At 44.1% G+C, this 263572-nt stretch overlaps 3 protein-coding genes across 12 annotated transcripts; 2 read left to right on the top strand and 1 right to left on the bottom strand.

The window, feature by feature from the left end:
• Positions 1 to 32192: 32192 nt before the first annotated feature.
• echdc3 (enoyl CoA hydratase domain containing 3) lies at positions 32193 to 40522 on the bottom strand. 3 transcript variants are annotated; one of them, XM_063072751.1, is made up of 5 exons: positions 39756 to 39954; positions 39119 to 39240; positions 38236 to 38333; positions 35754 to 35954; positions 32193 to 34648 (listed from the first exon to the last, which is right to left on the bottom strand). In XM_063072751.1, exons 1-5 carry the CDS (start codon positions 39917 to 39919, stop codon positions 34316 to 34318), a joined length of 918 nt encoding a protein of 305 aa, XP_062928821.1. In that variant the 5' UTR covers positions 39920 to 39954; the 3' UTR covers positions 32193 to 34315. The 3 variants fall into 3 exon arrangements, with proteins under 3 accessions (XP_062928821.1, XP_062928823.1, XP_062928822.1); XM_063072753.1 differs by lacking the exon at positions 39756 to 39954 and adding an exon at positions 40330 to 40522 and having other exon boundaries at positions 32288 to 34648; positions 39119 to 39236; XM_063072752.1 differs by lacking the exon at positions 39756 to 39954 and adding an exon at positions 39990 to 40196 and having other exon boundaries at positions 32299 to 34648.
• Positions 40480 to 107312, top strand: rbm17 (RNA binding motif protein 17). Of its 2 annotated transcripts, XM_063072748.1 has the most exons (13): positions 40480 to 40609; positions 41914 to 42025; positions 57178 to 57318; positions 58996 to 59112; positions 63906 to 64072; positions 66248 to 66351; positions 67268 to 67324; positions 73881 to 74022; positions 86557 to 86708; positions 87906 to 87991; positions 90911 to 91009; positions 105160 to 105232; positions 106123 to 107312. In XM_063072748.1, the coding sequence occupies exons 3-13, from the start codon at positions 57196 to 57198 to the stop codon at positions 106224 to 106226; spliced, it is 1224 nt and encodes a 407-aa protein (XP_062928818.1). In that variant the 5' UTR covers positions 40480 to 40609; positions 41914 to 42025; positions 57178 to 57195; the 3' UTR covers positions 106227 to 107312. The 2 variants fall into 2 exon arrangements, with proteins under 2 accessions (XP_062928818.1, XP_062928819.1); XM_063072749.1 differs by lacking the exons at positions 40480 to 40609; positions 41914 to 42025 and adding an exon at positions 42269 to 42405.
• Positions 107313 to 113313: 6001 nt separating this feature from the next.
• On the top strand, positions 113314 to 217198 carry pfkfb3 (6-phosphofructo-2-kinase/fructose-2,6-biphosphatase 3). 7 transcript variants are annotated; one of them, XM_063072744.1, is made up of 16 exons: positions 165709 to 166018; positions 184306 to 184431; positions 185875 to 185971; positions 188787 to 188853; positions 191156 to 191230; positions 192847 to 192903; positions 193019 to 193143; positions 194639 to 194846; positions 196127 to 196273; positions 197359 to 197463; positions 198723 to 198852; positions 201055 to 201117; positions 201249 to 201313; positions 206390 to 206566; positions 208685 to 208707; positions 215254 to 217197. In XM_063072744.1, the coding sequence occupies exons 1-16, from the start codon at positions 165937 to 165939 to the stop codon at positions 215258 to 215260; spliced, it is 1554 nt and encodes a 517-aa protein (XP_062928814.1). In that variant the 5' UTR covers positions 165709 to 165936; the 3' UTR covers positions 215261 to 217197. The 7 variants fall into 7 exon arrangements, with proteins under 7 accessions (XP_062928816.1, XP_062928815.1, XP_062928814.1 ...); XM_063072742.1 differs by lacking the exon at positions 215254 to 217197 and adding an exon at positions 210736 to 210790; XM_063072746.1 differs by lacking the exons at positions 165709 to 166018; positions 208685 to 208707 and adding an exon at positions 113314 to 113439 and having other exon boundaries at positions 215254 to 217195.
• Positions 217199 to 263572: the final 46374 nt, after the last annotated feature.

The following is a 263572-nucleotide window of genomic DNA, read 5'->3' as shown; positions in this document are numbered from 1 at the left end:
ACTCAGCAGAAGATACAAAAACCTGAAAAGGTGTAAAGCCAGGCTCAAGGACAGCTTCTATCCCACTGTTATAAGGTTCTTCAATGGGCGTTTTGTACAATAAGATGTGCTCTTGGCCTTGGAATCTTCCCTGTTATGATTTGCACTTTATCGTTTACCTGCACTGTACTTCTTAGGTAGCTTTTACACTTTATTCCGCATTGTTATTCTTTTCCCTTATTCTATCTAAATGCACTGTGAGATGATCTGATCTGTATGGAAAGTACGCAAGGCAAGCTTTTCGCTGTATCTCAGTAAAGGTGGCAACAATAAACTAGTATCAATATTTTGCAATGGACTTTGCCTTGTTTTGGTTTTAATTTTGTTCTTGCTTGTATAATTGCGTTTAATTTATGTTTTCTTGTGAATGACGTGCCTCTGGTGCTCTGTGTGCCTGTGATGCAGCTGTAAGTTAAGTTTTTCATTGCACCTTTTAGATTATGAAGACACGCAGTCCTCTTTTATTGTCATTTGGTAACGCATGCATTAAGAAATGATACAATATTTCCTCCGGTGTGATATCACAAAACACAGGACAGACCAAGACTGAAAAAACTACCAAAACCACATAATTATAACGTATAGTTACAACAGTGCAACAATACCATAACTTGATGAAGAAGTCCATGAGCACAGTAAAAGTTCAAAGTCTCTCAAATCTTCCACATCTCACGCAGACGGGAGAAGGAAGAAACACTCTCCCTGCCATGCTGACCACAGTCCGACTCTGAGTCATCCAAAAACTTTGAGCTCTGATCAGCTCTCCGACACTGAGTACTGAGCACCATCTCTGTCCGAACGATTCGACCTCAACCTCGGTCGCCAACAGCAGGCAAAGCCGGGGATTTTGAGGCCTTCCCTCTGAAAGATTCCCAATCAGGCAGTAACGACAGCAGTGAACGAGCATTTCAGAAATTTCTCCAGATGTTCCTCTGTGCTTTCACGTCCATTCTCCATCAAATCAGAATTGTCCACGGCCCCTATTTAACAGATACGATATCATTTTTCACCGGAGGGCTGCGCACACGCAGGCGCAGGCGCGCTGCTCTCTCTCCTCCCGCCTATACAACGCACTTGCACAGATGGCAATAAGCTCAACCTGAGAATAGCTTCCATAAATAGAATCGTAGAGCACCACAGCACAGATCAGTCCATTGGGCCCATCTAGTGCTGAACTGTGATTCTGCCTAGTTCCTAGCACCTGGATCACAACCCCCTCGCATCCATGTACTTATGCAAACTTCTCTTAACTGTTGCAACCAAACCCACATCCACCACTTCCACTGGCAGCTAATTTCACACTTCCACCCACCCCTGCGTGAAGAAGATCCCCCCAAGTTCTCCTGGTATATTTCAACTATCACCCTTAACCTATGACCTCTGGTTCGAGTCTCACCCAACCTCGCTTGAAAAGGCCTGCTTGTATTTACTCTCTAATACATACCCTTTCATAGTCTTATATACCTCTATCAAATCCCCTCTCATTCTCCTATACTCCAGGAAATAAAGCCCAGATCTATTCAACCTTCCTCTATAACTCAGATCCTCAAGTCCCAACAACATCCTTATAAATTTTCTCTGCACTCTTTTAATCCTATGGATGTCTTTCCAGTAGGTAGGTGGCCAAAACTGTATATTAAACATAAAGGGTAATATAATGACTGTTACTTTCAGCATGATTGCCATGGGTATTTTTGTTTTCATGCACTTCCCTGCCCTCAGGTTGGGTGAGAGAAAAAGTTGTTTAATTAGAGTATAAACTTGTTACTATTCTTATAGTTTAACTTTCCTATCCTGATTATACTGTATGTCTGTAACTTTCATATAATCACCTGTACATGTATAATTGTTCACCAAGTTTTCAGTAACTGGATGTCATAAGTTAAAGGTGGAAGGTGAAATACTTAAGGGAAGTCTAAGGGGGAACTTCTTCGCTTAGAGGGTGATGTGAGTGTGGAATGAACTGCCAGTGGAAGTGGAAGATACAGGTTCAGTTGTAACATTTCCGTGAAGTTTGCATGGGAGGGGTATGATCCAGGTGCAGGTAGATGGGACTAGGACAAAAGTCAGGTCAGCATAGACTAGATGGGTTGAAGAGCCTGTTTCTGTGTTGTAGTGCTCTATGGCTCTTTTTCAGAACTACCCGAGAAGGCATTTGGGAATGAGTTAGATTGATCTTAGTGTAGGTTAAAGCAGACACCCCACCCTGCAAAAACTCATTTCAGGGAGGTAGCACCATCAATTTGCGGGAGACTTCCGGGAGAGGTGGGATGTCTGCAATAGAGTAGCTCCTTAGCAGCTGGCCAGCTAGTTTAAATAACGTTAGCTATGCTAATGAATGAATGACACCTGTTAAACTCACCTCAACATGTCTTTTACAGTCTTAACCCACCATGGGCAATAGAAAAGTCACTGTTGCAAACAGTGCAGCGAGCAACACTGTCATTATTTTGACCCCTATTAGGCAGGGTACACTTTAGTGTAGTCTGGGGTGATGTATGTTTTATATTTTCTTTGGAACACTCTGCAATGGCGCACTCTCACTTGCTCTCTCTCTCGTGGTCACTCGCGCGCTCTCAAGGGCTCTCTCTTGCTTTCTGTCTCGCTCACTCTCTCTCCCTCTCTCACTCGCTCGCTCTCTCTCCCTCTCTCACTCGCTCGCTCTCTCTCCCTCCCTCTCTCACTCACTTGCACGCTCTATCTTGCCTTCGCTCTCGCTCTCTCTCTTGCTTTTCTCTCGCTCACTCTCAAAAAATTGATTTCCGTGATATTGTATATAATTTGCGGGCATCAGGGAGCCACTATCAATATGCGGGAGACTCCCGGAACTTCTAGGAGAGGTGAGATGTCTGCTAAAGGATCGTCATGGGCTGAAGGGCCCGTACTGTGTTGTAGTGTTCTGTGTTCTATGTAATTTGGTAGTGCAGTCTCCCCTCAGTACCATGCTGCTGAGGTCACTGGAGAGCCTGAACCATTGACTGATAACCATTATTATCATACCCACCCTCCAGTGGCATTTTCTGAATCAGCCTCACTCACACTTCCAATCACCCACAGCTGAGCAGATAAGATCAAGGTACTCTGACGCAACAAAGGCAGCCAGTCTTGACTTTTGGACAGGTGCCCTGAAACAAACAAACCAGTTTAATCCTGTTGTCAGCTGGAAGGACTTGTGTTCCTGCTGGTATCTGAACATAAAACAATGCTGTAAGAGTGTTGTAGTCCATCTCAGAAATGGAACTGATTTTGGATTCATTGATCTGGAAGATGGAGACAATTGTTTTTGTGTGTGTATTCACCAACAAGAGAAAATCTGAAGGTGCTGGAAATCCGAGCAACACACACAAACTGCTGGAGGAACTCAGCAGGCCAGGCAGCATCTAGGAAAAGAGTACAATCGAGGTTTTGCGCTGAAGCATTGACTGTACTCTTTTCCATAGATGCTGCCTGGTCTGCTAAGTTCCTCCAGCATTTTGTGTGTTGCTTTTTTTTTGTATTTGCACAGTTTGCGATCTTTTGCACATTGTCTGTTTGTCAGTCTTTGTTTGTGTGTAGTTTTTCATTAATTCCATTGTATTTCTTTGTTCTACAATGAATGTCTGCAAGAAAATAATCCTCAGGGTATTGCAGTGAATTCTAGTTAATTGGGACACTTCAGGACAAGTACATTTTGGCTCAATCAAGCAGCTGCCCCTTTTAGCCGAAGTTTCGTGGAAATAGTTAAAACATATAAAACATATAAACTACTGTTTAACTGAGTAACTAATTATGTATATAAATGAAATACAGCGTGAATTAGAACACCACCAAAACTACAGCACTATAAAACTATGTATTAGTTCCTAATACACTGGTTATCGAGGGAGGAATTCATCCGGCGTACACTGCTGTGTTCTGTTGATTGACTGTAAGTTAATAAATTCAGCACAGGTACCTAGTGCAGATAATGGACTGCCTTCAAACAATGCTTTCAGCAATTGCATCTTCCAAATCATCACTTTGTTTGCAACATTCGAGATGATTATTGATATCTTCAAATTCTTCATAGTTTTTAACTTGTTGAAGTAGTGAAATAGTTTCATTTTCAGTCCCAACCATTTCTGGCAACTCCAAGCCTGAATGATTAAAACCACAGTGAGTAAAACAGTTTTGAATTGTCTTACTGTTCTTACTCGCCAACTATCAGTCACAAAAATCATTGTTTTTTGAACACCAACAAGCAAGTGATGCTATTTAAAAACTGTTCACTCTAAGCACGATGAAGTATCTAATGGCCACGCGACACACGCTCACCAGACACTAGTTAGAAAATGTTCGGTAACAGTCTCCTCCCCCAATAAAGCGGCACGGTGTCCCAAATAAACGAAAGGAATCCAGGGTATTTTCTTGATTTGTTCTTGTTCTTCAAGAATTGTCCCAAATAAGTGGCTGCCCGGGTTAACCAATGGTCAAATTAACTGGAATCCTCTGTATATGGTAACATATACATACTTCGAGAATAAATTTACTTTGAAGTTGTTAGCCTGAGGTCAAAAGAAAAAATCGTTAGACGCAGCCTGACAATTTTAACATGTCAGCTTGTCCAGTGGGTGAAATGTAGCCCCTCTTTGTCCATCCCTGGGTGTACCTGGAGAGGGAACACGCAGCATCCATGGGTAAAACGACAGATTTCCAGAATCGGTGGGCCCCTCAGGGGCTTAAGTGTGTTTCAGACAGTGATTTGAAATTACTAATAGTATATTTTATAAGGTCCTGTATATTGTATAAGAGTATTGTTGGATCCTGGCCAGGCAACATCTGTGGAGGGGAGTAAACAGTCAACGTCCTGGGCCAAAACCTACCAAAGGGTTTCAGCCCAAATCATCGACTCTACTCTTTTCCATAGGTGCTGCCTGGCCTGCTGGGTTTCCTCCATCGTTTTGTGTGTGTTGCTTGGATTTCCAGCATCTGCAGATTTTCTCTTGTTTCTTATTGAGTACAGGAGATGGGATGTTATGTTGAAGTTGTATAAGACATTAGTGAAGCTATATTTGGAGTATTGTGTGCAGTTTTGGTCCCCTACATACAGGAAAGATGTAAATAAGGTTGAAAGAGTACAGAGAAATTTTACAAGGATGTTGCTGGGACTGGAGGGCCCGAGTTATAAGAAAAGATTGAATATGTTAGAACTTTATTCCCATGGTCCTCACCTACCACCCCACCAGCCTCCGGGTCCAACATATTATTCTCCGTAACTTCCGCCACCTCCAACGGGATCCCACCACTAAGCACATCTTTCCCTCCCCCTGTCTCTCTGCTTTCCGCAGGGATTGCTCCCTACGCGACTCCCTTGTCCATTCGTCCCCCCAATCCCTCCCCACTGATCTCCCTCCTGGCACTAATCCTTGTAAGCGGAACAAGTGCTACACATGCCCTTACACTTCCTCCCTTACCACCATTCAGCACCCCAGACAGTCCTTCCAGGTGAGGCGACACTTCACCTGTGAGTCGGCTGGGGTGATATACTGCGTCCGGTGCTCCCGATGTGGCCTTCTATACATTGGCGAGACCCGACGCAGACTGGGAGACCGCTTTGCTGAACATCTACGCTCTGTCCGCTAGAGAAAGCAGGATCTCCCAGTGGCCACACATTTTAATTCCACATCCCATTCCTATTCTGATATGTCTATCCACGGCCTCCTCTACTGTAAAGATGAAGCCACACTCAGGTTGGAGGAACAACACCTTATATTCCATCTGGGTAGCACCCAACCTGATGGCATGAACATTGACTTCTCTAACTTCTGTTAATGCCCCACCTCCCCCTCGTACCCCATCCGTTATTTATTTATATACACAAATTCTTTCTCTCTCTCTCCTTTTTCTCTCTCTGTCCCTCTGACTATACCCCTTGCCCATCCTCTGGGTTTTCCCCCCCTCCCCCTTTTCTTTCTCCCTGGGCCTCCTGTCCCATGATCCTCTCATATCCCCTTTGCCAATCACCTGTCCAGCTCTTGGCTCCATCCCTCCCCCTCCTGTCTTCTCCTATCATTTTGGATCTCCCCCTCCCCCTCCAACTTTCAAATCTCTTACTAACTCTTCCTTCAGTTAGTCCTGACGAAGGGTCTCAGCCCGAAACGTTGACTGTACCTCTTCCTAGAGATGCTGCCTGGCCTGCTGCGTTCACCAGCAACTTTGATGTGTGTTGCTTGAATTTCCAGCATCTGCAGAATTCCTCGTGTTTGCTGTATATGTTTGTATTTTTTTTATCAACAATTTTCACCATATGACGTTAATGTGGAAGAGTGCACAGTAAATGATTAACCTTACTACGACTCTGTCTTCATTGGCTCCAGTTTAACTTGGTGTTTAGTCAGAGTTTCAACACACTGCACGAGAACACTACTCCCTCTATAGATTCTGCCTGACCTCCTGAGCTCCTCCCGAATTTTGTGTGTGGTGCTCAATGTTACGCTTTGTAACTCCAAAACGTAAAACCTAATTGAAAGGAACTCAGCAGGCTGAGCAGCATCTGTGGGAGCAAAGGAAAGAGTCCGAATGCAGGCTTTCAACCTGAAATGTCGACAGTTCTCTTCCCTCCACAGATGCTGCTGAGCCTTTGAGTTCCTCCAGCTGAATGTCTGTTGCTTCAGATACCAGCCTCTGCAGTTTCTTGTGCTCCTTAGTAAATATGTAACTACCCTTAGATTTAATGTGCAATTATCTACCTGTTTGCAGCCTTAATATTCTTTTGATGAAAAAAATATTAAGCATCTTATTTTAATTATCATATTTCGGGTGATGTTGCTGGAAAGACTGATGATCATTACTGATGAGGAGATGTTGCCTTCCTGAATAGTGTTGTCTGTGTAATGATGGTGCTTCCACAGTCTAGTTAGTGTTTTGATTCTGTGACATCATATTTATTCTGAATTGCTGTTATGAATAAATCCCTCTGTGTCCTCAGTGGTGGAATTCTGGCCAACCACTACAGGAAGGGTGGGGAAGCTTTGGAAGGGGTACAGAAGAGGTTTGCCAGGATGCTTCATGGATTAGTGGGTTTGAGTTATAAGGAGAGGTTGGACAAATTTGGCTTGTTTCCCAAGAGTGTTGGAAGACTCAGGGAAACGTGATAGAAGTTTATAAAATCATGACAGGCTTAGATAAGGCAGACGGAACCTACCTGGGATCAAAATGTCGAATATTAGAGGACATGCATTTAAGATGAGAAAGGAAAAGTTTAAAGGAGACATTGAGGGCAAGTTATTTTTTACACTTGCAGTGTTGGATGCCTGGAATGGCTGCCAGGGGTAATAGTGGATGCAGATATGACCGTGATGTTTAAGAGGCTTTCAGAGAGGCACATCGATATGGAGGGGTATAGGAAATTAAGGAGGTTCAGCTCGTCAGCGAACACTCTTCTGCAGATGTACTGGACTGGTCTGATACAGCAATTCAAGTGTGCAGGATTGTCAGAAGCTGCAGAGAGTAAAGAATTCTGCCTTATATTTCACCATCAGTAGGATCGAGAGGAGGTGCTGGCTCAAAGAGGCAACATCCATCATCAAAGATCTCCACCATCTGGACCATACCTTGCAGGTCCTATCGGGTAAGAGGTCAGAACCTTGAGGTCCCACACCAGCAACTTCCCTTCAACCTTTCAGTTCTTGAACCAACCGGCACAACCCTAATCACTACATTAGATTAGATTAGATTATGAGGACACTCAGTCCTCGTTTATTGTCATTTAGAAATGCACGTATTAAAAAATGATACAATATTCCTCCAGTATGATATCACAGAAACACAAGACAGACCAAGATTAAAACTGACAAAAACCACTTAATTATAACATATAGTTACAACAGTGCAAAGCAATACCGTAATTTGATGACAGCAGACCATGGGCACGGTAAAAAAAAGTCTTAAAGTCCCGATAGCCCCAACATCTCACGCAGACAGTAGAAGGGAGAAACTCTCCCTGCCATGAACTTCCAGTGCCGCAAACTTGCTGATGCAGCATACTGGAAGCACCTGACCACAGTCTGACTCTGAGTCCATCCGAAAACTTTGAGCCTCCGACCAGCCCTCTGACACCAAGCACCGAGCACCAGCTCTGCTGAGCGCTTTGACCCCGGCCCCGGCTGCCGAGCAACAGGCAAAGCTGAGGACTCGGGGCCTTCCCCCCCGGAGATTTTGGATTACACAGTAGCGGCGGCAGCGAAACAGGCATTCCAGAAGTTTCACCAGATGTTCCTCCGTGCTGTCACGTCTGCCTCCACCAAATCAGAATTGTGCACGGCCTCCTACTTAACAGATTACAGATATTCATCACCGGAGAGACCACGCGCACTGCATCATAGTGTTACATTTTAGCAAAACTATCTCCACTTAGATTGCTTACCCCTACAATGGACTTTCCTTGTACAAATTGTATTCTTTCTTGTAAAAATGGTGCATAATTTATGTTTAATACGTATTTATCTTGTGAATATTTATCTGATGCCACGTGCCCGTGGTGCTGCTGTAAGTAAGATTTTCATTGCACCTTAAAGATAAAGATTTGCCTCATGTCCATTGAAACGCACAGTGTTGATTGTGTCAAATCGAATCAGGGAGGATTGTGCTGGGCAGCCCACAAGTATCGCCACGTATCCAGCCCCAACTTACTAACCCTAACCCGTATGGTAGTCTTTGGAATGTGGGAGGAAACCGGAGTACTCAGAGGAAACCGATGCCATCACAGGGAGAATGTACGAACTCTTTACAGGCAGAGGTGGGAATTGAACCGCATCTTCCAGCTGCTGGTGCAGTAGCTTTACCACGGTGCCCTTGCATACATGAATTTGTACATTTGACAATATGCTTGGAGTATCGGGAGACGAAGGGGAAGGAGACCTGATGGAAGTGAGCAAAACTATGAGAGGCACCGATAGGGTAGCCGGCCTAGAAATATCAAATACTAGTGGTCAGGCATTTAAGTTGATGGGGGAAAGTTTAAAGGAGCTGTGTGGGGCAGGTTTGTTTTTATAGAGCTAGTCATGGGTGCCTGGCACAGGCTGGTGGTGGTGGAAGCAAATACATTAGTGATGTTTAAGAGGCTGTTAGATAACGGCACAAATATGCAGGGAATGGAGTTGTATGGTTTGTGTGCAAAGAAGAAAGTTTGATTTGTCATCATGATCAGTGCAGATTTCATAGGCCAAAGGCCTTGTGCCTGTGCTGTGCTGCCTGATGCTGTATGTAATGGCATACATGATTGTAGCTGCTAATCAGTGGCTATTCTGGTCCTTCAGTCTCTACAGAGAACTCAGAAAGGTGACTTGTTTTGAGGTTGGTCCAATGTCAGGGCGCAGGCAATAAAACCTGATCAAATAGCAGCCAACCAGTTCAGAAACCCTGTTGTGTGAGATCCTGCACACAAAGGACTTGAAACAACTGGTATTTCCCAGTTAGGCAAAGGAACCACTTCAAAGATAACATCAAAATCAGCCTGAAGAAATTCAACATTACATCTACAAACTAAGACAACATTACGCTCAATAGATATCGCCTGCTGGGATGTTATGTTCAAGTTGTATATGACATTTGGAATATTGTGTGCAGTTTTGGTCACCTATTCCTGCAGAAAAGATGTAAATAAGATTGAAGGGGTACAGAGAAATTTTACAAGGAGGTTGCCGGGACTGGAGGGCCTGAGTTATAAGAAAAGATTGAATAGGTTAGAACTTTATTCCCATGGTAGCATAGCAGTTAGCAAGGATGTTTTACAGTACCGGCCACCCAGATTCAATTCCTGCCGCTACCCATAAGGAGTCTGTGTGTTCTCCCTGTGACCATGTGGGTTTCCTCCAGGTGCTCTGAGTTCCTCCCTCATTCCAAAGTTGGTCAGTTAATTGGTCATTGTAAATTGTCCCGTGATTAGGCTAGGATTAAAATCGGGGGATTGCTGAATGTAGGGGTATGGACAGGGCAAATGCAAGCAGGCTTTTTCCACTGAGGTTGGGTGAGAGGTGAGAGGTCATAGGTCAAGAGTGAAAGGTGAAATGTTTAAGGGGAATATGAAGGGAAACTTCTTCACTCCGAGAGTGGTGGGAGTGTGAAACGAGCTGCCAGCACAAGTGGTGGATGCGATATCAATTTCAACATTCAAGGGAAGTTTGGATAAGTACATGGATGGGAGGGGTATGGAAGGCTATGGTCCGGGTGCAGATTGACGGGACCAGGCAGTTTATAATGGGTCAGCATGGACTGGGTGGGCTGAAGGGCCTGTTTCTGTGCTGTGCTTTTCTATGACTCTATACACCTGGAGGAAATCTGCACAACAGAGTGCTGCATTACCTGAGAACGATCTCTGCTGTGTAGCTGTGAAAGGAGAGGTGAACAACCAAAAGACCCAACCACTAACCACATCCACCACTTACTTTTGCCCACACTGCACCAGAATGCCTGGATCCCAGATTGGCCTCCACAGCCACCGAAGAATGACCAATAGACAACCCCTGAGGAGAACATTATGCTGAACTTGAGGGAACACTGTCTATTTCCCAGTGCAACAAAAATATTGTAAATTCAGGGCTTTAATAGTACCCGATGAGCAGGCTTTCCAGACTATCTGATTTTATCCGATTTATACTGCAACACGCATTCAAAGTTTAAAGTAAATTTTATTATCAAAGTACGTACGTGTCACCTCGTACAACCCTGAGATTCATTTTCTTGCAGGCATACTCAGAAATCCAGACAACAGTAACTGTAAAAGGATCAATGAAAGATCAAGCAGAGTGCAGAAGAAACAAACTATGCAAATGCAAATGTAAATAAATAACGAGAACATGAGATAATGAGGTAAAGAGTCCTTAAAGTGAGATCATTGATGTAGGGACAATTCAATGATGGGGAAAGTGAGTGTGTTATCCCCTTTAATTCAATAGCCTGATGGTTGAGGGGTAGAAACTGTTCTTGAACCTGGTCCTGAGACTCTTGCACCTTCTACCTGTTGGCACCTGATCCAATTCACTATTAATATTTTTTGATTTCACACAGTCAAATAACATTTTCCAGTCATCCAGGCAAGGTTAAAGTGTTGTGGGAAATGAAAACAGATCAGATCAGTTTATTGTCATGTACACCAGGGAGCAATAAAATCCATCGCTTATGTGCAGCTCGCAGAGTAAACTGTATAAATGGTAATGCTAAATCCAGGTGTGGATGCAGTGCTGAGAAGATTGTGGTATGATTGACACCTTTACGAGAATGAAGAGTATACTGACCAATACTAAACTAGGCATGACAACCCGCCTCAGAGCACTGAAATGTTACGTTTATCCAGTTATGTTATATGGCTCAGAAAGTTGGACAATATCTTGTAACATGAGGAAATGAATTGAAGCAGCAGAGATGTGGTTTTTGAGGAGCATGCAAAGAATATCATGGACAAAATGAATAACTAATGAGGATGTCATGATCAGAGCAAGCACAAAAAGAGAAATAATGTATGAGATCATGAAAAGGCAATGTGACTTCATTGGACATGTGATTAGGAAAGAGGAGTTAGAATGCACGGTAATTATGGGAAAGATTGAAGGGAAGAAAGCAAGAGGAAGACAAAGACAAATGATGATGGAGACAGCAGCCAGAGAACTGGAAATGAATACCAATGAATTGATCCACTTGACCCGAAACAGGAGTGTGTGGGCCATGGCAGTCAAAGCTCAAACTGGGCACGGCACCTGATGATGATGATGATCTGAAATTGTGCAAAGAGAAATGTTAAACTGACAATAGCAGAAAGAATAGAATAAGGGTTGGAGAATGTGGAGGCACCACTGGCATGGGGATGTGAGAGAGGTGATTGGTTCAGGAGTCTGATTTAGCAGAGGGGAAGAAGCTGTTCTTGAGTATGGTTATTCAGATTTTCATGCTCCTTTGTCTTCTAAAAGGCAGAAGACAGTAAAGGAGATGGCCAGGGTGACAGCTATCCCTGAAAGTACTGCCAGCCCTCCAGACTCAATGCACCAGGAAGATGTACTGGATGGAAGGAAGCGACGAGTCTGTGATGGACTGAGTGCTGTTTACCACTCTCTATAGGTTTTGTATTAGAAAAGTCTACAAGAAGTGGTGGGCACGAGGAAATCTGCAGATGCTGGAAATTCAAGCAACACACATAAAAGTTGCCGGTGAACGCAGCAGGCCAGGCAGCATCTATTGGAAGAGGTACAGTCGACGTTTCAGGCCGAGACCCTTCGTCAGGACTAACTGAAAGAAGAGATAGTAAGAGATTTGAAAGTGGGAGGGGGAGGGGGAGATCCGAAATGATAGGAGAAGACAGCAGGGCGAGGGATGGAGCCAAGAGCTGGACAGGTGATAGGCAAAGGGATAGGAGAGGATCATGGGACAGGAGGCCCAGGGAGAAAGAAAAAGGGGAGGGGGAAAACACCCAGAGGATGGGCAAGGGGTATAGTCAGAGGGACAGAGGGAGAAAAAGGAGAGAGAGAAAAAGAATGTGTGTATATAAATAAGTAACAGATGGGTTACAAGGGGGAGGTGGGGCATTAGCGGAAGTTTGAGAAGTCAAGTGGTGGTTGCAGCCCAGTCCTTCACGGACAAAGCTCTCCTCACCCTTAAGCACATTTACAAGGAGCGCTGTCACAAGAAAGCAGCATCCATCATCGAAGACCCCCACCCTCTAGGCCATGCTCTCTTCTTGCTGTTGCGATCAGGAAAGAAGCACAGGAGCCTCAGATCCCACACTACCAGTTGAGGAACGGTTATTACCCTACAACCATCAGGTTCCTGAACCGGAGTGGATAACCTCACTCTCGTCAACGTAGAACTGACTCTACAACCTATAACTCACTTTCAAGGACTTTACATTACAAGCTTTCAATATTATTTATTTCCTTTTTAAATTATTTGCATAATTTGCCTACCTTTGCATATTTGTTGTTTATCAGTCTTTATTTTATTTTACTTAGAGGTACAGTGCAGAACAGGTTATTCCAGCTGAACAAACTGCATCACCCAGCAAAACGCCTATTTGACACTTGCCTAATCACAGGACAATTTACAGTGACCAACGACTAACCAGTACATTTACATAGAAACATAGAAACATAGAAAATAGGTGCAGGAGTAGGCCATTCGGCCCTTCGAGCCTGCACCGCTATTTATTATGATCATGGCTGATCATCCAACTCAGAACCCCGCCCCAGCCTTCCCTCCATACCCCCTGACCCCTGTAGCCACAAGGGCCATATCTAACTCCCTCTTAAACATAGCCAATGAACTGGCCTCAACAGTTTGCTGTGGCAGAGAATTCCACAGATTCACCACTCTCTGTGTGAAGAAGTTTTTCCTAATCTCGGTCCTAAAAGGCTTCCCCTCTATCCTCAAACTGTGACCCCTCGTTCTGGACTTCCCCAACATCGGGAACAATCTTCCTGCATCTAGCCTGTCCAATCCCTTTAGGATCTTATACGTTTCAATCAGATCCCCCCTCAATCTTCTAAATTCCAACGTGTACAAGCCCAGTTCATCCAGTCTTTCTTCATATGAAAGTCCTGCCATCCCAGGAATCAATCTGGTGAACCTTCTTTGTACTCCCTCTATGGCAAAGATGTCTTTCCTCAGATTAGGGGACCAAAACTGCACACAATACTCCAGGTGTGGTCTCACCAAGGCCTTGTACAACTGCAGTAGTACCTCCCTGCTCCTGTACTCGAATCCTCTCGCTATAAATGCCAGCATACCATTCGCCTTTTTCACCGCCTGCTGTACCTACATGCCCACTTTCAATGACTGGTGTATAATGACACCCAGGTCTCGTTGCACCTCCCCTTTTCCTAATCGGCCACCATTCAGATAATAATCTGTTTTCCTATTTTTGCCACCAAAGTGGATAACTTCACATTTATCCACATTAAATTGCATCTGCCATGAGTTTGCCCACTCACCCAACCTATCCAAGTCACCCTGCATCCTCTTAGCATCCTCCTCACTGCTAACACTGCCACCCAGCTTCGTGTCATCCGCAAACTTGGAGATGCTGCATTTAATTCCCTCATCCAAGTCATTAATATATATTGTAAACAACTGGGGTCCCAGCACTGAGCCTTGCGGTACCCCACTAGTCACCGCCTGCCATTCTGAAAAGGTCCCGTTTATTCCCACTCTTTGCTTCCTGTCTGCTAACCAATTCCCCACCCACACCAATACCTTACCCCCAATACCGTGTGCTTTAAGTTTGCACACTAATCTCCTGTGTGGGACCTTGTCAAAAGCCTTTTGAAAATCCAAATATACCACATCCACTGGTTCTCCCCTATCCACTCTACTAGTTACATCCTCAAAAAATTCTATGAGATTCGTCAGACATGATTTTCCTTTCACAAATCCATGCTGACTTTGTCCGATCATTTCACCGCTTTCCAAATGTGCTGTTATCACATCCTTGATAACTGACTCCAGCAGTTTCCCCACCACCGACGTTAGGCTAACCGGTCTATAATTCCCCAGTTTCTCTCTCCCTCCTTTTTTAAAAAGTGGGGTTACATTAGCCACCCTCCAATCCTCAGGAACTAGTCCAGAATCTAACGAGTTTTGAAAAATTATCACTAATGCATCCACTATTTCTTGGGCTACTTCCTTAAGCACTCTAGGATGCAGACCATCTGGCCCTGGGGATTTATCTGCCTTCAATCCCTTCAATTTAGGCAGCCGAGAAATTCCAAGATTTTCTCTTGGTTTTATTTCACTGAAAGTGCAGTACTCTTTCGTGGAGCGACATACACAACATGCTGGAGGAACTCAACAAGTCAGGAAGCACCTGTGGAGGGGAATGAAGAGTTGATGCTTCGGGCCGAGACCCTTCGTCAGTGCAGCAGTTGGTTAAGTGAAGGTACAGAACTACGGAACACATCCCCTGGGGGTGATGCAGAGGGACTGGTGGGTGGGAGATGCAGACAAGTGGGTGACTGTGCAGTGATGAATGGGGAAGGAGGGCATAAATGAAGAGAGTGCCAACAGAAGAAACTCCAACTGAAAGGTAGGGTAAGAAGGAATTAGAATCGGGTTTATTACCACTGTCCCTGATGACGTGAAATTTATTGTTTCGCGGTAGCAGTACAGTGTAAAGGTAAACCCATAAAATTACTATAAATTACAAAATAAATAAATAGTGCAAAAAGAGGGCAAAACAGCAAGGTGGTTCAAAGTTCAAAGTAAATTTATTATCCAAGTACATTTATTCCATCACATACAATCCTGAGATCCATAAGCTTGCAGGCATTCAGAGCTGATCCAAAGAAACACCATAAAATGAGTTTAAAAATCTATACACAACAAGAGGGATAAAAAAAAATGTGCAAAAGACAAGTGTGCAAATACAAATAAAAAAGGTAGGAAATGAATAACTAATAAATACCAATAACATGAGATGAGGAGTCCTTGAAAGTGACTCCATAGGTTGGGGGAACAGATCAGTGTTGGGGTGAGTGAAGTTATCTACTCTGCTTCAAGACCTTAAGGTGGAAAGGGAATGTTTGTTCCTGAACCTGGTGGTGTGCTACCTCCTTCCTGATGGCGGCAGCGACAAGAGAGCTTGTCCTGGATGGTGGACACTGCTTTCCTGTGACAGCGCTCCTTGTAGATGTGCTCAGTGGTGCGTAAGGCTTTATCCAGAATGGACTGGGATGTATCAACTACTTTTTATAGGTTTTTCCGATCAAAGGCATTAGTGTTTCCATACCAGGCCATGATGCATCCAGTCAGTATACTCTCCACCATGTACCTATAGAAATTTGTCAGAGTTTCAGATGACATGTAAAACTTTCGCGAACTTCTACGCAAGTGGAGACATTGCCGTGATTTCTTTGTGATGGCACTTACACACTGGACCCAGGAGAGATCCTTTGAAATGATAACATTGAGGAATTTAAAGTACTCATGGTTTATGAAATGTTCAGAAATCTGAGGGGAAGAGGCAGTTGCTGCATTACTGAGTGTGGGTCTTCAGGCTCCTTTACCTCCTTCCTGATGGTAGTAACGAACAGAGGGCAGGTCCCAGGTGGTCAGGGTCATTAACAACAGAGGGCACGTCCCAGGTGGTCAGGGTCATTAACAACAGAGGGCATGTCCCAGGTGGTCAGGGTCATTAACAACAGAGGGCATGTCCCAGGTGGTCAGGATGATTAACAACAGAGGGGATGTCCCAGGTGGTCGGGGTCATTAACAACAGAGGGCATGTCCCAGGTGGTCGGGGTCATTAAAAATTAACAACAGAGGGCATGTCCCAGGTGGTTGGGGTCATTAACAACAGAGGGCATGTCCCAGGTGGTCAGGATGATTAACAACAGAGGGCATGTCCCAGGTGGTTGGGGTCATTAACAACAGAGAGCATGTCCCAGGTGGTCGGGGTCATTAACAATTAACAACAGAGGGCATGTCCCAGGTGGTTGGGGTCATTAACAACAGAGGGCATGTCCCAGGTGGTCGTGGTCATTAACAATTAACAACAGAGGGCATGTCCCAGGTGGTTGGGGTCATTAACAACAGAGGGCATGTCCCAGGTGGTCGGGGTCATTAACAACAGAGGGCATGTCCCAGGTGGTCAGGATGATTAACAACAGAGGGCATGTCCCAGGTGGTCGGGGTCATTAACAATTAACAACAGAGGGCATGTCCCAGGTGGTCGGGGTCATTAACAACAGAGGGCATGTCCCAGGTGGTCGGGGTCATTAACAACAGAGGGCATGTCCCAGGTGGTCGGGGTCATTAACAATTAACAACAGAGGGCATGTCCCAGGTGGTCGGGGTCATTAACAACAGAGGGCATGTCCCAGGTGGTCGGGGTCATTAACAATTAACAACAGAGGGCATGTCCCAGGTGGTCGGGGTCATTAACAACAGAGGGCATGTCCCAGGTGGTCGGGGTCATTAACAATTAACAACAGAGGGCATGTCCCAGGTGGTCAGGGTCATTAACAACAGAGGGCATGTCCCAGGTGGTCGGGGTCATTAACAATTAACAACAGAGGGCATGTCCCAGGTGGTCAGGGTCATTAACAACAGAGGGCATGTCCCAGGTGGTCGGGGTCATTAACAACAGAGGGCATGTCCCAGGTGGTCGGGGTCATTAACAATTAACAACAGAGGGCATGTCCCAGGTGGTCAGGGTCATTAACAACAGAGGGCATGTCCCAGGTGGTCAGGGCCGTTAACAACAGAGGGCATGTCCCAGGTGGTCGGGGTCGTTAACGACAGAGGGCACGTCCCAGGTGGTCAGGGTCATTAACAACAGAGGGCATGTCTCAGGTGGTCGGGGGCATTAAAAATAGATGCTGTTTTCTTGAGACATCCATCTTAGAAGTGGTGTGCCTATGGTGGAGCTGGCTGAGGATACAACCTACTGCAGCCTCTTGCGATCCTGTGCATTGGGCAGAAAGTTAGTCTGGGTGGTAACTTTAACTCAAAGTTAAAAGCAAATTTAATATCAAAGTTCATTTATGCCATCATATGTAACCATGGTTTTCAGTCGGGCGCCGGACGCTCGGAGAGATTCGGCCGGTGGTGGGCGCCCGGTTCTCGGCCGGGGGCCATGGTCGAGTGGTCGGCGACTTGGCCGGCACCCCCACCGGACTTAGTCTGGTGAGGAGGGTGTGAGGACACCCAGCAGGACTAAAAGAAAACAAGACCTGACAAAAGGTGGATGAGCTCCTTGTGAGCCAACGGCCATCTTCCGTGGAAGAAATTAAAGCCTCACCACGTATCTACGAATTGTATGCTATGCACCTAGTTAGAAGAGACATGATGAACTTGGGTGCCGTACCGTGTGCCTGGACCTGCCCAAGGCCTCCACCTAAGGAAGGGCCGAGCTCGAAGAAGCAGCTGCGAATGGAGGCCGACATGGCCTCGGGCTCGAGTTCGGCCGGGGCGGCGGCGGGCGGAGCCAAGGCAGCCAGCGAGAACAAATTGGAGGAGAGGCTGTCGCAAGATCAAAGAAGATGGAGGTGCATAGCCGCCAACCCCAGATTCAGGACGGCACCCACTGACCGACTGACTGATGTAACCTTAAAATTCATTTTTTGCATCATGCGCAGTACCTCCAAGAAACACAATCAGATCAATGAAAGACTGCACCCAACAGGATGGACAAACAACCAATGTGCAAGAGACAACAAACTGTGCAAATACAAAAGAAGAAGAAAAATAAACAAAGATTCAAGATTCAAAGATTCAAAAAACTTTATTGTCATTCCAACCGTACATCAGCTCTGCAGGGCAGAATGAGACAGCATTTCCCAGGAGCAGTGCAATCACAACATAACAAACACAACACTAAATAATAAACATAACAATAAATAGTAAAACACAACAGCCACATGTCAGTTAAAATCAGTTATAAGTGTCCAGTGCAAGTTAAAAGTGTCCAAAGCAGAGTCAGGTGGAGCAGCTATTTAGCAGTCTGACTGCCTGTGGGAGGAAGCTGTTTAGTAGCCTTGTGGTTTTAGTTTTGATGCTCCTGTAACGTTTACCTGATGGCAGAAGAACAAGCAGTTCATGGAGAGGGTGTGAGTGGTCTTTAATGATGTACCGTGTCTTCTGGAGGTATCGACTCTGAAAGAGGTCTTGGACAGAAGGTAGGGAGACCCCAATAACCTTCTCTGCTCCCCTAACCACCCTCTGCAGGCTTTTTTGTCGCAATAAATATCAAGAACATGAGAAGAAGAGTCCTTGAAAGTGAGTCCTTAGTTTGTGTGAACAGTTCAATGAAGGAGTGAGTAAAGTTGAGTGAAGTTATCCCCTCTGGTTCAAGAGCCTTGTGGTCGAGGGGTAATAACTGTTCCTGAACGTGGTGTTGTGAGAACTGAGGTTTCTGCAGCTTCTTCCTGATGGAAGCAGTGAGAAGGGAGCACGGCTTGGTTGGTGGGGCTCTTGATGACGTATGGTCTTTTCCTGCGACAGCTCTCCGTCAGATGTGCTCAGTCGAGGGGAGGGCTTTACACATGATGGACTGGGCCATATCCACTACTTTTGGCAGGATTTTCCATTTCAGGGCATTGGTGTTTCCACACCAGGCTGTGATGCAAATAGTCAATATACTCTCCACCACCACACAGCTATAGACGTTTGTCAACTGTTTGCAGGCCATTACTTCCAACTAAGCAAAACCTAACATCATGAATGACAGTGATGCTTCACTCCAAGATGAACTCAACACCTTTTGTTCATGCCCTGAAAGGGAGAATAAAACTACAGCTATGAGGATCCCTGGAGCACCTGGGGACCCTGTGATCCCTGTCTCGGAGGCCAACATTAGATCATCTTTCAAGAGGTTGCACACTCACAAGGCGGCAAGCCCCATTGGGGTACCTGGTAAGGCTCTGAAAGCCCGTGCAAACCAACTGACGGGTGTATTCAAGGACATTTTCAATCTCTCATTGCTTCTGTCAGAAGTTCCCACCTGCCTCAAAAGGGCAACAATCATACCAACGCCCAAGAAGAACAGGGTGAGCTGCCTTAACGACTGTCGTGCAGTAGCACTTAAGTCTACGGTGATGAAGTGCTTTAAGAGATTGGTTTTGGCCTCAGCAAGGACCTGGACCCACTGCAATCTGCCTATCGCCACCATAGGTCTACAGCGAATGCAATTTCATTGGCTCTTCATGCGGCCGTGGATCACTGGGACAGTAATAGTACTTATGTCAGGCAGCTGTTTATTAACTACAGTTCAGTGTTTATTGCTACAGTTCGGTTCAAAAAGCTCTGAAACCTGGGCCCCTGTACCCCCTCTCAGCAACTGGGTCCACGACTTCCTCAATGGAAAACCACAGTCTGTGTGGATCAGAACTAATATTTCCACCTTGCTGATAATCACCACTGGCACACCTCAAGGACGTGTGCTTAGCCCTCCGTTCTACTCTCTCTACGCCCATAACTGTATGGCTAGGCACAGCTCAAATGCCTTCTATAAATTTGCTGAAGACACAACTACTGTTGGCAGAACTTCAGATGGTGACTTGAAGGAGATTTGGTAAGTCACCAAAGACACTCGCATTCTAACTGACTGCATCACCATCTGATATGGTGGGGGAGGGGGGCATTGCACAGGATCAAAGTAAACTGCAGAAGGTTGTAAACACAATCAGCTCCATCATGGGCACTAACCTCCCCAGCATCCAGGACATCTTTAAGGGGCAATGCCTCAAAAAGACAGCATCCTTCGTTAAGGACCCCCATCACCCAGGACATGCCCTCTTCTCATTGCTATCATTAAGAAGGAGGTACAGAAGCCAGAAGGCACACACTCAATGATTCAGGAACAGCCTCCTCCCCTCTGCCATCAGATTTCTGAATGGACATTGAACCCACGAACACTACCTCACTACTTTTTTTTTGCACGACTTATTTAATTTAACTTTTTAACATATACACTCCTTACTGTAATTCACAGTTTGTATTATTATGTTTTAGAATGTACTGCTGCCACATAACAACAAATTTCACGACATTAGCCAGTGATATCAAAACCTGCTTCTGATTCTGTTTTAGATGTCACGACGAATCTTCGCAAACTTCTAAGGAGTTGAGGGACTACCGTGCTTTCTTCATATTGGCATTTGCGTGTTGGGCCCAAGACAGGTTCTCTGAAATGATAACACTGAGAAATTTAAAGTTGCTGACCCTCTCCGTCTCTGATTCTCTGGTTTCCTCCTCCTGAAGCCAATAATCAGCTCCTTGGTCCTGCTGACACTGAGTGAGACATTGTTGTTGTAACACCTCTCAGCCAGATTTTCAATCTCCCTTCCACATGCTGATTCGTTACCACCCTTGATTCATCTGACAGTAGCGGTGTGACCAGACTTAAATATAGCACTGGGGCTGTGCTCAGCCACACCGTCATAAATATACACGCAAATAGAGCTGGGGCTCTATTCTTCAACTAAATTGCAAAATTGAGCGCCATAAATCAATGGAATTACAATGTTACCATAATGGTCTCAATCCAGGCTCCTGAATACTTGTTTATTTCTGTGGCCGTGATTGGTTGACAAGTGCATGCTTGGCATTGTTCCTTGCAGTGTGAGATGATTGGTGTCACCAAATCACGTGATTCCCATAAACCTAGTCAGCAATGAGAGAGCAGAAACCCTACTGCTCTTGGCTGTTGTACTAAATGAGGTGTTTATCACTTTGAGGTATTGTTTTATCAGATTGGCGTAGTTCCAAGATATATTTGCATTTTGTTGGTGTTACTATGGATACACGGAGTTCTACAAAATCATCAGGCCGATAATATGTTTACCAATGTCTCCTCAGGCTTGGACCAAACATGGATACATGGAACGTGAACAGTACAGACTGAACCCAGGCCCTTCAGCGCGCGATATCAGTGCCAAACACGATGCCAAATTTTCTTTTTATTTCAAAATATACTTTATTCAAAAATAAATATATACAATAAACCATTCAATAAGTTTCCATCCTTTACATAGGTTTCCATTAAAGTCAGTACATATCCATATTTATGGCCACCCACGTGGCACTCCAGTTGTTCACCTTACCACATCATTGTTGAGGGGTATACTCCCCGCCCCCAACCCCTCCCACTCCCACGGGTGGAGAAACCTATACTGTGGTCCTTCCCCACCAGGCCCTTGCGGTGGCTGCACGGAGTTTCAGTGCGTCCCTCAGCACGTACTCCTGCAGCCGAGAATGTGCCAGTCGGCAGCATTCTCCCACGGACATCTCCATGTTCTGGTAGATCATCAAGTTTCGGGCCGACCAAAGAGCGTCTTTCACCGAGTTGATGATCTGCCAGCAGCACCGGATGTTGGTCTCCGTGTGCGTCCCCGGGAACAGCCCGTAGATCAGAGAGTCCTCTGTTACGCAGCTGCTGGGGATAAACCGTGACACTAGCCCGTCCATCCTCCTCCACATCCTCTCTGCGAACTGATAGTGTGCGAAGAGGTGGGTCACAGACTCCTCCTCACTGCAGTCCTCCCATGGGCAGTGGGGTGCGGAGATGACATTCCGGGCGTACAGGAGGGCTCTGACTGAGAGGGTCCCTCTCACCGCCAGCCAGGCGAGGTCTTGGTACCTGTTGGTGAGGTCTGGCGATGAGGCATTTTGCCAGATAAACTGGACGGTCTGCTCAGGGAACCACCCCACTGTGTCCATCACGTCCTTCTCCTGCAGTGCCTGCAGGACATTACGTGCTGACCACAGTCTGATGGCCCTGTGGTCAAAGGCGTTCTCCTGGAAGAACTTTGCTACGTAGGACAGGTATGGTGGCAACGACCAGCTGACTGGGGTGTCGTGCGGGAGTGGGGCCAGACCCATCCTTCATAGCCAGGGTGACAGGTAGAACCTGGGCACATGGTGGTACTTGGTGCCCACATACCTGGGTTCTACACACAACCTGATGCAGCCACATACGAAGCTGGCCATCAGGGTGAGGGTGACATTGGGTATGTTCTTGCCCCCGTTGTCCAGGGACTTGTGCATGACGGTCCATCTCACCCGCTCCATCTTGGATCCCCAGACGAATCTGAAGGCAGCTCGGGTGATTTCCGAGCTGTAGGTGTGGGGGACGGGCCACACCTGCATCAAGTACAGCAGCCCTGAGAGCACCTCACACCTGATGACCAGGTTCTTGCCCATTATTGACAGGGAGCGCCCTCCCCACAGTCCCAGTTTCTGTTTCACCTTGGCAGTCCGCTCCTGCCAGTTCTTGTTGCACGCCTCAGCCCCTCCGATGCTAAATTAAACTAAGCCCCTTCTGCCTGCACGTGGCCCATATCCATCTACTCCCTGCCCATTCATGTGCTCATCTAACAGCCCCACTTGTTAGGTCCTTGTAACTCCAAACCATAACACTAATCGAAAGCAAAAACACGGAGCCGGGAATGCATGCCTTAGTCTTGTTTTTACTTTAGCGAGGTGCGCACATGTGACGTAGTGTCGTGATGACGTGTACCATTCACGAATATTTACATATAACCCGTAATTAATTAGTTCAACAAACAAGGATGCCTAATCATACAATATATTTACAATCATAAACGCGAGAAAATTTGTAGATGCTGGGAATCTGAGCAACACACACAAAATGCTGGATTAACTCAGCAGGCCAGGCAGCATCAATGGAAAAGAGTAAACAGTTGGCGTTTCAGGCCAAGACCCTTCACCAGGATATATTTACAATACTACTCAAATATTGAATGGTGGTCATCTATCATGTCTGATGATGACAGGAAACCTGTGCGGGAGAGTTTCTAAAGTGGAAAAGCCGTTGTACTGCGGCAGTTCCACTCTCCTGACTTCAGAAGTCCAGGACCAGTGGTGCGAACAAGCATCACCAACTGGGGTCTTTCTTAATTGTGGTGCATGACCATGACGTCCTCTGTGCCTAATCTTGTCCTTCACTCTCCATGGAGTGTAGCAGTGCCACCTTCCTAGTTACTGGATCTCGCTGTAGGCTTCATCTGCCCAGTCCACTGGAACTAATTGCACGTGCTAGGACAGAGATTCCCCTGCCTCACCGGGGGTATGAGGCAGCCAGCTGCCCTCGCCTGGTTTAGCCTGCCTGTCGGAGTTGTCGCAAACAGCTACTTGGAGCCAAAGGAGAGAGCTGAGTGTCCTGTGGGGACCAAAGGTGAGTGAGCTGTCCCACAATGGACACGACAAGCCCCTTCACCAGAGGTACTACCCCTCCCTGGTCACCCCATACACCCCACTCAAATATTACTAAAATATTAAATACACAACACCTGCTGCCAACCTTCCCCTCCCTCAGCTGAAGTGACTTCTCCTCCACAGTTTTAAAGGGACATTGAAGGTAGAATGGTACAGCACAGGACAGGCCATTTGGCCCACAATATTATGCTGAACCAAAGTAAATACAAAACCCCAAACTAATCCTTCCTACCTTCACAATGTCCATCTCCTTCCTTCTTCCTCATATTTATATGCCTATCCAAACGTCACTTAAAAGCCTTTAATGAATTTGCCCCTACCACCAACCCAGAAAGTGCCCCTTTATTCTGAGGTGGTGCCTTTGGATCCTGGGCTCTCCTACTGGTAGGAATATTCTCCCCACATTCACACATCCCGTCTTCATTCCTTCGTCAGTACAGTCTCCTCACCCTACAGCACCGTGGGGTACAGTTAACGCACGCATTGCGGTGGATCAGAAGCGTGGCTCTACACCACAAGAACAACTAGAGAGCTGAAGCAACTACATCAGAAATGCACACCAAGTGCTGGAGGAACTCAGCAAGTCGGGCAGCATCTATGGAGGGAAGTGAAGTCTTTTCGAGTCCTGATGAAGGGTCTTGGCCCTAAAGGTTGACTGTTTGTTCCCGTTCAAAGATGCTGTCTGGCCTGCTGAGTTTGTCCAGTACTTCTATGTCTTATTTAGAGATGCAGTATGGTAACAGTGCTCTTCTACCACAATACCATCCTGCACTGCCCAATTACACCAATGTGGCCAATCAACCTCCTGACCCACAATCTTTGGAATGTGGGAGGGACCTGGAGTACCTGAAGGAAACCCATGTGGTCATGGGGAGAATTCCTCATACAAACAGCAGGAGGAACTAAACCTGAGCTAACTGCTACTCTATACGCCACCAATTTAAAGACGTTAAAGATTAGCTTTATTTGTCACATAAACATTGAAACATACAGTGCAATGCACCTTTTGCGTCAGGTCAAATCAGTGGGGATCGCACTGGGCAGCCTGCAAGTGTCGCCACGTTTCTGACGCCAGCGGGCGCCACAGTAGCGTAGCAGTTCGCGTGATGCTCTTGCAGCTCGGGAAGTTCTGAGTTCAGAGTTCAATTCTGGTGCTATTCTGTAAGAAGTCCCTGTACGTCGCCCCCTTGGAACGCGTGGGTTTCCTCTGGGTGCTCCGGTTTCCTCCCACAGTCCAAAGACGTACCGGGCAAGGAAATCAGTCATTGTAAATTGTCCTGTGATTAGGTTAAGGTTAATCGGGTTTGTCAGGGGTTGCTGGGACAACGTGTCTTGGAGGGCCAGAAGGGCTGTATTGCTAAATCAAGTATAAAATAGCATGCTCAAATTTTGTGTGTGTTGCTCAAGGTTTTCAGCATCTGCAGAACCTCTTGTGTTTATAACTACTTTTGAAAGTGGAAATGATAGGGGTTGATTGAAATTGCTAATAGCACCACACTCTAATATTTTATAATACGGATATTGTTTGTGGGCGTGACTATAGCATGAATTATGCACTGTTGGGACTGGTATGGATGCTGAAGTTAAGTTAACCAAATCCCAGCAGCTCTGCAGTAGAGATGGATAGGGATAACTGTGGGCATTAGTGAACTTGTGTAGAATATTGACCATAGAACAGTACAGCACAGTACAGGCCCTTCAGCCCGCAATGTTGTACCCTCCCTACACAAGATCAAACCACCCCTTCCCTTCCATAGCCCATCATTTTTCTATCATTCACGTGCCTAAGAGTTTCTTAAATGCCCCTAATATATCTGTCTTTGATATATTGGCAATTTGACTTAAAAGCAAAGTTAAAGTCGAGTTTATTGCCAAGTATATTTGTGCACAGGTGCAATGAAAGATGTGTTTGCAGCAACATCACAGGCACATAGCAACAAATAAGCAGCATTCACAAATAAAAATCATAAACATAAATTATACACCCAAGGGTTTCTGCAGATGCTGGAAATCCAGAGCAATGCAGACAACATGCTGGTGGGAACTCAACAGGTCAGGCAGCATCTATGGAGAGGAATAAAGAGTTGACATTTTGGGCTGATATCCTTCATCAGGATATAAATTCTACACATTTTTACAAGAAAAAATAATTAGAGCAAAAAAAAAGAGCCCTGCTCTCTCTACGACCAAGTTTTTGAGCTTGGTGTCAGGTTTTCTGTTGACATTGGTGCGGAGTGCTTGGGATGTTCTATTGCACCATAGGTTTGATTTGGATATCATCCAATCTGTGAAACAAGAGTAGGGTACTTGAACCTTATAGTCACGGCGGATCTGTAATCTAATTAATATCCATTTGCCTTGGTTCTGTAACCAAGACATAACCTTCGACTAACATTCATTATTGTTTAGAACTTATGAATCAACACCCCAACATAGAGATTAAGTGTCTGAACCTGCAGAGATATGGGTTTGAGTTTCACCAAGGTGGTTGAGGAATCTAAATCCCAATAATTAAACTGTTAATAACAGTATCAGTACAGAACGACAGCGTGACAGTTTTTCATTACCAGCAATCCGGATTCAATTCCAGTGCTGACTGTAAGGAGTTGTACATTCTCCCCGTGACCACGTGGGTTTCCTCCGGGTGCTCCGGTTTCCTCCCACATTCCAAAGACGTACAGGTTTGTAGGCTGAGCAGTATGGATGGCGTGGGTTCATCGGGCCGGAAGGACCTGTTACCATGCGTTTCTCTTAATAAATAAATCAAGCGAAGTTTTACTAGAGTGACATAGATAGCCATCTGATTCACTCATGTCCTGGAAAGAAGGAGATTTCTTATGCTTATCTGTTCTGGCCTATACGTGACTCCAGACTGTTGAGTCCTGATGAAGGGTCTTGGCCCAAAACATCCACTGTTTATTCTCCTCCATAGATGCTGCCCGACCTGCTGAGTTCCTCCAGAACTTTGTGTGTGTTGCTTTAGGTTTCCAGCATTTGCTGAATCTCTAGTGTTTATCAAGTTCAGGCCAGTTAGGAAGGTTTATTGAATGGTTTGGTTAATCTTCAAGGATGAGGCGGAAAAGCCTACAGGACATTCTGGGCTGAGCAGAAGCTTATAGAAACATCGAAAACCTACAACACAATACAGGCCCTTTGGCCCGCAAGGTTGTGCCAAGCATGTCCCTACCTTAGAAATTACTAGGCTTACCCATAGCTCTCTATTTTTCTAAGCTTCATGTACCTATCCAAAAGTCTCTTAAAAGACCCTATCGTATCCTCCTCCACCACCGTTGCCGGCAGCCCATTCCATGCACTCACCACTCTCTGCATAAAAAACTTACCCCTGACATCTCCTCTGTACCTACTCCCCAGCACCTTAAACCTGTGTTCTCTTGTGGCAACCATTTCAGCCCTGGGAAAAAGCCTCTGACTATCCACACGATCAATACCTCTCATCATCTTATATACCTCTGTCAGGTCACCTTTCATCCTCCGTCACTCCAAGGAGAAAAGGCCAAATTCACTCAACCTGTTTTCATAAGGCATGCTCCCCATTCCAGGCAACATCCTTGTAAACCTCCTCTGCACCCTTTCTATGGGTTCCACATCCTTCCTGTAGTGAGGCAACGAGAACTGAGTACAGTACTCCAAGTGGGGTCTGACCAGGGTCCTATATAGCTGCAACATTACCTCTCGGCTCCTAAATTCAATTCCATGATTAATGAACGCCAATACACCGTATGCCTACTTAACCACAGAGTCAATCTGCGCATCTGCTTTGAGCGTCCTATGGACTCGTACCCCAAGATCCCTCTGATCCTCCACTCTGCCAAGAGCCTTACCATTAATACTATATTCTGCCATCATATTTGACCTACCAAAATGAACCACCTCACACTTATCTGGGTTGAACTCCATCTGCCACTTCTCAGCCCAGTTTTGCATCCTATCAATGTCCTGCTGTAACCTCTGACAGCCCTCCACACTATCCACAACACCCCCAACTTATGTGTCATCAGCAAACTTACTAACCCATCCCTCCACTTCTTCATCCAGGTCATTTATAAAAATCACGAAGTGTAAGGGTCCCAGAACAGATCCCTGAGGCACACCACTGGTCACTGACCTCCATGCAGAATATGACCCATCTACAACCACTCTTTGCCTTCTGTGGGCAAGCCAGTTCTGGATCCACAAAGCAATGTCCCCTTGGATCCCATGCCTCCTTACTTTCTCAATAAGTCTTCGATGGGGTACCTTATCAAGTGCCTTGCTGAAATCCATATACACTACATCTACTGCTCTTCCTTCATCAATGTGTTTAGTCACATCCTCAAAAAATTCAATCAGGCTTGTAAGGCATGACCTGCCCTTGACAAAACAATGATGACTATTCTTAATCATATTATGCCTCTCCAAATGTTCATAAATCCTGCCTCTCAGGATCTTCCCCATCAACTTACCAACCACTGAAGTAAGACTCACTGGTCTATAATTTCCTGGGCTATCTCCACTCCTTTTCTTGAATAAGGGAACAACATCCGCAACCCTCCAATCCTCCGGAACCTCTCCCGTCCCCATTGATGATGCAAAGATCATCGCCAGAGGATCAGCAATCTCCTCTCTCACTTCCCACAGTAGCCTGGGGTGCATCTCATCCGGTCCCGGCAACTTACCCAACTTGATGCTTTTCAAAAGCTCCAGCACATCCTCTTTCTTAATATCTTATGTCGAATTGAGTTTCTTGCCATGTGCACAGGAACAGTGAAGTACAAGTGCAATGCAAAACTTGCTTGCAGCAAATCACAGGCAGGTAGGCTCAGACAACATACGGAATATAAATTGTACAAGACATTGGAGAAAAAAAAAATTTCAAAACAAGACATTAGCACATTAAGAAGACAATCAGAATTAACTCTGAGGAGGTAGGGGAGGTCCTAAATGAATACTTTGCTTCAATATTCACCAGGGAGAGAGACCTTGGCAGTTGTGAGGACATTGTAAAACAGGTTGGTAAGGTAAACACGTTGATGTTAAGAAAAAGGATGTGCCAGAACTTCAGAAAAACATTAGGACAGGAAGTCCCCAAGACCAGACAGGGTATTACTCTCTTATGTGCTTGCGGTGTTATTTAGTATAATACTGTGTAGGTATGGTTACCACATTGTGTTTTTTTGTGTACTGTATTTTCTGACTCACAGACAAAATAGACTTAAGAATGTCTGTAAGAATGGTTCCTATTCATTAGCTGGGCATGGCCAGGTTTGTAGAATCACAAAAGATCTGACTCAGTCTAACCTCAACATTGTTTGATCTTGTCATTCCCTATCTGAACCTGTTCTGCTCACAGAATGTAATGGAAACGTATTGTAGTCTCAAGTTTGTGTGCGTCACCTTGTCAGGACTGGAAAGGAAGCCTGTACTCCTTTGCCTCCTCCTTATTTTGGTTTTCTGCCTCGTTTCTTTCCAGTCCTGATGAAGGACCAATCACTGTTTATTCCCCTCTGTAGGTGCTGCCTGACTTGCTGAGTTCTTCCAGCATTTTAAGTTAGCTGCTATTTATTCCTCTCCGCAGATGCTGCCTGACCCGCTGAGTTCTTCCACCTCCTTTATATATTGCTCCATATTTCTGGGATTTGCAGTGTCTTGTGTCTTCATTTGATTTCTAAAGGCACTTGGAACAATATGCATTGAAGAGCATACCAAAGAGTAGGGAACACAAGTATAATCAGATCAATGTGTTTTGATCTTGTACTACTCTCTTGTTTCACAGCCCACTTTTCCATTCATTGTCTGCTATGATTTAGGTATAATTTATATTCTGTGTGTTGTCTGTACCTACATGCCTGTGATACTGCTGCAAACAAGTTCTCTATTGTCCCTGCACCTCAACATACTTGCACACATGACAGTAAAAGACTTTACTTGACAATGCTGCAATAGAAGGTTTATAATGTAGCTCAGGAGCATCCAAACCATTTGCAGTGCAAGCACTGGAACTCAAGCTGAGATCTTAGATAAAGGAAATATTTTTACGCCTAGTGCGCTGGAAAGTGCAGGAACCATTTACTAGAAAGGTTTCACAGATGAGAAGTTTCAACCCCAGAGATGGCTGGAGAAGTTGGGGTTGTTCTTCGAGCGAGGGAGGAAAGATAAAAGACAGGAGGTGCTCACATCTTTGGCAAGAAACAAACTGCTGGCACAGCTCAGTGGGTCAAGCTGCATCTGTGGGGGGATTAGTTAGTTTTTAGTTTTTTTAGATTTTGGGGACAAAGTATGTTAGGATTCAGATTAGGACTTGGCAATACTAGTGATGTGGAGGATTTGGATAACAGGCCAGAGTCTAGGCCTGTGTCTATACCTCCACTCTGCATTCAAAGAGCCTGACCAACACACTACAGCAAATTCCTAATACATCCTCATAGAGGGAACAGAAGTGGAGAGAGTGAGCAATTTCAAGTTCCTGGGTGTCAAGATCTCTGAGGATCTAATCTGGTCCCGACATTGATGGAGCTATATAGAAGACAGCGGCCGTATTTCATTAGGAGTTTGAAGAGATTTGGTTAGTCAACTAAAACACTCAAAAACTGCTATAGATGTACTGTGGAGAGCATTTTGATGGACTGCATCAATGTCTGGGGGGGCTACTGCATAGGTCTGAGAGAAGCTGCATAAAGTCATGAAATTAGTCAGCTCCATCGAAGGTACTAGCTTTCGTATTATCCAAGAATTCTTCAAGGAGCGGTGCCTCAGAAAGGCAGTATCCATTATTAAGGACCCCCATCACCCAGGACATGCCCCCTTCTCATTGTTACCATCAGGAAGGAGGGACAGAACCCTGAAGGCACACACTCAGTGATTCAGGAACAGCTTCTTCCCTTCTGCAATCCGATGGCTAAATGGACATTGAACCCATGAACACTACCTCACTTTTTGAAAAAAAAATTATTTCTATTTTTGCACTTTTTTAATCTATTTAATATACGTGTATATATATATATATACACACTTACCATAATTGATTGACTTATTTATTTTTTCTGTATTATCATATGTTGCATTGAACTGCTGCTGCTAAGTTAACATATTCCATGGCACATGCCGGTGATAACAAACCTGATTCTGATACACATAAATATATACTGTATGGCGAATAAAGTTGTTCCTTGAAAAAAGTGTAATCACACACATGAATATGCACACCTGCACACCGGCCTGGCCACGGCATACACAATTACACACGTGTACGTACACGTGTGCACCTGACAAGGCGAGCAACCACTGCCGGTGGGCCTAACTAGAATGGTTAATCAGTGACAGAGGGTGCAGAAGATGTTTACCAGCATGTTTCCTGGGTTAGAGGGCATATGCAGTAACAAGAGGTTGAACAAACACTTTGTTTTCTCTGGGGCTTTGGAGGCTAAGGGGAGATCTGATAGAGGTTTGTAAGGTTATGAGGCATAGATGGACAGTGTCTATATCCCAGGCTTGAAAGGTCTAATGCCAGAGGGCTTGCATTTAAGATGGTGGGGGGAGGGTGGTGTAAGTTCAAAGGACATGTGAAGGGCAAGTTTTTTTTTACACAGAGAGTGGTGCCGGGGTGGTGGGAGAAGCAGATACATTAGGGACTTCTAAGAAACATTCAGAAAGGCACATGAAAGTGAGGAAAATGGAAGGATATATACGTTGCCTAGGCAGAGGGGATTGGTTTAGTTTGCCATTTGATTACTAATTAGTCTACCACAACATTATGGGCCGAAGCGGCTGTTGCTGTGCTATACTGTTCCGTGTTCTACAACATTTACATGATTGCTGCCAGGACTTGAGTGTGGTTGAATAAGTTAGGACTTCATTCCCTGGAATGTAGGAGAATGAGTGGAGATTTGATAGAGGTATACACAGTTTTGAGGGGTATAGATGGGGTAAATGCAAGTAGGTTTTTTTTCCACTGAGGTAGAGTATGATTAGAACTGGAGGTCATAGGTTAGGGGTGAAAGGTGAAATCGTTAAGGGGGACCTGAGTGGAACTTCTTCACTCAGAGAGTGGTACAAGTGCAGAGCACGCTCAGATTTCTGCAGATTTACCGTGGAAAGCATTCTGAATGGTTGTATCAGTGTCCGGTATGGAGTCGTCATTGCACAAGATCAGAAAAAGCTGCAAAGGGGTTGTAGCCAGCTCCGTCACTGGCACCAGCCTCCCCACCACTGAGGCCATCTTCAAAAGGCAATGCCTCAAGAAGGTGGCATCCATCATCCAGCACCCTCACCATCCGGGACATGCCCTGATTGCTACCAGTGTGACTCTGCATTTAGGAATGGCTTCTTTCCCTTCCCCCATCAGACTTCCAAACATCCATGAACCCATGAGCACTATCTTGCTTTCTATTTGCATTATTTATTTGTTTATATATTCTTATTGAAATTTACAGCAAGTTTTGTGTATTGCACTGTATTGCAGCCACAAAACAACACATTTCACATATGTCAGTTGTAACAAACCTGATTCTGAAATCCCTACCAGGGGAAATCTCCCTCAGACATCTACCTTCCCAAGCCATCTTACAATGTTATGTGTTTCAAGACACTGATTGGTGACAGGAGGCAGAGATAATGGGAAGATGCTTTCCTGATTGGAAGTCTGTAGCCAATATATTGATGCCATCGTAAAGAAGGCACACCAGCAGCTCTACTTTGATAGGATTCTGAGGAGATCTGGCATATTACCAAAGATACCAGCAAACTTCTGCTAATGTATGGCAGAGAGCATTCTGACTGGTAGCATCTCCGTCTGGGATGGAGGCTCCAGTGCCCAGGTTGGCATGAGGGTTGTAGACTCAGCCAGCCCCATCACGGTAGCATAGCTCCACGGCGCCGGCAATTAGCGGCCTCAAGTCCCACCGAGCTCCGTAACAAGTTTGTGCGTTCGCCCCAGGCCAGATGGGTTTCCTCCAGGTGCTCTGGTTTCCTCCCACATTCCAAAGATGCACGCGGCTTGGTGCTGGAGCAGGGCAACAACTGCAGGCTACCCCCAACACATTGGTCACTGACAGAAACAACGCATTTCACTGTATGCTTCAAAGTACATGCGGTAAATAAAACTAACCTTTATTTTGTAACTTACATTCATTTTATGTCTTACACTGTACTGCTACTGCAAAACAAATTTCACATCATGTAATTCACTGATAATAAACCGATTGTGCTTTCTATATTTAGATTTCACGTCAGCTGTTTACAAAACCTGGAATATGAACCCATGAACACTATCTCATTTTGTACTACTTATTTATGTAGTTTATGTTTCTTACTAGACAACAGGGTGACCTGCTGGGGCACCCTTTGAGAGAAGGGTAGCGCAGCCTGATGTGACCAGAATGAACATTAAATTTTCCTGAATGCTATTGGTATCGCTTTGCTTTGGAAACTGAAGTAGAAAACCTCAGTTTATTAAAGAAGAACGATGCGTAGCAAAGCAAATATAGCTCCTCCTCATTTAACGAAGGACACTTTTGATGGCATCATTTCTGGTTTATCTGCCACCCTCGTGCCTCTTGTTGTCATTCTGGAGATGTGCAGTCCTTTCACCTGCTACCCAAATAGAGCTGCCCTGCCCTTTTGCTCCTGTAGGTGTCGCTGCTGAGGCTGGCCGTGTGCATGCCTCAGGCTGTCGCGTCCCGATTTCCATGATGGCTGATCGGGTTTCGGGTGAAAGCGAGCCTGTCGATTTTTGGCGAATGAGCAATTTTATAGGAATATATAACCCTGAACTTTGCCTGCATTCTGTAAGTTAGTGCATTTTAATTCAATTGAGCCAAGAAAAGTGCCGCTGTAATGCACTGTTTGCGCTAATTGGAGGTCACAAACAGACAGACAGGAGTATGAGAGTTTTAGTAGTAAAAAGATGGTTTTTTGATGTATTGAACTATACTGCTGCATAATGGTCAATAAACTACCTTATATAGTTCTAATAAATTATAATTATTATAATATTCACTGAGGACCATTTTATTAAGTACACCTGCTTGTTAATGAACATATCTAATCAGCCAATCAGGTGGCAGCAACTCAATGTATTAAAGCATGCAGACATGGTCAAGAGGTTCAGTTGTTATTCAGCCCAGACATCAGAAATGTGATCTGAGTGACTTTGACCGTGGATGATTGTTGGTGCCAGATGGGGTAGTCTGAGTATCTCAGAGATGCTAATCTCCTGGGATTTTCATGCACAGCGGTCTCTAGGGTTTGCAGAGAATGGCGCGAATAACAGAAACTGATCTGTGGGCAAAAGACAGATCAGAGGAGTATGTCCACACAGGTTCAAACTGACAGGAAGGCAACGGTAACTCGCTCAAATAACCACCCATTAGACCAGTGGTGTGGGCGGAAGAGCATCTCTGAATGGACATGTCGAACTTTGAAGTGGATGGGCTACAGCAGCAGAAGGCTACGAACATGCACTCAGTGGCCACTTCAGAAGGCCCAGGACAAAAAATAAAGCGGCCACTGGGTGTATGTCATTGATTATAAACCTGATTATGATTCTGAATCTTGGTGTTAAATAGTCAACAGATCACTGCATGTACTTAAATACCAAACAAGCTTATTCGTGCGCCCTTTCCGTAGAATGTGACCAGACAGGTTTCTTCTTCTGTAGGAAGGCTTCGATCCCTTCCTGCCCATCTTTCAGTGCTAAGTTCTGCACCATGATTTGTGAAGCAATCTGATACGCCTTGTTTCGATCCTGAGCCATTTGCTTGTAGAACGTAGCTTTCCCCAGTGCAACCACAGACCTGCTGGTTTCACAGATTCTGCGGGCAATCTTAATGGTCTCTTCGTCCAACTTGTCCTCGGGCACCACTCTGCTCACCAGACCGTGCTGCAGCGCCTCCTGGGCGGAAATGGGCTCTCCTGTAAACAGCATTTCTAAGGCAACCTATGTCAAAAAGCAGCAAATCAAAGCCTTATTTCCACAAAAGAAAGATAGTAAATTCTATAAAAGACTATTTTCATCTCTAGCGACACACACAACGGGGGGAACTCAGCAAGTCAGGCAACATCCATGAAGGGGAATAAATCGTTGATGTTTCAGGCGGAGACCTTTCATCAGGACTGGGGCAGAAGCCAGAATAAGAAGGTGGGAGGAAGGGAGGGTAAAAGGTGACAGGTGAGAGGTGAGGGGGAAGGTGGGTGGTTGGGGGAGGGGGACTTGAAGTAAGAAACGGGGAGGTGATAGGTGGAAAAGGTAAAGGGCAAAAGAAGGAATCTGATAGGAGAGGGCAGTGGACCGGGAAAGAGAGAGAAGGAGGTCCGTACCTATTAGAGCATGTCTTATGTGGATAGATTGAGCAAGTTTGGCCTTTTCTCTTTGGAGCAAAGGAATATGAAAGGTGACTTGATAGAGGTGTACAAGATGATAAGAAGCATACATAGAGTGGACAGACAGACCTATTCCCAGAGTTGAAACGGCTAATATGAGGGGGCATAATTTTAAGGTGATTGGAGGAAAGTATAGGGGAGATGTCAGAGGTAGTTTTGCTTAAAACACAGAGGTGGGTATTTGGAGCACACTGCCGGAGTGATGGTAGAGGCAGATACACTGGGGACATTTAAGAGTCTCTAAGATAGGCACATGAATGATAGAGAAATAGAGGACTATGTGGGAGGAAAGCATGAGAATGATCTTATAGTAGGGTAAAAGGTTGGTACATTGTGGGCTAAAGGGCCTGTACTGTACTAAAAAATAGTGTTCATGTTTAAAAAATATTTGGACAGGTATGTGGATGAAGACAGAGGAATATAGAGTAGGTACAGGAGAGGAACAAGCCCTCGGCCCACATTGAAAAGCTTTGGAGGGCTACGGATGAAATGCAGGCAAATGGGACCAACTCGGAAAAGTTTGTAGAGGGACTTTTTCCGTGGTTTGAAACTCTACAACTGTGGGGAACACAGAGCTGGCCTCATAAGCCTTCTGCAGTGCCAATCATTCCAGTTAACCGCTTACAGGAATGGCAACCAGCTGAAGCACAACAGCAACGCACCTTCCGAGGCACCGATCGCCCCACTGCCACGGCCGGGGTAGAGCAGAACAGCCCGACGTTGACTCCCGGCGTGGCAAACTTCGACCTGTCTGACACCACGGCAAGGTCGCAACTTGCCACGAGCTGGCAGCCAGCCGCTGTGGCCAGCCCGTTAACCTTAGCAATGACCGGCACCGGGATATCCTGAAGCAGGGTCATCACCTACGGTCAGAGAAAAGGTGGTCAGCATAGCTCTCTGCAGATTTAATTTAGGAACTTTCTTACCCTGAGATCCTTCCCAGAAACTTTCACCCTTCGCACATGCCCTGTTTCCTCAGGCTCAAAATTTAAAGTACATTTACTGTATTACAAAGTATTAGACCATAAGACATAGGAATAAAATTGGGCCATTTCCTCCATCATTCTGTCATGACTAATTTATTATTCCTCTCAACCCATTCTCCTGCCTTCTCCCTATAACCTTTGACTCACTAACTAATCAGGAACCTATGAACCTCCCTTTAAATAGACCCAATGACTCTACCTCCACAGCCATCTGCTGTGATAACTGTATACACGTTACATGGAATTGCCTGACTGTTTCACGGTTAGTGATTGCTCTTTGTCTCCTATCCCAAGCACTCAGTGAATCCCACCAGGCAATTGTGCAATAAGGACATCACAACCAAGTCCTGTCCTGCTTGCTGGGGTCTTACTGGTTTAGCTTCTGAATGCCCTGCTACCATTGGGCAGGAGTCCAACACAACTAAGTTCAGGGACAGGCATTCAGTCTTGAACCAACCAGTAGGACCCTAATCACTACAGTTTAGCAATACTATGAGCACTCTGATCACTTTGAACTAAAACTGGACTTTTATTAAAGTTGTGTATAACTTGTGTATAATTTGTATTTTCCTTGTGAATGTTGTTTATCTGATGCCATGTGCCTGTGATGTGCTGTGAGTTTTTCATTGCACATCTGCATACATGTAATTGTGCGAATGAAAATACACTCAACATTGATGTACCGGTTCAGGAGCCTGGTGGCCGTAGGGTAGTAACTGTTCCTGAACCGAGTGGTGTGGGACCCAAGGCTCCTGAATCTCCTTCCCGAAGGCAGTGGCGGGAAGAGAGCCAAGGGCCAATGAGTGTTCAAGCTCACTTGACATTGGAGAGAAATGAAAGAAAGGAACAGGATGCATTGTGAAGCTAACTCCATGATCAAACTTTTGCAATTGTCCCATCTTTTTTAGCCACCTGGAATCATTTGTTTGCGAATGCTCCTATAAAGTACCTAGAGGCATTTTCCTCTGTTGAAAACAAATACAAATTTTTGTTATTATACAATCTGGAAAACAGTTTGGAAATCCAGTCTTGTTTTTATTTCAAACTGGATTTTATTTCAGACTGAAATATGCTACTGAAGACTCTAGCAAATTTCTGCAGATGTACCAAGGAGAGTGTTCTGACTCCCCGTCTGACATGAGGGGATAACCGCACAGGATCAGAAAAAGCTGCAGAGGGCCATAAACTCAGCCAGATCCATCATGCGTAAAAGCCTCCCCAGCATCGAGGACATCTTCAAAGATGATGCCTCAAAAAGGCGGCTTCCATCATTAAGAAACCCCATCACCCACGAGATCCCTCTTCTCATTACTACCATCAGAGAGGGGTGGGACAGGAGCCTGAAGACACACACTCAATGTTTTAGGAACAGTTTCTTCCTCCACCATCAGATTTCTGAATAGTCAATGAACCCATAACCATTCCCTCACTATATTTGCAGTACTTATTTTTAAATATACAAATACACGGTATACAGTATTGTGCAGAAGTCATATATATATATATATATAAATAACACACACACACATACACATAGACAGAGAGAGAGCTAGGGTGCAGAGTACTGTAGTAATTTTATATATTGCACTGTAAATGCTGCCACAACAAAAAAAAACAAATTTCATGACATATGTGAGTGATGATAAACCTAATTCTGATATGAGTCTCTGTTGTGGACTGAGAGTGGGAAAGGGGAATTATGGTTGGGAAAAGGGAAAGGGAGAGGGGAGGGAGTGGGAAGCACCAGGGAGACATTCTGTAATGATCAGTGAATCAATTGTTTGAAATCAAATGCCCTTGCCTGCTGTTGCAGGGCTGGGTGTGTCTGCACCCACACCACCTCCTGCTCCAGCACTCCATCTGCCATCTGTCCCACAATGCTCCACCCTCGCCATTCCCAGCATCCTTTCCTCCCGCAGATTTACAAACTTGCCCTCCGCTCCACGTTGACAAACAGCCATATAGCTATATAGTGTATGTGCCTAAGACTTTTGTGCAGTACTGTATATATTTCTTATTGTAACTTGTAGTATATTTTCTGCCTTGCACTGTACTGCTGCCACAAAAACAGCAAGTTTCATGACATAAGTCAGTGATCAGAAACCTGATTCTGGTACTTCAGTTGTTACCCAGCCTGGATTTAAGTTGATGAGCTTACTTCACTGCAGAGTGTAAACACCCGGACATGATGATCCCCTCCTTGCGCTGAGGTCAGCTCCTTAAGATCGTGGCCAGATGAAAACACAGGTCCTTCAGCTGTGCACACATAAATCACAGTATCAGACTTGCTCACAATTACAATATCAACATTGCATTTACAGTAAACAGTAACAGATCTAAAAATAACCCAGGTTAAAAATTCTTTTACTGGGTGGGTATTTATTGCTTCTTTTCCTTCTGCAGTCTGTGATCTCCCACAGACCCTGAGAAGGTGTCACAGGTAAATAGTGTCATGAAACGAGCTTTCAGCACACTGGCCTTCATATTGAGTACAGGAGTTGGGATGCTATGTTGGAGATGTACAAGATGTTGGTGAGACCTAATTTGGAGTGTTGCGTGCGGTTCTGGTCACCTACCTACAGGAAGGATATCAATAAAATTGAAAAGGTACAGAGAAAAATTTCAAGGATGTTGGCGGGACTTGAGGATCTGACTCAAAGATGTGCCCACCTTCTTTTCTTTCCTGCCATCAGTGAGGAGTTACCAGGAGCCTGAAGATACATGCTCAATATTTTAGGAAGAACTTTTCCCCCTCTGCCATCAGATTTCTGAACAGTCTATGAACCCATGAGCACTACCTCACTATGTTGTTCCCTTTGTATTATTTTTAAAATATATTCTTATAGTAATGTTTTACACATTGCTCTGCTGCCACAAAGCACACATTTCACAGCATACATTAGTGATAATAAGCCTGATTCTGAAGACATTTTACTACACTTAAATGAGATTCTGGTGAAACCTTCATCTGGAACGTTGTGCACATGTTTATCTATACAAGGCAGTGAAATGCTTGGAGTGGAAGGAGTGCAATAAGTTACCTGAAATAACTATAACTCGGAGATCATTGCTTTCTACTTCGTGGAGGAGGTCTGTGTGCAGGGATTCCAGCATAGCCAACGAGAGGGCATTCCGTTTCTTTGGGTTATTCAGCACGATCTTCCTAAAAGGAAGCAATGGTTTTTAAACGGCACCGTTCATCTCTGTGCGACAGGAGAACACACATCATAGTACAATAGTCTTTGTTTTATTATTTCATAGTTATTGCACATTGGTAAATTGTGTACTTTATTACTCTGTACTTTACTATTAGTTAAACCTGCACACTGCCAAGTGTCTTTAAATGTTGCTCCTGTAACAAACGAATTTCCACTTGGGATCAATGAAGTACATATTATTAAAAATTCATAATATATGAGTGCATTGATGAAAAAGATTGTTCTTCTGACTGTTTCATCTTACTGAAAGAATTCTCCTCTTCCCTTTCCCACCCTGGCTCCCTTCTTAGCTCTTCTCCTCACCTCCCCCTGGTGCCCCTCCTCCCTCCCTTCCATCCTTCCAATGTCCCACTCTCTTCACCTATTAAGATTACTGTACGTCTTCTTCAGCCCTTTATCATTTCCATCGTCCACCTCCCAGCTTCTCACTTCATCACACCCCTCAGCCACCTGTCTTTACCTATCACCTCCCAGCTTGTATTCCTTCCCCCTCTCCTTCCCAGTGCTGAAGAATGGCCTCGGCATGAAACATCGACTCTTTAGTATCTCCCTCCACAGATGCTGCCCGAACCGTCTACTGTCCTCTTGCAGAGATGCTGCCGGCCTGCTGAGTTCCTCCAGCATTTTGCGCTCCTCACCGGGGCCGCCTTTCTCTCTCTCTCTCAGGGACCCGATTCTATTCTCTCTCCCTCACCTAATGCCATCCCGCTGGGTGCGGAGGGTCAGTGGTTCCTGGGCCGCTCCTCGGGCCAGACTAAGCCCCCGCCACAGCCCGGGCCGGGAACCGGCCGCTACCGCCGCCCTCCGCAGCCACCAGCCCATCGCCCGCACACTCTCCATGGCAGCGGCGGCGACTCCCCGCTCGCTGCCGCGGCCCCGGTCTCAGGCTCCTCCTCCTGCAGGGCCAGGCCAGGCCAGGCCGGGCCGTCCCGGGCAGATTGTACCCTTCACTCTCACCCTCCCCTCATTAATCCCACTAACGCGTTAAGTTTTGCAAACTCTGATGGCAATAGTATTTAAAAAAAAACAAATACCCCAATTAGCTTGACAGCAGGTTTACCACCTATTCGGTGCACTCTGAGGCTCAGTCGCTGCATTCTTGTTTGTAAAACAGAAGACAGAAATCAGTGTAAATCCCATCCCAAGTCGTACAATGCAGCACTGCAGGAGTACTGCTGTACCCAGACGATGAACCTGCTCCCTCAGTAAAGAAACTCACAGATCTGTTCAGAAGAAGAGGAAGGCAGATCATCAGTTATTAGAAACACAAAACCAGGCTTTCTCACCAATAGTTGTGCTGCAGATTGAGAAATGGTGAAAATCAGAATCGGATTTTATCAGAATTGATCAGGTTTATTGTCATTGACTTGTAAAATGTGAATTTTGACATTAGAATTATAAAATTACTATCAATTACAAAATGAGTAGAATAAAAGAAGGAATAATGAGATAGTGTTCATGAACCACTCAGAAATCTAATGGAGGAGGGGAAGACTTATCGAGCGTGGGTTTTTCCTAGGTGGCAGCAACGAGAAGAGGGCATGTCGCAGATGGTAAGGATATTTAATGATTGATGCCACCTTCTTGAGGCTTTGGCCCTTGAAGACGTCCTCGATGGTGTTGAGGGTTGTGCCTATAATGGAGCTGATTGGGTCTACAACCCTCTGCAGCCTCTTTTGATCCTGTACATTGGAGCCTCCATAGCAGGCCGTGATGTTACCAGTACGCATGCACTCAAAACGTTCTGGACTGTTGAAAGGAAGGTGTTGTTTTATTTCAACTTGTATTAGCTACCTTGCATCTGCAGCAGGTGTTAGAGTCATATAGCACAGAACAGAGCCCGTCAGCCCATCTGGTCTATGCCAACCAAGATACTCATCCAAACTAATCTCATTTGTCTGCATTGGGCCCATACACCTCTAAACTTTTCCTGTCCATATCTACCCGTCTATGCACTCTGTTGTTGCTTTTCAGTTGTACTATCTTAAAGTGCAAGTGAAGTACTTTGGAATCTCCAAAGACTCTGGCAAATTTCTACTGATGTACCATGGAGAGCGCTCTGACAGGATCGGGATAAGCAAGTTGCAACCTCAGTCAGCCCCATCTTGAGCACGAGACTCCCCAGTATCAAGCACATCTTCAAAAGAAGGTGGTATCCATCATAAAGATCCCCATCACCCAGGAAATGTCCTCTTCTTATCACTACCATCAGAGAGAATTGAATTGACTTTATTTCTTACATCCGTCACATACATGAGGAGTAAAAATCTTTACGTTACGTCTCCAACTAAATGAGCAATCACAGTAATTTATAATAATCTATAATAAATAGATAAAGGAGCTTGAATACACACACTCAACATTGTAGGAGCATCTTCCTCCCCTTCGTCATCAGATTTCTGAATGGGCAATGAACCCATGAACACCACCTTGCTACTTTTACTGTCTTTTTGATCTAGTTATTTATTTTTTTAATATTTCTTATTGTAATTTATAGTATTTGCTTATGTTTTGAACTGTACTGCTGCCACAAAGAATACGCAGTTTACAACACAAGTCGGCGATATTACTTTCTGACTCTAAATTACTTGTTTTGGAATGATCTGTATGGGCTGTAGATGGTTTCCAACAAAATGCAGATGCATGCAGGAAGAACAACTGGATTAAGTTGGATTCCCTCGGATTCAGAAAGGAAATAAGCTCTGCTGGTGACCTCAACTGGAACAGAAGGTAGGTGGACCAACTGGAACTGAAGGTAGGTGGACCTTGGATGGAGGCAGGTGATGTACCTGCCACTGTTAAATTACCAAAAACCATGCTGACTGGTAGGATATGGAAGTTACAGGTCGGAGAACAAATTTCAATGTGGGGGGGAGGAGCGTTAGAAATACTCAGTAGGTCTGATAACATCAAGAGAATGGGTGTGGGGGGGGGGCTTCTGGTCCCGGGGAAGATCTCTGGGCGTCTGAAAGGGGGGACTCGTTGTTTCTTCTGAAGTCAGGCGGTGCTGTGTGAGCGGATCCGCGAGCTGGCGCGCTGGTTTCCGGCCGGACTGTTGATGCGAAGGGACCCGAGGAGCCGGAAGCCGAGTGGCGGCTCGACAGGCGCGGGTGAGCGGAGCACGGGGCCCCGGGAGGAGGGGGGAACCGGGAACGCGGAGCGGGGTTGCTGTTTACTCCAAGTCCGGGCGGCGGGGTCTGTTAGGAAGGGAGGGAGGTTACGGGTTTTGTGGTGGGTAGCACCCCCCTCATCTCCTTCATCATCCACCTTAACCTTCCTCATTACCCCCCATCACACACCTACCTTCCATCAGCATCCCCTCATCACCCTAGCCCTACACTCCCTCACTACTCTTTTACCACCCAACCCACGCTTTTATCACTCACTCAGACTCTCTCCTCATCGCCTTGCCTCTCTCCTTAGCCATCCACCCTCCCTCATCACTCACTCTCACCCGTCCCCTTTAACCCCCCTTCACTCTACCTCCCCCATGCCAATTGCCTCTTTGCCCTGTCACCCTCTGTCATTGCCCCATCCCTCTCACCAACACCAACCCTCCTCCTTCCCCTCACCTCATTACCCCGCCTCCTCATGCCCCTCATCATTACCACCCACCCTCCTTGTCACCCCCCATTACCAATTCCTGTCACTCCTATTCACAATTACGATTTCCATCCACTCCAAACTGCAACCCCCGCCCCGCATTGAACTGCCCGTTCTGAGTTGTGAACGTTGCTGTTCTGAGCATTGACTTGTAGTTCTTCTTATGTGGTCTTGGAAGAGAGCAGAATACCTCTGAGGGAAACTGGGGTGGTGCAGTGAGTTATGTGTAAGCCGGTCCATTTGAAGTTCTTATGCCTTGGCTCGCAGCGAAATGTCCAGGCAGTCTGGAGAGTGGGCTCACTGTGAGTGGCCTGTTGTTGCAGCTGCATGTGTGCGGCTGGCCTGTTTGTGCAAACATTGAAAAGGAGGGTTGCCCTGTTGGAACACAAGTGCATCCACTTCAGCAGATTCCAGGAGCTGCACTTCCCTGCAGATTTAAAGATTAAAATCTTTAATCTTCAAATCTTCAAAGATTCACTTTATTTGTCCCATGTACATCAAGACATACAGAACTGTGTAAAAGACTTATATATATATATATATATATATATATATATATATATATATAGCTAGGTTGCCTAAGAATTTTGCACAATATTGTATTTGTTTATGTGAAGAAGAGAGTGATTTTGTAAATCTGGCAGGACCAAGGATGTTGGGAATGGTGAGGATGGAGGGGTGTGGGACAGGTGGCAGAGCAGAAGTGGGGGATGATGCGGGTGCACACGCACCCAGCCCTGAGACACCAGGTAAGGTCATTTGTTTCCAAACAAGTGGTTTATTGATCATTACAGAATGTCTCTCTGGTGCTCCCCTCTCCCTTTTTTACCAACCATGATTCCCCTCTCCTTGCCCTCTTCCTACTCAGGTTTATCATCACTCATGTATGTCATGAATTTTTTTTGTGTCAGCAGTGCAGCGCAATACATAAAATTACTACAGTACTGTGCAAAAGCTCCCTAGTGATATATATGTGCCTGCGATTTTTGCACAGTACTGTACAACACATGCTGAGACTCTGCTGGGGGCAGCCCACAAGTGTCACCATGCTTCCTGTACCAACATAGCATGCCCACAACTCATTAACCCTAGCTTGTACGTCTTTGGAATTTAAGAGAAAGCCACTGCAAAACCACATAGTCACAGAACATACAAACTCCTTACGGGCTGCGGTGGGAATTGAACCCTAATCATTGGAGCTGAAAAGTGTTGTGCTAACTGCTGGGTTACTCTGCCATTGAAGTATAAGATTATGCCACACACACGAAATGCTGGAGGCATTCAGCAGGCCAGGCAGCATTTATGGAAAAGAGTAAACAGTTGATATTTCGGGCTGAGGCCCTTCATCAGGAGTTCTTCCAGCATTTTGTTTGTGTGTTGCTTTGGATTTACAGCATCTGCAGATTTTCTTGTGTTTGTGAAGTATAAGATTATGTTTAATGTTTGCATTGTGTAGCCACACTGGGAGTCCCTTCAACTTGTCGTGGACTTTCTAAAGCAACATTAGATAACTGATGGTGATGCATTATCTGCTTAAGGAACTCAGTAGCTTGAGCAGCATCTGTGGGAGGAAAGGAATTGTCGATGTTTCAGGTCAAAGCCTGGCATTAGGACTGAGATTACACATTAAGACCATTGAATCAATGGAGATGCAGGGTCTGAACCCAAAATGTCGGCAGTTCCCCCACACAGATGCTGTTTTGTTGCTCTGGATTCCGGCATCTGCATTTTCTTATGACTCCATTGGATAATTGATAGTATTGTACATGGCTAGCAGATCAATGAAGGTGTGATCAAAGATTTTACATGTTGTCAAATAAGACCATGAGATATAAGAGCAGAATTAGGCCAGTTAGCTCATTGAGTCTGCTCTGCCATTTTTCTCCACCCATTCTTTTGCTGTCTCCCTGTAACGTTTGATGCCCTTACTAATCAAGAAACTATCAACGTCCATTTCGAATGTACTTAATGACATGGTCTCCACAGCCATTTGTGGCAATGAATTCCACAGATATACCCCTCTCTGGCTAAAGAAATTCCTCCTCACCTCTGTTCTAAAGGGACGTTCTTCTATTCTGAGACTCTGCCCTCTGGTTGTAGATTCCCCCACTATAGGAAATACCCAGTCCACGTCCACTGTGTTGGGGCCTTTCAATACTCAATCGATTTCACTGAGATCCCCCCTCCCCACAATGTTCTTTTAAACTCCAGTGAGTACAGGTGCAGAACCATCAAATGCTCTTTATACATTAACCCTTTCATTTGAGTTTATTTAAATCTAACTTCCATCCCGCAAGATGAGGAGTAAAAATTTTTGCATAATGACGCCATCGCAATATACAGACATGTGAATTTAAAAGTCTAATGGCTGGTAGAAAGAAGCTGTCCCGTAGCCTGTTGGTCCTGGCTTTAATGCTGTGGTACCGTTTGCCAGATGGAAGCAGCTGAAACAGTTTATGGTTGGCATGATTGGTGCCCCTGCTGATTTTACAGGCATTCTTTACACACCTGCTACTGTAAATGTCCGCAATGGAGGGAAGTTCACATCCACAGATGTGCTGGGCTGTCTGTACCACTCTCTGCAGTGACCAGCAATCAAGGTTGGTGCAGTTCCTGTACCAGGTGGTGAAACAGCCAGTCAGGATGCTGTCAATGGTGCCCCTGTAGAAGTCTTGAGGAATTGGGGGCTCATGCGGAACTTCTTCAGTTGCCTGAGGTAGAAGAGATGCTGTTGTGCTCTTTTTGCCACACAGCCAGTGTGTACAATCCAAGGGTATGTGTTCAGTGATGTGTATACTGAGGAACTTGAAACTAGTCACCCTCTCAACCGCAGTCCCATTGATGCTGACGGGGCAAGCCAGTCTCCATTCCTCCTGTAATACGTGATTAGCTCTTTTGTTTTTTGGACATTGAGGGAGATGTTGTTAACTTGGCAGCACTGTGTCAGCATGTCAACCTCTCCTCTGTAAACTGTCTTGTCACCGCTAGAAATAAGGCTGATCGTTGTCATGTCATCTGCAAATTTGATCAGCAGATTGGAGCTGTGTGTGGCAGCACAGTTGTGGGTATAAAGGGAGTAGAGGAGGGAACTCTGGGCATAACCCTGGGGGGCACCTATGTTGCATTCTCAGGATCATTCTTGTGAATCTCTTCTGGACCTTCTCCAGTGCCAGCACATCCTTTCTTAGATAAGGAGCCTAAAACCATTCAGAATACCCCAAGTGTGGTCTGACCAATGCTTCATGAAGCCTCAGCTTTACATTCTCGCTTTTAAATGCATCTGGTCAGTAAAATGCTCTGTTTTAGCCACAATCCGATTCAGGAGACACAGAGTCAAATTCTTTGGGCCTCATGGATTCTTACCCATCTTCAAAAGTGTGGTAGCAAAGACATGTCGCCAGAGCTTAAATAGTTACCATCGCAAAGGAGTTAAATGCACCTCAGGGCTGTGCGCTTAGCCCTCTGCTGTGCCTGCTTTACACCTGTGACTGAGTGGCTAAGCACAGCTCCAACGCCATATTCAAGTTTGTTGATGACACCAGTGTTGTGGGCTGTGTCAAAGATGGCGATGGATCAGCACACAGGAGCGAGACTGAAAATTTAGATGAGTGGTGTCATAACAGCAACCTGTCACTCAGTGTCACCAGGACCAAGGAGCTGGTTGTAGACTTCAGTGGAGGGAGACCAGAGGTCCACGAGCCAGTCCTCATCGGAGGATCAGAAGTGGAGAGGGTCAGCAACTTTAAATTCCTGGGTGTTACTATTTCAGAGAATCTGTTCTGGATCCAGCACATTTAATGCAATTACGAAGAGCGTGCGGCAGCAGCTCTACTTACGTAGAAGTTTGCGGAGAATCAGCATGACATCAAAAACTTTGACAGACTTCTATAGATATGTAGTGGAGAGTGTGTTGACTGGCTGCATCACAGCCTGGTATGCAAACACCAATGCCTTTTGAACAGAAAATCCTGCAAAAGGTAGTGGATTCAGCCTGGTACATCGCAGGTAAAGTCCTCGCAACCATTGAGCGATCTACATGAAACGCTGTCGTAGGAAAGCAACATCCATCATTGTAGAACCCTACCACCCAAGCCGTGCTCTTTTCTCTCTGCTGCCATCAGGTAGAAGGTACCTGATGACTCAGGACTCACACCAACAGGTTCAAGAACAGTTTCTACCCCTCAACCATCAGGTTCTTGAACCAAAGGGGATAACTACACTCACTTGCCCATCCATTGAGATGTTCTCACTACCAATAATCTCAATTTAAGGACTCTTTATCTCATGTTCTTGTTAGTAATTACTACTTATTTATATTTGCATTTGCATAGTTTGTTGTCTTCTGAACTCTGGTTGATCCTTCATTGATCCTGTTATAGTAATTATTCTATAGATTTGTTGAGTATGCCTGCAGGAAAATGAATCTCAGGGTTGTATATGGTGGTATATACAGTTGCAAGAAAAACTGAACCCTTGGCAATTACTTGGTTTTCTGCATTAATTACTCATAAAATGTGGTCTGATCTTCATCTAGGTCACAATAATAGACCAACACAATCTGCCTAAACTAATAATACACAAACAATTGTACTTCTCATGTCTTTATTGAACTCGTTTAATTATTCATAGCCCAGGCTGGAAAAAGTATGTGAACCCTTGTATTTAATAACTGGTAGAACTTCCTGTAGCAGTAATAACCTCCACCAAATATTTCCTGTAGCTGCTGCTCAGACTTGAGTAACGGCGAGGAGGAATTTTAGACCATTCCCCCATACAAAACTGTTTCAATTCGTCAATATTTCTGGGATATATTGCATGAACAGCCACAATATCTGAATTGGATTGATGTCTGGACTCGGACTTGGCCATTCCAAAACACAAATTTTCTTCTTTTTAAACCATTCTGTTGTTGATTTACTCTTGCTTTTCGGATCATTGTCTTATTGCATCATCCAACTTCGATTAAGCTTCAGGGACAGACCGCTACCCTGACATTCTCCTGTAAGATGTCTTGATACAAATTTGAATTCATTGTTTCCTCAAAGTTCACAAGTTGTCCAGGCCCTGAGGCAGCAAAGCAGCCCCAGACCATGATGCTCCTTCCACCATGCTTCACGGGATGAGGTTTTGGTGTTGGAATGCAGTCCCCTTTTTCCTCCAAACATAGCAGTGTGTGTTTCTGCCAAAAAGTTCAACTTTTGTCTCATCTGTCCACTGAGCATTGTCCCAGAAACATTGTGGTCTTCTGTAAACTTGAGACGTGCAGCAATGTTTTTTTTGGAGAGCAATTGTTTCCTCCGTGGTGTCCTTCCATTAACACCATTCTTGTTCAGTGCTTCTCTTATAGTGGACACATGAAAGAGACTTTAGCAAGTTCCAGACATTTCTGCAGGTCTTTTGCTGTTACCCTTGGGTTCTTTTTCATCTCTTTCAGCATTGTATGTTGTGCTGGTGGTGTGATCTTTGCAGGATGCCCACTCCTAGGGAGTGTAGCAACAGTACTGAATTTTCTCTATTTGCAGACAGTTTCTCTTGTTGTGGACTGATAAACACTCAGGTCTTTAGAAATGGTTTTGTAGCCTTTTCCAGCTTCATGCATCTCTACAATTATTCTAAGGACCTCTGAAAGTTGGTTTGATCAAGGCATGGTGTACATAAACCGATTTTTTTTTTGAGAAGAACAGGATCTGTCAGTAACCTGAGTTTGTGTGTTTTTTTTTATATAGGGCAGGGGCACCTCTACAACCCACACCTCCAATCTCATCTCATTGATTGGAACACCTGACTCCAAATAGCTTTTGTAGAGGACATTACCCCAGAGGTTCACATACTTTTTGAACATGGACTTTGTTCAAATGGTTTACTCAGTATTGACAAGAACAAGTAGAATTGTTTGTGTACTATTAGTTTAGGCAGATTGTGTTTGTCTATTATTGTAACCTAGATGAAGATCAGACCACAGTTTATGAATAATTAATGCAGAAAACCAGGTAATTGCAAAGGGTCACAAACTTTTTCTTGCATCTGTTTGTACTTTGATAATAACATTTACTTTGAACTTTGAACTGGTTTGACAAAACTAGATGCTGCTGTTGGTCCAGATTTCCTCATGCACTCAGTGCAGGTATTGTCAAAGCCAGTAGCCTTGCCAGTCTTCATGCTCTTGCTGGACTTTGTATGCATTTTGCTTGTTCTATCTCAATGTTCAGAGTTGCTGTCTTCAGGCTTTTGTTGTTCCAAGCTGATTTGCTGTTTTGATGCACTTGGTCTGGTGTTATGTTGTAGTGTTGCTCTGTTTTCTTTGAGTTTAAGCTCAGTTCCTTGATTTGTAGACTAAGTTAGTTTTGCTGCTTTGAGCAAATCATTAACCCAGCTGCATTCTTCCCCTAAGAGTAAATGTTTTTGATTTATAATCTTAAAATATATGACTAGATATAAGCAATGTTTAGTCCAGATGAAGGGTCTCTACCTGAAATGCTGACTGTCCATTTCTGTCCGGATTCTACCTGACCCTCTGAGTTCCTCAGGTGCTTTGGTATGATGTTCCAGGTTTCCAGCATTGGTAATCTCGTCACTTTCAGCACATTGTGTTTTGTTCCAGATTCCAGCATCTGCAATGCTGTTGTTTTATCAAACCATTCTTAAAATCAGAGCTACTTCATTTGTAATTAAGAGAGAAATCTGTTCTTATTTTCATTTAAAGCTTAGTGATAATTCTTGACCCGGATTAAGGGCTGTTATTTTTGACTGGGTCTTCAGCCCTCGGTATTTATTTTATTTTATTTTGAGATATAGCATGGTAATAGACTCTTGTGGCTCAACGAGCCAATATTAGGCTGCATTTTGGCGTAGACTGGATGGGCCAAAGGGCCTGTTTTTGTGCTGTAGTGCTCTCTGACTATGACTCTATAAGTCTGCACCACCATGTTGCATCCATAATACGTACTAACCCGTACATCTTTGGAACGTGGGAGGAAATGGGATCATTCAGAGGAAACCCATGGGGTTACAGGGAGAACATACAAATGACTTGCAGGCAGTGGAGAAATTGAAGCCTGACCTTCCACTGGCACTGTAATAGCATGAATGTGACCAATATTTCCTCAGGACGTAGAGAAAAGCCACTTAGGATATTGAGAGTATGCCAACTGTCTGAGCTAACCCTGACCTTCTATTGTTCTAGACCTGTTCTCTATCAATGCCCAATTAAGACCATAAGACATAGAAGCAGAATTAGGCCATTTGGCCCATTGAGTCTGCTCTGCCATTCAATCATGGCTGATCCTTTTCTTTTAATCCCCTCCTCAACCCCACTCTTTGACCTTCTTCCTGTAACCTTTGATACGGTGGCCAGTCAAGAACCAGTCAAGCTCTGCCTTAGATACACCCAATGACCTGGCCTCCACAGCTGCCTGTGGTAACAAATTCCACAAATTCACCACCCTTTGGCTGAAGAGATTTCTCTGCATCTCTGCTTTAAATGGATGCCCCTCTATCCTGAAGCTGTGCCCTCTTGTCCTAAACTCCCCCCACCATGAGAGACGTCCTTTCCACATCTACTCTGTCTAAGTCTTTCACCATTAGAAAGGTTGCAATGAGATCCCCCCCACCCATCCTTCTAAATTCCAGTGAATACAGACCAGAGCTATTAAATATTCCTCATATGATAACCCTTTCATTCCGGGAATCATCCTCGTGAACCTTCTCTAAGCTGTCTCCAATGGCAGCACATCTTTTCTTGGATGAGAAGCCCAGAACTCTTCACATTACTGAGGCCTCACCAATGCCTTATAAAGCCTCAGCATCACATCTTTGCTGTTGTATTCTAGACCTCTTGAAATGAATGCTGACATTGCATTTGCCTTCCTCACCTCCAACTACCTGCAAGTTAACCTGTAGGTTGTTCTGCACAAGGACTCCCAAGTCCATTTGCATCCCAGATTTTTGGATTTTCTCCCCATTTAGAAAATAGTCTGCTCATTTATTTGTTCTACCAAAGTGCATGACCATGGTATTTCATTTGCAACTTTCTTGTTCATTCTCCAAATCTAAGTCCTGTAGCCTACCTGTTTCCTCACCACTACCTGCCCCGCCACCAATCTTGTATCATCTGCAAACTTGGCAACAAAGCCATCTATTCCATCATCTAAATCATTTATATACAGCATAAAAAGAAGCAGTCCCAACACCGACTCCTGCAAAACACCACTAGTCACTGGCAGCTACCAGAAAAGGATCCTTTTATTCCCACTCGCTGCCTCCTACCAATTAGCCAATGCTCTGCTCTAACCATGCCAGTAACTTTCCTGTAATACCATGGACTCTTAATTTGGTAAGCAGCCTCATGTGTGGCACCTTGTCAAAGGCCTTCTGAAAGTCCAAATGTATAACATCCACTGCATCCCCTTTATCTATTCTATGTCACCCCACACCCATGCACACTATGTAAATTGCAGTTTCCAATTAACCTCTCAGCTAGCAGTTCTTTGATATTTGGGAGGGAAGCAACCATTTGGAGGAACTCATGTGGTCAGGGAATGTGCAGTCTGCACACAGACAGCTCTGGAGGTCGGGATTGAACCCAGGTCCCTGGCTGTCTACTGTGTTGTGCGAGAAGTTGTAGTCCCAATATTATGTAATTAAAAAAAAAGTCCTGTCACTCCCTATTCCATTTGTACCTTTCAGATCTTTGCGTGTTCTACTGCACTTCTCTATAACTTTCACCTTAATCCTACCAAAGGCATGTTTTAGTTTTATAGATATTGATAGAAACAACTCAGAAATGGGCTCTTCTGGCCTATTGAGCTCACACTGCTCAATTGTACCCATATGACCAATTAACCTAATAACTTGTACATCTTGGGAATGTGGAAGCAAACTGGAGCACCCAGAGGAAGCCCACGAGATTACAGACAGAACATACAAGCTCCTTACAGACAGCGGCGGAAGTGAACCCAGGTCACTGGCGCTGTAATAGGGTTATGCTTCCGTGTCGCCCCATCTTGTCATTGTCCTCATTCTCTGTACATCTCTCGCCGGTTCTGTTTCTTGAACACTTTTTACCTGGGACACCTAGAGAAGATTCCTACCAACCTGAATTTCTCTGTTTTCTTTTGGCCCTGTAACTTGTCTTTCTCCTTCACACCCATTAATTATCCGTTCGATATATATTTTTTTAGCCCCTATAGAGAATGGTTGGGCCAGCCAGTCATGGTGGTGGCTATCCCTCGAGGTCGAGGATGATGGTCTTCGTTCCGTTGATCTATTTATGGACTCTCAAGTGACTTATGAGTCCAATCTTGGCTTTGAAAGTTCTTCCGCATTCAGGACCGGTAGTTCCAGATGGCAGATCGGGCTTTGGTTGTTGCTGCCTCTCTTACCATTTTCTTCTCTTTTCTTCTAATTCTGCACATCTGTTGGCTTGGAAAGTTGCTGTTCCTTCTCGGATGATGGCTTGCCAGAGTTTCCTGTCCTTGGCATTGGTTTCCCAATTGTTGATGTCGATGTTACGTTTCTTCATGTTGGCTTTTAAGACGTCTTTAAATCTCTTCTGTTGTCCACCTCTTTTACGTTTGCCTTCTTTAAGCTGGGAGTAGAAGATTTGTTTCGGCAGACGTTTGTCTTTCATCTGAACAACATGACCGCTCCATCTTAGTTGGTTCTTGATGTAGGCTTCAGTGCTTGTTGTTTTTGCCTCATTTAGCACAATGACGTTGGTTCTTCTATCTTCCCAGCTGATATTTAAGATGTTTCGAAGACAGCATTGATGGAACTTTTCAAGTGCCTTCAGATGTCATCGGTATGTTGTCCAGGTTTCTGATGCATACTGGAGTATTGGGATCACCACTGCTTTGTACACTAACATTTTGGTGTCTGTTCGGATGTCACGATCATGAAAGACTCTTGTTCGGAGACGTCCAAAAGCTGTTCCAGCGCATTTAAGACGATATTGAATCTCATGTTAAGGTTGACATTGGAGGAGAGATGACTTCCAAGATATGGAAAGTGGTCCACGTTTTCCAGGGTTGTTTTGCCAAATTGAATTGATGGTTCTATCCAATTTGACTCAGTTTGTGACGGTTGGTAGATGATCTGAGTCTTCTTGGAATTGATGGGAAGTCCAAGTTTCGTGTATGCACAGCTGAAGGCAGTCAGAATCTGTTGTCGGTGGTTTTCTGAGCGAGCTGCAACACTGTTGTCATCTGCATATTGGAACTCGATGAGGGAACTAGTGGATGTCTTGTTTTTGGACGAGACGGGCAAGATTGAAAAGTCTGCCATCTGTTCTGTAGACAATTTTGATTTCTGGGGGTAGGTCGTCCTTGATAATGTGGATGATTGTCTCAATGAAGATGGTGAACAAAGTTGGGGCAATCATGCATCCCTGTTTTACCCCTGATCTAACTTGAAAAGGCTCACAGTAACTTGCTGACCATGACTGTGGCAAGCATGCCATCGTGGAGGAGTCTCAGGATTCGAATGTACTTTTCAGGGCATCCATAGGTGGATAGGACGTCCCATAGGAGTTCCCTTGATACCGAGTCAAAGGCTTTGGTGAGGTCGATGAATGCCATATACAAAGGTTGAAGTTGTTCATGAAATTTTTCTTGTAGTTGTCGCATTGTGAAGATCATGTCGATTGTTCCACGTGATGTTCTAAAACCGGCTTGTGTCTCCAGAAGGATCTTCTTGGCTAAAGGCTTGAGCTGGTTGTTCATGATGCGGGTGAGGATCTTTCCTGCTGTTGCTAACGGGGAAATTCCACGATAGTTTCTGCATTCAGATTGATTGTCTTTCCTTTTGTAGATGGTAACGATTGCTGAGTCTCTAAAATCTGCTGGTACGTCTTCATTTATCCAGATCTTGATGAGAAGTTGATGCAGTTGGGAATGAAGTGGGTTAACTCCAATTTTGTAGACCTTGGCTGGTATTCCATCGAGTCCAGCAGCCTTGTTTTTTTGCAAGGTTTTGATGGCTTCCTTGACTTCTTCAAGTGTTGGTATTTTGCTTAGGGAATCGTCAATGGGCTGTTTTGGAATGTTATTAATCACATTCCTGTCAAATGAGACAGTTTGATTTAGAAGATCTTCAAAGTGCTCCCTCCATCTAGAATTGATGTCAACATTGCTCTTCAGGATGGTTGAACCATCTTTGCTTTTGAGAGGGGCTTGACCGTGAGTGGATGGGCCATAAATAGCTTTAGTTGCATTGAAAAAGCCTCGAGTGTCATTGGCATCTGCTAGTTGTTGAATTTCCTGAGCTTTCTTCCTCCACCATTGGTTTTTCAAGTTTCGGGTGCTCCTCTGGACTGCAGCCTTGCATTCCTGATAGCAGTTCCTTTTGGTAGCCGACTGTTGGAAGGTGCTGAAAGCTTTTCTCTTTTCGTCGATGAGTTGTTGGAGTAGTTTGTTGTTATCATTGAACCAATCCTGACGTTTTTTTATCTTGAACCCGATTGTTTCTTTGCAGGAGGTGATGACAGCGTTCTTCAATTGATTCCAGTGTTCTTCTACAGATGGTGGGATTTGTTGAGGCAGTTGTTCTTGAAGATTTTGTTGGAACTTCTGTACATGGTTGATGTCTTGAAGGATGTCAATGTTGAACTTCTTAATAGTGTTCTGATTTTGGTGTTTCCTTTTGGGCCAAAACTTCATTCTCATGGTGGGCAAGATGAGTCGATGGTCTGTCCAGCACTCGTCAGCACCAGTAACAGCTCTTGTTATCAGTACATCTTGTTGGTCCTGAGATCGTACAATGATGTAGTCGATGAGGTGCCAGTGTTTGGAGCGTGGATGCTGCCAGGAGATTTTGTGCCTGTTTTTCTGGCGAAATAGGGTGTTTGTAATCACCAGGTTGCGTTCAGCACATCTGGTGAGGAGGAGTGTTCCATTAGCGTTGACCTTGCCAACTCCTTCCTTGCTTATTATTCCAGTTCAGAGCCTATGATCTTTCCCGACTCTGGCACTGAAGTCTCCCAAGAGAATGATGTTGTCGTTATGGGGAACAGAGGAAAGGACGTCGTCAAGTTGGGAGTAGAAGTTCATCTTTACTTCATCTTCTACGTCCAGACTAGGAGCATAGGCGCTGATGATGGTGGCATATTGGTTCTTGACAAGCTGGATTCACAGAGTTCATGAGACGTTCGTTGATTCCCAGTGGTTGCTCTGTCAGCTTCGGAAGTAGGCTGTTTCGGATGGCAAAACCTACTCCATGGATCCTCGGTTGTTCAGGATCAAGTCCTTTCCAGAAAAAGGTGTATTGACCTTGCTCTTCCTTTAGTTGCCCTTCTCCAGCGCTGCGGGTCTCACTCAGAGCAACAATGCCAAAGTTGAATTTTTGGAGTTCCCGGGCAACAAAGGCAGTTCTCCTCTCTGGTCGGTCTGAGTTTGGGTTATCCATCAGAGTTCATATATTCCAGGTTCCAAATTTCATAGTTTCACTTCTCAATGTTTTTGAACCGCATGATGGTGATCCCTCCGGACGTGGCTTTCCAGACAGGATGGGGTGAAGCAGACTACTTTTAGGGCACCTTTTCTAGCCCCTTCCCAGTTCAGGGTGAGCAGAGTGGATCCTAAATAGGGCTGCTCAGACGTGAATACTGCTACCGAACAACTTTCCTGCTTCTGTCCGAAAGTTGAGCGACTGAATGAACTATTCACTGCTTTCGTGCCAGTTCTTGACTAGGAGCTTCCAGCCATCACATTGCCTGCTCCCGTCGCCCTCCCCCGATCGCTGAAAGACTTGAAGAAGTGGCCCATAGAGCGAAGACACCTGTGCGTGTATTTGTTTAACGTGTACTTGATGTTGCACTCCAAGAAGCACACGATACTTCACAAATCAACCAACTGATTCCAATGGCACGGAAACCACGACGATTGGAGCTGATGGATTTGTTGCAGCCTTCATCTGCCTTCACAGCCGTTGAGTTCGAAGTAACTTCGTATGCCTGTTCCACTGTTGAGGTCTTGGTTGGGTTGTTCTTTGTCAGGGACCTCACCCTCGACCTTACCGCCATGGGTGACCCTACCAGGAGCACAGCTCCAGACGGCATCGCTCTTGGGATCTCAGGACCACACAAGCTTCTCTACTGCGACAAAGTGACAGTCCACAGTGGTGTAGTGTCATCAACACTGGACTTCAGGGCGATTGGTCCTGAGTTAGAATCCGGCTGCGTCCCAACCTGGACAACAGTGGTACCTGTGCAGAAGAAAGGCCTATCAATCTACTTCTGTATCTTGTGACAAAAACCCTATGGACAACTACGCTATCCACAGGGTCGCCATGAGTTGTGATGACTCAACAGCACTCAACGATAACAATAGAGAATGGTAGGGCTCTGGGGTTTGCAGTAGAACCAAAGGATTTGGGAATACAGATCACTAATTCCTTGAAAGTGGCATCACAGATAGACAGGGTTGTAAAGAGAGCTTTTCATACATTGGCCTTCATAAATCAGTGCGTTGAATACAGGAGTTGGGATGTTATGTTGAAGTTGTATTAGACATTAGTGAGGGTGAATTTGCATGTTCAGTTCTGGTCACCTATCCGCAGGAAAGATACCAATAAGCTTGAAAGAGTATGGGAAAATTTACAAGGATGTTGCCAGGACTTGAGGACCTGCATTATAGGGAGAGTTGAATAGGTTAGGACTTTACTCTCTAGAACGTAGGAGAATGAAGAGAGTTTTAATAGGGTGAGGAGGTGTTTTCCACTCAGTTTCCACTGAGTTTTAATTAATGATAGGTTAAGGGTGAAAGGTAAAATATTTAAGGGGAGTCTGAGGGTGAACAACTTCACTCAGAGGATGGTGCGAGTGGGGAAACGAGCTGCTGGTGGATGTGGTTGTGGGTTTGATTGCAGCATTTAAGAGAAGTTTGATAGATGTGTGGATGGGAGAGGTATGGAGGGATGTGGTCCAGGTACAAGTAGATGGGACTAGAAAGAAGATCAAGTCGGTGTGGACTCGATGAACCAAAGGATCTGTTTCTGTGCGGTGGTGCTGTATGATACTATAATTATTCTACCATCCATCACGTCTTTGGGGTGTGGGAGGAAACCAAAGCATTCAATGGAAATCTACCCGGGCCAGCTGCACACACCTGGGGTCATGATTGGTCTTGTGTCCTAGGAACTGTGAGTAGCAGCACCACCCCCCTGGACCACCAATTTCACCTCCAGCACGCTTGAGTCCACTGGGGAGCAAAGGAAAATTCTTGAAGCATCGGTGATTGTTTCCTTACGGATTAAATTAAGCTGATGTACCTTTTTGTCCATTTCAGCCCTGAGGAGAAAGCACAATGTCTCTCTATGATGACCTGGGTGTGGAAACCAGTGACTCCAAAACTGAAGGCTGGTCCAAAAACTTCAAACTTCTTCAATCTCAGCTTCAAGTGAAGAAAGCAACACTTACACAAGCAAAGGTAACACCTTTTTAATTCATCATTTTCTTTCAAATCAGTTTAGCCTACTATCAAAGTTCCAAATGACACTTTTTGTATTGATTGGCCTGCAGTTGAATAATACCCAGCGGTATTTCCTTAGGTTTCTGGTACTTTTGCCCACCTGAGTGAAGGACCATTTCCATCTTCATATTTGCTGTAACTTACAAAAACTCACCAATTTTTTATTCCCCAGCTAGCATTTGCATTATTTGGATAGAGTTGAGGTTGAGGATGTTGAGTGATAGGCCCATAAGCTTTGAATGGCCTGATGGCTCAATATCCTGGGTAAGATTGGGAAATGTTAAATGAACTGTTCTCATTTCCCAGCCAATTGCAGTTTCTGTTTCTTTGCAAAGCCTGTGCAGATAACTGTTACTTCTCTGCAGTCACAGTACATTCTCCAAGTTTGTCACAGATGGCTTTTCTCTGATGTTTTACCCACACTCAATGATTTAGAAACAGCTGATTTATATTTTATATAGAGATACAGCATGGTAACAGGCCCTTCTGACCTAATGAGCCGATGCCACCGAATTATACCGATGTGCCCAATTAACCTACAAGCACATGTGGTACGTCTTTGGCTTGTGGGTGGAAACTGGAACACCCAGTCAAAGGCAGAATGTACAACTCCTTACAGACAGTGGCACAATTGGTCCCAGGTCATTGGTGCTGTAGCTTCTTCCCCTCCGGCATCGGATTCTGAAATGTTCCATGAAACACTACTTCATTATTTCTTTCTTATTGCATTATTTATTTGTTTTTGTAACTTACAGAAATTTCATGTTTTTGCAGTGTACTACTGTTGCAAAACAGCAAAGTTATTATAGAAGTCAGTGTTGGAAACTAGTGTTTTTTTTAATACTACTTATAAGATTTGTTCTTTTTAATGGAACTTTGTGTATTTTTCACAGAATATGGTGGTTTGTCTCCACATACTGGTAGAAAGCAGTATATCAGTTAAACTAACACACATAAAAGCCCCTCCCACTTTCAAATCTCTTACTAGCTCTTCTTCCAGTTAGTCCTGATGAAGGGTCTCGGCCCGAAACGTCGACTGTACCTCTTCCTAGAGATGCTGCCTGGCCTGCTGCGTTCACCAGCAACCTTTATGTGTGTTGCTTGAAATTCCAGCATCTGCAGGTTTCCTCGTGTTAGCAGTTAAACTAACAGTTTATCACTTCTCTCATTTTTCATTGGCTAGGTATTAGTACATTTGCATGTGTTATTGTTTTAATTATGTATCCTGTTAACTAGTTTATTTATATCTAAGGAATTTTCCTTATCTATAAAAGTGGATTTTTCAGAGGCGTTATCTTTTTATCTTTGCATTATTTGCCATTCATTTACCTCTTACCATCCAGTTCTTTATTTAGTTTGCTTAGTATTATTATGTTTGTTTGTTCTCGGAAATGAATAATTGTTAGAATTAAGATTGCTCATTATTCATGACTCCTGGAAGAACCCTAAGGATCAGAAAATAAACAGAGAGCCAACATCAGTGATAATAAATCTGATTCTGCTAAATTTTTAATGTACAGTGTTGTGTGTTGTACAGTGTTATTTTAATCGCTTTGCATTGTGCTGTCTTTACAATGAGACAACTTCATATTGATACCACTCTGACTTGGAGACACCTTCGTTCTGTGTTTGTAGACACAACGCTCAAAGCAGAGTACAGTTTTAGCTCCTGTGATAGACCTAAAGCGAGGCACTGCTGGGGAAGACCGACAGATTGTTGATACACCACCTCATATAGCATCTGGTTTAAAGGTAAGAAATGATAAATTTTAATTATTTTGTAATATTTTTCTTTCAGCTGAGGCAGGGAGGGGGACTGGGGAGGGGATTCAGGAATGTGCTACAGCACTGTAGGTTTGAAGTCCTTGCACTATCAGCCCAGCAACCACCGTAACCAGTTGTGTTTTATTGTCATTGGTTGGTGAATACTGAATACTAGCTGTGTGATTGTTGGTTCCTTAACCCAGGAACCTTATATCTGCTCTGTAAACTTTGAACAAAACCCAACTCAGTTCATATTTAAGTGTTTAAATTTTGTTGGTGAAAATCAAAAAAGATGCAAATGCTGGAAATCTGAAAACAAAGAGAAAATCCTGGAAACACTCCACAGGTCAGGCCGCATCTGTTGAAAGAAAAGGTAAAAGTTTCAGTTCAAAATCCTTTGTCAAAATTTGTCTGTGAAGTAAGGTGGATTGCATCCAGGGTGCACAAGTAGATGTTATAAGATTGCGGGAATAATTGCTAGAGGTCACAGACACAACAGATTCTGTAGATGCTAAAAATCCAGAGCAATACATATACAAAATGATGGAGGAATTCAGCAGATCAGGCTGCCATAGAAAGGAATAAACAGTTGACATTTTGGGCCTGAAATGTTTATTCCCCTTCATAGATGCTGCCTCTCCTGCTGAGTTCCTTCAGGATTTTGTGTGTGTTGCTCTAGAAGAGACAGTGTTCTGGTGGTGTGTAGGTGGCCAGATAATGTTACTGTTGGTGTGATTCATTCTTGCCGGCAGAGTGATTACAAATGTGTTCTCAGTCTATAATGTATGGATGAGTGGACTGATGGAATATGCCCACAAATGTTAATGATGCAAATTTAAATGGCATTCAAGGGGACTTGCGAATTTACAAAGGCACAGCAGATAGATGTAATGTTGGAAAATGTGAGGTTGTATTGCCGGGTGTTCTGTGGCTCCTCATCCATCAACATCAGCAAGTTCTGGGTTGCTACTGAAGATCAAAGTCCAAATCTTGATCCGAAATACAGATCAAAGCCCAAAGGTCATTGGAATTCAAGATCAAAGCTGAAAGGTTGATTGGAAGTCCCAGGTCTGTGAATCCCTGTGAGTCCGCTGAGAAAGTCGAAGGTCCAATATATGAATCCACAAGGCTGAAGACTGCCTGCCCTGGGGTTAGAGGACTCTGTATACGTTTGGGTGGGATGAAACAGGGCTTCTTTTGCTGCTGTTGTTTTGACAGTGGTTATGTTCTGTGTTGTGCTGCTGAGCATTGTGCACTTTATACGCTGGCACCAGAATGTGTGGTGATACTTACAGTCCTCCCCCAGCTCATCTTACGGTGTATTTGTTGTTAATGCAAACAATGCATTTTACTGTATATTTCAATGTACGTTCAACTACATCTGAATCTGATTCATGGAGGAACCCAACTGGCTGTTTACACAAGTCACTGAAAATTGATGTGCTGATACAGTAAACAACTCAGCATCTCAGGTTGTTTTTTTTTGTTGCAGAAGGATCTGAGCACAACAGTAGATATGTCCCACTGGTATTACTTGTGTCCCTGTTTAGACTGTACTTGGAATATTGTGTAAAGTTCTCCGTATCCAAAGAAAGAGAAAGTGCCAGAAATGTCCACAGTGAAGGGATATGGACTACACAGGCTTTGCCGGTGTTTATTGTCCATCATTTATTGCTCTTGAGAAGGTATTGGTGAGCTACCTTCTGGAGCCACTGCAGTCCTTGAGATGTGGGTATCGACATTGCTGTTATAGAGGGAGTTCCAGGATTGGGGAAGGGACAGGAAGTTCCTGCTCTTGTTCCAGTTCATGGGCACAAGCCTTTCCAGCATCGAGGACATCTTTAAAATGCAATGCCTCAAAAAGGTATCCATCATTAAGTACCCTCATCCCTCAGGACATGCCCTCATCTCATTGCTACCATTAGAGAAGAGATACAGGAGCCTGAAGACACACACTCAACGCTTTAGGAACAGCTTTTCTTCCCCTTTGCCATCAGATTTCTGAATGGTAATGAGCCCATGTACACTACCTCACTTTTCTTTTTCTTTTTTTTGCTCTCTTTTTGCACTACCTATTTAATTATCTAAATCTTATAGTGATTTATAGTTTTTTTTTGTTATATATTGCAATGTACTGCTGACAAATTTCATAGCATTTGCCGGTGATATTAAATCTGATTCTGAGTTAGTCCTAACTCCTTTAAAGGTGTAAAGAATGATAGGTGGTCCCATTTAAAATGTACAGAATTCTCAGAGTTGGAAAGAGTAACTATAGGAATGCAGTTCTGGGCACCTCATTTTCGGAAGGATGTGGAAGTGTTACAGAGGGAACAGAGGAGACTTACCAGGTTGCTGCCTGGATTGGAGAGCATGTCTTATGAGGACGGGTTGAGTGAGCTTGAGCTTTTCTCTTTTGAGCAAAGGAGGATGAGAGGTGGCTTGATGGAGATGTGCAGGATGATACGAGACATTGATAACAGTGGATCGCCAGAGTCTTTTTTTGCAGAGTGGATGTGGCTAATATGAGGAGGCATAATTTTAAGGTGACTGTAGAAAAGTATGGAGGGGTTGTCAGAGGTAGGTTTTTTTTATACAAGAGAGTAGTGGGTGTGTGGAATGTGCTACCTGGTGGAAGCAGATACTTCAGGGGTACTTAAGAGATTCGTAGATAGGCACATGGCTAAGAGAATAAAATGGAAGGTTGCATGAGAAGGAAATGTGAGATTGATCTTAGAATAGGCTATAAGATGGACCGAAAGGCCTGTACGATACTGTAATGTTCTGTGTTTCTCTGGATGGAAGCTTGACATAAAACAAGGGTTGGCCAAATCAGGACGAAAGTCCTGATTTCTCCACATGGGATAGTGATCTTTGGAATTCTCTATCCAAGAGGCTGTGGTGGATCCGTCACTAAGTATGGTCAAGGCTGGAATCGATAGCTTTTTGGATCTTAAGGGAATCGGTGCGGGATAATGGTGATGAAGAAAAAGACCCAACATGATCTTTATGCTCTTAAATTGTGTTATAAATGATCAATTTTTTTTTACTGCTTAGTTCAGGGGTCCCCAACCTTTTTTGCATCGCGGACTGGTTTAATAGTGACAATATTCTTACGGGCCGGGGGGCGGGGAGGGACGCTTTACCCCAGGAAAGACTACCATGACCATGAAGCCTTGCGTGGGCACCTGTGAGCGCATGCGCGTATGTGCCGATTTTTTTTTTCCCCCACAAATCAGTTTTCCCTTTATCTTCATGACTATACTCTACATACATTATTTCTACTTTATATAGGCTTGTATTTATCATATCATTCCTGCTTTTACTATATGTTAGTGTTATTTATTTTCGGTTATATGTGTTATTTGGTATGATTTGTTAGGTTATTTTTTGGGTCTGGGAACGCTCAAAAATTTTTCCCATATGAATTAATGGTAATTGCTTCTTCGCTTCACGCCATTTTGGCATGAAAGGTTTCATAGGAACGCTCTACCTTAGCGGGGAAATTATGGGACAAACCAATTTAGCCCAGTATACGGGATGTCCCGGCAAATACAGGACAGTTGGCAACCCTATGTTCAAGTTCAACAGTGCGTGACAGGGAATAAGGAAAGGTGCAACTGACTCGTATCGTTTCCTTGAGGCCCGGTAGCGCATGCTCTGTGGCCCAGTGGCTGGAGACCGCTAGCTTAGTTTATGAAGGTAAAATATTGTATGTTGACAAAAAATTGAAATACATTGTGGCCATATTTTTTGAAATGAACAATGTTCCATGTGGGGTAATGTTCATGTGGTATGATTTCACTTTGATTCAAACAGATAAATTAAATACTCAGGTGTCATTTGAGTATTTTAATTCCTTCACTTGCGAGTCTGACATTCTGAGTCTGTTATTGTATTTGGTCGTCTCAGTGCAGCCTCTTCTACATCAGTGAAACACAACTCAGTTTGGTGGACTGCTTTGTCTGCCTTAAGAGTAGGATCTCCTGGTGGCTGCCTATTTCACTTCCACTTCCCCTTCCCACACTGATAAATTTTTCCATGGTCACCTTTGCTACCACATTGAGGCCAAACACATGTTGGGGGCACAACACCTCATATTCAATTTGGGAATTCTCCAACCTGATGGTATGAGCATCGATTTCTCTAACTTAACTCCCCTCTGTTTTCCACCACCCCATTTTGCTTTCCCTCACTCTGGTGGCCCGCTCACCCTTCTCTTTCCACATGACCTGCCCATCAGTTTCCTCTGATTCCCCCACCTCATTCCGAATTCTCCATGGTCCACTGTCCTTTCCTTTCAGATTCCTCCTCAGCCCATTACCTCACCTTTCACCCCCCCAGTTTCTCACATCATCACCCCTCTCCCACCCGCCTGCCTTCCCCCTCACCTGGCTTCACTCATACCTTCCATCTTGTACTCCACCCCTCCCCCACCTTTTTCTGGCTTCTGCCCCCTTCCTTTCCAGTCCTGATGAAGAGGCTTGGCCCGAAACGTCGAATGATTATTGTCCTCCATAGGTGCTGCCTGACTTGCTGAGTTCCTCCAGCATTTTGTGTACGTTGCTCAAATGCCAATTCATTTTTACCCAATTTTCCCTTCTCCGTTGTTAGAGCTTATGAAGACAGAGAATAAAGACATTTCTTCACGCAGGAACTGGTGACCAATAAAACAATATAACAGTTGTTTTATTCATTGAGAGCAGACACGCTATGAGGGCTTTTTTCAGGTCATGCAGGAGTTACATTTAATTAGAACCTCAAATTCTGTTACTCCTTCCAAGGACCCAGTACCGAGTGGATTCTCGACAGGAGAGGTACTGATTCCACTGGCTGACGAGTATGATCCCATGTACCCAAATGACTATGAGAAAGTTGTAAAGCGTCAGCGCGAAGACAGGCAGCGACAACGCGAGCTGGAACGACAGAAAGAAATTGAAGAAAGAGAGAAGTAAGTAATTTGAAAACCATTTCTCTTCCAAAACCCAACTGTGATGAGGCTCGCCAGCGGTGCATCCGTGGTTTTAGCTCCGCGATCATCAGGTATAGGTTTAGGATTGCCACAATATTTTGTTAATGAAAAAGGAAGTCTATTTCTATGTTGAAGAAACTTTTCTGATCCCAACAAAAAAATGTTCTTAATTCTCCTGTGGTCCCCTCTCAGAAGTTTAAATGCTGCTTGTACGTCTCACTTCATTAGCATGGCACTTGTTGTGTGTCGCTTCCTGTGGACAGCCCCAATAACAGTTCATAGAACATAGAACACTACAGGCCCTTCAGCCCAGAATACTGTGCCTGTCTGATAACTTATTCCAAGATCAATCTAAAATTCCCTTGTACATAGCTCTCCATTTTTCTTTCATTCTTAAGCCTATGTAAAAGTTCCTGAAATTTCCCAAATGTATCTGTCTCCACTACCACCCTTGGCACAGCATTCCACATTCCCAGCACTCTGTTTTAAAAAAAAAGCTATCGCTGACATTCCCTCCCACCCCCCCACACAATACTTTTCCCCCAGTCACCTTAATATTATGCTCTGTAATATTAATAATTTCTGCCCTGGGAAGAAGGCGCTGGCTGTCCACCCTATTCCTCTTATCATCTTGTACACTTCCATCAATTCACCTCATAATGTCCTTTGCTCCGAGCAGCAAAGCCCTAGTTCACTCAATCTCACCTCATGCGACTTGCTTTCTGTTTCATGCAGCACCCTGCTAAATCTCCTCTGCACTCTTATGAAGGCTTCCACATCTTTCCTGTTTCCTTCTGTTCAGTGACTAGAACTGAATACAATACTCCAATTGTAGTCTAACCAGAGTTTTGTAAAGCTACATCATTACCTTGTCGTGGCTCTTGAATTCAATCCCCCAATTTATGAAGGCCAACACTCCATTTAACCACCTTATCAATTGCAAGACAACTTTGAGGGATTTGGACCTCAAAACCCCTCAGTTCCTCCACGCTGCTAAGAATCCTGCCATTAACCCTGTGCTTTGCCTTCTAGTTCTACTTTCCTAAGTTTATCCCTTTGCATTCTTCTGGATGAACTCCATCAGCCACTTCTTAGACCAGCTCTGCATCCAGTCACTGTCCTGTTGTAACCTGCAACAACCTTCTACACTATGCATAACACTACCAACCTTCAAAGTTCAGTTTCGGAATTCTTTGGAAGGTGAGAGCGTTGATACAAGTTCCCTCAAGACGGCAGAGGAGTGGAAAAATACTTTACAGAGAAATAGATCTGAAATAATGCATGAGAGCAAAGTAGCAGCACATAATTTAAACTCTGGCGTTGGTATTAGGAACTAGAAGCAGTTCATAGTGTATGGAGCAGGTAGCAGGTATCTTTAGATAAGTCCATACCAATTTTATTTTCATGTTTGATTAGATCTAATGGTTACGTCGTACAGCTCCAATCAGTAGAAACAAAATGGATAGGGTGGGGAAGAAGACGTATGGCATGCTTGTCTTTAAAGCTCAAGGCACAGGATTTAAGAGTTGGGGTGTTTTCTGGCAACTTTACAAAACATTGGAGTATTGTGTTCTGCAGTTCTGGTTGCTACTCCCCCACTGCACATCCGCTGTTACTCCATCCTCCTGCTGCCGAACAGGGATAGGGTTCACCTTGTTCTTATATGCCACCCCACGAGCCACTGTATGCAGCATATCATTCACTGTAACTTCCGCCATCTTCAATGGGATCATACCACAGAGCACATCTCCTCCTTCCCTCCACTCTCCACTTTCTGCAGGGATTGCTGTTCGTGAGGAAGCCTGTGATTGCATTGGGGAGGGTGCAGAGGAGATTTGCTAGGATATTACCTAGATTGGAGGACTTCGATTATTGGGGAGTTTGGGCTCTCATCTGCAGAGGGAAATCTTCATCAGGACTCAACAGTCCTGATGAAAGGTCTGGCTAAAGCATCGACTGTTTATTCTTGTCCATAGATGCTGCCTGACTTGCTGAGTTCCTCCAGTATTTTGTGTGTGTTGCTTCAGATTTCCAGCTTCTGCAGAATTTCTTGTATCTGCCACTGATTGACAGTAATTTTACCAAGCTAGCAAAACAGTTTTGCTGTTTCAGAGAGAAATTCTCATTGTATGGGGCCTGTGTTGAAACTTGCAGGCGGAGGAAGGAACGCCATGAACAGCCTAGTGGCTTCGCTAGAAGACCAGACCCAGAATCGGATGAAGATGACGAAGAGAAGGAGAAGGAAAGGCGAAAAAGAAGTGGGTGCTTTCTGCCTTCACTTGCATCTCCTCCATTTCCCATACATCCGCTGTCACCGCATCCTTCCGCCATCATAATAGGATAGGGTCCTTACCTGTCACCCCACGAGCCTCCATATCCAGCACATCATCCTCTGTAACTTCCGCCATCTCCAATGAGATCCTGCCTCAAACCACTTTTTTCCTGCTCCCATTATCCGCTTTTTGTAGGGATTACTCTCTCTGTGACTCCCTTGTCCCCTAGTCCATCCCCATTGATCTCCCATCTGGCACCTATCCCTGCAATCAGTACAAGTGCTACATATACCCCCACACAACCACTTCCACCACAGTTCAGGGCCCCAAACAGTCCTTAAAGGTGAGGCGACACTCCACCTGTGAGTCTGTCAGGGTCACCTATTGTATTCGGTGCTCCGAGTGTGGCATCCCCTGCACCAGTGAGACCCGAGTCAGATTGGTTTGTTGAGCACCTTCGCTCTCTCTGCTGAAGAGGCAGGATCTCCTGGTAACTACCCATTTCAATTTGTCATCTTCCCATTCTGTCATGTCTCTCCATGGCCTCCTCTATTACCATGATGAGACCACTCCTCGGTTGGAGGAGCCATCAGGGCAGCCTCCAGACTAATGGCATGAACATCAATTTCTCTAACCTCTGCTCCCCGCAATCCAATTACACCTCCCCCCCCCCCACCTTCTTATCCTGACATCTGCCCACTTCCTTTCTGGTCCTGATGAAGGGTTGATCAGACACAATGACTGTTTCTTCTCTGTAGATGCTGCCTGACTGGGTATGTTTCTCCAGAATCTTGTTTGGGTGCTTGTTGTTGCGACTGCTGACTTTAACTTCTTTTCATTTTGTACTTGCCACGTTGTTGTTCAGGGAAAAGCTGTTGGATAACTTCATTTTGTATTTCAGCTATGGGAGGAGCGGCAATCGCCCCACCTTCATCGCTCGTTGAAAAGGATAAAGAGCGTAAGTATTGGTTTATTATTCTCAAACGTACTGCGATACCGAGGAAAGCTTTTGTCTGTGTGCCATGCAAACAGATCATTCCACACATCAGTACACTGAGCTTGTTAAAAGAAAAACAATGCAGGATATAGTGTTGCAGCTGCGGGTAATTAAAGTAGAATGAATAACAAAATGTGTTTTGGATAAAATATCTTTGACGTTAAACTTTTTGTAAAAATGTGGTCCTCAACAACCGGTTGCAAATTTATTGTTAACACTGTGCATCAAGGTCTGGGATAATTGTTGGAATTCCGGCCAGACCTCCTTACTTGTAAGGGGTAGTGAGCAACTTACGGGATGACAGTGTTCTCTTGCCGTCAATAAGTTACTACTGCTAGCTATAAACTGTAGGATTCAGAAACTTAGTGAGTTTTAAGCTTATTCCACATAAATAAAGTAAAAATTATTTATATGGATAAATAATAATAATTATCTTTTTGAGATGAAAGAACATTTCAACTCTGAAATTGATGGTCAGGACTGTTGTCTTTCGCCAGTTTTGTTTTAAATATATGGAGTAAATAGGCCAGGTTTCGTTGTCAGTGTAAAGGTGAGACTAGCGATGCTGTAATGTTTTGCACTGAGAGGGGTAATTATGTGTTTACATCTGAATGTGTATTATTTACTGTCTGCATTGTGCTGTTGGCTTTGTGGAAAATGTCTGTCTCATTGAAAAGGACCTATGTCATGAAATTGCTCCATTTATGGAATATATATTAACTAAATCCACTATTGTAATTTGTCCCATGATTAGGCTAAGGCTAAATAGGTGGTTGCTGGGTGGTGCAGCTAGGGTCAGAATGTCCTATTCTGTGCTGTATCTCTAAATAAATAAATACCTTTATAGTGAATTATTAATGAAAGCCAATTAATGTCTCTGTGAAAGTTAACCAAAGTGTGGAGTCTTTGTTACACCTCGTGCTTTAAAATGTTTTCATTTTTATTTTTTCTGCATGGTATTTCTTCCTTATTCGATTTCACTTTCCTGAAGTCAGTGTTGTTGTCATATGCACAAGTGCAGTGAAAAACCTGTAGCAGCATCACAGGCACACAGCACTGGTGCACAACATTCACAAGGAAAACAGGTATGAGTTATTGCAAGAAAGAACCCAAGTAGAACAAAAATGCACAAGTCCATTGTGGTACAAGGTAGTCATCGTGTTGCTGTACAAATTCATCTAATTTAAATCACTATTTTTCAATCCTACTGTTTATTTGCCAGCACTTTTGAATAGCTGGATACCTGATTCAAGCAGTTCACAGATTCTCTGTGTCCCTTGAGGTGGTGTTATCGGGACATGATTTCTGTAACTTAGTAGATAAGAGGTTTGCACGGAGGTTGCAGGGACACGATGTTTGATCCTTTACTTTCAGGTTACTGTCCGGATTAGAGATCTTGGCTTATGAGAGAAGATTGAGTGAGCTAGAGCTTTTATCTTTGGAGTGAAGGAGGATGGTGGTGATGATAGAGGTGTACAAGATGATAAGAGGCATAGATGGAGTTGACAGTCAGCACTATCCCCCACCCCCCCGGGAGGGGGTAGAGATGGCTGATACAAGAGGGCATAATTTTAAAGTGGGTGAAGGAAAGTATAGGGGGAATGTCGGAGGCAGTTTTTTTTACACAAAGTGGTGGGTGTGCAGAATGTTCTGCCAGGATGGTGGTAAAAAGCAGATACATTAAGAATATTTGAAAAAAACTCTTGTTAGGCACATGGATGAAAGAACAATGGAGGGCTGTGTGGGAGGGAAGGGTTTGGATTGAACTTGCAGTAGGTTAAATGGTCAGCACAACATCTTGGGCTGAAGGGCCTGTAATAAGTTATATTTTTCTATGTGTTCTAAAAGTTTGCTTGGTTAAGAGACAACTAATTGGTATTGGCTTATTATTGTCACCAAGATACAGTGAAAAGCTTGTCTTGCAAACTGTTCATACAGATCAAATCATTCATTACACAGTGCATTGAGCTAGAACAAGGTAAAGAGTTAAAAATACACGTGGACTAAGATGTTAACTGTCCTGTGCTATCATCGGTGGGATCATCAGTTGATCTGCCACCTGTCTTCAGGACTTTCGGCCCACTTATGATCAAGACTCCCTTGAGGTGGTGGGCCAGCAGTGCTAAAGCACCACCTCCCACTGGTAAGCTTAAAAACTTGGCATCTGCCTCTATCAGAGTTGTTGGTCACTTCCATCCAACAGATAGTCTGCTCTTCAGGTGTCTATGCAACTACCGAAGGGTTTGCAAGATATGTATACACTGTCTGACTATCTGCCCTCTGGACATACTTGGTCCACACCCATGCTGACCCTTTCTCTGCTGCCTCAGCTACAGTCCTGCTGGTTGACTTGATCTCTCTTCTAGTGAAGCCAAGGTCACGCAGCCACTTCTGGAGAGTGAACGCAATAAACCCACGGCAGCCTACATCGAATGGATAGCATGAGACCTTCCACCCTCTGTCTCTGCACTCTGATCTTAATTCTGCATACTTGGTTAACTTGCGCTCATGGGCTTCATTGATGTTGTCTTCCCAGGGGACTGTGAGTTCACCAATAACTGCTTCTCTACTGGTGTCAGACCATATGATTATATCTGGACGCAATGTGGTGAAAACTATTTGCTCCGGGAAACTGCCTTTCCTGTCCAGGTCGGCCTTGACACACCAATCATTGGCTGAAGAAAGTATGCTTGATCGTGAGCCTGCGCTGTACACCCTTGACTTGGAGCCTTCTTTCACAAATGATATGTGATGTTCTGTGCAGCATGGGGCATGAGATAAGTTGTGCTGCAGTACTCTCTGCTCAACTGCTTCTGTCACAACTTTGAGTACGTTGTTATGTCTCCAAGTGTACATGCCGCTGGAAAGATTGACTCTGCATGCACTCAAAATATGTTGAAGTGTTCCCTTCTTGCCACAAGCAGCACACCTGTCTGTCTTATCTTCATACCAGGTGCTGAGGTTGGCAGGTGTTGGGAGCAGATCGTACGCTGCTCTGCATAGAAAAGAAATGTGGAGCAGTTCCATCTGCCACAGAACATTCCAAGATAGGTGTCGTTGTTCAACACTTTCCCACCGGGTCCAAGCCCCTTGTTTGGCCAGGCCAGCTGTCTTAGCTAACCTCTTCTGCTCTTCTCCCTCTCGTACTTCTTGTGTTACAAGCTCACGGCTCTCCTTACTTGTAGAAGATGACCACCACTTGTGGGTTGTCCATCCAAGTCCCTGGCGGCCTAGCTGGATAGCCCCAACCGTCTCCTTGTGCTTCAATCTAGACTCTGCCTCATCAACTGCTACACGGGCTAACCACTTCCTGCCTGATCTCACATCCGGCTGAGTGTTCTTGATGACAGGGTCTTTTGAGTCTCGAAGCATCAAGAATGATCTTACCTTAGCTACCTTGACCTCTTCAACAAGGGATTGCACTGGGATGGTAAGCTTTGTCTGGCTACTGTGGATTGCAACATTGGTGAGGCTGCTCGGTACTCCAAGCCACTTCTTCACATACTTGTTGATCTTCCGTTCCATTGCCTCAACGTGGGACATTGCCACTTCATAGTTAGTGGCTACATTATCCGTGGCATCAGTCCGTACTGCAAGCGCCACAACTTCAACTTGCCAGGCAAGACACACTTGTCAACAGATATCAGACCTCTGCTGATCTGTTCTCCTGTCTCTTGAACCCTCTTGGTGTCTCTCAGCTCCTCTGTGTACCATCGCCCGAGGCTCTTAACTGGTTGGTCCAGAAATAGTCCTGAAAAAAGTGTAAAAGCTACTTAAAAAGCGCAGGCATCAATAAAAATTAGTAAGAATTGATGGGATATTATGAATCCTTTTATTTTTTTCTTGCATAAGGTGCTGACTTAGGTTTCACTCCACTGTTACAAGTTCTAGCAAATTTGGGTACCTCGGTGAAACATCATTACCGTGATGTAGATCATAACTGTGTTCTCATATCAGTAGGAGTACCACTAGATGGCAGTGAAAGGCTGAATTCTTAAAACTACTCAAGTTTATGCCATTATGCTGTGAATTTACGTAATTATGCCTAACATATTTTCCATGGCACATTAATTTCAAAGAATTAGAATGCCAGAGTAAATCAAACTGGGGTTATTATGATATTTGAGAATATATCTCAAACATTCACCAACTGATTACTGCATTGCCTAGTGTTGTGCTAAGTGGTGAAGAAGTTTTGTTTCAGGTAATTTTCACTTATGCAACATGCCCTGAACCCTGAGACAATGCCTCGCTAAAATCAGTTGTTAGTGAGTTTTCGTGGACCTTTTCCTTGTCGCTAAAGGGACAAATTATCTGATATTTTTGCCGCCGCTGCCTGTAAGAAGTGTGTACATTCTCCCTGTGACCACATGGGTTTCTTCAAGGTGCTCTGGTTTTGTGCCACAGTCCAAAGATGTACTGGTTGGGAGGTTAATTGGTCATTGTAAATCGTCCTGTGATCAGGCTGGGGTTAAATTGGGTGGGGGGAGGGTTGCAGGGTGGCACACGGCCAATTGAAGGGCCTATTCCACTCGGTATCTCTAAATAAGTAAATAAGCAAATAAAATTAAATGAATCTTAGGGTAGTATATGATGTTCCGTGTTGTATCTCAATAAATAATCCAGATTTAGATTTTTTTTTATTACCTGTACATCGAAACACAGAGTGAAAGGCGTTGCTTGTGTTAACAACCATCAAGTATCTCCATACACACTGGGGCCAACACAGCAAAGCAAGCCACTTTCCCACCCTCCCACCTGCTCACAAATACAGGCCTCCAATCCCAGGGCAGGCTGCCTCCAGGTCTCCAGTCCTTGGCCCCAGACTCTTTGACTTGCAGTCATTGGGCCTCTAACTTGGACTCGCCCTGTACCTCTGGATTTGCTGACATTTGGTGGTTTCCATTCGCACCATTTATGGTCATGTGCAGAATTACAGAACAGGTTCTTCCGACCCAGCAACCCCCTGGCCTAATCACAATTGGCAACGACCAATTAACCTACTAACTGCTACGTCTTTGGACTGTGAGAAGAAACCAGAGCACCCAAAGGAAACTCGTGCGCACATGCGAAGGATGTTCACTCCTTACAGACTGCGTTGGAATTGAATTCTGATGCCCCAAGCTGCAATAGCATCACGCTAACTGCTACGCTGTGACACTTATCAGTGTTCTCGTCTCTAGTATTGGTCTGAACTTCCAGAAATCAGCCTTGGGGTTCATGACATCCTTTAAAACGATTGTCTGTACTGTGACTGTGGCACTCATGGCTGCGCTGATGTGCATTGTGAACGTTGTTTCTGGGGCAGCTCCATTCATTGCAAAGACGTAATACTTAATATTTTCAGATTTAAACAAATTTTGCAGCAGTCCCTAGTTTAGCTCTTGAGGTGATAACATTCGGGGTTTTATGGTTGTAATGACAGTGATCGTCCCCACACGCAGCAAGCAGCAGCTTAGAGAACCTGCTCCCATGTGTAGTTCAGGAGGGAGGAAGTCTTCCTTCACACAATGCCGCAGTTTCTCCAACCCAGAGGACTAATATTGTATGGATCCTGATCATCTTGGAATAATAATTCCAAAATTCTGAGAATAATGTAGGTCTTGTTTATAATTTAAACCTTTAAATATGGTGGGGCAGCCATGGGCAGTTGTGTTCCTAAGAATTGTCAGAGAGTCATTAAGCACCTCAGCACAAAAGGAGGCCTTTAGGCCCAGTTAGTCCGTGCCACACTGTTATTCTGCCTAGTCTCATCGCCCCGAACCTGGGCCATAGCCCTCCATACCCCTCCCATCCATGTACTTATTCAAACTTCTCTTAAATGTTGAAATCAAACCCGCATGTTCCATTTCTACTGCAGCTCATTCCACACACTCACCACCCTCTGAGTGAAGTTCCTCTTCATGTTCCCTTTAAATATTTCACCTTTCACCCTTGGCATATGACATCTAGTTCTTGTCTCACCAAACCTCAGTGGAAAAAGCCTGCTTGCACTTACTTACCTGTACCCCACATAACTGAAAGCTTCAGTGTCAGCAGCACTGTCAGCTGAGATCATTGGTGAAGTAATTAATTACAGGTTAGATCAAATCTTAGTTCATGTTAGAGTTCGGTCAGATGTAGTTAATAATGGTGGTGTAGTAGTTAGCATCACAGCAGCGGCCCAAGTTCAATTCCACTGTTGTCTGTAAGGAGTATGTACATACTCCCAGTGAGCGTGTGGGTTTCCTGTTGCCTGTCATGTTTCTGTGGTGTACAGGTTAGTAGGTTAATTGGTCACATGGGTGTAATGGGTGGTGCAGAAGGGCCTGTTACCATGTTATGTCTCTAAGAAATAAGAAGCACACATCCGTCCTACAGAGTCAAAGCATGCCAGACTGCAGCAGTTGCCAGACCAACGAATGCTAGACCAGATGTTTCAAAGACAATATGCATTTTTTTTAAAGTTAACTCAGGAAAAGAACATGCTGATCGGTAATCTTTGATGCTAATTTACACTTTCTTTTCCTGTGCTTAGTCATTCCAACTTTCCAGTACGAGGAGGAATCCCGGTCTCGAAATACCCCTGCCAAAGCTGCCATTCCTCCACCAGTGTACGATGAACCAGACAGACCACGGTCCCCACCCGGTCCGACCAACTCCTTTATTGCAAACATGGGGTAGGTAAATAATTTCTTTATCAGAATGAAATGTACCTAGGATTTTCTTTTGTAGTGTTCATAGCAAATTTGTTTTTTGAAGAGGCTTGCTTCATTTTTTTTGGTCAGAGTTTGCTTATTCCTTGGTGGCAATGTGGTTAGAATATCACTTTACAGTGCCAGTGATGGATATTCAGTTCCCACCGCTGTCTGTAAGGAGTGTGTATGTCTCTTTGTGACTACATGGGTTTCCTCTACATTCCAAAGACATACAGGTTAGGGTTAGTAAGTTGTGGCCGGAACTGTGGTGACACATGTGGGCAGGCACCAGCACTTCCTTGTACTGTGTTGGTCATTGATGGAAATGACTCATTTCACTGCAGGTTTTGATGTCCTGGTGACAAATAAAACTAATTTTTAATCCCTTAGCACAATCTTGAAATGATAATACAGGTCACTGGAAATGGTCCATTCGAAAGCAACATACCTTTAAGTTCCTTTAAACTTACGAAATTTTTAAATATGGAATTAATTCTGATGTTTGCTTGTTTCACTGTTAACAATGAAGGTGACTAGGCATTTGCAAGCTTATTTTCAGAATCAACTTTATCAGTTATTACTTTTATTAATGACGTTGCAAAATTTGTTATGGCAGCAAAAAGCACAGACATAGTGGAAAAGAGGAATAGCAAGGTGGTGTTCATGTACAATTCAGACATCCTATGGCAAAGGGAAGGATGCTGTTCCTAAATTGTTGAGTATGGGTCTTGAGGCTTCAGAGCCTCCTCCCTGACATGTCCTGGATAGTGAGGGTCCTTAGTGATAGATGCTGCTTTCTTGAGGCACCCGCCCATTGAAGATGTCCTTGATGGTGGGGAGGGTTGTGCCTGTGATGGATCCGGCTGTGTCTACAACCTTCCAGAGCCTCTTTGATTCTGTTCGTTGGAGCCTATGGGGAAAACATTTTCTGAAGTTGCTCTTCTAATTAACAGCTTTATATCGAAGAAAGTTAGGAAGTTATGATGTGGTGTTGTGTATTAACGAAGTGGGAAGCTCCATTATTTTTGAGACACTTGAAGGAGGAGATGTTAGGTAAAGAAATCTTATGCCAGTGTCACCAGTCATCACTTCAAAGCCAGGTTTGGGTGGCTGGATACAGTGTAGAGAAGATCCAACAATTGTTTTGAAATTACAAGTTAAAAACAAAATCTAAGTGTTCTAAATCTAAATGGAACGGTTCTCATTTCACACATTATGGTGGTCTCTGGAACTACTACTTTGCCCAGGATTGAGGGCGATAGTTTAATGTTGGGTGCCCATGTTCCTTTAATATAGAAGACTAACATCCAGACAGAGGATGCTTTCATTCATTGGGGATAAGTAAATAGTCCAAAAACCAAAAGAGATTTCTTAATTTACACTGGCACATTACAACTGTTTAAACAGCTGGAAAGGAAAACATTAAAATCCGGCAATTGAGCAACATTTTACATATGTGTCACAGCATCATCTGAACACAATATTCCATCACACTCAGGAGATTGTGCTCAGTTCTGCTCACCTCATGGGCTTTAGAGAGGGTGCAGAGGAGATTTACAAGGATGCTTAGAGAGCATCTTATTAGAAAAGACTGAGTGAACTACTGCTTTTCTTTTTGGAGTGAAGGAGGATAAGAGGTGACTTGGAAAAGGTGTATAAAATGATGAGGCATAGATAGAGTGGATAATCAGCGACTTTTTCTCCAGGGCAGGAATGGCTAATATGAGGGGGCATATTTTTGAGGTGATTGGAGGAATGTATGGGGGTGGGAGGAATGTCAGAAGTAAGTGTTTTTTTTTTACAAATAGTGGTGAGTGCATGGGATGCCGTTGCCATGGATAGTGCTGGAGGCTATTAGGGACTTTGAAGAGACTCTTATTATAGGCACATGAATGATAGAAAATTGGAGGTTTGTGTAGGAGGGAAGAGTTAGATTGATCTTGGTGTAGGTTAAAAGGTCAGCACAACAACTTGGGCCGAAAGGCCTGTGCTGTGCTGTAATGTTCTATATTCTATCACTAAGCACATCGTAATAAGGCTTGTATTTCTACTGCACCTTTCCTGACTTCATGCCAAGTGCTTGTGTAACGTAGGCATCATTATCGTGTAGGAAGCACGACAGCCTGTTCTTCACAGCAAGTTCCCACACCAGCTGATCAGTGACTAAGCAATAGGACATTGGGTGTAACTGTGCTTTTGTTCTAGCTCAGACTCTGTGGGATCTTTTGAGGGCAGATAGGGCTTCTGTGTACCATCCTCATCCAAAGGACTCCTATTCCAGTGCTCACTCAGCATTGCACTAGGATTAGCCCAATTTTTGTGTCTGTACCTCAAGAGGGTTTTGAGCTAGAGTTTTCTCATTCAGATGTGACAGCTACCAACTGAGCTACTGCTGACCTTTCCAAACAAGTGTACTCACTCCAGCTTGACAAACAGTCCTTCCAGGTGAGGAGACACTTCTTCACCTGCCGTGGTCATCTACTGTATCGGGTGCTCCCTCTACGTCAGTGAGACCAACCATAGATGGAGGGACCACTTCATTGAGCACCTTCTCTCCATCCGCCACAAGCCACAAAAGGCAGGACCTCAGTTCGACTCCTCGTTCCCATTCTGATCTGTATGTCCATGACCTCGACTGCCACGATGAAACAGCACTCTGGCTGGAGGAGCACCACAGCATATTCCATCTGGGTAGCCTCCAGCCTGATGGCATGAACATCTGTTTCTCTAACTTCTGGTTATTTCTTCCCCTCCTCCTTTACTCTTTTTCCATTCCCCATTCTGGTTCCCTCTCACCCCTCTCTTCTTACCTGCCATCACCTCCCTCTAGTTCCCCTCCTTTTTCCCTTTCTCCCATGGTCCACTGTCCTCTCCTATCAGATTCCTTCTTCTACCCTTTACCGTTTCCACCTATCCCCTCCCAGCTTCTTACTTCATCTACCCTCCTCCACCTACCCACCTTCCCTCTCACCTGATCTCACCTATCACCTGCCAGTCAGGTCTTACATCGATTGTATTTTAGTTATTATTCTATTATGGTTTTATTAAGTATGCCTGCAAGAAAGTGAATATTGGGGTCTATCGGAGAATATCGGAACTGCTTTGGCCTATGGTCAGGCCACACTTAGATCCCCTCCAGTTCGCCTACCAGTCCCGACTAGGAGTTGAGGATGCCATTGTCTACCTGCTGAACCGTGTCTACGCCCACCTGGGGTGAGGGTCATGTTTTTTGACTTCTCCAATGCGTTCAACACCATCCGCCCTGCTCTGCTGTGGAAGAAGCTGACGGTGATGCAGGTAGATGCTTTCCTGGTGTCATGGATTCTTGATTACCTGACTGGCAGACCGCAGTACGTGTGCTTGCAACACAGTGTGTCCGACAGAGTGATCAGCAGCACTGGGGCTCCACAGGGGATTGTCTTGTCTCCTTTTCTCTTCACCATTTACACCTCTGACTTCAACTACTGCACAGAGTCTTATCATCTTCAGAAGTTTTCGGATGACTCTGCCATAGTTGGATGCATCAGCAAGGGAGATGAGGCTGAGTACAGGTCTACGGTAGGAAACTTTGTCACATGGTGTGAGCAGAATTATCTGCAGCTTAATGTGAAAAAGACTAAGGAGCTGGTGGTAGACCTGAGGAGAGCTAAGGTACCGGTGACCCCTGTTTCCATCCGGGGGGGGGGGGTCAGTGTGGACATGGTGGAGGATTACAAATATCTGGGGATACGAATTGACAATAAACTGGACTGATCAAAGAACACTGAGGCTGTCTACAAGAAGGGTCAGAGCCGTCTCTATTTCCTGAGGAGACTGAGGTCCTTTAACATCTGCTGGATGATGCTGAGGATGTTCTACGAGTCTGCGGTGGCCAGTACTATCATGTTTGCTGTTGTGTGCTGGGGCAGCAGGCTGAGGGTAGCAGACACCAACAGAATCAACAAACTCATTTGTAAGGCCAGTGACGTTGTAGGGATGGAATTGGACTCTCTGGTGGTGTCTGAAAAGAGGATGCTGTCTAAGTTGCATGCCATCTTGGTCAATGTCTCCCATCCACTACATAATGTACTGGCTGGGCACAGGAGTACATTCAGCCAGAGACTCATTCCTCTGAGATGCAGCACAGAGCGTCATAGGAAGTCATTCCTGCCTGTGGCTATCAAACTTTACAACTCCTCCCTTGGAGGGTCAGACACCCTGAGCCGATAGGCTGGTCCTGAACTTATTTCATAATTTACTGGCATAATTTACATATTACTATTTAACTATTTATGGTTCTGTTACTATATTATATATGGTGCAACTGTAACAAAAACCACTTTCCCCCGGGATCAATAAAGTATGACTATGACTGTATAGTGACATATATGTACTTTGATAATAAATTTACTTTGATGGAATTGATGGTTTTGGGGATTATACAAAGATGGGTGGAGGGCCAGGTAGTGTGGAGGAAAGAGAGAGCGTCTGCAGAGGGATTAGCAAAGAAGTGGCAAATGGAATATTGTGTAAGGAAGTGTATAGTATTCCACTTTGGCAAAAGGAATAACAGCATAGACTATTTTCTAAACTGCGAGAGAATTCTGAAATCAAAGGTCCAAAGGGTCCTGGGAGTCCTCATGCAGGAATTCCTAAAGGTTAACTTGCAGGTTGAGTTCGTGGTAAGGAAGGCAAATGCAACTTTAGCATTAATTTCGAGAGGACTAGAATATTAAAAATAAGGTTTAAATGTTGTTGCTTTATAAGACATTTGTCAGACTGCACTTGCAATATGATGAGCAGTTTTGGGCCCCTTATCAAAGAAAGAATGTGCTGGCATTGAAGTGGGTCCAGAGGAGATTTACGAGAATGATTCTGGGAATGAAAGGGTTAACATATATCGAATGTTTGACTCTGAGCCTCTACTCATAGGCCTTCCAAATATTGAAAGGCCAAAATAGAGTGGATGTGGAGAGAATGTTTCCAACAGTGGGAGAGTCAAGGACCAGAGGACACAGCCTCGCAATAGAACATCTCTTTGGAACAGGTGGGGAATTTCTTTAGCCAGAGGGTGGTGAATCTGCGGAATTCATTGCAACAGATGGGTGTGGAAGCCAAACCATTTAGTATATTTAAAGTGGAGTTTGATAGGTTTAACAGGTAAGGGGCGAAAGCAAAAAATGGGTTGCAAATGAAAATAAATCCACCATGATCGAATGGTAGAGCAGGTTTGATGGGCTGAATGGCCTAATTCTCCCCTATGTCATATAACTGCATATAAAGCTATTGCGTAGTTATAATTTCAAGAATTCTGTTTACATATCTGATTTGATATGACACCTCTAACCTACATTTACGATGATCTTCCTCCTTGGGATATAATTGCTCAAGTTAGTTCACCCATGGGGGCTGAGATTACGATGCGATTGGACATGAATAATTATGCAGAGTGTCCTGGCTTGCACAGACTCCACCTGTGTAGAACTGCTGCAAATCCTTGCCCTGTGATGCCATGTTGAAAACACAATCTCTTTACTCATCCACGGGCAGAACAGTATGTGCTGTACGTGGTGTATTTCAGTACTTGTCACACATTGGCTGTTGGATGGTGTTGGCACATTATAGATAAACTTGGTGCCTGCCATGCTAATTTAAGGCATACATTGTCACCTTGATTCAAAGCAAATTTATCTTTTAGTCTTCAATGTCACAGAGCACTGCAGCACAGAAACAGACGGTTCATCCTATCTGGTCCAGCTGAACTGTTATTCTGCTTCATCCCTCTGACCCACACCTGGACCATAGCCCTACATACCCCTCCCGTCATGTACAAATGTTTGTACTTATCCGAACCTCTCAAATGCTGTAATCAAATCTGCAACCACCACTTCTGCTAGCAGCTTGTTCCAACTTGCACCACCTTCTGAGCTGAGAAGCTCCTCCTTAAGTTCCCCTTACATATTTCACCTTAAACCATGGCCTTTAGTTCTAGTCTCAACTAACCTCAGTGGAGAAAGCCTGCTTGCGTTTAGCCTATCTATACCAGAACATGGAGAAACATTTCAGCTCCTGTCTGAGTGGTGACTCAGATCCACTGCATTCTGCCTACTGAAGCAACAGGTCCACAGCAGATGCCATCCCATTGGCTCTTCACTCAACCCTGGAACATCTGGACAACAAATTTTCATACATCAGGATGCTCTTTATTGATTACAACTCAGCATACAATACCATCATCCCCTCAAAGTTAATCAGTACACTCCAAGGCCTGGGCCTCAATACCCCCTTGTGCAATTGGATCCTGGATTTCCTCACTTGTAGACCCCAGTCAGTTTGGATTGGCAAAAACATTTCCACTATCTCCATCAGCACAGGTGCACCAAAGGACTGTATGCTTAGCCCCCCGCTCTACTCACTTTACACCTGTGACTGCGTGGCTAAGTACAGCTCCAACACCATATTCAAGCTTGCTGATGACACAACTGTTGTGGGCCGTGTCAAAGGAGGTGATGAATCAGCATACAGGAGGGAGGTTGAAAAATTGGCTGATTGGTGTAATAACAACAACCTCCCACTCAATTTCAGCAAGACCAAGAAACTGATTGTAGACTTCAGGAGAGGGAAACCAGAGGTCCATAAGCCAGTCCTCATTGGAGATCCAGAGGTGGAGAGGGTTGGCAACTTAAAGTTCTTGGCTGTCACCATCTCAGGGGACCAGTCCTGGCCCCATCATGTAAATGTAATTGCAAAGAAAACACAACAGCGTCTCTACTTTTTTTAGGAGTCTGTGGACATTCAGCATGTCATCAAAAACCTGGACAAACTTCTATAGATGTGCAGTGGAAAGTGTATTGACTGGCTGCGTTACGGCCTGGTATGGGAACATCAATGCCTTTAAGCAGAAAATCCCACAAAAGATCGTGGATTTGTGCCAGTGCATCATGCGTAAAAACCCTTCCAGCCATTAAGACCATCTACATGAAACTGTCGTAGAAAAGCAGCATCCATCATCAAAGATACTCATCACCCAGGCCATGCTCTTTTCTCGCTGCTGCTATCAGGTAGAAGTTAAAGGTGGCTGGGGACTCGCACCACCAGGGGCAAGAACAGTTACTACCCCTCAACCATCAGACTCTAGAACAAAAGAGGATAACTGCACTCATCTATTGAGATAATAAATTTTACTATGAACTTTGACTTTTATAATCCCTCTATCAAGTCTCCCCTTATTCCCATACGTGCCAGGGAATAAATTCTTAACCCAGGGTTCCCAACATTTTTTATGCTATAGATCCTTACCATTAACCAAGGGGGCCATGGAACCCCCTCTCTTTCCCCTATAACTCAAGTCCTTAAGTCCCAGCAATATTCTTGTAAATATTCACTGTATCCTTTCAATCTTATTCATACCTTTCATCTAGAAGATTGGAAAGGATGTAATTAATAATCCTTAAGTGAACCATAGAATTATACAGCACAGAAACAGGCCCTACAGCCCATTGTGTTCATACTGACTAATGTACTTCCCTAAACTAGTGTCATTTGGTGCTGTTGTCAGAATATTTCAAGAGATGATACAATGCTTGAAACGATTTGGTAAACAAGCTAAATGCTTGGAAATTGAATGCACTGATCCATCTGGGAATTTATGTTTGATTCCTCTCCTTGTGAGCACAAGGCTTTGGCAGTGGTGTTGGAACATTCTCATCTAGTTCCGATTGGCATCTGCCCACAAACTTGCATCGACAGTTATTTTTCAGAAATAAAACCCTCTCTGCAATGGATTCTCAGCAACTGTAAGGAATCTTCAGATGAAGGGATAGAAAACAAACCAATAAGCGTTACAGATGCATTTATAACCTCTCTCTTTCAGGCAAGGTTCCTAGCTGCTCTAAAAAGACTACTATTATCAAAGGAAAGTGCTTCAATGACTCCTGCCTTGTGGCTCTGATATTCACAACAGAGTCATAGAGCACTGCAAAACAGAGGCAGGTCCTTCTGACCCATTTAGTGCATGCTAAACTATTATTTTACCAAGTTCCATCGACCTGCACCTGGACCATAGCCCTCCATACCTCTCCCACCCAGGTCCCTATCTGAATTTCTTGTAAATGTTGAAGTTGCCCCTCAGGCCTTCCCATGAAGTATTTTGAGAGGCTGATCATGATTCACATTAACTCCAGCTCTCAGGCAACCTTGACTCACTGCAATTTGCGACAGCTGAAACATGTCTACAGCATACACCATCAGAATCAGGTTTAATATCGCTGACACATCATGAAACGTTTTGTTTTGTGGCAGCGGTACATTACAATATGTCATAAAAAAGATATAAATTACAGCAAGACATATATAGTACTGTGCAAAAGCCTTAGGCACATGTAAAACAAAATCTGTAGAGTGAAGATGCCTTCAAAAATAATTAAATGAAAAGTTTCTAAATCTACTGCAGGCTTTGGCTGTCTTGCTTTAGTCTCTCCAGCTAATCCCAGACAGCCTCGATGTTGAGAACTGGGTTCTGTGGAGGCCAGGCCATCTGAAACCATACAAAACAGGGGTTCCCAACCTTTTTGATGCTATAGACCATTACCATTAAGCAAGGGGCCCGTGGTTGGGATTTTTTAATATTTTAAAAAATCTAAAGTGCCTAATACTTTTGCACAACATTGTATATATAAATAAACAAGTTGTGTAAAAAGAGAGGAAAAAGAAAAGTGAGATTGTGTTCGTGATTCATTGTCTGTTCAGAAATCTGATGATGGACGGGAAGAAGCAGTTCCTGAAATGTTAAGTGTGTATGTTTTAGGCTCCTGTACCACCACTTTGGTGGTAGCAATTAGAAGAGGGCGTGTCCTGGGTGCTGGGCATCCTTAGTGATGGTGCTGCCTTTCTGAGCCATCGCCTTTTGAATGTGTCCTCGATGCTGGGAAGGCTAGTGCCCATAATTTAGCTGGCTGAATTTACAACTTCCTGCAGCTTTTTTCCATCCTGTGCGATGGCCCCTCCATGCCAGATGGTGATGCAACCAGTTAGAATGCTCTCCATGGTACTTTATGTAGTCCTGTGTAGGTCCGTAGTCTAGTGTAGTTTTGTGTTGTTCTATGTAGCACCATGGTCCTGGAGGAACATTGTTTTGTTTTTACTGTGTACTGTATCAGCAGTTTATGTTCGAAATTACAATAAAAAGCGACTTGACTTGATCTGTAGAAATTTGCGAGTATCTTTGGTGACATACCAAGTTTCCCTAAACTGTAATGAAATATAGTCACTGTCATATCTTTTTTGTAATTGCATTAATATGTTGGGTCCAGAATAGATCCTCAGAGACGTTGACACCTAGAAACTTGAAACTAATGAGGGAACACACACCTGTCCTCATAGATGGATCAGAAGTGGAAAGAGTGAGCAATTTCAAGTTCCTGGGTATCAATATCTCTGAGGACCTAAACTAGACCCGACGTATCAATGCATCTATAAAGAAGGCACGACAGCTGCTATGTTTCATTTGGAGTTTGAGGAGATTAGGTATGTTACAAAAAACACTCAAGTTTCTACAGATGTACCGTGGAGAGCATTCTTATTGACTGCATCACTGTCTGTTACGGGGTCAGGGGAGGGAGGCTACTGCACAGGATTGAAATAAGCTGCAGAGTTGTAAACTTAGTGAACTCCATCATGGGCATTAGCCTCTGTAGTATCCGGGATATCTTCAAGGAGTGATGCCTCAAAAAGCTGGCATCCATCATACAGGACCTTCATCACTCTTGACATGCCCTTTTCTCATTGCTACCATCAGGAAGGAGCCTGAAGGCATGCACTCAATGATTCAGGAATAGCTTCTTCCCCTCTGCCGTCTGATTTCTGAATGGACATTGAACCCATGAATACTAACTCGCCACTTTTTTTTTGCCCTGCTTATTTAATTATTTAATACAGTCTGGAGCTTAGAAAAATAGAGGGCTATGGGTAACCCTAGGTAATTTCTAAGGTAAGGACATGTTCGGCACAGCTTTGTGGGCCAAAGGACCTGTATTATGTTGTAGATTTTCTATGTTTCTATATATTCATACTGTAATTCAGTTTTTCTGTATTATAATGTATTACATTGTACCGCTGCCGCAAAGTTAACAAGTTCCATGACATGTGCCAGTGATATTGAACCTGATTATGATCCTTTGATGGGCACTGGTTCGTGTTCCCTCGACTTCTTCCTGAAGTCCACAATCAATTCCTTGGCATTACTGACGTTGAATGCAAGATTATTGTTGTGACACCACTCATCCAACTGAAATATCTCATTCCCGTACTGCTCCTTGTCACCATCTGAAATTCTGTCAACAATGGCTGTTAGTCGGCACATCTATAGATGGAGTTTGCACTGTGCCTAGCCACATACTTATGCGTGTAGAAGGATTAGAGCAGTGGGCCAATCACGCTTCCTTGAGGTGCGCCAGTGTTGATTGTCAGTGAGGAGGAGATGTTAGTTCTGATCAGCACAGACTCTGGTCTCCCGGTGAGGAAGTCAAGGATCCAGTTGCAGATGGAGGTACGGAGGCCCAGATTTTGAAGCTTGTTGATAAGAACTGAGGGTATGATTGTGTTGAACACAGTGATGTAATCAATAAACTGCAGCCTGATATAGGTACTACTATTGTCCAGGTTATCCAAGGCTGAGTGGAAAGCCAGTGAGATTGCATCCACTGTCAGCCCATTGTGGTGATAGGCAAATTACAGTGAGTCCAGGACTTGGCTTAGACAGGAGTTGATTCTAGCTATGACCAACCGCTCAAGCACTTCATCACAGTAGATGTGAGTACCACGGGGCAACAGTTGTTGAGGCAGCTCACCCTGCTCTTTTTCTGGGCACTGGTAAGATTGTCACCCTTTTGAAGCCGGTGGGAACTTCTGACTGCAGCAGTGAGAGATTGAAGATGTCCGCCAGTTGTTTGGCACAGGTTTTCAGACCCCTACCAGGTACACTATCAGGGCCTGACTCCTTGCAAGCGTACACCCTCTTGAAAGATGTTCTGATGGCCTCTGAGATAGAGATCTCAGGGTCACCAGATGCTGCAGAGATTCACACAATGTAGTTTTATTCTCCCTTTCAAAGCAGTCGTAAAAGGCTTTGAGCTTATCTGGGTGTGAAGCACCACAGCCATTCATGATGTTAGGTTTTACTTTGTAGGAAGTAATGACATGTAACCGATTCTGTCTCTAACCTCAATTAGAATAGTTTTTTCTACTCTTAAAGTAGCCTTCCATCAGTCATGGCTGGACTACTTGTATAGTTCTGAATCACTGGTCTTGAATGCTGTAGATCTAGCTCTCAGCAACTAGAAATCTCCTGGTGCCTCCATGACTTTTAGTTAGGTATTTCCTCGAAGGCACACAGGTCTTGATGAAGTAGGTGACAACTGTGACATATTCACTCACATTAAGATAAAGAAATGAATCCCTAAATATTGTCTCTGTAAAGACACATATGTTAGACTACTGCTTATTGACTTCAGCTCTGCCTTCAAATTCTACAATACCAAACAAACTTGTCTCCAACCTAGATCTGGGAGTCAACACCTGCAACTGGATCCTTGACTTCCTGACCAGCACACCGCAAGGATATGCAGCAACACCTCTGCCATGACTAATGGGCTCTTGACCTCAAAATCTACTTTGACATGGCCTTGCATGTTATTGTCCACACTGCACTTGGTCTGTAACTGCATTCTGTCATTGCTTTACTTTGTACTACCTCAGTGCGCTATTGTAATTGATTGATCTGTCGGAATAGTATGCCAGACAATTAGAGGGCAGCATGGTAGTGTAGCAGTTAGCTTAATGCTATTACAGCGCCAGGGACGAGGTTCAATTCAGCCACTGTAAGGAGGTTGTACGTTCTCTCCGTGACAGTGTGGGTTTCCTCCGGGTGCTCTTGTTTCCTCCCTTATTCAAAAGGTGTACAGGTTAGTAGGTTAATTGGTCACATCGGTGTAATTCAGTGATATGGGCTTGTTGGGCCAGAAGTGTATAGTTTCTAAGAAGTATAGATCTGTCCTACAGGTTCAAAACACGTCAGATTGTGGAGGTTGCCAGTATGCGGAGTGCTAGTCCAGCATTTCATAAACAAATTGCACCTTTTGTTTAAGCAAGCTTTCAGGAAACCTTTCAGGTAGCACGGGCTCGTTGGGCCGGGAGGGCCTGTTAACATGCTGTATCTGTAAATATAATTAAAATAATAATTAAGACGTTTTTCATTATATCTTGGTATGTGTAACAGTAATAAATCAATTTATATAGGCATCCCTTAGTCTCGTGAGACCATGGATCTGCGCCTTGGAAGGTGTCCAGGGCGCAGGCCTGGGCAAGGTTGTATGGAAGACCGGTAGTCGCCCATGCTGCAAGTCTTCCCTCTCCATGACACCGATATTGTCCAAGGGAAGGGCACTAGGGCCGATACAGCTTGGCACCGGTGCCATCGCAGAGCAAAAATCAATTGACCTATTTTTAATTGATATCCTTCTGTTTTCCTGTTTTTGACAGAGGTACAGTGGCACACAAGATTATGCAGAAGTATGGCTTCCGTGAAGGACAAGGCTTGGGGAAACATGAACAAGGGTTGAGTACGGCACTGTCAGTGGAGAAGACAAGCAAACGTGGAGGAAAGATCATTGTTGGTGACAGTGCAGAAAAAGGTACCCCCGCTCGAGAGGTTAAAATGCTGCATTTTGATCTCTGTTCTGCTCATTCTGATGTTGCCATGTTTGAAGTTTATAGCGTCATAGAGCAATACAGCACAGGTACAACCCTTTAGCCCAGCCAGTTCATGCCCATCAGAATGCCCACCCAGCTGGTTCCAACTTCATGCGTTTGGCCCATATCCCTCTCATCCCACCCCTCCATGTACCTATCCGAGTGCTTCTTGAATGGTACTGTACCTGCCTCAACCAATTCCTCTGGCAGCTGCACTTCTGCATGAAAAACTGAAAAATGAGTTGCATGCAGCTAGTTTTGTGATTTAATGTAGTTTATTCATTTAAAGCTACCTTCTGTTAAGAACATGACTACTTAAAGAGTGAGCAGTAGAGCACTGAAAGATGTGGGAATACAGATCCATAATTCCTTGAAAGTGGCATCATAGTGTTGAAAGAGAGCTTTTTGGCACATTGGTTTTCATAAATCAGAGCGTTGAGTACAGAAGTTGGGATGTTATGTTGAGGTTGTACAAGATGTTGATGAGGCCCAATTTGGAGTATTGTGTACAGTTCTGGTCACCTACCAACAGGATAGATATCAATAAAGAGTACGGAGAAAATTTACAAGGAATTTGCAAGCCAGGACTTGAGGATCTGAACTATAGGGAAAGGCTGAATAGGCTAGGACTTTATTCCCTGGAGCGCAGGAGAATGAAGGAAAATTTTAGAGGTATACAAAATTATGAGGGGTATAGATAGGGTAAATGCAAGCAGACTTTTTACCACTGAAGTTAGGTGAGATTAGAACTAGAACTCATAGAGTAAAATATTTAAGGGGAACTTCACTCATAGGGTGGTGAGAGTGTGGAATGAGCTGCCAGCGGAAGTGGCGGATGCAGGTTCATTTGCAACACTTAAGAGAAATCTGTATAAGTATTGGAAGCAATAGAGGGCAGGTTGATGGGACTAGGCAGAGTAACAGCTCGAAATGGACTGGATGGGCTATGACAGGAAACGTCGGAGGTCTCTGCTCTCCTTTCGATATCCAAATGAGTAAGTTCCACTGACATCCTCTAATATAAACTTCATAGGGGGTTAGAAGGGCTGCTCAGTGAGATTTAAAACTAGCAGCTGCACAACAGATACTGGAGAGTGAGGCTACATGATTAATTCTTAAATTTATGTTGTCTTTTACAGTAGAAATGCCTGCGACAGCTAAGAAATCTGAAGCAAACCCTCTGACAGAAATCCTGAAAAACCCTACAAAAGTGGTTCTACTGCGGGTGAGGAATCAAAACATTAACTTGTTTGTGTTTTTAAGTGAAATTTGAATTGGGAAAATGCCCATTACCACATTGTCAGGCACCCAGCTCCAGACATTTTGCTGCTTTCAATTAGTCATCTTATGCCTTATTCATATTAAAATCTGACTGGATTTTCAATGTGTGTAATTAAAAAAAAATTATTATACATGTTAAATTGCTGATGAAATCTACCACTACATCTCAAGCAATTGTACAGTGGATCCAGTTAATTGGAACACATCGGGGCCAGTACAATTTTGCCCAATTAAGCGGCTGCCCCAGTTAGCCAAAGTTTCATCGAAATAGTTTTTTTAAAAAGTCAAACTACTGTTTCAAATTATGTATTTAGATGAAATACAAAACAACTTAGAACTCTACCAATATTACTACAGTGCCATAAAACTGTATTAGTTCTTAATAGTTGTCAATGGAGGGATTCATCCAGTGTACGCTACCATGTTCTTTTGACTGTAAATGAGCAAAATCAGCACAGGTACCTAGTGCAGATAATGAACCGCCTTCCTTACCTTCCTGCACAAAGTAATGTTAAAAATCCCTGTTTATTAACTCTGTGTTGGGCGGCCCAAATGAATAACATAACACAATTAATGCTATTTAACAACTCTTCACTCTAAGCAGGGTATAGTGTCCAACAGCCACACTAGTGCATGTGACTGACCCTTGTTAGAAACTGTTGTATACCCCAAATCTTCTTTTTCATTGTAATATTCAAGATGATCAATGCCTTCTAGTTCTTACTTGCTGAAGTAGTGAAATTGTTTTATTTTTAACTCCCGGCCGTTTCTTGTATCTCCAAGTCTGAAACTGCTGTGAGCAAAATAGTTCTGAATAGTTTTACTGCTTATTTCTCGCCAACAATCAGTGACAAAAATCCAAACACGAGGAATTCTGCAGATGCTGGAAATTCAAGCAACACACTTTGATGTGTCAGTGACAAAAATCATTGCTTTTTGTAACCGATGCTATTTTAAAAACTATTCACTTTAAGCACGGTGCAGTAGCACAGTTCAGTGTCTAATGGCCACACAAGTGCACAACACTGACAGTAGTTAAAAACTGTTCGGCAACACTCTTCTGTCCCAATTAACCGTCATGGTATCACAAATAAACGAAGGGAATCCCAGCTATCTTCTTGATTAGGTTTTGCTTTTTAAGAGTTGTCCCAAAGAAGTGGCTGCACTAATTATGGGTTTTTAGCCCTTTGAGTTAATAATTCATTTGTGCATTGCAAGAGCATCTATATTTTTCTTGGTAGTACACTGGCTGGAGGCAATCTACAACTTAAACATGTTTGTTTTCTTGCTGTTTCATTTCTGATAGAACATAGAACATTACAACACCATACAGTCCCACGAGATTGTGCCAACCCTTTAAGCTACTCTAAGATCAATCTAACCTTTCCCTCCTATATATTATTCCTTTTAGCGCCTTGTGGCACATCAGGCGGCAACCTTGTCGTTCCTTTAGCATTTGTCTGTGTTTTTTTGAGGACAAGTTTCTAGCTAGACACTTAACCCAGCATGAATGGAAAGTGTTCAAGGAACAGGCCGAATTTGAACCCGGGACCAACTGCCTTAAAGTCTGGTGCGGATACCACTGCATCACTGGCCAGCTATTCCCTTCTACAAAGCCCTGCATTTTTCTATCATCCATGTGCCTATCTTAGACTTTCTTAAATGTATCTAATTCTACCACTACCCCTGGCCATCCATTCAATGCATCTACTACTCCCTCCAAACAAAACACTAGCTACCTCAGGCATACCCCTCTAGACATTTCTCCAATCACCTTTAAATTATGGACCCTGGCATTAGCCATTTCGATTTTGGGAATAAGTCTCAGCTGTTCATCGATCTATGCCTCTTACCTTGTATACCTCTATCAAGTAACCACGTAATATTGGTGAAAATCTGCAATTACATCTCAAGTAATTGTACTTAGCCCTTGGAAACACTAGTCAGTTCATTCATGCCTTGCAAAGCATGGCAGCATTTTTCTATTTAATCCATTGGGTGGAGGTAATCACAAAATCCACAAACAAATTACAGTGGAAAGATTTGTACTACTTATAATTGGAAATGTTTATCTTCAACTTGAGTTTATTCTGGAAGCACAAAAACTGCAGAGGCTGGAAAGCTGAAATAAAAACAAAATGCATTGGACTTCTACAGATTCAGCAGTATCTATGGAGGGGAATAAACCAGTGACCTTTCAGACCGAGACCCGTCATCAGGGCTGGAAAGGAAGGGGGCAAAAACCAGAATAAGAAGGTGGGGGGAAGGTGAATGAGTACAAGCTGGCAGGTGAAAGGTGAGACTAGGTGAGGGGGAAGGTAGCTGGGTGGGGAAGGGGGGGGAGAATAATATAAAAAACTTGGTGGTGATAGGTGGAAGAGGTAAAGGGCCGAAGAAGGAATCTAATAGGAGAGGACAGTGGACCATTAGAGATGGGAGAGGAGGAGGTGAATCTCGGGGAAGAGATGGGCAGATGAGAAGAGGTGTGACGGTAACCAGAATAGAAAAAGAGGATGAGGTTGGGGGAAGGGGGGGAATTTATCAGAAGTTAGAGATCAATATTCATTCCACCAGTCGGAGGCTACCCAGCTGTAATATAAGGTGTTACTCCTCCAGCCTGAGTGTGGCTTCATGGTAATAGAGGAAGCCATGGACCGACACGTCAGACTGGTAATGGAAAGTCCATTCAGATAAAAGGTGCATGTCACCTAGGATCCAATTTGTTGCCATATATTAAAGTTGAATTTAGAAATCACTCATGGTGAAATGAGTAATGTGGTATAACATTGACTTCCTCTGTTGGCATTGATGTGAAACCAGCTCTTTACATTGATTGGTCTGTATTTGGTTTTCCTGCTGTTAGAACATGGTGGGAGCTGGAGAAGTCGACGATGACCTGGAAGGTGAAACCAAGGAAGAATGTGAAAAATACGGCAAAGTGACCAAGTGTGTCATATTCGAGGTAGGAACGTTAGAGCTTCTTATCTTATCAAGATGTATTGTTCTCATCTGTGGTTCTCTATCTTCTCATCACGAGTGGGCTTGCCTCTGGCTCTAACACTTGTATATGATGGCACAAAAGTCAGAGGCCGTTGGGAAGTCAAACACTGACCTCTTAGCTCAGATGCTGGACTCTCCACTGAGCCTGAGATGGAGCACCAATGAACCAAGGTGTGGGACTGGGTGTGCTTCACATCTGACTCCAATGATGGTCAGAATAGGTGGTGTGGCCCCTTTCATTTGAACAGGATAATCGCTCTGACCAAAAGGAAGATGTAGGTGAATGGATTACAGGTGACCTCCAAATTTTTTTGGGGGGGAGGGGTTGGTGGTCTTCTCAAAAAAGTCAGTTTTGCAATTTCCTTAACTCAAAGCCACATTATCCCCAGTGACTTAAAAGGCAACCAGTAGGAGTGTTCCCTGTTTAGCTGAAAGGCATTTGGAGAGTTGGGGCCCTAACAAATTGAATGAAAGTGCTGGAATGGGAGCTTCAAGTATTATGCGACTGCATCAAACATTGGAGTCTTATAATTTATTTTTGTTAACTCGTACCATTTCTGCTAGAATTCCACAGTAATTTACCATAGTTTTAATGCTTGGGCACATGTCTGAATGCTGACAATGCTCCAAAGCTACCTGAAGTTCAGCAAGTAATTCTGCCGACACAAGAAACTACAGATGCTGTTATTGGGACCAAGAAACCAACTCTGGGAGGAAGCTGGCAGATCAGAACTGATGCAAGTCCTCAACACAAAACACAACCATCCATTGGCCTCCAAAGATGTTGCCTGACCTACTGAGTTCCTTCAGCAGTTTGTTGCATTTTTGCTAATAATTTTGCTGTTTATTCTTAACTCAAACACCATATCCAATCATATGTGCCTGAATTTGTTTTGAGGAAAAAATGGCTCAATATTTTCTTCGTATTTCTACTTTAAGTCAAACAAAATCCTGGTGGATCTTTGCTGTTTTGTTTATATTCTACCAGTAGTATGGAGTTCAAAATAGTAGAGTCCTACAGTTGTGGTTTTAAAGTAAGGGTTTATAAATGTTCAGCATTTTGTAATGTAGAATCTTTACTACCTGGAATTAAATACAGAATAACATTAGCACATTTTATGGCCTTTATTGAAAGAAGCCATTTGGTTCATTGACGAACAGGAGAAAATCTGCAGATGATGGAAATCCAAGCAATACACACAAAATGTTGGAAGAACTCAGCAGGCCAGGCAGTATCTATAGAAAAAAGTACAGTTGATGTTTCAGGCCTAGACTCTTCGGCAGGAGGGTCTCAGCCCGAAACGTCGACTGTACGTTTTTTCCATAGATGCTGCCTGGCCTGTTGAATTCTTCCAACATTTTGTGTGTGTGTTGTTTGGCTCATTGAGTTCCTTTTTGATATCCCCACAATATTGTTCTCTGTCAGGAATGTGCTCAATCTTAATTATACCCCATGACTTCCAGCACCCTATCAGGCAATCCTATTACTGCTGGAGGAATTAAAGATTATCAAAGACTTAGCTGTGCAGTGGAGAATATAGGAAAGCGTGTTACGAAGGGGTTACATTCTGAGAAAACCATTCCCACTGTGATTTTCTGTGATGTGAACCCTTGAGAAAAATTGACAAAACCTGTTGTTTCTTTCACATTTTGTGCTTTTTATTTTTTTTCTCACTTGTTCTATAAGAATGAAGTTTTATGCCATGTCTGTGTCTCAAATTATTGGTAGTTTTTAGTGCATTCCGTAAGGGTGAATTTCCATTACCTGAACTACTGTAATGTGGGAGTATACTGCTCTTAAAACAAAATTTACCCACTTGCTGAAATTTTGTTTTCTTGAAATCAAAGCACCAGCCAATGAAGAATGTTTGTGGTTAACCATTATCTATATTACATGCAAAGATGGGGAAGAAATACTAGAAAGACAGGAGCTGTTCCAAGTGTATAAATATAGCACTTGGGCATACTCATAATCACAAGCAATGGATGATATTGCCTGGTATGGAAACTGTACTTCCCTCAATCGTAGGACTCTGCAGAGAGTGGTGCAGACAGCCCAGCGCATCTGTGGATGTGAACTTCCCACTATTTAGGACACAGGTGAATTAAAAGGACCTGAAGGAGCATTCGGGACCCGAGTCACCCAACTGCAAACTGTTCCAGCTGCTACCCTCCGCGGTATGGTACTGCAGCATTAAAGACAGACCAACAGGCTCCGGGACAGCTTCTTCCACCAGGCCATCAGCCTGATTAATTCACGCTGACACAATTGTATTTCTAAACTATATTGACTGTTCTGTTGTATATCTTACTGTACATATTATTTATTACAAATTACTCAAATTTGCACATTCAGTCAGTTACTCCTCGTGTATGTGAAGGATGTAAGAAATAAGGTCAACTTAATATTATGTAATGAGTCTTCCCAGAGTTAGAGACTCCAGTTCAATCCTGAATTCTGGTGCTGTCTGTGCGGAGTTTGCATGTTCTTTCTTTGACTGTATGGCTTTCCTCCAGCTACATCAGTTTCATCCCGTGACTCAAAGACATGCTCGTGGGTTAATTAACTTGTGAGTTATGCTGTAATGTTCACCAATGGCAAAAAGTCAAAGTGAGCAAGTTTCTGGGCTGTAAGGGGGAGGGGAAGTGATGGTTGCACTCTGGGAGCTGGTGTGAACCTGTTCAGTGCGGTTGTTAGAATGACTCCATTGAATCTCAATTGCAATGACATTTTACGTCAGTAACACTTGAATTGGATAGAGTCGGCAGAACAATGATGTAGGGTATTTTAAACCTCGTGTATTGGTGCTGATGCAATCAGTGAAGTTACCCTACAAAGTTTCATCGGGTTTTTGAAGTATATTATGATTTCTGGTGTTTCCTCTGTGGTTAATTGGAATTGGTTTATTATTGTTGCATGTACCAAGATATAGTGAAAAGCTTGTCTTACATACTGTTCATACAGATCAGATGATTACACAGCGCACTGTGGTAGAAAAAGGTAAAACAATAACAATGCAGAATAAACTGTAAACGCTACTGAAAGTGTGCAGTGCAGGTAAATGATGAATTGCATGACCATAACGAGGAAGAACTAGAGACTGAGGGGCCATCTGATCATGCAACAAGTCCATTCAAGAGCCTGAAGTTATCCTTGTGCTTTTCTGTCTTTTTTCTTGATGGGAGAAGGGAGAAAAGAGAATCTCCGGTATTGTTGGGGTCCTTGATTATGCTGAACACTTTATTGAGGCAATAAGAAGTATAGACAGAGTCTGGTTCCTATGCTGTGCTGAGCTGTATCCACAATTCTCTGCAGTTTGTTGCAGTAACTTCTGTATCGTGGTGGGTAGCACTCTTGCCTAGGTGTACTGCTGTTCCTCAAGCTTACACTGGGCATATTTATAACAGTGCAGCAAACCACAGAGCAAGGAGTCAGGGCAAGCATTAGCTCATGGACTGAACACAGGTGCCCGCAAAGCAGTCCCCATTTGGTTTCACTAGTGCAGAGGAGATCACGTTGTGAATATTAGATGTTGTTCACTAGTTTAGAAGAAGTTTTAGTGCATAGGATGGATATGGCATCTCCATAAGACATAAGAGCAGAATTAGGCCATTTGGCTAATCACGTCTACTCCACTATTCGATCTTGGGTGATTTTTTTTTTTCCTCCCAACAACATTCTCCTGCCTTCTCCCATAAACTTTAGCGTCCTTACTAGTTATGAACCTCTCACCTTCCACTTTAAATATATCCAGTGACTTGGCCTGCACAGCCGTCAGTGGCAATGAAATCTACAGATTCACCATCCTCTAGCTAAAGAAATTCCTCCTCATCTCTGTTCTAAAGGGATGTCTTTGTGTTCTGGTCCTAAACACTCTCACTATTGGAAACATCCAATTAGGGTATCTCTCCTGTCCTATCTGACTCTCCTCCACCTTCTCTGCAACGCAACTTAGACTAACTTTCCCGGTTCTGAACAAGGGACTTGGACCTAAAACTCCATTTCTCTTTCAGCAGATTCTGCCCGACCTGCTGAATGTTTCCATCACCTTTTTTTGCTTTATTTCAGACTTCCAGCATCTATAATTTTTTTTGACTTTTTAATATTCTTGTGATACATTTTGTTTCAGTCAGAACATTTCTTTCTAAACCTCGGAGATGATGGGCTCATTCTATGCAAGCTGTCCTCATAGGAGAACCCTTCTTGTAGGAATCCTGTGAGTCATTGTTGCACATCCTCAAGTCATCCTCATGGTCGGGGGGAGGGGACACTGTAATGTAGAGGTTAGCTGATGCTATTATGCTTGAAGCATTTCAGATTTCGATTTTGGTGCCATCTGTAAGTGGTTTGCACATTCTCCCCATTACTGCGTGGGTTTCCTGCAGGTACTCCAATTTCCTCCCACGGTCCAAAGACGTGCTGGCTAGTAGGTTAATTGGTCATTGTAATTTGTCCTGTGATTAGGCTAGGGTTAAGTAGGTGGATTGCTGGGTGGTATGGCTTGTTCCGCGCCGCATTCCTAAAACAAAATTTTAAAAATGTACCCTTCCTTGGGCATGACCACTTAATATCACTCATTACCTCCAAGCCAAAATTTTTCATAGAGTCATAGTCACGAAGTCAGAGAGATACCAGTCTTTATTGAGGGCTCAGTGGTGGAAAGAGTGAGCAGCTTCAAATACTTGGTCATCAACATCTCAGAGGATCAAACACAATACAATCATGAAGAAGGCATGGCAGTGGCTCTAATTCCTTTGGAGTTTGAGGAAGTTTGTTATGTTACCAAACAGTCCTGCATGGGGAGATAGCACTACTCTCCCTCCGCAATGCTTACAAAGCGCTCCTCCGTCCGCCATTTGGGAAGTCAGATCACTCCTCCATCTTGCTTCTGTCGATGTACAGGCAGAAGCTGAAGCAAGAGGTGGCTGTAGTTAAAACCGTGCACTGTTGGTCCGACCAGTCGGTCTCCATGCTATAGGACTGCTTTGATGACATCAATTGGAATGTCTTTCATGATGAGGATGTCTCCAAGTCTATGGATGGGGTCATGAGCTTCATCCGGAAGTGCATCGAGGATGTAGTCCCCCAAAAATCGGTCAGGGTCTATCCAAACCAGAAACTTTGGATTAATAGTTCCGTGCAAGCTGCACTAACCATGCGAGACAGAGCTAATGTTGCCAATAACCAACAGAAACTCAAGAAATACAGCTACGATCTACACAAAACCATCAAGGCAGCAAAACGACAATACAGGGACAAGGTCCAGACTCAACTCTCCACCAAAAACACATGCAGCTTATGTCAAGTTCTGCACACCATCGCAGAATTCAAAGCTAAGCACGGTGGTGCTGCCAACATCGCTGCCTCTGTCCCAGATGAGCTAAATCTTTTTTACTTTCGGTTCACAGCTTTACACATTTGGAGAAGAAGAATGCTTATGTGAGAATGCTGTTCTTGGACTACAGTTCAGCATTCAACACCATAATTCCCTCCATGCTTGACAAGAAGCTCAGAGACCTTGGCCTTCACCCTGCCTTGTGCAGCTGGATCCTGGACTTCCTGTCAGATTGCCAGCAGGTGGTAAGAGTGGGCTCCCTCACCTCTGCCCCCTGACCCTCAACACAGGAGCCCCTCAGGGCTGTGTCTTAAGCCCCCTCCTTTACTCTCTGTATACCCATGATTGTGTCACCACAGTTCCAATCTGCTAATTAAATTTACTGATGATACTGCATTGATTGGCCTAATTTCAAATAATAACAAGGCAGCCTACAGAGAAGAAGTCATTATCCTGACACAGTGGTGTCAAGAAAACAACCTCTCCCTCAATGTCGCAAAAACAAAGGAGCTGGTTGTGGACTACAGGAGGAATGGAGACAGGCTAGCCCGTATTGACATCAATTGATCTGGGGTTGAGAGTGTGAACAGCTTTAAGTTCTGGTCTGAACATAACTGGCTGTGTGGTGAAAAAGCACAACAGTGCCTCTTTCACCTCAGACGCTGAAGAAGTTTGGCACGAGTCCCCAAATCCTAAGGATTTTCTACAGGGGCACAATTGAGAGCATTCCTGACTGGCTGCATCACTGCCTGGTATGGGAACTGTAATTCCCTCAATCGCAGGACTCTGCAGAGAGTGGTGCGGACAGCCTGGCGAATATGTGGATATGAACTTCCCACTATTCAGGATATTTTCAGAGACGAGTGTGTAAAAAGGGCCTGAAGGATCATTGGGGACCCGAGTTACCCAAACCACAAACTGTTCTGGCACTACCATCCAGGAAACGTTACCGCAGCATTAAAACCAGGACCAATGGGCTCTGGAACAGCTTCTTCCACCAGGCCATCAGACTGCTTAATTCACACTGATACAATTGTATTTCCATGCTGTATTGACTGGCCCGTTGTACATACTATTTATTACCAATTACCATAAATTGCACATTGCACATTTAGCCGGAGATGTAATGTAAAGATTTTTACTCACGTCTGTGAATGATGTAAGAAATAAAGTCAATTCAATTCAATTCAACTGAAATTTGTACTTATGTATGGTGGAGGGCATTCTAACTGGATCAGTGCTCCAGTGTATAGGATCGCTAGAGGCTGCAGAGAGTTGTAGATTCGACTACTGTACTTGCATCACAATCACAACCCTCCCCACCATTGAGAATATCTTCAAGCAATGGTGCCTCAAGAAAGTTGCATCAGTCATTAAAGACCCTCACCTTCTGAGACATGACTACTTTTTGCACTACTACCACCAGGAATGAGGTGAACAGCTCTTCCACTCCACCATTAGATTTATGAGCATTCCATGAATACTACGTCATTATTCATCTTTTGGACTATTCAGTAATTTATGTCCCTGAAAGTAATCTTGTACTGTACTGCTGCCACAAAACAACAAATTCCACATCATATGACAGTGATAATAAACCTGATTATGATTCTGATATGGCACAGGAGCTGGCTCTTTGCCCATTCCAAACACCCGTTTACAGTAACGGAACAATAATCCACTTTCAGTCTTACACATCCTCATCAATGCACGCCCATCTACCACTCGTGTATACAATAAAGGCAATTTACAGTGACCAATTAACCCACAAACAGCATGTCTTTGAGAAGTGGGAGGAAACCAAAGCACCTGGAAGAAAATCATGTAGTCAGAGGGAGAACATGCAAACTCTACACTGACAGCACCACAGATCGAGATTGAACCCAAGCATCCAGCACTGTGAAGCAGCCACTCTATTGCAGTGCCCCTGTGGACTGGGAGATGTACAGATTGTTGATTAGATGGAATTTATGACGGTATTGGTTACTGCTTTGTCTTTGGCCAAAGTGTTGGTGTTGCTGTGTCTTGAGAAATTAAACATATTCTGTCTATTATTGAATAGGCTGAACATTTTCTGATGCATATCTTTAATATGTCAAAAGGATAACAGATTTTGGTTTGAGGTTTTATGTGGGGAGGTCTAAATATTAGTGAGCTTTCACACTTGTTCATTTCTTCAACTCACATCCAGAGATAAACTTGTTGGTTCATTGCTGCTATTGAGGTATGATCATATGAAATGTCTGATGTGCTTTTTGATTAATGCATTCAGAAGACATTCTGAATTGGTGATTTGGGAGGGATAATATTTTTTTCCTTTTTACAGTACATAATGTAAGTTAGAGCATTACTTGCAAACAAAACATTTTATTCTATTAGGGAAATAGAGAAGCTCGAGACATTAGCGAAAAATTTCAAGGTTTAAATCTAGAACAGCAGTAATTTCAACATTTCCTTTTCAGTATAAAGCACTTAAAATAGACAGCACTGTTTAGTCATTTCCTGTTGCTGCTCTGATGAAGTATCCTGTCCCAGCATATCGGTGCCACAATCAGTTCAATTGAGAGAAAGCTGAATTTCCAGGAAGAGCCTGTGCTTACTGCTGTCAAGCTGCTGCTGGAGTAATCTGGCACAGCGACCACAAGTGTCTGCTGGTATTGGGACAGAGCCTCTCTTGCCGAACGCTAACTAAATTGCTTACACGTTCCCTTTAAGTTGTATAGACATCAGCTGCCTTTGTGGTAGTTCTGTAGTTTTAGCAGATCCAGGGCAGATTTTTTTTCTTTCTTCCTGGATTCTGGCTGACTTTTACTTTTTCAGATTGTCCCCGCAAGCTGAAATTAATCACTGACGCTGAAGTGTGATTTCACAGTTGTGAGTAACAATATTAGATGCCATGAAGCACAGTACAGGGACTTTGGACCACGAAGTTGTGTCGACCTTTTAACCTACTCCAAGATCAATCTAATCCTTCCTTCCCTCCATTTTTCTATCATCTATGTTCCTACTTAAAAGCCTCTTAAATATCCCTAAGATATCTGCCTCTGCCCTCACCCTGGCAGCGTGTTCCATGCACCCACCACCCTTTATGTAAAGAACTTGCCTCTGACATTCCCTCTATATTTTCCTTCAATCACAGTAAAATTATTCCCCCTCGTATTAGAAATTTCCACCCTGCAGAAAAAGGTGTTTGCTGTCCACTCTACCAATACCTCTTAGCATCTTACAAACCTCTATCATGTCACTTCTCATTCTCCTTCACTCCAAAGAGAAACGCCCTGGTTCACTCCGTCTGTCTTCATAAGATGTGCTCCCTAAACAAGGCAGCTTCTTGGTAAATCTCCTTTGCACCTCCTCTAAAGCTTCCACATCCTTCCTATAATGAGGCTACCAGAACTAAACACAATATTCAAAGTGTGGTGTAACCATCTATATACTACTAAAACTCTCATGCTGTCTGTTTGTGACCTCCAATTAGCGCAAACTGTGCATTACAGCGGCACTTTTTTTTTGGCTAAATCGAATTAAAATGCGCTAACTTACAGAATGCAGGCAAAGTTCAGGGTTATATATTTGTATAAAATTGCTCATTCACCAAAATAAACAGGCTCCCTTTTAACCCGAGACCCGATTGGCCATCATGGAAATCGGGACGCGACAGCCCGACACATGTGCACGGCCAGTCTCAGCAGCGACACCTACCGGAGCAAAAGGGCAGGGCAGCTCTATTTCATGGGGTCACATTCTGCTAATCAGCACCATCAGCATGTGCAGGATTGGGACAGATCTAACTGCCACCCATCAATAAGAGATAATTAAATCCTATTGTAATGACGTACTTCGAGACACCTATAAAACCCTTTGCTGCAGTCAAAAGACAGTGGTGACTATATCACGTCCATTTAGGAGAGTGCCAGTCACATCATCAAGAATAATCAGCATCCTTTGGTGTTACTGCTTCATTATCTTCTATCCAGCATTAGGGTTAAAAAAAAAATGGTCAGCCTAATTATGCCATGTGGAAAGAGAAGGGGGACATTATGGTCGTGAGATGACACCAAACGTCGTCGGGAAGCAGCAAGGAGAAGGAGAGAACAAGAATCAGATGAGGCCAGAGCCGCACGACTCCAGGATCAAAGAGTCAGGACAAAAAAAGATGAGAGAAGAAGAGACAGAGGAGGAGAGGCATGCACATCTCCAGGATCAGAGACAAACAACAAACAGCAGAAGAGATGAAGAGATGGGGGGTGAAAGGGCTGCATGTCTCCAGAAGGGTGGCAGATAAACCAGAAATAATGCCATCAAAAGTGTCCTTTGTTAAATGAGGAGCAGCTATATTTGCTTTGCTATGCGTCGTTCTTCTTTAATAAACTGAGGTTTTCTACTGCAGTTTCCAAAGCAAAGCGATACCAATAACATTCAGGAAAATGTAATGTTCATTCTGGTCACATCAGACTGCACTACCCTTCTCTCAAAGGGTGCCCCAACGGGTCACCCAGTTGTCTAATAGTTTTATAAAGCTGTAACATTACCTCGTGGCTCTTGAACTCAGTCCCCCGACTAATGAAGGCCAAAACATTATATGTCTTCTTAACCACCCTATCAATTTGCATGGCAACTTTGAGGAATCTATGGATGTAGACCCCAAAATCCTTCTGTTCCTCCATACTGCTAAGAACCCTGTCTTCCATCTTAAAGTTCACCCTTCCTGAGTGAATCACATTACACTTTACCACATTGAACTCCGTCTGCCACGTCTTAGCCCAGTTCTGCATCCAATCAATATCCTGTTGTAACCTATGACAATTTTCTACACTATCCACAACACCACCAGCCTTCATTTCATCTGCAAACTTACTAACCCACCCTTCCACTTCCTCATCCATTTATAAAAATCACAAAGAGCAGGGGTCTCCGAACAGACCCTTACAAAATACCTCTGGTCGCCAACCTCCAAGAAGAATACTCTCCATTGACGATCACCCTCTGCCTTATGTGGGCAAGCCAATTCTGAATCCACATAGCCGAGTTTCCCTGAATCCCATGCCTCCTGTCTTTCTTATTGAGCCTATTATCATGCAGAACCTTCTCAAGCACCTTACGAAGATCCATATGCACCACATCCACTGTTTGTTTTGTCACCTCAAAGAATTTAATTAGGCTCATTAGACACGACCTGCCCCTCACAAACAGAATCAGAATCAGGTTTATTATCACCAGCATGTGACATGAAATTTAGCAGCAGCAGTCAAATGCAATACATAATATAGAAGGGAAAAAATAAAATAATAAAAAAAGTCAATCAATTACAGTATACGTATATTGAAAAACAAATACTATATATTAAAAAGTGAGCTAATGTCCAAGGGTTCAATGTCCATTTAGGAATTGGATGGCAGAGGGAAAGAAGCTGTTCCTGAATTGTTGAGTGTGTGCCTTCAAGCTTCTATACCTCCTATCTGATGGCAATAACGAGAAAAGGGCATGCCCTGGGTGCTGGAGGTCCTTAATAATGGACACTGACTTTCTGGGACACCGCTCCTTGAAGATGTCCTGGGTACTTTGTAGGCTAGTGCCCAAGATGGAGCCATGCTGAATATCCCTAATCAGGCTATGCTTCTCAAAATGCTTATAAATCCTGTCTCTAAGAATCTTCTCCAGTAGTTTGCCCATGACGAATGCAAGATTTGCTGGTCTATCTCCCTATTACCTTTCTTGAACAAAGGAATAACTTTTGCTATCCTCCCATCTTCTGGCACTACTCCTTTGAGTACGTTGAGATCATCACCAAAGGTGCAGCAACCTACTCATTTTCTGTTGTAACCTGAGGTATATCCTGTTCAGTCCCAGAGACTTATTTATCTAATTTTTTTCAAAAGTTCCAGCACATCGTCTTGTTTTAGCATTGACATTTTCCGGCATATTATTCTGGTCCACACTACCTTCATAAATGGCATGTTCTCTCACTACTGAATACTGCAGCAAAGTATCATTAAGGACCTCACCTGCCTCCTCTGACTCCAGACGTATTAACTCTTTTATCTCTGATTGGTCCTACTCTCATTCGATTCATCCTCCTGTTCTTCATATATGTGTGGAATGCCTTGGGGTTATTCCTTAATTCTACTCAGCATGACCCCTTCTTGCTCTCCTAAGGCCCTTCTTAAGCTCCTTCCTGGCTACCCTCTAACTCTCTAGAGCCCTGTCTGATCCTTGCTTCTTAAATCATAAGTAGGCTTCTTTACTTCCTTTGTGGTTAGATGTTTCACTTCTCTTGTCATCCATGCTTCCTTCTCCCTACCTCCTTTTCCTGCCTCAATGGGATAAACCGATCCAGAACCCATGATCCATCCCTAATCAGCCTCCACATTTCTGTTGTGCATTTTCCAGATTGTACCTGTTCCCAATTTATGCTTTCAAGTTCCTGCCTAAAAGCTTCTTAATTAGATTAATTGGAAAGCTGTGATGACTAAAGTCATGGTTTTCCAACACAGTCACTGATCCATCAGTTTTGTGCTGCATGCCACATGCTGCCACATGTTCCATCTCTTGCACATGTCCTTTGTTTTCCCCACTAATTCCTTCCTACTCATTTACTCCAGGGGTAATTTCAGTAGCCCATTTTACAGAGCTACACCTCTCACTCAATGTCAGCAAGACCAAGGAGCTGATTACTGACTTGAGGAGGAGGAAACTGGAGGTCCAGGAGCCAGTCCTCATCCGGGGTTTAGAGGTGGAGAGAGTCAGCAACTTTAAATTCCTCTGTGTTATCATTTCAGAGGATCTGCTCTGGGTCCAGCACGCAAGTGCTATCACGAAGAAGGCATGACAGTGCCTGTACTTTCGTAAAGTTTGTGGCGATTTGGCATGTCACCTAAAGTTTTGACTAGCTCCAATAGGCGTGTAGTGGAGTGTATATTGTCGGGTTACATCACAGCCTAGTATGGAAACACCAATGCCCTTGAAGAAAAAGCCTATAAAAAGTAATGGATACAGCACAGCCTATCACAGGTAAAGTTTTCCCCACCATTGAGCGCCACTACATGGAACGCTGCCAGGCCATGCTCTTTTCCTGTTGCTGCCATCAGGAAGAAGGTACAAGACCCTCAGGACCCACATCACCAGGTTAAGGAACTATTATTACCCCTTAACCATCAACTCTTGAACTAGATAACTTCACTCAACTTTATTCACCCCATCACTGAACTGTTCCCACAACCTATGGATTCACTTTCAAGGACTCTTCATCTCGTGTTCTCAACTCAATATTTATTGCTTATTTATTATTATTATTTCTGTGTTTATTTTTCTTTTCTGTATTTGTAGTTTGTCTTTTGCACATTGGTTGTTTATCCATCCTGTTGGGTATGGTCTTTCATTGATTCTGTTGTTTTCTTCTATTTACTGTGAATGTCCACAAGAAAATGAATCTTAAGGTTATGGTGTCATATACCGTCTGCATTTTGATAATAAATTTACTTTGAACTTTGTATGCACAGGTACAATGAGAAACCATCACAAGTACATAGCAACATATAAACGACATTCACATGAAGAAAATAAATCAATCGTAAATTGTATATAATTTTGTCAAGAAAACAATTAGAACACAAAATTAAGTCCATTTTTAGTACAACGTGGTCGAAGTGTTGATAGTGTTGCTAAACTGTAGTGATAAATGTATTGCTGAGTGGTTCAAGAGCTGATGGTTGAAGGGAAGTAACTGTTCTTGAACCAGGTGGTGTGGGACTTCAGGCTTCTGTACCTCCTGTCGAATGGTAGCTGATGGCAGGGATCTTTGATGAAGGATGTATCAGACGTTTTTCTTCTTGAGTCAGCACCGATGTTGGGGAGGGTTGGGCTGAGTCCACAACTCTCTGCAGCTTCTTACTTTTCTATCCATTCGAATTGCCGTACCACACCATGATGTAACAAGTCAGGATACTTTCAGCAGCACATCCGAAAGAAGTTTGTCAGAGTATTTGATGACGTACTGAACCTCCTTAATGTTAATAGGTTTTTCAATATTATTGAGAGGGTGTGGGAAGATGGTGCTGAGTGGAAGAACAGCTAGGATCTTGATCAATGGAGGAGTTGGTTTGATGGGCCAGATAGTCCAAATCCTGGGTCTATATACGAGGGGTGATTGATAAGTTCGTGGCCTAAGGTAGAAGGAGTCAATCTTAGAAAACCTAGCACATTTATTTTTCAACATAGTCCCCTCCTACATGTACACACTTAGTCCAGCGGTTGTGGAGCATACGGATCTTGGACTTCCAGAGAGTGTCCACAGCAGGGGTGATTGATAAGTTCCTGGCCTAAAGTAGAAGGAGACGAGTTAATAACTTCAAACTTTCTGCATAATCACTCAAAGCATTGACCTGCATGTGCATGTAGCGAGAACTGTATAGCTCATCTCCTTCTACTTTAGGCCACAAACTTATCAATCACCCCTGCTGTGGACACTTTCTGGAGGTGTTTCATGGATTAAACTTAATGCCGTTTCACCAAAGTCCCAGGCACTCCCATGCTTTAACCTCAATGAAACAGCAATAGTGTGTTGGAGTATGGAGATGTCATCACTTTCCCTGTTGGGAATCGTTGGCTGTGGTTTGAAGGGCTGCCAGAAATGCGCGCCAGCTTTATTCTGTCCCAAGATTCAGAGCCTTTGATCTCTATCCAGCCTTTGTCACTGCTGAATGTGCGATGTTTTGCCCTTCCAAAGGCAATCAAAAGGCTCAGCATTTACTATGGTAATTTTGTGTACTCTTTACAGATTCCAGGAGCACCTGACGATGAGGCAGTCCGAATATTTGTGGAGTTCGAGCGGGTTGAGTCTGCAATCAAAGGTAACCACATTCTAAACGTTTTTAAATGAGAAGTGTAGTGTTTTTTACACAAAGTGGTGGGTGTGTGGAATGTGTTGCCAGGGATGGTGATACAGCAGATACATTAGGGCCATTTAGGAAAAGCACAGGATGAAAGAAAAATGGAGGCTTATGTGGGAGAGAAACATTTGATTGATCTTGGAGTAGGTTAAAAGGTGTCAACACAACATCATTGCTCGAAGCGGCTGTACTGCACTGTTCCATCAAACCATATCCACAGAGTTCAAATGAGTAGATGAGTCACATAGACCAAGAATGTCTTGGGTTATAGATCCTGATCTGTGGGAGGGAGGGTCTGGCCAGAGTGCAGCTAAGATATACAATGGATTACAGAAAAAAATATCTACTGGCCTCCCATTTTCTGCCCTTGATGAAAAGTAGAGTTGTAGGAACAACACAAAACCAGGAGTTTAAGTTCAATTACTGATTTACCAGAACTGCAGAGATCTCCATAACTCTCCCAATACCTCATCCAATTGATGACTGAATAGAACTGCAAGGCACAGAAACCACAATGCTGTGCTATTGTGAGACTGAAGATGGGAACTTGCCAAAAGACCCTTTGAGCCTATAGGAGACTTTGAAAACTACACTCAGTGGCCACTTTATTAGGTACAGCTACTCACTAATGCAAATTTCTGTTTAATGTTAAAGAAATGTTTCATTTAGCTGTATACATGAGTGTGGTTAAATGACAATAAACTTGACTTTGGAGATTACATCTACTCTGTGTGAGGCACTTTCTTCTATAGCTAATGGCTTAACTGTAAAACGGGTTACTGAATTCCTTTACAAAAATATCAGAAGGGTCCAGGCCCAGACATTAACAAATCTTGCTGCTCTTATTCCAGCTGTGGTTGATCTGAATACAAGATACTTTGGCGGCAGGGTGGTAAAGGCATGTTTCTACAACTTGGATAAATTTCGGCAGCTGGATCTTGGCGACCTCTTCTAAAGGCACAGTCGATTGCATCCATTGGCTCCCTGTGCCTGGTGTTAACCGTCCCGGAGGTGTAAAGGAGTGGAAGGAGAATTATTACTAATTCTAAAATGACAACTGCTATCCCTAGTTGTAGCCATTTGTTATACTTCTGCTTTCATCAGTTTTGCAACCTGAGATGCTGTTCCTTCTGGGGGGGGGGGGCCTCCTCTGTGATTTGTCTTACCCACAAATTGTACTCATTTAACGGTTTATGACAGCGTTCTGTTAAGTTTGTTCCTTTTTGTTGGGTAAACATTTACAACACCAGTGCTATTTTCCTTCATAATTTATTACGAGTAATAAATACCATGCTGGATTTCTCATAAAATTTACTGACTTGGGAGCTAATTGTTCAGGTGAGTTGCATTTAAGTGGCTTTCATTCCCCTATTAGGAGCCTCATCAACTGAAGGGGGCATCATTGGTATCCTTAATGTGATTTATTCAGTGTCCCTATGCATTGTTAACATCTGTGTCAGAACCAGTTTAAGTAAAAATTACATACCCAGTTTTTCAGTAAAATGATTTGGTTGTGAATTAAGAGTAACTATTATTTGAATACACTACCGTTTCTAATATATGAGCCCATCTGATTAAAGTAATTGGGAACTGGAGTTTTCTCATTTCCAACTCGCATGCCACTGTTCTGAATTTGGTTGTGTTTTCATCTTTTTTTAAAAAATAAGCTTAGTGGCAGAAAAATCTTAAATGACTGTAATAACTTTTGTAAATTAAGTTGTGTTTTAACTATCACTGGTTAGATTTTGGCAGCCTTAAACAGTAGTTATGACCAATTCTTTTATTGCATTGAATTGTTGTATTGCCTCAAAGCTGACGAACATTTTTTTTTACTGTGCATATGCTTTGTGACTTGCGATATCCAGGAAGAGATAATTTGTTTCGTATTGTATCAAAGTAGCAAACAACAAGGGCCATGCAGAATTGGTGTTTTTATGACAGTGATCTGGTCTATTTGAGTAATTGCTCATAAAGGACAATTTTATATCAGCTCATTGGAAAAAAATGAAGAACCTCTGAATAAAGAGAACATATTCTTTAACACTCTGCTGTCTATTTTTCTGTTGTCCCTTACTAAAGGCAGGCAGCTACTCAATGTGCTTGTGGTACTTGGGTAGCAATCCTGCAGTCTGAATCAGAATCAGGTTATAACAGACTTAAATGATGAGAAATGTGTTGTTTTTATGGCAGCAGTGCTGTGCAAAAACTTAAAAATAAATAGTGCAAAACAAAAATGAACTAGTTCATGGACCATTCAGGCAGCTGATAGCAGAGGGAAAGAAGGGCATGAACCCATCTGGAATGTCTTTATGTATCAACGTGGGATGAGATCTGGTCAGCAAGATTTACTGGACCTTGCGAAAATGCCTCTACTTTCTTGGAAGTTTGTGTAGATTAGGAGTGTCATCTGAAACTTGGTCAAACTTCTGCAGATGCACAGTGGAGAGTATACTGACAGGTTGCATCAAGGCCTGGTATGAAAACACTACTGCTCATGAATGGAAAAGCCGACAAAAAGTGGTGGATACAGCCCTCCCCACCATTGAGCACATCTACAAAGAACACTGCCATAAGAAAGCAGCATCCATCAACAGGGATCCTCACCATCCAGGCCATACTCTCTTCCCACTGCTCCCATTGGAAGGAAGCACAGGGGCCTTGGGTCCCACACCACCAGGTTCAGAAACAGTTATAACCCTCCAACCATCAGACTCCTGAACCAGTGTGGATAACTTCACTCACCTCAATGCTGAACTGATTCCACATCCTATGGACTCACTTTCAAGGATTTTACAACTCATATTCTCAGTATTATTTTTGTCTGCATTTGCATCACTTGTCTTCTTTTCCACATTGGTCGCTTCTCAGTCTGTGTGTGGTTTTCCAATGATTCTATTGTATTTCTTTGTTCTGCTACAAATGCCTACAAGAAAATGGGTGCCATGATTAGCTCACTGCTATTACAGCACTATTCCAGTGTTTAATCCCGGCACCATCTGTAAGGAGTTTGCATGTTCTTCCAGTGACCGCATGGGTTTTCTCCCACAGTCCCAAGACGTACTGGTTGCTAGGTTAGTTGGTCATTGTAAATTGTAAAGTGCTTGTTCTGAGATGTATCTCTAAATGAAATGAATCTCAAGTCAGTATATGGTAACATAGATGTACTTCGATAATAAATTTCCTTTGAACACAAGTCCTAGACGGTAGGGACTTACCAAGGGTTTGTCACACCAGTCTTGGACTTTGCCTTATCTTCGAATGTCAACATTTGTCATTTCTGTATCACATTTGAGATTAACAATACAGGTTTCAAAGTTTTGTTTCTTAAAAATATAGTACCACTCTTTGGGAAGGGTATGATTGGTTACCTGTCATATCCAACTATGGCAATTAGATTTATGCAGTTTTTCTATTATGCTTTAGATGATGTGAAATGCATGAGAGTTTTATAAAGTGGAGAAGCTGTTGCACTGGGCCAGATCCACTCTCTCAGCCTCGGAAGTTCAGTCCAATGTTTGAGTAGTTGCCATAATCCGGTGTTTGGTTGCAGTGGATGACCATGACTGTTTTTGTCTTGTCATGCCCTTCTCTCTCCATGAAGCTTCACAGAACCACCTCCCACTTGGGTTATTGGGTTATTCTGATTCTGTTGATCTGCCCAATCGCCGGAGCTGACTTCACATGCTCGGACAGGAATGTCCCTATCGCACTGAGATACGAGGCCTGCCTTTTGAAGCAGCATACCAGGGTGTGGCCGCTGTAGCATGTAAACAGCTGCTTGGAGCATTAGGTAAGAGCTGAGTGTCGAGTGAGGACTGAAGGTGAGCGAGCTGCCCTAGAATGAACGTGACAAGCCCCTTCATCAGAGGAACTACCTCACCATGGACACCCCATACACCCTGGGGGAGAGGAAGTGGAGCAGTTGTAGGAAAAGGGAGTGAAATCTATTGACATGTATGCCACCATTTATAGATTATCTGCAGCCAAAGAAAGTGGACATCAATGACAAGGAATGTGGTTAACAGGATAGGGAGGTTACTTATGCTAAAACATGTTAAGTGTTAAAGTAACAATACTCAAGAGACCCACTAATCTCATGGGAGGGATGGCATTTGTTGGGCTTGCCTACCAAATGATTCTTCAGAGTGGATAGGGGAGAACCAGTGGATGTGGTATATTTGGATTTTCAAAAGGCTTTTGACAAGGTCCCACACAGGAGATTAGTGTGCAAACTTAAAGCACACGGTATTGGGGGTAAGGTATTGGTGTGGGTGGAGAATTGGTTAGCAGACAGGAAGCAAAGAGTGGGAATAAACGGGACCTTTTCAGAATGGCAGGCGGTGACGAGTGGGGTACCGCAAGGCTCAGTGCTGGGACCCCAGTTGTTTACAATATATATTAATGACTTGGATGAGGGAATTAAATGCAGCATCTCCAAGTTTGCGGATGACACGAAGCTGGGTGGCAGTGTTAGCTGTGAGGAGGATGCAGGGTGACTTGGATAGGTTGGGTGAGTGGGCAAATTCATGGCAGATGCAATTTAATGTGGATAAATGTGAAGTTATCCACTTTGGTGGCAAAAACAGGAAAACAGATTATTATCTGAATGGTGGCCGATTAGGAAAAGGGGAGGTGCAACGAGACCTGGGTGTCATTATACACCAGTCATTGAAAGTGGGCATGCAGGTACAGCAGGCTATGAAAAAGGCGAATGGTATGCTGGCATTTATAGCGAGAGGATTCGAGTACAGGAGCAGGGAGGTACTACTGCAGTTGTACAAGGCCTTGGTGAGTCCACACCTGGAGTATTGTGTGCAGTTTTGGTCCCCTAATCTGAGGAAAGACATCCTTGCCATAGAGGGAGTACAAAGAAGGTTCACCAGATTGATTCCTGGGATGGCAGGACTTTCATATGAAGAAAGACTGGATGAACTGGGCTTGTACTCATTGGAATTTAGAAGATTGAGGGGGGATCTGATTGAAACGTATAAAATCCTAAAGGGATTGGACAGGCTAGATGCAGGAAGATTGTTCCCGATGTTGGGGAAGTCCAGAATGAGGGGCCACAGTTTGAGGATAGAGGGGAAGCCTTTTAGGACCGAGATTAGGAAAAACTTCTTCACACAGAGAGTGGTGAATCTGTGGAATTCTCTGCCACAGGAAACAGTTGAGGCCAGTTCATTGGCTATATTTAAGAGGGAGTTAGATATGGCCCTTGTGGCTATGGGGGTCAGGGAGTATGGAGGGAAGGCTGGGGCGGGGTTCTGAGTTGGATGATCAGCCATGATCATAATAAATGGCGGTGCAGGCTCAAAGGGCCGAATGGCCTACTCCTGCACCTATTTTCTATGTTTCTGTGTTTCTATGTTCCTGCTGAAAATATGCAATAATTCTGCTTCAGTAGATTCCAATCTAATTGCGACATCCTTGCTATTTATAAGTTTACATATTGTGCCCTGGATAGTCTCTTTAGTATAATGATGCCCTGGTGAAGTGTCTCAGCCTGAAACATTGTTTGTTTATTCCCCTCCATGCATGCTGCCTGATCTACTGAGTTCCTTCAACATTTTGTCTGGATTTCCGGCAGCTACAGAATCTCTTGTGTTTATGATCTTGATCTTGCCTGTATGTGATCCAAATATCTTCCAAACTGGTTGTAATGCTTAGGGTAGGGTGGTGAGTTGGTAGTAAGCTGAATATATGCCTTTCACATTTGTGTTATGTCACTTTTTATTGACAGAATGCGGAGGATAACTTGATGCAATTAGACTTATGAGTCATCTAGTTGATTTTTGCTTGATTTCTACTGAGTATTGCAATTCGATGTTGAAGCAAGATCTAGGGTTCAATTCCTGACACTGTAATGAGTTTGCACAATTCCCCCCACATCCCACGTGTAAGTTGTGGGCATGCTATGTTGGTGCTGTAAGCAGGGTGACAAATAAAGCTAATTTTTAAATCTTTACGAGAGGCATTGATTGAATAGAAAATCTTTTTCCCGTGGTAGGGGTATCAAAATAGGGCATAAATTTAAGATTAGATGGAAGACTCGCACATAATGTTACTTTGTTTTGTAAACCATGTAAAATGTTATTTAAATTATTGTTGTGTCTGTCTGGTTTGTAGTGTAAAGTGCTGCTGTTGCAAAAAGATTCAGATTTATTTATCGCATGTGCATCATAGCATACGGTGGAATGTTTCATGTGCATCAACAACCAACACACCCAAGGATGTACTGGAGGCAGTGAATATTCATGGAATGTATACCCTGGGTACATAATCCTGTGACAAACTTGAACTTGAGGAATTTGAAAGGGGATCACAGGCGTAAGTTTCTTTATGCAGAGAATGGTTAATATTTGGAACACGCTGCCAGATGAGGTGGTGATGGTGGAATAGGGTACAGGTACATTTATATAGACATTTAAACTGGCAAGGATTAGAATGATACCAAATGCAGGCCAAAGGGATCAGTGTAGATGGAGGAAAAAGAGGTTGGCATGGAAATACCACTCCATGGCCCCTTGACATGCTTATTCTTCTCCCTTTTGAGTGTTATAATCAAGCTTGCTTTCACTTCTACCCTGCCCATACATCTGGACCCAAACTCCACACTGAATAAAAAGAGACACCTTCCATACTCACTTCTGTTTTCTTCTGAGAATCGCCTTCAGTGGTGGTACTTCTGTATTGACCTCTTATAGACACATAGCAGATAGTATCCTAACTGGTTGGAGCACAGCCTGTTATAGAAACGCCAATTCCCAGGAACAGCAAAGACTGCAGAAAGTGGTGGTACAGCCCAGTCCAACACAGGCAAAGCCATAGAATGTATGACCATAACACAGAGGAGCAGGATTAGGCCATTCGGCCCGTCAGGGTTGCTCTACCATTCGATCATGGCTCTCAATCCCATTCATCTACCTTCTCCCTGTAACCTTTGCCATCCTTACTTATCAAGAACCTATTAAACTCTGCTTAAAATATATTCAATGTCTGTGGCAATGATTTCCACATATTCGCCACCCTCATATCTACAAGGGTCGCTGCCACGAGAAAGCAGCGTCTATCATCAAGGTCTCCCACTATCCAGGCTTTGCTCTCTTCTCGCTGCTGTCACCGTGCAGGAGGTACAGGAGTCTTAGATGCAACAGGACCAGGTTCGGGAACAGTTACCACACAGGATGGAAAGAAGCTACAGCAAGTTGTAAAATTAGCAAGCTCCATCATGGTACTGCCTCCGTAGTATCTCAGACATCTTCAAGGAGCGGTGCTTCAGAAAGGCGGTGTCCATTACTGTATTAAGGAGCCCCATCACCCAAGGCATGCCCTCTTCGCATTGTTCCGTCAGGAAGGAGGTACAGAAGCCTGAAGGCACACACTCAGCGATTCAGGAACAGCTTCTTCCCCTCTGCCATCCAATTCCAAATGGACATTGAACCCACGAACACGACCTCACTTTTTAAAATTATTTCTGTTCTTGCACTACTATTTTTAATTCATCTGTTTGATATACATATATACCCACCGTAATTCATTTATTTATATTTTCCATATAATCATGTATGGCATTGTGCTGCTGCCACTAAATTAACAATTTCACGACTTATGCTGGCGATATTAAACCCGATTCTGATTTTGCTTTCCAATCCTACAACCACCAGGCTCCTAAATCAGCGCTGAACGGATACTACAATCTATGGACCCTACAACTCTTGTTCTCACTATTATTTATTTATTTGTTTGTGTGTTTTTTTCCATTTGCACTTTTGTCTTTTTGCACCTTGGTTGACCATCTTCGTCGTGTTTCATTGATTCTACTGTGTTTCTTTGCGTCTACTGTGAATGCCCACAAGAAAATGACTATCAGGGTAGTGTAGGGTGAGATACGTTGTCGACACCGGTACTCTGAAACGCTCTCCTCCCCGTGTACCCGTTGAACAGTGACGGGAAGGTAAGGGTTAACGATTCTCAGGCACGCACTTCCGAGATTACCGAGCGGCTAATGTTTACACATGCATGAGATACGCAATAGAAATTCATCGAAGGTGCTGATCGTATCGACGAGCGCCGTTCCCACTCTGACCTGGAAGCGGGGCCACGGCTTGTAACGAGAAATCCTTCTGTTATTGGACTGAGAAACGGGATTACGATGCCGCTGGGAAACGGTAAGATTGTGAATGTTCGGGGCAACTTTGTTTTTTTTTCTCTCTCTCTGACTGGGCGAGGCTGGTGCCGGGGATATTTGTTCTGAAAGAAATGTTGGTAACACAGTGTGCGAGGACGGATTGCTCAACCTGTTAATTTAATTCGAGCACCAGAGAATCGGGAGACTCTGACCCAGATGGGAAACAATTGCATTTTAGGAGCGCCGGCGGATGGCAAGTGAGAAGTTGCGTGCCTGTGTGTGTGTGTGGTTGAGAAATGGAAAGAGAAGTTTAGAATGGAGTGTGGACCATTGGTTCATTAGAAGAGAACTGAACTTTTGAAATCCATTCTAAGCTTCTGTCTCCATTTCAGTCTGTCTCAGAATAAACTTGAATTGTCAGGGGAGACGGTGGAGAAAGCGACAGCGACAACGTTTAAGAGACATCTCGTCTGGTACTTGAATGAGCGGGGTACGGAGGGAGATAGAATTAATGCAGGCAAACGGGATTAGTGTAGGTAGGCGAAGGGGTCAGCAGAAACACGGTGGGCCGAAAGGCCTGTTTCCCTGTTGTAAAACTGCAGCTCTTAAAGTAGAAACTGGCAGTGTTGTGGAAGAGTGATACTGATTTTTTTTCCCCCGGAAAATAATAGCAATCTGCAACAGACAGTAGGCGTTTGAGAGGCAGGAAACGATATGAATTGGTTTATTATTGACGCATGTATCAAGATACAGTGAAAAGCTTGTCTTGCATGCTTATAGATTCGGCAGATGCTGGAAATCCAGAGTAATGGACGGAAAATGCTGGAGGAATTCAGCAGGTCAGGCAGCGTGGAGGAATAGGGTTCACCTTTCTGGCCCAGACTCTTCATCAGATACTGTTCATACAGATCAGATCTGTTACACAGTGCATTGAGGCAGAACAAGGTGAAACAATAACAGAATGCAGAATAAAGTGGAACAGCTGCAGTGTAGGCAGACAATGAGATGCAAGGTCATAATGAGGTAGATTGTGAGGTCAAGAGTTCAATTTATCATACATGAGATCCGTTCAAGCTCTGGGTGTCAGAGTTCAGAGTTCAATCCTGGCGTGCTCCGTAAGAGGTTTCTACCTTCTCCCCGTGGAATGTGTGGGTTTCCTCCCGGTGCCTTGGTTTCCTCCCACATACCAAAGACGGACCAGTTATTGTAAATTGTCCTGTGATTAGTCCAGGATTAAAGATGGCGCAGCTCAAAGGGGCCAGACGGGCCTAATCCATACTTAATCTCTAAATAAAAAATCTAGAACAAAAAATTCTGTTTTAGTGGAAAATCATCAAAGTGGTCATAGAACATTAAAGTACAGTACAGGCCCTTCAACCCACGATGTTGTGCCAACCTTTTAACTTTCTGTAAGATCAGTCTAACCATTTCCTCCCACGTAGCCTTCCATTTTTCTTTCATCCATGTGCCTATCTATGGGTTTCTTAAATGCTCTTAATAGTCTACCACCAACCCTTGGCAGGATGTTCCATGTACTTACCACACTCTGTGTAAAGAACTTGCCTCTGTCATTCTCCCCTCTCCCCCCCCCCACCGATACTAATTACCTTAAAATGATGCCCTCTTCTATTAGTCAGTTCCACCCTGGGAAAAGGTCTCTGGCTCCCTACTCTATCTGTGCCTCTTATATCATCTTGTACACCTCTGTCAAGTCACCTCTCATCCTCCTTCACTCCACTAAGTCATAGGAGTTGCTAAAATGTAGTGATTAGCATTTTGCTGGTTGATTTGAGAACTTCCTACAGTGCTTCCATTTTCTTTGGTGTGTTAGTGCAGAACCACTTTCCATAATCTTATTGATCATGAAGTGGTCTGACTATTTCCCCAAACCTTATGCAATCCAACAAATATTAAGGTCAAGGCGAGCACGGATCTCTGCGGCTGGTCCCTATGGAAGTCTCTGTGCAGGTTAACTTGAGGCCTTCCGCCCTGCACACACAATATGCTACACTCACTTTCTTAGTAACTCCTATACGTAATACAGTGGCCACTGAGCGTATTTCATGGTCTTCTGTTGCCCATCCATTCCAAGGTCCGATGTGCTGTGTGTTCAGAGATACCATTCCGCACATCATTGTTGTAGTGCTTGGTTATTTGAGTTTCTGTCACCTTCCTGCCAGCTTGGACCAGTCTGGCCATAGTCCTGTGCCCTCTCTCGTTAGCAAGGCGTTTTCACCCACAGAACTGCATCTCACTGGATGTCTTTTGTTTCTTGCACCATTCTCTGTAATACTCTAGCAACTGTTGTGCATGACATTCTCTCCCAGGCTAAGACCCTTCTTCAGGACAGGGAAAATGCCAGAATAAAAGTGGGGGGAGGGGAAGGAGGCTAGCTAGAAGGTGAGAGGTGAAGCCAGGTGAGTGGGAAAGGTAAAGGGCTGGAGATGAAGGAATCTGATAGGAGTGGAGAGTGGACCATGGGATAAAGGAAAGGAGGAGGGGACCCAGGGGAAAAGTGATGGACAGGAGAGAAGTGGTAAAAGGCCAGAGTGGGGAATGGAAGAAGAGGGGAGGGGGAGGGAATTTTTTTACTGGGAGGAGAAGTCAATATTCATGCAATCAGGTTGGAGACTACCCAGACAGGATATGAAGTGTTGCTCCTCCACCCTGAGTGTGGCCTCATTTTGGCACAAGAGGAGGCCATGGACTGCCGTATGGGAATGGAAATCGGAATTGAAATGTTTGGCCGCTGTGAAGTGGTGCAGTGGATGTGTTTGACGGAGTGGTCGCCCAGTTCATGACAGGTCTCACCATTGTAGAGGAGGACACATCCGGAGCACTGGACACAATAGGCAACCCCAACAGATTCACAGATGGAGGGTTGCCTCACCTCAGTGGAAGCGAGGGAGGAGGTGGATGGACAGGTGGAGCATTTGGGCCACTTGCAGGGTTAAGTGCTGGGAGAGAGGTTAGTGGGGAGGGACGAGTGGACATGGGAATCGCAGGGGGTGTGATCCTTGTGGAAAGCAGGGTGGGGGAGGGAGAGGTAAAGATATTTTTTTCAGCAGCATCCCTTTGGAGATGGCAGAAGTTGGGGAGATTGATGTGTTGAATGCAGAGGCTCTTGGGGTGGTGGGTAAGGACACGAGGAACTCTATCACTGTTAAGGTGGCGAGAAGATGGAGTGAGTGCAGATGTTCAGGAAATGGAAGAGGTGCAGGTGAGGGCAACACCAACAGTGGACGAAGGGAAATCCCGTTCTTTGAAGAAGGATTGATGTCCTGGGAAGGAAAGCCTCATTCTGGGAACAGATACGGCAGAGGTGAAATAACTGAGAACAGGGAATAGTATTTTTATAGGAGATAGGGTGGGAAGAGGTACAATCAGGATAACCATGGGACTCAGTAGGTTTATTAAATATGTCGGTTGACAGTTTGTCTTCCAGAGAGAGAGAGATTGAGAAAGAGGAGGCAGGGGTCAGAAGTGGACCGAGTGAACTTAAGGGCAGGGTGGAAGTTGGAAGCGAAGTTGATGAAATTGGCGAGCTCAGCACGGGTGCATGAAGCAGCACCAATGGAGTCACCAATTCAGCGGAGGAAGAGTTGGCAAGTATTACCGGATAGTAAGAAGATGGGGGGGGGGGTGGGGGAGGGGGAAGGAGTACAAACTAGAGGGTCATAGGTGAAGCCAGGTGGGTAGGTGTAAGAAGCTGGGAGGTGATACGTGATAAAGATAAAGGGCTGAAGAAGGAATTTGATAGAGGATAGTGGGGCATGCAAGAAGGGAAGGAGGAGGGGCGCCAGAGGGAGGTGATGAGCAGATGAGGAGAAGAGAAGGGGTAAGAGGGGAGCCGGAATGGGGAATTTAAAAAAGAGAGAAAGGAGGAGAGGGAAACATTACCAGAAGTTAGAGAAATCGATGTTCATGCCATCTTGTTGGAGGCCACCCTGACGGGATCTGAGTGTTTTTCCTCCAGCCTGAGAGTGGCTTCATCATGTCAGCATAGGAGGCCACGGCCGACATGTTGGGATGGGCGTGGGGAGTGGAGTTAGAATGGTTAAAATTGCCTCCTTTATCCCTCTGGCTCATGATTCACAGAGATCTACCTGCAGATCTACCTGCCACGGTGTTCACAAACTCCTGCTCTCTAGATCCACAAACCCCCTCCACTACAACTACTTTATTCTATCAAAAGAAGGCATAGTTTTGAAAATAAGCACACCAACCTGCACTAGGTGCAGAAACACGGAGCAATTTTAATACTGCTTTAAGTTTTCAGGAACAAGCAGCAAAGTATTTTGGGCAACTAGAAACTGCAGTTACCTTTCTGTGGTTCCTTGTGGTCCCAGGCAGAACAGTTGCTGTATCAATATAGTTGTGGAGGGGGTACCTAGCAAGCGTACTGCAAAGTCTCATAAGCAAAAGAGATGCTGGAATCCAGAGAAACATACACAAAATGCTGGAGCAACTCAGCAGGTCAGGCAGCATCAATGGAGGAGAATAAACTGTTGGCATTTCAGGCCCACGCCCTTCACCGGGACTCATTTGAGCTTCCTGTGACTCTGCTGCCCATCGGGGTCTGTTTGGGAATTTTACGATTTTCACCGCCACACGGTCACCGTGTTGTCTTGCCTGTTGGAATTAAGGTCCAGACTTAAATTTGGTTTGAGCTTGGAGATCCACATTGTTAGTCACACAGCACAGTTCCACAGTGACTGAACTGAAACTATATGCAGTGCTTGATTTAAAACCTCAAGTTCCTTGTGTGCAGGTGGGAGGCTGCGGAGCATTGCAGACACAGCCAGCTCCATGAACCCGGGAACACTTCCTTTATTTTATGCAGTATTTTTTTTTTCAGTTTATAATAATTTTAATGTCTTTGCACTGTACTGCTTCCACAAAACAGCAGATTTTACCACAGATGGCTGTGGAGGCCAAGTCAGTGGGTGTAGTTAAAGGTGATATTGCCAGACTCTTGATTGGTAGGGGGATTATGGGTTACGGGGAGATGGTGAGAGAATGGGACCATTGTTGAGTGGTGGAGCAGGCCCAGTGGGCTGAATGGCCTCGTTCTGCTCCTGTATCTTATAGTCTTGTGTGATAATAAACCAGTTCTGATACTAAATTATAAATTGCTGAGTTGGTTTAGTATCGCCACATGTACTGAGGTACCGTGATAAACTTTGTTTTGCACGCTATCATTTCATCACGTCAGTTCATTGAGGTGGTACTGAGGAAAGTTGATTGAGGTAGTTCTGAGAAAAGCAGTCAGAGTGCAGAATGAAGTGTTACAGTTGCAGAGAAAGTGCGGTGCAGGCAGACAGTAAGAGGGTAGATTGTGAGATCGGGTCCATCTCATTGAACAGAGGGATCATTCAATAATGTTATAACAGTTGAGATAAAAGCTATTTTTGAGCTAGTTTTGGTATGTGGTATCAGGCTGTTTCTGAGAGGATTTGCTGCCCATTATATCACTGGCGTTTTGAGCAGCAATAAAGATCCTCCATTTCTGTCTGTCCGTACTGTTGCACCCAGACATAGAAGGATTCTTCATTGCGGTTTCTGTAACAATTTTGTTTTAACAGTCAGGGTTGTTGGCCCTGAGCTGAACCCCCAAACCTAGAGGGCTGGTGGACCTCTCTGAGTCTGGCCTCTACCCTTTGATCTGTTTGGCGTGGGTGACCCAACCAAGAGCCAAAGCACAAGGCCCTGACTCCAGCCGGCAGAGCTCTCCGGGTCACTGAGGCACGCAAACCTCCAAACCACGACAAGGTTGTGGTCCTCTTGGAGGTTTCTGAGAGGAAGTTCCTATGACTCAGGCAATTTCTAATGAAGGGCTGATGATGATTAATCCACAGATATCTTAGCTTCAGTGTCATTGAGTTTCTTGGATTCCTAGAGTAACAGAGTGCTACAGCACGGGAACAGGCCCTTCAGCCCATCTTGTCTGTGCTGAACTATTATTCTGCCTAGTCCTACCGACATGCACCTGGACCATAGCCCTCGTCACTCCTCCTGCCCGTATACTTATCCAAACCTCTTTTTAAATGTTAAAGTCGAACCCTCATCCACCACTTCCGCTGGCACCTCATTCCACACTCTCACTATCCTCTGAGTGAAGGTTTCCTCTCAGTCTCACCTTTCACTCTTAACCTATGACCTCTACTTGTAGCCTCACCCATCCTCAGTGGAAAAGCCTGCTTGAGTTTACTTTATCTATTCCCCTCATAATTTTGTATACCTTTATCAGATCTCCTCTCGTTCTCCTGCGCTCCAGGGAATAAAGTCCGAACCTATTTAACTTAAAGTCCTAAGCTGCGTGTTGTGAAAGTTGTTGGGTGTTTGAAAATAATTGAGAACTGTGTGCAGTGAGAGGGTAGAGCATGACTTTAATGCAGTGATGTTACCCTGACGCACAAGTGATATTTATAAGTTACCTAAAGTTCAGATGTGATTTATGAGGTGATCTAAAATTATCATTTTGACAATTTCCGCCTTGCGACTGCTGTGTACTTGCTTGTTATCTGTATGAAATAGGACGAGGTCCATCGCTCTTTCACTGTGGTTGTAGAGAAATTAATAAAACTATCACAAGCAACACACACAAAATGCTGGAGGAACTCAGCGGGTCAGGTGGCATCCATGGAAATAGACAGTCGACGTTTCGGGCCAAGACCCTTCTTCAGGACTGGAAATGAAGAGGGAAGATGCCAGAATAAAAAAATTGTTGGGAGGGGAAGGAGGCCAGCTAGAAGGTGATAGGTGAAACCAGGTGGGGAGGAAAGATAAGGGCTGGAGAAGAAGGAATCTGATAGAGCAGAGTGGACCATAGGAGAAAGGGAAGGAAGAGGGGATCCAGGGGGAGGTGATAGGCAGGTGAGAAGAATTAAGAGGCGAGGGTGGGGAATAGAAGAAGGGAGGAGGAGGGAATTTTTTTTTACTGAAAGGAGAAATCGATACTCATACCATCAGATTGGAGGCTAATCAGATGGAATATGAGGTGTTGCTCCTCCACTCTGAGGGAGGCCTCATTTTTTGCGCAAGAGGAGGCCATAGGCCAACATGTCAGAACGGGAATGGGAAATAAAATGTCAGGCCACCGGGAAGTTCCACTTTTGGCAGATAGAGCGGAGGTGCTCAACGAAACGGCCCTCCACACAGACACAGTGGCTAACCCCAGCAGACTCGCAGGTGAAGTGTTGCCTCACCTGGAAGAATGATTTGGGGCTCTGAATGGAGGTGAATGGGTAGGGGTAGCATTTAGGCCGCTTGCAAGGATGTGCCAGGAGGGAGATTAGTGGGGAGGGATGAATGGACAAGGGAATCACAGAGGGAGTGATCCCTGTGGAAAGCAAAGTGGTGGGGGGGGGGAGGAGGTAAAGATATATTTGGTGGTAGGATCACAACTAACACTCCACGTCTGTGTTATAATATCAGTTATTCCAAATCAAAATGTAGCAGACGATGAAAACCTGAAATAAAAACAGGGAATATGATGGGAGGCTGTGTCAGTAGATGTTAGCGCGATGCTTTACTGTGCCAGGCTTCAATTCCCATCAGAGTCTGTGAGGAGTTTGTACATTCTCCCAGTGACCGAGTGGGTTTCCTCTGAGTACTGCAGTTTCCTCCCACATTCCAAAGGCGTTTGGGTTAGTGAGTTGTGGGCATGATGTCTTGGCGCTGGAAGTGGGGTGACACCAGCACATTTTTCAGATGTTGGTCATGGATACAAACGATGCATTTCATTCTACGTTTTGATGTACTGTACATGTAACAAATAAAGCCAGTCTTACCTTAGCGTCCCAGTCAATGACTGAAATGTAAACTCTACCTTTCTTTGGCTGGTTGGTTATATCCGGTAATTTTTGTGTTTGTTGTTATATTCACTTTGCAGGCTGGCCCCGGCTTTGGGCCCCTTGCCTAAGAAAGGATGTGCTGGCATTGGAGAGGGTCCAGATGAGGGTCATGAGAATGATCCTGGGAATGTAAGAGTTAACTTAGGATAGCTCTGGGCCTGTACTTGCTGGAGTTTAGGAGAATGGGGAGGGGGGGGGAATCTCTTTGAACCTTATCAGATATTGAAAGGCTTAGATAGAATGGATGTGGAGAAGATGTTTCCAATACTGGGAGAGTCTAAGACTAGAGGGCACAGTCTCAGAATACAAGGATGACCCCCTGGAACAGATACGAGAGGGAACTTCTTTAGTGAGAGGGTGGTGAATCGGTGGAATTCATTGCCACAGACGGGTCATTGGGTATGTTTAAGGCGGAGGTTGATAGGTTCTTGATGAATAAGGGCATGAAAGGTTACAGGGAGAAGGCTTCTTCCAGTAAGGTGGTGGCGTGCTCAGTCGCATCGGCCTCTCTGAGTCCAACCAAAGGTGCAATTGTTTGTCCTTTGCGTCTTTTTCACAATCACGAGGCACCGGTGGATATTAAGAAGAGCAAGTGCTGCAGGTCTATGCCGGTAGCGAGTTGCTGGATAGAAATGGAGCTGAACTTGTTGTGTACCATGTTGCAGCCCGGGGAAGAAGCTGTTGGAGTTGATGGATGATCCAACAGATGGTGCAGGTGATTTTCTTGGATGTTTTTGTTGTGATCGCAAGACCCTGTTGGACATGGCTAATATAGAATACTACTGTGAGCTTGATTCACTGGTTCATTGGTGAGACCGACTGTGGGGGAGCTGCTGGCCTTGGGTGTGGGACACAGCATCCCTCAATCAGGCCTCGGGGTCTCTTGTTGCGGCTGCTGGAGAAGGAGATGCTGGGGCTGGCTGTGTGCTGCTAGATTCTGCATTGGGTTAGAGGCTGGCTCCTCCCATCATTGCTGGTCTCCAGTGTTCGCTCGGTGGAAGACAAGCTGGATTGCGCTCATCTGGGGCTGCACTGAGTGATATAAGAAACTGCTGCGAGCTATTCTTGCAGAAACATGGCTCCAGGATAACATCTGTGCACATCAATCTACAGGGACTTGGGATATATTATTTTTAATTTTTATTGTAACTATGGTTTTCTGCTATCATAATTATATGTGCTTATGTGCTGTGTGTGACTTTTGGTCTATGTTTTGCACCTTGGCCTCAGAGGAACGCTGTTTAATTTGGTGGTATTCATGTGTGTGGTTGAATAACTTGAGCTTGAATGGTGTTGAAAGCCGTGATTGAATGGCAGAGCAGACCCAGTGGGCCAAGTGGTCTAATTATGCTCCTATGTCTTGTGGTCTTGTGGTTAATGCAGATTTATGAATGATCCATGAACCCATAAATATTACCTCGTTATTCCTTTATTTGCATTATTTATTTGATTTTATAATTTATGGTAATTTTTAAGTCTTGGCACTGTACTGCTGCCATAAAACAACAAACTTCACACCTTATGAATTGGTGATGCTAAATCTGATTCTGATTATGTTTCTGAGAACTGTTCGTAACCCCAGCTGTCTGTAAGTCAGGATTGAACAACCACGGTGTGTGGGAGACACAGAGACGGTGGTGATGGGGGAGGGAAGAGCGGCCACCAACCAGCTTCACAGACTCGACGAGTGAGTCTGTTCAGCATTCCCATGTCTGCTTGGCTGCACACAGCTCCACATTGGGGGAAACGTCTTGTCCCCAACCAGGCTGCAGCTTCCAGTAAATTCCATCCCACCCATCGCTCCGATCTCTCAAATGTATGGGAGGGGGTTCATAAATTGGGTCTGGTGATGAAGTTGTCCACAAGTTTCTTCAGAAGTCAAAAACGAAGAAGAAATCTTATGTTACAGCTGTTTTATTTGATGTTCATATCAAAGAAATAACAGTAATTACAGTTTTCTTCATAACAAAGAAATAAACTGCTTTCGAGAGGGTGCAGAGGAGATCTACCAGGTTGCTGCCTGGATTCAAGAGCATGTCTTATGAAGATAGGTTGAGAGAGGTGGGGCTTTTTGATTTGGAGTGAAAGAGGATGAGAGGTGACTTGATATCTTTTTGGATGAGTCTCTATTAGCTTTGCACAACGTGATGGAGCAAGGTTTGTCCATTCCTCCTTGCAAAATTGCTCAGGCTGTGCCAGGTTAGTTGGGGAATGGCGATGGACGCAATCTTGAGGTCCTGCCAGAGATGTTCGATCAGTTAAGGTCAGGACTCCGACTGGGCAGCTCAAAGATAACAGTGTTCTTCATTTGAAGCCACTCCCTGGTTGCTCTAACACTGGCGTATTGTCCATTTACTATTGTACCTGCCTCAACTATTTCCTCTGGCAGCTCGTCCCGAACACTTACCACCCTCTGCACTAATGTTTCCCTCTCATGTCCTTTTTAAATCTTACCTCTCTCACCTGAAATCTACGCCCCCTGGTTTCCCCTACCCTGGGGGAAAAGACTGTTACCATCCACCTTACTTATGCCTCTCATATTTTTAAAGACTTCGATAAAACCCCTCATTTTCCTACATTCCGAGGAATAAGGACCCAGCCTGGCCCACCTCTCTCTGTAACTCAGGCGTTCAAGTCCTGGCAATATCCTCAAATCTTTTCTGCACCTTTTCTGGTTTAGCCACAGCTTTCATATGACAGGGTGACCAAAACTGTGCACAGTACTCCAGTGCGTCCTCACCAGTGACTTTTACAACTGTAATGTAGTGTCCTGATTGATGAAAGCTAGCATATTAAACAACCTTTTCACCATCCTGTCTACCTGTGATGCTGCTTTCAACAAGTTATACTCTTATACTCCCTCGTGCCTTACCATTTATAGTATGTCTTACTCTGGTTTGAGTTTATAAAATGCATAGCCTCACACTCAACTGCATTGAAATCCATTTGCCACTCCTTGGCCCACTTCCTTAACTGATCACGATAACCACTTTCACTGTCAACACTGCCTCCAAATTTCCTGTCATCTACCAAATTAGATGTCACCATGTGCCTTGAAGGTAATGGGATCAGATTTTATTCCAAGCACTGTTTTTAATAAGCTGGTTAACTTGTTCCGCCTGGCTCCTGTCTTGCACAGTCATCACCTAGCAACTGATCAATGTACCAATAATAGCACACAAAGATATTAATCTCCCTCGAGCCTTTAAATCTGGGCAGTAGTTGATCATAAGACTGAAGACAAGGGAGCAGGATTATCCATTCGGCCCATTAAGTTTGTTCTGCCATTCCATCATGGCTAATTTATCATCCCTGTTGACGCCATTCTCCTGCCTTCGCCCCGTAACATTTGATGCTCTTCCTAATCAAGAGCCTGTCAACCTCTGTTTTCAATATACCCATTGACTTTGTCTCCATAGCTGTGTGTGGCAATGAATTCCACTGATTCACCACCCTTTGGCGAAAGAAATTTCTCCTCATCTCTGTCTAAATGAACATCCTTCCGTTCTGAGGCTGTGCTGTCCAGTCCTAGACTCTCCCAGTCTTGGAACATCGTCTCCATTTTCCCTCTATCCAGGCCTTTCAATATTCAACGGGTTTCAATGAGATCCCTCTATAATTCTTCTAAAGTCCAGTGAGTACAGGCCCAGAGCCGTCAACTGTTCTCCATACATTAACCCTATAATTCCTGAGCTAACCCTTGTGAACCTCCTCTGGAGCTGAGTGAAAGTTACCCAGGAATATACGCAACCTGCCCACTTTACTGAAGATTCAGTCCCTCGACCACTGACTGGGCTCTGTGACTTGAAGGGAGCCAGTTAAGCTGTTTTCTCCTGGTCGGAGTTGATTTCTGGAGAGTAATCAGATTTATTATCACTAGTGTATGTTGTGAAATTAGTTGTTTTGTGGCAGATGTACAGTGCAATACATAAACCGGGTGCAGGGTAACGTAATTGCTTTACAGCACCAGCGATCACCGATCGGAGTTCAAATCCCATCACCTCCTTTAAGGAGTTTGTATGTTCTTCCCGGGACTGCGTGGGTTTCCTCCGGGTGCTCCAGTTTACTCCCACATTGATGTATAGTTAGGATTAGGGTTAGTAAGCTGTGGGCATGCTATGTTGGTACAAGGGGTATAGCAACACTTGCAGGCTGCTGCTAGCACAATCCCCGCTGATTTGATTGGACGCATTGGACGCAAAGGATGTATTTTACTGTGTGCTTCGATGCACTTGTGACAAGTAAAGCAAATCTTTACGAATTATTGTAAATTCCAATTAGAATACCGTACATAAAGAAGTGAAAAATGAGAACAAAATAGTGAAGTAACTTTTACGGGTTGATAGACTTTCAGAAATCTGATGGCGGAGGGGAAGGCGCTTTTCCTAAAACATTGAATGTGCGTCTTCAGGCCTATATACCTCCTCCCTGATGGTAACGATGAGAAGATGGCATGTACTGGGTGGTGAAGGTCCGTAGCGATGGTTGCTACTTCCTTTTGAAGATGTCCTCGATGGTGGGGCAGCTAGTGCCCATGATGGAGCTGCCTGAGTTTGCAACGATCTGCAGCTTTTTTTGATCCTGTATGTTAGAACCTCCGTACTAGATGGTGGTGCAGCCAGTCAGAAAGCTCCCCACAGTACACTTGTAGAAATTGGCTACAGTCTTTGGTGACATTCCAAATCTCTTCAAACTCCTCGTGAGGTGTGGTCACTGGTGTGCTTTCGTTGGGATTGTGTCAACGTGTTGGGCCCAGTTGTTGGAACTAGGCTGCTGCTTCCACACTCTCAACTTGCACCTTTTCAATCAAGCATAGAACGTGGAGTAGTACTGCCCAGGAACAAGACCCTCGGTCCCAGAATGTCTGCACTGAGCACGATGCCGAATTAACACACAAATCTACAGCACATTATGGGCTCTTCAGCCCACAATGTTGTGCCGACCATGTAACCTACTCTAGGAACTGCCTAGACTTTCCCTGACACATAGACCTCTACTTTTCTAAGCTCCATGTACCAAAGAGGCTCTTAAAAAACCCTATTGTATCTGCTTCCACCGCTGCCGTTGGCAGTGCATTCCACACACCCACCACTCTGTGTGGGAAAAACTTACTCCTGACATCCCCAGCCTATTTCCAAGCACCTTAAAACTGTGCCCCCTCGTGTTTGCCATTTCAGCCCTGGGAAGAGGCCTCTGGCTATCCACACGATCAATGGCCCTCATTATCTTATACCAATTAAACCAAACCTCTGCTGCTTGTTCATGATCCATATCCCTCTATTCCCAGTATGTTCCTGTGTTTAACACTCTTCGATGCCACAATTGTATTAAGTGCCAAACCCCCCCCCCACCCCCCAGTCAGCACATCCAGGCACTCCCCACTCTCTGTGTAAAAAAAAAACAACAACAAACAAACCAGCCCATGCATTTTTGAACTTTCCACCTCTCATCTTAAATGTATGTCATCTAGTATTTGACATTTCTACCCCAGGGTGAATTATTTTGCCTGTCTATCTTGTCTGTACCTGTCCTGAGTTTATGAACTCCTATCAGGCTGCGATGCTGTGGAGAAACGCAGCGGTTAGCACGACGCTGTTACGGCTTGGGGAGTCGGAGATCGGGGTTCAATTCCGCTGTCGACTGAAAGGAGTTTGCACATTCCTCCCCGCGGGTTCATGGGTTTCCTCCGGGTGCTCCAGATCTCTCCCCCCCCCCCCACCACATTCCAAAGACGTACCGGTTTGTAGGTTAATTGGTCGTTGTAAATTGTCCTGTCATTAGGCAAGGGTTACATAGGTGGGTTGCGGGGCAGCCCGTGCTCGTTGGGGGCAGAAGAGCCTGTTCTGTGCTGTCTCTCTAAATAAGAACAACCCAAGTTTGCCCCACCTGTCCTGGTAGCTTGTGCTCTCTAAACCAGACAGCATCCTGGTGAACCTCTTCTGCACCGTCCCCAAAGCCTTCACACCTTTCTGTAAAGGGGGTGACCAGAAATGTGCACAATGGGGAGTTATTTCCTGGAGCGTAGGGTAATGAGAGGAGATTTGGTAGAGGTATACAAAGTTATGATAGGGTAAATGCAAGCAGGGTTTTTTTTCCTGCTGAGGTTGGGTGAGACTAGAACTACAAGTCACAGATTCAGGGTGAAAGGTGAAGTATTTACGAGGAATCGGAGGGTGAACAACTTCACTCAGAGGGTGGTGAGAGTGTGGAACAGGCTGCCAGTGGAAAAGGTGGATGTGGGTTCTGGTGGCAATATTGAAGAGTTTTGGATAAATGTGTGCACGGGAGGAGTGTGTGTGTGTGGGGGGGTGGTGCTGTAGTGCCTAACCAAAGTCTGACACAGCTGCAACATGACTTCCTGGCTCTTGTGCTCCGTGTCCCAGGCGATGGAAGCCTGCGGTGCCAAATGCTGCCTTTACCACCCTATCTACTTGTGTGGCCACTTCCAGCAAGCTGTGGATTGGGACTCTGCAAGTTGTTAAGGGTCAGGCCATTAACTGTAAACTTCCCTTTACATTTGACCTTCCAGATGGACCTTGATTCTGCTGAGGAATAGTTTTAAACTCTCACAGATTTTTACCAAGGATGACTGCGCATTAACCCTTGTGTCTAACATGGTCCCGAAACACCACTGCTTTAAGTTCTAATCCATCCCTCCCCATGCACTGCCACCTTATGCTTACACTCCACACCTCATACCTACACTGGCATTCAGCCCTGCTGCGTTTCCATCTGCCCTGCTGAACCCTACAAGAGTCCCTCTTGCCAAGACACTTTGTCATTTCATCGTTTCCTGTCAGAGTCACCTCGTGTGCGGGGACTCCCGCACCAGTCGGAGTATATCTGCAAGTATATGCAGCCACACTAGTACATTGTGATTTGTAAGATTGGTCTTATATTTATTATGTTTTTTAAATTTTTTTATGCTGCATTGGTTCTGGAGTAACAATCATTTTATTCTCCTTTAACTTATGTACTGAAGAATAACACGAAACAATCTTGATATTTGCTGATTAGATCGGTTCACATTGGACTTTATTCCCAGGTATAGTAACTTCCACCCAGCTCCAAGCTACTACAGCTTTAATCTTGGGGGAGATTAATTCTGTGCTATACTTGGCACATGGGTTAGTTGCTGAGTGGATAAGTGGTGACCTTCGCTCCAGAGAGAAAAAGCCTGTGCTCGCTCAACCTCTCCTCATAAACCACGCTCTCTAATCCAGGCAGCATCCTGGTACATCTCTGCACCGCTCCACATCCTTCCTATAATGACCAGAGCAGAACACAGTACTCCAAGAGTGGTCTAACCAGGGTTTTACGGAGTTGCAACATTACCTCACGGCTCAGGTGTTTGAAGGACACCTGCCCAGATTTGGGGGCGGGGGGCACGGAGAGAGGAGAGAATGTCTGGAGTGTGTGGGGTCTTTGAATTTGTGCGGTGCTTTACCGAGGCAGTGAGAGTCCATGGAGGGGAGGCTGGTTTCTGTGATGTGCTGAGCTCTGTCCACAACTCTTCGCAGTTTTTTGCAATCGTGCAGAGCAGTTACCGTACCAAGCCGTTATGCATCCAGACAGATGCTTTCTGTGGACACGCTGAAGTCCTTGGGGCCCTGTGGTAGCTTAAGGATGAAGGAAGGTTACCCAGGAAGAATATCTATCTTTAGATTTTATTATAAATATCATTTGACAACCCCTGCCCCCAGACTCAGTCCTTCGCGGAACCACCTCTGGGCTTCCTCGGTCACTTAATATTCCCAAATAATCAGAAGCTATTTATAACCAGAGTCGCTCGTGCGTGCAGTAGACTCTCATTCTCCCTGGTGCACGTGCTGCCGCAGTTGAGGATTTTCTGTGGAAGCTTAACCCTTTGCTGTCACCTTGGGTCCCTGTGAAGTTTTGTTCCTCTGGTGTGAGGCCAGCATCCTGCATTACAGCCTCCGTTCTGTGAGACCACCTGGGCATCCTGACCTCTACAGCAGCAGTCCTTCAACTCTGCCTGCTGCTGCCGTTGTGCTTTTAGGCCCTTGGTAGGTACCTGCCTTCTGGGACTTGTGTTCAAAGTTCAACGTGGTTTACCAGCACCATCTTGGATTAAGCTCCATCTGCCATGTGTTGGCCCATTGGCACAGATGGCCAAGGTCCCTTTGTGATCTTAGATAGTCTTCGTTGGCCACTCTACCACAAAGTACATCTACGTCACCGCATACAACCTTGAGATTCATTTTCTTGCAGGCATTCACAGTAGAACAAAGGCGTGCAATAGAATCAGTGAAAAACTGCACACAAAGGCTGACAAACAACCAGTGTGCAGGCAAAGATAAACTATGCAAATGCAAAATTTTAAAAAAAGTCACAAATAAATAAATAAATAAATAATGCTAAGAACATGATTTGTAGAGCCCTTGAAAGCAAGTCCATAGGTTGTGGACTCAATTCAGAGTTGTGAGTGAAGTTATCCACTCTGGTGTAGGTGCCTGATGGTTGAAAGGAACCTACTGTTCCTGAGCCTGATGGTGTTGGACCTAAGATTCCTGTACTTCCTTCCCAATCATAGCAGTGCGTATCGAGCAGCCCTAGATGGTGGAGGAACTTGATGAAGGATACTACTTTCGAGTGCCAGTGCTCCTCCATGGTGGGAAGGGCTTTCTTGAGATGGGCTGGACTGTAACCACTACTTTCTGTAGGCTTTTCTGTTTTTGGGCATTGGTGTTTCAATGCCATGCCCAGTTGTGTATGTTATCCTCTTCAGAACACTTTGTGGTAGAGTGGCCAGTGAAGAAGACTATCTAAGATCACAAAAGGATCTTGGCCATCTGTGCCAGTGGGCAGGGGTTTAATCGAAGATGGTGCTGGTGAACCAAGTTGATGTTCTGCAGGCTATGTACAATACTTTTAAATATATCTCTTTTGAATTTCTCTCATTGTAATCTGCAGCATGTAATGTCCCTTTAAGCTACGTACTTTTAAATCAGTTCAATGAACTACATCTTCTGAAGGACTCGGCAAAGTTAACTCTGGAGCAACCAGGTACGGCACCTTTAAGCAGACGAAAGTTCATTGCCGTGGCCGGAATCGAGTCGGGGTGGGTGGGGGGACGCCAAGTCAGGCTGAAACACAGGGGGATGAGGCCCCCTCTACCCAGCATCTCGTAAGCAAATGTGCAGTCGCTGGAGAACAAAATTGAGGAGCTGAGAGCAAGATTGCTGTATCAGAGGGAAATGAGAAATTGTGTTTTGTGTTTTACCAAGAAGTGGCTTACTCAGAGTATGCCAGATATGGCGGTCAGACCCGGAGGCTTCTCAATACACAGAATGTACTGAACTGCTGATTTCAAAAAGACTAACAGAGGAGGTGTGTACTTCATGATAATCTCTCCCTGGTGCTCCAATGTGGCAGTTTTGTGATACTCTTGTTCCCCTGACCTTGAATATCTAACGATCAAATGCCGACTGTTCTATTTACCAAGAGAGTTCTCAGTGATCCTGACCACAGTTTACATACCGCTATTGGCCGACTGTAATCAGGCACTTGAGATACTGCATGCTGCTGTCACCAATCACGATACAGTCATCCCGAAGCATTTCAAATCATAGTTGGAGACAACCAAATCCCTGCCAATTACCATCTGCGTATATCCTAACCAGAGTTCCCAACACACTAGACCACGAGGAATGCTTTCCATTCCATGCCCAGATCACACTTCAGGAAATCTGATTGCAGCCCTCAATGACCCTTTGACTATAGACTCTTGGGCTGACGTGAGAGCATCATTCAGGGGGGTGAACCTGCAGGCAGCATCTGGCCTAGGTGGGGGTACCTGGCCAAGTACTAAAGACATGTTGATCATCTGGCTGGAGTGTTCCCTGAGATCTTTAACCTCTCTCTTCGGCAATCTGAGGTACCCATCTGCTTTGAGCAGGCTTCGATTATACCGGTGCTCAATGACCACCATCCAGGAGCACTTACATCCACAGTGATGGAGTGTCTTGGGAGGCTGGTGCTGAAACATATCAACTCCTGCCTGAGAAGCAGGATCTGCTCCAATTTGCCTACCGGCCCAGCAGGTCCACAGCAGATGCCATTTCATTGGCTTTTCCTCAACCCAGGAACATATGGACAGCAAAGATACATACATCAGGGTGCTTTTTATCAACTACAGCTTGGCATTCAATACTACCATCCCCTTAAAACTAATCAATAAGCTTCAGTCCTTTGGCCTTGATATCTTCTTGTGCAATTAGATCCTCGATTTCTCCACTTGCAGACCCCAGTCAGTTTAGATTGGCAGCCACATCTCCTCCACAATCTCTGTCAGCAGAGGTGCACCACAAGGCTGCGGGCTTAGCCCCCTGCTCTGCCTGCTTTACGCTTACGACTGTGAGGCTAACCACAGCTCCAATGCCATAAGTTAAGTTTGCTGATGACCACTGTCATAGGCTAAATGAAATATAGTGATGAATCAGCATACAGGAGGGAGACTGGAAAATCTTGCTGAGTGATGCCTCAACAATAACCTTAATCGATGTCAGCAAGAAGAACGGAGCTGATTATTGACTTCAGGAGAGGACACCGGAGGTCCATGAGTCGGTCCTCATTGGTGGATCATTTCAGAGGACATGTCCTGGGCCCAGCAGGTAAGTGCAATTATGAAGATAGCTTGGCAGTGCCTCTACTTAAGAGTTTTTGAAGATTTGGAAGGACGTCTATAACTTTGACTAATCTCTATTGATGTGTGGTGACTGGCTGCATCACAACCTGGTATAGAAGTACCAATGCCCTTAAATGGAAAACCCTCCAACAAGTAGTGGATAGGACCCAGTCCATCACGGGTAAATCCCTCCCCACCATTGAGCACATCTACGTGCACATTTATATGGAGCCATAACGTAAAGATTTTTACTCCTCATGTATGTGAAGGATGTAAGAAATAAAGTCAATTCAGTCCTTGGGTGTATTGGTTGTGAACAAAAACAGTACATTTCACTATAATCACTAATGTTCTTGTGATTAATCTGAGTCTGAAGCAAGCCACAACATCCATATTGTGCATCAGTGGAATTCGTTGCCACAGGCAGCTGTGGAAGCCAAGTCTTTACATATACTTAAGGCAGAGGTTGATTGATTCTTGATTTGACAGGGCATGAAGGGATACGGGGAGAAGGCAGGAAATTGGGGCTGAGAGGAGAAATGGGTCAGCCATGATAAAATGGCGGAGCAGACTTGATAGGCCAAATGGCCTAATTCTGCTCCTATATCTTATGGTTTTATGGACTGTTGTTGCAGGAAAGCAGCATCCATCATCAGGGACCCCCACCACCCAGATCGTGCTCTCTTCTCGCTGCTGCCATCAGGAAGAAGGTACAGGAGCCTTAGGACTCATAACACCAAGTTCAGGAACAGTTATTATCCTCAACCGGAGGGAATAACTTCACTCAATTTCACCTGCCCCATCATTGAACTGATCCCATAACCGATGGGCTCACTTTCCAGGGCCCTTCATCTCACGTTCTCGATACCTATCTAACTACCTACCTATCTCCTCCTCTCTTTCCTCCTCCCCTTCCCCTGTTGGTGGGGCCTTTCACTGAATCTATTATGGACTTACTGGGTATGCCCGCAAGAAAATGAATCTCAGTGTCCGCCTGTAACTGCAGCGAGTTGTGGACACGGTTCAGCACATCGTGGAAAGCAGCCTCCCCTCCATGGAAAGATGGACTTTTGACCTCTCAACCTACTTAGCATAGCCCTTGCACGTCTGTGTCTACCTGCACTGCGCTTTCTCTGCAGCTGTTGCACTTTATTCTGCATTCTGGTATTGTTTCCTCTAGTGCACTGTCATAATGAAATGATCTGTATGAGGGGTATGCCAGACCAGTTTCTCACTTACCCTTGGTACCTGTGAGAATAGAGAACCGGTTGACCAATGTAATTCATCCGTTGCCATGAAGAGGGCAAATGCACGTTGAAGGAGCAACAACTCACAATCCGTCCGGATCGCTTCCAACTTTGAAACAATGCAGGCTTTGAAAGGGAGAATAAAACTGCACCTGTGTGGATCCCTGCAGCATCTGGTGATCCTGCGATCTCTGTCTCAGAGGCTGACGTCAGAACATTTTTCAAGAGGGCTAACCCTCGCAAGGCGTCAGGCCCTGATGAGGTTACCTGGTCGGGCTCTGAAATCCTTTGCCAACAACTGGCAGGAACGTTCAAGGACATTTTCAATCTCTCACTGCTGCAGCTGGACGTTCTCACCTGCTTCAAAAAGGGTGACAATCATACCGGTGCCCAAGAAGAGCAGAGTGAGCTGCCTGAATGACTATCGTCCAGTGGTACTCACATCTACTGTGATGAAGTACTTCGTGAGGTTGGTTGTGCTAGAATCAACTCCAGCCTAAGCAAGGACCTGGAGCCCTGCAGTTTGCGTATGGGAACAATCGGTCTACAGCAGATGCACTCTCACTGGCTTTCCGCTCAACCTTGGATCACCTAGACAGTAATACCTACGTCAGGCTGCTGATTATTGACTACAGCTCAGCACGCAACACATTCATACCCTCAGTTCTAATCAAAACCTCCAAAACCTTGACCTCTGTACTTCCCTCAGCAACTGGATCCCTGACTTCCTCACCGGGAGACCACAGTCTGGGCGGATCAGAAATAACAATTCCTCTTTGCTGACAATCAACACTGGCACAGCTCAAGGGTGCGAGCTTAGCCCACTGCTCTACTCACTCTACAAGCACGATTGTGTGGCTAGGCACAACTCAAACACCATCTATGAATCTGCTGTTGACACAACTGTCGTTGGCAGAATTTGAGAGGGTGGCGAGGAGGCGTACAGGAGTGAGATAGACCAGCTGGTTGAGAGGTGTTGCAGCAACAACCTGGCACCTATCATCAGTAAGACCAGGAATTGATTGAAGACTTCAGAAAGGAGAAGTCAAGGAACACACACCAGTCCTCATCAAGGGACCAGGGGTAAAAAGGATGAGCAATTTCAAGTTCCTGGGTGTCAGCATGTAAAAAGGATTGGTCCCAACACCAACCCGTTGTTGGGATCCAAAGAGCTTTTACAAGTATATTAAGAGCAAAAGGATTGTAAGGGATAAAATTGGTCCTCTTGAAGATCAGAGTGGTCGGCTTTGTGCGGAACCAAAGGAAATGGGGGAGATCTTAAATAGGTTTTTTGCGTCTGTATTTACTAAGGAAGCTGGCATGAAATCTATGGAATTGAGGGAATCAAGTAGTGAGACCATGGAAACTGTACAGATTGAAAGGGAGGAGGTGCTTGCTGTCTTGAGGAAAATTAAAGTGGATAAATCCCCGGGACCTGACAGAGTGTTCCCTCGGACCTTGAAGGAGACTAGTGTTAAAATTGCGGGGGCCCTGGCAGAAATATTTAAAATGTCTCTGTCTACGGGTGAAGTGCCGGAGGATTGGAGAGTGGCTCATGTTGTTCCGTTGTTTAAAAAAGGATCGAAAAGTAATCCAGGAAATTATAGGCCGGTGAGTTTAACGTCAGTAGTAGGTAAGTTATTGGAGGGAGTACTAAGAGACAGAATCTACAAGCATTTGGATAGACAGGGGCTTATTAGGGAGAGTCAACATGGCTTTGTGCGTGGTAGGTCATGTTTGACCAATCTGTTGGAGTTTTTCGAGGAGGTTACCAGGAAAGTGGATGAAGGGAAGGCAGTGGATATTGTTTACATGGACTTCAGTAAGGCCTTTGACAAGGTCCCGCATGGGAGGTTAGTTAGGAAAATTCAGTCGCTAGGTATACATGGAGAGGTGGTAAATTGGATTAGACATTGGCTCGATGGAAGAAGCCAAAGAGTGGTGGTAGAGAATTGCTTCTCTGAGTGGAGGCCTGTGACAAGTGGTGTGCCACAGGGATCAGTGCTGGGTCCATTATTATTTGTCATCTATATCAATGATCTGGATGATAATGTGGTAAATTGGATCAGCAAGTTTGCTGATGATACAAAGATTGGAGGTGTGGTAGACAGTGAGGAAGGTTTTCAGAGCCTGCAGAGGGACTTGGACCAGCTGGAAAAATGGGCTGAAAAATGACAGATGGAGTTTAATACTGACAGGTGTGAGGTATTGCACGTTGGAAGGACAAACCAACGTAGAACATACGGGGTTAATGGTAAGGTACTGAGGAGTGCAGTGGAACAGAGGGATCTGGGAATACAGATACAAAATTCCCTAAAAGTGGCGTCACAGGTAGATAGGGTCGTAAGGAGAGCTTTTGGTACATTGGCCTTTATTAATCGAAGTATTGAGTATAAGAGCTGGAATGTTATGATGAGGTTGTATAAGGCATTGGTGAGGCCGAATCTGGAGTATTGTGTTCAGTTTTGGTCACCAAATTACAGGAAGGATATAAATAAGGTTGAAAGAGTGCAGAGAAGGTTTACAAGGATGTTGCCGGGACTTGAGAAACTCAGTTACAGAGAAAGGTTGAATAGGTTAGGACTTTATTCCCTAGAGCGTAGAAGAATGAGGGGAGATTTGATAGAGGTATATAAAATTATGATGGGTATAGATAGAGTGAATGCAAGCAGGCTTTTTCCACTGAGGCAAGGGGAGAAAAAAACCAGAGAACATGGGTTAAGGGTGAGGAGGGAGAAGTTTAAAGGGAACATTAAGGGGGGCTTCTTCACAGAGAGAGTGGTGGGAGTATGGAATGAGCTGCCAGACGAGGTGGTAAATGCGGGTTCTTTTTTAATATTTAAGAATAAATTGGACAGATACATGGATGGGAGGTGTATGGAGGGATATGGTCTGTGTGCAGGTCAGTAGGACTAGGCAGAAAATGGTTCGGCACAGCCAAGAAGGGCCAAAGGGCCTGTTTCTGTGCTGTAGTTTCTATGGTTCTATGGTGTGGAACACCACTTGTTACTGGCAGCCAACCAGAAAAAGCTCCCTTTATTCCCACTCTTTGCCTCCTGCTAATCAGCTAATCCTTTATCCATGTTAGAATCTTTCATGTAATTCCATGGGCTCTTATTAAGCAGGCTCATGTAGCACTGTGTCAAAGGAATTCTGAAAATCCAAGTACCCAACATTCACTGATTCTCCTTTGTCTATCCTGCTTGTTATTTCTTCAAAAAATTCCAACCGATTTGGCAGTCAAGTGTTTTCCTTGAGGAAACCATGCTGACTTTGGCCTGTTTTATCACATGTCTCCAAGTACCCTGAAACCACATCCTTAGCAATCGACTCCAACATCTTCCCAACCACAAAGGTCAGACTAACTGGCCTATAATGTCCTCTCTTCTGGCTCTCTTCCTTCTTGAAGAGTGGAGTGACATATGCAATTTTGCAGTCCTCTGGAACCATACCAGAATCGAGTGACTCTTGAAAGATCATTACTAATGTCTCCACAATCTCCTGAGCCACCTCTTTCAGAACCCTGGGGTATAGTCCATCTGGTCCAGGTGAGTTCTCCACCTTCAGAACGTTCAGCTTCCCAAGCACCTAGTAATGGTAATTGCACTCACTTCTGCCCCCTGACACTCTTGAACTTCTGGCATACTGCTAGTGTCTTCCATAATGAAGACAGCTGCAAAATACTAATTAAGTCCATCTGCCATTTCTTTGTCCCCCATTACTACCGCTCCAGTGTCATTTTCCAGTGGTCCAACATCTACTCTTGCCTCTCTTTTACTCTTCATATATCTGAAAAAACTTCTGGGTATCCTCTTTGATATTATTGGATAGCTTGCCTTGGTATTCTTTTCCCTCCTGATGGCTTTTTTTAGTTGCCTCCTGTTGCTTATTAAAAGCTTTCCAATCCTCTAACTACACACTAATTTTTGCTCTACTATATGCCCCCTCTTTTGCTTTTATGCTGTCTTTGTCTTTCCTTGTCAGCCACAGCTACTTCGGCCTGCCTTTAGAGTATTACTTCTTCTTTGGGATGTATCTATCCTGCACCTTTCAAATTTCTCCTCGAAGCTCCAGCCATTGTTGTTCTGCCATCATCCCTGCTAATGGTCCTTTCCAATCGACTTTAGTTAGCTCTAATTCCCTTTACACCACTGTAATACTGGTAAATCTGACTTTCTTTTCTCCCTCTCCAATTGCAGGGTCAAGTCTATCATATTATGATGACTGTCTCCTAAGGGCTCCTTTAACTTAAGCTCCCTAATCGAATCCGGTTCATGATGCAGCACCTAATCCAGAATAGCTTTCCCCCTACCACAAACTGCTCTGAAAGGCCATGAGTTGGTGCCCCTCTCTGGGAAGGCAATGACAGTTGGGCTTAGCTGGGTCTTGAGGTCTTCATAGATGGGAGACAGGTCGGGAATGGTGGATGTTGCCTGGGGAGGAGTGAATACCAGCAGATCTCAGAGGGCCAAGGCAGCTGAGGTGTTGACAGAATTGGATGCACTCATTTACCCAACATTGCTATTTTTGCTTGTTTTTGTTCTGACTGAAGCCTGTCACACTGAATCTATATTCTAGCACAATCAAGCAACATCAGGCAACATCAGTTTCTGTGTGTGGGAGGACCAAGGCAAAGCTCAGGTTTATTTTCACTGACATGTCGTGAAGTTTGTTGTTTTGTGGCAGCAGCTTAGTACAAAACACAAAAATTACTCTAAGTTACAAAGTCAATAAGTCATGCAAAAGATGGATAACAAGAATGTGTTTGTGGATTCATGAACCATCCAGGACTGTGGTGACAGGGGGAACATGTACGATTCAATGTCTACAACAGGGCAAAGTGAGCTGGAGCAACTCTCTGCTTGGTTGCTGTAGAGTATAAATCTCCTACACAGAAAAGAGACTAAGATTTATATTAGATTAGTCACAGTTTAAATTAGTGAAAGTCCAGTTTAACGTAATTGTCTTCTAATTCATTAGAGATGTCCTTGCACAAATGTGTCATTACGGTATATCTGTTCTGTTCTGAAAGACAAATACTTCACTAAACAGTTTGATCACAATAAATAAAAACACAAGCCTTTGATCTTTTAGGCCTTATCAGGGTTCCAGATCTTGGTGCTGTTGTTTTACCAGCCTGCATAATGCTTTCCAGATGTGTCCGTGTTGGTAAGTTGTGGGCAAGCTCTGGAAACATGGCAGAGCATTTGCCCCCCCCCCACCACACCCCCAAGCACATACTGGGACTGTGTTGGCCACTGATGCAAAACAAAGCTTTTCATTGTATGATTCGATGTACAATAAACAAATAAAGCTAATCTTATGGTGTAGTTAGATTTCTGTCCACCAGAGAGCAGCATTGCCTCACTCTCATGTGACTCAGAATCAGGTTCGTTCTGGCTGATGTATTTCGCGAAGTTTGTCGTTTTGCAACAGCAGTACAGTGCAATATATACAAATTACAATAAGTCAGAAAATGAATAAATAGTCCAAAGACAAATAGCAAGGCTGTATTCATGGATCTTTCAGAGATGTGGTGATAGCCGTTCTTAAAATGTTCACTTCAAATGTCTACCTGTGGTGACAGAAGAGACCGAAGACGCTGTAATCTGAAACAACACACAAAGCACTGGGAGGACATCACTGGTCGGGCACCATCTATGGAGAGTCCTTGATTATAAGATACTAAGCGGGCATGACAGGGTAGATTAAAGATGGGCTTTATTTTGATATATGATGCTGGAAATCCAAGCAACACGCACAAAATGCTGGAGGAACTCAGCAGGCCAGGCAGCATCTGTGAAAATGAATAAACAGTCGATGTTTCGGTCCAGTCCATTGAGTATATCTACGTGAAACGTTGCCGTAGACAAGCAGCATCCATCATCAAAGATCCTCACCACCCAGGCCATGCTCTCTTCTCACTGCTGCTATCAGGTAGAAGGTACAAGAGCCTCAGGATTCGTACCACCAGGATCAAGAACAGTTAACACCCCTCAACCATCAGGCTCTTGAACAAAAAGGGATAACTACACTTTTTCTATTTCTGGTGTTCCTGGTGTTCCCACAACCGATAGTCTCACTGTAAGGGCTCTTTATCTTGTTATTTCATGCTGGTTATTTATTGCTATTTATTTATATTTGCATTTGCACAGTCTGTTGTTCATTGATCCTGTTTACAGTTACTGTTCTATAGGTTTGCTAAGTATGTCTGCAGAAAAAGAATCTGAGGTTTGCATGAGGTGACATGTATGTACTCTGATAATAAATTTTACTTTGATCTTTTTTTGAGCTTTGGAAGTTTCCATAGATGCTGCCTGGCCTGCTGAGTTCCTCCAGCGTTGAGTGAAATGCATTGTTTGCATCAAATCAAGTTCAGGGAGGATTGTGGTGTGCAGCCCACAACATTGCCGCACAGTTTGGGGTCCAGTATCTGTAAAAGGATGTGCTGGCATTGGAGAGGATCTGGAGGAGGTTGGTGAGAATGTTCTTGATACTGAAAGGGTTAACATGCGAGGAGCACTTGTTGGCTCCAGGCCTGTAGTCCCTGGAGTTAGGAGAATGAGGGGGGATCTCATTGAACTCTACCAAACATTGAAAGGCCTAGATAGAGTTGATAGGCTGAGGATATTTCCAGTTGTGGGAGAGTCTAAGACCAAAGGTCGCTGGCTCAGAATAGAAGTCTATCCCCTTAGGACAGAGATGAGGAATTTCTTTCGTCAGAGGTTAGTGAATCTGTGGAATTCATTGCCACAGACAGCTGTAGAGGCCAGGTCATTGAGTATATTTAAAGTGGAGGTTGATAAGTTCGTGGTTAGTAAGGACAATAATGGTTTCAGGGAGAAGGCAGGAGAATGAGGCTGAGAGGGAAAGTAAGTCAGCCCATGATGGAATGGTGGAGCAGATTCAATGGGCTGAATGGTCTAATTCTGCTCCTTTGTCTTGTGGCCTGAGGTTCTCGGAGTCTCCTTCAAAGAAACTAACCCTAGCCTGAATGGTCTCTCTCATAACTATAGGGTCATTGAGGCATATGTATAGATAGAAGCCCTTCAGCCCATCAAACCTGTGCTGACCATCAACCACACATATACATTAATTCTACACTAATCCCATTTAAAACAAAAATTATCTCCACAGTTCCATCAATTTCCCCCAGACTCTACCACTGACCTACAACAGCCAATTATAGTAACAATCAAAGTCGAATTTATTGGCACCTGCACAAGTGGCAGGACCAGGCACCGAAGATCAGAGACACAACATTCAGAGGGAAAACGTCAATTAACTCATACTGTCTTATATTAAGTCTGCCATACCTGCTGACCTTGATAAATACCAGTTTGCGTATCGTGCAAACAGATCGACAGAGGATGCAGTTATCACAGCTCTCCACACAGCCCTTACAAACCTGGATCAGGGTAACACCTATGTAAGAATGCTGTTTGTGGACTACAGCTCAGCTTTTAATACCGTCATCCCCTACAAACTGGTGCAGAAATTGAGCAACCCGGCCTTGGCAGTTCTCTGTGCTCATGGATACTGGATTTTCTGAGTAACAGACCCCAGTATCAGGATGGGAGAACACACATCATCTACTCTCATCCTGAACACCGGAACACCACAGGGGTGTATTCTCAGCCCCATCCTCTATTCTCTTTTCACCCATGACTGCTCTACCGTAAACTCCACCAACACCATTGTCAAATTTGCTGACGATACCACCCTAATAGGTATCGTATCAGACTGTGATGAGACAGCCTATAGAGAGGAGGTACAGCATTTGACAGAATGGTGTTGTCATAATGGCCTGGACTTGAACATGACAAAAACCAAGGAGCTGATAGTAGACTTCAGGAAATCAAAGCACGTCGAGCACTCTGCTCTGCACATATACGGGAAAGAGGTGGAGAGAGTGGAGAGTTTCAAGTTCCTCAGCGTCCACATCTCGGCTGACCTCACCTGGACTGCCCATATCTCTTATCAGGTGGGGAAGGCCCAACAGAGGCTCTACTTCCTGAGGAAGCTAAAGCACGCTCTCCTCCCTCATCACCTGCTGATCAACTTCTATTGGACAACTATAGAGAGCCTCCTGACGTATTGCTGTGCAGTGTGGTTTGCCAGCTGCACAGAACAGAACAGGAAGGACTTGCAGCAGGTGGTGAGGGTAGCAGAGCGGGTTATTGGCACAACATTACCCTCCCTCAGAGACAGTTACACTGGCAGACTTCAAAAGAAGGCTACTTGTATTTCAAAGGATCCCACTCATCCTGGACATCACCTGTTTTCCCCTCTACCTTCTGGGAAGAGATACAGAGCATTAAGGATGAAAACAAAGAGACTCCTTAACAGCTTCTACCCACAAGCAGTGAAATGTATATCACCTCCTTCTCTTCTCCTGCCCCCTTCCTAAGACGGCGGCAGCTAAATGCATCACACTTCCAGGAATGGCAGGTGTGCAATAGTCCTACCCCCCCATCCATATATTATTAATTTTGGACTGAACTCCTGAGGTTTTAGAGTTTATTTTATGTATATATTCTTTGTCATGCTGCAAAACGTTGAGCTGCTAAACTGTGTTTCATTGCTCCACAACAATGACAATAAAGATATTCTGTTCTATTCTATTAAACGTTTCACTCCGAGTGTAAAGCGAGCTGCTTGCAAAGGTGGGAGGTGCTGGTTTGATTTTAACACCCAGGGGAGGTTTGGATGGGTACCTGATGGGAGGGGTATGGGTGTGGATTAATGGAGCTGGGCAGAACAGTTCGGCACAGTCTAGATGGGCTGAAGGGCCTGATTTTGTTCTGTGATGTTCTGTGACTCCATGATAAATTATATGCGATTTTTACAAGATTTATAGAACTAAAGAAAAGAAAGGTCCATTGTAATGCAAAGTGGTTAAAGTGGTCATGGTGTGACTGCACTGAGGAGTGATTAGGGTTGTACACGTTGGTTCAAGAACTGAATATTTGAAGGGAAGTAGCTGTACTGGAACCTGGTGCTGTGGGACTTCAGGCTTCTGTACCTCCTGCCTGACGACAACTATGAGAAAATGGCCTGGCCCAGACGGTGGGGATCTTAGCTGATGGGAGTTGAAGCATTGCGGCAGCCCCTCCTGTAGATACCACCGATGGCGGGGACAGATGTGCCCCTGGTGTACTGGGCTGACTCCACCACTCTGCAGCTTCTTACGTACCTGCTTGCCTGCCTATCGACCGGCACGGCTTTGGGATGTGTCGGGAAACTGGAGCACCCGAGGGAAATCAGTGGGGCAGCAGGGTGAGCGTGCAAACGTCACACACGGACAGCGCCCGAGATGAGGATTGATCCCTGGTCTCTGGCGTTGTAAGGCAGCAGCTCGACCGGCTGTACTAATGTGGCACCTTGTTCCTCCCTCCAGGCTCACTGGTCAGAGTGGTAGTTTTACTCACTCAGTATCAGATTCATGTCTGTTATCACTAACATGAGGTGAAATTTGTTGTTTTGTGGCAGCAGTATGTTGCAAGATATAAAATAATTATTATATGATAAGAAATGCATAAAAATAGAATAAAAGAGAGCAGAATGGTGAACATTCAAAAATCTGATGGTGGAAGGGAAGAAGCTGTTCCTAAAATGTGTGTCTTCATACTCCTGTACCTCCTCCCTGATGGTAGTAATGAGAAGAGGGCATGTCCTGGATGGGTGCTGCCTTCTTGATTCATCGCCTTTTGAAGATTTCCTTGATGGTGGGGAGGCTAGTGCTCACGGTGGAACCTGCTGAGTTTACAACCCTCTGCAGCTTTCTCCAATCCTGTCAATTAGTGCTTGCGTACCAGATAGAGATGTAACCAGATGGAATGCTGTCCATGCTACGTCAGTACAAATTTTCTAGTGTCTTTGGTAACTCAAGTCTCCTCATCCCTGGGACATGGGCACTGTTGGCAAATCAAATCTCCTCATCCCTAGGACATGGGCACTGTTGGCAAATAAAATCTCCTCATTCCTGGGACATGGGCACTGTTGGTAACTCAAATCTCCTCATCCCTGGGACATGGGCACTGTTGGTAACTCAAATCTCCTCATTCCTGGGACATGGGCACTGTTGGCAAATCAAATCTCCTCATCCCTGGGACATGGGCACTTCTGGTGAGGCTGTCACATGATGCTGGTTGTTAACTACTTTCGAATAATGGGCATTTACTGAATGTGATCACCGGGCAAACAGCCTGTGTGGGGAGGGTTAAGCTATCCAGCTGGCATGTTATCAAGGCAATAGGCTTGGAAGGTCGAAGGTCAAAGGTCAGTGGTGTGGACTGGTTCGGAAGAGAACCATGTGAAGATGCCAGAGGTCAACGAGGGCACGATTAGCAGAAGATGTGGCCCTGTATTTGATAGCCAGCTTCATGAGCACAATGGACTGTACAAGCGTTGGAATTCTTGAGCAACACACACACACAAAAGGAGGGAGGAACTCAGCAGGTCAGGCAGCATTTTTGGAGGAGATTAAACAGTCAACCATTCAAGCCAGAACCCTTCATAGGGCCAGCTTCATGAGTTATGTTGATCTTTGTAAATGTTCCACCCAGCTCCGATATTGTGTGGAGAGTCCCCTCCTCGGATGTTGCATCACTGCAAAGTCTCTCATCTCCAATTTCCACATCATCTCCCTTGAGTGAACAAGACCGTGTACACAGGAGTTACTGTGATAACATGTATGGACAGGAGATTTTAGGAGAATCACAGGCATATAGAACCAGATACACAACACTCACAAGAAAAAAAATATATAATTATAAATTACTCACAAATTTTACAAGGAAGAATATAATTAGAACAAAATCACAGTCTGTTGTAGTGCATAGTGGTCATGGCGTTGCTGTACTGAGGTAGTGGTTAGGGTTGTACAAGTTGGTTCAAGAACCGAACAGTTGAAAGGAAATAGCTGTTCTTGAACCTGGTGGTGTGGGACTTCAGGGTTCTGTACCTCCTGAACGAAGGTAGCTGAGAGAAGATGGTGAGGATCTTCAATGATAGAACTAGGTGCATCGTACAATAAATGTGTCACTTGCATCAAATCAAATACGCAAGAATTGTGCTTCCGAATGCCTGTGATTCACTAACCCTGACCAGTCCGTCTTTGGAACGTGGGAGGAAGCTGGAGCACTCTTGAGGTAACCATGCGGTCGTGGCGGGAGCGTATAAACTCCTTACTGACGGAATCTAATCCCGATCTTTCAGCTGGCACTGTAATACCATTACGCTGATCCTTGCGTTACTGTGCCAGATTGGGTGTTCTCGATTGCAACTGCTGTAAACACATCGTCTACCCTCTCTCGGGAGATCCTGCTGAGATTCCCAGGCAGAACAGGGCAGGGGCTTTGCATTCCTGCCTTTTCTCACCCTGAATCAGATTTCTCATCAGAAATCAGCATTCCCAAACGGCAGGCAGTGGAAAATCAGCCTTCGCTGGTTGAACTCGTGCAGTTAATCTGATCACCATTCTAGTCTATTTATTTCCTCTATCTATCACCTCAATCAATATACTCTGCTGTAACCACTTTTTTTATATAACGTTCACAAAATGCTGGAGGAACTCAGCAGGTCAGGCAGCATCTGTAGAAATGAATAAACAGTTGACAATTTGGGCTAAGACCCTCGATAAGTGAAGGATCTCGGCCCAAAACTTTGACTCCTTATTCCTTTCCATAGATACTGCCTGACCTGCTAAGATCCTCCAGCATTGTGTGTGTGTGTGTGTGTGTGTTGCTCTGGATTTCCAGCATCTTCAGAATCTCTTGGGTTTTTAATAAGCTTCTCACTTTTAGTTGCGGTTGACAGTCCGACTTATAGGTGCGTTACGGCCACCAACTGTACTGGCGTGTGGTGTGGAGAATTGGGAAATAAAACCCCTACTAGTTCAGAATCAGAATCAGGTTTATTATCACCGGCATGGGCTGTGAAATTTGTTAACTTAGCATCAGCAGTTCAATGCAATAGATAATATAGAAGAAGAAGAAGAAAAAATAATAATAAATAAGTAAATCAATTACATATATTGAATAGATTAAAAATCCTGCAAAAAAACAAAATAATATGTATTTAAAAAAAAGGAGGTGGTGTTCACAGGTTTGATGTCCATTTAGGAATTGGATGAAAACTCAGTTGCTGTAAAAAGCACCATGGATTGTAAATAATGAAAGACAATACTGTGAATTAAATTATAATTATATTGTGAATTATGATGTTGTTTACATTGTAAATGCACATTTGTATTTATTTATGTCCATTTTACTCCATGCTGCTACTTTAACTTTATTTTTATATAATTATTGAATGTTGTTTTATGTTGCATTGTTGCAAATTCCTAATAGCTGCCGATGTATATGGTGACTAAAGTTGATGCTTGACAGTGCCACCATTGGGAAGGTCCATTTGGTTGATGTTCATTGATATTTTTAATGTAAGAGTGTAATTGAAGGCAAATACTTGTACTCCGTTGGGCAACCTAGTCTGCGTTGATAAGAATGTTCCGACAAGGCCATTCAGCCCTCTCAGGCTGCCCCATTATTCAAAGCATGGCTGATGGTCCAGCTCTCTTCCAAAGTTCGAAGTACGTGTACCTGTTTGTCAGATTCATTTTCTTCCAGACTTTCACAGCGGAACAAAGAACTACAATAGAATCAATGAAAACTACACACAAAGGCTAACAACCAGCCAGTGTGCAAAAGACAACAAACTGTGCAAATACAATAATATCAATCAATAAATAAGTGAATAAACAATATTGAGAACATGAGTTGTAGACTCCTTGAAAGTGAGTCCATAGGTTGCAGAATCAGTTTATGTTGCGTTGAGTGAAGTTATCCACGCTGGTCCAGAGCCTGACGGTTGAGGGGTTATTACTGTTTCTGAACCTGGAGGTGAAGCTTCTGTGACCACTTTCCCAATGGCAGTGCGAGAAGAGAGCATAGCCTGGATGGGCGGGTCCTTGAGAATAGATGCTGCTTTCCTGCGGCCGAGTTCCATTTACCTGCATTACCTTTAAGTTTAGGCCATAAGACACAGGAACAGAATTGAGCCATTCAGCCCACCAAGTCTGCTCCTCTATTCCCTTGTGGCTGATTTATTTTGCCTCTTAGCCCATTCTCCTCCCTTCTCCCTGTAACCTTTCACAATATTAATAATCAAGAACCTACCAACCTCCGCTTTAAGTACACCCAGTGACTTGACCTCCACAGCCGTCTGTGGCAATGAACGCCACACCATGTTCTGACTGAGGAACCTCCTCCGCATCTCTTTTCTAAAGGAACATCCTTGTATTTGGGGCTGTGCCCTCTGGTCCTAGACTCCCTCACTATTGGAAACATACTCTCCACGCCCACTCTATCCAGGCCTTTCAATCCCTTATTCTTCTGAACTGCAGTGAGTACAGACTCGGAGCCATCAAACGCTCTTCATACGTTAACCCTTTCATTCCCGGGCATTCTTGTAAACCTCCTCTGGACCCACTCCAATACCAGTACATCCTTTCATTGACATGGGGGCCAAAACTGTTCACAGTACTCCAAATGTGGTCTGGCCAATGCCTTATAATGCCTCAGTTTTATAATGGATTGGTCAGACCACATTGGAGGGACTTTCTTGATCCCCTTATTACAGGCAGAACCTGGGTTACTGTTCCTGGGAACTATTCATAACCCAATCTGTCTGAGGGCCTGGAATAAGCAACCACAGATCATGGGAGAGAGTTGCAGAAACACCCTGGACAGGAGATCAAGTGGGCGCAGGAAGAGTGGCCGCCAGCTGACTTCACTGATGGAATCAGCGAGTCTGCTGAGTGCCTTCAGCTCTCCTGGACTCTACCCCTGAGTTGTGGTTCGGGGGGAAGAGGAGGGAGGGAAGGCATGAGGGAACATCCCATTCCCACCCAGCAGAAGATGCCAGCATTCCTGTGGCAACCAGCACATCTCTCCCCATCCTTCCCTCTGGTCTTTCAAACGCTGTGCCAAAGGCTGGCTCGTGCTGGCTGTTCATTACTGGGTGAACTCAGCTGAGAACAAACCTCCACAGCTTCCTGAGGCAGGGAATTACGGGGATTCACCAGCCACTGCTCCAATTATGACCAGTCTCTGTTTTATACTGCCTTAAGGTACAACACTGAGTCATGCCATCTGCTGAAATTCTCTAATGACTCAGCAATCGTTGGGAGGATGGATGAGTACAGGGCCCTGACGGAGGAATCTGTCAAACGGTGCAAGCTGAATCATCTACAGCTCAACATCAGCAAGACAGAGGAGATGGTGATGGACTTTAGGAAGGCTAGGCCCTTCACTGCTCCCTGTTACTATTGATGGTGAGGATGTGGATGTGTTGAGGACCTGCAAGTATCTGGGGGTGCACAAACACAGAGGCTGTGTGAAAGAAGGGCCAGAGTTGCCTCTACTTCCTGAGGAGACTGAGGCCCTTTGGAGTATGCAGGCCTCTCCTTCACATGTTCTACCAGTCTGTTGTTGCCAGTACAATCTTCTATGTGGTGGTGTGCTGGGGCAATGGCATCAACGCGAGTGATGCCAACAGACTCAATAAACTGATTAGAAAGGCTGACTCTGGTATAGGAGTCAAACTGGACACACTGGAGTAGGTGGTGGAAACAGAGAACTCTACGGAAAATCCTGGCAATTCTGGACAATGTTTCTCACTCTCTGCACGCCACCCTGGCTGAAAGGAGGAGCACTTTTAGTGATAGACTAAGACAACTACACTGCTCCAAAGAGCGCTATATGAGGTTATTCTTACCCTCGGCCATTAGACTCTATAATGAGTCATCCTATAGCCAGGGAAGTGATGACCCCCCCTCCTGTTAGACTGTTTGAAGCAACTTATTTTTTATTCTTTCTACTTCTCTTCTAATAATTGTATATCTGTGCACTTATAATGCTACAGTGACACTGTAATTTCCTTTGAGATCAATAAAGTATCTATCCAATGTAACACTCTTTCAGCCCTGGCCTCATAAGAGCATGAGAACAGGCCTTTTTGGGTGAAGGTAAGAGGTGAGAGGTGATGGGGTGGAAGTGAGGGCAAGACGTGAGAGATGGAGTGGAAGTGTGAGGGTGAAGGTGAGCCGTAAGGGAATGAAGGTGAGAGGTGAGGGGGTAGAGGTAAGAGGTGATGGAGTGAAGGTGAGGAGGTGAAGTTGAGAGGCGACCGGGCAGGAAAGAGGTGGTGGAGTGGATTTGAGAGGTAACAGGGTGGAGGCGAGGGAGTAGAGGTGAGAGGTGTTGGGTGGAAGTGAGAGGTGAGGGGTTGGAGATGAAAGGTGAGGTGTGGAGGTGAGAGGTAACAGGGTGGATGTGAGAGGTTGGAGGTGGGAGTTGAGAGGTGATGGTGGTTGAAAAGGGGAGAGCTTCATTCTCCAAGCATGTGGTAGTGGGATATTTCTTCCTTGTGTGTTTTATATTATTGGGTTTGTGAACCAGGAACTCAGTAACCTTTCTACCCCGGCCGGGTGTGGGGGGTGGGGAGTATCCCATCAGGTATCAGTGGGTTTTGGGAACGTGGGACTTGGGCAGAAGATCCCCCATGATCCTTGTGACTGCAGTAGCAACAGTGGAGGCCGTGGTCACCTCTTGTCTCTTTTGCTCTTACAACTGTGATTCAGGAAGGCATTGTGACTCCCTATTGCTTCACTCACAGATATAAATCTAACAGCTTGAATCATGTAACGTGCCACATTATTCTATCACTGAGTAACTAGCTCCTACACACTGAGAACAGGAATCTCCTTTCGCTGATCTTGCAGGATGACTCACTGTAGGTACAAAGAGGTGACCTCACCCTTACAGTCTGTAGCCATGTAATAATTATTTGTGTCTTGTCTAACCCTCGATTTTTTTTTCCCCCACATTTTCTCTTCCATCTTCAGAACGGAAGACTGGAAACACTCAGGAGGTCAGGCAGCATTTGTGGGGAGGGGGAGGATTTAACCTTTTATTTCTCAGTACGGGTAAAAGTTACAGATTAAAAAAAACCTATTTTACAGTTGCGGGTGGAGGTGCAAAAGGGAAGGTCTGTGATAATCCGTTTCTCCTTGCAACTTAGAAGGCTATTTGGCCCATCAAGTCTGTGCCAGCGTTTGCAAATTTTCCCTGCGACCTATTCTGCCCCTATTCCCAGAATAACCTCAGATTGTACCCCTCACCTACACCCTGGGGGTGATTTGCGGTGGCCAGCTAACCCCCAACCTGCACGTATTTGGGCTGTGGGAGGAAGCCCATGTGGTCTCAAGGAGAGAGTGCGAACTCCACACAGACAGGATGGGAGATTGGGGTTGCACCAGCCCTACCACAGTGCAGGGAGAGAAGGTGAGGATGGCTGAGGGGATAGGAGGAATGGACCTGCCAGTCCGTGACCTCCTTTAGACTTTATTAAATGACCCTAATGAACCGGACTCTCCCACCACCCCTGGCAGCTTCCCCCTGTAGTCTTTGACACCCTGACTGATCAAGAACCTATCAACCTCCGCTTTAAATATACCCAATAACTTGCCCTCCACAGCTGTCCGTAGCAACGAATTCCACGGCTTCACCACTGTCCAGCTAAAGAAATTCCGCCCCGTTTCAGTTGTGAAGGGACATCCCTCGATTCTGAGGCTGTGCCTTCTGGTCCGAGACTCTCTCACTATCGGAAACACTTTCTCCATGTCTAATATTCCGATATTCGGTAGTTTGCCATGGGACGGCACAGGAGACTTGTTACTGAGACTGGTTGATGGAAACAAATTGTAGCCTTGCCTGCAATGTCCATATTCCAAGATAAATGAATAAATGAAAAGAATTTCCCATTGAAGCTGTAGATTTTAAGTTGAATCGGAAACAGATTCGCTATCACTGATATACACTCAGTGGCCACTTTATTAGGTACACCTGTACACCTTGTTAATATGAATATCTGATCGGCCAATCATGTGGCAGTAACTCAAGGTAGAAAAGCATGCAGACATGGTCAAGAGGTTCAGTTGTTTTCAGACCAACATCAGAATGGGGAAGAAATGTGACCTAAGTTGACTTTGACCATGAAATGATTGTTGGTGCCAGACGGGGTGGTTTGAGTATCTCAGAATTTGCTGATCTCCTGGGATTTTCATGCACAACAATCTTTAGAATCTACAGAGATTGGTGCAAAAAGCAAAACAAAAACCATCGAGTGAGTGGCAGTTCTGTGGGCGAAAACACCTTGTTAATGAGAAAGGTCAGAGGAGAATGGTCAGACGGGTTGAAGCTGAGGATAGCGCAGCTGCTGGGAGGAATGACAGGAAGGTGACAATAACTCCTTTAACCATGCGTAACGACAGTGATGTGCGGAAGGGCATCTCTGAATGCACAACACATGGAACTTTGAAGAGGATGGGCTACAGCAGCAGAAGATCGCAAACATACACGGCGGCCATTTTATTAGCTACTGGAGGCACCTAATGAAGTGGCCACTGAGTGCAAGTTGTTTCGTGGCAGCAAAACAGTGCAAGGCATAAATATTACTGTGAATTATAAAACAAATGGGCAAAAGACAAAAAAAAAGGTAGGATTCACGTTCCTTTCAGAGATCTGATAGCAGAGGGGAAGGAATTATTTTGAGGGATGTTTCCAATAAAGCTGACTGAACCGTTCGGTCAGAAAGGGTATGTCCTGAGAGAATGGCCTCCAACTGTTCTATCCCTTATCAAATGAATTGGGCTTTGTGTTGTTTCTGTGGCCGAAGGTTAGCTACTAAACAACTAACCCCTGGGGGTGGGGGTGGGGGGCAGATACAGCAGATGCTGGCATCTGGAGCAACAAACAACCTGCTGGAGGAACTCGGCGAGTCGAGAGGCATCTGTGGGGAGAAGGGAATCGTCGACGTTTCGGGCCAAAACCCTGCGTCAGGACAGACCACAGGGGAAGCTGCTTATTTGGCATTAAGTGGCATCGAGGCCGTTTATCATTTGCAAGTCAGTGGAGAGTGGGATTAGCTGGATTGTTTTTGTGCAGAACCAGATCAGATTGGATGGGTTCCATCATATGCAACTCTTTGTGACTTATTCGAACGAGCTGCAGTTGACAACGCATTCAAGTTTTTCCCACCAGAAACTGCTGATATTGATAGGTCTCAGTGATTAAAGTGTTCATTCACCCATCACTCCCTGGGTCATGATCTTTTCTGAGGGTCACCAGCCTGTTTGCTCAAATCCCACCCCAGGTAGTCTACGTTCAGAGATGCAGTTACCGATCAGCCCGTCTCCTCGCTCCGCAGCAGTGTAGCGGATAGTGTGGATAACTTCATTCACCTCAACTCTGATCTGATTCCACAACCTACACTCTCATGTTCAAGGACTCTGCAACTCGTGTTCTCAGTAATATTTATCATTTATTTGCATGATTTATCTTCTTTTGCACATTGCTTGTTTGATAGTACTCCAATCACAAACAAGAGAAGATCTGCAGATGCTGGAAATCCGAGCAACACACACAAAATGCTGGAGGAACTCAGCAGGCCAGGCAGCATCTATGGAAACGAGTACAGTCAACATTTCGGCCCGAGACCCGAAACATCCTGCCGAAGGGTTTTGACCCAAAACGTCCTGCCGAACGGTTTTGACCCAAAACGTCCTGCCGAAAGGTTTTGACCCAAAACGTCCTGTCAAAGGGTCTCAGTCTGAAACATTAACTGTACTCTTTTCCATAGATGCTGCTGGAATATTGAGTTCTTCCAACATTTTGTGTGTGTTGGTTGTTAGTCTTGGTTTATGTACAGTTTTTCATAAATTCTATTGTATTTATTTTCCCGTAAGAGCCTGCAAGAAAACGAATCTCAATGTTGTATATGGTGACATATAGGTACTTGGGAAGTTTAAATTCGCTTTGAAACCTTTTTGAAACTCGAGACCAGTTCACCTACCAGAGGGTCTTCGGGAAGCGAGAGGAATCTGGAGCACCCGCGCACAGAGTGCGTGAGCTCCAGTCCATCAGCACGAGGTCCGAGCTGGACCTGAATGGCTGGGGTTGTGAGGCAGCTGCTCTACCAGCTGTGCCAGCACGATCAACAGTAGTTGTTTTGATAAAACAAAACTCTGCCATATTTACCTCTGCAACCCGGTGATTTTAACGTGCTGTGGAAAATGAGGAAGTGTGATATATTAAGGAGAAACCCAGCCAACACTATCTGTGTTCTATCTAATATGCAGCAACTGTTTCATGATAGTAAGGCTGGAATTGCATTGGAGGGGTCCTGAGGAGCTTTACCTTGCAGCTAACATTTCAGAGGATCTGTCGGGATCAGGTTGCCATCACTGATATATGTCAACAAGTTTGTTATTTTGAGTCAGAAGTACAGTGCAATACATAACATATACTAGAAATTACAGTAAGAAACTTAAGCAAAAATATTGAAGTAGTGTTCATGGACTGTTCAGAAATCTGATGTCGGAGGTGAAGAAGCTGTTCCTAAATGTTGAGCGGGTGTCCTCAGGCTCCTGTACCTCCTCTTCAATGGTAGTAATGAGGAGAGGACATGTCCTGGGTGGTGGGGGTTCAGTAATTAAGTGTCATCACACAGAAGGCACCACACAGCTTCTGTGTTCTTAGACGTTTGCACAGATTTGACACGTCAACAAAAACTTTGATAAACTTCTGTAGATGCACAGTGGAGAGTATCCTGACTGGTCGCATCATGGCCTGGTATGAAAACACCAGTTCCCAGGAATGGAAAAGTCTTCAGAAAGAAGAAGATAAAGCCCAGTCCATCCCACCATTGAGAACGTTTACAAGGAGCACTGCCAAAAGAAAACAGCATCCATCACCGTACAAGCCATACCCTCTTCCTGCCACTACCATCAGGCAGGAGGGACAGGAGCCCTAGACCCTGCACCACCGCACTCAGGGACAGTTATTAACCTTGAGTCATCAGGCTCCTGAACCAGGGTGGATCATTTCACTCACCTCAACTCTGAACTGATTCCAGGCTCTCTTGAAGGACCCTGTGCAACTCAAACTCTCCATATCATCTTTGATTTGCACAGCTTGTCTTCTTTTTCACATTGGTTGCTTCTTTTTCTACTCTTTACCTCTTCCACCCCATCACCTCCCACCTCTCTACCTCACCCCCACCACGTCCCTCCACCTTCTTATTCTGGCTGCTGCCCCTTCCTGTTCAGTTCTGATGAAGGGTCTCAGACCAAACTGTTTATTCTATACCGTGTCTCTATTTTTCATTGTAAGTGCCTGCAAGGAAATCTCAGGAGCGACGCCGCCAGGAGCTTAGCTCCTCGTAGCATTACCCATGATGGTAAGGTCAAGGGGGAGGCTCCCGGCGAAGAGCTGCCCCACCAGTCTCGGTGGTGGAGCTGGCAGAAGATGATGACAGATCATCATGGCGATGGAGGTGGAGGAAGGCTGTGACAGTGAAGTCACCTTGCATTCCAAGCCACTGGACCTTCACCCTGATCTATCGAGGACCGTGCTGTGGGTACCCATGCATCAGCCTCCCCACGTTAAACAAACTCACGCACATGCGTTCTCCATTGACGGCAACTCCTCAGGAGAACATCATATTCGACTTGTGTGATCACACTACTCTGTGACTCAATGAGAATCGAAGGACATTCAGAGCACAACAGTCCACTTCACAGAGGCCATCTCAAACTCAATGCTGTCCCTGCTCGCTCTTTTATTTCATGCCCTGTGATAAATCGTTGAACCCGTAGCTCAAACGTAGGCCAGCCAGACTGTTGACCAAAATAACAAAGGAGCAGGGAATCTTGTTTTCAAAAATGTATTCATTCATAGGATGTATAAGACCACAGAGCAGAATCAGGCCATTCAGCCCATCAGATCTGCTCCGCCATTCGATCAAGGTTGATATATCATCCTCCTCAGCCCCGTTCTCCTGCCTTCCCCCCCCCGTGATAGTAAATGCCCTTACTAATCAAGGACCTATCAAACTTTGCTTTAAACGTACCCGATGACTTGGTATCCACAACCATCTGTGGCAATGAATGCCACCAATTCACTACCTTCCTCTTCTAAAGGGACATCCATTTATTCTGAGGCTGGGCCCTCTGGTCCAAGCACTTCCACTACAGGAAACATCATCTCCACGTCTGCTCCATCTTGGCCTTTTAATATCTGATGAGTTTCAATGAGATCTCTGGTATACAAGATCTAGTATACATTACTGGGCATGCAAGCATTTATTGTGCATCCTTAATTACCCGGACACAGCCGAGGACTGGCATATTGCTGAGTCTGGAGTCATCAGAGGCCAGATCGGGTAAGGACATCCTGTGAAAAGCTCTCATGAATTTGATGATCAAAGTGCAAAGTAAATTTATTTTCAAAATATCAACATGTCACCATATACCACCCTGAAATTCATGTTATTGAGGGCATTCACAGTAGAACAGAGAAGTACAATAGAATCAATGAAAATCAGCTCACAAACAGAGACAGATAAACAACCAATGTGCAAAAGAAAGCAAACTGTGCAAATACGAAAATAAAAATAAATAAATATTGAGAACACAAGTTGCAGAGTGCTTGAAAGTGAGTCGATAGGTTGTGGAATCAGTTCAGAGTTGAGGTGAGTGAAGTTATCCACGCCAGTTCAGGAGCCTGACTGTTTGTGAACCTGGTAGTGTGGGATCTAGGGCTCCTGTACCTCCTTCCTGATGGTAGCATTGAGAAAAGAGCATAGCAACACACATCAAAGTTGCTGGTGAACGCAGCAGGCCAGGCAGCATCTCTAGGAAGAGGTGCAGTCAACGTTTCAGGCCGAGACCCTTCATCAGGACGGTTTCGGCCTGAAATGTCGACTGCACCTCTTCCTAGAGATGCTGCCTGGCCTGCTGCGTTCACCAGCAACTTTGATGTGTGTTGCTTGAATTTCCAGCATCTGCAGAATTCCTGTTGTTTGTGAGAAAAGAGCATAGCCTGGAGGGTGGGGGTCCTTGATGATGGATGCTGCTTTCTTGTGTCAGCACTCCTTGTAGACGTGCTCAGTGGTGGGGATGGATTTTCCTGGGATGGACTGGGCTGTATCCACTACATTTTATCGTTTTTTCTATTCATCGGCAATGGTGTTTCTATGCCAGGCTGCGATGCCCCCAGTCAGGATATACTCTGTAGATGTTTGTCTGAGCTTTAGATGGCATGCTGAGTATATGCAGAGGTGCTGCTCTCCCTTCTCTGTGCTGGCATTTACATGCTGCTTCCAGAACTGTTCCTGTGAAATAATATTGCCAAGGAGTTTAAAGTTACTGACCATCGACAGACCCATGATAGTTTTGTGATTAGCATTTCACTGTTTAGTTAATTTCCCCATTTGCTACGGTGGGATTCAGATCTGCTCCTGGATCAGCCGTCCAAGCTAACCAGGCATAGCAAACCATTTGCCATTGATTTCCCTCAGTTTCAATATTTGTTCTCCTTGTTTGAGCCGTGTAGAGCAGCGTTAATGAAACCCAGATGAATCCCATCATCCACTTTAAGTCAATACTGCCTTTCAGAGACTAGAACGTGCAATTGTGCACACACACACACACACACATTCACACAACGGTGACACACCCTTGTAGCTCCAGGAGATTCATAACATCAGTTTATTGGCATTGCATGATGAATATTACATTCCCATCATTTCCCTGTTCATCCCAATATAACTAGAAATAGTAAAAGTGAGGCGATTAAATTGTTATAAGAAATCCAGTACAGTATTCGTTGGGGAAAGAAATCGGCCACCTTTGCATGCTATGGCTCACTAGTTGGCCCAGAGCAGAGTATTAGACTAATTTAGCATGGAAAGATGCCCTTCGGCCCATCTCATTAATGATAGACCGGGGCCGAGATACCCGTGGTCACTTTATTAGGTGCACCTGTACACCTCATTAATGCAAGTGTCTAATCAGCCAGTCGTGTGGCAGCAACTCAGTGCATGAAAGCATGCAGACATGGTCAAGAGGTTGAGTTGTTGTTCAGGCCAAACAAAACAATGGGGAAGAAATGTGATTTAAGTGACTTTGACTGTGGAATGATTGCTGATACCAGAAGGGGTGGTTTGAGTATCTCAGCGACTGGGATTGTCACTCACAACAGTCTCTAGAGTTGACATAGAATGGTGCGAGGAACAAAAAAAAATCCAGTGAGTGGCAGTTCTGTGGTCAAAAATGCCTTGTTAATGAAAGAGGTCAGAGGAGAATGGCTATTCTGGTTCAAGCTGACAGGAATGCAGTGGTAACTCAAATAACCACGCATCGCAACAGTGGTGTGCCAGAGAGCATCTCTGTGTGCACAACACATTGAATCTTGAAGTGGTTGGGCTACAGCAGCAGAAGACCATGAACAATCGCTGAATGGTAACTTTATCAGGTACAGGAGGTACAGTAACTATTGCCCTATTTGACTTGTTGATCAAGGCAAAGTTTCTGGTGCGTGAACCTAGGTTTCTGCAAGAGGAAACAATGGTATATTTTGACTCAGGTGACCTCAGACTCGCCATGAGCTGCCATCTTGCTTTGAATTAGCTGTGCATCCAGAATTGGATTTAAATCCGCAAGTTTCCACATTAGATACTGGAGTCGCTCTGGGAACAGTCAAAGAGTTTTTGGGAATGTATGACTAGACGAAACCATAGATAGGAAAAATAAATAGGCCCTACCTTTCATAAACAAGAGAAAATCGGCAGATGCAGGAAACCCAAGCAACACACAGAAAATGCTGGAGGAACTCAGCAGGTCAGGCAGCATCCGTAGAGAAAAGTAAACGGGTGATGTTTTGGGCTAAAATCCTTCATCAGGACTGGAGAAAAAAGATGAGAAGCCAGAGTAAGAAGGTGAGGGGAGGGGAGGAGGAAGGAATACGAGGTGATAGGTGATAGGTGAAACGGGAGTGGGGGTGAAGTAAAGAGCTGGGAAGTCGATTGGTGAAAGAGATAAAGGGCTGGAGAATGCGGAGTCTGGTAGGAGAGGACAGAAGGCCATGGAAGAAAGGGAGGGCAGAGGAGCACCAGAGGGAGATGATGGGCAGGTAAGGAGATGAAGTGATGAAGTGTGAGAGGGAATTGGGGGGGGGGGCCTTACCGGAAGTTTGAGAAATCGATGTTCATGCCATCAGGTTGGAGGCCACCCAGACGAAACATAAGGTGTTGCTCCTCCAACCTGAGTGTGGCGTCATTGCTGCGGTAGAGGAGGCTGTGGCTTATTACCTTTCTACCTCTTAATGACCCGATTTATGCACCTTCTAATGTTAAGTTATCCCAGTGTCCCAGTAAAGGTTGACTCTTGCAGGAGAGATAATTATTGGGATAATTAAAAGGTGCCACAGTAGTTGTTGTGTATGCACGGAGCAAGGATGGATAACAAAGTGTTATGATTAAACGTTCTTACAGAATATTCTTGGTCATTGTCCACACTGGGCAACTTACAGTGCGAGAGCTACAAACCGTGCCTGCCGAGGCAAAAACAGGCACTTGAAAGCCTACGCATGTGGTAAACCATATATATGTTGTAACCGGGTTAATGGTCTGGACACGCCCCTCTGCTGACTGCCCCTGTGGCTCCTCACACAGAGCCCTGAATAAAGGTGATTTCGCCTTGCCCCTCCCCCTCAGTCCAGGGGCAGACACTCACCATGGAAGTCGTATTGTACAGCGAATAAAAGCCTTTCAGTATTTACCCTTCTTCGGTCTTTTGGAGTTATTGAAGGTGCTTCAACGCATAAAGAGAGAGAGCCCTCCACGCATAGCAGGCCCAGCCGATTCACTGCACGATCAATCGGCACATTCCGATACGGTTCAGTAGTGTAGCAGTTAGCGCAATTGCTTGACAGCACCAGCAATCTCTGACTGGCATTAAATTCCCACGCTGTCTGTAAGGAGTTTGTACGTTCTCCCTGTGGCCACATGTGTTTCCCCCGAGTGCTCTGGTTCTCCCCCACATTCCAGAGACGTATAGGTTAGGGTCAGTAAGTTGTGGGCATACTGTGCTGGTGCAGGAAGCAAGGCATCACTTGCAGGCTGCCTCCAGCATATCTTCACTCATCTGATTTGATTTGACAAGCATGTAACAAATAAAGCAAACGTTTATCATCTTTACAATCAGATACATGTGAGTTTTTTTTTAGTAAACCATACTGATTTGCCAAAACTTTTAAAGGATACTTTTAAAAGAAATTGTTTGGGGAAAAAACAGAATCTCGGATAATAATTAAAGCTCATAAACATATCAAAGTAAACAGAAGTGTTACATGAACCTGTGAAGTTGTCTTGTTGCTAAATTATTGATATTGAAAATGTCTTCCTTGTTCTCTAGAATTTAGTCATAGTCATACTTTATTGATCCCGGGGGAAATTAGTTTTCGTTACAGTTTCACCATAAATAATGAATAGTAATAGAATCATAAATAGTTAAATAGTAATATGTAAATTATGCCAGGAAATAAGTCCAGGACCAGCCTGTCGGCTCAGGGTGTCTGACCCTCCAAGGGAGGAGTTGTAAAGTTTGATGGCCACAGGCAGGAATGACTTCCTATGACGCTCTGTGTTGCATCTCGGTGGAATGAGTCTCTGGCTGAATGTACTCCTGTGCCCACCCAGTACATTATGCAGTGGATGGGAGATATTGACCAAGATGGCTTGCAACTTAGACAGCATCCTCTTTTCAGACACCACCGTGAGAGAGTCCAGTTCCATCCCCACAACATCACTGGCCTTACGAATGAGTTTGTTGATTCTGTTGGTGTCTGCTACCCTCAGCCTGCCGCCCCAGCACACAACAGGAAACATGATAACACTGGCCACCACAGACTCGTAGAACATCCTCAGCTTCGTCCGGCAGATGTTAAAGGACTTCAGTCTCCTCAGGAAATAGGGACAGCTCTGACCCTTCTGGTAGACAGCCTCAGTGTTCTTAGACCAGTCCAGTTTATTGTCAATTCGTATCCCCAGGTATTTGTAATCCTCCACCATGTCCACACTGACCCCCTGTGAGTCTTGCAGACTTTACACTGCTCTTGCAAATTCTCTGGAAGTAATACATTTATATGAAATAAATTACAGAATCATAAGCATGCCGTTGTTCAAAGTAAGATTCAGAAAAATAATTAAAATCAAAGACAAATTGAGATTACCATAGACAGAGCGTAATCATTGATTTCAGTTAATATCATGCAACTAAGCAGTGGGTAAAGGCCAGTCCTTCACAGGTAAAGCTCACCACTGAGCATATCTACAAGGAGTGCTGCCACAAGAAAGCAGCATCCATCATCACAGACCCCCACCCCCATCATGCTCCCTTCTCGCTGTGCTGCTGTCAACGGGAAGGAGGTATGGAAGCCTTAGGCCCCACGCCTCCGGTTTCAGGAACAGTTATTACCTTGCAACCAGCTCAACACTAAACTGATTCCACACCTATGGACCCACCTTCAAGGACTCTAGAACTCATGGTCTCAGTGTTATTTATTTATTAATATTATTATTTGTTTTCTTTTGTATTTGCACATTAGTTGTTAGCCAGTCTTTGTAGTTCTTCATTGATTCTGTTGTATTTCTTTGTATCTACTGTGAATGCCCACAAGAAAATGAATCTCAGGGTCGTATGTGGTGACACATACGTACTTTAAAACTAAATTTACTTTGAACGTTGAGCTTACCACAGACATACTGTATTAATTGACTTATATTAATATAGATGTACAAAATGCTTTGTATATGTGAAAGAGTGAGTTCTGAAATTCTCTGCTGGTGGAGCAGAGGTCAATGCCAGGTTTAGGGAAATTCAGGATTGCTGTAAATCAGTAATTTCCAGGTCCCATGCCCTGTGAAGTGAGGTGGAATTCAGTGCGGTAATGTAAGAATACAGTGACAGCATGGTCAAGTGATTGGACGATATAATGCCAAATCACTCTGTGACTGTAGGAAAGTTAAAGTTCCAATCGTTTTTTTTATGCCTGTTCCTGATCTGAACTCTATGTCCTTAACTGATGAACCAGTCAAGACTCGTGAGTCTGGAATTGCACCCAGAGCAGACTGAATCAGAATGAGACTCAGGTTTGTCATCACTGACATATGGCGTGAAGTTTGTTCTTTTGCAGATGCAGTACAGTGGAATACATAAAAAGTTAAAATCAGAAATAAATAAATAATGCAAAAGAGCAAGGTAGTGTTCATGGGTTTGTGGACTGTTCAGAGTAGTTGGGAGAGGAAAGTGGAGCATGGAAACCGAGTAAAGAATGTTGGTGGGCAGAAGGTAGCAGTGGGAGAGTATTGAGCATCTTGTTTCACTAAAAGAAGAGGATATGAATTAAAATAATAAAGTGCTTCATTACAAATTGTCAAAATTGTTGTTACAAAGAAGTGACTAATTCCTTGAGAGCCTCTGTGCAATGCTGTCCTTATTCAAGATCCTCCGAATGATAGTTCAAAAAATTAGTCAATTCAGCATCCCAAATCTCACTCTCTGACTGGGGAGAGTGAAGAAGGATACCTTGAGGTTTCAGATGGTTCAGCAGCTACTGGGTGCAGCGCAGATTGACAGTGCTGATCTTAGAAATCTGAGGGTTTGGATCAGAATCACTGACATATGCCATAAAGTTTTTTTTTGCGGTAGCAATACATAAAAACACTATGTTACAATAAAAAAATTAAAATAAATAAATAATGTAAAAGAGGAGTAGTGAGGTAGTGTTCACGGGTTCATGGGGCCATTCAAGAATCTGATGGCACAGGGAAGAAGCTGTCTTGAATCGTTGCTTGTGGGTCTTCAGGCTCCTGAAACTCCTCCCTGATTGTAGTAATGAGAAGAGGGTGTGTGCTTGATGGTGAGAGTCCTTAATGATGAATGTTGCATTCTTGAGGCACTGCCCGTTGAAGATGTCCTCGAAGGTGGGGAGTGTTTTCTTTTAAACTCCACGTCTTTTACATACTGTATAACACGTAATACATTATGTAAACAACATAGAATGCTTAATCAAACTATATATTTACCATATTACTCAATTATTACTGTAATGTTAAATATACACACTCCACCCTGCTCAGCTATAAAATCCACCTCAATATAGAACATATCTCAACTATATACCCAGTGTACTATATAATACAACTACTATCTAGACATCCACAGCATAGTAAATTTAAAATTTTTAAGCTGATATAGACTCCCCTTCCTTTTGATTCCACTAATGAAACTCTAAAGCGTTTGGGTTCAGTTCTAAATATTCCTGCACTCATGATATCAACAAAGCTCATTTTGGCTGTTTTGACTGCTGCAGTCAAACTTCTAAGCAAACTGTATGCTCCTCCGCCAATAGCACTTAACAAAACAGCCGTGTTAGCTGTTAATGCAAACGATACATTTCACGGTATGTTTCAGTGTACTCATAATAAGTAAACTTGAATCTTAAAAGAAAATCTCCTGACTCCCCAAAGAGCAGTGAGAATTTGATGCTGGAATTCCCACAGGGAGTTGAGGTGGGGAGTGGTTTGTGAGGAGTGTTGGGACGAGCATTCAAGGGAGAGTGGTGGTAGATGTAGACTGGGTCAGACAGGAGTGGAACGTTACTACCTAGGACTAGGTAGGCTGGATTCCTATTGCAGTGATTTGGAGTCTTTGGAAGGTGCAAGAGCAAGGCAGGCCTATTGTTCAGGCAATATGCATGGTGTATTGGAATCCGTGGGCATTAATCTTGTCCGCATTCTCCCCCTCCCCCATGAAAATTGAGAGGACCGTCCTCTGGGAAGAGGGAATAACCTTGAGTTAGGAGTTAACTTTGGAGTCTTAAGGCTGATTTATACTTGTGCGTCAAATGTTCGCCGTAGGTACCACGTACCCTACGCTGTAGGGCGACATGCACCTCCCCAAAAATGTAACTCATGCGTCGCGGCGACGCAGACCGCAACAACTATGATTGATCCGCTTGGTAGCATCGCATTTCCTCCTACACATTTCCGGTTGCTTTTCTCTGCCATATCTGTACACTGATGCGAAATAAATGGTTGGAGACTATGAACCAAATCGTCAAATCTACCTGACGACATCCGAAAATATTTGAAGTGCATTTCCTTGTCCATGTCTCTCACGAAGAAACTCAACACAGTGGCATAGAGACCCCACCACCAACTAGCGTTTTGGCGGTGAATTGCAGAGCGACGCAGGCACAACTATGCATGTGCGCTATGGCATAGGGCTACACAAAAGTATAAATCATGCCTACGGCGTAGCCCATGTGCACAAATATAAATCAGCCTTTACACCAGCAATGCAAATGAACAGATGTGGTATCCCTTTCAATGTTATTATGCAGGTATGTTGAGAGTGACGAGACTGTGGACTACTTTTCTCAGTAACAAGAGAGCATAGGAATGAAAATAATGTTTGTAACCAGCTGCTAGCTGCTTGGTAATAAGCAGGTCTTAATTATTGGCACAGGGAAGTGACTTCTCCTGTCAGATGATTTAGACTCTTATCAATGAAATCTTCTTAATGAGCCAGGTTCGTTCATTAAGTGCCCCAAATTTCATGCTTTGGTTGGGGAAATCAAATTCAAACTCAAGGTCCAAGAAGATATATTATCAAAGTACATATATGTCACCTTATACTACCCTGAGATTTGCTTTCTTGCAGGTATTTATAAGAAAATAAAGAAATGAAATAGAATTTCTGGAAAACTATATGTCACAAAGACTGACAAATATCCAATGTGCAAACTGTGCAAATATGGAAAAAAAATTTGAGAACATGAGTTGTAAAGAGTCCTTGAAAGTGAATCTGTAGGTTGTAGAATCAGTTTAGAGTTAGGGTGGGTGAAGTTATCTATGCTGGTTCATGAGTCTGATGATTGTGGGGGACTAGCTGTTCCTGAACCTGGTGGTGTGGGACTCTACCTTCTATCCAATGGTAGTAGCAAGAAGAGATATGAAGCAGTATATCTCTAGATCAGGGGATACAGTATCTCCACGAACCCCCTCGGTTAATGGGAGGGGTCTGTGGCATGTAAAAGGTTGGGAACCCCGAATCTCGAGCAGCCCACAGAAACCTCAGCAGATCAGGCAGTGTCTATGGAGGGAAGTGGACAGTTGATATTTCGGGCTGAGAGTCTTCATCAGGGCTGGAAAGGAAGAGGGCAGAAGACTATTTGCCTCCCTGCGTAGATGTCACCTGACCTACTGAGTTCTTCTGGCATTGTGTGTGTATTGCTCTGGATTACGGACCACCTCCCCCCCTCCACCACCATCTAGGTCTTGCTGCTGCCATCAGAGAGGAGGTACAGGAGTCTCAGGACCCACACCACAAGGTCCAGGAACAGTTATTACACTACAACCATTGGGCTCCTGAGCCAGCATAGTACTTCACTCACCTCAACACTGAACTGATTCCAAACCCAGTGCCCACTTTCAAGAACTCTACAATTCACGTTCTTGGTATTATTTATTTATTTGTTCATTTTATATTTGCAGATTGGTTGTTTGGCTTTGTTTTTCGATAAAATCTATTATGTATTTTCCTGTGACTGCCCGCAAGAAAACAAATCTCAAGGTTGTACAGTATATAGTGACGTGATCTTACTTTGATAATAAATTTACTTTGACTATCAGCATCTTCAGAATCTCTTGTCTCACAATATCTCTCGTCTCGAAATTCAGATGCTTCATTAGTTACTGTTTGAGTACCTGACAGATAGATTAGATAAAATGCAGTCATTAGCAGATCCCAGTTCTTGAGCATCTTATCTTTTACTTTAGTTGCTTAATGAGTTGCCACTTGCTATTTCCATTGTAGATAGCGAGGCGTATTCGGACAAAACTATTGCTGCTAAGTAAGGCTGCGGCGCGGAAATGCCAATTGCTATCATATCAATGCGATTAAACGAGCAGGAATCGTGGATTAATTTATGTATCCCTATTGATCGCAACGGATTTTGATGATAGATTGAGTTTTGTGAAGAAAATATTGCAACTCTATAATAGGTCAGGTAACATTTTAATCACAGGTAGCGCATATTTAGTCGCTATCGAGAGTTTCAGGAAGATTAGCACAGTTAGGGCAGCTAAAAGTAGATACCTAATGAGCGCAAAGCGGTTTATAATTGTAATGTTTTACCATTTGACATTTCCAAGCGGATTTAGTGAAGGGCGCGAGTTCATTCTGTCTCAAGTCAATTTTTTTGAAAGCACGGCGCTCTTATCGTTCCGACGCATTTAGAGAAATAACCGGATTTAAGACAAATATAGTTGTTTGGCGTAGCGAGTACTTGAGCGGAGTTCCCGTCGTAGGAAATATTTTCTTTGAAAGGATGCTAGTGTGACGAATGAGTGGTTGAGCGAGTTTGTTTTCTCGGTAGGGGCTTTGTGTGATGCCCTGTACGTGAGAGACGTGATCGGGGGTTTCTCTCTAGCCCCCCCTGCCTTACCATGTCTCTATTTCGGCGGTCTTTTTTTCCATACAATAGTCTAGACGACTGAATTAGTGCTTCATCGCAGAACACAAAGGAAAAAAAATCAGCTTTAACCGCAAAAAAACCTAAAAAATTGTTTATTTTCTGTTAAAGATTATTAGTAAAATGTCAGACCGGTATTAAAACTGGATAAAAATATGGGAACATGATTATAGTCTACAAGAAATATAATCGTTTTAAATGTGCTGACAAGATTATAATGCTAACGTGAAATGAAATCGCTCAAAACATTTACATTGGTTTACATAAATTGAAATACTTTAAGAAATCTTACGGGCAAGAATAGCTTTCCTTTTTGTCCCTATTGTCAATGTATAGTTTATGCTAACGAGAGCAAGGTTTAAACTTCAGTGCAAGGGAAATAAGATTTTGTTTTGAGAACAAAAGAAAATAAAAATTACAACCTTAGCAATCAATTTTTGTAACTATTTTCAGATCCAATCCTGCTCCGTTATTGCCTAAAGGAATATTTAATATAGTCCGCAAAAGCAGCGGCCGTTTTGCAAGAAGTTGCTGTAATTAGTAAGATATCTTAAAATAACTTCTATTGTACTGTTAGTGCAAAGACTAAACATACCTTAATTTTAGAGAATATTTTTCTGCAGTTATAAATATGCGTGTGTATTTGTTCTTCTCTTCCCCCTTATGCTTTCATAGAGACAGAGAAAGCTAAATCACAGAAACAGACAATTCAACCCATCTAGTCCGTGCCGAATTATTCTGCCTGCTCCTATCGACCTGCACCTCAACCATAGCCCACCATACCCCTCTCAATTATTTAATTTCTCTGAAATAAGAACTTCTCTGACAATATTTGATTTAATTTGTAGTTATTGTTCCACTTTTTAATTTACAACCAAAGCAAGTACACTATATTGCCGAAGAGGATCCTCCCTTCCGACCTCAATCAACCCCATGGCTGCGGAGACCTGTAACACGAGCTCATGTATCAAAGTCACGGACCAATCCACGAAGAGATCGGCGGTGTTTCACGTGCTGTCTATTTGCATACCGAGCTGCCATTGGTGGGATGGAGGCGATGATGCGTGGGGAGTGACGTCGACGGGGAAGGAAGTATTTAAAAGAGCCGTCGGGCCGGCGCTGAGTCACTTTCACGAGGTAGGGAGCCGGTTCCTGAGTTGAGTACATTACAGGGGGTGTTAAACCTGCGTTTGCAGCATTGCGGATCCCATTGGAAGGCAGAGGAGAGCCGTGCCACGTTTGACAGCCGTCTGGACCCCACTCTTCCTATAGGCACCTTGCACTCCTCCCAACAGAACACCCGCCCCTCTTGCCCTTGATTGAACTGCAGCTTCAGGCGGCACCATGCCGAGAGAGTTAACAAGGAACCCGATGCAGAAAATATGGATGCCTTACAAAGACGAGAGGCCCGCAGTACCATCCCAATGTGAGTCTGCCCTGGGAGAAGGCAGCCGTTTTATTGTATTAAGGCTCTGTTTGTATTTAGTAGAATGTTACCCTGTCTGATCAACTGCAATTTTTAAAATAATTCCCAACGGTTTAAAATAATCTAGCATCGATTAATTTTTATTAACGATGTTAAAAGTGATGATGAAAAGCGAATCATGACACAACCACCATTGCAGGTGGCTACAGATTGTTGGGGTTGATTCAGTGTGTCACGGAATGTCATTACTGTTTTACTGGCATGCGGGCGGCCGTCGATCAATGTTGGCTTTTCCTTTTGTTATGTAGGCTGATTTTTTTCCTCTCGCTCCCGCTTGTTGGCTCTCACTTTTCATTGGTATCAAGCAGTGGTCTGATCTGTCGTTTGAGATTTCAATCAATCCAAGCTTTCTTTCCTCCCTCCCCCTCCCCTCTCACTCCCCGCTTTGCTGCCCCCCTCCCCTCTCACTCCCCGCTTTGCTGCCCCCTCCCCTCTCACTCCCCGCTTTGCTGCCCCCTCCCCTCTCACTCCCCGCTTTGCTGCCCCCCTCCCCTCTCACTCCCCGCTTTGCTGCCCCCCTCCCCTCTCACTCCCCGCTTTGCTGCCCCCCTCCCCTCTCACTCCCCGCTTTGCTGCCCCCCTCCCCTCTCACTCCCCGCTTTGCTGCCCCCCTCCCCTCTCACTCCCCGCTTTGCTGCCCCCCTCCCCTCTCACTCCCCGCTTTGCTGCCCCCCTCCCCTCTCACTCCCCGCTTTGCTGCCCCCCTCCCCTCTCACTCCCCGCTTTGCTGCCCCCCTCCCCTCTCACTCCCCGCTTTGCTGCCCCCCTCCCCTCTCACTCCCCGCTTTGCTGCCCCCCTCCCCTCTCACTCCCCGCTTTGCTGCCCCCCTCCCCTCTCACTCCCCGCTTTGCTGCCCCCCTCCCCTCTCACTCCCCGCTTTGCTGCCCCCCTCCCCTCTCACTCCCCGCTTTGCTGCCCCCCTCCCCTCTCACTCCCCGCTTTGCTGCCCCCCTCCCCTCTCACTCCCCGCTTTGCTGCCCCCCTCCCCTCTCACTCCCCGCTTTGCTGCCCCCCTCCCCTCTCACTCCCCGCTTTGCTGCCCCCCTCCCCTCTCACTCCCCGCTTTGCTGCCCCCCTCCCCTCTCACTCCCCGCTTTGCTGCCCCCCTCCCCTCTCACTCCCCGCTTTGCTGCCCCCCTCCCCTCTCACTCCCCGCTTTGCTGCCCCCCTCCCCTCTCACTCCCCGCTTTGCTGCCCCCCTCCCCTCTCACTCCCCGCTTTGCTGCCCCCCTCCCCTCTCACTCCCCGCTTTGCTGCCCCCCTCCCCTCTCACTCCCCGCTTTGCTGCCCCCCTCCCCTCTCACTCCCCGCTTTGCTGCCCCCTCCCCTCTCACTCCCCGCTTTGCTGCCCCCTCCCCTCTCACTCCCCGCTTTGCTGCCCCCTCCCCTCTCACTCCCCGCTTTGCTGCCCCCTCCCCTCTCACTCCCCGCTTTGCTGCCCCCTCCCCTCTCACTCCCCGCTTTGCTGCCCCCTCCCCTCTCACTCCCCGCTTTGCTGCCCCCTCCCCTCTCACTCCCCGCTTTGCTGCCCCCCTCCCCTCTCACTCCCCGCTTTGCTGCCCCTCTCACTCCCCGCTTTGCTGCCCCTCTCACTCCCCGCTTTGCTGCCCCTCTCACTCCCCGCTTTGCTGCCCCCCCTCCCCTCTCACTCCCCGCTTTGCTGCCCCCCTCCCCTCTCACTCCCCCCCTTTGCTGCCCCCCTCCCCTCTCACTCCCCCCCTTTGCTGCCCCCCTCCCCTCTCACTCCCCCCCTTTGCTGCCCCCCTCCCCTCTCACTCCCCCCCACTTTGCTGCCCCCCTCCTCTCTCACTCCCCCTGAGACTGCGCGAGTTCGTTAGCCGGGTTATGTAAGGACATGCTTCCTGTGAGTGCTGCTTTCTCTCTGTTCTGAAGTTGGTTCATGAAGGTTTGCGTTGTTTGAGCAGAGGGGATTTTTCCTTGGGCACCTCCTCGCCTTGCATCTGACTGAAGCCTCTGGTGACGCGAGCATCATCATTTTGCTTTCGATAGTCGTCGGGAAGTTTATTTTAAAGAGCCAAATGTACTGCCTGTGGTGAAGTTTGTTGCATCATAAAGCAAAATTGTTCATAACTTTACATTTTCAGGAGTTACTGAGGAAGGGTTCAGTTTTAATCTACGTTGCACACCGTGGAACTTCTTAGTTCAGTCGTGATGCCATTATGTCACTCGCCAGACGGACAGTTTCCATAGTTACCTGGAACTCAGTGCGATACAAACTAAACGAGAAAAGAGTGTAATTAATTCTTATTCTTTGGTATATTGTCTGCATCGCTCCGAAATATGCTTGTGGGTCCTTACCCACTTTCTCATGCTAGCTTTCGATAACTAAAATAATTCTGAATCTGGCCTGTTATCGCTGACATGTTTGGTGGAAGTAATTTTGGAGCAGTGTACAATGTTGCTCTAAAGAATCTTTTTAAAAAGCGAATTGGTGCGGTGGTCGTGCACTGTTCCGAAGTGTGACGGTGGAGGGAAGAAGCTGTTCCTAAAATGTTGGGTGTGTGTCTTCAGGCTCCTGTACCTCCTTGCTGATGGTCGTGGTGAGAGGGCATGGTCTGGGTGGCAAGGCATCTTATTTTGAAGATCCCCACGATGGAGCTGGCTGAGTTTACAACCCTGTTCCGCTTTTCCCAATCCTGTGCGTTGGTGCCTCCATGCCAGACGTGACAGACCAGTTAGAATGCTTTCAAGGTACATCTGGATTATATAGATTTTGGTATGAACAATGGGCCACTTGTGTAAAATCCAGCTGCAGTACAGGTCCAGCAGCAGCCGCAGAGGCACTGATTCAGGCCTTTCTGCTGCTGTTGGGGTGGAGTTTGCTCGCTCTTCCTGTGAGTTTTGCCAATTTTCTGGTGGTTTAATTGCCCCTAGTGTGTAAGGTGAAATCTGGGGGTGAGGGAGGTAATGGCTGTGTGAGGAGAGTAAAAGACCAGTGTTATGATGGTGAGCTTATGATTCTAGAGTGCAGGGGTTACTGTGGCTGGTGAATGGAGAAGTAGGAGATCGACGCATAAGAGGTTGGAGGGGTTTGTTTTGCTTTTTGTTAACAGATTCCTCAGATGCAGGAAGTCCAGACTAACTCGCAGAATGTTGGAGGAATTCAATAGCTCAGGGTATGTCTGTGGAAGTGAAGAAACAGTCAAAGTTTGAGTCCGAGGTCCTTCGTCAAAACGGGAAAGAAGTGGGGGGGGGGAGAGAAATGTCTCGTTGCTTGTGTTCTCATTTGCCGAGTGTTGTGGGTATGCTTTGGTGCCAGGATGTGTGGCAACAGTTGCGTGCTGACCCCAGCACGTCCATCGGCGTGTTGTTGCTAACACAAGCAACAATTTTATAGTGTGGCCTGCCGCTGTCCGTAAGGAGTTTGTACATTCCCTCCGGGCGTTCCTGTATCCTCCCACAGTTTAAAGACCTACCTTTTTGGTAGGTTAAGTGACTGTTAATTGCCCTGTGATTAAATCAGGGATTGCGGGGCAGTGTGACCCAAAGGTCTGGAAAGGCCTATTCAGTGCTGTCTCAAATAAATAAGTAAATGAAATGGGCTCTTTGAGTCATCTGCCCAGAAACCCCCAAATTAACCCTAGCCTGATCACAGCACAACTTACAACGACCAATTAACCTAACAAGTACATCTTTGGACTATGAAGGGGAAACGTGTGTGCTAACATGAACGTGATAAATAAACCTGAATGACCAGTATTTGCTAACTTGGTTTATTATTGTCTGATATACTGAGGTACAGTGGAAAAACTGTTTTGTCTGCTATCTGTGCAAATCACCTTCTCACATCAGTGCTGTGAGGTAGTACAAGAGAAAGAATAAAGTGGGTCGGAATAGAGTGCAAATCGACTCATGAAGAGAACAGTTTGCAGTGAGTCACCACGCTCTAAAATATCCATGTCCAAGTTGACCTTTACTGATTTTTTTATTGATGCAACATAGAAAGTGTTCTGTCTGGACATATAATGGCTTGGTATGGCAACTGCTTTGCCATTGACCATAAGAAACGGCAGAGTTGTGGACACAGCTCAAACATCAGGTATGTCACCCCTCTGTGGACTCTTGTCCGTACTTCCCTTGGTCTCAGTAAAGCAGCCATAAAATCAAAGACCGGGCCCATCCTTGGCATTCTCTTCTCCCCTCTCATGAAACCCTGAAAGCATGTACACCAAGCTCAAAAACAGCTTCTAAGCTGCTGTTATCAGACTCTCGTATGAAAAGATGGAGTCTTAGCCTCACAATCGACCTTGTTGCACTTTATCATTTACCTGCACTACACTTTGTAGCTGTTGCACTTTATTCTGCGTAGTTAATTTTTTACCTTGTTCCATCTCAGTGCACTGTAATGATCTGTATGCACAGTATGCAGAACAAGGTTTTCGCTATATTTTGGCAAATGTGATGATAGTAAACTAATACCAATAAATGGAGATGAACAAGAGGTTGAAACTAGTGTACACAGTTCGAGATTATAGAAACGGTAGCAGGACCTTGGGAAAAAAAAGTGTATGTATTTTATACTAATGCATAAGGCATAAATATGTTACTATTAAGGCAGACTAATGTAGTAGAGCACTTGAAGGCATGAGTTTTTGCCCATGGTATCTCAGACTTTACTGTGTGTAGGACAAGTTTTCTTCAAATGACAACCCTGACGAAGGGTCTCGGCCTGAAACGTCGACTGCGCCTCTTCCTATAGATGCTGCTTGGCCTGCTGCGTTCACCAGCAACTTTGATGTATGTTGCTTGTATATCCTGTTTCTTTTAGTGCACAAATTTTTGATCATTTGCTTGTTAACACTACCAATTTAAATGAGTGAGTGCTCTTTCTGTGCTGGGCTGATAGCATGAGCAACACATGCCAAATGCTGGAGGAACTCGGGTCAAGCAGCATTACTGGAGTGGGATAAACGGTCAACATTTTGGGCCAAGACCCTTCAACAGGACTGGGAAGGAGGCAGAGCCATATAACAATTACAGCACGGAAACAAGTCATCTCGGCCCTTCTAGAACCTGGAATGAGAAGATGGGGTGGAGGGGGAAGGAGCATAGGCTGATAAGGTGAGACCAGTTGAGGGGGGATGAAATGAACAGCTGGGAGGTGATGGGTGGAAGAGGTTGAAGGACTGAAGAAGGAATCTATTCGGATGGGATGGAGGACTATGGAAGAAAAGGAAAAGGGGAACCAGAGGGTGATGGGCAGGTGAAGAGGACGACTCCCTTCCTTCCCGTATTTTTATTCTGGTACCTTCCCCTCATGTGTTCTTGTGTATCATCTGACGTCTTGTACTCCCCCTGCCCTGTATTTTTCTGGCTTCTGCCCCCTTCCTTTCCAGTCCTGATTATGGGGCTTGGCCCGAAATGCCGTCTGTTTATTCCCCTCTATAAATGCTGCCCAACTTCCTGCTGAGTTCCTGGATGTCAGCATCTCTGAAGATTTATCCTGGATGTAACATGTTGATGTAATTGCAAAGAAGGCACTACAGTGGCAACATTTTCATTAGGAGTTTGACGAGACTTAGTTTGTCACCAAAGACTATTGTAAATTTTTTATATATTCTGTGGAGAGCATTCTGATTGGTTGCATTATTGTCTGGTGTGGTAAGTTGCAAACTCAGCCAGTTCCATGAGCACTAGTCTCCCCACCTTAGAGGGTATCTTCAAAAGGTGATGCCCATTGTTGAGGGTCCCCCATAACTCGATATGCCTTCTCAAGGAGGACGTACAGGAGCCTGAAGACAGTCAATGTTTTTGGAATAGCTTCTTTGCCTCTGCCATCAGATCTCTGAATGGGCAATGGAGTCATTTACATTACCTCACTTTTTTTATTTGCTCTTTTTGCACTACTTAATCCTTTTTATATGCAGCGGCTTCTGGTTAATTGGGGCACAGTGGGACCAGTACATTATGGCTTAATTGAACAGTTGCCCCAATTAACCAGTTTCATGAAAATAGTTTAAAAGGTAAAAAAGATAAATTGAGTAGCTATGTATTGCCCCAATTAACCAGTTTCATGAAAATAGTTTAAAAGGTAAAAAAGATAAATTGAGTAGCTATGTATTTAACTGAAATGCAGCACAAATTAGAACACTACCAATACTACTACAGTACTATAAAACTGTATTAGTTCCCAATAATTATTGATGAAGGAATTCATCTGTGTCACATTCTTTTGACTGTAATTGAACAAATTTTGCGTAGGCACCTGGTTCAGAAAATGGACTGCCTTCATACAATGTTGATGATTGAGTCTTCAATATTGATTTTAATTGTAACATTCAACATGGTTGATAACTTCAAATTCTTCGTAGCTCTGAACTTGAAGTTGTGACATTGTTAGATTTTTTTCGTACTCGCAGCAGTTTCTGAATCTCCCAAGTCTGGATGCTTGAAACTGCATGGGCAAGGCGGTTCTGAATTGTCTTGCTTATTTCTCACCAAGTATCAGTGACAAAAATCGCTGCTTTTTGAAGGCAAACACACACAAACTGGTGCTATTTTAAAAACTTTTTGCTGGAAGCAGTGTAGTTGCTAACGACAATGGAAGTGTGCACAACTGATGCTAGTTAAAAACTTCTCAGCAAATTTCCTCCTAATTTAGTGGTTTATTGTTCTCAAATAAATCAAGGGAATTCTAGCTATTTTCTCGATTAGTTTTTGTTCTTTAAGAGTTGCCTCAAATAAGCAGCTGCCCTGATTATCTGATGGCACAGTTAATCTGACATTATATTATTGTAATTTAATTTGTATTATGTATTCTTGGTACAAGACAACTTTCACGACACGAGGCAGTGATATTAAACCTGATTGATTCCTCCTGATGTGTGTGTTCCAGCATTGCAAAATCTCCTGTTCATGGTTTGTGCACCTGATTGGATAATGTGCAAATAACCTCTCGAGGGCAGGAATTCTTGGGTTTATGCAACAGCTGTCTTGACATCCTAGAGCAATTAGCAACCAGTAAACTATCTTCTGTGAAATGTAAATCTGATGCAATGTCAATACAGTAAATATTAAACTGGAAATGGGAATTTGAATTGTAAATGATGGCTTTACAAAGATAACCTTCAATGTATGGGTGCAGTGACCTTGTGGCTAATTCATATGATTCCTGGCCTTGTTACTTCTAATGCTTAGACAGAGTTCTGGCAGAGGGCCTTTGAAGTGAGGAGTTGTAAAGCCTGATTTATACTTCTGCGTCAAATGTACGCCGTAGGTATTGAGTACCCTACGCCGTAGGGTGACGTGCACCTCCCCAAAAAGTAACTCGTGCGTCGCGGTGACACAGACTGCAACAACTGTGATTGGTCCGCTTGGTAGCATCGCATTTCCTCCTACGCATTTTGGGTTGCTTTTCTCTGTCATGTCTGTACGCTGATGCGAAATAAATGTTTGGAGACGATGAACCAATTGTCAAATCTACCTGCTGACATCCGAAAATATTTGAAATGCATTTCCTCATCCATGTCTCTCAGGAAGAAACTCAACACAGTGGCATAGAGACCCCACCGCCAACTAGAATTTTGGCGGTGAATGCAGAGCGACACAGACTCAACAACGCACGCTTGCTACAGTGTAGAGCTATGCGGAAGTATAAATCAGGCCTACGGCATAGCCCATACGCAGAAGTGTAAATCAGGCTTAACTTTTCCTCTTCTCAGAGGTGCTCCCTGACCTGAATATTTCCAGCATTTCTTTTGTTTCAGATGAAGGGAGATTTGATTGAGGTACACAAAGTTGAGCTGTGGATGGACAAATGCAAGCAGGCTTTTGCCAGCGAGGTTGGGTGAGACTAAACTACAGGTCATAGGCTAAGTGTGAAAGGTGAAAGCAGGGGAGCACGATGGGGGGAGTCTTTTTGCTCAGGTGGGTGTGTGAGTTTGGAACAAGCTGCCGGTAGAAGAGGTTGATGTGGGTTCAATTGCAACCTTTAAGAGAAGTTTGGATAGGTACATGGGTGGGAGTGGTATAGAGGGCTATGGTCCAGGTGCAGGTTGATGGGACTAGGCAGAGTAATGGTCTAGCATGGACTAGATGGGCTGAAGGGTCTGTTTGTGCTGTCCCACTCCAAAACTCTACCTTTTTCCAGCATCTCTGGTTTTTGTTGTTGTTTTTTTTTAGCAGACTTGAATTTAGAGGCTTGGAATATTCTTGGATAAAAATCAAATCTTGCCGTACTGGTTGGAATTTAACTTTAATTCCATCCTTGTCTAATGTCCTTCATGGAAGGAAATTAACTCTTTATCCCTTCTGTTTTCTGTCACTCCTCACCCACTGGTATGATCCATCATAGGATCTTTAAGTTGTGTGTAGCTGGGAATCAGTAATTAATACCTCTGACTTTCCCACCAAAGCTGGTGTGGCTTTGAATGTCTTGGGGTAAATTTGTACTGACAGCAGTTAGATGCATGAGATCAAGATTTAATATTGGCTTTGCTTGCTGTGTGTCCATCAAACACACAGTGAAATGCATTGTGTCAGCGATCAGCATGGTCAGATAATGAGCTGGGGCAGTCCGCAAGTGTTACCATGCATCTGGCGTCAATGTAGCATGCCCGTAACTTGATAACCCTAACCTGTTTGTCTCTTGAATGTGGGAGGAAATTGGACCATACGGAGGAAACCCACATGGTCATGGGAAGAACATACAGGTAGTTGCAGGAATTAAACCCCAGTCTTTAGCTGGCACTGTAAAGCAGTTTGCTTGGTGCTACGCCACCATAGTTGGAAACTGTAATTAATGCTCGTTACAGAAAAAGACTCTTGTGCTTGTGGCATTGACTAGGCCGTTTTCAAGCCTTGCTGGTGATGTAGGTGAAACCACCCTTAAAGGGGCTGTAGCTCAGTGGTAGAGCATTAGACTGCAGCATTGGGGTTAGCACAGCGCCTTACAGTACAAGTGACCTGGGTTCAATTCCCACTACTGCCTGTTAGGAGTTTGTATGTTCTCCCCGTGTCCATGAGCTTCCTCTGGCTGCTCGGGTTTCCTCCCAGTGTTCTGCGTGTGTGTGCTGTGGTACCTCACGTCTGTTATTTCAGTGTGGTAACCTGTTGAGCCAACACAAGAATGCAGTCTACTCTACAGCAGTCTTGTTACTATCATAAGCCAGGGAGAATTCCCCAGTATTACATGGCAAAATGTTGCTCTAATATTGCATAATATTACCGAAGGCTAGTGTTTGGGGATTTACTGTTAGTATGCACTGAAGCCATCTCACTCCTCAGCAGAGGATGAAGTTTTTTTGTCATACTGCAACTTGCTCAGTGTTTTAATTCCTGCTTCCACAAATGCTCTCAGCCTTCAACCCGTTACTGCTTTGATTCTGAGTTTGTTTTCCATAACATCGCCATTGTCGCCTTTGAGCGTGTGTGGGTCGAGCCAGTGGACAACACTTCAGTATTCCCGTGGTAGTACCGGCCTCCGCCCTGTCTGCGTGAGATGTTGCACCCAGCGGTCTCATAAGCCGAAAGGTATCAGTTGGAGAATGGTTTCAATAGGAAACCACACAGGATTTGATGGCAATGTGCTGAATAGTCCCTGAATCACATGGGCAAAGTGCATGTAGTTTAAGGTTACTGTGAAAAGGTTTTAAAGTTCTTTCTTATGATATGTCTTTCTCTTAAGTAGGAAGCACTCCAAATTCAGTCGTAGAGTAACAGTGGAAACAGGCCCTTTGGCTCAGACTAACCAAGTTGTAGACATTTGGCCCATAACCCTCCCAGCCATTATACTGATATTGTATCATACTGCCACGAGGCCTTCTTAAAATTCAGATATATTGCATGTTTGCATTAACAGCTTACACGCCTAGGGATATCCAGGAACCTGCTCGCAATTGTTGACTCACATATTGGTACCAGTGCAGCATGCCTGTAAGTGCTCAGAACACAAGCAACAACTGGAAAAAGCAGGATCCTGTGTCACACGCACATACACCTACCTCTGTCCCTAGGGCAGGCCACCTCCAGGTGTCCGGTCCTTGGCCCCGGACTCTCAGATCGGGATACCACCGTCCGATCCTTTACACTTCCACTGTGGTGGCTGTGTTCTGCAGGTGGAGAGTGTGCTTAAACTGACGTGAGTGTAATCTGAAGCAGCTAATTCTTTGTCACAATTCTAGTGCAGTCCATGTCCAACGTCCTGATGGGTAAGCTGGTGTGTGTGGTATTGGTGTACTGTCGTTGCAGTGGCATTGGTTAGTTGCCTAAGTTGCCAGAACTAAGGAGTAATAGAGAACGACAGTACAAACAGACCATTCAAGCCATTCGGCCCATCTATTCCATGCTCAATGTGCAGTCCCATTGACCCGTCTGGACCATACACCGCCCATCTATGTACTTATCCAAACTTAAATGTTGAAATTGGTCATGCGTTCACCACTTTTGCTGGCAGCTGGTTCCACACTCACACCATGCTCTGAATTAAATATTTCACCTTTCACTCTTGGCCTATGACCTCTAGTTCTAATCTCACCTAACCTCGGTGGAGAAAGTGCTTGATTTCAGCTGATCAATACCCCTCAGTTTTGTATTCTATCAAATCTGCCCTCCTACTCTGTGACATGCCATAGCATCTGTTGTGCACCTGGCCCTAATGCACCAAAAAAGCAAGAAACACTTGTGTCAGAACACTGTTTCTGGATTTCAGTTTGACATTCAGTACTATTGTCCCATAGACCTTTTGGAACAAACTCCTACTCCTCTGTCTAAATACGCCACTGGGCAGCTCGGTGTTGGACTTCCTAACGAGCAGACCTCAGATGGTCACAGTACCCAACTGCTTCTCCATCCACATCATCCTCAACACTGGTGTCTCCCAGGGCTGTGTGCCGAGCCCATAGCCATGCGTTGCTCACACGTGACTGCACAGGACAAACACCTGAGTCACCACATTGTCAAGTTCTCCGATAACATAACTGTTGAGGCTCATCAACGACAAGATGGCCTACAGAAAGGATGTGGAAGAGATCAAGGCCTGATGCCAGGCAAATAACCTTAATGTCAACAAGATGAGGGAAATGGTTACCAACTTCAGGAGAACTCTCACCGCTCACACTCCTCACAGCAGTGGAAGCTTCGAGTAGTTTCAAAATCCTGAGGTTGCACATTTCACACAACTTCTCCTGGTCCCAGAAGACATTCTGCACAGTCAGGAACGCTCAACAGCACCTGCACTTTCTGAGGAGGCTAAAGAGCTACAGAGGTTGGATTTAAACATGTCTATATAGGTCCGTTCCTCTCTGGAGCAGCAATATGATCACCTCCATCATTCCCTCTGGTTGTAAGAACGTAAAGCTGAGGCTTTGTGGGGCCTTGGTCAGACACTGAGTGTTGTGAACAGTTTTGGGCCCGATATCTAAGAAAGGATATGCTGGCCTTGGAGTGTGTCCAGAGGAGGTTTGCGTATGATCCTGGGAATGAAAGGAGTAATGAATGAGAAGTGTTTGATGCCCCGAGCCTGTACTTGAGTTCAGAAGAATGAGGGGAGATCTCGTTGAAACCTATGGAATATTATCAAAAGACTTGAATAGTGGACATAGTGTTTCCAATAGTGGGAGACTATGGGTCCAGAGGGGGCAGCCTCAGAATAGAAAGACATGAAGAATTTGTTTAGCCAGGTGGTAGTGAATCTGGCGTTCATTACCACTGATGACTGAAGGCCAAATCATTGGTACATTTAAAGTGGAGATTCATAGGTTCTTGATTAGACAGGGCATGAAGGCAGGAGAATGTCATCGAAGAAAAAAACAGGCATGATTGAATTGCAGACCTGTTACTGTCTTATGGGTGCCAATAGATTGGGATATTTAAATTGTACTTGCTCAGCATTATAGGAAGAACGGCAATTTGTTTCTAAACGGTGGTTTTGATTCCCTTTCTAGATGTCTCCAAGTCCTTTATTGCCTTTGAAAAGTGCTTTTGAATTGTAATCACTGGAGTGATGGTGCAACCAATATTACCCGCAGTCAGCAACGTGTCGCTGGCCATGTAACTGCTATTTTCATATTGTCACTTTAGGAATGTGGATTGGTCAGGACACTGGAACAAACCTCTTTTAAGAATGGGTAATAGAAAAACGTAGGGCTATTTAGGAGGAAAAGGTTAGACTGATTTCAATAGGTTATTGGGTCATTACAACATAGGCCAAAGGGCCTGTACTGTACTGTGGTATTCCAAGAATGCAATGCTGTCTTAATGAGCCTTCAGTACAGTACCCCAGTATTGCCCTGGACAGTCAGCTTGGATTTGTGCTCTCCAGGGGGAGCCTTGACTCGAGTCTTTTGTCTTGCCTGAGATTTAGGCCCACTGAGTCACAACTGACATTGGGATTAATGGCAAATCATCTGTAATCTTTAATCGCAAACTCAGAAGTTGTTCACTTCCAAGGTTGAGCTGTTGGGGTAATGTCTTAAACGCAAGAGATCCTGCAGATGCTGGAAATCCAGAGCAGCATGCACACACCACTCTGGAAGAACTCAGCTGGTCAGGCAGCATCTATGGGATTAAAGAGTCGATGGTTCAGGCCAAGCCCCTTATTCAGGGTGGAGCTGATGGCTAGACTGACCCTCCCACTTCCGATGAAACATCTCTGCCCAAGACATTGCTCTTTATTCCATCTCATAGATGCTGCTTGACTTGCTGAGTTCCTCCAGCAATTTTTCTTTTCTGGGGTAACGTTTCAGACTTTTGAAGTTGAAGCATGCAAATCATCCAGGTTGAGGATCTTGTGGGTGGAAAGTTCTTCATGCCATGGTAGTGTAGTGGTCGTCAGGGGTTTAGGGTTCAATCCCAACATCCTCTGTAAGGAGTCTCCGTACATCCTCCCTGTAGAATGCGTGGGTTTTCTCCGGATGTTCCGGTTTCCTTCCACAGTCAAAAGACCTACTGGGTAGGTCAATTGATCATTGTAAATTTTCCTGCGATTAGGTTAGGGTTAAATCTAGTTTGCTGGATGGCGTGGCTCAAAAGGCCTCAAAGGCCTATCCTGCACTGTATCTACAAATAGAACAAACAAGTAAGTCCCTTAAGTTCTGGGCATGTTATTTTGGTGCAAGATGCATGGTGACACTTGCAGGCTGCCCCAGCACATCCTTGGACTCTGGTCATTGGCATAAACAACTTATTTCTCCCTATGTTCCATGTTCGATGTACCTGTGACAAATAAAACTAATCTTTAATAGTTGAGATGATCATGGGGACTTGGATCTTTGAGAGGATATGCAATTTTTTTTGGAATGATTTAGGAACGAGGGGAATATTTACAGAAGAGAAGCTGGAGCCTGTGGTAGATGAACCATGATCTCATGAGGGATACAAATAGGATGTATGCCTGCAGGTTTCTTCCCACAGGGTTAGGTGAGACAACAGGTCAAAGGTGAAATATTTAAGGGGAATTGGAGGAGGAATCGCTTCACTCAAGGTGGTGCAGGTGCTGGACAAACTGTCAGTAGACGTAGATGCCAAAGTTGAGCTTATTGTCATGTGTACAATATATCTATGCTCGGGTGCAATGGAAAAACTTGCAGCAGCATCACAGACATCGCATCATAAAGCAGCATTCACAATAGCATAAATTAAACAAGTAGTACATGAAAGAACACAATTAGCACAGTGGAAGTTTTCATAGTGTTGCTAAACTCTAGTGATTAGTAGGAAGAGGTGCAGTCGACGTTTCGGGCCGAGACCCTTCGTCAGGACTAACTGAAGGAAGAGTGAGTAAGGGATTTGAAAGTGGGAGGGGGATGGCGAGATCCAAAATGATAGGAGAAGACAGGAGGGGGAGGGATAGAGCCGAGAGCTGGACAGGTGATAGGCAAAGAGGATATGAGAGGATCATGGGACAGGAGGTCCGGGAAGAAAGACGGGGGGGGGGGATCCAGAGGATGGGCAATGGGTATATTCAGAGGGACAGAGGGAGAAAAAGGAGAGTGAGAGAAAGAGGGACAGAGGGAGAAAAAGAGTGAGAGAAAGTTCTCTCACTCTCCTTTTTCTCCCTCTGTCCCTCTGAATATACCTCTTGCCCATCCTCTGGGTCCCCGCGCCCCCCCCCCCGTCTGTCTTCCCGGACCTCCTGTCCCATGATCCTCTCGTATCCCTTTTGCCTATCACCTGTCCAGCTCTTGGCTCCATCCCTCCCCCTCCTGTCTTCTCCTATCATTTTGGATCTCCCCCTCCCCCTCCCCCTCCCACTTTCAAATCCCTTACTCACTCTTCTTTCAGTTAGTCCTGATGAACGGTCTCGGCCTGAAACGTCGACTGCACCTCTTCCTACAGATGCTGCCTGGCCTGCTGCGTTCACCAGCAACTTTGATGTGTGTTGCTTGAATTTCCAGCATCTGCAGAATTCCTGTTGTTTTTGTTCTAGTGATTAGTGTTTTGCCATTTAGACTTCAAGAAGTTAGAATGGGTACACAGATGAGAAGGTTATGGAGGGCTATGGTCTGGTGCAGGTAGATGGATCAGGCAAAAGATCAGGCTGGCATAGACTAGATGGGCCAAAGGGCCTGTTTCTGCTCATTCTTGTGTTCTTGTGGGTGACCAGTTCTAGCTGTGTAGAGTTGCAACCATATCGCAATGCACTTCAGCATACCTTGTCCACAAAAGAGCATGTCACTAATGTTCTGTAAATTATTACCACTTTGAATTGTAGTTTTTGAGTTTCCAGGAGCCAATAGATTGGAGAATTTGATTTTATCATGAGTTAGCAGCTGTTTTAGTGACTATAAACCAGTTTTAGGAACCTTGCTCCCTAATCTAGTTCTGATTAATTTATTGGCGGTTAATCGACCTCTGCCTGTGTTAGCTTGTGATGATGCCCTGATGGAACTCTTTTTATCCTTTAGTATATCATTGACTACCACATGCCTGCCAGCCAGCCATTGGCTGGTATGTCTTTGGCTCTGTTAAACAAGGTACTTTTAGACATAAAGATTAACGTGCAGCTGAAGTCTCCACGTGTGATCAGTGATGTGTGGGCTGATGACATGCACGTGGCCTATCTCCACTCTTTTCCCACACAGCGTTTTCCTACACAGGAGTGATCTTGGTCTGTAACTCATTTTACCGAGTAGGTTTCATTGGTTCACTTTGTGCTAAATTATATTCACTTTGAACTTGATGCCCTAGGATTAGCAAATTCTGTTCAGCCTAAAATTGATGCATCATGTCTTAGACCTTGATATATATATATATATATCTCCCTTTATCCTAGTTCTAGTTTCACTAGCCTGAGGAAATGGTTTGTCCACTTATGGGCTGCCTGTTCCCCACCTGAGGAACTTGTCTCTTGGGACAGCTGTATAGACAGTGGTTTCACTATTTCCAAGATGAGCACATTACATGTGACTGCATCTGTGTAGGGTCATAGAGCACTTCAGCTCACACATGGCCCTTTGGCCCATCCAGCTTGTACCGAACTGTTACTCTACCTCATCTCATCAGCCTGGACCTTAGCCCTCTGTACCTCCTCCTGTCTGCAGACTTATCCAAATTTCTCTTAAATGTTGAAATTGGCACACTTCCTCTGGTTCTCATTCCACACTGAGTAAAGAAATTCCCCCTTGTATTCCCCTAAACATTTTGCCTTTCCACCCTTAAAATTTGACCTCTAGTTCTTGTCTCACCCGATCTCAGTGCCTATGCCCCCTCATTGTCCTACCCTAGGGAATAAAGTCCAAACCTGTTCAGCCTTTTCTAATAACTTGGGTCCTCGGTATCAACAACATCCTCGTAAGTTTTCTCAGCACTGTTTCAATCTTATTGATACCTCTACAGTAGGAAGGTTGTGAAAACTCTAAAATTTGGTGTCTAATGTGAGTGTGATTGAGATGTAGTGTCCATCTCTGTTGTGTTGGGGCAGCAGAGGGAAGGGCTCAACTCGGGTGTTTTTCCAAAATCCGATGGGTAAGATACCTGTCTATATTCCATCCTCTCCAAAGGTGGGTGCACTTGCAAAACCCCATTTACAACCTGCTTCATGTTTTATTTAGGGTATTTATTTAGTTTGTTTTCCTCTGCTTGAACAAAGTAGTCCTAATTTTCTGAATTTACTGTGCTATTACTTCAATGTGCACAAGTCTTGCTGCATCTTAAAGTACTAAGCTGAAATCCCCGGTTACATAAATGTTCTCTGTACATGATTTTGTAATGTGCAAACTTCAATTCTCAAATAGTTTAAGTGCATTTCATTGTACTTGTGAAATTCGTTGTGCCTTTATCAACTTGTGGGTCCTATGTAATGCGTCTTGAGGTCATCAATGTACTTTTTGCAAGCTTCTGTAATTGAAGGCCCTTTATTGTCAAAAGTGCAAAGAACATTTAGAGAGCAAAGCCATTTTCTTTTGTGGCATTTTGTTGCATTTATGAAGTTTTAATGGCCTTGTCAACTGGGTTTAGTACCTGTTGTGCTAACTTCATGAATCTCAGAGGCTGTACCTGCTGTTTGAGATTCCAGCTACTCTGGGGTTGCAGGACCACTTTAACATCGAACGCTGGCGAATTATATTTCAGAAATGCAGCCCGGTGACAGGTCCAGCTCAATGAGCCCACACTGCCCAATTACACCATGTGACCAATTAACCTACTAACCTATGCGCCTTTGGAATGTGGGAGGAAAATCACATGGTTACTGGGAGAACTTTAAAAACTCCTTACAGACTGGTGGAATTAAGCCTGGGTCGGTGCTGTAAGTGTTGCACTGACTGCTGTGCTACCCTTGTCCGACTTTGATGTATTGATCAGTTGAAATGATCTGTGTAAATAGCATGCAAAATGTGACAGTCATATGTACTGACTGAGGTAGAGTTTCCACTGTACTTCAGCATGTGGCAATGTTAAACCAATTTACAGTTTACAATAGTTTTTTAAGCCCATTGCTCTACTGGGGCACTGACAGAGTCGTCTGTCCTGGAACAGTTGTCACCAGATTCAGCCCATTGAAGAGCCCTCCTTTCTCAGCGATGAGGTCTCTGGAGATTGATTTTTTTTTTTGACTGAGCTTTTATGCATGGGTTGCAAACCCCATGCCCAAACCACCCTCCCCCTTTATAGCCAGCTTGGGACCATCCATGGTGGCATTTTACAATTATAGCAAATACTTATTGCCTATCCTTAATTCTCCTCGTGACTGAGCTGGCAAACCACCTTATTAGACAGCTGTACTCCTTGCATACCACTTGTAAGAGACACTGCAAGAGACCAGTTCTGCAGGAACCCGGAGCACTCAGAGGAAACCCACACAGCAATGGGGAGAATGTGCAAACTCCTTGCAGCAGCAGAATTGAACCAGGGTCATTGGTGCTATAATATGCTAATCATAACACTACTGTGTAACTAATATGTAAAATATAAATGTATTTCAAATTTAATCTTAATTTCATAATCTTAAATTCTGACCTCTGTTTTGGATAAAAGTTTATTAGAAGTATGACTTGTTCTGACTGTGCAATACACGTGCTTGTGGGACTCTTCTGAAATTCAATTCCGCTACAGCAGAGCGGAACGCTGGAGGAATTCTGCAGGTCAGATCGCATCTATATTCCTGATGAAGGACCTTGGCCTAGAACACTCTGTATTCCCCGCCATAGATGCTGCCTGACCTGACTTCCTCCAGCATTTTTGTGTACTGCTTTGGGTATTCAATCACTTCTGCAGAAAATTGGTAACTGAGTTCTCTCTAAAATTTATACTCTTCTCTTCTGCAGGGCTGATGGAAAATCAAGTGATATCTATTAAAATTCAAAATATTCCTTGATAAAACATTGGACATCTCAGCTAGCTGGGCAGCATCTGTGAAGCTGCTGATGCTTCAAGCTGAGCATTCAGAACTTCACCTTCAGTTAGTTCCTATTTCTCTTCCCACATATGCTGTCCGAGCTGATTTCTTCTCCCCCAATGTTTGTAGCATTAAATTGTTTTAAACCCTACCAAATGTGGATCAAATTCTCACTTCACCCCCCCCACCTATCTTCCCTTTCATCTGTCACCTGTCAGCATGTGCTTCTTCCCCTCCCTACCACCTTATTCTGGCTCCTGTCCCCTTCCTTTCTCTGAAGGGTTATTAGCTATTTATTCCCCTCCATAGCTGCTGCCTGGCCTACTGAGTTCCTGCAGCACTGTGTTGCTGAAAGAAAATTAGTGTTGTAATTGCATTGGTTTTTGTACTAGTGAAACTGAATGGAGTATTTTTCCTTTGTTGTTGGAGCAGCATATATTCCACACCTTACCAACTCTCCCACTGTGATTGTGATGGTGGGGCTACCAGCTCGAGGGAAGACCTACATAGCTAAGAAGCTGACCCGATATCTCAACTGGATAGGAGCCCCAACCAAAGGCAAGTATGCTGGCCGGGCAGAATACCACTGAGGTAAGGCTGGGCCTTGTGTACAGGACATTGACGACTTTCACATTCGCTGTGGGGTATCGGTGGGTCTGTGGGCTGGAAGCTTCTCTCCTGTCCTGGAGACCTGGTGCTAAGGGGCGGTGTGGTAGTGTACCAGTTAGTGTAAACTATAACAGTGCCAGTGACCCGGGCTTAATTCCCATCACTGTCTGTAAAGAACATTGTACAGCACAGTACAGGCCCTTTGGCCCAAAATGCTGTCTCAACCTTTTGACCTATTGTAACATTAGTCTAACCCTCCCCTCTTGCATTGCTCTCCATTTTCTATCGTCCACGAGCCTAAGAGTCTCTTAAATGCCTCTAATGTATCTAGCACCACCCCTGGCAGCACACTCCATGCACCCACCAATCTGTAAAACAAACTGCTACCTCTGACGCCCCCCCCTATACTTTCCTTCAATCACCTTAAAACATTGAAGTCTGTGCATTATCCCTGTAACCACATGGATTTCCTTTGGGTCCTCCTGTTTTCTCTCACATTCCAAAGATGTGACCAGCCAACCATACATGGGTGTAACTGGGTGGAGGGGACTCTTTGGGCTGGAAGGGCCTGTTACTTTATATCTCAAAAATAAAGATGGGTAGATAAATCTGAATCTTGAACAACAGTCAGATTTTATTTTGAGCTGACTTTGCTCTACTCCACAAACTAAATCGGGGTGCTTTCAGGCTTGTTGCCTCCCAAGGTTGGTTACTGGCTGATCCAGAATTCAAGGGGGTAAATCGGACACGAGATTCGGCGGATGCTGGAAATCTTAAGTAACTCTCTCAAAATGCTGGAGGAATTCAGCAGGTCAGGTAGCATCTATGGAGGGAAATAAACAGTTGACATTTTGGGCCGAAACCCTTTTCTGGGGGTGGTGGCAGAGGCAGGTACATTAGGGACATTTAAGAGATGCTTGCACATGGATAAGTAAAATAGAGGGCTGTGTGGGTGACAAGGGTTAGATTGATATTGGAGTTGGTTAAAGGATCAGCACAACATTATGAACTGAAGGGTCTGTGCTGTAATGTTCCATGAAACACTTTAAGGCACCAGTGATGGGGTTAATTTCCCACTGTTGCCTATAAGGTTGTACATTCTCCCTGTGACCGCAGCAGCTTCCCCTCTGGGTGCTTTAGTTTCTTCCCACAGCCCAAAGATGAATGGGTTAGAGTTAGTAAGTTGTGGGCATGTCCCCAGCATAATCCTTGAACTATAGTCATCGATGCAAAGAACACATTTCACTGTTTCCATGTGCATGTGACAAATTATCTAATCTCTATGTACCAATAACCAGGGCTATAATCTGTCCTTGACACATTCAGTGAGCAGGAGATAAAGACCCAAGGTTCATTTCTTTGCTTCACTAATAATACTCTCCTATTGTACAGTTTTCAACGTTGGCGAGTATCGTCGAGAGGCTGTTAAGTGGTATCGGTCATATGACTTCTTCCGCCATGACAACGAAGATGCTATGAAAATTCGGAAGTAAGTAGGCTTGGCAGCCTGGATCTTCAAGCATTGCATTTGTTGGTAGCTTAACACAACTGAATTAAGCCCAACTGTGAATGTCAGTTGTATTAGATACTGGAAAGCTTTATTTAATAAAAAGACGTTTTGCCAAATTCTCATGGGGGAAACCAGCCCCCTCTCAGTGCACTGCCTATACTACTTGCTGCCTCAGTAAAGCAGACAGCACAGTCAAAGACCCAACCCACCAGGGACAATCTCTCTTCTTCCCTCTCCCACTGGGGAGAAAATACAAAAGCCTGGAAGCGTGTACTATTGGGCTCAAAGGCAGCTTCTATCCTGGGTTATGAGACTGAGGCAGTCTTCTACCATAAACAACAGGAATTCTGCAGATGCTGGAAATTCAAGCAACATACATCAAAGTTGCTGGTGAACGCAGCAGGCCAAGCAGCATCTCTAGGAAGAGGTGCAGTCGACGTTTCAGGCCGAGACCCTTCGTCAGGACTAACTGAAGGAAGAGTGAGTAAGAGATTTGAAAGTTGGAGGGGGAGGGGGAGATGCAAAATGATAGGAGAAGACAGGAGGGGGAGGGATAGAGCCGAGAGCTGGACAGGTGATAGGCAAAAGGGGATACGAGAGGATCATGGGACAGGAGGTCTGGGAAGAAAGACAAGGGGGAGGGGTGACCCAGAGGATGGGCAAGAGGTATATTCAGAGGGACAGAGGAAGAAAAAGGAGAGAGAGAGAAAGAATGTGTGCATAAAAATGAGTAACAGATGGGGTACGAGGGGGAGGTGGGGCCTTAGCGGAAGTTAGAGAAGTCGATGTTTATGCCATCAGGTTGGAGGCTACCCAGACGGAATATAAGGTGTTGTTCCTCCAACCTGAGTGTGGCTTCATCTTTACAGTAGAGGAGGCTGTGGATAGACATGTCAGAATGGGAATGGGATGTGGAATTAAAATGTGTGGCCACTGGGAGATCCTGCTTTCTCTGGCGGACAGAGCGTAGATGTTCAGCAAAGCAGTCTCCCAGTCTGCGTCGGGTCTCACCAATATATAAAAGGCCACAACGGGAGCACCGGACGCAGTATATCACCCCAGTCGACTCACAGGTGAAGTGATGCCTCACCTGGAAGGACTGTTTGGGGCCCTGAATGGTGGTAAGGGAGGAAGTGTAAGGGCATGTGTAGCACTTGTTCCGCTTACACGGATAAGTGCCAGGAGGGAGATCAGTGGGGAGGGATGGGGGGGACGAATGGACAAGGGAGTTGTGTAGGGAGCGATCCCTGCGGAATGCAGAGAGAGCGGGGGAGGGAAAGATGTGCTTACTGGTGGGATCCCGTTGGAGGTGGCGGAAGTTACGGAGTAGTGGTGGGATCCCGACAGTTAGTCCTGACGAAGGGTCTCGGCCTGAAACGTCGACTGCACCTCTTCCTAGAGATGCTGCTTGGCCTGCTGCGTTCACCAGCAACTTTGATGTATGTTGCCAGTCTTCTACCATAGTAGGAATGTACTCTTGACCTCACAATCTACCTCGTTGTGGCACCTTGCACATTCCTGTCTGCCTGCACTCCCATCTCTGTAACTGTGACACTATTCTGCATTGTTACTCTTTTACCTTGCACTACCCAATTTACTGTTTTAATAGATTGATGGGCTTTTCTTTAGTGATGCAGCATGGTAGCAGCCCCCTTTGGCCCATTGAGTTCATAGCACCCAATTACACCCATGTGACCAATTAATGCACTAATCTGTACACATTTGAATGTGGGAGGAAGCAAGGATGAAACGCATGTGGTCACGGGGGAACACGCAAGCTCCTTGCAATTAGTAGCAGAATTGAGCCAGGCCACCTGCCCTGTATTAGTGTTACGTGGATCCCTATGCTACCTTGACGCCCCTCAAGCAGGGCAAGCTTTTCCACTGCACCTCTGTACATCGGACAGTGGAGAAGGACCACAGTATCGGGTTTGTCTGCTACTGGAGATGGGGTGAGTGGATTGAGGAATTATTGTAGTGTACCACCCCAGAAGACCATGAGTGGCAACAGTCCTATTGGTTTTAAGGAATGTAATAGAACACTATGTAACACATTGAATATGAATGTAAGAATGAAAGGCATCACATGGTTATTGTTGTAATTTTTTATTATGAATAAAGTTTATTTGGATTAAAAAAGCAGCTTATCAAACAGCTAACAAAGATGCAATTTACTTTAATTCCTGCTGTCAAAACCTGTTACAGTAATTACCCAAGTGAATTTGAGTGTTGAAGATGGCATCTGACTGGATCACTGCAAAATGACAGATTTTTATGGTGTAAAGGCTGGGGAATTAAACTAACATCCTTGCAGTGGAGTGACTGAATTGTGATAGAACACTGGCAGAATAAGCATGTTTCTCATTAGAATTTGTGTAGCCTGTCTGAGTACAGACCCCACATTATCTCCCCCTACACTGTACTTAACTATTGTCCTGAGCTTGAATTCCTGCTGTTCGTTTTCCTTTTGACTCAATATTTAGAGGAAGCTCTCATATTTTGGGCAGTTCTTGATCATGCTCGGCAGACAGCCAGAAGTTCCAAATTGACCTTATTAGGGTTGGATCTGCCTTGCACCAACTCTTTCAATGGACATTCGCATCCCGTGGTGTAATGCTAAGGAAGGAAATGGATTTTCTTTTCCGTGAAAGGGCCACATTGTTACAATTGTATGTTTGCTAGTACTATAAACCCAAGGGTGATCCCGTATCTTTTTTTTGGAAGAGTCTTTCTGAAATCTGCATGGCTGCTCTGTGCTCTATTCGATCTGACTTGTCCTTGTTGTTTTCTGCAGGCAGTGTGCCTTGGCAGCCTTGAGAGATGTAAGGCTCTATCTATCAGAGGAAGGTGGCCAAATTGCAGTAAGTCCGTCTCCTTACTTGACAGATTAGGCAGGGTGATGCTGCTTGTAAAAATGTAAGAGCCCTCACCATTCAGCACGTTCCTGCTTTTCATTACTGCTGTGGGGAAGGAGGTACAGGAGCCTGAAGATAACGCTGAAAAGTTTTAACAACAATGTCTTCCCCTCTTGAATCAGATTTCCGAATAGTCAATGAACCCACAAGCACTACTTGACTATTTTGCTCTTTTTTGTATTAATTTGTTTTATATTTCTGTAACTTGTACTATATGTAAATTGTAGTATTTTGTGTATTGCCCAGAACTGTCACAATACAATGAATTTCATGACCTGTGTCAGTGATGAGTCTGATTCTTTCACCCTACAGGAGGGCATTCCACAGCACACGATTCCCTCCAATAAGACGGCCAAGGTGAAGAGTCAGAATCAGCTTTGTTATCACTGATGTATGTCGTGAAGTTTGTTTTTCAGCAGCAATACAGTCACCATGAATTACATAACCCCACCTGTCTGAAACGTGTTTGTATGATCTCCCTGTGACCGTGTTGGTTTTCTCAGAGTGCTCTGGTTTCCTCCCACAGTTGGTAAGTTAACTGGTTGTTGTAAACTGACCCATGATTAGGCTAGCGTTAAATCAGGGGTTGATTGGCAGGGTGGCTCGAAGGGCCAACTCCACACTGTATCTCAGTAAATAAAAACAAAGAAATGTAGAAAAGATAAATAGTACGAAATGAAAGGAAGATAGGTGTTCATGGACTCAATGGAAATTTAGCAGATGGGAAGAAGCTGAAATGTTGAGCGTAACACTTCCCTGATGGTGGTAACGAGAAGTGCCTATCGTCTCTATGGTGAGGGTCTTTCAAAATGGATGTCACCTCGAGGCGCAACCTTCTGAAGATGTCCTCTATATGAGGAGGTTAGTATCCATGATGGAACAGGCTGAGTTTGCAATGCTCTTCAGCTTTTCCTGATTCGGCACATTGGCAGCTCCATACTAGACTGTGATGCAACCAGTCAGAATTCTCTCCATGGTACATCTGTAGAAATTTGTCAACCTATAGTGACGCACTAAATCTCCTCAAACTCCTAATGAAGTGGAGCCATGGGTGCACCTTCAAAGTTCAAAGTAAATTTATTATCAAAGTACACGTCACCATAGACAACCCAGAGATTCATTTTCTTGCAGCTAATCATAGTAAATACAAGAAACACAATAGGTTCAATGAAAGACCACACCTAACAGAATGAACAACAGCCAATGTGCGCAAAAATACCTTGCAAGTACAAAGGGGAAAATCAAAGAAGCTATAAATATTGCTGACATGAGATGAAGTGTCCTTGAAAGTGAGCCAATAGGTTTTGGGAACAAGTCAATGATGGGGCAAGTGAAAAGAGTCTTCATGATTTCATCAATATGTTGGTCCCAAGATGGACCTTTCAGAGATTTTGATGCTCAGAAACTTGAAACTGCTCACCCTTTTCGCTGGTGACTTTTTTTAATGTGGACTAGTGTGTTCTTCCATCTTCCCCTTCCTGAAGTCCACAATCAACTCCTTGGTCTTACTGTTGAGTGCAAGGTTGTTGTTGGGTTACTAATCTCCAGTATGCTTCCTGGACACCATCTGAGATTCTGCCAAAAGCAGTTCTGTTATCGCCAGAGTTATAGTTGGAATTTGAGCTTTGCCAAGTGCCACTGAGCATAAAGGAGGTTATTCGAGTGAGAGGGTAGAGTGGCAACCTCCTGAGTGTTTCCCTGTTCCATCTGAGATGGAATAAGGATAATTCAAGATGGCGTGTGTGTCTTAAATGTGCTGGCGATGGATATGTCTGGAGCTTAGAATTTATTAATTAGCTTTTTTGTACAAAGTAGTTGGAATTTGGAAGTTTGATCATTGAGCTTGATCAATCAGTTGGAGCTGAAACATCTGCAAATGCTTAGCCTGGCTCTGTGACCAACCAAACTTCTAATAGCCAACCCAAACCACCGATACTCTGCAATATTTCAAACTAGTTGGAATGTTATAGCTAGCTTGCCTTGTAGCTGTTTGAGCTGTTAATATTCATTGGCTTGGGTTAAATGTTTGTATCTAATTCCAGTGTGATGTTTTTCTATGTTAAATGAAGCAGATAAAATATGGAAAGGGTGCCAGCATTTTATTGGATTAATTCAAGGCTTTACGCTTAGTTGGAGTCATGGGACTCCAGAGTTGCTTTATGCTCCTTACTATCAATCCTTGGAGGAAAAATTATATCCTGAGCAAGATGGTAATTGGCTGGTTCTAATCAAACTCTCAATTTAACAGGTTTTCGATGCTACAAATACCACCAGAGATAGACGGGCGATGATCCTGAACTTTGCAGAAGAAAATGGATGGAAGGTTAGTGCTGTCCAGAGATTCAGAATTTCTGCTGCCAGCTTCTAAAGCTGACGCTGTGTCCAAGGCTCAGGTCTTGGAAATTTGGTGTTAGATTTGAAATGAGGGTGCGAATTGTAACTCCTTGTCTACATACAAAGTTTAGCGTTTCTGCAGCATCGCTTTGAAAGTTGAAGTAGCAAATATGGCAGCCAATTTGCACACAGCAAAATTCCAAAAAGCCAGGAAGTTGCACCTCAATCTGGTCTTAATTGATTAGAGCAAGTTTTGGGTGAGGACATGGGGGGTGGGGGGAGGGAAGATTCCTCTGCCTTTAATCAGCATTTGGCATCCTTGCATGAGGAGATGGGTCTGGGTTTAATACCTGGTCTGAAAGGCGTCAGCTGACAGTGTAGAGCTGAAATGAAGTGTGGACCTTTGTGCGGCATAAAAGCACGGTAGCTTAGTATTTAAGTTAACGCTGTTACAGCGGCAGCGACACAGGTTCAATTCTGCCAGTCTCTGTAAGGAGTTTGTGTGTCTCTCACATGACCGTGTGGGTTTACTTTGGGTGCTTCAGTTTCCTCCCACAGCCTAAAGATGTGCAGCTTAGTAGGTTAATTGGTCAGTGTGGGCTTGTTGGACCGGAAGGGCCTGGTGCTGTGCTCACTCCAAATAAATACAGCTGCACAAGGCCCAAATAGTGGCATTCCCCTTCTCTCCCAGCTGCGGGATGGAGTTCTCCCTCTTGAACATTAAAAAAACATCCTTTATTGAAGCTTAATTGTCATTCAACCATACACATGAATACAGCTCAATGAAATGGTATTCCTCTGGGGCCAAGGCGCAAAAGGCATATATAGCACATAATTATGAAAGCAGATAAACAGTCGAAATTTCAAAAAATATTTAATTGATCTCTGGCATTCCAGTTGTCTGTGCAAGCTCTGAGTAACGGACCCAAGCTGTAGATTTGTAGCCAGTGTTGCTGATCGTATGCTTACTATTTGCAGTAACTATGGCCTGTGTGAGGTGCATATTCTCACATTGTACAGGCCTGTTGGTAGGTTGATCAGAGTACAGTAGTATCTAAGAAACACTTGGATGGGTACATGCAGAGTTGGGGTTTGGAGGATGTGGGCAGGAAGCAGGAAATGGGGACTCGGTTGGGCAGTGTGATCAGCATGGATTGGTTGGGCTGAAGGGTATGCCGTGGTGGCGGGGTGGATTAATGGGTGGCAGTGCTGATCAGCCTGACAACTTGGGGAAGAAACGAGTCTGGTGGTCCTGGCGTGGATGCTGTGTAGCCTCATCCCTGATGGGAGTGGGACAAACAACCCATAATCAGGGTGAGTGAGGTCTTTCATGATATTGCTGGTATTTTTCCAGCACCTTTCTGTATATAGTTTATATTCTGATGCCGTTGATGCATTGGGCAGATTGAACTATCCATTGGAGAGCTCTCCTGTCTGCCGCAGCGCAGTCTCTGTACCACACAGTGATGCAGAACGTGAGGGTGCTCTCCACTGCGCATCTGTAGTGAGGATCTCTTCGGAAAGAAGAGGCACTGGTGAGCTTTCTTGATTTGATGACGGACTTAAAGGTTGAAGAAACTGAATGTTATTTTTCTTTGATTGTAGGTGTTTTTTGTTGAGTCTGTCTGCGATGATCCCAGTGTGGTGGCAGCCAACATCATGGTGAGTGGGTGCAGAGACTGCTCGCTTCGCAGTGACTGCGCAGATGTTGGGTGGGCTTTTGAGGAAGCCTGGTTTTAATGTCTCCCCATCTAAGTCGATGCTTTGCTCGCTACAGGATGTGAAGGTGTCCAGTCCAGATTATATGGATTGTAACAGGGCGGACGCAATGGAAGACTTCCTCAAGAGAATCGAGTGCTACAAAGCAACCTATCAGCCTCTGGACCCAGACAACTACGATAAGTGAGTCCAGTGCTGAGTTGGTCCTTTTTTTATCAGTGTGTCTGTTCTTAAACTTGCGTCCAAGTAAAATCAGATTCGGGATCCTTATCACTGACATATCTTCATAGTGGCAATGTAAGGCATAAAAGAAATTACTAAGTTGCAACAAAAATAAATTGGTGAAAAAGAAGATTAGAGTGGTAGTGTTCATGAATTCATGGACTGTTCAGAAGTCTGGCATAGGGGAAGAAGCTGTTACTAAAAAGTTGTGTGGGTCTTCAGGCTGTTGGACCACCCTGGTGGTAATGAGAAGAGGGCATGTCCTGGGTGGAGGAGGGTTCTTTATGATGTGTGCTGCCCCTTAAGATGTTCTCAGTTGTGGAAGATGCACCCATGATGGAGCTGGCTGAGCTTCCAACCCTCTGCAGCCTCTCCAACCTGTGCATTGGAGTCCCCATACCAGCTGATGATGCAACTGGTCAGATTGTTCTCCACAGTACATCTGTAGAGTCTTTGACATAGCTAATCTCCTCAAACTCCTAATGAGGTATAACCGCTAGCGTGCCTTCTATTCTCAAACCTGCACCCAAAGTTGGTTCACAAACAAGAGAAATCTGTAGATGCTGGAAATCCAAGCCGCACACGCACGCAGGCCAGGCAGGTCCTGCTGAAGGGTCTTGGCCTGAAATGCTGACTGTACTTTTTTTTTTCCCCATAGATGCTGCCTGGCCTGCTGAGTTCCTCCAGCATCTTGTGTTCCAAAGTTGGTACTCAGTTGTAGGGATGGCCTTAGAGTGTTGTTCTATGCATTAAAATAGAGGGAGTACAGTTGATGGAGATGGTTAATGAATGCTGCAAATCCTGCAAGGTTTGCATAGGTTGCATGGTCATGCAGCAATTAGTACAATGCTTCATAGCGCCAGCGGTTACTGATTGGGGTTCAATTCCCACTGCTGTCTGCAAGGAGTTTGTGTTTCCCCCCTCCCCCATGACTGCGTATGTTTCCTCCAGATGTGCTGGTTTCCTCCCACGTTCCAAAGACCTAACCGTTAGAGTCAGTGAGTTGTGGGCATGCTATGTTGATGTCAGAAGTGTGGTATTGTTTGCTGCATTGCTTTCAGAGTTTCTATGTTTTAGTGTATATGTGACAAAGCTATTGAAGTGTTTGATAATGCTTCATCAGAAGTGCTGTCAAAGTTTAAAGTAAATGTATTACAATGCACATGTATGTTGCGATATACTCTGAAGATTTATTTTTGTAGGCATTTGCAGTAAAATAAATACAATAGAATATATGAAATTCTGTGCTGTTCGACATGTTCAAATGCTTAGTCAGTATTCAGTAAATCTCACTATACTGTGAAGAATTGATCTGATATGCTTGTTTCAGCACTAAATTCTGGTAATTAAGTGCTTACTATAATGGTTTTGTAGAGCTGCAGTTAGTGTAATGATGATAAGGAATCATTTTGTCAATTGTTAACTTTCCTTTCCCTCCCTTGGCATGTCACATTAGAGACCTCTCGTTCATCAAGGTGATTAACGTGGGCAGGCGGTTCCTGGTAAACCGGGTTCAGGATCACATCCAGAGCAGAATAGTCTATTACCTAATGAACATTCACGTCCATCCTCGTACAATCTACTTGTGTCGCCATGGGGAGAGTGAATATAACCTCAAGGGCAAGATTGGTGGCGATTCTGGGCTCTCTTACAGAGGGAAGAAGGTACGTGGATAAACCTCCTTGTACGCTCGTAGTCGTAGAGCACTGCAGCACAGAAATGTGGTCTTTGGCCCATCAATCCACGCTGAGCTGTTCTGCCTAATCCCATCAACACGTAACTGGACCATACCCCTCCCATCCGTGTATTTATCTAAACTTGCGTATTACAAATGAACCCACATCCACTGGCAGCTTGTTCCACACACTCTCCACCTCTGAGTGAAGTTCTTCCTCAGGTTCCCCTTGAATATTTGACCCTTCACCCTTGGCCTATGACCTCCATTTTTTTGTGTTGCCCAACCTTCATGGAAAAAGCTCACTCGCATCAACCCTATTTAGACCCTTGATTTTTTTTTAATACCTCCATCAAATCTCCCCTCATTCTCCTGCGCTCCAGGAGAATGCTGTTCAAATCTGCAAGTTAATGTTATTAAAGCGTGCTGGAAATTTAATACATTCTAATAATCAACATTTCAAATTGTTGAAAAGATTGCTTTGCACAACCTGCTAGTACTAATAAAACCTGCTGTTGAGTGTAGGTAACATACTGTTTTTGTATGCAAGCACTTGCTTTGTCTTTGTCAGAGATGGGCTGAACATACTTTATATGCAACACACAATGCTGGAGGAGCCCTGCAGGTCGGGCAGCATTAATAGAAGGGAATAAGCAGTCAGTTTTGGACCAGGGCCCTTTATTGCCACCGGAAAGGAAGGGGGGCAGAAGCCAGAATATGGTGTAATAGGTTAAGCCGGGTGGGGGGGAGTGGGTGCAGGAGAGGGAGGGGGCTGCTCTGAGAAGCTACATGGTGATCGGTGGAAGAGGTAAAGGGCTGAAGAATGAATCTGATAGGAGAGGATTGTGGATTACAGGAGGAGAACCAGAGGGAGGTGATCGGCAGATGAGAAGAGAAGGGGCAAGAGGATAACCAGAATGGGAGGGGAGGGAGAGGGGGACTGGGAGAAATAACCAGAAGCTAGAAAAATTGATTTTCATGCCTTCAGGTTGGAGGTTACCTAGATGGGATATGAGGTGTTGCTCCTCTAACCTCACGACAGTAGAATTTGCAATTTGTTTGCAATTTCTTTAGATTTTGAGATAAAAGCAATTTTTGTAAGTAATATTCAAAAAGCATAATTTAGATGTTGGCTACTGTGTTCAGCCAGTTTATTGCCCTACCTCCATCTGCAGAGAGATGCATGGCATTTTTTTTTTACTTTAAAACAAATGAGGGTTTTATGAAACTTCTAGTGACAATGAGAATCTTAACTTCCCCTGCCCCCAGTTTTCCACAGCATTAAGGACGTTTTTGGAGGAGCAGAACCTGAAGGATCTGAAGGTCTGGACCAGCCAGTTGCAGAGGACCATCCAGACGGCTGAGGTGTTGGGAAGCCATTATGAGCAGTGGAAAGCACTCAATGAAATAGATGCTGTAAGTTGCATTTAATCTTTGATCTCCTCTCAATTTGTATGGCCCTTTTTGGGCTTGGATCATTGCTTGGAATTCTTGAAAATTTGACCTGTACCAGGTGGCCCTCACTTTTTTTTTAACCAGATAAACCAGAGAAAGCTGTATCTGTATTTATGACAATTGTCCGAAATTACAGAGCATTGTAGACACAGCCCAGTCCATCAAACAAACTAACCTCCCTCCATTGACTCCAGCTATACTTTCTGCTGCTGCAAGAAATTAGCAAACGTAATAAAGGACCCTCCTACCCAGTCACCCTCACTTTTCCTCCTCCCATTGTGTGTGTGTGTGTTATATAACACAGACAGACAGACAGACACACACACACATCAGGCTCAAAAAATATCGTCTACGACTCTTGAATGGATCTTTTATACAATGAAGATGAACTCATGATCTGTCTTGGACCTTGCACTTTGTCAGTAACTGTAACACTAAATTCTGCATTGTTTTATCCTTTTGGATTACTGTGCTGTATTTGTGCGTGGAGTGATCTGTCCAGACAGTAAACAAGCAAATTTTTTTTCTATGCCCCAGTACATATGACAATATTAAACCACTAACCAATTGATATTGACATACCCCACACTATTGCAGTACCTCTCAGAATTGTAGTTGTGTTGAGGTTATCTAAGTAACCTGCTTTTCTGTCAGAACAGGTTTAAATGCGCTGTACATGAAAGACAGACAAAATTTCCTTTTTCTACCCCAAGAAAAATCTGTAGATTATGGAGTCAATCAAGACTACGCATTGTTTGGTTTATATTTGGCACTAGGCTTGGTATTGTCCAGTGTTTGTGCTTTGGCTTTCACAACTCTTGCATAGCTTCTAGTGAAGGCCAGTATGCCTTAGATACTGTAAGTTCTGTCTGATTGTAAAGGAGCGTCTGGACAGTTTAGTATGTTGGGAAGAGTGAGCACCGGTGTATTGTGACATCTGTTCTGCTGCACTGGGAATGACTCATTTGTGTCCAATGGACATGATTTGGCACAGTTGAGACTTGGGCTTCTAGGGGAGATGTGACTGAATGTATTTCTGATTGCAGGGTGTATGTGAAGATATGACCTATGAAGAAATCAAGGAGCAATACCCTGAGGAATACTCCCTCCGGGAACAGGACAAATATTATTACCGCTACCCAACGGGAGAGGTGAGTCTAGCTAGCAGTAGCTTTCTGGAGTTGACTGAGTGGATTGAAGCTGTGCAGTGAAAGAAAACAAGCAGATTCTCCACCTCCTCCCTTGTTCTACTGTCCTCTATCAGGATCCTTCATTCCTTTCTTCTATCAATCATTTCCCAGCTTCTTACCTTGTACTCATTCCCTCACCCACTCACATTCCCTCTCATCTGGTTTCACCCATCACCTGCTGGTTTGGATTGTACATTCTCTCCCTCCCGACCTTCCTTTCCTGTCCCGATGAAGGTTCTTGGCCCGACTAGTTGACTGTTCGTTCCCCATAGCCGCTGCCTGGCCTGCTGAGTTTCTCCAGCATTTTGAACTTGTTACTCTGGATTTCCAGCATCTACAGGATCCATTTATTTGGAAATGCAGCATGGAACAGGCTCTTTTGGCCTGGTGAGCTGCACTGCCCAGCAATCTGTTTAACTCTAGCCTACTGGACAATTTACAATGACCAAATAATCTACTAACCAGTACACCTTTTGGACTGTGGGAAGAAACCAGAGTACCTGGAGGAAACCCACATGGTAACGGAGAGCAAAATAAAATCCTCACAGACAGCACTGGAATTGAACTTCAAGCACAGCAATGCCCCAAACTGTAATAGCATTGCACTAACCACTGCGTTGCCATGGTGCCCCTCTTGTGTCACTATTTTGATGAATTGCTACTGAAATATGTCTTTGCAAGCTTATGTTCTAAATACTGTTCAAGAGCTGACGTTTGTAATGATGCATACATTAAATTTTCCGAATACTCTGCTTGCATCTCTATCAAAGGTGGTGAAAGGTGCTTCTTCCCTCCCCGAGCCTGCAGATCACTCTCGGGTTAGGTGTGGCACCTGCTTAGCCGCACCCCTGATCAGGCTCATGGGAAACCGTGTGAGCAGCTGGTGGGTGGTTGTGTGAACAGCCAGGGCCTATCACAAGTCCTGGCAATGATGCCAGGCAATTTCTGAAGTGATGATGGCTGGGGGTTGCCAGTTTTGTCAAGACACTGCCCAGAAGAAGGCAATGTGAAACTACTTCTGTAGGAAAAAAATTTGACAAGGACAATTATGGTCATGAGATGTGATCGCCCACATTATACGACGTGAAACACGATGATGGCGACTCTGCTTGGCCCTTAACTAGCTGTCGCTTTAGAAATCCTCTGTTTGAGGATGTTAATTTTGAAAGTGGTAACTGGGTCACATTTCTGGTTTTAACTGTGTGGTGTTCTGTTTCTAGTCTTACCAGGACCTGGTGCAGCGCCTGGAGCCGGTTATTATGGAACTGGAGAGACAGGGTGATGTTTTAGTCATCTGTCATCAAGCAGTCATGCGCTGCCTTCTCGCATACTTCCTGGATAAAAGTGCAGGTTGGTGGATAGGGCAGTACTGTACATCGAGGTCCTTATTAATTCAGAATGACTCTGTATCAGGGTTTGTTATCTCAGGCGTACATTGTGAAATTTGTTTTGTAGTGGTAGAGTAGTGCAAGACCTAAAATTAAGAATTTATCTTAAAAATGGTGCAAAAGAGGAGTGTGTTCATGGACCTTTCAGATGTCTGATGGTGGAGGCAAAGAATATTGAGTGAGGGTCTCCAGCTCCTTTTCCTACTGAGAGGGTAGTAACGAGTGGGCATGTTTCAGATGGCTACTGTTTCTGGGAGCTTGCTGTGCATGGATTGGCTCCCATGTTAATTTATTAGAATGTATGATAAACTGGTAGATCTATTATTGTCACATGTACTGAGGTACAGTGAAAGACTTTATTCTGCATGGCATCCATGCAGGTCATTTAATCACATCAGTGCATTGAGGTAGTACAAGGGAAAACAATAAAAGAGAAAATACAGTCCAGGTAGACAAGGTGCAAGGTGAAAATAAGGTAGATTGTGAAGTCAAGAGCCCATCTTTTCGTTCATGGTTTAATAGCCTTGTAACAGCAGGACTGGAGCAGTTCTTGAGCCTGGTGGTCCAAGCTTTTGTCTGTGGGAGAGGGGAGAAGGGTGGGTGGGATCTTTGATTATGCTGGCTGGGGTACTGAGGCAACGAGAAGTGTAGACGGAGGGGGAGGCTGGTTTCAGTGATGTATTGAGCTGTGTCTTGTAGTCACATTCAGAGCAGTTGCCATACCAAGCTGTGATTCACCCAGACAGGATGCTGTCTGTTGTGCGTTGGTTGAAAATGGAAATTGAGGATCCATGGGAACATGCAAATTATCAGGCCCTTTGCATGGAAATTGCAGTGCAATTATGAAAGCACAGCCAAGCTTCAACTTGGGAGTTTGCAAAGATTGGGCATGACACTAAAACTCTGACAATCTTCTATAGACATGGTGGATAGTGTATTGACTCGTTGCATCACAGCCTGGTATGGAAATATCAATGCCCTTGAATTTAAAAAAAATACTATAAAAAGTAGTGGATACAGCTCAGTCTGTCACAGGTAATGCCATCCCCACTGAGCACAACTACATGAAGCGTTGTCCCAGGAAAGCAGCATTAATCATCAGGGAACCCCCCACCACCCAGGATGTGCTCTCTTCTCGCTTGCTATCAGGAAGAGGGTCCAGGAGCCTCAGCACCCACACCACCAAGTTCAGGAATAGATACTGCCTCTCAACCATCCAAGTCTTGAACCAGTTTGGATAATTTCACTCACCCCATCACTGAACTGTTCCTACAATCTATGGACTTACTTTCAAGGACACTTTATCTCATGTTCTTGATATTTATTGCTAGTTTGCTGTATTTGCACAGTTTGTCTTTTGCACATTGTCTGTCTGACCTGTTGAGTACAATCTTTCATTAGTTCTATAGCGTCCCTTGGATTTGCTGTGTGTGTCCGAAAGAAAGCAGATCACAGGGTTGTGTATGTTGACATACACGTACTTCGAAATTTGAACTTTTGAATTTTGATTCCATGCTGCCTGTCAAGTACTGATTTGTCCCAGCAGAGGTCAGGATTAAACCCAGATCTCTGGAGCTGTGAGACTGGCTCTCCCAGCTGCACCACTATCATGCCAGGAATCTTGACCTCTCAAACTTCTTTATGGCTTTGCACCTAATTTCCCTGCATAAATTTTCTCTGTACTTGTTACATTATTCTGCATTCTGTTACTGTTTTACTTTTGATCTACCTCAATGCTCTGGTGTATTGATCCGTATGAGCAACATGCAAGAGGCACTTCCCACTATCTCAGTACATGTGGTTGTAGCAAACCAATTCCAGATTAAAGATTAGCTTTGTCACACGTACATCAAAATGTAGTGAAATGCATCGTTTGTCCGAGGATGTGCTGGGAGCACAGCAAGTGTTGCCGTGCTTCTGGTGTCAACATAGCATGCGTGAAACTTGCTACCCTTATCTGTACAAATGTGGAATATGGGAGGAAACCTATACAGTCCCGGGGCGAATGTACAAGCTTCTTGCATCGGTGGGAATTGAACCTGTCTTGCTGGCACTGTGATGGTGCTATGCTAATCGATGTGCCACCGTGCCACCTTGACTTGTGAGGCATCCTAAAGTGTAAGAGTTTAGCAGTATGTTGACTATTTGATTGTTCTCATTATAGATGAGCTGCCGTACCTCAAGTGTCCTCTTCACACTGTACTCAAATTGACTCCTTTTGCATATGGTGAGTTTGGTGCTCTACAAAACATTATAACTAATGGCTTGGCACAGACTAGATGGGCTGAAGGGCCTGCTGTGCTGTATTTTTCTATGACATTTGTACTGAATCATAGGATTAATCTTCTCTTCAATTAGGTTGCAAGGTTGAGTCTATCTTTTTGAACGTGGAGGCGGTAAACACACACAGAGATCGGCCAGAGGTGAGTGTTCAATTTATTGGGTATACAACACTCCTAGCACTAGCTCCCTTTAAACCAGTTGAAGTAACAGATTAGCAAATGCTGGGTGGATTGAATATAATCTGGATTACACCAGCCTGGAGTTAAATCTAGTTCCTCTTATGCAGGTTGATGTTTGGGATGAGAATGGGGTTTAAAACTAGTTTCGCAAAACTTTTTGTGAAAAGCATCAGCTTCGTCTGCAGCTGGCTTGACTAACTTGGGTAATGCACATGTAATGCATTATGATTAACTTTGGAGAAAAGTTCGTCATTTCCTCCTGGGTGGATTATTAAGGGATAATGCTTGCTATGGCTTAGTGTCATCATTTAAAGTTCAAATTAAATTTGTCACCATACACCTGAGATTAATTTTCTTGTAGGCATTCACAGATACAAAGAAACACAATAGGATCAATGAAAAACTGCCCACAAGCAACCAAAATGCAAAAGATGACAAATTGTACAAATACAAAAAACAAACTTGAAGTTTGAGTTACTTTATTGATACCAAAGGAAATTAGTGTCACAGTAGCATAACAAGTGCACAGATATGAATATTAGAGAAGTAGAATGAAAAATGAGTTGGCTCAAGGGGTCTTAACAGGAGGGGGTATCACTTCCCTGTCTATAGATTGACTCATTATGGAGCCTAATGGCCAATGGTTAGAATGACCTCATATAGCGCTCTTTGGAGCAGTGCAGTTGTCTTAGTCTTTTGCTAAAAGTGTTTCTCTGTTCAGCCAAGCTGGCATGCAGAGGGTGTGAAACTTTGTCTGGAATTGCCAGGATTTTCTGTCGTGTCCAGAAGTTAGAGTCCTTGAAAGTGAGTCTATAGGTTGTGGAGTCAGTTTAGTGCTGAGGTGAATGAAGTTTCCACGCTAGTTCAGGAGCCTGATGGTTGAAGGGTAATAACTGTTCCTGACACTGGTGTGGGACCTAAGGCTCCTGTACCTCTGCCCAATGGCAGCAGTCAGAAGGGAGCACGACCTGAATGATGGGGGTCCTTGCTGTTTGTTCCTCTCGCCTTTCTGACTGACAGTTGGATGGGTGGTATGTTGAAGAGCCGTGGGCTGTGTACTTCATCTAGAGGGATTTTAAGGCCAGCAGTTTCCAGTGGGTGGTTTGAATTAGGTAATAGATAAGAATGGAGAGTCCTGTCACTCGTTAGTTTTCCCTTACCCAAATTAGTCTGACTTTCTCACCCCTCGGTTAGGACTTCATTCCCTAGAAGGTATATAAAATTAGGGGTTATAATTGGGTTAAATGCAGGCTTTTCTATTGAGGTTTGGTGAGATTAGAACTAGAGGTCATGGGTTAAGGGTGAAATGTTAAAGCTGCCAGTGGAAGTGGTGGATATGGCTTCGATTTCAGCACTTAAGAGGAATTTAAATAAATTATGAATGTGAAGTGTGTGGAGGGCTATGGTCCAGGTACAGTGAATGGGACTAGGCAGAATATTTTGGCATGGATTAGATGGGCTGAAGGGCCTATTTCCATGCTGTATGTTCTAGACTTTAAAAAATAAATTTCTATTAACACACAAATAATGGAAGATGTCAGCAGATCAGTCGGCATCCATGGGGGGGAATGAGCAGTTGATGTTTCAGGTGGAGACCCTTCATTGGAACTGGAAAAGAAGGGAGGCATAAGCCAGAATAATATGGGTGAAGGGAAAGGAGTTACTAGGTGGTAGGTGAGACCTGGAGAGGGTTAAAGTGGGTGTGTAGGTGCTGGGAGGTAATGGGTGGAAGAGGTAAAGGGTTGAAGGAGACAACTACTGGAGGACAATGGTTGACAGAAGAAAGTGAAGGAGAAAATTGAACAATTTCTTTTGATATTGAATTAAAATTGTCACTGGAAAGTAAGGCCATGAAAGAGGGAAGTTTAGATTAATCTTGGAATGGGTTTTTAAAAAAAAAGTCAGCACAGCATCATGGGCTGAAGGGCCTGTACTGTCCTATGTTCTTTTAAACTGTTTTGTGTTTAAAGTAGTTGATGTTTTGGGAGGTAATGTAGGATGTATGGTTACTAACAGACTAACATTGATCAGAATAAATGTTCATTTTTTTTCAGTATGTGAGTAGGATGCACACTGTTCATTTTTGAATTAATAAGAGTCCTTGTCATTAAAACTGTCACTTTTGAAAGTAATTGGCCAGAGTAGAGATCATGCTTGCGTACGAAGTCGGCTAGTTTGTTCCCAAAGGCACCCCAAAAGAATTTGCTTTTTTTTTCCCCCTCTGGAGAGTTTTTGTGTTGTTGCCTCAGTGTGTTTTGATTGCAGGCAGGTCCCAGGCAGCCTCCCTGTAGGTAAAAGTTACCAAGTATAATCTGTACTGTGCCACCAAATACACTCCATGGTTCATCTTGTCCTACCTGCTCCCCTATCTATCCTTCTATATGGGGTTTAGGCCACTCCAACAGTCTCTTTAAAGCAGTGGTCCCCAACCACCGGGCTGTGGACCGGTACCGGGCCGCAAAGCATGTGCTACTGGGCCGCGAGGAAATGATGTGAGTCAGCTGCACCTTTCCTCATTCCCTGTCATGCACTGTTGAACTTGAACATAGGGTTGCCAACTGTCCCGTATTAGCTGGGACATGCTGTATATTGGGCTAAATTGGTTTGTCCCATACAGGACCGCCCTTGTCCTGCATTTCCCCTGCTAAGGTAGAGCGTTCCTATGAAACCGTTCGTAAGCCGAAATGGCGTGAAGCGAAGAAGCAATTACCATTAATTTATATGGAAAAAAACTTTTGAGCGTTCCCAGACCCAAAAAAAACCTACCAAATCATACCAAATAACACACAAAACCGAAAATAACACTAACATATAGTAAAAGCAGGAATGATATGATAAATACACAGCCTATATAAAGTAGAAATGTATGTACAGTATAGTAGGGAAGATGAAGGCAAAACCGATTTGTGGGGGGGAGAAAGAATCAGCACATGCGCACGTCACATATGTGCACACAGTTGCCCCCGCAAGGCTTCATAGTCATCGTAGTCTTTCCTGGAGTAAAGTGTCCCGGGATTTGACTGCACATCAAGTGTGTTTTCTCCCCTCACCCTGTACAGTTGCAGGGAGACAAGACTGAAGCTGGTGGGAGGTTGGTGAACTGGAGGAAGTCAACAGGACAGGCAGCATCTGTAAAGGGAAGGTTAATTGTCATTCAACCTTGCACGTATGTAGCTAAATGAAAGTGTTCCTCTGGGGCCAAGGTGTGAAGCACATAACATATGGTCACACCTAACTTGTATAGTTATGGCTGTACATTTAGTCACAAAAAATATTAACTGAACTCTTTGAGTGGCGTGGGCTGGAGATTGGTGGTGCATGAGATATTGTATTGGAGCCACATTACTACAAGAACAAGTGCACAGCAGGTAGTTGACGCTTTGGAATGAGACCCTCCATCAGGGCTGGGTTAGTCATTATGCAGGGTCCTGCCCCAAACTTATTATCCCTTTTCCTCACTAGACGCTGCCTGACCCAAGTTCTCCCAGTATCTTAAGTTTTGTCCTGTAGAGAAACAACAATGTACATATAATCTACCTGTTTTAAGCTTAAACTTAGAGTAGATCTTGCACTTTGTGGTAGTATTATACACGTTAGTTTAATTATTGTATTGAGTTTTTAAGTTTGATTCTGGACAGTGGTTTGGCTCAGTTGTCAGCAACTATATAAAGCTGGAGTTTCCAGTTCCCATTAAGTAGGGCAGCAAATCAGACACCAAATTCTCCAGATGCTGGCAATGTTGAACATAAAAACTGAGAATAGTTTGAGTGAGCTCAGGCTTTCTTCTCTCTTCTCTCTCCCCCCCGCCCTTGGAGTTAAGGAGGATGAGAGTTGACTTGATTGAGCTGTGTAAGATGAGAGGCATGGACTGCAGTCACACTTTTTCCTAGGGCAGAAATAGCTAACACAAGGGAGCAAAGTATTGGGGTTTTTAAAAACACAAAGCATGGAATGAATTGCTGGGGAGGTGGTAGAGGCATATGCATTAGGGACTTTTAAGGAACTCTTGGGCACATGGATGAAAGAAAAATGCAACGTTATGTAGGAGGGAAGGGTTAGATTGATCTTAATGCAGTTTAAAAGGTTGGCAAAATATCGTGGGGCAAAGGGCCTGTATTGTGCTGTACTGTTCTGTGAACTCAGCAAGTTGGGCAGCATCTATGATCAGGCATAGATACTATCTGATTTGCTGACTTCCACCAGCACTTTTTGTGTTACTGAATAGTGTAGGTTGTACAATAGCTTAACATGCACTAAGAATATAGGTGAGTTGGGCATTGGGCTGTACCTGAGTGGTATTGTGTTAAAAGATTGACTCTAGTTGATCCATTCTTTGCTGCCGTAGTTGGATGAAGTCACATCACATTGAATAGAGAACACTGATCTACTTGCCCATGACGGGGTAAATGTTTTCACCAGGAAGGAATCTTTGGGAGGGGAAAACTAGAACATTTTGAAGCCCAACCAAAACTGCTAATAGAACTGATTTTTGAACTGCAGTTTGCTTTTTGGGAAAGTGCTTCCCAGTGGTTCATTCAATAACTTCGGTTATCAACCAAAGCTGTGCTCAGATGGGGGAACATTGCAGTTGGTCCAACTTGTATCCCAGTTGGAATGGAGTCTGTCAGACAAAACTAATGGCGCCAGTAGTGAATGGCTAGTGCTGAAATATTTGATTGTCAGTTTTATCCTACCAGAAAGGTTGTAAGTGACATTGGGGGAATTTTGTTGGTCACACTGAAGTTGTGATGTCTTTTTTCTTTTTTTTAAAAAAAAAACCCTCACCCCAAGAACTCCAGACTGGGCTGCATTGAGTCACCATAGAGCAGTCCATGATCTCACCTCCCTTTTGGCACTATTTATTTTATTATTGTAGTAATTTTTTTGTCTTGTACTGTACTGCTGCCGCAAATCAACAAAGTTCACGACATATGTCAGTGATGACAAACCATTTTCTGGGTTTGTTACACTTGGTTTATGAAATGCTCCTGTTGTAATTCAGCTTTTTTTTTGCATTTCTCCATTCACTCCGACCAGGACGTTGGTAAGAAGGGATCAAACCCACTCATGCGGCGTAATAGTGTAACTCCACTAGCCAGCCCAGAGCCCAACAAAAAGCCGAGGATTGAAGGCCTCGAGGACCATGTGGCCTCCTCTTCCTCATCCATGCCCGTCTCTCTGGCTTCCGAAGGGTCCACACCCCTGCCTGGACAAGTTAGTCGACTTCCGTACCATTCTGCCTGTTGCTGATCCTACCGCCACCTCAATCTGCAGGTTTTTGTGTGTGCCTTTGCATCTAGTGGTGCTATGCTCCATAATCATAACTAATCTTTCAATGGGAGTGCTGTGCTTACTGCCTTGGCAATTGCAGGGTTAATCTTGTAGTTGCATTGGCTGGAACTGTGCTTGCTTCATAGTTTATGCCCGGGGCATTCGTATGGTTAATAATTGTAATATTTTGGTAAATTCAGTTTCAAAATTTTTAACTGGCTTTGTTTTAATTAAGAATGTTCTAACAGATTTTCTGTTTGTATTAAAACAAGTCACTGTGTATTCCTATAAATAGTGCCATGTGATGTAATTTTTTGCGGTTTTTATTGCATGTTGGTGTAATTTTAACACAACTTGTTGGAAATTTGCGAATGTTGCATTTGAATTATGGAACTTAGACTTTGTGTACTGAAGCTGTCGTTTGAATCTCTACAAGCTGTATCATTGACTTAGGGGAGTTCCTGGAGGTGAGCTATGAGCCAGTGTATACAGGTTACACCCACAACAGCACCACAAGGAATGGTGGTGGTGACGGGTACATAGAACATAGGATAGTACAGGCCCTTGGGCCCACAATGGTGTGCCGACCCTTAAACCCTGCCTCCCATATAACCCCCCACCTTAAATTCCTCCATATACCTGTCTAGTAGTCTCTTAAATTTCACCAGTGTATTTGCCTCCACCACTGACTCAGGCAATGCATTCCATGCACCAACCACTCTCTGAGTGAAAAAACTTTCCTCTAATATCCCCCTTGAACTTCCCACCCCTTATCTTAAAGCCATGTCCTCTTGTATTGAGCAGTGGTGCCCTGGGGAAGAGGCGCTGGCTGTCCACTCTATCTATTCCTCTTAATATGTTGTATACTTCTATGATGTCTCCTCTCATCCTCCTCCTCTCCAAAGAGTAAAGCCCTAGCTCCTTCAATCTCTGATCATGATGCATACTCTCTAAACCAGGCAGCATCCTGGTAAATCTCCTTTGTACCCTTTCCAATGCTTCCATATCCTTCCTATAGTGAGGCGACCAGAACTGGACACAGTACTCCAAGTGTGGCCTAACCAGAGTTTTATAGAGCTGTATCATTACCTCATGACTCTTAAACTCAATCTCTCGACTTATGAAAGCTAACACCCCATAAGCTTTCTTAACTACCCTATCTACCTGTGAGGCAACTTTCAGGGATCTGTGGACATGTACCCCGAGATCCCTCTGCTCCTCCACACTACCAAGTATCCTGCCATTTACTTTGTACTCTGCCTTAGAGTTTGTCCTTCCAAAGTGTACCACCTCATACTTCTCCGAGTTGAACTCCATCTGCCACTTCTCAGCCCGCTTCTGCATCCTGTCAATGTCTCTCTGCAATCTTCGACAATCCTCTACACTATCTACAACACCATCAACCTTTGTGTCATCTGCAAACTTGCCAACCCACCCTTCTACCCCCACGTCCAGGTCGTTAATAAAAATCACGAAAAGTAGAGGTCCCAAAACAGATCCTTGTGGGACACCACTAGTCACAACCCCCCAATCCGAATGTACTCCCTCCACCACTACCCTCTGGTTTCTGAGTAGGGCTATCATTTTGTCAAAGTAAGAGTGCACTGTTCTGGGGGGTCATTTGCCACAAATTGGTCTTGAATGTAGGAGCAGCCAGAGGCTGACATTGGGGGATATCCTTGTGTATTGACTTCAATCTGTATCTGATGTGATCCACCTTTTTGGAAGGTGGAAGAGGAGGGGTGGCTGGTTAATGCTTTATTTCAAAGTACGCATTGCCTGCATTTCCTAGTCTTGAGTACTGGTCTTTAGAAAGTCAAGTTTAATCAGTCTACGGTGAAATATTACTGATTTCACTTTTAAAAACTTTAAGAAGCAAAACCATTTTGAGTGACACCTCAGACTAGTCTGCTTTTCCATTATGCTAATAGCAAGCTGCTTAATGCCTGTAGCAGGTAGATCCAGAGAGAAATGCACCACATTTTGGTTGAGCTGTCTTGCTTTGCTTTTTAAATTAAATTTTGTTCTCATTTCTTTTACACCTCCACTTTTTATCTCCAGCTTTTAATACGAAAGGCTTATCTGTAAGTATTTCTCTTTTCTCTCTAAGTGTCAGTGCTACTAATTATGGGTCTGACTGTCTTACTGCTTGTAAATACTTTCGGAGATGGGAAGTACATTTTGGATCACACCTCATTGGCAAGTTTGCTTTTGGAATGATATTCCTTGCTGCTATTTCAATTCATTTTTGAGCAGGTTTAAGGCACGCTTCATTAGTTACAATGGGTAATGAATCTCAGCAGGTAGTCAAAACTGCCAGCTTGTCACCAGCACTAGCCTACCACCATCAAGGACATGTATATAGAAGGATACCAGGAAAAAGGTCAGCAATATCATGAAGGATCCAACCACTCTGCTCATGGATTGCTTGTCCCACCCTCATCAGGGAGGAGTCTATGTAGCATCTATGCCAGGACCAACTCACTCAACAGCTACTTTCCCCAAGCAGTAAGGCTGATCAACACCTCCACCTCCTCACTCACCCCCCCCCCCGACATGGCACGACCACCACTACTTTATCATTTCCTGCAAGTCACCTTATATACAGATACTACGTGCGTAGTGTCACTTTATGTACTAAAATCAATATTTATATAAGCCACCTTCTGTCTGTGTATTCAGGGTATTTTTATTGTTTTCTTTATCTTGCTGTTTTTTGTGCTGCATCAGATCCAGAGTAACAGGTGTTTTGTTCCCCTTTACACTTGCATACTGGAAATGACATTAAACAATCTTGACGCTTAATTTCTAATGCTTTGAAAAAAGTGTTTTGCCATGTCACATTTATTTCAGTGAGGGTGAATGACATTGTCTAATTTTTCTAACCCACACTGCAGTTTGCAAGCTTTTCTTTAAGAAACTGATCTGAGATGGATTGGAGCTAACGTGGGATGGAGCTAACTAACTTTAAACTTTTGAAATTGCTTAGGTTGCTTTAAAAAGGAAGCTGAGCGCTGAAATAAGTTGGTAGAAGTTTAGAAAAGCAGACTTGGGTGATGTGCATAGTGTCTTCATCAAACTTTATAAGAGCTTCAGAATGGTACTCTTTTTTTAAAAACTGGAACAACCAATGTTTCCATATAATATATGAAATGCAATTGGATTGTTTAATTCCATACAGTGTAAAGTTATCAACCACTCAATCAAATTCTTAATTTGTAGCCCTACCCCATTTAAATTTAAATCTTTTTTTCTAATATGTGTATAAAATATATCAAATTTGTTCCTCAGTCATCTGCTTTTTGTCCATCGAGGCATAGCTTTAAAATTTTGATTGGGCGAATGAATCACTGCTTGTCTTCAGTTAAAATTGCATTTTTTTTAATGAGCATTTCTTTCTACTGCATTTCCAGGATCTTTTTGGGGAAGTGGAGGTGGTAGTGGGGAAATGAAAGTCTTACTTTTGTTAGTCTGGAAGTTTTCCACTTCAGTCAGAAGGTTCTGGGTTTGAATCCTTGCGTTGGTACTTGAGCAAATGGAGTGTTGGGAGTTCAAACAATACTGCACAGAGGTGCTGTGCTAATAAACCAGGGTCCTTCAATTTTTCTTCCATCCATTTAAAATTTTGAAGAGCTATCCCTGATCACTTGACCAGTTACCATCACAGCAGCAGGAGTTTGCTATGCAAATTTACAAAATGCACTGAAGTTACTCCATGCGGAGTTTCTAATCGACTGCAAGAAACTGTCCTGAGTTGTAGAAAATAGAGACAGAAGTCCTTTGAAAACTGCTTACTAATATCATGTGCTCTAGCCTGAGACTGTCCTTCCAGTCACCCTGCCTTTTGTAACCTTTTCTAATGGAGAGTAGATGGTTGAGATGCAAACTAAGTGTGATGGTCTTCGGATCTCAAATAGAAAATACTACTTAACATGTCAGACTTTTTAAATTTTCTGTTCACTTTGACCTTTTATCTAGCATTGTGCCCAGAATGGTCCTTGTATGTAACTGCATTTCACACTGCTTCAGATCATCACTTAGTTTTCTGATTAGTTACAACTCAGATTGGCTGATTTCCAGATAAGGGCTGAGATGCATGTTGACTTTTATAGATTTACCCTGATGTTTTAACAATTGGATCGGTCCCTGGATGTGAATGGCCAACTTTACATGACTTCAGTCTTTTGTTGTTGGGCCCTAAAGGCTAACTTGCAGGTTGAGTTGATGGTAAGGAAGGCAAATGCATTATTACCCTTCATTTTGCAAAATGTAATGCTGAGGCATAAAGACATTGGTCAGACTGCACTTGGAGTATTGTGAGCAGTTTTGAGCCCTTGTCTGAGAATGTGCTGGTTTTGGAGTGTCCAGAGGAGGTTCATGAATGATCCTGGGAATCCGTTGATGTATGTGAAGTGCTTAATGGCTCAGGGCCTCTATTTGCCATTTAGAAGAATGTGGGGGCGATCTCACTGAAACCCATCAGATATTGAAAGGCCTAGATAAGAGTGGGTATGGAGAGGATGTTTCCTATAGTGGGGGAGTCTGGGACCTGAGGGCACAGCCTCAAAATACAAGGACATCCCTTTAGAACAGATGAGGAGGAACTTCATGAGCCATGGTTTTTGGAATTCCAATGCACAGATGGCTGTGGAGGCCAAGTCTTTGGTTTAATTTAAAGCCTAAGTTGGTAGGTTTTTGATTAGTGGGGAGAAGATAGAATGGGGTTGAGAGGGGAAAATGAATGGTGGAGCAAACTTGATGGGCCCAATGACCTAATTCTGCTCCTATGCTTTGTGGTCTAACTGAACTTCTGAGAGCTGTATGTTCAATTGCATGCTGACACTTATTTCTGATTTTAAAAGATCTCCCTCTCTTCTCTCTACCCACCTCACAATTTCTGCATGCAGACGAACTATATTTCATTATCTCAAAATTTTATCCTTGCTAATCCTTCAAAGGTAATGAGTTTAATCCCTGCTGTCCACACACTCGGTTGCTATAGCGATCTAGCTCTCACTTCAAGGTCGGGTTACTTGAAAATGAAATCCTTCACTGGAAGATGTTTCATTTTTTTTGCATTGTAGGGACCAATAGAGGCGCTGCTATCAAGCCAGCTAAGCCATGCTGATTATGCTATGCTCATGATACAATGGGTTGTGTTACGTGCGTGTCTTTGGATCTGAATGTACATAGAACATTGAGCAGTACAGGCCCGTCAGCCCATGTTCTAATTTTTTTTATTCAGCTCTAAGGTCAATCTAACCTTCGCTCCAATGTTGTCCTCCAGTTTTCTATCTTCCATGTGCCTATCTAAGAGTCCCTAATGTAACTGCTGCCACACCCCTGGCAGGGCATTCCATGCACCCACCACTGTGTATATTTTGAAAGAAAAATGTTCCTGATATCCCCCCCACATTTTCTTCCAATCACCTTAAAATTATGCACTTGATATTAGCAGTTTCCTGGCTATTGTATACTCAGAAGAAGGAAATGCCAGACAGCGGAGTCACCCAGAGGCTAATCTCTTTATAGTACTGACCATCAGCTGACTCACTATTGACTTTCATAAACCATTGTCCTTGTCTCTAGTTATTGAAGCTGTCTTGCTATCTGACTACTCCTGTGGAGTTAGTCTGAATCGTAAACCCCACACCATTAATAGTTGTGATTAAGGGCTAGCTATATTTATCAGATGTACATCAAAACACAGTAAATGTGTTTGCATCAGGGAGCAATGCAGTCTGAGAATATGCTTGTGGCAGCCTACTAGTGTCGCCACGGTTCAGGTGCAAACATACCATGCCCATGACGTGGTGTTTAGGGTTAACCTGAACTCTAACTTGTGCACCTTTGGATTGGTGAAGGAAACCAGAGCATTTGGAGGACACTCATGTAGTCACAGAAAGATGTATTGATTCCTTACAGCAACAGGAATTAAACCAGAGTTGCTAGAGCTCTAAAGCATTACTCTAACTGCTGTGCTATTGGGGAGTATTTCTTCTACAAATGCATTTCCCTTGGCCAGCTTCTGATAGAAATACCCACCGTTGGAGTTTTAACTTCACACTTAAGGTCCACTTTGAGTAAAGAAGCTTTGATGTAATATTAGTCCTGATGAAGGGTCTTGGACAGAAACATCAATTGTTTAATTGTTTATTTCTCTCTCCCCCCCCCCAATAAATGCTGGCTTACTTGCTGAGTTCCTCCAGCATTTTGTGTGCTGCTTTGTGATCTTCAGGGCCATAGATCCCAAGCTGGGATCTTTGACCAACATGATGACTGAATGTTATCTCTTGTGTTGCACGTTCTCTCTCATTCATAGACTCTGTCTTTAAGGGAAAGGAATTGTGTTGTAATAGTGCCATATTGACACTTTCAAGGTTCGTACTTGAATCACATGGTTATCAAGTCTTGGCAATGCCGTTTCTAGTAATGGGCAGAATTTGTATCCTCTGAGATAGCATATTTGCTCAGATCTGCAGGTGATACTTTTTGGCTGATAGCAGACATGATGAGACTGATTTCTGTTCAACAGTCCTGAGTGAAGAGGTGTGATTCATTAGATGTAAATTAGTGAGTTGGTGTGAGGGTTTTAATTTTAGATTTAGCAGTACAGAATGGTAACAGGCCTTTCTGGCCCAAATGAGGCTGTGCCTCAGTTTCATGTGACCAGTTAACCTACTAACCTGCATGTCTTTGGAATGTGGAAGGAAATTGGAGCACCCAGATAAAACCCACACGGTCATGGGGAGAATGTACAAACTCTTTGCGGAGAGGTAGAATTGAACCCTGGTTGTTTGTGCTGCAAACAGTAAATGCTATGCTACAATGCTGCCCTAATTAATGCCATTTTATAAATGGGCAGAATGCAGCATTTTTTTGGCTCATGCAGATGCTATGGGACTTTGATTTTTTTAATATATATTTAGCAGCCCTGTGAGTGAAGAGGTGTTCCAACAAATGTAAATAGTGAGTTGGTGTGAAGGTTAATGTAACCAATCTCTTGCTGACATTTGTTCTGCTGTTGATTCGGGATTTTTTTTTGTCTGTACCTATCACTGGAATGTGAACTGCACTGCAAACTCCCCATGCAGGAAGTTAGAGGTGGAACATAGCTAAATGCAAGTGGGTGGTGTTTGTTGTAAAGGTGATGCAGGTCTGCTGACATCAGTGGATGTGTATTTGAGGCTGTGTAGAGTGAGTGGGTGCTGTATTGTGCATCTAGAATAAGTAAATGATGGTCCATTCCTGTGGAGGGTGGAGTGATTAATTAAGCATCTAGATATGTACAAGATAAGGCATGGATCAAGTGGACAGCCAGAGATGTTGTCCCAAGGGGAAAATGGCTAAAACAAGTGGCCTAATTTTAAGATGATTGGTGGAAAATGTAGGGGGAGTGTCAGAAGTAAGTTTTTTTTTATTATTAGTGGTGAGTGCTTGGAATGCCCTGTGAGGATGGTGGTAGAGGTAGATACATTAGGGACATTAAAAAAAAACTCTTAAAAACACATATGAACATTAGAAAACTGGAGGGCTGTGAAGGAGTGAAATGTTAGATCTTGGAGCAAGTTAAAAGGTCAGCACATCGTGGGCCCAGTGGCCTGTACTGTTCAAGGTTCTACACATATTTCAGTTCCATTGTGGTTTCTAGGATAATTTAGAATTAAATCTAGAAGTAAAAGCTGGTGGCATTAATTCTAACATTGAAACCACCCAGATGCCTTGAAAGCTCATTTGGTTGAAGAATGGAATCAGTCAACATTATCTGATCTAGATGGCTGGTTGATTCATGACTTTGGAAGGCAGTAGGAATGAGTAATAAATGAAGTCAAAAGACTGGTAACGTGAGTATTACTAAACTTGAAGGTTGTGAGAAAGGATGTTTAGCATTGTTGTCCTTCATCAGTTAAGTCATTGTGTATAGGATTTGGGACATTATGTTGCAGTTGTACAAGTTGTTGGTGAGGCCCCACTTGGAGTAGTATGTACAGTTTTGGTACCGTATTATTGGAAAGTAGAGGAAGGATATTAGGATGTCAGGACTGGAGGGGTTGAGTTGTATGGAGAGGGCCTTTTTTTTTGGAGTGTATGAGAGTGAGGGGTTGCCTTAGTGGTTTAAAATTTTGAGTTTAATTTTACGGTTGTTAAAAGTAGAAAGCAACGGGTTCCCCAGGACAAGCAAAACTAGAGATTTGGGTTTCTTAAGTCTTTCCCCTCACCCCAAGGGGCAACTTGACAGGGTGTTGAGTGTATGGAGCAAGCTGGCTGTGGAAGAGGATAGGTTGGGTATTTCAGAAACACTTGAATAGGTACTATTCAAGGAGGGCCAGGATTGAAGGGATATAGACAGAATGCAAGAAATTGTGACTAGCTGGGTGGTCAGTGTGGACTCAGTGTATGTGTGCTGGGTTGCTGTGACTCTGACTGTTACTCTGTGATTAAGTTGAGTGACTGTCCCATTGCTCATGGGATTAATCTGCTCTTTTTGAATACTAATGCAACAAATATGCTTCATTTCAATAGCTGCCTAGTTGGCTTGCATGCATGCAGCTTTCTATGCATTTTATTGTTTATTTTGGATACAAACAAAATGCTTGTGTTTCAATCCCAATGTCCTCTTGTACCCACAGAATGTAAGTGAGATGCCAAGACCTTCTGAAGCTGTGGTGACCCTCTCTGTCCAAGACTGAAACGCTTGTTTGCTTTTGGAGGTTGCATATTGCTTTAAAACCAAGCCCCTATTGTCAAGAGACACTGGATTCCTTGCTCTGGATATCAGCTGCTTGGATGCATTGGAGAAGAATTGTGGATTTAACCTGAGAACTTCGACCACTCTAACACTCACTGAATGTCTTGCTACTGTAATAATGTGCAAGTGCTTTTACTGAACAAAAGTTGTTCTTCTGGTTGTAAATAGCTAGGACATCTCGTTGGAGGGATATATTGAATTGTGTATACATAATGTAAATAGATACAGGAGGGTTTGACTCTATTTTCCTGTTTATCATGAAATGTACAGTCTTGCGTGCAGGAACACTTCTGTTCCTGAAATATTCACTACAATACCATGGAGGCCAGTTTAACTTCAGAATGCTGAAGGTCTGGGCATACAGCTAGTTAAAAGAATTATGCACATATTTATGGGAAAAGCAGGGGTTGCCATGTGACCAATTCCGTTTTTGCTTTGTAATTTCCTTATTTTTTGTGTGAAATATTGATGTTAATTGTTACAAAATGGCTCCAGGCAAGACAGAACCTGGAACCATTGGGAGTATGTGACTGAACACTGATGTGTTGATGTAAAAGTTTACACATACCAGCCTTGGCAGAGATTGGGGATGTGAAACACCTATATGTAAATAGACTTTGGCTTTCTTGGAAAGTTCTCATTCTAGAATAATGAAAGTGAAGGTGTTGTTTCAATGACTGAAAAGGAACTAAGATCTGAGCAAGTGGAGGGGGCAATGATTTTTTTCTCCAAGCATATCTGAACTAAACTCTGGCTGTATAATCTGGCAAAAACTTGCACCTATTGCCTGCTGTCACCTGGTAATGAAAAAATGTATGAGCTTGATATTCATGTTTTCCCCCATTACCACCTTGGCACAAGACGTAGGGTTAATAAACTTTCCTGTTACTCAGCTGGGCTGCGCTGAGATTCGGCAAACCCGGAGGCTGATGCTATCCAAACACATGTTCCCTCACTACCAAGAGGGTCCTAACCAAATGTCATAGGATGGCAGAGACCGGTTATGTGGATGTGTGTAGTCTGTCAAGTGATAGTGCAATTATTGCAGAGCACCAGAGGAGTCTAGCATTACCAAAGGATGCAGTTTCCACCCTCTTGTCACTGTGCTGAACTCATTTTTCATTAACTCCGACTGTTTCATTAGCTGACAAGGGCATGGTGTGACCACTGCCTAGTGTGTTTATCTTGCACAGGAGGAGTTTAGCAGTATTGAAGTGATTGAGGGTTTTGAGAGGGTGTAGGGTGGGAGATGAAAATGCACTTGAGCTAAAGCCTACTGGAGCTCTTTCTGACAAACCACCAGCATGCTATTTATGGTTCATTCCTTCCGTGATAGAAGCATTGTTGCACACTTTTTATTTATCTGTGTTTTTGAGTTGGGGATGTGGGCAGGAAGAGTTTGGATCAGGGAGGGGTTGGTTCTGAAACTCTTACATTAATTCAATTGAGTGCAGCTTTAGTGTATCCTGGGATTAGTATTCACTGAAGTGTCTACAGCAATGTACTCATTCCAGTCCAATGGTGTCATTATTTGGATGAGTGGATAAGAGTGGAAAGTTGGTATGATATTTTTAGTTAATTCTGTTAAGTTTTATGTATTTTGTTGTACTCTGTCCTAACCAAATTTATTTAAGTTTCAGAATACAAGGGAACATTTCCCTCTTAACAGCTTGGCATGTTGCACCTACTGTGTATGTGATTTTTTTTTTCCTTGTGAGGAAGTCAGCTAGGTAACATCATAGTAAACGCAGGGTACACAGTTTCTGAACATGCAGAATTTTGCATTTGCTGGACCAATAATAAAATAAGTTTAATGAAAGCAGTTTCATGTTTCTTTGGTGCAGAGGGGGTTTCTTTGCAACCGTTTACTAGTGATTTTGATTGCAATGTGCTCAACTCTGAATGTTATTTAAGGACAGCAGGGCTTAGAAACCATAGAAAAACTACAGCACAGAAACAGGCCTTTTGGCCCTTATTGGTTGTGCCGAACTATTTCCTGCCTAGTCCCACTGACCTGCACACAGACCATATCCCTCCATACACCTCCCATCCATGTATCTGTCCAATTTATTCTTAAATGTTAAAAAAGAACCTGCATTTACCACCTCGTCTGGCAGCTCATTCCATACTCCCACCACACTGTGTGTGAAGAAACCCCCCCCATGTTTCCTTTAAACTTTTTCCCCTTCACCCTTAACCCATGTCTTTTTTTTTTCTCCCCTTGCCTCAGTGGAAAAAGCCTGCTTGCATTCACTCTATCTATATCCATCATAATTTTATATACCTCTATCAAATCTCCTCTCATTCTTCTACGCTCCAGGTAATAAAGTCCTAACCTATTCAACCTTTCTCTGTAACTGAGTTTCTCAAGTCCCGGCAACATCCTTGTAAACCTTCTCTGCATTCTTTCAACCTTATTAATATTCTTCCTGTAATTTGGTGACCTAAACTGAATACACTACGCCAGATTCGGCCTCACCAATGCCTTAAACTCAATACTTTGATTAATAAAGGCCAATGTACCAAAAGATCTCTTTACGACCCTATCTACCTGTAATGCCACTTTTAGGGAATTTTGTATCTGTATTCCCAGATCCCACTGTTCCACTGCACTCCTCAGTGCCTTACCATTTACCCTGTATGTTCTACCTTGGTTTGTCCTTCCAATGTGCAATACCTCACACTTGTCTGTATTAAACTCCATCTGCCATTTTTCAGCCCCTTTTTCCAGCTGGTTCAAGTCCCTTTGCAGGCTCTGAAAACCTTCCTCACTGTCCACTACACCTCCAATCTTTGTATCATCAGCAAATTTGCTGATCCAATTTACCACATTATCATCCAGATCATTGATATAGATGACAAATAACAATGGACCCAGCACTGATCCCTGTGGCACACCACTAGTCACAGGCCTCCACTCAGAGAAGCAATTCTCTACTACCACTCTTTGGCTTCTTCTATTGAGCCAATGTCCAATCCAATTTACCACCTCTCCATGTATACCTAGCAACTGAATTTTCCTAACTAACCTCCCATGTGGGACCTTGTCAAAGGCCGTACTGACGTCCATGTAGACAACATCCACTGCCTTCCCTTCATCCACTTTCCTGGTAACCTCGAAAAACTCCAACAGATTGGTCAAACATGACCTACCATGCCCAAAGCCATGTTGACTCTCCCTAATAAGTCCCTGTCTATCCAAATGCTTGTAGATTCTGTCTCTTAGTACTCCAATAATTTACCCACTACCGATGTCAAATTTACCGGCCTATAATTTCCTGGATTACTTTTTGATCCTTTTTAAAACAATGGAACAACATGAGCTACTCTCCAATCCTCTGGCACCTCACCCATAGACACTGATATTTTAAATATATTTGTCAGGGCCCCTGCAATTTCAACACTAGTCTCCTTCAAGGTCTGAGGTATACCCTGTCAGGTCCTGTGGATTTATCCACTTTAATTTGCCTCAAGATAGCAAGCACCTCCTCCTTTTCAATCTGTATAGTTTCCATGATCTCACTACTTGTTTCCCTTAATTCCATAGACTTCATGCCAGTTTCCTTAGTAAATACAAATGCAAAATAAAACCCATTTAAGATCTCCCCCATTTCTTTTGGTTCTGCACATAGCTGACCACTCTGATCTTCAAGAGGACCAATTTTATCCCTTACAATCCTTTTACTCTTAATATACCTGTAAAAACTCTTTGGATTATCCTTCGCTTTGGCTTGTTGCTATTTGATCTGCAATTTCCCATGCTGGGTTTGTGGTTGCGGAGACAATTGTGCTCCCTGTCGAGGTACAGCTCAACCAACCGACCCTCTGCCTGAGCCTCGAGCACATATGGAAGCTGGCAATCGGAACCTGGTTTAACATAACTGGCATATATCGTGAAACTTGTGGCAGCAGTACAGTGCAATACATAACAAATTTAAAATATGAAATGTATATAAAAATAAAATTTAAGTACATAGTGTAAAAAAAAAGGTACAGGTAGTGTTCATGGGTTAATTGTTCATTCAGAAATCTGATGGCAGAGATGAAGAAACTTCCTAAAATGTTGAGTGCATACATCTTCAGGTTCCTGTACCACAACCTTGATTTCAGCAATGAGAAGTTGGGTGATGGGGGTCTGTAATTATGCTGCTGCTGCTGCCTTCTAAAGGTGTCCTTGATACAGTACTGCGGAGGCTAGTGCCCATGATGGAGCTGGCTGAGTTAGCAACTTTCTGCAGCATTTTCCTGATCCTGTGTGGTAGCCCCTCCATACTAGTGACGGAACCAGTTAGAATACTCTTCATGATGCTTTTGTTGAAATTTGCTAGTCTGTGGTAACATCCCACATCCCCTCAAACTCCTAATGAAACGTATTCCTGGAGCTGTATTGAGGAAATGTTGAGCAACGTTTGTATCCGGTATTCCCAGTCTGGCTGCCTCTATCAAAGAAATCCAATGCATACTGTGGGGGGGGGGGGAGGTGGGGGCTGCTGCATTGAGCACCTTCACTCTGCTACAAAGGGCAGGATCTCCTTTATGCCACCCATTTCAATTTGATTTCCCATTCTGACATGTCTTTCACAATGAAGCCATACAGTTCTCAAGTTAGAGGAGCTACACATTTTCCATTGGGGTAGCCTACAATCTGATTGCATGTACATGGATTTCACCAACCTCCCTTTTCCCCCCATTCACCATTCTGGTTCCTCTTCTTTCTCTCTTCCTCACATGTACTTCACGTCCTTCTGGTTTCCCACCCTCCCTCCCTTTCTCCCATGGTCCACTCCTATTAGATTCTTCCTTCAGCACTTTACCTCTTCCACCTATTCCCCTCACACCCAGCTTCTTACTTCATTTGCGTCTCGCCTATCACTTGCCAGCTTGTACTCCAACTGTCCCCCCCCCCCACCCGCACCCTCCTAAGCCCCTTCCTTTCCAGTTCTGATGAAGGGTCTCAGCCCAAAATATTGACTCTTTATTCTCCTTCATAGATGCAGCCTGACCCGCTGGATTCTTCCAGCATTTTGTGTGTTCCCCAAGACTTCTAGAATCTGGGGGGGGGGGGGGGAATCATTAAGGAAATCTGGCTTTGTTGGACTTTCAAATGCAACATCAGACATGCATTCTTTGCTCTCACATTCCTCCTTCACCTCTGCACCTTTTGGCATGTCACCAAAGACTCCAGCAAGTTTCTACTGATGTTCCACGGAGGGCATTCTAACTGGTTGTGCCACCATCTGGTGTGGAGGGGATCGCTGTACAGGCTTAGTAAAAAGCTGCAGGGGGTTGTAAACTTGGATAGCTCCATCATGGACACTAAATGCCCCACCACTGAGGACATCTTCAAAAGGCAATGCTTCTAAAAGGTGGCATCCAGCCTTGGGAATCCCCACCCCACAGACGTGTGCTCTTATTGCTGCCATTAGGGAGAAGGTGTGGGAACTTGAAGATGTGCTCAGTGTCTTAGAAAGGGCTTCTTCCTCTCTGCCATCTGGTTTCTGAACAGCCCATAAACACCACCTGTTTTTGCTCACCTTTCGCACTAATATAATTTTATAATATATTTCTTGTAACTTGTAGTATTTTATGCATTGTAGTGTACTGCTGCTGCAAAACAAATTTCACTCAGTGAATAAAAAGGTCTGATTTTATGCTAACTATGCGCATTGTTCCATCATCCAAATATCTGCCTGTCTTCAATAGACAATTGAACCTCTTGGTTGAAGAGTTCCAACAGTCTACCACTTTGGATGAAAAATTCCTTCTCTCAGAACCAAATTGGTTGACCCCTTCCTTTCAATCTGTGTCTCTTCTCTCTCTCGCGTGCGCTCTCCCCGCACCCCCCCCCCCCACAAATTCCAGCCATCCGGTATTGGTTCAGTTTAATCCCTGTATCTACTTTTATTTTTTTATTTATTGAGATACCGCACAGAGTAGGCCCTTGTGGCCCTTTGAGCTGTGGTCAGCGGCCCCCAATTTAACCCTAGCCTAATCATGGGACAATTTGCAATGAGCAGCCAGTACGTCTGTGGACTGTGGGAGGAAATCGGAGCACCTGGAGGAAACCCACGTTGGTCGCAGGGAGAACAGGCAAACTCCTAACAGACAGCAGTGGGAAATGAACTGCAGTTGCTGGCACCGCAAAGCATTGTGTGAGCCTCTACTCTAACATGTCGTCCTGTGTGAAGTTTTTAATACTTCGGGAAGTCACATTTCATTCTTTAACTAGAGCATATAATCTGCGTCTGCTTAATCTTTTCACCATCTGATGATTGGATCTGGTGAGCATTGGATGGAATACAGCAACTGCAAATTTATCACTCTATGTGGTGACTACAAGATATATTTTATTTTTATTTGGTTAGAGATAGTGTGGAGCCCTTTGAGCCAGTAATCCCACAGCTCTAATTAATCTAACCTAATCAGGGGACAATTTACAATGACCAATGAACCTACCTGGTACATCTTTGGGCTGGGGGAGGAAACCCATGCATTCCACGGGGAGGACATCCAAAGACTCCTTATAGATCAGCACAGGAATTTAACTCTAAGCCCTGAGCTTTAGAAGTATCACACTAATCAGAGTTAGAACACTTGCTTGGCCCATTGCATTTGCTCTGCCATTCTATCATGGCTGTTATTTTTTTTTAACCCTATTCTCCTATGATCACCCTTACCAATCAAGAACCCCTCAATCTCACCCAATGTCTTGACCTCCTCAGCTGTCTGGGGAAACAATTCCACGAATTCACCACCCTCTGGCTAAAGAAATCCCTACCTATCTCAGTTCTAAAGGGACAACTCTTTATACTGAGGCTGTGCCATTGCATCCTAGAATTGAAACAACCTCTCCACGGCCACTTTATGCCAATTAGTTTCAATGAGACTTACACCCCCCTCTCCTGAACGCACATCCACACCCACCTTGCCTGGATGGAGTTCAGAGACATCAAACACTCCTTGTGCATTAAGCCTTTTTCTTGCAATTATTCTTATGAACCCTTAATCTGGACCCTCTCCAAGACCAGCACTTGGACATAGGACCCAATATTACTTGTAATATTCCAGATTCACTTGTGGTCTTGCCAGCAGTTTTTAAGGAGTAGATCAGCTTTATTCATCACAAGTACACTGAAATATGGTGAAATGTGTCATTTTGTATCAGATCAAATCAGGATTGTGCTGGGTGCCAACATAGAGTGCCTACAGGTCACTAAACCTAATTGTACGTCTTTGGAATGTGGAGCATTCCATGGGAACCCATGTGGCGACGGGGAGAACATACAAACTCCTTACAGGCAGCAGCAGGAATTGAACCCCAGTCTTACAGCTGGAGCTGTAAAGGAATTTCCCCTATTGCTACGTTACTCAGCTGCAATATAATGTCCCAACAATTACTGTACTCAAAGCCCTGATGCAGGTGGTGTGTGCCAAACACCTTCACTTCCTTGTCTCGTTGTTTCACCACTTTCAGGGATCTGTGCCTCCAGGGTAAACTCCTTGAAGCATTAGCCAACTGTGTCCTATGTTCTACTCAATGAACAATCGACTTCTTTGTAAGAGTTCAGAACACCTGACAGACAAGTTATGGAAAATGGACAACTTCTAGTAAAAGTGTTCCAGTTGACTCTGGGCCTGTGTCTTAGCAACAGTAATCATTGGCGTGTGATTTCAATTTGCTTACTGGTTTAGTTGATTGATGAAGGCAGGTCACCTGCTGATCTGACCTTGGTTAAGTATATTGAACTAATGCTTCATGTCAGGACTGTTTAAGTAAGTACGGAGTATTGTAGAACTGAAAGTCATTGAGTATATTGCCTTCAAGGTTACACTATTTTATAGTTTCACTCTGTTTTCAGAACCCTGATCTGCTTTACTATCATTAATATATGTCGTGAAATGTATTGATTAGCGGCAACAGTACAGTGCAAGACATAAAAAATACTTTTAAGTTAGGATAATAAATAAATAGTGCTAAAGAGGAATAGTGAGGTAGCGTTCATGAGTTTACAGACTGTTCAGAAATTTGATGGTGGAGAGGAAGAAGCTGCTTTGAAACGTTGAGTGCGTGTCTTCAGACTCCTGTACCTTCTCCCTGGTGGTAGCGATGAGAAGCCAGCGTGTCCCCAATGGTGAAGATCCTTAATTGTCGAGGCCTCCTCTGGAGGCATTGTCTTTTAAAGATGTTCTTGAAGATGGGGAGGGTTATACCTGTGACAGAACTGGCTGAGTTTACAACCCTCTGTACATTTCAGTTTTTCCTTCATTATTGTGTGGTTGATACATCTGGTTATTTTTGAAATAATAAGAAATCCTTATATGAGGTGTCAATTGATGGGATCTCTGACATTGCAGAACTCCTTTTGGTCCCAGTTTGAGCTTGTGCCCTGGTCTTGTGCCGTGACCCCGCTTCAAAGTGGGTTGTTCCCGGAGGCTGTGCATTTTCTGCACAGCATGACTCCACAGAATTTGGGGATGGAAGGCAGATTAACCTCCTCAGGCTAAGAAGTGAGACATTAATGAATGGCTCCTTATTTCATCTGCAGTAAAGTGAGGGAGAGTGAGAGCTGCATTTCTGTAGCGCCTCTCTATGACCGTTGCAATCAGTGAAGTTCACCCAAAGTTTGGCCACTGCCACAGTGTGCGAAAACCAACAGCCAATGTGTGCATAGCAGGATCCCACAAACTGCGGTCTGGTCCTGACTGGGTAATTATTGAGGGAAGCTGAGTATTCTGCTCACACTGACATGTCTGTCCATGGCCTCTATGCACCTTAAAGTGATGTCCTCTGGTACTAGCCATTTCGTCCCCAGGGGAAAGGCGCTGGCCGTCCACTCCATCTCTGCCTCTTATTACCTTATTCATGGGACTCCTCACCAATACTTCACTTGCTTAACTTTGTTCACTGCCCAAGGTCAAATTGATTCACTCTTTCACTCAATCGACTGCTGTCTGCTGCTTTGTAGTGATGTTGACATTCGGTTCCTAATTTTATAATTCATGCACTCCCATCTTTTCCAAACCAGCATCAAAACTTAATGCTTCTGCTTTTCCCAGGTGACTGTCTATCAACTGAAAAATGCATTTCAGCAGCTATAGTTATGTGTGTGATTCATTCTTGTCTGCTAAACCTGTTCAAGAGTCTCTCAGTCAATAATTTAATCCTAACTAACTCTATCCTGTCTTCAAAGAAGCACAGTGATAGTTTTAAAGCAAAACACAGTTCATTGAGAATATTCAGATTCAATAAATTATCACAAGTACATGGAAACATACAGTGAAATGCATTGTTTGTATTTATGACCAACACAAAGCAAGGATGTGCTGGGGGCAGCCAGCAAATGTTGACACACATTCTGACACCAACACAGTACGCCCACCTCATTCAACAGAACAAAGCCGTGACAACAACAACGTGACAACAGCAGGAAATCAAGCCCCTTTTCTCCCACTCCCTTCCACACGCAGACAGGCCTCCAACTCCAGGACAAGGCCGCTTCCGGGCCTTCAGCCTCACAGTCATTGGGCCTCTGACTCACAGGCTCGCATTGTAGGTTGGGGACAAGCAACAGCAGGTTGTGTGGACTGCACTCTCACACATACCCCTCTGTACTGATGCACTGATCTATAAATCACTTCCTCCAGCAGCTCATTCCTTATGCCCTCTGCCCTTTGCATGAAGAAGTTGCCCCCTTAGGTTGCATTCAACTATTTCCCCTCTCACTTTAAAGCTATGCCCTCTAACTTTTGATTCCCTTTTCCTGAGAAAAAGGTTGTGTGCATTCATTGAAGGAACCTGTAAAGAGTAGTGTGCACTGCCCGGTCCGTCACAGGATGCTGAGCATGGAATAAATCCATAGGGTGTAGGAGAATGAGGGGAGATTTGATAGAGGTATGGCAAATTATGAGGGATATAAATGCAAGCAGGCTTTTTCCACTAAGCTTGGGCGAGACTAGAACTAGAGGTCATAGGTTAAGGGTGAACTAGAGGTCATGGGTTAAGGGTGAAAGGTGAAATGTTTAAGGGGACCTTCTTCACTCAGAGGGTGGTGAGATTGTGCAGTGGAAGTGGTGGATGTAGGTTTGATTTCACCATTTATGAGAAATTTGGATGGGTACATGGAGAAGGTAAAGGGCCGGAGAAGAAGGAATCTGTTAGGAGAGGAGTGTGGATCATGGAAGAACGGGAAGGAGGATCAGCTCCTGATACTGCCTGACTCGCTGAGTTCCTCCAGCATTTTGTGTGTGTCACTCTGGATTTCCAGCACGTGCCAGGATCTCTTGTGTTTATAGGTATGGAGCAAGATGATGGCAGATGATAGGCGAACACAGTTGAGGGGCAGGTAACGGTAGGAATGCTTGAGTTTCTTCAGTGCCTCCTATGTTAATTCTGAAACAAGAAAGAAAGGTTTTTGACCAAACACTTGGCCAAAGAGGGGTGCTTGCAGGGATATCCAAAAGGAGGGGACAGACGATGAGGTTTAAAGAGGGAACTCTGGAGTTGTGGTACATGAAGACAAAGTGATAGTGATGTGCATGAATTAGAAGAGATCAAAGTCATCGGAAATGATGAAAAAGAAAGAGATGAGGTGGTGGGTGATTTGAAAGCAAAAATCACTAAGACCTTATAATCAGTGGAAAGTCACATTCTTTAGTGTTTAAGAATGTGACTATAATTACCTGTAATCCAGCATACTAAAACTGTGGTCTTGTTTAATGCCAGATCTTCTGTTAAATTACCACTGTCTGACAGTGTAATCGATAGTCTCAGTTGTGTACACAACAGTTGTAAAATTGCTTTGCACAGTGGAGTCACATTGTAAACCTGCCACTCACCCTGAAAATGAGTCCTGCCCTCCGCCTCAACTCTCTAAATGATGGCCTGCAGTCTGAGGGATTCTTCAAGGCCAAGATGATGTGACATCAGGCAGGTTCATCCCGCTGCCTATGTGTCTCAGCAACATCCACTTCACCACACTTAGAGGCGAATCTGCCACGTAATTACCTTGCCAGGTACCACGCTGATCCTCAGGGTCATGGAGATGTGAAGTACAGGGACAGGGCATTCAGCCCACCATGACTATGCTGACCCATCTACCCATCCATATCCCATTCCCCACGTTGTCCATATCCCATTCCCCACATTGTCCATATCCCATTCCCCACGTTGTCCATATCCTGTTCCCCACATTGTCCATATTCCATTATGCTTTGCCTATTTAAGAGTCTGCCTCTCACATGTGATTGGATGTGGTCCCGCCACCTCCTCTAGCAGCAAGTTCTAGATATCAGCCACTCTTTGTATAAAACTGGACCCTTCAGTTCTGGCGGAGATGGAAGTGGTCATCTCTTGCGTCGAGACCATTTATCTGGACTGAAAGAGAGGTGGTGAGATAGCCGGTAAAAGAGATGGAGGGGGAGTCCTGAGGAAGAGTCACAGCCTGAAATGTAAACTGTTTATTCCTGTCCATATATGCTGCCTGACTTGCTGAGGTCCTCCCCTAATGAGTAAATAGTATAGACAGTAATAACAAATAAATAGATACAGTGATGAACAGAAAACAGCAGAATGGTGCAAATATTCAAGATTCAAGATTGCTTTTGTCGTTCTTCAGTACAGGAGTGGAAAGGAGAATGAAATGATTGTTTCTCTGGATCCAGTGCAGCGTAAAAAAACATGATAAGCATAAAGAACACAATAAAAAACAAAAAAAAGGAGTACTATGAAACACAATATACAAGTACTGTATCTGTTATACTGAATGAAGTGACAGTAGATGATGTGTATGTACTGTTCAATGGGGATGGTGGGATGGATTAATGGGTGGAGGTGTTGCTCAACATGATGGCTTTGGGGAAGTGACTGTTTTTGAGTCTAATGGTCCTGGGGTGGATGCTGTACAGCCCCTTCCGTGATGGGAGTGGGACAAACAGTCCATGAGCAGAGTTGGCAGGATCCTTCAAGATATTGCTGTATTCCCCGGCCCCCCCCCCCCAGCATCTTTCTGTATGTATGTCTTTGATGACAGGTAGGCTGGTGCCAGTATTGTATTGAGCAGTTTTAACCAACCGTTGTAGTGCCCTCCCGTCTGCCGCGATGCAGTTTCCATACCACACGGTAAAACAACATGTTAGGATGCTCTCCACTGCACCTCTGTAGAAGCTCATGAGTACTGGTGTGCATAGACCACCTCTCTTCAGCATCCTTGAATATCGTAGAGTAAACTGCAGTAGTGCTGAAAGAAGTGGTGAAATGACAGCAATGGAATCACTGAGAGAAGTAAAATTAAGAATCGGAGAATGTAGCAGCACCTTCAGGAAGGGATGTGAAAAAGATGGCTGGTTCAGGAGCTCCAGTAACACCGGGGAAGAAGCTTTTCTTGAGTTTGGTCATCTGAGCTTTCTGTATCTTCTTTCAGAAGGCAGAAGAGAGAAAGGGAATGGTCAGTGTGGCATCCTTGATGAAACTGTCAGCCTTTCTGAAGCAATATACATGAAGGTGGATAACATGGACAAAGTGAGCCTGTGACAGACTTGGCGATGTTTACTACTCTCTTTTAAGGCATCCATTAGTCTTGCAAGACCATGGATCTGCGCCTGGAAAGTCTTCACTCTCCAGGGCGCAGGCCTGGGCAAGGTTGTATGGAAGACCAGCAGTTGCCCATGCTGCAAGTCTCCCCTCTCCACACCACCAATGTTGTCCGAGGGAAGTGCACTAGGACCCAACCAACACACATCAAAGTTTCTGGTGAACACAGCAGGCCGGCAGTATCTCTAGGAAGAGGTACAGTCAACGTTTCAGGCCGAGACCCTTCATCAGGACTAACTGAAGGAAGAGTTAGTAAGAGATTTGAAAGTGGGAGGGGGAGGGGGAGATCCAAAATGATAGGAGAAGACAGGAGGGGGAGGGATGGAGCCAAGAGCTGGACAGGTGATTGGCAAAGGGGATATGAGAGGATCATGGGACAGGAGGCCCAGGGAGAAGGAAAAGGGGGAGGGGGGAACCCAGAGGATGGGCAAGGGGTATAGTCAGAGGGACAGAGGGAGAAAAAGGAGAGCGAGAGAAAGAATGTGTGTATAAAAATAAATAACAAATGGGGTTCGAGGGGGAGGTGGGGCATTAGTGGAAGTTAGAGAAGTCAATGTTCATGCTCTTTGTCAGGACAGAGGGTCTCGGCCTGAAACATCGACTGTACCTCTTCCTAGAGATGCTGCCTAGCCTGCTGCGTTCACCAGCAACTTTGATTGTGTTGCTTGAATTTCCAACATCTGCAGAATTCCTGTTGTTTGCATTAGGACCCATATAGCTTGGCACCAGAGTCGTCACAGAGCAATGTGTGATTAAGCGCCTTGCTCAAGGACACAACACGTTGCCTCGGCTGGGGCTCGAACTCACGACCTTCAGGTCACTAGTCCAATGCCTTAATCACTTGGCCACGTGCCCACTACTCTCTGTAGGTACTCTTTTCCTCATATCCTAACTGCTAGAGGCAGAAGGTGGAGGGTGGTAGAAGTAGGAGTCATGTGCAAATGTCTCTTCCTGAAAGAAGCGAAAACAATTAGCATTGTAAGGGTCAATATTGACTATGTCAATGAGTCAATGAATTATTCAAAGAGCAAGTAGGTGTTTGATCAAAGGTGAAATTGTGATCATCAGGCAGGAACGTGGGATTGAGATCACATCAATTCTAATCTCTGTGAGTTATAAAACAGTCAGAAAGGGTTGTATAACCAAATTCTGCCCATATTTCATATACACATAGTGGCCATTTTTTTTAGGTACTTAAAAAAGTAGCCACTGAATGTACAGTATATTCAAAAGATCTCCCACTCACTCACAATACTATTACCTCTGTAGGTTCCATTTAAATCCTCTCTCACTTCCTCTCACCCCTGACCTGTGACCCCTCACTAAATTCACCTCTCACGGACCCTGCAGTTGACCACGGTGTTGGATAAAATTTAATAACTAAGTAATCAGGACCAGTTAACATTTAAATAATTTCAATTATTTGGAAGGCAGCAATTTATGTTAATAGTTTAATGATTTAAAAGTTTGACTGAGGCCCATAGGAAGAGTGCGAATGTTCGCAATGGCTAATGCTTCCTTGTAATGATGAGGCGACTAAGTTGTTTACAGTATTTGTTAGGAATTTTTTAAATATGGTTTCTCCTAACTTTCCAAATTTATATTCAATGGATATTTTGGAAAAAATTTTAGATTTAAATCCTTTTCAGAAAGGTGTTATAGCAATTATTTATAATACAATTATGAATGTATGTCTTGATGTATCTAATAAAATTAAAACTGATTGGGAAAGAGAACTTAAGCTCACTGTACCGATTGAAAAATGGGAAAAAATTCTTCAATTAGTTAACTCATCCTCTATATGTGCTAAACATGCACTGATACAGTTTAAAGTAGTGCACAGAGCTCATATGTCTAAAGATAAATTATCTCGTTATTACTCATATATTAGTCCTATATGTGATAGATGTCATTCCGAGATAGTTTCTTTAACTCATATGTTTTGGTCATATCCTTTGTTGAAAAAATATTGGAAAGTATTTTTGATATTATCTCAACTGTTTTGAATATTGACTTACAACCTCACCCAATTACTGCTATTTTTGGATTACCAATGATAGAATCAAGTCATTTAACCTCTTCAGCTCGTCGGATGATTGCATTTCTTACATTAATGGCTAGAAGATCCATTTTGCTGAATTGGAAAGAGATTAATTCTCCTACCACATTTCATTGGTTCTCTCAAACTATGCTGTGTTTAAATTTGGAAAAAATTAGAAGTGTTGTTTATGTTTACAGTATTTGCTACTTCAAGTGCCTGTGTAGCTGCAAGTCTGTAAGCGATGCAACCAGAGTTAGAGTCCTTGAGCACTACTGCACAAAAAGAGGCCCTTTGGCTCATCTAGTCCATGCCAAACTATTACTCTGCCTAGTTCCATCGACCTGCATCTGGACCATTGCCCTTCATAACCCTCCCATCCATGTACCTATCCAAGCTTCTCTTAAATGTCGAAATTGAACCTGCATCTCTCACTTCTGCTGGCAGCTCATCCCACACCCGAACTACCATCTGAGTGAGGGAACTCCCCCTCAGGTTCGCCTTAAATATTTCATCTTTCACCCTTAACCTGTGATCTCCAGTTCTAGTCTCACCTAACCTCAGTGGAAAAAGCCTGATTGCATTTACCCTATCTATACCACTCAGAATTTTCTATACCTCTATCAAATGTCCCCTCATTCTCCCACACTCCAAGGAATAAAGTCCAAACATATTCAATCTTTCCCTTAATTCAGAGATTCAGATGATTTCTTCAGGAACAGTACAAACCCGAAGGCTGTAATGTTACTTGAACATCAGCCCAGATTTCATTTGGACCCTGTACACCTAAGACGGGTGGCAAGTTTGCAGATGGTACCACTATAGTGGATTGTATCTCAAACAGCGATGAGTCAGAGTACAGGAAGGAGATAGAGAGCAGAGTGACCTGGTGTCATGACAACAATCTTTCCCTCAATTTCAGCAAGACTAAAAGATTTCAGGAAGGGGTGGTGCACGTGCTGCTGTCTACATCAGTGGCGTTGACGTGCAGAGGGTTGAGAGCTTCAAGTTGTTAGGAATGAGCAACACCGACAGTCTGCTGTGGTCCAATCATGTAGATACCATAGTGAATAAAGCTCACAAATACCTCTACTTCCTCAGGAGGCTAAAGAACTTCAGCAAGTCCCTGTCGACCCTTACCAATCCTTATTGATGCATCATGGTTTGGTACGGTAATTGTTCTGCAAGTGACCACAGGAAACTGCAGAAAGTTATGGAGACAGCTCAGCACATCATGGAAACCAGTTTTGTCTCCATGGACTCTGTCTGCACTTTTCACTGTCCCAGTATAATGGCCAGCATAATCAAAGACCTCACCCACCCCGGACATTCTCTCTTCCTCCTCCTTCCAAAGGGCAGAAGATACAAAAACCTTAAAACATGTACCACCAGGCTCAAGGACAGTGTCTATCCTGCCGTTATAAGACTGTAGTTAGCTATACAAGGAGGTGGACTCTTGACCTCATAATGATTTGCACTTATTGTTTACTTGCACTGCCCTTCCTGTGTAACTGTTACACATTATTCCGCATTCTGTTATTGACTCACCTTGTTCGACCTCAAAGACTCGCTGTGTAATTTTTTTCCCTCTGCTTGAACAGTATGCAAGAGAAGCTTTTCAACATGTGACAGTAATAAATCAAACCCGAAACCTACGTGCTTCACAATAAGTCCTTTCATATTTAATTTCACTATTTCCTCATCACAAGTCCTTGTTTTTTTCATCAAGAAGTGCAGAATAGATGTTACTCCAAGCAAACAAAATTCAGCCTGAAGTGAAAGTACGTGTGGCCAGTTTCTATTAGCTAATATGAAAATTTAGTAATAGTGTTACTAATCTCCATTTGGCCTCTTCACGTCTATGCTAGCTCTCGGAACAATCCCATTAACTGCATTCTGACCTCCATCACGGACACAAGCCTCCCCACCATCGAGGACCCTTCTGGCTCAATGGGCCTGTGCACCCAGTTACACCCATGTGACCAATTAACCCACTACCGTAACTTGTGTGCGTGTGGAATGTGGGAGGAAACGGGAGCAGCCGGGGGAAACCCACTTCGCCACAAGGAGAATGCACAGGCAGCGGCAGAATTGTACCCAGGACCCCGGCACTGTAAAACATCACGCTACTGTGTGCCTTGAAAAGGTGGCACCTCAAGAAGAACCCTCACCACCAGGCACATGCTCTCTTCTTATTACTGAAGCATTCATACAATTATTATTTCCATAAGTATCTGCCAGGCATCCTGACCTCTGCAAGGGATTGGCAGCTGTTGGTGGACCTCGAATGGCAGCTGAAGTTCCCCAACCATATCGCAGCCACCACCCTGCGACCAGACATTGTCCTAGTGTCTGAGTCTGCTAAGCAAGTGGTGCTGCTGGAGCTGACAGTCCCATGGGAAGATAGCTTTGAAGAGGCCCTTGAAAGGAAGCTCTCCAAGTACGCAGGACTGGTCAGCCACTGTCAGAAGGCTGGATGGAGAGCGAAGTGTCTCCCAGTGGAGGTTGGTTGTAGGGGATTCGTAGCCCGTTCCTTAGTTAGAGCCTTCAGCATTTTGGGCATCGAGGGAGAGAGGAAGGGGAGAGCCATCTGCAGTACCACTGACGCGGCAGAGAGGGCCTCACGATGGCTGTGGCTCAAAAGAGGGGAGCCATAGAGTCATAAGTAGCTGGCCATCTGCTGGGGTCTGATCAGCCCCGGCTGGGTCACCTGGAGGAGGTTGTATGATGTTGAAAGACCCGAAACACCGGATGATTCCAGGAACATCACTGAAGGTGTGTCCAGAAGCATCAGTAGATGTAGGTACACAGCATTATTTTTTTCCATTTGGTTTGAAATTTTTTTAAAATGCTGCAGTTCTTGCTAACTAAGGACCCTCACCTTCCAGGACACGCCCTCTTCTCATCACTGCCGTCTGGGAGCAGGTACAGGAACCTTGAGACGCACCTTCAACGATTCAGGATCAGCTTCTTCCCCTCTGCCGTCAGATTTCTGGTGGGTCCACGGACACCACCTCGCTATTCTTCTTTTGCAAGGTTTACTTATTACTGCAACTTGTAATAATTTGCTAACCCTGCACTGTACCGCTGCCTCAGAATGGCATATGACATGGCATATGACAGTAAACCTGATTCTGATTCTGATTCCAGAGTTAAAGGCAGAATCATGCAGGATTTATCTCAGTAAAATGAGACCATAGCAGCCATCAATCACCCATTCACACATATCCTACACACTGATCCCATTTTGTTCTCCCCCTATCCCCTTCAACTCCCCTCAGATCCCACACCTTCTAATACACTAGAAGCAATTTACTTCTTCCCCTTTCCTCTCCTTCTTATTCCAGCCTCTGCCTCCTTCCTTTCCAGTCCTGACGAACAGCTGTTGACTGTTTATTTTCCTCCCCAAATGTTGCCTGGCCCGCTGAGTTCCTCCGGCAATTTAGTGTGCTTTGCTCAAGATTGCCATCATCTGCAGAATCTCTTGTATTTAAGATGTAGGAAAACATTTCAGGACATTCTCAGAGTCTCTTTGAGAAATGCAGCTTCTGGGAAACGCACTGGCTGCTGGGAATTCCGGGACCTGACCTCTCAAAGTTTGGGAAGGGACGGAGAACCACAAATCCAAGTGTGGGAGCACATCAAAGCCAAATCGAACCCACAGGAGGAACCGGCCCATCAGCCACTATGCCCCATAGGTCGCAGAGTTCTTGAGTCCCTCAGTGGTCCCATTAAAGCCAAAAATTAGCTGTATTTGTCACAAGTACATGGAAACATACAGTGAAATATGGCGTGCATATCAACGACCAACACAGTCCGAGGATGTGCTGGGGGCTTCTGGCACCAACATAGCATGTCCATGACTTACTAACCCTAACCCATACGTCTTTGGAATGTGAGAGAGGAAACCGAATCGCCCAGAGGAAGCGCACGCGGCCACAGGGAAAACACTCAAACCCCTTACTGAAAGTGGCAGTGATTTAACTCCAACTGGTGAACGCTGGGTCTGTAAAGAGATGCACTAACTGCTACGCTGCTGTGCTGCCTACAATCAAGAAAAACTAGATGAACTGATGTGAAATACGAACTCATCTCGGTGTGAATAACTTTGATAGCCTTTGATAAAGTCCCACATAGGAGATTAGTGGGCAAAATGAGGGCACATGGTATTGGGGGCAGAGTACTGACATGGACTGAAAATTGGCTGGCTGACAGAAAACAAAGAGTAGTGATTAACGAGTCCCTTTCGGAATGGCAGGCGGTGACCAGTGGGGTACTGCAGGGTTCAGTGCTGGGACCGCAGCTGTTTACAATATATATTAATGATTTAGATGAGGGAATTAAAAGTAACATTAGCAAATTAGTCAATGGCACAAAACTGGGTGGCAGTGTGAAATGTGAGGAGGATGTTATGAGAATGCAGGGTGACTTGGACAAGCTGGGTGAATGGGCAGATGCATGGCAGATGCAGTTTAATGTGGATAAATGTGAGGTTATCCACTTTGGTGGTAAGAACGGGAAGGCAGATTATTATCTAAATGGAGTCAAGTTAGGAAAAGGGGAAGCTCAACGATATCTAGGTGTTCTTGTACATCAGTCACTGAAAGCAAGCATGCAAGTACAGCAGGCAGTGAAGAAAGCTAATGGCATGCTGGCCTTCAATAACAAGGAGAATTGAGTATAAGAGCAAAGAGGTCCTTCTGCAGCTGTACAGGGCCCTGGTGAGACCACACCTGGAGTGCTGTGTGCAGTTTTGGTCTCCAAATTTGAGGAAGGATATTCTTGATATTGAGGGAGTGCAGCATAGGTTCACAAGGTTAATTCCCGGGATGGCGGGACTGTCATATGTCGAAAGATTGGAGCGACTGGGCTTGTATACTCTGGAATTTAGAAGGCTGAGAGGGGATCTTATTGAAACATATAAGATTATTAAGGGATTGGACACGCTGGAGGCAGGAAGCATGTTCCCGCTGATGGGTGAGTCCAGAACCAGAGGCCACAGTTTAAGAATTAGGGGTAGGCCATTTAGAACAGAGTTGAGGAAAAACTTTTTCACCCAGAGAGTGGTGGATATATGGAATGCTCTGCCCCAGAAGGCTGTGGAGGCCAAGTCTCTGGATGCTTTCAAAAAAGAGATGGATAGAGCTCTTAAAGATAGCGGAATCAAAGGTTATGGGGATAAGGCAGGAACTGGATACTGATTGTAGATGATCAGCCATGATCACAGTGAATGGCGGTGCTGGCTCGAAGGGCTGAATGGCCTACTCCTGCACCTATTGTCTGTTGTCTATTGTCTATTGTAAAATGTTCACTTGATCACAAGGAGCTTAAATAAATTGATAATCGTTGCAAAACCACAATTACTGACAGCTCTAACCCTTTACTACCAATTTATTTTCTTGTGGTTTGTAGCTTTTTACATGAATATTACAAAATACCCGGGGTTATTTTGAAACTTACAACATTTTGGCTTTTAGCTTGATTGCCCCTGTGTTGATAGTTTCAAAAGTGAATTAGAGATATGCTTCCTGATTCTTGGTTTCTGTCCATGAGAACCCTCGTGAGATCAGGGCTGCTGAGTCATGGAGGACAAACAAGGAAATTCCAGCTGTGGTCAATGTTGGGTTTTTGTAAGGAAATTTCTCCAGAGTCCCTGATGAGTGTGACTGTTTTGTACACAGCCAGCGTATTCTTAATGCAGTTTTGGAGTTTGTTTTCTGATTTAAAGGGTGGAAAGCATCTCGATGATTAGGTTGTTGATGTAAATTCTGCAGATCCTGGAAATTTTGAGCCACACACATACAAAATGCTGGGGAAACCCAGCTGTTCAGGTAGCATCAATGGTAGGGAATTAATAGCCAATATTTCAGTCCGAGACCCTTCGTCAGGACTGGAAAGGAAGGGGGCAGAGGCCAGAATAAGAGTGTGCGGGGAGGTGAAGGTGGAGTACAAGTTGGAAGGTAATAGGTGAAACCAGGTGAAGAGAGAAGGTGCATGGGTGGGGAAGGGAGGATGAAGTAAGAAGCTGTGAGGTGATAGGTGGAAGAGGTAAAGAGCTGAAGAAGAAGGAATCTAATAGGAGAAGACAGTGGACTGTGGAAGGAAAGGAAGGGGGAGGAAAACCAGAGGTGAAGATGGGCAGGTGAGGAGAAGACGGGGAGAGAGTGAAACCAGAGTGGGGAATAGAAAAAGAAACAATATTGTGTTCGGTTCTGGTCTCTTCATTACAAGAAGGATGTTGAAGCTTTATAGAGGGTGCAGAGGAGATTTACCAGGATGCTGCCTGGATTAGAGAGTGTGTCTTATAAGGATAGATTAAGTGAGCTAGGGCCTTTCTTTGGAGCAAAGAAGGACGAGAGGTGACTTGATAGAGGTGCATAAGATAATAAAAAGCATTGATAGAGTGGATAGTCAGAGACTCTTTCTCAGGGTGGAAGTGGCTAATATGAGGGGCCATAATTTTAAGTTGGTTGTAGGAAGGTATAGTGGAGATGTGAGAGGTAGTTTTTTTTTTAGATACAGAGAGTGGAAAGTATATGGAGTGCCCTATCGGGGGTGGTGGTGGATGCAGGTACATTAGGGACAGTTAAGAGCAACTGGATGATAGAATAATGGAGGCCTATGTGGGAGGGAAGAGTTAGATTGAACTTACAGTAGGCTAAAAGGTTGGCACAACATTCGCGAGCCTATGGGTCTGTACTATGCTATACTGCTCATTGAAATTTTGAACCAAGTGGAAAGAATAGTGTAATTCTTGTGGAAATAATGATCCCAGAAATGCTTCCAATAAGATGATTCACCAGTTCTTGCATCCTCCTCTATTAACAGTCCAGCCACAAGTCCCTACAGGAGACACAGAAGCAATATCATCTGGTTCAAGAACAGCTACTTTCCTCCAACCATTCGTTTCTTGAACCAACTTCAAAACCCTGATCACTACAATTTAGCAAAACTATGACCATGTAGCACTACAATATGCAGGTTTTTATTATGACCGTTCTCTCTGGTAAAAATTGTGTATAATTTATGTTCAATCTATGCTTCTCTGGAGAATGCTGCTTAAATGATGCTCTACCTACTACAAGTAATCTGTGCTGGCATGAATTTATGCAGGATCTCCTAGTGGCCACCCATTTCAGTTTGACTTCCCACTCCCATTCTGACGTGTCAGTCTGTGGCCTCTACTGCCATGAGGTGGCCAAACTCAGATTGGAGGAGCATCACCTCATATTCCATCTGGGCAGCCTCCAACTTGACAGCATGATCATCAATTTCTCCAACTTCCAGTAATTTCTCCCCCTCCCCCCATCCCTCTTTTTCTATTCCCCAGTGTGACTCCCTTCTCACCCCTTATCGGTGCCCCTTCTCCTTCCCTTTCTCCCATGGTCTATTCTCTTCTCCTATCAGACACCTTCTTCTCTGGTCCTTTCCCTCTTCCATCTATCACCTCCCAGCTTCTTACTTCATTCCTCTTCCCCCTCCCACCTTCCTCATTGCCACCTATCACCTGCCAACTTGTTCTACTTACCCTTCCCCCACCTTCTTATTCTGGCCTCTTCCTCCTTCCGTTTCAGACCTGACAAAGGGGCTCAGCCTGAAATGTCAAATGTTTATTCCTGGCCATAGATGCTGCCTGACCAACTGTGATACTCCAGTATTCTGTGTGTGTTGCTCAACTTCGACTTTTATGTCTGCCCCTCTCCTTTTACCACCTCTTTCAATATTTTATTTGTTCATCTCCCCAGCGTTTGTCTGTTAACATTGTTGGTGATGTTTTGCAGCATTGAAAATGCAAAATAATTTCAGTCCTGTCCTGGGCCTGATGAAGGGTCTCGGCCCGAAACATCGACTGTTTATTCCTCTCCACAGATGCTGCCTGACCTGCTGAGTTTCTCCAGCATTTTGTGTGTTTTACTCTGGATTTCCAGCACCTGAAGGATCTCTTGTGTTTACTGTATCAGTCCTATAATTTGATTTTTTTTTGGTTTATAAAGTAGCAATGCATAATTATGATCGATTAGCTTTACTTGTCGCATGTACCTCGAAACATGCAGTGAAATGCATCGCTCGCATCAGGGAGGTGCTGGGGGCAGCCCACAAGTGTGGCGGGATTGTGGCTTCTAACCCCTTCTCTTTCGTTCCTGACAAAGCACCTTGGTCAGAAACGTTGACTGTTTATTCCTCTCCATTGACGCTTCTGGACCTGCTGAGTTCCCCCCGCGCTTTGTGTGTGTTCTGCAAGTGTTGCCATACTTCCAGCATGCCCACAATTTACCGACCCGAACCCACACATCTTTGGAATGTGAGGGAAACTGGGGCACCAGGAGGAAACCCACGTGGTCACGGGAAGAACGTACAGACAGTGGTGGAAAATGAACCCTGATCTTACAGCTGGCTGTTTGAAGCATTGCACTAATTGCTACTAATTGATAACTAAATCCCTGCCTCGGAAACACTGATGCGTCTGATCAAGCGTCTGCAACTGGCTGCCAGATCCCCTGGTGTGAGTTTTCACTTCTATAGTTCTTGTGCCTGCCTCTGCTAGTCGGTTACATGTAGCTGTGAAGTAGAAACAGTCTGAAGAAGAACCTGCGCAAAGTCACATTGGCACATAGCAAAGCTGCCAGAGGAAACCACAACGGGTGACTCAGCTGAGTAGACAAAACAATCCGGCCAAAGACCAATCCTCGCCTTTCGTTCCTGTGGTGAACTTGGCAATGAAGTCGCACAGGGGAGAAGAAATCTGAATGTCCCGTCTTAACCATTGGGGGTTAGGCTCACAAGCGGAATGATTTTATACCATGCTTTTATTTGGTTGTTATTTTAAACATGCAGGAGACTTGGAAACCAAAGTCTTGCTCAGGCTGTGTCGATGAAAGGCTCCGGACACAAACTGTTAGTCATGGTCGTTCAGGAGTGAATACGGAAGAAATAAGCTTAGAGTCAGAGAACACCACAGCACAGGAACTGGCCCTTCGGCCCATCTAGTCCATGTCAGCCTGGTCTTTTGCCTAGTCCCATCTACCTGCAGCCGCACCATAGCCCTCCAAACCCCTCCCGTCCATGTGCTGCAGAGAGGATGATCGGGGTCTCTCTTCCACCCATCTGAAATATTTATCAGGAGTGTTGCATACGCAGGGCTCTTAGCATGGTCAAGAATCCCTCCTGTCTGTCCACAATCTCTTTGAACACCCCCTACCATCAGGCAGGAGGTACCATAACATCAAGTTAAAGATTGTTTGGATAGGAAAGAGCTTCTTTTCCCAGACCATGAGGCTGCTGAGCTCATTACCACCACCCAGATCTCATCACTTATGAAGCACCAGTGGTGTTATACTGTTCACTTTTTAAATTGTGTCTTAAATGCAAATATCAGTCTTCTGGAATATTTTTTATTATTTGTTAATTTATTTGTGGGAATATTACTTTATGTGTTGCCTGTGAGTTGTAGGTACTGTGTTGTGCACTTTGGTCTAGAGGAACACTGTTTTGTTGGTACACCTGAATTTGAACTTGATCTTGTGCAAACTTCTGTTAAATGTTACAATTGAATTTGCATATTCCACTTCTGCTGGCAGGGTGTTTCCCCTTCAGTTTACTCCTGAACGTTTCACCTCTTATCCTAACTATGACCTCCTACACTCCAGGGAATGAAGTCTGAACCTGTTCAATCTTTCTCTATAACTCGAGTCCTCAAGTCCCGGCAACATCCCTATAAATTTTTACTGCACTCATTCAAGCTGATTGTATTAATTAATGTGTACTGATTCTTGTTACTACCACTGGGGAGCAGGTACAGGAACCCAACAACCTACACTCAACAGTTTAGGAACAGCTATTAGATTAGTTTATTTTTGTAATTAATTAGTAATTGGTAAGTTATTAGTAATTTATTAATTATAAGTTAATAATTTTTATGTCTTGCAGTGTACTGCTGCTGTTAAAACATCAAATTTCACAGCATATGTCAATGATAATAAATTTGATTCTGATTCTGAAGTAGAAATTTCTAAATTGGAAAGCTTTAGAGTTTTTATGGTTCTGTTAAGTCAGAATCATCAAGGACCCTCACTACACAGGTCATGCTCTCTTCTCACTGCTGCCATCAGGAAGAAGGTACAGGAGCCTCAGGACTCACACCACCAGGTTCAGGAACAGCTATTGCCCCTCGACCATCAGGCTCTGATCCAAAGGGGATAACTTCACTGATCTTCACTTGTCCCATCACTGAATTGTTCCCACAACCAATGGACTCACTTTCAAGGACTCTTCATCTCACATTCTCAATATTTATTGCTTATTTATTTATTTATTTATTATTATTCTTTCTTTCTGTATTTGTAAAGTTTATTGTCCTTTGCACTCTGGTTGAATACCCTAGTTGGTGCCATCTTTCATTCATTTTATTATTATTATTCTATTATGGATTTAGTGAGTATGCCCGCAAGAAAATGAATCTCATGGTTGTATATGATGGTATATATGTATCTAGATAATAAATTGACTTTGAACTTTGAATGTATGATTCAGAAGATGTACTGTTCATGGATTCATGGGCTGCTCTGTAGTCTGATAGAGGAGGGGAAGAAACTGTTTCTGAATTGTTGAGTGTCATCCTTAGGCTCCTGTGCCTTCTCTCCAAAGTTGGAAATGAAAAGAAGGCATGTCCTGGAAGCTGAAGGTCTTTAAGGATGGATGCTGCCTTCCTGGTGTACTGGCTCTTGAAGATGTCCTTGATGCCTGTGATGGAGTGGGCTGATTCTATAACCGTCTACATCATTTTGCGGTCCTGTGCATTGGAGCCCCCATACCAGTCTATGATGAAAGCAGTTGAAATCCTCTCTATTGTATATCTGTAGAAATTTGTAATAATCTTTGGTGGCATGTCAAATCTCCTTAAACTTTTAATGAAGCAGAGCCACTGGGATGCCTTTCTTTATGATTGCATCAGTGCGTTGGGCCCATGATAGATTGTCCGAGATGTTGATGCCCAGGAACTCGACCCTTCTCATCCTTCTCATTGCTGACCCCTCCGTGAGGACTGGTGTGTGTTCTTCCTAACGTCCACCGTCAGTTCTGTGGTCTTGCTGATGCTGAGTGTGAGGTTGATGTTGCGACTCCACCCAACCAGCTGATCCATCTCACTCCTGTTCGTCTCCTGTTCACCGTCTGAAATTCTGCTAATAATAATGATGTCATCAGTGCTTGAGCTGTGTCTCGTCACACAGTCTTGAGTATAGACCGAGTAGAGCAGCAGGCTAAGCACACATCTTTGAGGTCTTGATAGTCAGCGATGAGGAGGTGTTAATACCAATCCACACTGACTGTGGCCTCCTGATAAGGAAGATGACAGATACAGATATTAATTAGTTCCTTTCAGAGTCTTAACAATAAACTGCTGTTAAACCCCTTAATAGTCCCGATGAAGATTCTCGGCCCGAAACGTTGACAGTTTATTCCTCTCCATAGATGCTGTCTGACTTGCTGAATACCTCCAGCGTTTTGTACTTGTTACTCTGAATTTCCAGCATCTGCAGAACCGCTTTTGTTTGCCTTCACTACTACTCGTGTCATTCAGCTTCTCCTGGTCTCCCTCCTGTAACACACCTTTCCATCTGTTCTCACTTCTCTGCAATTTGACACTTGTTAGCAAAGATAGGGTGAATGACCACTGTCTTTTTTCCATGGAGGGGATAATCAAGAACTAGAGAATGTAGGTTTAAGATGAAAGGGGAGGGAATTGATTGGAACATGAGGGGGAGACATTCCACACAGAGGAATATATGGTATATGGAACAGGTTGCCAGAGCAAGTGGTTGGGGAAGATACAATAGTAACATTTATGAGGTATTTGGATAGGCACGTGCATAGGAAAGGTTCATAGCGAAACAGGTCAAATGTGGGCAAGTTATAAGAGGCTGAGGGGTGAGCTTATAGAGGTTTATAAAATCACATGGGGTATAACTAAAGTGAATGGACACAGACTTTTTTGCAGTGGAGTGTAATGCTAGAGAACACTACATGGAGAAGGCAGGAGAATGGGATTGAGAGGGATAATATATCAGCCATGATCAGAGTAGATTTGATGGGCTGAATGGCCTAATTCTATTCCAATGTCTTATGGTCTAACATAAGTTTAAAGTAAGAGGGGAAAGATTTAATAGGACCTGAGATGGCTACATTTTCAAAAGAAAAGTGTGGTAGATATATGGGACAAGGTGCCAGGGAATGTTACAATTACATTGTTTGAAAGACATTTGCACAGGTACATGGACAGGAAAGGTTGAGACAGAGAGTACACCAAGGACAAAATGGGACTAGCTCAGGAAGAAATCATGGCTGGCATGGATGAATTGGGCTGAAGGGCCTGTTTCTATCCTTTATAACTCTGTGAATCTGTAACGAATCGCACTTCTGTCAGGAATGGAAGGAGGTCCATCAAGCCAGTGCAGACCTTGGCAATGTTCACACTAGTGTCTTTTTCCCATGGCATAACTTCACATTTTGTAAACTCACCAAGTCATGTCACTGTCTCTCAGTCCTAGCTTCTCCTTTGACACTGTGTAAGAGAGAGAAAACGTTATCACATGTGCCAGCCGATAGTGCATACTCTTTCCATTTCCAGACTGCTTCACGTGCAGCACGCACACCTCAGAGAAACATACACTCAGTGGCTACTTTATTAGGTACACCTGTATACCTGCTTATTATTGCAAATATCTAATCAGCCAATCATGTGGCTGTAACTTAATGCATAAAAGCATGCAAATGTGGTCAAGAGGTTCAGTTGTTATTCAGACCAAACATCGGAATGGGGAAGAAATGTGATCGCAATGACTTTGACTGTGGAATGATTGTTGGTGCCAGATGGGGTGGTTAGAGTATCTCAGAAACTGCTGAACTCCTGGGATTTTCACATACAACAGTCTCTAGAGTTTACAGAGAATGGTGCAAAAAGCAAAATACTGAGTGGTGGTTCTGTGGGCAAAAATCGCTTGTTAGTGAGAGAGGTCAGAGAATGGCCAGACTGGTCCAAGCTGACAGGAAGGTTACAAGGGCATCTCTGAGTGCACAGCACGCCAAACCTTGAAGTGGATGGGCTACAGCAGCAGAAGACCACAAAGTTACACTCAGCGGCCACTTTACTAGGTAGAGGAGGTACCTAATGCAGAGGCCGCTGACTGTAGATATCAGTGCAATGTGGCAGGTGTAGAATGACTCCAGAATTCTGTGGAATGCCGATGCATTAATATTGCTGCAATGAAGGAAGTGAGGCTTTCTGAACCGTGGCCAGCTTTAGTGGCAGGAGGATTGGTTGTGTGGGGAATAAAACCACATTGATAAGCAGCACGTCACACTGAAAGGTAATTCATACAGAGTAAATTGTGGTAGTCAGATGTGTTGCAACTGATTGCTTCAGTTATCAAACAGTTATTAAACTGTGTAATGTGGGCTGATAACTCACCTGTGACATCACAAGCCCAGCTGTTAATAACTCAAACGTCTGACCACAGTTAATTCCAAAAATAAAATGGTTGAGTAATCCGTGTAAACCGGGACTCTTGAGACAGTTTCTGAGGGAAATGGTGCGAGGTATAATCGGAATCAGGTTTATTATCGCTGACATATGTCATGAAATTGATGGTTTGCAGCAGCAGTACAGTGCAAAATGTAAAAAAAAATTGCTAAGTTGCAATAAGAAGTATTCAAGCTTCAAGGCTGTTTATTGTCATTCTTTAGTTCACGAGTGTAAAGGAGAACAAAATGATTGTTACGCCAGATCCGATGTAAAATAAAAAACACAATAAGCCTAAAGAAGACAATAAGAAAACAAAAAAACCCCACAATAAATATAAATGTAAAAACAATCCTATAAAACACAATGTACGTCAGAATCAGAATTTATTATCACCGGCATGTGACGTGAAATTTATTAACTTAGCAGCAGCAGTTCTATGCAATGCATAAAATAGAAGAAAAAATATAAAATAATAGTAATAATAAATAAGTAAATCATTTACAGTATACGTAAATTGAATAGATTAAAAATTGTGCAAAAACCAGAAATAATATATATTTCAAAAAATGAGGCAGTGTTCAAGGAAGAAGCTGCTCCTGAATCGCTGAGTGTGTGCCTTCAGGCTTCTGTACCTCCTACCTGATGGTAACAGTGAGAAAAGGGCATGCCCTGGGTGCTGGGGGTTCTTAATAATGGACGCTGCCTTTCTGAGACACTGCTCCTTGAAGATGTCCTGGCTACTTTGCAGGCTAGTACCCAAGATGGAGCTGACTAGATTTACAACCCTCTGCAGCTTCTTTCGGTCCTGTACCGTAACACCCCCATACCGGACAGTGATGCAGCCTGACAGAAGTGACTGTTGTATAGATAGACTGATCTTATGTACATAAATTGTTGCTAGGTGATGTGTTTGTAGTGGTGGTGGGGAATGGGTGGGTGTTGATCGGCCTGACAACTTGTGGGAATGAACTATATTTATTTATTTATTTATTTATTTATTGGGGTACAGCACAGAATAGGCCTTTTGAGCCACGTTGCCCAGCAATTCCCTGATTTAATCCTAGCCCAATCATGGGACAATTTAGAAAGACCAATCTTGGATCTAGTGGTCCTGGCCTAGATGCGGTGCAACACATACAAAGTGCTGGAGGAACTCAGCAATCCAGGCAGCGACTGCGGAAAAGAGTGAACGGTTGATGCTTCATGCCGAGACCCTTCATCATGACGCAGTCCTGATACCCTTTTCAAGTCAAGTCAAGTTGCTTTTTATTGTCATTTCGACCGTAAACTGCTGGTACAGTACACAGTAAAAACGAAACAATGTTCCTCCAGGACCATGGTGCTACATGAAACAACACAAAACTACACTAGACTAAGTGAGACAACACAAGGCTACACTAGACTACGTAAAATAATGCAAAAACTACACTAAAATACAGACCTACCCAGGACTACATAAAGTGCACAAAACAGTGCAGGCAGTACAATAAATAATAAACAAGACAATAGGCACAGTAGAGGACAAATTACAATATAGTAATAAATGATGTGGATGTCAGTCTAGACTCTGGGTATTGAGGAGTCTGATGGCTTGGGGGAAGAAACTGTTGCATAGTCTGGTCGTGAGAGCCTGAATGCTTCGATGCCTTTTGCCAGATGGCAGGAGGGAGAAGAGTTTGTATGAGGGGTGCTTGGAGTCCTTTACAATGCTGTTGGCTTTATGGATGCAGCGTATGGTGTAAATGCCTGTAATGGCAGGAAGAGAGACCTGGATGATCTTCGCAGCTGACCTCACTATCCACTGCAGGGTCTTGCGATCCGAGATGGTGCAATTTCCGAACCAGGCAGTGATGCAGCTGCTCAGGATGCTCTCGACACATCCTCTGTAGAATGTGGTGAAAATGGGGGGTGGGAGGTGGACTTTTCTCAGCCTTTGCAGAAAGTAGAGACCCTGCTGGGCTTTCTTGGCTATGGAGCTGGTGTTGAGGGACCAAGCGAGATTCTCCACCAGGTGAACACCAAGAAATTTGGTGCTCTTAACGATCTCAACGGAGGAGTCGTTGATGTTCAGCGGAGCGTGGTCGCTCCGTGCTCTCCTGAAGTCAACAACCATCTCTTTTGTTTTGTTCACATTCAGAGACAGGTTGTTGGCTCTGCACCACTGATGCTGCCTGATTTGCTGAGTTCCTCCAGAGCTTTATGTGTGTTGTTCTAGATTTCCAGCATTTTCTCTTGTTTATAGATGCTGGGTAGCCTCTTTCCTGATGGAAGTGGGACAGACAATCCATCAGCAGTTAGGCTGCATTTGGAACATTGTGTTCCCATTTGGTTACCCTGATATAGGAAATATGCTATTAACCTGGAAAGAGTGCAGAGGAGATTTATCTGCATGTTGCCAGGACTCAAAGGACTGAGTTTTAGGGAGAGGTTAAGCATGTTGGGACTTTTCCATTAGAGAGTGGGAAAATGAGGAATGATTTTACAGAGGTGCATAACATCATGAGGGGCATAGATTGGAATTGGAATTGATTAATTATTGTCACATGTACCAAGATACAGTGATAAGCTTGTCTTGTATACTGTTCATACAGATCAAATCATTACACAGTACATTGAAGTAAAACAGGGTAAAATAATAATAACGCAGGATAAAGTGTAACAGTTTCAGAAAAAGTGCAGTGCAGGTAGACAATAAGGTGAAAAATCTTAATGTGATGGATTGTGAGGTCAAGAGTTCATCTTACTGTACCAGGCAGCCATTGTAGGCAGTCTTGTGAAAGTGGGGTAGAAGCTGTCGTTGATCCTTTTGTATCTTCTGCCTGATGGGAGGAGGAAGAAAAGAGAATGTTCAGGGTGGGTGAAGTCTTTGATTATGTTGTCTGCTTTACTGAGGTAAACGGAGCCTGTGGAGAAGAAACTGTTTCCACAGTGACCTTTACACTATAACAACATCGTGGATCTTGAAAGTTATTGTTATTGTTTTCTTTTAGTATTTGCATGGTTTGTCGTCTTTTGCACATTGGTTGTTTGTCAGTCTTTGTGTGTAGTTTTTCATTGATCCTATTGTATTTCTTTGTTCTACTGTGAATGCCTGCAAGTAAATGAATCTGGTATAGAAGGTTGGCAAAGGATACTGCACAATATAGATCAGCTGCAGCTATGGGCTGAGAAATGGCAGATGGAGTTTAACCCAAATAAATATGAGGTGTTGCACCTTGGTAGGGCAAATGTACAAGGAGACTTTTAAGGGCAAGATCCTTAACAGTGATACTGAGATCCTTGGATCCAAAAAGAAAAAGCAAGGATTCTTCAGCGGTTTTAGATTCGAAGCAAGAAGGCTTTGAGTGGAATGGCGAAGGATTTCCAGAGTGAAGGCATTTTACCACTTGGGGTAAAGAGAGGCAAGACTGCGCAGGCACGTGACGTCAGCTAGTAGAGCAGGAAAAGTTTAAAAAGAAGACCGACATATCCAGCGGGTAGTGGAGTGAGAGGGTAGCAGAGTGATAGGGCTTTGGCTCAACGGGCTTAGGCGGTAACGGGATGAGGGGAGATAGCTTGATCTGTGTTAATTGCGGAAAGGAAGTGTGTGTGTGAGGCCGGTGTTCTGTGCTCAGTGCTCAGCGTCAGATGTGGGAAGTCCTGGAGTCTCCCACCCTCCCGGACGGCCATATCTGCACCTGGTGTGTCGAGCTGCATCTCTTAAGGGACCGCGTTAGGGAACTGGAGTTGCAGCTCGATGACCTTTGTCTGGTCAGGGAGAGTGAGGAGGTGATAGAAAGGAGTTATAGGCAGGTAGTAACACCAGGGCCACGGGAGACAGACAAGTGGGTAACTGTCAGGAGAGGGAAGGGGAAGAGTCAGATACTAGAGAGTACCCCTGTGGCTGTCCCCCTGAACAATAAGTACTCCTGTTTGAGTACTGTTGGGGGGGTGGGGGACAGCCCACCTGGGGGAAGTGACAGTGGCCGTGCCTCTGGCACAGAGTCTGGCCCTGTGGCTCAGAAGGGTAGGGAAAGGAAGAGGAAGGCAGTAGTGATAGGGGACTCTATAGTTAGGGGATCAGACAGGCGATTCTGTGGATGCAGGAAACAAACTCGGATGGTAATTTGCCTCCCAGGTGCAAGGGTCCGGGATGTTTCAGATCGTGACCACCATGTGCTGCAGTGGGAGGGAGAACAGCCAGAGGTCGTGGTACATATTGGTACCAATGACATAGGTAGGAAAAGGGAAGAAGTCCTGAAAACAGACTACAGGGAGTTAGGAAGGAAGTTGAGAAGCAGGACCACAAAGGTAGTGATCTCGGGATTACTGCCTGTGCTATATGACAGTGAGAATAGGAATAGAATGAGGTAGAGGATAAATGTGTGGCTGAGGGATTGGAACAGGGGACAGGGATTCAGATTTCTGGATCATTGGGACTCTTTTGGGGCAGGTGTGACCTGAACGAAAAGGACGGGTTGCACTTGAATCCCAGGGGAACCAATATCCTGGCAGGGAGGTTTGCTAAGGCTACTGGGGAGAGTTTAAACAAGAATTGTTGGGGGGTGGGAACTGAACTGGAGACTGGGGAAGAAGTGGTTGGCTCACAAATAGCGAAAGCTTGGAGATGGTGTGTGAGGGAGGATAGGCAGGTGATAGAGAAGGGACGCGCTCAGACCGATGGTTTGAAATGTGTCTATTTTAACGCAAGGAGTATTGTGAACAAAGCGGATGAGCATAGAGCGTGGATCAGTACTTGGAGCTATGATGTGGTGGCCGCTACAGAGACTTGGATGGTTCAGGGACAGGAATGGTTACTTTAAGTGCCGGGTTTTAGATGTTTCAGAAAGGACAAGGAGGGATGTAAAAGAGGTGGGGGCATGGCACTGTTGATCAGAGATAGTGTCATGGCTGAAGAAAAGGTGGATGTCATGGAAGGATTGTCTACGGAGTCTCTGTGGGTGGAGGTTAGGAACAGGAAGGGGTCAATAACTCTACTGGGTGTTTTTTATAGGCTGCCCAATAGTAACAGAGATATCGAGGAGCAGATAGGGAAACAGATCCTGGAAAGGTGTAAACAGAGTTGTCGTGATGGGAGATTTTAATTTCCCAAATATCGATTGGCACCTCCCTAGAGCAAGGGGTTTAGATGGGGTGGAGTTTGTTAGATTTGTTCAGGGAGGTTTCTTGACACAATATGTAGATAAGCCTACAAGAGGAGAGGCTGTGCTTGATCTGGTATTGGGAAATGAACCTGGTCAGGTGTCAGATCTCTCAGTGGGAGAGCATTTTGGAGATAGTAATCATAATACTATTTCCTTTACAATAGCATTGGAGAGAAGTAGGAACAGACAAGTTAGAAAAGCATTTAATTGGAGTAAGGGGAATTATGAGGCCATCAGGCAGGAACTTGGAAGTTTAAATTGGGAACAGAAGAAACTTGGCAAATGCCCAGGGGATATTTGTGTGGACTTCTTCATAGGTATGTTCCAATGAGACAGGGAAGTTATGATAGGGTACAGGAACTGTGGTGTACAAAGGCTGTAGTAGGTTTAGTCAAGAAGAAAAGAAAAGCTTACGAAAGGTTCAGAGAGCTAGGTAACGTTAGAGATCTAGAAGATTATAAGGCTAACAGGAAGGAGCTTAGGAAGGAAATTAGGAGAGCCAGAAGGGGCCATGAAAAGGCCTTGGCGGGCAGGATTAAGGAAAACCCCAAGACATTCTACAAGTATGTGAAGAACAAGAGGATAAGACGTGAAAGAATAGGACCTATCAAGTATGACAGTGGGAGATTATGTATGGAACTGGAGGAAATAGCAGAGGTACTTAATGAATACTTTAATTCAGTATTCACTATGAAAAAGGATCTTGGTGATTGTAGTGATGACTTGCAGCGGACTGAAAAGCTTGAGCACGTAGCTATTAAGAAAGAGGATGTGCTGGAGCTTTTGGAAAGCATCAAGTTGGATAAGTCGCGGGGACTGGTTGAGATGTACCCCAGGCTGCTGTGGGAGGAGAGGGAGGAGATTGCTGAGCCTCTGGTGATGATCTTTGCATCATCAATGGGGATGGGAGAGGTTCCGGAGGATTGGAGAGTTGCGGATGTTGTTCCCTTATTCAAGAAGGGGAGTAGAGGTAGCCCAGGAAATTATAGACCAGTGAGTCTTACTTCAGTGGTTGGTAAGTTGAAGGAGAAGATCCTGAGAGGCAGGATTTATGAACATTTGGAGAGGTATAATATGATTAGGAATAGTCAGCATGGCTTTGTCAAGGGCAGGACGTGCCTTACAAGTCTGATTGAAAACTTTGATGATGTGACTAAACACATTGATGAAGGAAGAGCAGTAAATGGAGTGTATATGGAATTCAGCAAGGCATTTGATAAGGTACCCCATGCAAGGTTTATTGAGAAGGTAAGGAGTCATGGGATCCAAGGGGACATTACTTTGTGGATCCAGAACTGGCTTGCCCACAGAAGGCAAAGGGTGGTTGTAGATGGGTCATATTCTGCAAGGAGGTCAGTGACCAGTGGTGTGCCTCAGGGATCTGTTCTGGGACTCCTACTCTTCATGATTTTTATAAATGACCTGGATGAGGAAGTGGAGGGATGGGTTAGTAAGTTTGCTGATGATACAAAGGTTGGGGGTGTTGTGGATAGTGTGGAGAGCTGTCAGAGGTTACAGTGGGACATTGATAGGATGCAAAACTGGGCTGAGAAGTGGCAGATGGAGTTCAACCCAGATAAGTGTGAGGTGGTTCATTTTGGTAGGTCAAATATGATGGCAGAATATAGTATTAATGGTAAGACTCTTGGCGGCATGGAGGATCAGAGGGATCTTGGGGTCCTAGTCCATAGGAAGCTCAAAGCAGCTGCGCAGGATGACTCTGTGGTTAAGAAGGCATACAATGCATTGGCCTTCATCAATCATGGAACTGAATTGAGGAGCCGAGAGGTAATGTTGCAGCTATATAGGACCCTGGTCAGACTCCACTTAGAGTACTGTCCTCAGTTCTGGTCGCCTCACTACAGGAAGGATGTGGAAACTATAGAAAGGGTGCAGAGAGATTTACAATGATGTTGCCTGGATTGGTGAGCATGCCTTATGAAAACAGGTTGAGTGAACTCGGCCTTTTCTCCTTGGAGTGACGGAGGATGAGAGGTGACCTGACAGAGGTATATAAGATGATGAGAGGCATTGATCGTGTGGATTGTCAGAGGTTTTTTCCCAGGGCTGAAATGGTTGCCACAAGAGGACACAGGTTTAAGGTGCTGGGGAGTAGGTACAGAGGAGATGTCAGGGGTAATTTTTTTATGCAGAGAGTGGTGAGTGTGTGGAATGGGCTGCCGGCAACGGTGGTGGAGGCGGATACAATAGGATCTTTTAAGAGACTTTTGGATAGGTACATGGAGCTTAGAAAAATAGAGGGCTATGTGTAAGCCTAGTAATTTCTAAGGTAAGGACATGTTTGGCACAACTCCGTGGGCCGAAGGGCCTGTATTGTGCTGTAGGTTTTCTATGTTTCTAAGTTCATAGCTCTTTGAAAGTGGCTACACAGGTCGATGTGGTGGTTCAGAATGCTTATGGCATGCTTGCTTTTAGTAGTCTAGGCATTGAGTTCAAAGGTCGGGAGATTATGTTGCAACTTTATAAAACTCTGGTTAGGCCACCTCTAGAGTATTGCAAACAGTTCTGATTGCCCCATTCTAGCAAGGATGTTGAGGCTTTGGAGAGGGCGCAGAAGGGCTTTACCAGGATGGTGCCTGGTTTGGAGGGCATGTGCCATCACGAGAGGCAGGACAAACTTGGGTTGTTTTCTCTGGAGTGCTGGAGGCTGAGGGGAGATCTGACAGAGGTTTACAAGATTATGAGAGGCACAGATAGAGTGAACAGAGAGTATCTGTTTCCCAGAGCTGAGCTGTCTAATACCAGAGGGCATGCATTGGAGGTGAGAGGGGGTTAAGTTCAGGGGGAATGTGAGGGGTAAGTTTTTTACTCAGAGAGTGGTGGATGCCTGGAATGCGCTGGTATGGTGGTAGAGGCAAATACATTAGAGGCTTTTAAGAGATGTTTGGGTAGGCACATGGCTGTAAGGAAGATGGAGGGATACAGACATCATGTAGGTAGGAGGGATCAGTGATTGGGTGTTTTTTGATTTGCTTTTTAGGTGGTTCGGCATGACGTTGTGGGCTGACTGGCCTGTTTCTGTGCTGTACTGTTCTATGTTCTACGACTTATACAGTATGTACTTTGTTAATAAATTTACTTTGAACTTTGAGGAATCATATCCATAAAGCAGGTTCAGTGTACAGTGTACACCTCCAACCCCACCCTGCCGTTTCTGCGCCATATTACTCCATAACTCTAGTTGAGTCATTTTGTGATTCCACTACTGGTACTTTATTTTGGTGTAATTATGCTAAAACCATTGGAGCTGGTTTTGCATCAAAAGCATCTGACTCAGAGACAAGCTGCACTTAATTTTAGCCAGCACCATCAGAAAAAAATACACAGAAAAATTATTTCCTGCAGGCATTTGCATTTTCCACTGTGAAAGCTATTTAAAATGATGCCTGTGGCGCTGTACAGCCTGCTCCCTGACCTCTTGTACTGGGAGATTCGATCCCTGCTTCCCTCTACCATCTGTGCACATAGATGACTTCAAAATCATTTCACCTGCCGCTCAGCTTGGAATTGGCTCCAGGGTCATGTGATTTTCAGCTATGATCAGAAGCCATTCTTTCTGGGAAATGTATCTAAAAACCGCAGTGTCCGTTTGATAATATTACATGCCTGTTTTTAACTGAAGTTTAAGAAGTTTCCTGTCTCAGACTGATTCCGTGGAACTTAATGGACAGTGTTTCAAAACTATGTGTAAAATAGAAAATGCATGAAACCTGTCAGCTTCTGGGGTTTGGTGTATTTGAACCTCCCTTACAAGGGAGAGAATATGAGACATAGGAGCAGAATCAGGCCATTCAGCCCATCGAGTCAGGTAGGCCATTTCATTATGACTCATTTATTTCCCTCTGAACCCCATTTTCGTGCCTTCTCCCTGTAACCTTTGACACCCTTATTAATCAAGAACCTGTCAACCTCCACTTTAAATATACCCAGTGATTTGGCCTTCATAGCTGTCTGTGGCAGTAAATTCCAGAGATTCACCACCCTCTGGCTAAAGAAATTTCTGCTCATCTCCATTCTAAAGCACATCCTTATACTCTGAGGCTGTGCCTTCTGGTCCTAGACTCTCCCACTATAGGAAACATCCTCTCCACATCCACTTTGTCTAGGTCTTTCAGTATTCCATATATTTCAATGAGATCCCCTTCATTTTTCTAAACTTCAGAAAGTATAGCCCTAGAGCCTTCAAATATTCTTCATACATTAACCCCTTCATTCCTGGGATCATTCTCCTGAACCACCTTTGGATCCTCTCCAATGCCGGCACAAAGATGAGGTGCCCAAAACTGCAAGTGCATATAACTAATGCCTTATAAAACCTCAGCATTACATCCTTGCTTTTATATTCCAGTCCTCTTGAAATGAATGCTAACATTGCATTTGTCTTTCTTACCACCAACTCAACCTGCGAGTTAACCTTTAGGGAATCCTTCACAGGGGCACCTGATGCTACCTGGCCTGCTGCGTTCACCAGCAACTTTTATGTGTGTTACAAGGACACCCAGGTCCCTTTGCAGGATTCATTTGAAACCACTCCATGGTTGCTCTGGCAGTGTGCTGTGGGTCATTGTTCTGGTGAAAGATGAATTTCCTCCCAAGTTTAAGCTTTCTGGCAGAGGGTAGCAGGATCTCTTAGTATTTAGCAGCATTCATCTTCCCATCAATCCTGACTAGATTTCCAATCCCTGCTGCTGAAAAGCATCCCCAGAGCATGATGCTACCTCCACCACACTTTACAGTATGGTTGGTGTTTCCTGGCTGATGCCCAGAATTAGATTCATGCCACGCGTACCGCTTGATGATGAGGCAAAAATGTTCCACTTTAGTCTCATCCGACCACAAAACTTTCTTCCACATCTTTACAGTAGCTTCCAAGTGACTCTTTGAAAAGTCTTTACGGAAAAAGATACGCTTTTTTTTTTAGCCAGGGCTTCTTTCTTGCCATTCCTCCATAAATACCCTTTTTGTGCAAGGCCGTAGAGATTGTGAGGCCATGAACTCAATCTCCATTTGCAGCCACTGACCTCTGCAGCTCACTCAGAGTGACTGTTGGTGCCACAGTAGCCTCTCTTACAAGTACCATTCTTCTCTAGTGACAAAGTATAGAGGGGGGCCTGACCAAGACAATGTGGCTGTGGTTTCATAATTTTCCACTTTTTCATAGTGTGCACTGAGCTCTGAGGTATGTTCAGTGCCTTTGACATGGTCTTATACCCTTCCCCAGATTTGTGCTTCTGTATTATCATTCCTCTGACTTGTCTTGAATGCTTTTTTGTCTTCATGTTGGTTTGGTCTGTTGAAGATCTACTATACTGTTGGATCTTAAGGGAGAGGGGGTGTTGTGTTCTTTATATTTATACGTACCGTGGGTTACTAACAAAGAAACATCTTCTGGAAGAATTAGAACTTTTATTTACAGCAACAACTAAAAGCACGTTTCTTACAAAGCTATGATCTCGATCATTCTATCATTTCTGCGCATGCTCCAAACTCTGTCCAATCACGTTCTGACACGTGATGTCACCACATCTTCCTTTCCTTAAAAAGGAAAACAATTAGCAACATTGACCAGAGCAAATACATAATTTAACATGTCTCTATCAGTCTCTCTGAGGGTTTACGAACACGAGTAGACCTTTAAGTGGTTCACACAGCTCTTGTGTTTCATTGTTATTTCCATGTTTTGTCTGGTCTGCATCAGTTAACTGAAACTCTGAAGTTGGCTCTTTCTTGAGGTCTTTACGATTTCTTCTTAACACTGCTCCTTCTTCTGTTTGGACCATGTATGATCTGGGTTGTACTTCGTCAAGTACTGTAGCTTTCTTAATTCCTTCACTTCCATTTGTAATGAAATACAAATCTTCTTTTCTTCATCTAATTCATTTATTAACTGTTTAATCTCTTTTTTATGCTGAGACTTCGTCATTTCAATAAAACTTCTCAATTCCTTCACTTGTTCTTTCACTTCTTCATTTGGATCCTGATTCTTGTCACTCTTTGGCTTCAGATCAGTATTGTACTGCACCGGCAAATTTGGCCTCTGTCCTCCTGCAGAGGTGAGATTGTGATGGAATGCATGGCCCATTGATGCATGTGCGTTACTTCCAGAGGGCAAAATTGCAACTCCTGGTTTTGATGGCAATGCTTTGTCAGATGCTAGTAATAAAGGGATGGGTCTGGGAGCTTTCTTTATGACTTCTTTTACTTTTGCCGTGTTGGAATCAAATTCTGTTCTCTCTCGCTCTTTCATCAAGTCACTGTATTCTGACTCTGTGTCACTGTCCAGGACTAAGAGTCTTTCACCAAATCCAGTCTCTCACAGGCAGATAAACCCAGTATTGGCTGTACATTCCTTGGCACCACCGCAAATGAAAGCATGTGCACAATATTTTAGTGTGATACTTTTGCCACACATGTTCCTTTAACTGGAATGTCTGCACTTGAATACCCAGTCACTTTTATATTTGGTTATGTAACTTTGGTCTTAGATTGAATGCATTAAACTCAGATTCTGCAAGAACATTTACTTGTGCTCCTGTATCAAGTTTAAACAGAATATTGTTTTGGTTCACTTGCAATGGAATAGTCCAGTCATTCTTACTTTGTTTGTTTTCACAAAGCACATCTATATAAAACTCTTCAAATGCATTTTCAAGCACTGCATTTACTTGTTTCATTTTCTTTCTACTTCTGCAACAGCGTGAAAAATGTGCAGTCATTGCACATTTTCCCATACACTGGACACTGTTTTGGCTGATGCTGCTGTCCACAGTGATCACATAGCTTATTTCTCTTAGACAACGTCTTGCTCTCTGTCAGTTTCATTGTCGTTTTATTATTTCTTCTGATATGTTCGCACTTTTTTACAGTGCCTGCATTGAAGCTTTCAATGAAGAGGTCTTTAGCCTGTGACGTCATGGTTTCCAAAGCTTTGCAGAGCATTAAAGCTTTTTCCAAATCCAAATCTTGTTCTCGTAACAGTCTTTCTCTCAGACCATTATCCAGAATGCCACAAACAATTCTGTCTTTAATGACAGAGTCTGTGAGTTCTGCAAACTCGTGTGTTTTACTGCAGTGTCTCAACTCCGTAACAAATTGATCAATAGTTTAACCAGCTTTCTGCTTACACATGAAAAATTTGTGCCGTTTATATGTCACATTACGCTTCGGTAAACAAAATGCTTTGAATTTGTCCATTATCAATTTCAAATTTAAATTATCTCCATCTTCAAAAATAAAATGATTATATACCTCAATTGTGTCGTCACCTATTACATGGAGTAGAGGCGCTGCTTTTGTTTTTTCCGGTTTTTTTATCCTATCCAATCGCTGATAAATAAATTTCAAAACACTGTTTAAATCTTCTCCAGTTCTCAGCTACATTCCCAGATAAATGAAGTGACAGTGGCCGTTGCAGACCTTTGTGCAACTGTTAGCAAGCAACAAAACAGTTTACGCTCTTTTTTCAGAAACTTATCTTCGCTTCTCCCTTGTTAGCGAACGTATTATTCTTCCAGACCAACTTCTGACACCATGTTGTGTTCTTTATATTCATACGTACTGTGGGTTCCTAATAAAGAAACATCTTCTGGAAGAATTAGAACTTTTATTTACAGCAACGACTAAAAGCACTTTTCTTACAAAGCCATGTTCTCGATCATGCTATCATTTCTGCGCATGCTCTGAACTCTGTCTAATCACGTTCTGACACGTGATGTCACCACAGGGGAAATTTACAGTATCATGAATTTGTTGAAAACAGATGATCCTCCAATTTTCTACATCAACAAATTGGGTGAGTTGGTAAGGTAATATTTTGCTACTGAGGAAAGTTAGCGTAGTAATCACAAAGGGGATGAATACTTTTTCAGCTTCACAATTTTGGTTTTTAATTTTTAGTAAATTGTTGACAGATTTTGGAATTTTTCTTTTGATTTGACATGATGCACATTTTTTCGTAGATTAGCTAAAATCCTCCTTCAATATATTTTAAATTTAGAAAATGAGATAACCAAAAGTGGAAAGGTTGTGGGGGCTGAATACGTTTTCAAGGCACTGTGGAAAAGGCTGTGTGCTTTGCTCTCTCATCTACTTGCTTTACACCTATGATTGTGTAACTAAGCACAGCTCCAATGCCATATTATGGTTATTGTCTTTTGCACACTGATTGTCCGCCCTCTTAGGTGGTCTTTCATTGATTCTAATACGGTTATTGGATTTATTGAGTATGCCCGCACGAAAACGTATCTCAGGTTTGCATATGGTGACATATATGTACTTTGATAATAAATTCACTTTGAACTTTGAAGAGGAACAGGTCCTTCTGCCCGCAAAGTTGTGCTGTACCAATTAAATTAGCAAATGGCTAACTAAACTACTTTCTTCTGCCTACACAATAACTATATCCCTCCATTTCCCTCACGTGCCTATCTCAGGAAGTTAAGGCATTGGCATGCCTTTTTCGCAATTATGTCTACGTGCTGTGGCCAGGACAGCTCATCTGAGATGCTGGTCCAAGAATTAGAATCTGCTATCTCTCTTCAGCTCTGAGCCACTAAAGAGAACTGGTGCTTGGTCTCCCAACTTTCTCTTCCAGAAGAAAATGATTAACTCCTTGGTTTTGTTGACAGTGAGTATTCAGGCTCCACTCAACCAGATGTCTATCTCACTACTGTAGGCTGACTCATCACCACCTATGACTTGGCCAACAATTCTAGTGCCATCGGTGAATTTATGCATTCAAAATTCAAGATTGCTTGTTGTCGTACTTCAATACATGAGCGTAAAGGAGAATGAAATGATTGTTACTCCAGTTCCAATGCAACATAAAAAATACAATAAGCAGAAAGAACACAAGAAAAAAACCCAAAAAAGCCACAATAAATATAAAAGCAATCCTATAAAAGAGAATGTACAAGTAACTGTTATATACATAGAATGATTGAATGTACATAGTGACGCTAAGTGAGGAGTATGTAGTGGTGGTGGGTTGGGTTAATGAGTGAATGTGTTGATCAGCCAGATGGCTTGGGGGATGTTGTGTTCTTTATATTCATACGTACTGTGGGTTACTAATAAAGAACCATGTTCTGGAAGAAATAGAACTTTTATTTAACAACAACCACAACGTGTTTTACAATACCATATTTCTCGATCTATTGTCTCTGCGCATGCTCAGAACTCCCTCCAATCATGTTCTTACACATCATATCACCACATCTTCCTTTCCTTAAAAAGAAAAACAATTAGCAACATTGACCAGAGCAAATGCATAATTGAACATGTCTCTATCAGTCTCTCTGGGGGTTTACGAACACGAGTAGACCTTCTAAGTGGTTCACACGGTTCTTGTGTTTTGTTGTTATTTCTATGTTTTGTCTGGTCTGCATCAGTTAACTGAAACTCTGAAGTTCGCTCTTTCTTGAGGTCTTTACAATTTCTTCTTAACACTGCTCCTTCTGTTTGGACCATGTATGATCTGGGTTGTACTTCGTCAAGTACTGTAGTTTTCTGTGTCCATGTGTTCATTTTGTCTTGTATCCTTACTTCATCTCCTTGGTGCAGTTCAGATAATGAACGAGAACATCTGTCAAGGTATGTTTTCTGCTTTGCTTTGTGTTCATCTTTCCATCTTTTCACTTGTTCACCTCCCTCTGTTCTCAGAAGGCTCTCATCTATTGTCAGATTGGATCTCAAACAGCGTCCCATCAAGAGCTGAGCAGGTGAAGATCAAGTGGAGTACTGCGAAGTAACAAAGCTTTATAAAAATCACTTCAACTATCTTTTGCTTTGTGCATCAGTTTCTTGATAATTCCTACTGACTTCTCAACTAATCTATTGGACTGAGGGAAAAATGGACTAGATGTTGTATGAACAAAGCCCCATTCATGAGCAAAATGTCTCATGCATTCACCATTGAATTGTGGACCATTGTCTGTGAAAACTTCATCAGGTACACCAAATCTGGAAAAAAACTGATTTCATGCATGTAATTACATTCTCTGTTGTTATTCTGCTCAAACCACACACTTCAGGATACAATGAGTAGTAATTTGTTATTAATAGATAATCTTTGTTGTCAGTTACAAAAAGATCAACGCCAACTTTCTGATAAGGTCTCTGAGGACTAGGATCTGGATGCAGTGGCTCCCTAGGGTTGCTAGGTTGGTATTTAGGACATATTTGACAAGAAGACACCAATTCTGCAATTTCTTGATTCATCCTGGGCCAAAACATCACTTTCCGCGCCCTTCTCTTACAATTTTCAATACCTGGGTGGCCTTCATGAATTTTCCCAAGCATTTCTTTTCGGAGACTTTTAGGAATCACAATTCTGCTACCTTTGTACAATATCCCATCCACAACAGAAAGTTCTGATCTGTGATTCCAGTATTCTTGTACTTCTGAGGTACAGTCATGTCTAGTATCTGGCCATCCATCCATCACCACTTGTAGTACCTGACTGAGAATTTTGTCCTTCTCTGTCTCAAGACGCAGCAGTTCCAACTTTTCAGGAGCAACAGGTCCAGTCTCTATGATCATATCAACAAATGCCTGAACATCAACAGCGTCCCCGTAACTGTCTTTTGTTGTTGGATCCACAGCTCTGGAAAGTGTGTCAGCCGTGTACATGAATTTTCCAGGTATGTATGACACATTCAATGCATATTTTTGCAATTTGATCATCATTCACTGAATTCACAAAGGACAGTCTCTTAAAGGTTTGTGAAACAATGCAATCAGAGGCTTTTGATCAGTTTCAACATCAATAGATTGCCCTGACACAAACTGATGAAATCTCCCGCAAGCAAACACAATGCTGAGCGATTCTTTTTCAATTTGGGCATACCTTGTTTCTGGATCAGATAATGAACGAGATGCATATGCCTCTGGTAGCCAGTCCTTATCATGTTTCTGGAGTAATACTGCCCCTAAGCCTGCTTGAGATGCATCCCATGAGATTTTGATGGGTCTCTCAGCACCATAGAATTTCAACGCAGGTTCTTTAGTGAGCTGTTTCTTGAGATTTTGCCATGCCTTCTCCTGTTCATGATTCCAGCTCCATCTGTTTTTCTTTTCTGTTAGCTGCCTCAGCGGAGCAAGATGTTCCGAAAGATTGGGTATGAATTTTCCCGTGTAGTCGACCATTCCCATGAGCCTTTGAACATCCTTTTACACTGCGGTCCTGGCACGTTCTCAATAGCAGAAACCGTCAATGGATCAGGACACACATCCTCTTTGCTGATGATATCACCCACAAAGGTAAGTTCAGTCACTCCTAGCTGACATTTGTCTTTATTCAACTTCAGGTTTGCCTTGCGTGTTGCCTCAACGACTGGCGTCATGCTCTTGTTTAGATGATCCCCAAACAATAACATCGTCCATGGAGGTATCCACGCCCTCAATGTGCTCATATAGCATGTGAATGACACTTCAAAACGGAAGCCAAAGGAAACAATATCTGGCAAAAGGAGTGTTAAAGATACACAACTTTGAACTCGGTTCATCTACTTAGTTAAGTTGCCAGAATCCAGAGGATGCATCTAATTTACTAAAGTACTTTGCATTAGCAAACTGTAACATAATTTCTTCACAAGTAGGCAATTTGAAATGTTCTCTTTTAATGGCTCAATTCAGGTCTCTTGGGTCTAAGCATATCTTCAGTTTTCCATTTTTTAAAATCAACAATGACAAGCGAATTGACTCATTCATTCGGTTCATCAAATTTTTTTTTTATGACTTCTAGCCATTCCATTCTGTCATGCTCTGTTTTCAGTTGATGATGTAATGTAAAAGGCACTTTTCTACGTGGATGTACTACGGGTGGCACTGTCTTGTCAATTTTAATCGTGTGCTCTCCTGGAAGACAACCAAGCCCTTCGAAGGAGTCCTCATACCCTTTCATCAGGTCACTGTATTCTGACTCTGTGCCACTGTCCAGGACTAATACTCTTTTCACCAAATTCAGTCTCTCACAGACAGATAAACCCAGTATTGACTGTACATTCCTTGGCACCACCACGAATGAAAGCGTGTGCACAATATTTTTGTGTGATACTTTTGCCGCACATGTTCCTTTAACTGGAATATCTGCACCTGAATACCCAGTCACTTTTATATTTGTCTTATGTGACTTTGGTCTTGGCTTTAATGCATTAAACTCAGATTCTGCAAGAACATTTACTTGTGCTCCAGTGTCAAGTTTAAACAGAATATTGTTTTGGTTCACTTGCAGTGGAATAGTCCAGTCATTCTTACTTTGTTTTCACAAATCACATCTATATAAAACTCCTCAAGTTCATTTTCAAGCACCGTATTTACTTGTTTTTGTTTCTTTCTACTTCTGCAACAGCGCGAAAAATGATTTCTCTTACCACAGTTGTTGCATATTTTCCCATACACTGGACACTGTGTTGGCGGATGCTGCCGCCCACAGCGGTCACATAGCTTTTTTCTCTCAGCTGACAATGACGTCTTGCTCTCTGTCATTTTTGTTGTCACTTTATTATTTTTTCTAATATGTTCGTGCTTCCTCACAGCGTCTACGTTGCAGCTCTTAATGAAAAGTTCTTTAGCCTGTGACGTCACAGTTTCCGAAGCTTTGCAGAGCATCAAAGTTTTTTCCAAGTTTAAGCTTTGTTCTCGTAACAGTCTTTCTTTCAGACCACTATCCAGAATGCCACAAACAACTCTGTCTTTAATAAGAGGGTCTGTCAGTTCTCCAAACTCGCATGTTTTATTCCAGTGTCTCAACTCAGTAATATATTGATCAATAGTTTCACCAGCTCTCTGTGTACATGTAAAAAATCTATGCCGCTCATACGTCACACTACGCTTCGGAATACAAAATGCTTCAAATTTATCCGTTATCGATTTTAACTTTAAATTATCTCCATTTTCAAAAATAAAAGATTATATACCTCAATTACGTCATCACCTATTATGCAGAGTAGAAGCGCAACTTTCGTTTTTTCTGGTTTTTGATCTGCATCGATCACCAATAAATACAATTCAAAACGTTGCTTAAATTTTCTCCAGTTCTCAGCTACGTTCCTAGACAATTGAAGTGTCGATGCAGGCTGCAAACCTTCCATTTGTAAAACTGTTAGCAAAAACCAAAACAGTTCGAAATCTTTTTTCAGAAAATTATCTTCGATTCTCCCGTGTTAGGAAACGTATTATTCTTCTAGACCGACTTCTGACATCATGTTGTGTTCTTTATATTCATATGTACCGTGGGTTATTAATAAAGAACTATGTTCTGGAAGAAATAGAACTTTTATTTTACAACAACCACAACGTGTTTTACAACACCATGTTTCTCTGTCTTCCTATCATCTCTGCGCATGCTCAGAGCTCTCTCCAATCATGTTCTCACACGTCATATCACCACACCTTCCTTTCCTTAAAAAGTAACAGATTTCAAGACTAGTGATCCTGGCATGGATGCTGCATAGAATCTTCCCTGAAGGAAGTGTGGCAAACAGTCCATGAGTAGGATAGGCAGGGTCCTCTATGATATTGCTTGGCTTCATCTGGCACTTTTCAGGATCAGGTTTTATTATCACCGGCGTGCGTCGTGCAATTTGATAACTTAGCACCCTTCTGTACATACTGTACATCCTTGATGGTGGATAGGTTGGTGCTGGTGATCCGTTGGGCAGTTTTGACTCACCATTGTAGTACCCTCCTGTCTGCTGCAGGGCAGTTTCCACTGATGATAGGATGCTCCCCACTGTGCATTTTGTTTTATGTGCTCTGTGTGATACATGTTTTGTGGGTCCAAAGGGACATTGTTTCATTTGGTTGTATATATGAAACGTCTGATGACTGTAAACTTGAACTTGAATCTGTAGGACATCTTGAGCACTGCTGTGCATTGTCTAGCTCTCTTCAGACTCCTCAGAAAGTAGAGGCGTTGGTGAGCTTTCTTGATAGTTCAGGATGTATTCTGGGACCATGAGAAATTGTGTGTGATGTGAACTCCCGGGCGTTCGAAACTGCTCACCGTTTCCGCTGCAGTGCCATGCTATTGCAGCCGTGCTTAGTTGCGCTGTTGTGGCTGTAAGGAGGTTGGGGGGCCGGTTGCAAATCATGCACCTTTGAGGTGTACTTGTGTTGGAGAAGATGTGTTACTGGTCTGTAGTGGTTGAGGTCTGCCCATGATGTTTTCAAGATGGTGCTAAGTTGTACAGGGGTGGGGTGGGGGTATTCTCTGTCGAGGTCATGGCTCAGAATTTGTTGTTTTTTTATGTTCATAGTGATAGTTTGAATACAGAGGAGGGAATTAGGGGTCAGGTTAGGATTTAGGAACAGGCAGGTTGGGGAGTTAGAGGTCAGGCTGGAGTCCAGGCCTCCACTCTGCGCCCCATATTTGAAAGCCAGTGACGTTGATGTCCGACAAAGAACATCCATCGATGGATGTTGGGCCAGCAGACATTGTGGACGAGGGTTGGTGACCACCCCACCACCCCCAGGTCAGAATGTCACTCTAAGTCAGCAGGTCCTGGGATTGGAGGTCCCTGTGGGCAGGAGGCATGAGGGCCAGAGACCCCATAGATGTACAAGTTGGCGAGTCCGAAGTGTGAGGCCTGGAGTACAGTGCCCTGCCATTGGTGACTCCTGGTTGTTGGTTCCCAAGATTGAATGCCAACTGGAAATCCAGAAGTTGGGGACTGACGGTCAAAGCCCTGAGTCTGTGAGTCTGTGAGTTCACTGGGGACGTCAGAAACCCGACGGATACAATTCAGTGAGTAACCTGGAGGCTAGAGGCCCAGGGACCGTCTGCCTTGGGTTTGAAGGGAAGGGGCTTGGTTTTTTTTGTTTTGTTGCTGCTGTTGTTACTTGTGTTGTTCTGCTGAACATGGTGAGCATACTCTGCTCACGCCCTGG

The sequence above is a fragment of the Mobula hypostoma genome, chromosome 20 (genome assembly GCF_963921235.1).
Source record: "Mobula hypostoma chromosome 20, sMobHyp1.1, whole genome shotgun sequence".
Classification (NCBI taxonomy): Eukaryota; Metazoa; Chordata; class Chondrichthyes; order Myliobatiformes; family Myliobatidae; genus Mobula; species Mobula hypostoma.
This window is presented reverse-complemented; position numbering and strand designations above follow the sequence as displayed.

What these genes read in the sequence shown, in the direction of transcription:
- echdc3 (XM_063072751.1), bottom strand. Translation starts at nt 39,919, where the DNA reads ATGCTGGAGGAACTCAGCAGGCCGGCAGCATCTCTGCAAGAGGACAGT. An exon ending in TACAAGCTGGGAGGTGATAG is followed by an intron (nt 39,241 to 39,755) that starts GTAAAGACAGGT and finishes GCTTCCTTTTAG; the next exon opens with GAAGATCGTGCTGAATAACC. An exon ending in TGTTTACACTCTGCAGTGAA is followed by an intron (nt 35,955 to 38,235) that starts GTAAGCTCATCA and finishes CTCTGACCGTAG; the next exon opens with GTGATGACCCTGCTTCAGGA.
- rbm17 (XM_063072748.1), top strand. Translation starts at nt 57,196, where the DNA reads ATGTCTCTCTATGATGACCTGGGTGTGGAAACCAGTGACTCCAAAACT. An exon ending in ATATAGCATCTGGTTTAAAG is followed by an intron (nt 59,113 to 63,905) that starts GTAAGAAATGAT and finishes ACTCCTTCCAAG; the next exon opens with GACCCAGTACCGAGTGGATT. An exon ending in GAAGGAAAGGCGAAAAAGAA is followed by an intron (nt 66,352 to 67,267) that starts GTGGGTGCTTTC and finishes TTTGTATTTCAG; the next exon opens with CTATGGGAGGAGCGGCAATC.
- pfkfb3 (XM_063072740.1), top strand. Translation starts at nt 165,937, where the DNA reads ATGCCGAGAGAGTTAACAAGGAACCCGATGCAGAAAATATGGATGCCT. An exon ending in GCCCGCAGTACCATCCCAAT is followed by an intron (nt 166,019 to 184,305) that starts GTGAGTCTGCCC and finishes TTGTTGGAGCAG; the next exon opens with CATATATTCCACACCTTACC. An exon ending in CACTCAATGAAATAGATGCT is followed by an intron (nt 196,274 to 197,358) that starts GTAAGTTGCATT and finishes TTCTGATTGCAG; the next exon opens with GGTGTATGTGAAGATATGAC.